At 42.6% G+C, this 288358-nt stretch overlaps 4 protein-coding genes and 1 long non-coding RNA gene across 7 annotated transcripts; 2 read left to right on the top strand and 3 right to left on the bottom strand.

Annotated features, from left to right (window-relative positions):
- Positions 1–49199: 49199 nt before the first annotated feature.
- LOC106577622 (inactive ubiquitin carboxyl-terminal hydrolase 53) lies at positions 49200–110802 on the bottom strand. 3 transcript variants are annotated; one of them, XM_014155839.2, is made up of 17 exons: positions 110428–110802; positions 93586–94292; positions 92397–92489; positions 91876–92010; positions 88203–88313; positions 86927–87009; positions 86695–86779; positions 86271–86417; positions 77431–77580; positions 74211–74379; positions 72116–72280; positions 70899–71045; positions 62340–63138; positions 61045–61100; positions 54175–54244; positions 53168–53949; positions 49200–52923 (listed from the first exon to the last, which is right to left on the bottom strand). In XM_014155839.2, the coding sequence occupies exons 2-17, from the start codon at positions 93727–93729 to the stop codon at positions 52847–52849; spliced, it is 3213 nt and encodes a 1070-aa protein (XP_014011314.2). In that variant the 5' UTR covers positions 93730–94292; positions 110428–110802; the 3' UTR covers positions 49200–52846. The 3 variants fall into 3 exon arrangements, with proteins under 3 accessions (XP_014011314.2, XP_014011315.2, XP_014011316.2); XM_014155840.2 differs by lacking the exon at positions 110428–110802 and adding an exon at positions 97906–98074; XM_014155841.2 differs by lacking the exon at positions 110428–110802 and adding an exon at positions 94926–95133.
- On the top strand, positions 110335–112370 carry LOC123728733 (uncharacterized). Its single transcript, XR_006760478.1, has 2 exons — positions 110335–110473; positions 110795–112370. It is a non-coding gene; the product is annotated as an uncharacterized lncRNA (long non-coding RNA).
- A 23877-nt stretch (positions 112371–136247) lies between these two features.
- LOC106577621 (myozenin-2) lies at positions 136248–149064 on the bottom strand. Its single transcript, XM_014155838.2, has 6 exons — positions 148658–149064; positions 146844–146933; positions 145274–145440; positions 142832–142961; positions 137230–137416; positions 136248–136850 (listed from the first exon to the last, which is right to left on the bottom strand). The coding sequence occupies exons 2-6, from the start codon at positions 146923–146925 to the stop codon at positions 136610–136612; spliced, it is 807 nt and encodes a 268-aa protein (XP_014011313.1). The 5' UTR covers positions 146926–146933; positions 148658–149064; the 3' UTR covers positions 136248–136609.
- Positions 149065–187436: 38372 nt separating this feature from the next.
- LOC106577618 (synaptopodin-2-like) lies at positions 187437–255483 on the bottom strand. The gene is given in 7 exon segments (XM_045700582.1): positions 187437–188213; positions 198864–198897; positions 199300–200303; positions 200305–203201; positions 205172–205953; positions 216323–216474; positions 255285–255483. Coding segments are annotated over 7 exon segments (5754 nt in total). The 5' UTR covers positions 255393–255483.
- Positions 255484–257136: 1653 nt separating this feature from the next.
- On the top strand, positions 257137–286317 carry LOC106577619 (protein transport protein Sec24D-like). Its single transcript, XM_014155836.2, has 23 exons — positions 257137–257268; positions 258804–259003; positions 259376–259475; positions 259912–260030; positions 260339–260641; positions 260957–261087; positions 261602–261713; positions 262467–262594; positions 268724–268862; positions 269251–269366; positions 271744–271868; positions 274914–275105; positions 276178–276271; positions 277137–277253; positions 277410–277580; positions 278033–278129; positions 278363–278508; positions 279310–279448; positions 280550–280668; positions 281100–281279; positions 283647–283838; positions 284006–284095; positions 284982–286317. The coding sequence occupies exons 2-23, from the start codon at positions 258853–258855 to the stop codon at positions 285120–285122; spliced, it is 3102 nt and encodes a 1033-aa protein (XP_014011311.1). The 5' UTR covers positions 257137–257268; positions 258804–258852; the 3' UTR covers positions 285123–286317.
- The last annotated feature ends 2041 nt before the right edge of the window (positions 286318–288358 follow it).

Raw genomic sequence — 288358 nt, 5'->3', positions numbered from 1 at the left:
TACATTTACACAATGACCACTTGTCTCTCATACATCGTTACAGTTGTTGGTTAGCTAGCAAGCCATTTTTTGCCATAGTAGCATAGACATGACATGAGTCAAATCACCTCAAAACATGACATGGTATCAATAACAAGATACAACAAGCTGACGAGCCACCTACAATGAGCCACCTACGAATCCCCACATGGCAGCTTCTTGTCATTTTTGCTAGCCAGTGTTGGGGAGTAGTGAACTACATGTACCGTAAAACTTAACTGGGCAAGGGCACACATTTCAGCAAATAAATGCTTGATACAAATAAACAGTGTGTCTAAATGAATTGTTTTCGAGGTTACCATGAATTACCATGAATTGTTTAAGGTTTAATGTTTGATTTGTTACATTAAATAATTCAGTAATGAATCAAAAAAATGATGGCAATCATCCGTTTTTATTGGCAGTAAGAAACTGCTAGCTATCGGCTGCTAACAGCTTGAGAACTGATAGCTAACTGACATGCACAAAACTGGTCAACAACTTCGGGAGTAGAGACTAAAGGTCTTCACGGATCCACCTGAACCTGAATACACGAGACCCGATCTGGGATCCGAACGTGTCTGGATCCAGAATTCTAAATAATGTCATGGGTCTAGGTCGGTTCTGATATGATTGTCACGGTTTCGGGTATGTCCAATTTTAACTGACTTGTCCGTAAGGGCCTGTAGACATCTGAATGTGACTGCTGCTATAGAGAGATAGAAATGTTATCATTTATGCTGCAGCTCTTGCTTTTCATGAGAGTAGAGAGTGCTTGTTGTTGTTGGCCAATCAAAAGTCATCAAAGCGGCAATAGGCTACAGTCATAGAGCCTTTGTTTGTGGCAAAAGTTATAAGCTATGTAATCAATGGAAGATGGAATCAAAATGGCAGAATTCAAAGTTAAAGGAGAAGGATTGGCTACAACGACCAAGAGCCACCAGGTAGGCTGCTACATAATATTCTGAATAGAGTTGCTGTTATTTGTTACTGTAGGTTAACCTGTTAGGGCTAGGGGGCAGTATTGACACGGCTGGATAAAAAACATACCCGATTTAATCTGGTTACCACTCCTACCCAGTAACTAGAATATGCATATACTTATTACATATGGATAGAAAACACCCTACATTTTCTAAAACTGTTTGAATGGTGTCTGTGAGTATAACAGAACTCAAATGGCAGGTCAAAACCTGAGAGATTCCTTTACAGGAAGTGGGCTGTCTGACCATTTCTTGAACTTCTTTTCCATCTCTATCATTTACTAAGGATCTCTGCTCTAACGTGACACTTCCCACGTCGTCCATAGGCGCTCAGAGCCCGGGAAAAAACAGAATGTCGTCATTCCAGCCCCAGGCTGAAACACATTATCGCCTTTCTCAAGTGGCCGATCAAGGGACACTGGCCTTATGCGCGTGACCCCGACCGCCCCCGCCTTTGGGATTTTTTCCTCTGTTTGCCGAAAAGGAGATTCCCTGTCGGAATATTATCGCTTTTCTACGAGAAAAGTGTCGTAAAAATTGATTTTAAACAGCGGTTGACATGCTTCGAAGTACGGTAATGGAATATTTAGAATTTTATTGTCACGAATTGCGCCATGTGCTCGACACTTCTTTACTATTTCGGATAGTGTCTGGAACGCACGAACAAAACGCCGCTATTCGGATATAACGATGGATTATTTTGGACCAAACCAACATTTGTTATTGAAGTAGCAGTCCTGGGTGTGCATTCTGACGAAGACAACAAAAGGTAATCAAACTTTTATAATAGTAAATATGATTATGGTGAGTGCTAAACTTGCCGGGTGTCTAAATAGCGAGCCCGTGATGCCTGGGCTATGTACTTAGAATATTGCAAAATGTGCTTTCACCAAAAGCTATTTTAAAATCGGACATATCGAGTGCATAGAGGAGGTCTGTATCTATAATTCTTTAAATAATTGTTATGCTTTTTGTGAACGTTTATCGTGAGTAATTTAGTAAAATGTTAGCGAATTCCCCGGAAGTTTGCGGGGGTATGCTAGTTCTGAACGTCACATGCTAATGTAAAAAGCTGGTTTTTGATATAAATATGAACTTGATTGAACAAAACATGCATGTATTGTATAACATAATGTCCTAGGGTTGTCATCTGATGAAGATCATCAAAGGTGAGTGCTGCATTTAGCTGTCTTCTGTGTTTTGGTGACATTATATGCTGGCTTGAAAAATGGGTGTCTGATTATTTCTGGCTTGGTACTCTGCTGACATAATCTAATGTTTTGCTTTCGTTGTAAAGCCTTTTTGAAATCGGACAGTGTGGTTAGATTAACGAGAGTCTTGTCTTTAAATGGCTGTAAAATAGTCATATGTTTGAGAAATTGAAGTAATAGGATTTTTAAGGTTTTGAAAATCGCGCCACAGGCTGGCAGTGGCTGTTACGTAGGTGGGACGCAAGCGTCCCACATAGCCCATAGAGGATAAGATGCCTACGAACTCCAAAAAGCAAGTTCTGCAGCCTATAGTTTTGTCTAAGCTTGATTATTGTCCAGTCGTGTGCTCCAGTGCTGCAAGGAAAGACCTAGTTAAGCTGCAGCTGGCCCAGAACAAAGCGGCACATTTTGCTCTTAATTGTAATCAGAGGGCTGATATAAATACTATGAATGCCAGTCTCTCTTGGCTAAGAGTTGAGGAGAGACTGACTGCATCACTTCTTTTTATAAGAAACAATGATGTGTTGAAAATCCCAAATTGTTTGCATAGTCAACTTACACACAGCTCTGACACACACACATATCCACCAGACATGCCACCAGGGGTCTTTTCACAGTCCCCAAATCCAGAATAAATTCGAGAAAGCTTACACTATTATATAGAGCCCGTATTGCATGGAACTTCATTCCATCTCGTATTGCTCAAATAAACAGCAAACCTGGTTTAAAAAAACAGATAAAGCAACACCTCATGGCACAACGCCTCTCCCCTATTTGACCTAGACAGTTTGTGTGTATGCATAGATATGTAGGCTACATGTGCCTTTTTAAAAATGTATGTAGTTCTTTCCTTGAGCTGTTCTTGTCTATTGATGTTCTGTATTATGTCATTCTGTATTATGTTTCATGTTTTGTGTGGACCGCAGGAAGAGTAGCTGCTGCTTTTGCAACAGATAATGGGGATCCTAATAAAATACCAAAATACCACTGCAGCCTCAATTAGCCTAGCTAGCTAACGTTAGCTAGCTTAACTAGTTTCTCCCAGTTTGATGCAGTCAAGACAGGTACTACGTAATCATATTTATTCCTAGGTACGACAGCTATTAGTCTACTATATTGCGAGTCGCCTTGGTTGATTTCTGTCTCTCATCTCTCCCTCCCTCCTCCCTGCGCCCCTTCCTCCTTCATGTGTCACTCACTCACAGTACGGCCACTTCCCCACTTGCTAGAGTGGCACCTCTCACTCCCTCCTCTAACTCAAACTTTATCAGCTCCGGTTAATATAGTAGCTTAAAATATTACTTTTCTGGATGCCTACACCTCCGATGTTACTACAGTAGGTGGCAGCATAGGCCTCTCCAACCCAGCTCCTCTTTTTAAATGTTCAATTTCAAAAAAAAATTATGTAACTCTTGCAAAAAAAAAACACATCTGCTGACAATCTCTTTAAGTGTTGGAGAACCATCTGCTTTTTCCTCCATCATGGAGACTGTGCACATTCCATGTGATAAGTTGGATTTTGTTGGTCTTTACTTGTATAGAATCAAAGTTTACCTTATTTGTTCCATCTATCATTGAAGAACCAAGTAAAACATTTTAGGAGACAGGACATATGATGGCGGTGGGCATTCCATAGAATAGGAGGATCATAGTATAAATACATAGTTATTGTATACATTACATACACTACCGTTCAAAAGTTTGAGGTCACTGAGAAATGTCCTTGTTTTTGAAAGATAAGCAAAAAATGTTTGTCCATTAAAATAAAAGTGTAGCCATCTTTAATGTTCTAAATGACTGTTGTAGCTGGAACCATCAGATTTTTTATGGAATATCTACATAGGCGCACAGAGGCCCATTATCAGCAACCATCACTATTGTGTTCCAATGGCATGTTGTGTTAGCTTTTTAAAATTATAAACTTGGATTAGCTAATTGATCATTAGAAAACCCTTTTGCAACTATGTTAGCACAGCTGAAAACTGGTGTACTGATTAAAGAAGCAATAAAGCTAGAAGCAATAAAGCTGGCCTTCTTTAGACGAGTTGAGTATCTGGAGCATCAGCATTTGTGGGTTCGATTACAGGCTCAAAATGGCCAGAAACAAAGAACTTTCTTCTGAAACTTGTCAGTCTATTCTTGTTCTGAGAAATGAAGGCTATTCCATGCGAGAAATTGCCAAGAAACTGAAGATTTCATACAACGCTGAAACTTGTCAATCTATTCTTGTTCTGAGAAATGAAGGCTATTTCATGCGAGAAATTGCCAAGAAACTGAAGATCTCATACAACGCTGTGTACTACTCCCTTCACAGAACAGCACAAACTGGCTCTAATCAGAATAGAAAGAGGAGTGGGAGGCCCCGGTGCACAACTGAGCAAGAGGACAAGTACATTAGCGTGTCTAGTTTGAGAAACAGACGCCTCACAAGTCCTCAACTGGCAGCTTCATTAAATAGTACCCGCAAACCACCAGTCTCAACGTCAACAGTGAAGAGGTGACTCCGTGATGCTGGCCTTCTAGGCAGAGTTGAAAAGAAAAGGCCATATCTCAGACTGGCCAATAAAAAGAAAAGATTAAGATGGGCAAAAGAACACAGATACTGGACAGAGGAACTCTGCCTAGAAGGCCAGCATCCCGGAGTCGCCTCTTCACTGTTGACGTTGCAACCCACTCCTCTTTCTATTCTGGTTAGAGCCAGTTTGCGCTGTTCTGTGAAGGGAGTAGTACACAGCATTGTACGAGATCTTCAGTTTCTTGGCAATTTCTCGCATGGAATAGCCTTCCTTTCTCAGAACAAGAATAGACTGACGAGTTTCAGAAGAAAAATATATTCATGCATATCTGGCCCAGGTGTGAAAGCCACAGGTCAATTTCAGAACGGGTCCAACAGATTCCCAGAAATCGGCCGATCACCCTCTAGTGGAGAAAGTAAGAACAGTCAAAGAGGAGAATAATTATTCTGTCAAGGACGTTTTTTTTCTTCTCCAAAATAGACATACTAAGACAAAAGAAGCGTGACACGGTGTGTAAATGATAACACATTCGAGCAGGAAATGAATAAATGTATTTAAATGCTGTAAATGAAGGCTGGAATTAAACAATTAACTATGCAAATGAGTGTGCATGAAGGAAATAGACACATGGCTCAAATAGAAACCTGTTTCTAATAAGCATCTCTTGTATTCAGTGATTTCAGCAAATAAATGCCCAGGCTATTAATTGAAGTTTTACAGTAGTTCAACTACTAATTAATCTAAATTCAGTGTTTTCTGTAGTTAATTACTTTGTTTGCTATGTAGTGGTGTAGCTAACAACTGGAATTACACAATACTCTTTTTTTTCCAAAAAGAAAAGAAAAAATGGGTGAAGTAGGCAATCATTTTCTTTCTTTTTCGGCATAAGACCTGCCTAATTCTCACTTGAAACATTGTTTTTGTGTTTAATAGGCTAAATTACAGATTATATTAACGTGTATGACACCAAAGTGATCTGTTTTTTCAATTTGTTGTCCATGGCATTTCAGATGATCATTTTTCACAAAGTAGTTTGGCTGTAGTGAAGTATTTTTTCAAAGTAACTTTAGTTCAGTAAACTATACTTTTCTTAAGGGTAGCCTTAGTGTAGCTGAACTTCTTTCAGTGTGAAGTAATTGGTAGCTTGGTAAGCTTTATTTTCTGAGTAGATTCCCTAACACTGTTGCTGGCTATCTGACTGTTCAGAATCATAACACCACGCTGTCTTCTGCCTAATCGATGATTGCACATCATTTTCATGATGTCGTCAGCCAACCAGTCTATGGGGACAGCTAAAGAACCCTTTAGGAACACTTTTTTCTTAGAGTGTAGGTGGATAGGTTTTTGGTGATGTCTGTAAGTTGGTGACGCCACATGCACGTATTGTCCTCATAATACCCTAAAGCGAGCACCCGTAGCAAATGTGTTGCCATTATTATTTTGCATAGAACAAAAGTGAGGAAAGAAGGGTTAATGATGCTTGATGATTTTCAGTGTAGCGGACACACTGCAACATGTTCACGTTATTTCTTATAAACAGATTACTTATTGACGTTGTACAATCAGTTAATGCATGTATTAATCACAATAACTTGTTAGAGCAGCAAATGTATGTGCTGGTCAAAACATGTTAGCTGCCATTTCACCTCAAAGAGAGAAAAGAAAGGAAGATAGAAGGATAGGATCGGATGGAGAGTCAGTCTGTGTGAAGGAAGAGATCAAGCGTCGGAGCAGTTATGAGATGGGTGTCTGATGCCTTTTCAGACGTGCTGTTTTGGCCGCTGCGCCAGTCAATCACAATTATAATGGCAATGGGAGACGAGAGCAGCGGCGCAGAAGGAGCAGGAGTGATAATTACAATGCAAGGGACAAGATAATGAGAACGCGCCTTGCTCTCCCAACCATTTCCTGTATTAACTGCTGACTGACATCCGACAACTGGCAATCACAGGTAATATTTGTGAAATCCAAAATGAATGAATTTGACGTTGGTGGTGGTGGTGGTGGTGGTGGTGTGTGTGTGTGTGTGTGTGTGTGATAGAGAGAGAGAGAGAGGGTGTTTGTTCATTTATGTGTGTGTTTGCGTGTATCGGCACACATGTGATTGTGAGTGCATGTGTGAGAACATGTGTCCGCACAAGCTGATGTGAGCATGTGTATTATGTACAGTGCATTCAGAAAGTATACAGACCCCTTGACTTTTCCCACATTTTGTTATGTTACATTCTTATTCTAAAATTGGTTAAATAAAACATTTTCCTCATCAATCTACACAATACCCCATCATGACAAAGCGAAAACAAGTTTTTAGAAATTGTTGTAAATGTATAAAACATTAATTCAAAAACGTATTTACATAAGTATTCAGAGCCTTTGATATGAGACTCGAAATTGAGCTCAGGCGCATCGTGTTTCCATTGATCATCCTTCAGATGTTTCTACAACTTGATTATAGTCCACCTGTGGTAAATTCAATATATTGGACCTGATTTAGAAAGGCACACACCTGTCTATATGAAGTCCCACAGTTGACAGTGCATGTTAGAGCAAAAACTAAGCCATGAGGTTGAAGGAATTGTCCGTAGAGCTCTGAGACAGGATTGTGTCGAAGCACAAATCTGGGGAAGGGTACCAAAAAAAAAATGTGCAGCATTGAAGGTCCTTAATAAGAACACAGTGGCCTCCGTCATTCTTAAGTGGAATAAGTTTGGAACCACCAAGACTCTTCCTAGCGCTCGTCACCCAGAAAAACTGACAAATCAAGGGAGAAGGGGGTTGGTCAGGGAGGTGACCAAGAACCTGATGGTCACTCTGACAGAGCTCCAGCATTTCTCTATGGTGATGGGAGAACCTTCCAGAAGGACAACCATTTCTGCAGCACTCCACCAATCAGGCCTTTATGGTAGAGTGGCCAGACAGAATCCACTCCTCAGTTAATGGTCCAACAGCCCTCTTGGAGTTTGCCAAAGGGAACATAAAGAACTCTTAGATTATGAGAAACAAGATTCTCTGGTCTGATGAAAACAAGATTGAACTCTTTGGCCTGAATGCCAAGCGTCTAATCTTTAGGAAACCTGGCACCATTCCTACGGTGAAGCATAGTGGTGGCAGCATCATGCTGTGGGGATGTTTTTCAGGGACAGGGACTGGGAGACTTGTCAGGATTGAGGGAAAGATGAACGGAGCAAAGTACAAAGATATCCTTGATGAAAACCTGCTCCAGAGCGCTCTGGACCTCAAACTGGGGTGAATGTTCACCTTCCAACAGGACAACGACCCTAAGCACACAGCCAAGACAACACAGGAGTGGCTTCGGGACATTACATTATCTGGCAACAGCTCTGGTGGACATTCCTGCAGTCAGCATGCCTATTGCACACTCCCTCAAAACTTCTGTGACATTGTGTTGTGTGACAAAATGGCACATTTTAGAGTGGCCTTTTATTGTCCCCAGCACAAGGTGCACCTGTGTAATGATCATGCTGTTTAATCAGCTTCTTGATATGACACACCTGTCAGGTGGATGGATTATCTTAGCAAAGGAGAAATGGTCACTAACAGGGATGTAAACAAGTTTGTTCACAAAATTTGAGAGTAATAAGCATTTTGTGCGTATGGAACATTTCTGGGATCTTTTATTTCAGCTCATGAAACGTGGGACCAACACTTTACATGTTGTGTTTATATTTCTGTTCAGTATAGTAGACATTAAACATCTATAACCAAACTGGCTAATACTCTGTTGTTGATCGATGGTAGCTATAGCATGCCAGATGCTAATCTGAGTGCTACTACTAGCAGCAGTAAATCCAAATAATGGATAACACAAACATTGGCCACCATGATATCCTGCAAGTTATATCAGCCAATAAAGATCATGCAGTTTCGCAAAAATAAAGACATACCAAACAATTACATTTATCCTATTGGTTTTTATTTGCCCATTCATTTCTGCAAAACTTGCATTATTCTGTTGGAGTTGTTGTAGCTAGATCTGTATGAGTGGGCCAGTTCGTTTTGCATGGCCCGGTGCACTTATATAGCTGGCTATCTTAATTTTTTATCATCAACGAGCAACATAACATGACCAAACTCCAGGCCCCGTCACTGAAGCCGTCCACCGTGGCACAGTAACACCGGTGGTGTCAGTTGACTTGGAGCCTACAGAACTGGTTTTAGCTTCAGCTTCATGGCAAATCCACTCTTCCACTGTTGGAGAGCCATCGTAATCATTTGGGACAAAGTGAGGCCCGCATATGACTGAAGTGCCAGGGGCTCCCCAGACCCAGTCTGCCTGAAGCCAGTACAACTTTTTTCACATCTTTACCAAACATGCATGATGGTAAACAGTGCATTGCCACCACCACCAAGCCGTTCCTCTCTTGGCGTCAAAGCTGCAATGTATTGTTGGTATAGGAGTTTTTGATGAATGTAATTCCAATTGCGAAAATACAAATGTATATTTATTTGTTTAATAGACTTTTGCATTCAGACTGTTTAGATGTAATATCAGCAATCTACGTTGTTAGATTTGTGGAAATATAAAGTGCAACCTGTCCTTTAATAAAAATAAAAAACATCATCCCCAGCATCCCTCTCAAGTGTAGCAAGCTGCAGGCATTTATCTGTGTAGACTAATGAAAATGTGTCGTTATTGGGCTTAATGAAAATTAAGTTGTTTATGAAGTGCTTGATTACGAGGGTTTAATGTTTAATGTACATACTTGAGATGAGCAATGGGGTACACACATAATCGTACACACCGCAGATGCCCAAACAGCACTCAAGCAATATTATGCATATTGATTTTGATCAGAACAAAACATATACCCCGATGATAAATAGATACAGTATATACACTACCGTTCAAAAGATTGGGGTCACTTAGAAATGTCCTTTTTGTCCATTAAAATAACATCAAATTGATCAGAAATACAGTGTAGACATTGTTAATGTTGTAAATGACTATTGTAGCTGGAAAAGGAATATCTACATAGGCGTACAGAAGCCCATTATCAGCAACCATCACTCCAGTGTTCCAATGGCACGTTGTGTTAGCTAATCCAAGTTTATCATTTCAAAAGGCTAATTAATCATTAGAAAACTGTTTTGCAATTATCTTAGCATGGCTGAAAACTTTTGTCCTGATTAAAGAAGCAATAAAACTGGCCTTCTTTAGACTAGTTGAGTATCTGGAGCGTCAGAATTTGTGGGTTTGATTACAGGCTCAAAATGGCAAGAAACAAATAACTTTCTTCTGAAACTCATCAGTCTATTCTTCTTCTGAGAAATGAAGGCTATTCCATGCCAAAAAATGCCAAGAAACTGAAGATCTCGTACAACATTGTGTACTACTCCCTTCACAGAGCAGCGCAAACTGGCTCTAACCAGAATAGAAAGAGGAGTGGAGGCACCGGTGCACAACTGACACTGGACAGAGGAACTCTGCCTAGAAGGCCAGCATCCCAGAGTCGCCTCTTCACTGTTGACATTGAGACTGGTGGTTTGTAGGTACTATTTAATGAAGCTGCCAGATGAGGACTTGCGAGGCGTCTGTTTCTCAAACTGGATATGCTAATGTTGTGCACCGGGGCCTCCCACTCCTCTTTCTATTCTGGTTAGAGACAGTTTGTGCTGTTCTGTGAAGGGAGACTCTTCTCTGCTGTAATGTTAAGATTTCAATTCACTGGAATTAAGAGCCCCGGACCATGACAAACAGCCCCAGACCATTATTCCTCCTCCACCAAACTTTACAGTTGGCACAGAGTCCAATGGCGGCGAGCTTTAGACCACTCCAGCCGACACTTTGCATTGCGCATGGTGATCTTTGGCTTGTGTGCAGCTGCTTGGCCATGGAACCCCATTTCATGAAGCTTCGGACGAACGGTTCTTGTTCTGACGTTGCTTCCAGAGGCTGTTTGGAACTTGATAGTGAGTGTTGCAACCAAGGACAGACAATTTTTACCCACTACGTGCTTCAGCACTTGGTGGTCCAGTTCTGTGAGCTTGTGTAGCCTACCACTTTGCAGCTGAGCCGTTATTGCTCCTAGACCTTTCCACTTTACAATAACAGCACTTACAGTTGACCAAGGCAAATCAAATCAAATCTTATTTGTCACATGCGCCGAATACAACCGGTGTAGACCTTACAGTGAAATGCTTACTTACAATTCCTTAACCAACAATGCCGTTTTAAGAAAATACCTAAAAAAGAGTCAATGTCAATGTGCGGGGGCACTGGTGTCGAGGTAATTGAAGTAATATGATCATGTAGGTAGAGTTATTAAAGTGACTATGCATAGATAATAACAGAGAGTTGCAGCAGCGTAGAGGGGGGGGGGGCAATGCAAATAGTCTGGGTAGCCATTTGATTAGCTGTTCAGGAGTCTTATGGCTTGGGGCTAGAAGCTGTTTAGAAGCCTATTGGACCTAGACTTGGCGCTCAGGTACCGCTTGCCGTGCGGTAGCAGAGATAACAGTCTATGACTAGGGCGGATGGAGTCTTAGACAATTTTTAGGACCTTCCTCTGACACCGACTGGTATAGCGGTCCTGGATGACAGGAAGCTTGGCCCCGGTGATGTACTGGGCCGTACGCACTACCCTCTGTAGCGCCATGCAGTCGGAAGCCAAGCAGTTGCCATACCAGGCAGTGATGTAACCCATCAGGATGCTCTCGATGGTGCAGCTGTAAAACCTTTTGAGGATCTGAGGACCCATGCCAAATCTTTTCAGTCTCCTGAGGGGGAATAGGTTTTGTCGTGCCCTCTTCCCGACTGCCTTGGTGTGCTTGAACCATATTAGTTTGTTGGTGATGTGGACGCCAAGGACTTGAAGCTCTCAACCTGCTCCACTACAGCCCCGTCGATGAGAATGGGGGCGTGCTCGGTCCTCCATTTCCTGTAGTCCACAATCATCTTGTTTGTCTTGATCACTTTGAGAGAGAGGTTGTTGTCCTTGCACCACACGGTCAGGTCTCTGACCTCCTCCCTATAGGCTGTCTCATCATTGTCGGTGATCAGGCCTACCACTGTTGTGTCATCAGCAAACTTAATGATGGTGTTGGAGTCGTGCCTCACTGTGCAGTCATGACTGAACAGGGAGTACAGGATGGGGCTGAGCACACACCCCTGAGGGACCCCTGTGTTGAGGATGTGTTGTTACCTACCCTTACCACCATCAGGAAGTCCAGGTTCTAGTTGCAGAGGGTGGTGTTCAGTCCCAGGGTCCTTAGTTTAGTGATGAGCTTCAACGGCACTATGGTGTTGAATGCTGAGCTGTAGTCAATGAATAGCATTCCCACATAGGTGTTCCTTTTCTCCAGGTGTGAAAGGACAGTGTGGAGTGCAATAGAGATTGCATCATCTGTGGATCTGTTGGTGTGGTATGCAAATTGGAGTGGGTCTAGGGTTTTGGGGTTAATGATTTTGATGTGAGCCATGATCAGCCTTTCAATGCATTTCATGGCTACAGACTTGAGTGCTACCGGTCGGTAGTCATTTAGGCAGGTTACCTTAGTATTCTTGGGCACAGGGACTATGGTGGTCTGCTTGAAACATGTTGGTATTACAGACTCGGACAGTGAGAGGTTGAAAATGTCAGTTAAGACACTTGCAAGTTGGTCAGCGCATGCTCGGAGTACATGTCCTGGTAATCCGTCTGGCCCTGCTGCCTTGTGAATGTTGACCTGTTTGAAGGTCTTACTTACATCGGCTGCAGAGAGCGTGATCCTACAGTCGTCCAGAACAGCTCTCATGCATGTTTCAGTGTTACTTGCCTCAAAGCAAGCATAGAAGTTATTTAGCTCGTCTGGTAGGCTCGTGTCACTGGGCACCACTTGTCTGTGCTTCTCTTTGTAGTCTGTAATAGTTTGCAAGCCCTGCCACATCTGACAAGCGTCGGTGCCGGTGTAGTATGATTCGATCTTAGTCCTGTATTGACACTTTGCCTGTTTAATGGTTCGTTGGAGGGCATAACAGGATTTCTCATAAGCTTCTGGGTTGGAGTCCCACTCCTTGAAAGAGGCTCTACCCTTTAGCTCAGTGCGAATGTTGCCTGTAATCCATGGCTTCTGGTTGGGGTATGTACGTACAGTCACTGTGAGGATGACATCCTCAATGCACTTATTTATAAAGCCAGTAACTGATGTGGTGTACTCCTCAATGCCCTTGGAAGAATCCTGGAACATATTCCAGTCTGTGCTAGCAAAGCAGTGCTGTAGTTTAGCATCTGCTTCATCTGACTACTTTTTTATAGACCGAGTCACTGGTGCTTCCCGCTTTAATTTTAGCTTATAAGCAGGAATCAGGATGATAGATTTATGGTCAGATTTGCCAAATGGGGGGCAAGAGAGAGCTTTGTACGCATCTCTGTGTGTGGAGTACAGGTGGTCTAGATTTTCCTCTGGTTGCACAGTTTCCCTACATTAAAGTCCCCCACCAAAAGGAGCGCCACATCTGGATGAGTGTTTTCCTTTTTGCTTATGGCGGTATACAGCTCATTGAGTGTGGTTTTAGTACCAGCATCGGTCTGTGGTGGTATGTAGACAGCTACAAAAAATAAAGATGAAAACTCTCTAGGTAGATAGTGTGGTCTACAGCTTATCATGAGATACTCTACCTCAGGCAAGCAAAACCTCACGACTTCCTTAGATATCGTGCATCAGCTGTTGTTCACATACATGCATAGTCCCCTGCCCCGTGTCTTACCAGAGCCTGCCGTTATGTCCTGCCAATGGAGTGTATGTTCTTAATGTCGTTGTTCAGCAACGACTTGGTGGAATATAAGATATTGCAGCTTTTAATGTCCCGTTGGTAGGATATACCTGCTTTCAGCTAGTCTCATTTCTTTTCCAGCCATTGAACATTAGCTAGCAGGACGGAAGGCAAGGGCAGATTAGTCACTCATCGTCTGATCCTTGCAAAAATCCTCGCAGTTCTAGCTGGGCAGAAATTTGACGAACTGACTTGTTGGAAAGGTGTCATTCTATGACGGTACCACTTTGAAATCACTGAGCTCTTCAGTGAAGCCATTCTACTACCAATGTTTGTCTATGGAGATTGTCTATACACCTATCAACAACGTGTGTGGCTGAAATATCCGAATCCACTCATTTGAAGGGGTTGTCAACATACTTTTGAAAATTTAGTGTATACTGTGCCTTGCAAAAGTATTCAGACCCCTTGGACTTCTTCACATTTTATTGCGTTATAAAATGAAATTAAAATGGATTAAATAGATTTTTTGGGCCAATAATGTACACAAAATAACCTGTCAGTGGAAGTAAAATTTGATAAAAAATGTATAACTAAAATAGACGTTGCATAAGTATGCAGCCACTTTGTTTTGGCCAGCCTAAATTAGTTCAGGAGTAAAATGTGGCTTAACAAATCACATAAGTTACATGGACTCACTTTGTGTGAAATAATAGGGGTTAACCCTTCCTTTGTCCCCCATACAGTGAGGAAAAAAAGTATTTGATCCCCTGCTGATTTTGTACGTTTGCCCACTGACAAAGAAATGATCAGTCTATAATTTTAATGGTAGGTTTATTTGAACAGTGAGAGACAGAATAGCAACAAAAAAATCCAGAAAACGCATGTAAAAAATGTTACAAAATGATTTGCATTTTAATGAGGGAAATAAGTATTTGACCCCCTCTCAATCAGAAAGATTTCTGGATCCCAGGTGTCTTTTATACAGGTAAAAAGCTGAGATTAGGAGCACACTCTTAAAGGGAGTGCTCCTAATCTCAGCTTGTTACCTGTATAAAAGACACCTGTCCACAGAAGCAATCAATCAATCAGATTCCAAACTCTCCACCATGGCCAAGACCAAAGAGCTCTCCAAGGATGTCAGGGACAAGATTGTAGACCTACACAAGGCTGGAATGGGCTACAAGACCATCGCCAAGCAGATTGGTGAGAAGGTGACAACAGTTGGTGTGATTATTCGCAAATGGAAGAAACACAAAAGAACTGTCAATCTCCCTCGGCCTGGGGCTCCATGCAAGATCTCACCTCGTGGAGTTGCAATGATCATGAGAACGGTGAGGAATCAGCCCAGAACTACACGGGAGGATCTTGTCAATGATCTCAAGGCAGCTGGGACCATAGTCACCAAGAAAACAATTGGTAACACACTATGCCGTGAAGGACTGAAATCCTGCAGCGCCCGCAAGGTCCCCCCTGCTCAAGAAAGCACATATACATGCCCGCCAATGAACATCTGAATGATTCAGAGGACAACTGGGTGAAAGTGTTGTGGTCAGATGAGACCAAAATGGAGCTCTTTGGCATCAACTCAACTCTCCGTGTTTGGAGGAGGAGGAATGCTGCCTATGACCCCAAGAACACCATCCCCACCGTCAAACATGGAGGTGGAAACATTATGCTTTGGGGGTGTTTTTCTGCTAAGGGTCAGGACAACTTCACCGCATCAAAGGGACGATGGACGGGGCCATGTACCGTCAAATCTTGGGTGAGAACCTCCTTCCCTCAGCCAGGGCATTGAAAATGGGTAGTGGATGGGTATTCCAGCATGACAATGACCCAAAACACACGGCCATGGCAACAAAGGAGTGGCTCAAGAAGAAGCACATTAAGGTCCTGGAGGGGCCTAGCCAGTCTCCAGACCTTAATCCCATAGAAAGTCTGTGGAGGGAGCTGAAGGTTCGACTTGCCAAACGTCAGCCTCGCAACCTTAATGACTTGGAGAAGATCTGCAAAGAGGAGTGGGACAAAAACCCTTCTGAGATGTGTGCAAACCTGGTGGCCAACTACAAGAAACATCTGACCTCTGTGATTGCCAACAAGGGTTTTGCCACCAAGTACTAAGTCATGTTTTGCAGAGGGGTCAAATACTTATTTCCGTCATTAAAATGCAAATCAATTTATAACATTTTTGACATGCGTTTTTCTGGATTTTTTTGTTGTTATTCTGTCTCTCACTGTTCAAATAAACCTACCATTAAAATTATAGACTGATAATTTCTTTGTCAGTGGGCAAATGTATAAAATAAGCAGGGGATCAAATACTTTTTTCCCCTCACTGTACATACACTACTGGTCAAAAGTTTGGGGTCACTTAGAAATGTCCATGTTTTTGAAAGAAAAGCACATTTTTGTCCATTAAAATAACATCAAATTGATCAGAAATACAGTGTGTTTGTATTTGTATTTATTATGGATCCCCATTAGCTGCCAAGGCAGCAGCTACTCCACTTTCAGCCAGGAGAGATTGACATGCATATTATTAATATTAGCTCTCCGTGACGCCCTGTTCTGAGCCAATTGCAATTTTCCTAAGTCCTTTTTTTGTGGCACCTGACCACACAACTGAACAGTAGTCAAGGCGCGACAAAACTAGGGCCTGTAGGACCTGCCTTGTTGATAGTGTTGTTAAGAAGGCAGAGCATCGATTTATTATAGACAGACTTCTCCCCATCTTAGCTACTACTGCATCAATATGTTTTGACCATGACAGTTTACAATCTAGGGTTACTCCAAGTAGTTTAGTCAAGGCGAGACCCAAATGCACACAGGAGGCAGATGGTTGAGCTCCGATATTTATTATTTATTATACCAAAAGTGCTAGGCAAAAGGCAGGTCGGGGACAGGCAAGAGTTCATAAACCAGGTCAGAGTCCAAACAGTACAAGGGGATAGGCAGGCTTGAGGTCAGACCAGGTAGAGTGGTCAGGCAGGCGGATTCGGTGTCAGGACAGGCAAGGGTCAAAACCAGGAGGTCTAGGAAAAAACAAAGACTGGGAAAAATAGGAGCAAGTAGAAACACTAGTTGACTTGGCAAAACAAGATGAACTGGCACAGAGAGACAGGAAACACAGGGATAAATACACCGGGGACTAATGGGGAAAACAGGAGACATCTGGAGGGGGATGGAGATGATCACAAAGAAACAGATCAGGGCGTGACTGTATCCCCCCCCCTCTAGCGATGCCTACATGGGCGCATACCTGGCTGGCCGGGATGTCGGCGGTGAAAGTTGGGTCCAGGATGTCTCTCGCGGGAACCCAGCACCTCTCCTCCGGGCCGTAACTCTCCCAGTCAACCAGATACTGGAAACCCATGCCCCGTGGTCGAACACCCAGGATGCGTTTCACAGTGTATGCCAGATGGCCATCGATTACATGGGGGAGGGGGGGGGGGAAATGGGCCTGGAGACAGAAGACAAAGGGCTGTGAGACACGGGCTTAACCCTAGACACATGGAAAGTCGGGTGAATACGGATGGTACGGGGTAACACAAGACGGACAGCAGTGGAACTAAGGACCCTAGAGATGGAAAAAGGACCAATGAAACGGGGGAACAGTTTGCGGGACTCCACCCAAAAGGGCAGGTCCCGAGTGGAAAGCCATACCCTCTGCCCAATGCGGTAGCGAGGAGCTGGAGTCCAGTGGCGGTCCGCTTTTCGACGATACTTGGAGTTGGTCTTGAGAAGTGCTGCCCGAGCTCTTCTCCAGGTACATCGACAGCGGCGGACAAACATCTGGGCCGAGGGTACGTTGACCTCCTGCTCTAGTTCTGGGAAGAGTGGAGGTTGATACCCCATAGAGCACTCAAAAGGGGAGAGTCCCGTGGCTGAACAGGGAAGGGTGTTCCGGGCATGCTCCACCCAGACCCGTTGTTGGCTCCAGGTGGTGGGGTTGGTTGAGACCATGCATCTTAGGGTAGTTTCTAGGTCCTGGTTAGCTCGCTCCGACTGGCCGTTGGATTGGGGATGGAATCCGGAGGACAGGCTGGCCAATAACCCAATAAGGGTGTAGAACGCCTTCTAGAACTGAGACGAGAACTGAAGACCCCGGTCGGAGACCATGTCCACCGGGAGTCCATGCTGACGTGCTGGACCATAAGCTGGGCCGTCTCCTTGGCAGAGGGTAGTTTGGGGAGAGGGATGAAATAGGCGGCCTTGGAGAACCGGTCCACTACCATCAGAATGACAGTGTTGCCATCAGACGCAGGTAGCCCAGTGACAAAGTCCAGAGAGATATGGGACCAGGGATGATGAGGGACAGGTAGTGGTTGAAGGAGGCCAGAAGGAGCTTGCCATGGAGTCTTGTTCTGAGCACACACTGTGCACGTGGCGACGAAGGCAGAGATGTCAGAAACCATTGTGGGCCACCAGAAACGTTGTCGGAGGAAGGCTGGGGTACGACGGGAACCTGGATGACAGGTCAGCCTGGAGGAATGAGCCTATTCCAGGACGTGGGACCGGACTGAGTTAGGGACAACAACAAAAATCGGTTAGCCGGGTCCTCTTCAGGTTCAGGCTGGAAACGTTGTGCCTTGCGGACCAATGTTTCAATACCCCAATCCACTGAAGCCGCAAGGCATGAGGTAGGGAGAATGGTTTCGGAGACCAAGGGTGTGGCAGAGGAACTGTATAGGCGGGAGAAGGCATCAGGCTTCACATTTTTGGACCCTGGGCGGTAGGAAATGGTGAAGTTGAATCTTGTAAACAATAAAGTCCACAGGGCCTGCCTGGAGTTAAGGCGCTTGGCTGCACGGAGATATTACAAATGTTTATGGTCGGTCCAAACCAAGAATGGCTGTTCTGCTCCTTCCAGCCAGTGCCTCCACTCTTCCAGCGCCATCTTGACCGCCAGGAGTTCTTGGTTGCCTATGTTGTAGTTCCTCTCTGCAGGATTGAGACGATGGGACAGGAAGGCACAGGGATGGAACTTCTGGTCCTGGGCAGATCACTGGGACAGGATGGCCCCCACTCCAACATCAGAAACATCAACCTTACCACAAATTGACAGGATGGATCTGGATGGACGAGGATAGATGCTGTGGTAAACCGATGCTTCAGGTCCACGAAGGCTCTGTCGGGCCGCTGGAGACCATGTGAACAGTACCTTGGGAGAGGTGAGTGCAGAGAGGGGGGCCGACAGGGTGCTGTAGCCCCTTACTTCTGCCATGAATTCTTCCACACAGCTGTTGACCAGGAGAGCACCCTTCCGGACATTAGCGTGATTAAATACTCTATCTTCGATCAGTCCGACGGGAACGAAGAGGGCTGGAGTTCGAAAATGAGAGAGCACTGGGAAAGGAACGCCCGGCAGGTACCAGGATTGCCTGCATAAAGCTTCGGAGGAGGTAAGCGGGGTTCTCGAGGAGCCGGGGAAGGGTGAACAAATCCACTAGTAGTAGAAAGGTTACTGGGTGGTTGGGAGGTTTCAGAGGTGGCGGGCTGCCTATGAGCTAACTCACTAATTTGCTCAATTATAGCTTTGAACCCTTGGTCGTGGTGTTCCGTCCGGGAACGACGCCCTTCCAAAAGGTCCAGCAGTAGCTCCTCATGCCTCCCAATGGTGGCTCCCCGCAGGGAGACAGCGTGACGGAGCTGGTCCTAGTCTGCTCGGTCTGCATTGACCAGTTCGTACTATAAGGCCACAAGGTGAGACCCAAATGCAGACACAGGCTCCTGCATTTCTCCTTGCTCCTATACCAGCAGCGTTTCTCCTTGCTCCTATTTTTCCTAGTCTCTGTTTTTTCCTGGCCCTCCTGGTTTTGACCCTTGCCTGTCCTGACGCCGAATCCGCCTGCCTGACCATTCTGCCTGTTCTGACCTTGAGCTTGCCTATCCCCTTGTACTGTTTGGAGTCGGACCTGTTCACTGAACCCCTGCCTGTCGTGACCTCGAGCCTGCCTATCCCCTGGTACTGTTTGGACTCTGACCTGGTTTATGAACTCTCGACCTGCCTTTTGCCTACCCCTTCTGGTATAATAAATATCGGCGCTCAACCTTCAAGGCAGAGTTCCTCTGTCCAGTGTCTGTGTTCTTTTGATATGGCAACTCTGGCTAGAAGGTCAGCATCCCAGAGTTGCCTCTTCACTGTTGACGTTGAGACTGGTGGTTTGAGGGTACTATTTAATGAAGCTGCCAGTTGAGGATTTGTGAGGGGTCTGTTTCTCAAACTACACACTCTTGCTCAGTTGTGCACCGGGTCCTCCCACTCCTCTTTCTATTCTGGTTAGAGCTAGTTTGCGCTGCTCTGTGAAGGGAATAGTACACAACGTTGTACGAGATCTTCAATTTCTTGGCATTTTCTCGCATGGAATAGCCTTCATTTCTCAGAACAAGAACAGACTCACGAGTTTCAGAAGAAAGGTCTTTGTGTATGGCCGTTTTGAGCATGTAATTGAATCCACAAATGCTGATGCTCCAGATACTCAACTAGTCTAAAGAAGGCCAGTTTAATCAGAACAACGGTTTTCAGCTGTGCTAACATAATTGCAAAAGGGTTTTCTAATGATTAATTCACCTTTTAAAATAATAAACTTGGATTAGCGAACACAACATGCCATTGGAACACAGGAGTGATGGTTGCTGATAATGTGCCTCTGCACGCCTATGTAGATATTCCATTAAAAATCAGCCGTTTCCAGCTACAATAGTCATTTACAACATTAACAATGTCTACACTGTATATCTGATCAATTTGATGTTATTTTAATGGACAAAAAAATGTGACCCCAAACATGTGACCCCAAACCTTTGAACGGTCAAGTATTGAATTTCAAGCACAGATTTAACTTCAAAGACCAGGGAGCTTTTCGAAAGCCTCATAAAGAAGGGCAGTGATTGATTGATGGGTAACAATAACAAATCAGACATTGAATATCTCTTTAAGCATGGTCAAGTTAATAATGATGATGTGGAGTAAATATAAAACCACCCAGACACATCAAAGATTCAGCCGTCCTTCTGAACCATTGGGGATTTTAAAACAGCTAACAGTTCAATGTCTGTGATGGTAGAAAATTGAGGATGGATCAACAACATTGTAGTTACTCCACAATAATGACTTAAATGACAGAGTGAAAAGAAGAATACAAACAAAAAAAACTTGCATCTTGGATGCAACATGACACTAAAGTAATACTGCAAAAAAAATACAGTAAAGGAATATACTTTTTGGCCTAAATGCAAAGCCTTGTGTTTGGGACAAATCCAACACAACACGTCACTGCCTCTCACTGAGTGACTGTCTCTTTATTTTCAAGCATGGTGGTGGCTGCATCATGGTATGGGTATGCTTGACATTGGCAAATTCTGTGGTTTTCAGGATGAAAAGAAACGGGATGGAGCCAAGCACAGTCAAAATTCTAGAGGAGAACCTGCTTCAGTGGGCTTTACACCAGCGACTGTGAGAGGAATTCACCTTTCAGCAGGACAATAACCTACAATACAAAGCCAAATCTACGCTGGAGTTGCTTACCAAGAAGACAGTGAATGTTCCTGAGTGGCCAAGTTAGTTGTGACTTAAATTAGCTTGAAAATCTATGGCAAGAGCTTGAAGAATTTTGAAAAGATAAATGGGCAAATATTGCATAATCCACGTGTGCAAAACTCTTACAGACATACCCAAGAAGACGCACAGCTGTAATCGATGCCAAAGGTGTTTCTAACATGTATTCACTCAGGGAGCTGAGTATACTTATATTTTAGTTATTTAATTTCTATTTATAAAAAATAAAAATACATTTTTGCAAATTGTTCACAAAAGAAATCACAATTAAATCAATTTTAATCCCACTTTGTGGCTAGTATATTAGACATTTTTTAAAGACTATCACAATGTCTGAAAGACACTGTTTGGAAAGATTAGTGTGATGTAAGCCTGATCAATTGACTAAGAAACAAGTCATGGCTACTCGTAATCAAATGTAAAATAATCACAAAAGTTATTCATTCTTGTTGTTACCATTCCAGAGGAGAATACAGTAACCTACATTTTGGAGGGAAACAGTAGAATACTCACAACCGTCCCGTTAAGAAGCCTCCTTGCCTTTCTACTGCTCACAACACATCACTCAACAGTCATCTAGCGAAAAAAATGAAGGAAGCTGCTAAAAGCTGTTTACACGCAAGCAGGCAGTGTGTGGGGGGATTACGCCAGTCCCTAACATACAAGCTCACTGCCATGGTCTTTTTATACAAGTGTCAAAGATAAGGTTACATTCTTTGCACGCGTATCAAACGTCACCGCTGGAAAAAGTTGAGCCCACTCGAGGATGATTGAAGGGTGGATTATTAGAGTGACGATTCTGCATGTTCCAGAAGATAACCTCCTTTTGTTGTGCTGCTGCAAATTATGCAAATTAATCCTGAATGAAGGAGGACGCAGAAGGAGAGCTGTGTGTCATTGCGCTTTTCCCTCATAGTCACTTGCTCATGCTTAAAACAAACACACACACACACACACACACACACACACACGACTCACATGCATGCACATCTCACGTGTGTGCACATGGACACACAGATACACAGACACACACAAACACACTCACAGACCACACACAAAGCAAAGTTACTTGAGGGGGAAGACTGGAAAAGTTCATCCCTGGTTATTAAGTCTTTAAAGCTTGCAGCCTTCAGAGCCATTTGCAAAAACTTGTACTTAATTTTTTCTTTATATGTTACTTTTCCATCATGTACCCCTGTGTTTCACCTAGTGACAGAGTGGCTGCAAGTGGCAGCAGCCGGGGAATGGTTTCCTAGGAGATGGCGAAAGCAGCACTTGTGGATGTACTAGTGGTTCAATGCATTATGCCCCATTTCTACACCGAAGTGTCAGCCACCGACTTCTCAGCTCGGTAGTATGTCGACTGCATGATGACAGTGTAACACACTGTAATGATTTAAATGGCATTCTAGCATGGTAACGTAAAGAGTTTGATGTAAAATTTTGACTTGTGCATTGCAAAGTGGTAATCATCCAGCACTTGTTACCACAAGATCCCCAATTACTGAGTAATGATGACTCTATAGGGAAATTAATGCACACGTAAGATAATCTGAGATATCATCAGACTCCTTTTGTGGTAGACTGCAGTTCAACGGAAAATATCATCAGATCTCATTGAATCCCATCTAACTCACCAGTCAACAATATTGTGTGGTGGAAGTCTGAACGAAGCTATATTTTCCTGAAGAGTTGTTAAATTCTCAAAGTGAATCCTAGTGGTCAGATGATTTTGATATGGATGTGATATTTACTGTAACTGTTAGGTCAGTGTCACGTCTACTCCCGCTCCTCCCCTCCGCCGTTTGACGTCGCCGGTATAATAACCACCGGTCCTGGGATCCATCATTACGCACACCTGGCATCCATCATTACGCACACCTGCAGATCATTAGGATACTCACCTGGACTCCATTACCTTCCTGATTACCTCCGCTTTATCTGTCACTCCCTTAGGTTCCTTCCTCAATTGGTTTTGTTCCTGTGTTCATGCCTTATCGCCACTGTTATGCTGTCTCATTTCATTTTTGTTGTTTTATTAAACGTTTCACCTGCTTCTCGACTCACAGTGTCTCCGTTACAGAATACCAACTCAAACTATTTGAATATCTTTGACGGTCGACGAACAGAGTTACCTTCTACGTCAACACCATGACCAGCTGGCACAACTGGGGATGGCTATGGAGGAGGTTCTTCACAGATTGCAACATCTCGAACACACCCAGGAGGCGTTGCCTTCAACCAGCAGAGAATACTCTACAACCAGTCGAGCCAGCACAACAGCCCATTCAGCAACCCGCTCAGGTCAGCGATACCCGTTTATCCCTCCCGGATAAATATGACGGTACTCCATCCAAATGCCATGGCTTCCTACTTCAGTGGTCCCTCTACTTTACACACCAACAACCTCACCTTGGACGCACTCATTGCGATGGCCATCCTTCCCGATAACCTAGTTTGGGAGCGCCGGTACTCTCATCGCTTTTCTCCTTCCCTCAGTGAACACTCAGAATCAGAGCCTGAAACATAGAGGTAGGGGGTCACGCCTCCCCGTGGCGGAGCGTCACAGAAGGATACAGCTGGGGCTCTGTCTGTACTGTGGACAAAGAGGGCACAAGCTCCAGAGATGTCTGAATCCGGGATCCACAAGAGCCAAGGGACGGTCGTGATCTTTCACTCCCTGGGACAGGAGTGAGTATTCCATCTTCATCACTGTCTGCTAGGCTCTTTTTGGTGTCCATCACACTAGCTGACTGTCTCTCATGCACTGTGTCTACAACATTAGTGGATTCCGGACGGCGGGGATCTTTATTGACCAGACCCTTGCCTCCTCCCTTAACATCATCTCATACCCACTCTCCTCTCCTTTTCCGGTTCAAGCCCTTGATAGTCAGCACTTAGGATCCGGAAGCATCACCCACGTCACTCAACCACTCACCCTCACCGTGTAGTCCATTCATCAGTAGAACATCCCCTTCTTCATTACCAGTCCACAAGCTCATCCTCAGCCTCCCTTGGCTTCAACGCCATAAACCTACCATTTCATGGTCAAGGATGAGAATTACAGATTGGTCACCCAAATGCCAGAGGACCTGCTTCCCTGTCCCCTGTGGTTCCACGTCGGTTGAGAGTCCTGTGGTTGCCCTTCAGCCCAACATCCCGGAGGTATACCAGGATCTCCGGTAGGTATTCTCCAAGACTCGCGCCACCTGTCATCCTCCTCATCGCCCCTGGGACTGTGCCATTGACCTGCTTGCAGGTTCAGCGCCTCTGTGCAGATGCATCTACCCTCTGTCGGTGGCTGAGAAACAGGCCATGTACAGTGGGGGAAAAAAGTATTTGATCCTCTGCTGATTTTGTACGTTTGCCCACTTACAAAGAAAGGATCAGTCTATAATTTTAATAGTCGGTTTATTTAAACAGTGAGAGACAAAATAACAACAAAAAAATCCAGAAAAACGCATGTCAAAAATTTTATAAAATGATTTGCATTTTAACCTGTATAGGATAGGGGGCAGTATTTTCACGGCTGGATAAAAAATGTACCCGATTTAATCTGGTAATTACTCCTGCCCAGAAACTAGAATATGCATATAATTATTTGATTTGGATAGAAAACACCCTAAAGTTTCTAAAACTGTTTGAAGGGTGTCTGAGCATAACAGAACTCATATGGCAGGCCAAAACCTGAGAAGAATTCTACTCAGAATATTGCAAAATGTGCTTTCACCGAAAAGCTATTTTAAAATCGGACACCGCGATTGCATAAAGGAGTTCTGTATCTATAATTCTTAAAATAATTTATGTTTTTTGTGAACGTTTATCGTGAGTAATTTAGTAAATTCACCGGAAGTTTTCGGTGGGTATGCTAGTTCTGAACGTCACATGCTAATGTAAAAAGCTGGTTTTTGATATAAATATGACCTTGATTGAACAAAACATGCATGTATTGTATAACATAATGTCCTAGGAGTGTCATCTGATGAAGATCATCAAAGGTTAGTGCTGCATTTAGCTGTGGTTTTGGTTTTTGTGACATTATATGCTAGCTTGAAAAATGGGTGTGTGATGATTTCTGGCTGGGTACTCTCCTGACATAATCTAATGTTTTGCTTTCGTTGTAAAACCTTTTTGAAATCGGACAATGTGGTTAGATAAAGGAGAGTCTTGTCTTTAAAATGATGTAAAATAGTCATATGTTTGAAAAATTGAAGTTTTTGGATTTCTGAGGTGTTTGTAATTCGCGTCACGCTCTATCATTGGATATTGGCGAGGTGTTCCGCTAGCGGCACATCTAGATGTAAGAGGTTTTAATGAGGGAAATAAGTATTTGACCCCTCTACAAAACATGACTTAGTACTTGGTGGCAAAACCCTTGTTGGCAATCAGAGGTCAGACATTTCTTGTTGTTAGCCACCAGGTTTGCACACATCTCAGGAGGGATTTTTCCCACTCCTCTTTGCAGATCTTCTCCAAGTCATTAAGCTGGTGGGGATAGGGGGCAGTATTTGCACGGCCGGATAAAAAACGTACCCGAATTAATCTGGTTATTACTCCTGCCCAGTAACTAGAATATGCATATATATTTGGATAGAAAACACGCTAAAGTTTCTAAAACTGTTTGAATGGTGTCTGTGAGTATAACAGAACTCATATGGCAGGCCAAAACCTGAGAAGATTCCAAACAGGAAGCGCCCTCTCTGACCATTTCTTGGCCTTCTTTGTCATCTCTATCCAAAACAAAGGATCTCTGCTGTAATGTGACATTTTCTAAGGCTCCCATAGGCTCTCAGAAGGCGCCAGAACGTTGAATGATGACTCTCCAGTCTCTGGCTGAAAAAAAGTAGCGCATTTGGTAAGTGGTCGATCTGAGAACAATGAGACGGGCGCTCGCGTGCACGTGAAGAGTCCATTTTACTTTCTCTGTCTTTGAACGAAAACAACGACTCCCGGTCGGAATATTATCGCTTTTTTACGAGAAAAATCGCATAAAAATTGATTTTAAACAGCTTTTGACATGCTTCGAAGTACGGTAATGGAATATTTTGAAATGTTTTGTCACGAAACGCGCCGGGCGCGTCACCCTTCTTTACCCTTCGGATAGTGTCTTGAACGCACAAACAAAAAGCCGCTATTTGGATATAACAATGGATTATTTGGAACCAAACCAACATTTGTTGTTTAAGGAGAAGTCCTGGGAGTGCATTCTGACGAAGAACAGCAAAGGTAATCCAATTTTTCTTATAGTGAATCTGAGTTTGGTGAGTACCAAACTTGGTGGGTGTCAAAATAGCTAGCCTGTGATGGCCGGGCTATCTACTCAGAATATTGCAAAATGTGCTTTCACCAAAAAGCTATTTTAAAATCGGACACCGCGATTGCATAAAGGAGTTCTGTATCTATAATTCTTAAAATAATTATGTTTTTTGTGAACGTTTATCGTGAGTAATTTAGTAAATTCACCAGAAGTGTTCGGTGGGAATGCTAGTCACATGCTAGTCACATGCTAATGTAAAAAGCAGTTTTTTGATATAAATATGAACTTGATTGAACAAAACATGCATGTATTGTATAACATAATGTCCTAGGAGTGTCATCTGATGAAGATCATCAAAGGTTAGTGCTGCATTTAGCTGTGGTTTTGGTTTTTGTGACATTATATGCTAGCTTGAAAAATGGGTGTCTGATTATTTCTGGCTGGGTACTTTGCTGACATAATCTAATGTTTTGCTTTCGTTGTAAAGCCTTTTTGAAATCGGACAGTGTGGTTAGATTAACGAGAGTCTTGTCTTTAAAATGGTGTAAAATAGTCATATGTTTGAGAAATTGAAGTAATAGCATTTCTAAGGTATTTGAATATCGCGCCACGGGATTCCACTGGCTGTTGACTAGGGTGGGACGCAAACATCCCATCTAGCCCAGAGAGGTTAAGGTTTCGAGGCTGACGTTTGGCAACTGGTACCTTCAGCTCCCTCCACAGATTTTCTATGGGATTAAGGTCTGGAGACTGGCTAGGCCACTCCAGGACCTTAATGTGCTTCTTCTTGAGCCACTCCTTTGTTGCCTTGGCCGTGTGTTTTGGGTCTTTGTCATGCTGGAATACCCATCCACGACCCATTTTCAATGCCCTGGCTGAGGAAGGAGGTTCTCACCCAATATTTGACGGTACATGGCCCCGTCCATCGTCCCTTTGATGCGATGAAGTTGTCCTGTCCCCTTAGCAGAAAAACACCCCCAAAGCATAATGTTTCCACCTCCATGTTTGACGGTGGAGATGGTGTTCTTGGGGTCATAGGCAGCATTCCTCCTCCTCCAAACACAGCGAGTTGAGTTGATGCCAAAGAGCTCCATTTTGGTCTCATCTGACCACAACACTTTCACCAGTTGTCCTCTGAGTCATTCAGATGTTCATTGGCAAACTTCAAACGGGCATGTATATGTATTCTTGAGCAGGATTTCAGTCCTTCACGGCGTAGTGTTTTACCAATTGTTTTCTTGGTGACTATGGTCCCAGCTGCCTTGAGATCATTGACAAGATCCTCCTGTGTAGTTCTGGGCTGATTCCTCACCGTTCTCATGATCATTGCAACTCCACGAGGTGAGATCTTGCGTGGAGCCCCAGGCCGAGGGATATTCTTCCATTTGCGAATAATCGCACCAAATGTTGTCACCTTCTCACCAAGCTGCTTGGCGATGGTCTTGTAGCCCATTCCAGCCTTGTGTAGGTCTACAATCTTGTCCCTGACATCCTTGGAGAGCTCTTTGGTCTTGGCCATGGTGGAGAGTTTGGAATCTGATTGATTGATTGCTTCTGTGGACAGGTGTCTTTTATACAGGTTATTTAGCTGCGGTTAGGAGCACTCCCTTTAACCTCTTACATCTAGACGTTCCGCTAGCGGAACACCTGCTCCAATATCCAATGATAGGCGTGGCGCGAATTACAAATTCCTCAAAAATACAAAAACTTCAATTTTTCAAACATATGACTATTTTACAGCATTTTAAAGACAAGACTCTCCTTTATCTAACCACACTGTCCGATTTCAAAAAGGCTTTACAGCGAAAGCAAAACATTAGATTATGTCAGCAGAGTACCCAGCCAGAAATAATCAGACACCCATTTTTCAAGCTAGCATATAATGTCACAAAAAACAAAACCACAGCTAAATGCAGCACTAACCTTTGATGATCTTCATCAGATGACACACCTAGGACATTATGTTATACAATACATGCATGTTTTGTTCAATCAAGTTCATATTTATATCAAAAACCAGCTTTTTACATTAGCATGTGACGTTCAGAACTAGCATACCCCCCGCAAACTTCCGGCGAATTCACTAAGAATTTACTAGATTACTCACGATAAACGTTCACAAAAAGCATAACAATTATTTTAAGAATTATAGATACAGAACTCCTCTATGCACTCAATATGTCCGATTTTAAAATAGCTTTTTGGTGAAAGCACATTTTGCAATATTCTAAATACATAGCCCAGGCATCACGGGCTAGCTATTTAGGGCACCCGGAAAGTTTAGCACTCACCAATATCAGGTTTACTATTATAAAAGTTTGATTACCTTTTGTTGTCTTCGTCAGAATGCACTCCCAGGACTGCTACTTCAATAACAAATGTTGGTTTGGTCCAAAATAATCCATCGTTATATCCGAATAGCGGCGTTTTGTTCGTGCGTCCCAGACACTATCTGAAATGGTAAATCAGGGTCGCGCGCATGGCGCAATTCGTGACAAAAAAAATCTAAATATTCCATTACCGTACTTCGAAGCATGTCAACCGCTGTTTAAAATCCATTTTTATGCCATTTTTCTCGTAAAAGCGATAATATTCCGACCGGGAATCTCCTTTTAGCTAAACAGAGGAAAGTAAACAAAGCTTTCGGTCGACGCGGGCACGAGCCTGAGTCTCACAGTACTGTAACCAGCCACTACCCAAACGCGCTACTTTTTTTCAGCCAGAGCCTGCAAAGCCACGATTCAGCTTTTTACCGCCTTCTGAGACCCTATGTCAGCCGTAGGAAGTGTCACGGGACAGCTAAGATCCTCACTCTTCAATAAACAGAGACAAGAAGAACGACACCTTGTCAGACAGGCCACTTCCTGCCTTAAACCTTGTCAGGTTTTTGCCTGCCAAATGAGTTCTGTTATACTCACAGACACCATTCAAACAGTTTTAGAAACTTTAGGGTGTTTTCTATCCATATGTAATAAGTATATGCATATTCTAGTTACTGGGTAGGAGTGGTAACCAGATTAAATCGGGTACGTTTTTTTATCCAGCCATGAAAATACTGCCCCCTAGCCATAACAGGTTAAGAGTGTGCTCCTAATCTCAGCTCGTTACCTGTATAAAAGACACCTGGGATCCAGAAATCTTTCTGATTGAGAGGGGGTCAAATACTTATTTCCCTCATTAAAATGCAAATAAATTTATAACATTTCTGACATGCGTTTTTCTGGATATTTTTGTTGTTATTCTGACTCTCACTGTTCAAATAAACCTACCATTAAAATTATAGACTGATCCTTTCTTTGTCAGTGGGCAAACGTACAAAATCAGCAGGGGATCAAATACTTTTTTCCCCCACTGTAGGATTACATCCAAGAGGCACTCCAACAGGGTTTCATCCGCACGTCCACGTCCTCTGTGTCGGCTGGTCTTTTCTTTGTGGCCAAGAAGGATGGAGGGTTATGTCCCTGCATTGACTACAGAGGACTCAACTAAATCACCACAAAATATCGGTACCCACTCCCATTGGTGCCATCGAACAGCTCCGCAAGGCCTGGTTCTTTACCAAACTGGACCTGCGGGGTGCGTACAGTCTCATCCGCATCCGGGAGGAGGATGAGTGGAATACAGCATTTAGCACAATGTCTGGTCACTACGAGTACTTGGTGATGCCAAGTGATGGGGCGGCAGGTAGCCTTGTAGTTAGAGCGTTGGGCCTGTAACCGAAAGGTTGCTAGATCGAATCCCCGAGCTGACAAGGTAAAAATCTGCCGTTCTGCCCCTGAACAAGGCAGTTAACCCACTGTTCCTAGGCCGTCATTGTAAATAAGAATTTGTTCTTAACTGACTTGCCTAGTTAACTTCTAAGGGCTACGTGGGACGCTAGCGTCCCACCTGTGGGACACAGCCAGTGAAATATCAGGGCGGTAAATTCAAAAACAACAAAATGTCCTAATTCAACTTTCTCAAACATAAAACTATTTTACACCATTTTAAAGATACACTTCTCCTTGATGTAACCACATTGTCCAATTTCAAAAAGGCTTTACAGTGAAAGCAAAACATTAGATTATGTCAGAAGAGTACCCAGCCCAAAATAATCACACAGCCATTTTCAAAGCAAGCATATATGTCACAAAAACCAAACCACAGCTAAATGCAGCACTAACCTTTGATGATCTTCATCAGATGACACTCCTAGGACATTATGTTATACAATACATGCATGTTTTGTTCAATCAAGTTCATATTTATATCAAAAACCAGCTTTTACATTAGCATGTGATGTTCATACCCACCGCAAACTTCCGGTGAATTTACTAAATGACTCATGATAAACGTTGACAAAATACATAAATTATTTTAAGAATTATAGATACAGAACTCCTTTATGCAAACGCTATGTCAGATTTTAAAATAGCTTTTCGGCCAAAGCACATTTTGCAATATTCTGAGTACATAGCTTAGCCATCACGGCTAGCTAATTTGACACCCCCCAAGTTTGGGGCAACCTAAACTCAGAATTACTATTAGAAAAACTGGATTACCTTTGCTGTTCTTCGTCAGAATGCACTCCCAGGACTTCTACTTCAACAACAAAAAAATTGTTTTGGTTCCAAATAATCCATAGTTATATCCAAATACCTCCGTTTTGTTCGTGCGTTCAGGTCACTATCCGAAGGGTAACGCGCGAGCGCATTTCGTGACAATAAAATTCAAAATATTCCATTACCGTACTTAGAAGCCTGTCAAACGCTGTTTAAAATACATTTTTATGCTATTTTTCTCGTAAATAGCGCTAATATTCCAACGGGGCAACGTTGTATTCATTCAAAGGCTGAAAGAAAAAAATTGAGTCTCGTGACCTCGCATCTCCAGTCTCACTGTCCCCAGGCTGACCACTCACAAACAGAGCTGCTGTACTTTGCCCAGAGACAGCAGACACCCCATTTCACTTTCTTGGCGGCTTTAGAGAGCCAATAGAAGCCTTAGAAAGTGTCACGTTACAGCACAGATACTGTAATGTTGATAGAGATGCAACAGAAGGACAACAAATTGTCAGACAGGGCACTTCCTGTATGGAATCTTCTCAGGTTTTGGCCTGCCATATGAGTTCTGTTATACTCACAGACACCATTCAAACAGTTTTAGAAACTTTAGAGTGTTTTCTATCCAAATATATATGCATATTATATGCATATTCTAGTTTCTGGACAGGAGTAGTAACCAGATTAAATCGGGTACGTTTTTTTATCTGGCCGTGAAAATACTGCCCCCTATCCCAAAGAAGTTAACAGAGGGTCCAACAAATTTCTCCTATTTGTCTGCCTCTTCAGTCCAGGGTGCATTGCATGGCCGTTTCGCATGTCAGAGTCCACTCTGCGAGGCACATTGATCTGCAGGTTAAACATGCTGAGATTGAAGACTCCTAAATTGATAGTTCAGTTTGTTTAGGTGATTGTAAAGCTAAATAGGTACTTAACATGCTGATATTGAATTTGGTATTATGGTGTGAAGCTATGGGCTTGCTAGCCAGCCAGTCTATAGAGGGAGCATTACCTTGTGGGTTTTGTAGTCGATTTAAACTGCAACCAATTTCCACGACTTTCATGTTGTTACCAACCGTACTATAAAGACAAAATTAAACATTGGTTCACAAAAAATAACTAACACTGTAAATTATAGGAATTTGTGGTTTTGGGTGGAATATTCCTTTAAAAGCAAGATTTGCTTGATTTGTCTTCTCTCTTGCTTCCTTCCTTTCTCTCTCTAATCTGCGTATTTTCCCTAAAGGTCCGCTAGCGTCTGAGCTTTGAACTTCTTTTGCCCTGCAAAATGTCAATTAACCTGCCAATGGAAATCGGGGTGGCCTGACCGGAGGTTTGCCATCACCTTCAGGAAACTTCACTGCAAGGCATTAGTGTTTTACTGCGACTAATCTGAAAGTGGACCTGGCAGCTTGGCTTTATGGGAAAAGCCAACATGTTGCCACCATGATTGTAATTTTCTTCTCTCTCCCTCGGAGAGACTTTTACTTGCCAATGTGTCTGTGTCACATAGTCATTACATTGGTCTCGTTTCATGCAGCAAGTGGAAGAGGTACTTGTGTCTTCTCTGCCAGATAGCCTTAGGATAGAAGGGACATGTGAAATCTCACTGCCCCCTAGTGTTGAACTACACCAAGGACTTTGTCTTGACATGCCCTAACATAATACAGGGAGCTTCCGCTTTATTGAGACTTGAAAGTGATTTCCTATGGTAAAATAAATACTGATCTTATTGAATATCGTAATATGGTACTATATCAGCCAACTCAAATTTCAGAGGGCAAGTAACAAGATAAAGATCTGACCCAAATCAGATACAAACAACAAATAAAACAAACATGTATCAGAATCTACAGCATCTCATCATACAACCTGAGGAAGGTTGCTTGCGAGAGCTTCTTCTTCTTTAGCCTAGCCTCCAGTCTGCTCTCTCTGGGTACTTCATTAAGCCACCCTGTCAAATCTCAACATTTGGCAAATACCCAGAACGAACTACACCCCTACCGCTTTACTTCCCCAGCCAGCTCCTATTTAGGTTTCCACACAACTCTCAGGCTCCCAGTTTTTTAAATCTTCCAAAGCAATCAGATTTCACACTTTCAACTGACCCAAATTAGTGGCTTCTTCCTATCATCTACTAGCCCAAGTTAGAGACTTTTTCTTATAATTCGGTTCCTACAACTTGTCAGGATGAAGGTGAACAGAGGCCTGGGGGCTTGAGTGTGCATGTGTGTCTCCACACAAGTTCATATGAGGGAGTGTGGTCTAACGAGGGGAGAACGACTTCCCCCTCGCATTGAGGATTTCAAGTTGAAAGCTGTCTGCGCTACTGCAGGTATTGTTTCCAGAAAACAGGATCCCCCATTATAGTGAATGGGGAAATGGCCGTCTTCGTGTTCAATATTCTTGGATAACAAAAACATTTCCCCAACACAATCATGGTACCAATAATTGCTTTTATTTCACCAGATGAATGTCATTGAACCGATAATTTAAAATAACACACAGGCAAAGTTATCCCGATAATTTAGTTGCTAATGGCAACTTGAGATACTCCATAAGAGTGGGCAGCACTCTGCTAGCCTGCAACTTCACTTTGTAAAATAGCTCAAACTGCGCATGCAATGTTTCCAAAAACTCCTACATGTACCAAGATGGCAACACGCTGAAATGACACTTCCTGATCATCAAATGCACCACCGAGCATTCTCATAGGAAATAACGGGTTGACGTCATCGATGGCTTCGTCCATCTTTTTTACAGTCTATGGGTCTAACGGATTAAGGAAAAGACAAAAAAACGGAGAGAAATACAGAAAGGGAGGGAATGGAAAGGATATAGACAGAAACGGATATGGTTCAGAAAGAGAGTTCTGGAGGGGAAGAGAAATTGAGACACAGAAAGAGGAGGAATAACACCAGGAGAAACAACAAGGTTGGAAAGGAAAGTTAAAAAAAAATAGAGATGAGAGTTGATCTAGAGGAGGAGGATGTGATGGAAGGATGAGGACAGGAGGGAGAAGGAGGCAGAGTGAGGGAAGGGGTAAATTTAGCAAGGGGAAAGAGATTGAGGGAGGTTGACAGAGTAAAAAATCACATGGAGATGGAGTGTAGCGAGAGAGGGAGAGGGGAAAAGAGAGAGAGAAGTGAGAGAGAGGGGGAAATGAAAAAGCAGAAGCCTGCCTCTGACAGCGTGCTCAGCCTGGCTGATGGCTCCTAATGAAGTAAGTCAGCTGCAAAGGAGGAGCCGCCTGACAGGCAGCGAGTCAGAAGAGGAAACACACACATACACAACTCTCTGAGTCAGCCAAGACTTAAACACCCAAACTCTGTCTTTGACAGACAACCCATGCAATCAGGAGGAGACTTCTACCCAAATGGCAGGAAAGATAGAGATAGAAAACTAAAAGGAAGTAAGGTGTCCATGTTACGTCATCAATAGGGGTTTTGTGATAATCTAGGTGAGTTTACTCACCCTTGGAGTTAAAGAAAATAGTAACCCCTCAATTAATCACAAGCCTGACACCAAATCAATGAATTGTGGCGTCTAGTACACTGGTCTACCTTGATTGCAACCATACCGTTGACAGACTTGATATAATTGATGACAACGAATCACTAGTCTCATAGGAACTTTACAAATGCATGATCACATCTCTATCAGTCTTTCATTATTTCTTTCCCCTCTTCTCCTTCTCAAATGAAAAGTAGTCAGCTGGCAGGTCAGTTTGTTTTCAGTCAAAACACGGTCGACTGCCTCACAACGCCAACCTGAAAATAGGAAGAAATATTGGAGAAGACGTGAGCCGTGCAGTTTCCATTCAGCCTGGTTCTCTCCTAGACGCGAATGGAGACAGTCCTGAGATCAATACACTATTTGTGCATAGAAATTGTGCAGGGAGGGTAGGCCAATTAGCTATGATTAGCAAAATGGGCTGCGGTCGAGACATCGCAATTACTACAACAAATAACAAACTATAAATACATTTCTAGGCTGATTGCATGCAGGGATTATTGAGATTAGGGGTCCTTATCTTGTAGATGAAATGTATTTTTGTGAGAAATATCTTTAACCTGCTTATTATGGATTCTGTTATAATTTTGGAGAGACAGGCAACTGTTTAAGAGATGTGCAAGGGCGTTAGTTGCTGCCCTCTAGGGGACGAGGAGGTGAATAAAAGTAGTTTCTTCTTCTAAATCAAATCAAATTTTATTTGTCACATACACGTGTTTAGCAGATGTTATTGCGGGTGTAGCGAAATGCTTGTGTTTCTAGCTCCAACAGTGTGGTAATACCTAACAAGTAATATCTAACAATACACACAATCTAAAGTAATGGAATGAAATTAAGAATATATAAATATTTGGATGAGCAATGTCAGAGCAGCATAGACTAAGATACAGTAGAATAGGATACAATACAGTATATATGTATGAGATGAGAAATGCAAAATATGTAAACATTATGAAAGTGACTAGTGTTCCATTATTAAAGTGGCCAGTGATTTCAAGTCTATGTACACTACTGTTCAAATGTTTGGGGGCACTTAGAAATGTCCTTGTTTTTGAAAGAAAAGCTAATCTTTTGTCCATTAAAATAACAACAAATTCATCGGAAATACAGTGTAGACATTGTTAATGTTGTAAATGACTATTGTACCTGGAAACGGCTGATTGTTAATGGAATAGCTAAATAGGCTTAGAAAGAACTATTATCAGCAACCATCACTCCTGTGTTCCAAGGACACGTTGTGTCAGCTAATCTAAGTTTATCATTTTAAAAGGCTAATTGATCATTAGAAAATCCTTTTGCAATTATGTTAGCACAGCTGAAAACTTTTGTTCTGATTAAAGAAGAAATAAAACTGGCCTTCTTTAGACTAGTTGCGTATCTAAACTGCCCCAGAATCACATTAAGGCAATCGCGGCTTAGCATGGGTTTATCTAGCTTGGCTAGAAAGCAGTTCAAATGCTTTCACTATTCGTTTCCAGGTGTTCAATATTCCAGGGGCCTTTTTTTTAATTTATTTTATTTCACCTTTATTTAACCAGGTAGGCAAGTTGAGAACAAGTTGTCATTTACAATTGCGACCTGGCCAAGATAAAGCAAGCAGTTTGACACATACAACAACACAGAGTTACACATGGAGTAAAACAAACATACAGTCAATAATATAGTAGAAAAATAAGTCTATATACAAAGTGAGCAAATGAGGTGAGATAAGGGAGGTAAAGGCAAAAAGGCCATGGTGGCGAAGTAAATACAATATAGTAAGTAAAACACTGGAATGGTAGATTTGCAGTGGAAGAAAGTGCAAAGTAGAAATACACTGCTCAAAAAAATAAAGGGAACACTTAAACAACACAATGTAACTCCAAGTCAATCTCACTTCTGTGAAATCAAACTGTCCACTTAGGAAGCAACACTGATTGACAATAAATTTCACATGCTGTTGCGCAAATGGAATAGACAACAGGTGGAAATTATAGGCAATTAGCAAGACACCCCCAATAAAGGAGTGGTTCTGCAGGTGGGGACCACAGACCACTTCTCAGTTCCTATGCTTCCTGGCTGATGTTTTGGTCACTTTTGAATGCTGGCGGTGCTTTCACTCTAGTGGTAGCATGAGACGGAGTCAACAACCCACACAAGTGGCTCAGGTAGTGCAGCTCATCCAGGATGGCACATCAATGTGAGCTGTGGCAAGAAGGTTTGCTGTGTCTGTCAGCGTAGTGTCCAGAGCATGGAGGCGCTACCAGGAGACAGGCCAATACATCAGGAGACGTGGAGGAGGCCGTAGGAGGGCAACAACCCAGCAGCAGGACCGCTACCTCCGCCTTTGTGCAAGGAGGAGCAGGAGGAGCACTGCCAGAGCCCTGCAAAATGACCTCCAGCAGGCCACAAATGTGCATGTGTCTGCTCAAACGGTCAGAAACAGACTCCATGAGGGTGGTATGAGGGCCCGACGTCCACAGGTGGGGGTTGTGCTTACAGCCCAATACCGTGCAAGATGTTTGGCATTTGCCAGAGAACACCAAGATTGGCAAATTCGCCACTGGCGCCCTGTGCTCTTCACAGATGAAAGCAGGTTCACACTGAGCACGTGACAGACGTGACAGAGTCTGGAGATGCCGTGGAGAACGTTCTGCTGCCTGCAACATCCTCCAGCATGTTTGGCGGTGGGTCAGTCATGGTGTGGGGTGGCATTTCTTTGGGGGGCCGCACAGCCCTCCATGTGCTCGCCAGAGGTAGCCTGACTGCCATTAGGTACCGAGATGAGATCCTCAGACCCCTTGTGAGACCATATGCTGGTGCGGTTGGCCCTGGGTTCCTCCTAATGCAAGACAATGCTAGACCTCATGTGGCTGGAGTGTGTCAGCAGTTCCTGCAAGAGGAAGGCATTGATGCTATGGACTGGCCCGCCCGTTCCCCAGGCCTGAATCCAATTGAACACATCTGGGACATCATGTCTCGCTCCATCCACCAACGCCACGTTGCACCACAGACTGTCCAGGAGTTGGTGGATGCTTTAGTCCAGGTCTGGGAGGAGATCCCTCAGGAGACCATCCGCCACCTCATCAAGAGCATGCCCAGGCATTGTAGGGAGGTCATACAGGCACGTGGAGGCCACACACACTACGGAGCCTCATTTTGACTTGTTTTAAGGACATTACATCAAAGTTGGATCAGCCTGTAGTGTGTTTTTCCACTTAAATTTTGAGTGTGACTCCAAATCCAGACCTCCATGGGTTGATAAATTGGATTTCCATTGATTATGTTTGTGTGATTTTGTTGTCAGCACATTCAACTATGTAAAGGAAAAAGTATTTAATAAGATTATTTCTTTCATTCAGATCTAGGATGTGTTATTTTAGTGTTCCCTTTATTTTTTTGAGCAGTATATAAATAATGGGGTGCAAAGGAGCAAAATAAATAAATACAGTTTGGTCTAAATTATAGATGGGCTATGTACAGGTGCAGTAATCTATGAGCTTTTCTGACAGCTGGTGCTTAAAGCTAGTGAGGGAGATAAGTGTTTCCAGTTTCAGAGATTTTTGTAGTTCGTTCCAGTCATTGGCAGCAGAGAACTGGAAGGAGAGGCGGCCGAAGGAGTCTTTGGGGGTAACCAGAGAGATATACCTGCTGGAGCGCGTGCTACAGGTGGGTGCTGCTATGCTGACCAGCGAGCTGAGGTAAGGGGGATCTTTACCTAGCAGGGTCTTGTAGATGACCTGGAGCCAGTGGGTTTGGCGACGAGTATGAAGCGAGGGCCAGCCAACGAGAGCGTACAGGTCGCAGTGGTGGGTAGTATATGGAGCTTTGGTGACAAAACAGATGGCACTGTGATAGACTGCATCCAATTTATTGAGTAGGGTATTGAAGGCTATTTTGTAAATGACATCGCCGAAGTCGAGGATTGGTAGGATGGTCAGTTTTACGAGGGTATGTTTGGCAGCATGAGTGAAGGATGCATTGTTGCGAAATAGGAAGCCAATTCTAGATTTAACTTTGGATTGGAGATGTTTGATGTGAGTCTGGAAGGAGAGTTGACAGTCTAACCAGACACCTAGGTATTTGTAGTTGTCCACATATTCTAAGTCAGAACTGTCCAGAGTAGTGATGCTGGACGGACGGGCAGGTGCAGGCAGCGATCGGTTGAAGAGCATGCATTTAGTTTTACTTGTATTTAAGAGCAGTTGGAGGCCACGGAAGGAGAGTTGTATGACATTGAAGCTTGTCTGGAGGTTAGTTAAAACCTCTATGGGCTAGGTGGGACGCTTGCGTCCCACCCTACTCAACAGCCAGTGTAATCCTGTGGCGCGTTATTCAAATACCTCAAAAATGCAAAAACTTCAATTTTTCAAACATATGACTATTTTACACCATTTTAAAGACAAGACTCTCGTTAATCTAACCACACTGTCCGATTTCAAAAAGGCTTTACAACGAAAGCAAAACATTAGATTATGTCAGCAGAGTACCCAGCCAGAAATAATCAGACACCCATTTTTCAAGCTAGCATATAATGTCACATAAACCCAAACCACAGCTAAATGCAGCATTAACCTTTGATGATCTTCATCAGATGACAACCCTAGGACATTATGTTATACGATACATGCATGTTTTGTTCAATCAAGTTCATATTTATATCAAAAACCAGCTTTTTACATTAGCATGTGACTAGCATGTGACTAGCTTTCCCACCGAACACTGCCGGTGAATTTAATAAATTACTCACGATAAACGTTCACAAAAAACATAACAATTATTTTAAGAATTATAGATACAGAACTCCTCTATGCACTCGATATGTCCGATTTTAAAATAGCTTTTCGGTGAAAGCACATTTTGCAATATTCTCAGTAGATAGCCCGGCATCACAGGGCTAGCTATTTAGACACCCAGCAAGTTTAGCACTCACCAAAGTCAGATTTACTATAAGAAAAATGTTATTACCTTTGCTGTTCTTCGTCAGAATGCACTCCCAGGACTTCTACTTCAATAACAAATGTTGGTTTGGTCCCAAATAATCCATTGTTATATCCAAAGAGCGGCGTTTTGTTCGTGCGTTCAAGACACTATCCGAAAGGGTAAATAAGGGTGATGAGCATGGCGCATTTCGTGACAAAAAAATTCTAAATATTCCATTACCGTACTTCGAAGCATGTCAACCGCTGTTTAAAATCAATTTTTATGCCATTTTTCTCGTAAAAAAGCGATAATATTCCGACCGGGAATCTGCGTTTAGGTAAACAGACGAAAGAAAATAAAGCATGGGGTCGACTCGGGCACGCGCCTAAGCCCATAGTACTCTGATCGGCCACTTGCCAAACGCGATAATGTGTTTCAGCCAGAGGCTGCCTCGATATCGTTCCGCTTTTTCCCGGGCTCTGAGAGCCTATGGGAGCCGTAGGAAGTGTCACGTTATAGCAAAGATCCTCAGTCTTCAATAAAAAGAGCCAAGATGAACAACAACTTGTCAGACAGGCCACTTCCTGCATGGAATCTTCTCAGGTTTTGGCCTGCCATATGAGTTCTGTTATACTCACAGACACCATTCAAACAGTTTTAGAAACTTTAGGGTGTTTTCTATCCAAAGCCAATAATGATATGCATATTCTAGTTACTGGGCAGGAGTAGTAACCAGATTAAATCGGGGACGTTTTTTATCCGGCCGTGTCAATACTGCCCCCTAGCCCTAACAGGTTATTAACACAGTGTCCAAAGAAGGGCCAGAAGTATACAGAATGGTGTTGTCTGTGTAGAGGTGGATCACCAGCAGCAAGAGCGACATCATTAATGTATACAGAGAAAAGAGTCGGCCCAAGAATTGAACCCTGTGGCACCCCCATAGAGACTGCCAGAGGCCCGGACAACAGGCCCTCCGATTTGACACACTGAACTCTATCGGAGAAGTAGTTGGTGAACCAGGCGAGGCAATCTTTTGAGAAACCAAGGCTATTGAGTCTGCTGATGAGGATGAGGTGATTGATAGAGTCGAAAGCCTTGGCCAGGTCAATGAATACGGCAGCACAGTATTGTTTCTTATCGATGGCGGTTACGATATCATTTAGGACCTTGAGCGTGGATGAGGTGCACCCATGACCAGCTCTGAAACCAGATTGCATAGCGGAGAAGGTGCGGTGGGATTCGAAATGGTCGGTAATCTTTTTGTTGACTTGGCTTTCGAAGACTTTAGAAAGGCAGGGTAGGATAGATATAGGTCTCTAGCAGTTTGGGTCAAGAGTGTCCCCCCCTTTGAAGAGGGGGATGACCGCAGCTGCTTTCCAATCTTTGGGAATCTCAGATGACACGAAAGAGAGGTTGAACAGGCTAGTAATAGGGGTTGCAACAATTTCGGCAGATCATTTTAGAAAGAAAGGGTCCAGATTGTCTAGCCCGGCTGATTTGTAGGGGTCCAGATTTTGCAGCTCTTTCAGAACATCAACTGACTGGATTTGGGAGAAGAAGAAATGGGGAAGGCTTGGGCGAGTTGCTGTGGGGGGTGCAGTGCTGTTAACCGGAGTAGGGGTAGCCAGGTGGAAAGCTTGGCCAGCTGTAGAAAAATGCTTATTGAAATTCTCAATTATAGTGGATTTATCGGTGGTGACAGAGTTTCCTATCCTCAGTGCAGTGGGCAGCTGGGAGGAGGTGCTCCTTTTCTCCAAAGACTTTACAGTGTCCCAGAACTTCTTTGAGTTTGTGTTGCAGGAAGCAAATTTCTGCTTGAAAAAGCTAGCCTTGGCTTTTCTAACTGCCTGTGTATATTGGTTTCTAACTTCCCTGAAAAGTTGCATATCACGGGGGCTGTTCGATGGTAATGCTAATGCCTTTGAGGGGAAAAAGTGATGCTTATCTGTGACAGAGCATCAGGAGCTGCGCAGTTCCTGTGACATCTCGGCCTCTGCCGCCTTTTAGTTAGTCAATAAGACAGACTGGGAATATGCCACACAGTGTCGGCTGTCTCTATGCAATGTTGTTGGTCAAAAAGGGTTTTATTTTTAAGGTTATGTGTTGGGAACCTAGGGCAGGATTCAATCCGTAATGCAGAAGTAGCGTGGAAGATCCGGGTTATAGCTCAATTGAAATTGAAAAGCAATGTTCCCATGTTCGCAGAGAATGCATTCACTGTAAATGCTGCATGTCTGCTCAATCGGAAATTACCTTAGACCATAATATACGCTGTACTGTATGTATTTTTTATGTGAGAGCCCAAAAATAAGGGTATTTTTCATCAAGAAACTATAACACAGTGGTGTATAGCACAGGACATTGTGAAGTACAGTATCAGATAGTTTGTTGGTGTCCATTACCAAAATGGACACCAAACACATCTTGAATTTAAAAGATTAATATTCACCAATTTGCGCCAATAATGTCAGTCTTGTCTGATTTTAATCCTATTGATGTCTGTAAGCAGGAAGTTGCCCTGGGAAACTTTGTGTACGATGATGTCATCTTGCTGGGTCTACCTTGATGATAATGATGTCGTCTTACTGGACCTACCTTTAAGCAGGAAACTTAAAAATATCTGAAGTGAGACACTATTCAGTCAACTCTCTTTGGGGATGCCAAACGTCAAGTTAGTGCAAGCCTGGGGGTCAAGGGAGCTGTAATGCCTGCTAAATGAGTGGTGGCCCGCTTGCTCTCCAGTCCACGTCCCGTCTCGGTAGCGCACCGTCTGGGGAGTCCATCTCTTACCATAAATGAACAAAGCCTTGAGTGAGCTCTTCATCAGTGTGGACCTTCCTTTGTCAAGTGTTTAGTCAGTTAATTACTTGAGGGACCAGTCCATCTGGTGACCAATAAGCATATCATTTGCCTGCCTGTTTCCCTGCAGGGGTTTGGGGCCAACACAGTGACTTTTAGATAGGGTAATTGGTGAGCATGACACTAGCACCTGTGTTGGAACATGCAACATCTTCCAAGAGAATCATGAGTACTATGAAAAACCAACCTTTATGTAGGACTCTAGAAATATGGGTATTGATCAAAAGTTCTAGTTGCTTTGTAGTCAACTGTCAAGGTCATGCCAAAAACCACAAAGCTGGTTGAATAGTGTATGCAATTGAGGTATAGACAAAACAACCCTTCATTCCTTTACATGTTTGATGATCCCTCACCCATCTGAAAGAGTTGGATGGAATTAGTAATATGGTACAGGAGTTTAAAATGTTACAGTAGGGTCAGCCAAACAAAGTATCTCAGTACATGGATCTTTAATCCTGACACGATTCCTCCAAGTAGTGCTTAGTTGTGAATCATGAACCTAATAACAATGGCTTGATGGGCAGGTTTCATTGGAAAACGTGCAGCTGCAGTTAAGTTTAGATAAATTCTGACTGCTGAACTCAGAAAACACTGTCAGCCCCAGTAAGACCACAAGATGGTGCAATGTCAGTAGAAGTCGAGAGTGCACACTGGCAAAATTTGCTGTACATGTCACCACGACGGTCTAAACAAAGTTGTGTGTATTAATCCTTTTTCATCTCTCATGGGCCCTGTGATGTATAACACGTGCTAAAACAGTTTTTATCCACAAATAATATCACAAGTATGTAGGAGAGACAGCACAATGGTTGTGTTAACATTTATGTGTGGACAAACTCTATTGTATCACAAAAATAGCAGTTGTATCACAACCATTGTGTCAAATGTGTTGCACATCAGTTGTACAACTTGAGTGTGTGCTTGGCCATGGTGTGGGGCTACATCACTATACATCCAATGGTGTGACAAACAATGTGAGATGCACATTGAAATCCCTATCACTTTAGGGTTCTGTCTGATGAAAAATAGTTGATACAGTGCAATAATTTCTCCACAAATATAATGTAGCTACAATATTTTGCACACTGTACAGTTAATTGAAGAACATGTCATTTAGAACTGTACAGGAATGTATTGTGTTGTTGTGGGCCTTGCTTCAGACAACGGTGACCATATATTTAACTTCAGTTACATTTAAAATCCATGACTTAAATATGTAGAACTATAAGATTTTTTTTTAAAGTTCAGTTGTGAGAGAACTCCATAAATTCTGCGTCAGTTCAGTTGTGAGGGATCTCCAGTTCAGTCGTTTTGTATTTTTAAAGACCTTGGCTATGTCCTAGTTATCTCTCCTTCCTCCCCCAGTGTGCACTAGTTCACTTCCCTTTTCTGAATTGAAAGGAAATGACTAGTATAATACATTTTGGGGAACTCCCACAAGGCCATGCATACACTAATCCAATGCTTTTAGATGTGTGGACTAATGAAGGAGTGCACACTTCAGAGCCTTATACTACGAATGTAGTTTGAGGAGTTAGCGAGGTAACTTTGATAAACTCTGTGTAATTCACAACATTCATACTACCGCAAATTGGAGCCCGGAACAGTCAGAGTCCAAATCAAAGTATGCGAAACGGAGCATGAAGGGCAGGTCTCATGCACGATTCAACTGAAATATTTCAAGGATTGTTGAATCGAAATGCATTCCAGGTGACTACCTCATGAAGCTGGTTGACAGAATGCCAAGAATGTGCAAAGCTGTCATCAAGGCAAAGGGTGTCTACTTTGAAGAATCTCAAATATAAAATATGTTGATTTGTTTAAACACTTTTTGGGTTACTACGTGATTCCATATGTGTTACTTCATAGTGTTGATGTCTTCACTACTATTCTACAATGTAGAAAATAGTAAAAATAAAGAAAAACCTTTGAATGAGTAGGTGTGTCTGTCATGGGTGTCGTAAGGATTAGATCAAAACGCAACGGGAATGTGTATACTCATCTTCTTTTATTCGGCAGAAAGAAGGAAAACCGAAACAAAACCCACGTATACAAAAAAATAAAAATACGACGATAACAGTCTTGTCAGGCACACAGCTAAATAAGAAACAACTACCCACAAAATCCCATAAAAAACACCCCTCTTAAATAGGACCTTCAATTAGAAGCAACTAGGAGCAGCTGCTTCCAACTGAAGGTCAACCCAACAAACACCACATAGAAATAGACATACTAGAACATAACCCAACAAACCCCGAAACACTCTAAACAAACACCCCTCTTAAAACAGAACATAGCCCAACAAACCCCGAAACACTCTAAACAAACACACCCCTGCCACGTCCTGACCAAACTACAATAACAAAAAAACCTTATACTGGTCAGGACATGACAGTGTCCAAACGTTTGACTGGTACTGTATATTAATAGCCTATGGAAGTCCAGAGAGGACATACAGTTGAAGTCGGAAGTTCACATACACTTAGGTTGGAATCATTAAAACTTGTTTTTCAACCACTTCACAAATTTCTTGTTAACAAACTATAGTTTCGGTTAGGACATAACTTTGTGCATGACACAAGTAATTTTTCCAACAATTGTTTGCAGACAGATTATTTCACTTATAATTCACTGTATCACAATTCCAGTGGGTCAGAAGTTAACATGCACTAAGTTGACTGTGCCTTTAAACAGCTTGGAAAATTCCAGAAAATGATGTCATGGCTTTAGAAGCTTTTGATAGGCTTATTGACATAATTTGAGTCAATTGAAGGTGTACCTGTGGATGTATTTCAAGACCTACCTTCAAACTCAGTGCCTCTTTGCTTGACATCATGGGACAATCAAAAGTAATCAGCCAAGACTTCAGAAAAAACCTTGTAGACCTGCAATTTCTGAATGCCTGAAGGTACCACATTCATCTGTACAAACAATAGTACGCATGTATAAACACCATGGGACCATGCAGCCGTCATACCTCTCAGTAAGGAGACGTGTTCTGTCTACTAGAGATGAACATACTTTGGTGCGAAAAGTGCACATCAATCCCAGAGCAACAGCAAAGGACCTTGTGAAGATGCTGGAGGAAACAGGTACAAACGTATCTATAGCCACAGTAAAATTAGTCCTATATCGACATAACCGGAAAGGCCGCTCAGCAAGGAAGAAGCCACTGCTCCAAAACCATTATAAAAAAGCCAGACTACGGTTTGCAACTGCATATGGGGACAAAGATCGTACTTTTTGGAGAAATGTCCTCAGGTCTGATGAAACAAAAATAGAACTGTTTGGCCATAATGACCATCGTTATGTTTGCTTGCAAGCCGAAGAACACCATCCCAACCATGAAGCACAAGGGTGGCAGAATCAGGATAGACTGGTGCACTTCACAAAATAGATGGCATCATGAGGGAGGAAAATTATGTGGATATATTGAAGCAAAATCTCAAGACTGTCACGGTTGTCGTAAGGAGAAGCGGACCAAAGTGCAGAGTGTGTGTCGTTCCACATTTTATTTTCAGCGTGAAACAATGCGATACATAAACAATAAACTGAACCAACAACAAACCGTGACGCAGAGGTGAAACATACACTACTCAAAGACCATCTCCCACAAACCCAGGTGGGGAAAAAAACCTACTTAATTATGATCTCCAATTAGAGACAACGAGGACCAGCTGCCTCTAATTGGAGATCATCCTAAACAAACCCAACATAGAAATACAAAACATAGAAAAACACCCCCTGTCACGCCCTGACCTACTCTACCATAGAAAATAACATCTTACTATGGTCAGGACGTGACAAAGACATCAGTCAGGAAGTTAAAGCTTGGTCGCAATTGGGTCTTCCAAATGGACATTGACCCCAAGCATACTTCCAAAGTTGTGGCAAAATGGCCTAAGGACTGCAAAGCCCTGACCTCAGTCCTATAGAAAATTTGTGGGCAGAACTGAAAAAGAGTGTGTGAGCAAGGAGGCCTACAAATCTGACTCAGTTACACCAGCTCTGTCAAGAGGAATGGGCCAAAATTCACCCAACTTATTGTGGGAAGCTTGTGGAAGGCTACCCGAAACGTTTGACCCAAGTTAAACAATTTAACGGCAAGCCTACCAAATACAAATTGAGTGCATGTAAACTTTTGACCCACTGGGAATGTGATGAAAGAAATAAAAGCTGAAATAAATCACTCTACTATTATTCTGACATTTCACATTCTTAAAATAAAGTGGTGATCCTAACTGACCTAAGACAGGGAATTTCTACTAGGATTAAATGTCAGGAATTGTGAAAAACTGAGTTTAAATGTATTTGGCTAAGGTGTATGTAAAACTTCCGAAATTGAGCTCAGGTGCATCCGGTTTCCATTGATCATCCTTGAGATGTTTCTATAACTTGATTGGAGTCCACCTGTGGTAAATTCAATTGATTGGACATGATTTGGAAAGGCACACACCTGTCTATTTAAGGACCCACAGTTAACAGTGCATGTCAGAGCAAAACCAAGCCATGAGGTCAAAGGAATTGTCTGTAGAGCTCCGAGACAGGATTGTGTCGCGGCACAGATCTGGGGAAGGGTACCAAACATTTCTGTAGCATTGAAGGTCCCCAAGAACACAGTGGCCTCCAACCTTCTTAAATGGAAAAAGTTTGGAACCACCAAGACTCTTCCTAGAGCTGGCTGCCTGGCCAAATTCCACAACCGGGGGAGAAGGGCCTTGGTCAGGGAGGTGACCAAGAACCCGATGGTCACTATGACAGAGCTCCAGAGTTCCTCTGTGGAGATGGGAGAACCTTCCAGAAGGATAACCATCTCTACAGCACCCCAACAAATCAGGCCTTTATGGTAGAGTGGCCAGACGGAAGCCACTCCTCAAGCCCGCTTGGAGTTTGCCAAAAGGCACCTGAAGACCATGAAAACCTAGATTCTCTCGTCTGATGAAACCAAGATTGAACTCTTTGGCCTGCATGCCAAGCTTCACATCTGGAGGAAACATGGCACTATCCCTACGGTGAAGCATAGTGGTGGGAGCATCATGCTGTGGGGATGTTTTTCAGCGGCAGGGACTGGGAGAGTAGTCAGGATCGAGGGAAAGATATTCTGAGCCAAGTACAGAGATCCTTGATGAAAACCTGCTCCAGAGCACTCAGGACCTCAGACTGAACAACGACCCTAAGCACACAGTCAAGACCATGCAGGAGTGACTTCGGGACAAGTCTCAATGTCCTTGAGTGGCCCGGCCAGAACAGGGTCTTGAACTCGATCGAACATCTCTGAAGAGACCTGAAAATAGCTGTGCAGTGACACTCCCCACCCAACCTGACAGAGCTTAAGAGGATCTGCAGAGAATGGGAGAATCTTCCCAAATACAGGTGGACCAAGCTTGTAGCGTCATACCCAAGACTTGAGTCTGTAAATCGCTGCCAAAGGTGCTTCAACAAAGTACTGAGGAAAGGGTCTGAATACTTATGTAAATGTAATATTTCAACAACCAAAAATGTAACATCTGCAAAAATGTATAAAAGACATGTGTACATTGAAGGGGATGGGGAACTATTTAATCAATTTTAGAACAAGGCTGTAACATAACAAAATGTGGAAAAAGTCAAGGGGTCTGAATACTTTTCAAATGTACTATGTTCTCTCTGGACTTCCGTAATAGCCTGCTGAATTTGCAAGGTAACTTTTCTTTCATTTTGATTTCAGCACAAATTAAAATATGGCACTGACTTGCCCATTGATTGATGCTTCATTATCTCAATGAAAAGTTTGGCGTTCAACTAGCCACGTGCGACATGCATGCGCATTTACAAGCCTGCTGGAGTTAGTGGAAGGCAGACGAGCCATATCCACCGTCGTAGAACAGATGAAGCCTGAGCTGGAATGGGAAGCTAACTGAAGCTGGCTAGCTTTAGAAAACCCTGAATAGATCTAACTTTCTTCATAGTATACCCCTCTGGAGAAAGGAGACATTATTGGTACACACCCTTTGTATATATGTTGTCCACATCCGGAGGCATACCATAATCTCCTCCATGCAGTAGAGGGCAGCAGAGCTTCAGGTTTCCAAGCCTCCATGGCTAAACCTTTTGTGCTCCATATATCACAACTCATCTTACATTTACATTTTACATTTAAGTCATTTAGCAGACGCTCTTATCCAGAGCGACTTACAAATTGGTGGATTCACCTTATGATATCCAGTGGAACAACCACTTTACAATAGTGCATCTAAATCTTTTAAGGGGGGGGGGTTAGAAGGATTACTTTATCCTATCCTAGGTATTCCTTAAAGAGGTGGGGTTTCAGGTGTCTCCGGAAGGTGGTGATTGACTCCGCTGTCCTGGCGTCGTGAGGGAGCTTGTTCCACCATTGGGGTGCCAGAGCAGCGAACAGTTTTGACTGGGCTGAGCGGGAACTGTGCTTCCTCAGAGGTAGGGAGGCGAGCAGGCCAGAGGTGGATGAACGCAGTGCCCTTGTTTGGGTGTAGGGCCTGATCAGAGCCTGAAGGTACGGAGGTGCCGTTCCCCTCGCAGCTCCGTAGGCAAGCACCATGGTCTTGTAGCGGATGCGAGCTTCAACAGGAAGCCAGTGGAGAGAGCGGAGGAGCGGGGTGACGTGAGAGAACTTGGGAAGGTTGAACACCAGACGGGCTGCGGCGTTCTGGATGAGTTGTAGGGGTTTAATGGCACAGGCAGGGAGCCCAGCCAACAGCGAGTTGCAGTAATCCAGACGGGAGATGACAAGTGCCTGGATTAGGACCTGCGCCGCTTCCTGTGTGAGGCAGGGTCGTACTCTGCGAATGTTGTAGAGCATGAACCTACAGGATCGGGTCACCTCCTTGATGTTAGTAGAGAACGACAGGGTGTTGTCCAGGGTCACGCCAAGGTTCTTAGCTTCATGTTTGCTCTTACAATACAATGTATAACTTCATATAGGGTGTTCAATTGTATTTACCCTAATCTCTCATGGACAGACATATCCATAAAATACAATAGTTTACGTAAGATTTTGTTTGGCAGAGATTACATTTACCAAGTTTTCTTTTTATTTACATTAATGATGTCATGAGAATAACTTAAAATAGTGAGAATTTCATGGTTTAAAATAAAATGTGTAGACAATGCTATGGTTAAATAAAATGGTTTATTAAACAATTTTTAATCAATAAAAATGAAATCAAATGTTATAAAAGCAGTTTTGTACAAATAATGGCTACTATTTAAACTCCTCTCGACATAGAAAAATAGAAAAGGCACTGTGCAGTGAAGTCTGCCGAGCAATATATAAAACATATTTGACAACAGAAATAATAATAAACATAACTTTTTACAGCATCACTAGCCAATGTGATCATCTCTGGGGGTCAAGCTAGAACAATACCTGTGGAAAAGGAGGCCTTTTCTACCTCATTAAGACACTCTTAAAATCCATTACTCAATCCATTCTTGAGGTTTAGGCTTAAGATTAGTTAAACCAACAGACCTCAGTCAAATTCATATGTCAAATACTTACCAGTTTGAGATGGGCTTGATTTAGCTTGGAGTTTGGACTTTTGGAACAAATTCTATTGGTTCCATTGTATGGGGAAAATGAAATGAAGCACACCTAAAGTATTTGACACATGTATTTGACCCAGGAGTAGAAGACAAATATATAGAAGCATGGTTTGACCTAACATACCTTTAACATACTACCCAGTATGGACAGGAGCAACATTAAAAAGAGCAGACAAAGAAGCTTATATCTGGAAAGGAGTATGAGACACAATGTACTGCGATCCGAACTAGGGATAGAAAACGTATAAAACACAGCAGCGAATGTTTATGAAAATTAGCGATTCTTATTGGACAAGTCTGGTTAGTCCCTCCCCACTTTGGCCGTTTGCTTCCTAGTGAATACACAGTTAAAAAAGGCAGATCACATACTGTGCCAATGCCAATGAATTGAGACACATCTCTCCTAACAATCACTACTCGCATTCAACCTCGGACTAGAACAGATTCACCCAACACCCGGTGCCTCTGTGGCCACATGAGGGGACCCTTGGGATCCATTTTAAAGTAGTGCTCCTACAAACCGTGACTATTGGACTTTATTGGGGTTAAAACATCCCCCCCCCCCAAAAAAAGTTAACATTTACACTTAATTTACACTAGCTCTAATGCAAGAGTAGCAATGTTTTTTGATGACGTCATTAATTAATCAAACAGACCTGAGCCACGCATCAGCCCGGCACGGAATAATGCGACCAACAGTTTCAACAATCTGTGGTAGCCTAACACCATCACTATCAGCAATAGCCTAGCGATAAGTGACACATCAAAAGGTGTCAGTAGGCCCCCAATCATAACCAAAAACACAACCATTAAAATGTACAACTATTACTTCCCATTGCAAACATTTTATCACGTTAAGCACACAAAATAACCAGTGATCTAAAGTTTAAATGCAACAATGTTTCACATGCATATTTTCAAAGTGATAGCGAACAACACGCGAGCTGCAAAAAAAAAAAAGTGACACTTACCAAACTATGAAAATGTGAAACTTAACTTCTTGTTAAAAAGTTCATCTTGAAGGGGGGGGGGAGTTAACAAATCAGAAAAAACATCGTCCTCGATAACACTTGTGGCTGCAGCCACTGCACACGGCAACAAAAGCTAGGTAGACCGTGGGAAAACTAGGCTACTGCTCATACTATCAGGAGTGAAGTGTCTAGGCCTTTGAGAAAGCGGAAGATTAAAACAATACTGTAAAAACGGTCCTACCCAGTCAAAATGTAATTAGTTGATTTCCCTGTCACTGTTGAATGGCAGATGTCTAGTTTCTGAGGGCCTAACCATGGCTGGCTTAACTAGCAAAATATTTATCCTCTGAGACCACCAAAGAAAAATCCAGATTTAGTATTTTTTTTCTCTTCATTGTTAAACACTCCCTTTCCAACACAAACTGAAGAGATTAAATCAGAATATCATTTAAATTATAGAAAATATAATTTATAATAATTTTAAAAATACAAAATAATACATAATTTTATAAATCTTTAGGAATCCTTAGACCTTCTCTTCCCCAACTGGCTCTTACGAAAACAATGGATGAGTGTACACTAGGGCTGTGACGGTCATGGAATTCTCGATGACGGCAATTGGCCAGCCAAATAACCGCAGTCTCTGCAATAACATTAGAACAGAAAACAAAACCATATATTTTTTAGATGCACATTTTCTCTGCTACTGACTGCATGTGCTGCCATATAAATAGAATGAATAGAACAGGTGTCCCCATTCAAGTCAATTATCGCATAATGGGTGGACTGGGAGTGAGTGTACCCATAGCAGAGAAGGAAGATGAAGTGAGAAATCCCACTTTCACATTTGTTTTAAATGGAAGTCAATGAACTAAGTAGACCAGACCCAGATGCTATTGCATTGGTGTCTACGGGAGAACCACCCCCTTAAGTAGACAGGAACTGATCAAAAAAAAAATATGGTAAATGGCCTGAGTGAACCATCTTCATTCATCCACAATCTTTGCCCATAGGAGCAAAGTAGGAAGTAAAAATATATGTATTATATATTATCTTCAACCTAGAGTACCAATCAATATGTGTTGTGATTTGTTGATTCAACTCAACTGACATTACAAAAAATAGATTTCATTGCATGAGTCACATTTGAATGAACAATCTACATAACCATTGAAATTATTGCATCACAATACCAGGCAGCCATTGAGTGTACCCATGAGTTTACAAGTCAAATTTCCAGGATTAGAGGTTCCAAGCCTGGTCTATTCATTCTATTTCTATGTGTGCTGCTGCATTGTGGCCCCCCGTTGCATAGGCACCACCTTGCTTGTTTCAGCAAGGAGCAACCAAGTTTCATCACGTTGTTAAGAGTCCATATTACCACAGAAAGGGACTCAACTGCACGAATGCCCAGCCGTCCCGTCTTCAGTCATCTGTTAGTTTACAAATGTATATATATTTTTTACAGTTATGACAGTTATTTTATTTTCATGACAGTCTTAATCCATAACCGTTGGTCACATGTTAAATGGTAATTGTGCCAGCCCCAGTGTCCACAAACTGAAACCTTATTCCAAGAATGAATCAACACTGAAGACTAAAACTAAAAACCTGCTCAAGGCTTATTTACCTCACCCTGCATTGTTACATAGGCAGAAGTAGCACAGTAACCGTATATAACACTGAAATTAGCATAATTCCAGAAAGAAATACAAGTATTCCATTGATTATCTGCGTAAATTGTAAATGGGTTAGAGACGGGTTATTGTCACGGGTATTTTATTTGATATACTCTTAAAGGGAAAAAGTGGCTTCGTGGGAGACATTCTGTGATTCAACTCAGTGGATGCCCTTGGAAGTAAGTTCGAGGAGGTGGACCAATAACCATCCTAGGTTTAGATCCTCTTTCGGTAGTTTTTGGGGCTTTCTACTGTGCAAATCCACAATTACTGCTGCTGCCATCTAGTGGCCACAATCACAATGGTACAAAGATTTTTCTGCAGAAAGACTGTTCTGCAGGGGTGGTGCAAGACTCCTGTGACTACTGCTGAACTGAAAAGTACTCTTCAGACTAGTTGTTACTGCCTTTGGGAGTTACCAATCTCTTTGGCATTCCAGATTCATGTCTGACTTCTGATATGAGACCTGTACAAATAAGCATCACCGTAAGGTTTCAAAACATGTAGGAGGAGATGATTGTTTTAACTGTGGCTTTCGTACCAGGCCCTTCAACAGGACTTTCTATCATAGAAACCCATGTTCATCAAGTCCTTTGGGTGTTACAGGATTCCATTTTGCAGTATGTTTACTGGTGGAGTAACCTGCAAAAGACCAGAGACATAGATTAGAACACACGAAGAAAACAGTATCCTCCACTGTAATAGACTTTAATGAAAGTTCTGGTCCTTTTGGTAACATTTATTGATGAGAAACAAATCTATAGCAGGAACATACTTTTACTTTGGTCATAATAAACAAATGGTGAAGTGGGTATGACCACAAACAATTTGGGCTCCAAGTGTTTTCACGTCCTGTGGCAAATTATCTACAGACAACTCCATTTACCTGATTCAGGCCGGCTCTTGGGGGGGTCTGCAGGTTGGGCCTCAGGGATGGGGAGCCACCCATCTCCCAGGTCGCTCTCACCAGACGACGCGTGCTGTTCCCCACCTTTAGTGTCCGTGTATAGGGTGGACCTCTGGTGGTACTTGGCCCGGTATGTGTCCGTCATACAGTTGTCCACAGAGAAGTATGTGGTGGGGAGGACCATGGGGAGAACCATCCCCCGTGCGATCGGGGAGTCTAGGTCATCCATGTCGTCCCCTGGCCTTGGGCTGGGGAACCTCTCCTCTCCACTCTCACTGGCCGACAGATCGTTCCGGTCCTGGTCCGACGAGCCTGACTTGGAGCTTGCATCAGACGAGAGCTTGTGCTCGGGGGGTGTCTCGATCCACCGGTGGAGGGTGGTATGGGAGAGGGACGGGATCGGACCATTTTTGCTCTCGTTCCAGGTACTCGTCCGGGAGGGCTCTTGGAGATGGTGAGCGCGGAAGCACGACTGGTCTGTCGATCGGTGGGTGTAAGCCTTTGGGGGGAGAGGCGGGGCTAGGTTATGGTAATAGGGTTGGGGGGAGGGTTCTCTGGGGACCAGTGGCTTGGTCTCTTCCTGTTCGGAGAAGGGCCCGGTGAGGTTGTCGGAGCTGTTCCACTCGGAGCTGCTGGTCTGGGCCAGGTATGGGGGAAAGGGGCTGACCAGGCTGGGGCTGCCATCGACGTTATCCTCCTGCTTGTCATCCATACCGTCCCTCCTCTCCAGAATTCCAGGCGTATATCGGAAGGCTCGTCTTCTGTTGCAGGGAGAAAAAAAAAAAAAAAGAACCATACATCAATGAAACAGTCTATCCAGAATAAGATTGCATACTTTATCACTAGCATCAGTACTGGTACTTCAAAATGGGTGAATAGCAGAGACCAATCTTTGGAATCTTTGCTCTATATCCAGTTTACAGATCAAATAATCAAAGAAACAACCCTTTCACTCAACTGTAAGTAGTAAAATAACCATGCTTTACCTTTGTAATCTTGGACTCAATTTGAGGAGATGTGCATCTTGCAGGTCTGGAGACTTTGTTGGGTGTTCACCTGGAAGATAAGAATAAATTCATTTGATTTTATAGATTGCTACTAATTTGCTACAACTACACAAACAAGACTGCCCTATTCCGAATCAAGTACTCAAAACGACTTTTCAAAATACATTTAACCCTTAACCTCACTGACACACAACCCCAAAAAATTCTGTTACTCTGCTCTGATCCCATGTTTGAATAGACTCACAGTATTTTCCTGCCTGTCTCTAGCACAGACATGTTATCTAACTTGGTTGTGGGCCTAGCCCGGTGCTGGCGGAGGACGCATCAAAGTAGAGAGGCAGTCTGGTAGAGTGCCTTCGGGCCCCATGTACCACTGTCTGATCCAGCATGAGCGAGGCCAAGGCCCCTCAGAGGATGCTAAAGTCCAAAGCCCAGGCCAATCTGCTAGCCTTTAGGCTAATGATGCTAATCCTTGCTAATGCAAAGTGAGGAATTCAACCCAGTGGGGAGAGGGGGACGGGGGAGAGGGTCGTACCCTGAACCGAGGGGGGTGGGGGTGTGACAGGCAGAGGGTGCCCAGCATCTGGACTTTCTGCACCTTGCAGATTTAGGCCACAGTGGCAGAGCCTGACCCAGTGAGCTATGTCAACAAAGCAAGTGACAAGCAGATTAAATAGGGAGCCATCAGTGGTAGTGGGACAGTTGCAGAGAAGGGCATGACCACGATTAAAACAAACTAGGGCAAGAAAGTCGGGCCATGTCATGTTTACCTTTCATGTCATTGCAAAGAGACGTGTGTCAATATAACCTCTTAAGGCCCTTGGGCTCTCACAGGAAGTGTGGCTAAAAGTTTATGGTTGAAAATGTGCATCATTTTATAAGGCTTAGGCTGTCTTGTGATGTGTAAGCATTCTCGGCTTTCACCCTCTCACCTTTTCCTTTTTTTTGTGCTCTCCGCAGGAGCATTGCTGGCTAAAACCCTTCAGCTGGCATGCATTTATTACGCTCGGATCTGACTTTTTTCTCTCTCTCTCAACGCTGCGTGCTTTTATGTCTCTAAGTCCGTGTCGCGATTCTCAATTTGATGCTATTCATTTGCAATTTTGGCAAGCAACCATAACAATATCAATATGAAAACAAAGTGGGTTGGAGTTTACATTGCTTCTTACTGTAGCAAATCCTTTCTCTTCGTGTCGGCTGTTGCCGAGAGAACCAGAGGGACTGGGGAGCATAGCTGTTGTATAACAAAGAGCAAGGCAGCTGCGGCTCTCCGGTTAGAGAAATGCCTCTAACCAGATCCCAAAATGGTTCAGACATCGGCAATCCGATTACCATCAAATCAATGGTTGAATAATCTCTTAAGTGGTTAACGGCAGAGTTGGGGTCACTCTGATAGTTGTAAAACTATAGGCATTAGAGACCAACAACTTAATTGATGTATACCTCTGTAATACGGTGCATTAACAAAGTCATGTGGCATTGTTCCATCTCTTCGCACTTAGGGGCACAACAAGTTCAACAGTATAGTTCAGAAACTGTGTGGCTAACAGTGGCATTAAGTTGCTCATGCTGCCATAAGAAACAACATGGATAAGCTTGTGTCCCTATGAATCAAAACCGCTAATACGGTTTCTGCAGTAAGAAAAATACATATTTCCGCACAACGAGATAGCATATTTTGAATATGCTTCTTTGGTTCAACACTGTAAAAATAAATGTGTTTTACTGGATGAATCCAAAAGAGCACACACTTTGAAACCCAGTTATGCCAGGTGTACACTATTTTCAAAATCCTAACGTCGCTGAGCCGCTCACATTTAACGACCGTCTTTCCTGTAGTTTTTTTTGTCTTGCCAACGTCGTGGTGCCCACACTAAACGATCTGGCACAAATGGGTGTCACACACTCCAAGATTCTTCACTTGGGCGTGAGGATTCTCCATACTATGCTCTCTTGCAAAAACAATGTGATGATGTCATTAGATTGTTAATGTAGCTAGAATGAGCTGTGGCTCAAAAGCAGCCTCATAAATGTTTTCAGTCAGACATTCACGCTTGCCATATAGAGTTTAAATATCTAGCCAACATTTTGAACTGAATAACATTGCTTGTGAACGCATACTAGTACTAGTCGTCGCTCCTGCTCGAGAGTAGGCAACGACATTGTCTCCGATCTTAAAAACCTGTTTGGGACAGCCAAATCGGGGCCAAAACCATGTAGTGTACACCCGGCTTTGCTGTCTTTGATAGAATATGGCCTCTGGTGTTTGTGTACATAATATTTAGTGTTCCAGTGGTGATTTTTATACGAAGATACTGTTTCTGTGGACGAAAATCACTGATGCCACTGATCCCATTTCAGTGAATGGGACTATCCTGAGCAGTCGAAAGGACAGCTGTCAATCAAATCAACATTTTACTAATCACATTCTTTCAAAACGCTATGATCATAGCTCAGCATCTATATAGGAGCTTCAGGTTACTTACCAAATATCTCACGTGGTGTCACAAACTCCAACCTCTCCCAGTTATGAAACATTTTAAAACCAGAATTTAAGAGCTTTTTGAACATCTTAAATAGCTGTGTTGAAGCAACTAAATGAAACAACTTCAGACGTTTCAATTTCAAGATTGCCGAGTCAAGATTTGTAGAGCGCAGGGTTTTCTGCTGATCTGCAGTCCTTCAAATTCATTGACATCAATCATACTTGCATTCACACTACCTATTCAGTTTCGTGCAAATCAATTATGGGAGGAGAAAGAGAGAACCATGGCAAAAAATGTAGAGCTTTTGACAAGTTTAAATTCGATCTGATGGTACATCTGAGTAATCAGAGGACCCAAAAGCTGTCGAGAGTATTTATTGACATCTAAAGATAGTTTCTTTTCCAGCTTGAAACTGGATAAGACACTGATCAGAGGGATGTAACTCAAGCTGGTGTGGATGGCAGGGATCCAAAGATATCAGATCTCACAAGCGAATTACCTTTCACGTTGCTCAAATTCACACTTTTAAATTAATCGATCAGTCTGTACATTAATCGATCAGTTCTCTGGGGTGTTAACTCCACATTTACTTAGACAAACAGTTTGTTAAAATGCTGACAATTTAACCAATTATTCATTTTAAAGTCATTACGAATTTCATAAATACAATAATTGCAATTGTTATTAACCCCAATGCCTGTTCATATTGTTGAATATTGAAAATATTTTTAAAATAAAATCGTCTCATCACTCAACATAATCCACCCACTTGGTATGGCTTATGGGAGTGCTGATAGGACCCCAGTCAAGCCGAAAGGTGCAATATAAATTTGGACTCTATCCCAGGGCATTAACACGAAGTTTAACACATCAGTCACAGGCTTGTTAAGTGGTGTCAATGGGCTTTCTAAGCCTGGGAGCATGGGAGCATTACAACCCAGCTCCCAACTCGCTGAGTCATAGGTTTCGTCCCAAATGCCACCCTATTCCCTAAATATTCCACTACTTTTGAACGGGCCCCATATAGAGCTCTGGTCAAAAGTAGTGCACTGTATAGGGAACAGGGTGTTATTTTGGATGCGGAATAGACCAAAGTACAGTAACACAACACAGGACTGAGAAAGAAATCCTTCTCGGAAACTGCTTTATGTTAATCATTTCCATGAATTTAATCTATTTACTATCTTCATTAAAATGTGAGTATTAAAAATTGAGAGATTTGGTAGCTTACATGACTGGATAATTGTTTGAAATTAATATGCAGAAGAGTCCTATTAAGCTTTTGAGAACATGGAAATGCTTTGGTTGTGCTTGGTTACCCATTGGGAGCCAAAGGCACTCTTTCCATCTAAACAGGCTGAGGCAGCAGAGCCAAGGCGTGCTCTCAAAAGCAGCGGGCGCACACACACAAAGGCATGCCTTAAGTCTAATACACGCCACCACAAATGCTTGAACACAACGACGTTAACTTCATTCAGAGGGGTTGGGTTAAACGCGGAAGACACATTTCAGTTGAAGGCATTCAGTTGTACAACTGACTAGTTATCCCCCTTTAATATTTTAAATTGTTTGTTTGCTAAAAATATTCCGTCTTTCACAGACAAATTAACACCTACATAGCAATAAATAGAGACAGTTTGTGTCTTGGTGACAGAGGTTGGTGCATGTAGGTGTTCATTTGGGGGTAGTTTGACACTGCACAATATGGCTTTCATTGTGAATGAAACAGGTCGATATTCTGAGGAAGGAGAAGGGAGGGCATATTCAGTAAGTGTTAGCAATGTTGTGCTAACACTCTAGCAAAACAAGAAATTAGCACGGCAGAGTGTGTGTCTATGCCTCCAGACAAGCGTCTGGGGAACCACGGGAGCCAATCGGAGTAAATCAAGCGAGGGCATGATTTACTGCTTGGATACAGCCGTTTGAAGTGGCTGGACTTTCCACCCATCTCCCAGCAGCCTTGACCTTTTCGAAGCCCTCACATTTTAGCACCCTGTGGTTTGTCTGGCATCTTTGTAACAAAAACAATGTAACGCTGTCATTTAGGTGGGCAAAGTCTGGACGGCTGTTCCAGAAGAGATCTAGACATAACATCCATATTCTCTACTTTTATGACTGTTGTTTGTAGACATAACAGTATATCCAGACAAAACAAAGGTTTGTCGTTTATAAAATGGTGTTTACTATTTACGTCTGTACTGAATCCTGGCCAGCTTTGATCTTAAAAAGCATTGTAGCCTCTAATGGACCTCTGGAATCTGCAGCGCAGCCCGGGCTCACAGCTGAACTCCTGCCAAATTGAATTCAAAAACATTTGCTGGAGCTTGTCAATACAATTTGCAAATGGCGGGGAGTAGAGGCAACAGCCCTGGCTCAAATAGGGTGACTCAAATATCAAACACTCAGGTTATCAACAAGTCAGCCTTCCTAAAAAGGTAGCATATAAATAGTTGGAAAATTGGAAAGATCTGACATTTTGTTACAGATTATATATCACCGGAAGCAAAGAACATAGCAATCAAAGTGTTGCCAGAACAATTAAATAAATGGATTTTCTTGCAGGCCTACTGTGTGTGCAATAAGCTAATACAATTGTGAAGGAATTAAAATACTATTTAATTGATCCCCACTGTTTTAAATGAAACTGCTAAAAATGACAGATCCAGAAAAAAAAAAAACCTAAGGGGATCAGAAATCGCAGCGGTGATAAATACATCAAGGCTTCAAAAGTGTTTGTTTCCTTGCCAGGGAGTGTTTCCACATGGATTGCTCTGCTCTGCACACACAGATGCTCACAGGCCAGACATAAAACACAACCCTTTTCCGCTTCGATTAGTCAGCTCACCAGACTTACGTAAAACCAACCCACCGTCCCGCTGTTCTAAACACTGATGTTTGAGACCTCGCATTCACCCCATTTGTTGTTATTGAGAAGAAAGGACAAAATAAAAGGAGGGGAGGGGAAAAGTGTGGTGCCACAGAAAATGGCATTTTATTTATGTGTGTGTGAATGCCACCTTCTGACAGGCCGGGTCATGGCATTTTCTGCCCGGCTTGGCACAGCTGGGAGGCCCCCGTGAGCTCGCTCATCATTCCTGCTCTGTAAGGACAAACTCCACGGTCAATTCTGAGAATCGGTGACGGGTGTTTAAAAGGGCTGCCGTAGATTGGAGCATTACAAAACAAATCTATTTTTCTCTCTTGGAATGGATGGTTCAGACAGTGGGAACGTGATGAAAAACAGATACAGTATGTGAGGGGTGGCCGAGCGGTGAGCTCCCCTGCTGCTATTCATATCAACTAATCTCCCTCTATCTTGTCTGGGGGCTAAAATAGCTAGTTGTAAACCTGACTTGTATTTATTTGTTTGTTGTACTAAAAGCTTGTTGCCTTCAATCAGACACAGGAGTTATTGATTAGTTTGTAAGATTTGTTTCACTTCTCTTTGAAACAGGGTGCCTAGGTGGTAAGTGTTAAAAGTGTTCCAAATTAAGGGTTAAGTGTTAAAATACCGGATACATTGATATTCACCCTTCTCCTTGCCACTTTTCAGGCTCATACATGCATTGTTCAGGGCAGAACACACCATATAACTCTCTGTGCACTGCAAAGCACACATTAACTTTGCTCTGGAAAAGGACCGGTCCAGTAAATGACAAACCAATCCCACGTGTACTTCCATAACAAATCGCCACCATTGGGCTCTAACCTTAGCACAACTGATGGGACCATAAATCAAGGAAATTACAGAGTGGTGTTTCTTAATAACTCTAGACTTTATACTGCACAATAAACGTCTCGGGGGCAAAAAAATGTAACTTCCGAAGCACATATCATTCTCTGATAATGACCGCACCAGAGTCTATTTTCTCTCCATATCAGACACATTGGGTTAAGCGACTGAGAGAAAAATATATTTCCTACCTATTTTTTCCCCATCGTCTACACAATAATACATTTAGTCTTGATGAGAGCTCATCCAGGTAGCCAAAATATTGACTCAAAATTAGCACAGCTGCCTCATTTCATATTTTTTGTGTGTTTATGCTTGGGCAAAGGACAATATGACAAGGTGGGGTGTAAATTGAGGATTCTGCCAGATTCTTTGGCTTTTCTGAGAACTTACAAACAAGCAAAACAAATAAGGAGTGAGGCCCGAAAGGTAACTGGCACAAAACATCATGGGATGCAGGACAACTAACAGCTAATTTCCACAAAGGATTAACCCCAATGTTTAACACAATTTCCTTAGTATAACATCAGTGTGTTGCATTTTCTCCACTAATGGTTATGGTTTGGATTGGGGGAGGTGAAGATTATCATAGATCTGTACCTAGGGGAAACTTTACCCTGTAGTACTTACCATAGGAGAAGGAGGAGTGCAAGATGTTGTCACCTCTCCGGTGAGAGAAAGGGTCCCTGAAATACACAAATTGAGTAGGGTCAAACGCTGACGCCACATGACAAAGGCCTTTCTATGCATGTCCCTTTGTACGGTGTCTCTCCGCATTCAGGTTTTTCCCCCAACTGACCTTTTAAAAGAGATTAAGTTGGATCTAAACTGCTAGCGTAAACACGGAAATCCACACTACTTTGTTCTGTATATGATTTATTGTGGAGTAATACGATACTAATCCACCAAAAACAGCTTTTTTCTTTTGGGAAATGTATGGCTCACATCCATTTCTCTTCTCGGTTGGTGCATTGATGAATTCAGGACATTGAGAAAAGTCAATACTTATTGTGCCCCAACAGCAATGGAGCACTGAATCGTAGGATGCCAATACAATAGCTACAGTGTTTAGATACAGTTCCACTATCGCCTCTTAAAATCAACTACCAATGAAGTTCAGAGATCTAAAGAGATGATCTATATTAAAGCCTTTGTGAGATTTCACTTACAGATTTGTACATGGATTTCTATATAGTCATTATCAAATCAAAGTTTATTGGTGGTGTACACAAACTTGCATTTGTTATAGCAAGTGCAGCAGAATGCTTATGTTCCTAGCTCCAACAGTGCAATAGAATGTCTAATTTAATACTAGTCATTAAGACCCATATAGTCTTAATATTGACTTATCAAAAAACAGATAATTATTCACTCCAACATATTGAGCAATGTATTTATATTGTATATTAATGTTTGTTATATACATCGGGATGAATTAACATATTTAACTATGTTGTTATAATGAAAACACCACTGTCAGGAGACATTGGCTTGCACTGGTTAGACCTGTTTCGGCCATCGACTGGCTGTCCCTCTTGGGAGCAGAGCAGTCGTCAGCTAGTTGGGATCATCGCCAAACAAGACACCCTGCCGAGACGACAAACGATGACCCTAGTACAATAACGTTGGCAGATTCTGCTCCATGTGCACTTACGTAAAAAATGTCTTGCTCTATTTTTAGAATGAGTTGTTTGCACCGGTTAATTATTCAGAAATGGCAGGGATTTTGACTCTCAGTCGAATCATAACACGAGTGACAAAGAGATTATAGCTGGAGGAAGGCAGAGACAGCGTTTGACTTGGAACTGTTTGAGTGAGTGAATACAAGGTGTGTCTATCAACAAACTAGTACTGAATGAAGTTGGATATATGATATGATCTTAGAGAAACAACAACATGAGACAGAAAATAACACTCCTGTTTACCTTGTCAGGTGTACTTCAGGTATGGGCCTCAGCTCTTTGGACATAAAGTTCTCCACCACGGGTGAGTCCAGGTTGGCCGAACCGTTGCTAAGCCGGTCGCTGCTCTCGTATCCTGACTCTGTGCGCTGGATCTTCCAGTTGTCGCTGCGCACCTTTAGTGTGTTCGCCATCACAGTGGTGCCCTTTGACCTGTCCTTGCCCTCTGACTCCACCGAACTGCGGCTGCCGCCCGTTTCAGGACGCTGCTCATCCTCATAGATGGTCATCAGGCTCTTGGGCTTGTGCTCTTCACGCCCACCCCATGTGAAGTCCCGGTCCCTGTCTTTTTCGTTGGGGGGTGGCGTCCTCTCCTGGCTGGAAGGTCTCCGGTGGGGGCTGTGCTGCCGGCGCTCGTGACCCCCTCCACCACCACCGCTTATCACACTATCCACGTTTAGCACCTCACGCATGGGCTTCCATGGCCGACTGGGCCTGCTGCTACTACTGCTGCTGCTGGAGCTATCATTACGGCTGCCCTCCCGACTGCTGTCTGTGTCATAGCCGTTGGAGAGCTGCTCCAGTCTCCGGCTGTAATGGCCGCCACCGAAACCCCTACTGCTGGAAGGGGCTGGTTGTACTTGGACCCTGGAGTGGGAGCGAGGAGGCCCCTCGTGTGAGGAGGACCTGCCGCCAAAGTGGGGCGTCCTCTCTGTCTTGGTGGGTCCTTTGCCCTGGCTGGCATACAGGTGCGTATCCAGGTACTGCTTGAAGCCATTCTCCGGTGGGGAGGCGGAGCGTGAGTACCTCTCTGGGATTGGATCTGAATGAAAGGATTTTATGAGAATTTGTTCAAGTGGTTTAGGAGGATATGTGCATTGTGTGGGTACATGTTTTGTAAGGACATTGTCCTAGAGGTACGTCTGCTACTTAAAAGGATGTGGAAAAGCTTTTTCTACAGATTTTGCTGTACATATATGAAGGAAAAAACGATCAAGATAATTTACCCTAGAGCTTATTAAGCTGCTTTCCGTTCTTGTAGGCTAGAATGAGGTAGAAAGCGTCTAGCAAAACCTATTTGGAGCTTCATTGCAAGAAGTTATTATTCTATATGACATGAAATTATCTTATGTTTTTCTTACAAAATGGGAAAAAATAAACACATTGGGCGACATTACACCAAGGCTTGACTGAAAAGATGAGGCAAACAAAACCCTATCAATTAATCTGAGGCCAAAGTAGGGTGGGAGGAGAGAAGTGGGTGGTTTAATGGTCCAAATAACCTTTTCTGGTTGAGGTCGCTAGGAAAGTCACTTTTTTTTGCAGGGCTAATTCTGATTCCAACATTGCACTCAAGCTGGCGTAGTATCCAAACTGCCGCCTGTAATGCCAAATGCCAGTAGATTGTGACACGTTGCCAAGTGCAGCAACTGACTTTCAATGCCATTCCAACCCAAGACACAGGGTTTGCTAAGGAAGACAGCAGGGGCGTAGTGTGGGATGTGAACAATGGGGTCGTGGTGAAGTTCACTGTAGGGACATACAGTACCAGTCAAAAGTTTGGACACACTTACTCATTCAATGGGTTTTCTTTATTTTTACTATTTTCTACATGGTAGAATAATAGTGAACACATCAAAAAAATCAAAAAATTTTTTTTTAAAGTGTTAAACAAATCCAAATCTATTTTATATTTGATATTCTTCAAAGAAGCCACCCTTTGCCTTGATGATAGCTTTGCACGCTCTTGGCATTCTCTCAACCAGCTTCATGAGGTAGTCACCTGGAATGCATTTCAATTAACAGGAGTGCCTTGTAAAAAGTAAATTATTGGAATTTCTTTCCTTAATGCGTTTGAGCCAATCAGTTGTGTTGTGACAAGGTAGGGGTAGAATACAGCCCTATTTGGTAAAAGACCAAGTCCATATTATGGCAATAACAGCTCAAACAAGCAAAGAGAAATGAAAGTCCATCATTACTTTGAGACATGAAGGTCTGTCAATGTGAAAATGTAAAGAACTTTGAAAGTTCTTCAAGTGCAGTTGCAAAAACCATCAAGCGCTATGATGAAACTGGCTCTAATTAGGACCGCCACAGGAAAGGAAGACCCAGAGTTACCTCTGCTGCAGAGGACAAGTTCATTAGAGTTGCCAGTCTCAGATTGCAGCCCAAATAAATGCTTCAGAGTTCAAGTAACAGACAACATCAACTGTTCAGGGGAGACTGCGTGAATCAGGCCTTCATGGTGGAATTGCTGAAAAGAAACCACTACTAAAGAACACCAACAAGAAGAAGAGACTTGCTTGGGCCAAGAAACATGAGCAATGGACATTAGACTGTTGGAAATCTGTCCTTTGGTCTGATGAGTCAAAATTTGAGATTTTTGGTTAAACCGCCGTGTCTTTGTGAGACGTAGAGTAGATGAACGGATGATCTCCGCATGTGTGGTTCCCACCGTGAAGCATGGAGGTGGTGGGATGGTGCTTTGCTGGTGATACTGTCAGCGATTTATTTAGAATTCAAGGCACACTTAACTAGCATGGCTACCACAGCATTCTGCAGCGATACGCCATCCCACCTGGTTTGCGCTTAGTGGGACTATCATCTGTTTTTCAACAGGACAATGACCCAACACACCTGCAAGCTGGGTAAGGGCTATTTGACCAAGAAGGAGAATGATTTTTTAGTAAGATGGCGCCAAAGAGCATGGCTGACATTTTACATGCCCGTAACCAATTGTGCTATTTTGTTCGGTTTTTTTGCATCGTTTGTAACTTTTTGGTTTTAAACTTATTTTGTACACAATGTTGCTGCTACCGTCTCTTATGATTGAAAATAACTTCTGAACTGGGATTACTCACCACGAACTGGAAGAAGCTTTTTCCTTTAACGAGTCCGACGAGAAAGATATACTGCTCTCCCGCGAACAGGTCCAGATTAATTTGCGTGAACAAAAGATGGAAGAAAAGATGACGCAGATCAGGCTGCCTTTTGAGAATCTGTAGGCAAGCGAGTAAACTCCCACTACCATCAATTCTACTTGCTAACATGCAATAAATAAAATTGATGATCTAAAATTATCCTACCAACGGGACATTAAAAACTGTAATATCTTAGGTTTCACCGAGTCGTGGATGAGCAACGACACGGATAACATAGAGCTGGAGGGATTTTCAATGCACCAGCAGAACAGAGAAGCTACGTCTGGCAAGACGAGGGGTGGGGGTGTGTGTCTTTTTGTCAATAACAGCTGGTGCATGATGTCTAAAATTAAAGAAGTCTCGAGGTATTGCTCGCCTGAGGTAGAGTATCTTATGATAAGCTGTAGACCACACTATCTACCAAGAGAGTTCTCATCTATATTAAAACCACACTCAACTAACTCTGTAAGGCCATAAGCAAACAAGAAAATGCTCACCCAAAAGTGGCGCTCCTAGTGGCCGGGGACTTTAATGCAGGCAAACTTAAATCAGTTTTGCTAAATTTTTACCAGCATGTCACGTGCAACCAGAGGGAAAAAAACAAACTCTAGACCACCTTTACTCCACACACAAAGATGCATACAAAGCTCTTCCCCGCCCTCCATTTGGAAAATCTGACAATAATTAGATTCTCCGGATTCCTGCTTACAAGCAAAAACTAAAGCAGGAAGTACCAGTGACTCACTCAATACGAAAGTGGTCAGATGACGCGGATGCTACAGGACTCTTTTGCTAGCACATACTGGAATATGTTCCGGGATTCATCCAATGGCATTGAGCAGTATTCCACCTCAGTCATCGGCTTCATCAATAAGTGCATCAACGAATTCAACCCTACAGTGACCGTACGTACATATCCCAACCAGAAGCCATGGATTACAGGCAACATCTGCATCGAGCTAAAGGCTAACACTTCAAGGAGCAGGACACTCCACGCCTATAAGAAATCCCGCTATGCCCTCCGACGAACCATAAAACAAGTAAAGCGTCAATACAGGATTAAGATTGACCTCTTGACACTTGTCGGATGTGGCAGGGCTTGAAAACTATTACAGACTACAAAGGGAAACACAGACGTGAGCTGCTCAGTGACGCGAGCCTACCAGACGAGCTAAATGCCTTTTATGCTCACTTCGAGGCAAGCAACACTGAAGCATGCACGAGAGCACCAGCTGTTCTGGAGGACTGTGTGAAAACGCTGTCGGTAGCCGAGGTGAGCAAGACCTTAAAACAGGTCAACATTCACAAAGCCGTGGGGCCAGATGGATTACCAGGATGTGTACTCAAAGCATACGCAGACCAACTTGCAAGTATCTTCACTGACATTTTCAACCTCTCCCTGACTGAGTCTGTAATACTTACATGTTTCAAGCAGACCACCATAGTCCCTGTGCCCAAGGAAGCGAAGGTAACCAACCTGCCTAAATGATTACTGCCCCGTAGCACTCACGTCGGTAGCCATGAAGTGCTTTGAAAGGCTGGTCATGGCTCCCATCAACAGCATCCTACCAGATACCCTAAACCCACTCCAATTCGCGTACCGCCCCAACAGATCACGCAATCTCAATCGCCCTCCACACTACCCTTTCCCACCTGGACAAAAGGAATACCTATGTGAGAATGCTGTTCATTGACTACAGCTCAGTGTTCAACACCATAGTGCCCACGAAGCTCATCACTAAGCTAAGGATCCTGGGACTAAACACCTACCTCTGCAACTGGATCCTGTACTTCCAGACGGGCCGCTCCCAGGTGGTAAGGGTAGGCAGCAACACGTCTGCCACGCTGATCCTCAACAAAGGGGCCCCTCAGGGGAGTGTACTTAGTCCCCTCCTGTACTCCCTGTTCACCCACGTCTGCATGGCCAAACACGACTCCAACAAAATCATTATGTTTGCTGACGACACAACAGTGGTAGGCCTGATCACCGGCAACGATGAGACAGCCTATAGGGAGGTCAGAGAACTGGCAGTGTGGTGCAAGGACAACAACCTCTCCCTCAATGTGAGCAACATAAAAGGAGCTGATCGTGGACTACAGGAAAAGGCAGGCCGAACAGGCCCCCATTAACATCAACGAGGCTGTAGTGGAGCGGGTCAAGAGTTTCAAGTTCCTTGGTGTCCACATCAACAACAATCTATCATGGTCCAAACACACCAAGACAGTCATGAAGAGGGCACGACAACACCTTTTCTCCTGAAAAAGAGGGCACGACAACACCTTTTCCCCCTCAGGAGACTGAAAAGATTTGGCAGGGTTCCCCAGATCCTCAACAAGTTATACAGCTACACCATCCAGAGCATCCTGATCAGTTGCATCACCGCCTGGTATGGCAACTGCTCGGCATCTGACCGTAAGGCACTACAGAGGGTAGTGCGTAAGGCCCAGTACATCACTGGGGCCAAGCTTCCTGCAATCCAGGACCTATATAATAGGTGGTGTCAGAGGAAGGCCCATAAAATTATCAGAGACTCACCCAAGTCATAGAATGTTCTCTGCTACCGCACGGCAAGCGGTACCGGAGCGCCAAGTCTAGGACCCCCCTCCATTTGTTTTGTACACTGCAGCTACTCGCTGTTTATTATCTCTGCATAGTCACTTCACCCCTACCTACATGTACAAATTACCTCTAACCTGTACCCCCGCACACTGACTTGGTACCCCCTGTATATAGCCTCGTTATTGTTATGGAGTTACTTTTGGTAATTTTTTACTTTAGTTGGGAAATATTTTCTTAACTCTTCTTGAACTGCACTGTTGGTTAAGGGCTTGTAAGTAAGCATTTCACGGTAAGGTCTACACTTGAAATATGCGGCGCATATGACAAATAAAGTTTGATTTGATGGAGTGCTGCATCAGATGACCTGGCCTACACAATCACCTGACCTCAACCCAATTAAGATGGTTTGGGATGAGTTAGACCGCAGAGTGAACGAAAAGCAGCCAACAAGTGCTCAGCATATTTGGAAACTCCATCAAGACTGTTGGAAAACCACTCCAGGTGAAGCTGGTTGAGAGAATGCCAAGAGTGTGCAAAGCTGTCATCAAGGCAAAGGGTGGCTACTTTGAAGAATCTCAAATATATTTTGATTTGTTTAAAACTTTTTGGGTTACTACATGTGTTATTTTATAGTTTTGACGTCTTTACTATTATTCTACAATGTAGAAAATAGTAAAAATAAAGAAAAGCCCTTGAATGAGTAGGTGTGTACAAACTTTTGACTGGTACTGTACGTCTGTAGACAAGAGGAAGGTGTAAATAATGGACGCCGGGAGGCTGTATGTGTCTCTGTGGTGTAGCAGTAGGGGAAGTGACCTGACGTTGTGACGTCTGTGAAGATATTATTGATGAATGGTGTGTGTGTGTGTGTGTGTGTGTGTGTGTGTGTGTGTGTGTGTGTGTGTGTGTGTGTGTGTGTGTGTGTGTGTGTATTCCCTGCTGGCTGTCCATGACTCCTTGAACTGATGAGTCTGTGGCCTGGAGATGTGCATGATTGAGAGGACAAAGTGTTTGTATGCGTGTGTGGTTGTCTTTCAAGGACACCGAGTCATGCCCGCCACTTTCGAAAGATATGACCGCGGGGCACACGCACACACAAGCTCTCTTATTTCTATACTGGATGACACTTGTACCCTCGCTGTATCCACAACTAATAGAACATGAAGCTACTATACATACAGTACTACCTCTATCAAATTTGATTTCTCTTGGGAATATTTAAAAGAAAATCTGAATAGAAACAATTGACTAGCACTTTTTAATGGAAGAGGATGAAATATTTTTAAGCCCTAAAAGTGTTTGTACCACAAAACAAGGTGTGCAGTATGCAATAGCCCGTGGTATAATTGGTGTAATCGTGGACCAGCTGGGTCCATGTAACACATTTTGGGCTACATATGTCAAATGAGAAAAAGAGACACTGTTAAAGCTTTACTTGTGAAAAATATGCTCTTCTAATGATTCCAATGGCTCTGTTGGATGGAGCATTGTTCTTTCAACATCAGGGTTGTGGGTTTGATTCCCACACCCACACACACACACACACGTCCAGTCCAGTCCAGTCCAGTCCAGTACGTGTGTGTATGTTTTATAACTGAAAATACGTTTGGATAAAAGTGTCTCCTAAATCACCATATTAATATTCATTAATAACGTGACAGGGTGTGTGATCTAGGATTGAGGCCTGCACTGAGTCTCAGGTGTTCAGAGAAAGTTATGTGAAGTTATATTCCACAGTGCCTTAGATGTAACCTCTCCTGAGAGATGGAGTCGCTACAGAGATGGATTCTGCTGACGGGGCGTGCGAGAGTTAAATCACCTCGAACATAACTGTTCACATGGCGTGTGTGTGAGACTCATGTGTGATTTTGTGTGTGTGTGTGCCTGTGAGTGAATTTGTGTAAGAGTTTCTGTTAGCTGTGTGTGTGTGTGTGTGTGTGTGTGTGTGTGTGTGTGTGTGTGTGTGTGTGTGTGTGTGTGTGTGTGGCGACAGAGATGGTTTAACTATGCCTGTGATGAAAACACAGCACGTTTGTCTTTTCGGGTTGGAAGTTAAAAGTCAACAGTTACACTATGCTAGATGAAAACTGGGTAATGTGTTCTGGTAACACTAACTCCTATGTTTCCTACATAGTGCACTACATTTTACCAAAAACCTGTGTTCATAAATAGTGCACTATATCGAGAATAGGGTGCCATTTATGATGAAGCCAATGTCTCCCATTGACATCCACACCTCCTATCTGACTCGAATGCTAACTTTCTTATGCTTCTCTTTTTCCAAGTATGTCCAGTAGCTTTGAGGTCAGCTTTTTAGTGGAGCGCTAGCCTGAGCACGAGCAGCACTAGAGATGGATTTATTCCACCTACATCAACTATAGTGTCACTTCCAGTCTCGCCATTCATCACGGGCATGACGCTAGCCTCTGTTAGCCTGGCGCATTCAATCATAAATGGACGTGAGCCTGGTGCTAACAGGGCCGCTGTGGATTCATGGTGGATTTGGAGGCTAGTTCATTTTCAGTTCCTAGCACCTTGCCCCTAGTTTCTACCCCTTTGGTGTTCAGAGAAATTAAAAGACAGGATAGGTGAGAGAAATATGACAGAGGGTTAGAGATTAAAATTGGGGGGGTGATGAGGGCAGGCTTGAACAGATGTCAGAGTTCTAATCCTTATCCTGACACAATGCTCCCAAACCACCCTGCCTGGTTGATTATGTAAGGGCCAGTACAGTGAAATGCTAGTCGTTTGTGTTGGTCAGGTGATTGATGTTATGCATGTTGATAATGGTGGGTTGCGTGTGCATTGTGTACACCATTGTGTCAAGGGTTATCTTGTCTTTTCATTGGTCTGTCTGTGTGTCTGTGTGTGTGTGTGTGTGTGTGTGTGTGTGTGTGTGTGTGTCTGTCTGTGTGTGTCTGTGTGTGTGTATATGCATGGTATGTGATGTATTGTTTCATATCTTTAATTTAATTTTTTCTCTCTTTATGTGTGTGCGCATGTAAATCTGTGTGTGTGTGTGTGTGTGTGTGTGTGTGTGTGTGTGTGTGTGTTGTGTGAGAGAGTGAGAGAGAGAGAGTGTGCCTGTGCGTAGTTCCACACCTCTGTAGTGGGCATCCTGTCTCCTCCTCTCTATCTTGTCCTGGTCTCTCCTGGAGGGGTGCATCCCCCGGACTTCCCCTGCCTTCTGGGCCACTTCTCTGGAGATGTCCTTCAGACGGCTCTTAGGATCACTGGTGCCCAGTGTCACTGCAAGACGGGAAGAAAGAAACATATTATGTAACACATTCCATTTCAGTAATTTTGAGAAACTGATTGAGTGACTTAAATTCCAATAGACAATACAAGGGGCAGAAACACAGCAAAAAGAATGTGTAGCAAGTCAAACACGCAAGTGGGAACTTTCTTTCTCCTTCTAAAGCCCAATAGAAGAAGAGAGACAAAACTATAGTAACTTAGGCCACCCCAACTCCCTCTCCATCTTCCACACCCTCCATCCCTCCTCTACCCCACTCCCCTCTATCCCGACTAGACCCCTGGACGCATTGAACAGTGCGGAGTGTGTAAAGGAGGGAGAGTGGGGGGAACTTTAGGGCCGACCAATGTGCTAATGTATACGGTGGGCTTGTCTGCTGGGTGAGGGGAAATGCAACGAGGTGGAACCCGTGGAGCTGCAGAAACCATTTCCCTCTCCTTCTGAGTCTTATCTCTCGCCATGTAGGAGAAAGTCAGAGACGACGGATAGAACTAGAACTATGCACTGCGGTCATTTCAAACCCACCCTCTGTAGCACAAAGAATGTGCTAGAACAAGTTCTCTGTGAATATGAGTCATGATCATTCCCAGCTCTCCAAGATATAGGCCTCCAATTTGAAATCAATGATAAGAGAATTTGGTCTTACGGCATGCACATTGCAGTCACTCCATTGCCTGAATTAAGTGTTGTGAGGACAATTCATCTCTTTTCCCACAAGGTACTTGACTGCTATTGTTGTCAGTCATTCAGAGTGGATTTGCTGTTCTCAAAATCCTGAGCTACTGGTAACATTTTCCATTGCTGGGGGATAGAAAACAGTCAAAACACATTGTACAGTTGAGCTGCTGGCTTTAAGCAGGGAGTAACAACAAAGGGGGACCAAAACAAGGGCAGATATTACGCCATGCTCCGCAATAACAAAGGAATGTGCAATAATAACTATGGCTGAATCGCAAATGGCACCCTATTTCCTATATTGTGCTCTACTTTTGACCAGAGCCTGTATGTAAAAATACCCATCCCTCCCTCTCTCTCTCCCACCCCCCAACCCCAAGTGTCGTACCTGGTCCTCGGCCCCCGCTAGTCTGGCCGCTGTCCCTGGTAAAGGGGGAACTATGGGTAGAGGGGTTCTGGCTCTTCTGTTTCAAACCGCCAAGGCCCAGCAGGGCATTCAGGTTCTCCCTGGTCAGGTCCAGCTTCTTGGGGCCTGGAACTGTAGGCTCAGGCGCTGGGTGGTCGGAAAGGAGAAGAGAGTGAGAAAAATCAGGGTTGGGATCAATTTTATCAATCCCAAAAAAGCAATTCATAGGTATTATGTAATTTAATGCCATTAGCTTTTCAGTAAATTCCCCAAATATCCCCAATAATTAAAAATAAATACAAAAAAGTGGAGCGCTACCCAGTTAACAAAATGTGTGATAACTGAAATTGATGACAATTCAAAAATAAAAATGGTTGCTCTTTCTTCTTAAGCTCGTCTGTAACACTGCGCTGCCTCTGAAGGCAACATGGCAATGTGACGACCTGGGGCGAGGCCAGCTCAGCGAGTTAGAGGGAGGATCATTAAGGGGGATAAACCCCACACCAAACATATCCAAAAGGTTTTAAATCCCCACAAAGAAATGTTCAGCTGTTGTCATCAACAACTTCCTGCCATTGCCAACTGCAATGAGTATTATGGTTGAGGTTGACGTCAGAAATAAATAAATCATACGAAAAAAGAAGTGGGCACCCGAGTGGCACAGGGGTCTAAGGCACTGCATCTCAGTGCTAGAGGCGTCACTACAGACACCCTGGTTCGAATCCAGGCTGTATCACAACCGGCCGTGATTGGGAGTCCCATAGGGCGGCTCACAATTGGCCCGGGTTTGGCCGGTATAGGCCGTCATTGTAAATAAGAATTTGCTCTTAACTGGCTTGCCTAGTTAAATAAAGGTTAACAATTTTTTAAATAAATACAAATAAAAAAAGGCCTTCTGCTCATGAACTTTAGTCGTTCGGTTTCAAATCAAGTATTGATCAGTTGGAACACCGTTAGCTAATACCCTTAAACATTAATCCAACTAGAATTGCTCAAATCTGACAGCTATCCCAAAATTCACAGCTTTTCCAGAAATCCCAGTGGAATATTCCTGTAATCAGGAGGCAATAAGCAGGACATTTTCCAACCCTAAATCCAACTGAAGTGATGGCACACAAACTTGTTTTAAAGTGCAGCACGTATTTGTAGAGTTATAGTCACTTCAGTTGATAGGTCTTTTCTGGTCATCCACAGTCTAGACACTTGACATAAATGTCAAATGCATGGTGAGACTTCAAAAGACACCAAAATTGCATCCCGAACAGACCCAATTGACCCCATCACTTTTTTGTCCACACTGCAACGTGTACAGTAGCTCAACTTTTCTTTTTACGATTCTCACTCAAACTGAATGAGGTGGGGCTGACACTTAATAAAAAGCTATTCATGTGCGTCTGGCAGGGGGCTCACGGTTTGACCAAAATATTTAAAGTAAGTTCTGGTCAAAACTTTAAGAACCACTGCTCTGTGGCAGTGGCAGTCATTTGGTTAAGTGTGCATTTCAGCACACGCCGTCAAAATAAAAAAAAGTTAACCACCGTCACACCATTGGCAACACTTGCTGACATTACTTCCAAATGGCTGGTGCTGCAGAACTCTACTTTTAAAAGAACATATTGACTGTGAATTTACTGCACGACTTAAATATAGCACCCCCTTGTTAAGCTTGAATTAAAAGAAACTATGAATTATAAACGTGGTATGTGGTTCCTTGGAATTGGCACAGGTGAAGCTGAGGAATGGTGGTTTAACCACTTTGGAAAGGGGGACAGTTTTAATCTGGTCTCCAAAAGACCTAGACCAAGAACACATTTTGGTGTCAGGTTGTCGCAAGTCAAAGATCATTAGATAGACTGCATCTGCATCGCAAAAGCACATCTTGGTTTGATGACAACATGAAAAATGATTGACTTGGCATTCTGGAAAAAAACTATTTCTGCATGATTTTGATTTGCAAATTGAAAGCAGTTATTCCCCTCAACGTGCTGGAAAGTTCCATGACTCTAGGGTTAGTTGTGTAGTTCTTCCCATAAAAGGAACGAAAAGAGAATGTCCTTTTGTCCGATGTCTTGTATACCTTGGACGTCTCCATTGACGGGAGCCTTGTAGCGGGAGTGATCGCAGTTCTGGCGCGAGGCGTCGTCTACGGAGATGGCGCTGCCGTCTGGGTTGGAGTAGAATAGGAGGAGGGGCTGGAAGTGGCCTTTAATGCATTTGGTGGCCACGTCTTTCCACCGGGTCCCAATCTAGGATAGAGGAGGTGAGATATAGAGGTCAATAGTGTGTGTGTGTGTGTGTACACTTCTGGAAGGCTGTTTGTCTGTGTACCACACATACACACAAACTGGAATTTTCCCAATGTGACAAGAAGTCACCTTCGTCTTACTGGCAGCAACCAGTTTCCTCATCTCATTACCCTGAGAGGTCTTTTCAGAAGATGTGTTCTTTAGTGACAATATACATTACTACTTTTGAAGCTCCTGTATTTGATGAGCACCAGTTGCCAAAATCTACATTTAAAACTGAAGGTACCCAAACCCTAGCTCTGATCTGTGTACACCTTTCAGAAAACACTGCCTCGTTCAAAATGGTTGACACACTTCAAGCGGTTGGGCTCTAAGGAATACTCCGCTGCAAGTAATGTCGAATGCATTGTTAAAAATGAGACACATGCATAGCGCACAAACAAAACAAACAAATAGATTTTGACACAATGCTTTCTGTGACGTTCTTTGTACCGCTACCCCAAAACATGTAGTGACCATAGACCAGAAGAAGCGCAATTGGATCCAAGCTTATCACCAACTGTTCAGAGATTAATTTTACTTTTCTAATTCCACACAAAACTCTGATTGGCCAAGGAGGCATTGTTGTACACTGCGAATGCACATTTTCCCTTTGTCCTGGATCTTAAGTGAAAAATATGCACTGAAGCGAAGTCTCACAATCACATTAGCTGAGCTGGGCTAGGTGTGTGCCTCGCTAGAAAATGCCACAGAGGCAGACTGGAGGCTAACAGATGCTAGTGTGCTCCCTAATTAACCAAATGAACGAAGGGGGAGAGAGGAGCAGAAGGTAAGACACAGTGAAAGAGGAAGAGAGAGAATAAAGAGGGAAGAGAAAGAACAAGAAAGGAAAGCAAAATGAAGGGAAGAAAAAAGGATGGAGAAACAAAGGTTGGAAGAGGTCGCTTTGAGTTGACATTTTGATGGTGAAAACTTATCCTTGCCTGGGACAAAACACACAAAAAAAATATATAGGAGAAACACTGAACCACTACTGCAACAATACATTAAAAAAAGAATGGAATGACAAGAATGATAGTCAACAAAACACAACCTGTAAAATATAAATATAGTGGAAGTTTTAAAAGCTATCCATAAACTGTAGGGCATGTCTGCTCGTCACTTGGTGTGAGGCAGTGAGAGAATGAGGAGCAATACAGCAGGTATATGGAGTGTTATTTAGCTGGCTAAGAGTGCTGTACTGTAGCCCTCCGTCCCAGTAGGGCTGAAGTGCACACACTGCATAAGCTGCTGATGGATTGACTCGGAGCCAGCCAGCCCCTGCACCGCAGTCCAGTCAAATGCACTGGACACTGTGCCGTTCATTAGCACACTCACTTATGCACGCGCTCACACAGTCATGCGCACGAAAAAGACCAATTCCAACCACGAGTCATTTCAATATATCCAAAAAGTCCACTAAACAGTGTATCTCAACTGTGGATGACTGATGATGCAATTAATTGCTTTAATAGTTACCATTGGGAAACCCTAGTACACTACTACTGTACAAGTGCTGCTGCTGTGTGTGCGCGTACACTTGAGTGTGTGTGTGTACTTGTGAACGTGTGTGTACTTGTGAACGCGTGTCTCTCCCCCGCACAAAAATAATTATTAAAACTAACACCTTTGCCTTTCTTGAACTAACACTTATCCTTTCTTACAAGCTCTGACTTTGTTTATAGCTACTTTGAGGAAAAATGTACTAACTACGACTGTGATGTGTGGTTGTCTCACCTAGCCATCTTAAGATGAATGCACTATTTGTAAGTCACTCTGGACAAAAGTGTCTGCTAAACGACTAAAATGAAGGGGGAAAAAAAGTGTCCCACTGGGCACAGACGTCAGTTCAACGTCTAGTTTTGATTTACACTGAACAAAAATATACACGCAACATGTAAAGTGTTGGTCCCATGTTTCATGAACTAAAATGAAAATAAAATAAAAAGAACCCAGAAACGAACAATTGCATTTTATTGATGGCAATTTGAATGCACAAAAATACCGTGACGAGATCCTAAGGCCCATTGTGAGGACCATTTTTTTTAAGGTATCTGTGACCAACAGATGCATATTGGCGTCGGCTAATGGGATCCGAATAAATAAATGTAAAAAAATTAAAAAAAATATGTATTCCCAGTCATGTGAAATCCATAGATTAGGGCCTAATCAATTTATTTCAATTGACTGATTTCCTCAAATGAACTGTAACTGAGTAAAATCTATGAAATTGGTGGATGTTGGGTTTATATTTTTGTTCAGTATACATTTGGTTGAGTTTGGTGAAAAAAAGACGAAATACCCTTACGTTGATTACTTTTTGCAACACCAATTAGTTTTCCATGTTGATTCAACGTCGTCGCCTTGATTTTTGGGGGGGGGGTTGATTCAACCAGTTTTTGCCCAGTGGGTGTGTGTGTGAGCGAGCCTCCTTGCGTTCATGCGCGCATGTGCGCATGCTTGCTTGTGTACGTGTCTGTGTGGGTGGTGGTGGTGGTAGTGATTATAGCAGACTTTTCAACCCCGGGGGTGGTGAAGGGCGGTCGATGGGGCCCTTAGACGATAAAGACTGTGGCGATGGAGATAAGAGATGGAGCGGGGCGCTCCTTGCTCTCTCTTAAAACTGCCTGCTTTTATCGGTTCAGACAAGTACATTTATGCACTGCGCTTTGAGTTGCTGCCTGGGTACAGTTTAGCTCCCTGTGGACTGCAGGTAGCCGATAGTATCTAAATCATTTTATGGAAACCGTTCCATTGATATCAGATTGGGATTATAGTTTTATTTAAATAGTCAAAGAACTATTCAAGCCAGTTACCAACCTAACATTACTTTAGTTAGTCTTGTTATAAAACGTATGTGCGCACTAGTGCAGGTGTGGTCTGAGCTTCATATCTCACCACAGCAAAAGACTCAGAGGCTATGAGGGCATTAGATGTGGTATGTGTGTGTGTTTGCTTACTTGCTTGGTGAGTGTGTATTTTGGTGTTCAAGACGCATCAACGTGCTCTCACCTCTTTGACGGTGGCATCGTCGAAGAAGACCCATTTGGCGGATTTGGTGTGGAAGGCGAAGGCACAGTAGTGGCGGCTGGAGTAACAGATCATCCCAACCAAGAGCAACTCTCCCTTTTTGGCGTGCTCGTCTGTCACCCGATAGAAGAGCTGCGGACACATACGCACATTTCAATTACTTTATTTGGATCAAATTAGATAGAAATTACCAAAATACACAAAAACAATCCCATGCTGCCCACGAGTAACCTTGCCTGATGACTTACGTTAGCTGCCCGATCTAATGCCTAGGCTTTAGCTCAATGGACTAACACAGTCTTGCATTATGCAGCAGAACCGGGTTTGAACATTCTTAGTCACATATACAGCCCTTTGGCCAAAACTATCATTTTTGTCATCCACACGTTAGCATTTGGACAGTATAATTGCCCTTCAACTTGGACTGTTGCGGGTCTTTTTTGCATTGTACATTTCCACAAATCGAGCAGTTTCCATCAAGCTAGTTCAGGCAATTATCATTGTAACCACCGCCTCCCACCAGTTTGAATAGACCGCTGGATGAAGAGTTTGTGAAATAACCTGTTTTTCCCCACCCGTATTTCCTGAATGGCCAGTTCTCTTTGGCTATGGGAGACAATGGATTCCTAGGAAGGGGGAGGTTTTCTCCGACACCCAGCACAGTCACATGAACAGTGCGAGTATGAATCAAGACCTTTGTGGTACTTGGTGGGGCTTCTACTAGACTAATCCAGTTCTGGAATGCATTCAAAACAAGGACAGGGGCAAAGAGGAATCTGTGCCTGTAGTCTAAGGGGGCTGTTGTGTAATACGTTGGGCCTGTTCTGTGAGAGTTTAGCTTAGGTTTGACACAGGTTTCACAGAAGCTCATTCTGTGCCTGTAGTCTTCAAGGGAGATGGAGTTGCGCAATATGTTGGGCCTGGTCTATAAGAGTTTGTTCTAAGTTTGTAGTAGGTTTAACCGAAGCTCATTCCGTTTCTGAAAAAAAAAAACATCTTGAAGGAACAGTGTCAGCCAGAGTAGAGTGTTACAAATTAAACCTCCTGCATGCCCACGCCAAGGACACTCTGTACTCCAACACAGTCCCAACTCACACATGTACAGAAAACACACGCCACATCTTCCACACACACAAAACCTTTCTCTGACTCGCTCTCTCTCACACACACACTGTGCCTTTCCATCGTGGCACGGAGGAAGCGTTGACACGAGCTGGCCTGTGCAGCAGAGGCTTTTTGATCGGCGACGTGGGCCAACTGGGCATCGCACCGCGCACTGCTTACGCAACGCTCCGACAGACAGAGGGATAAAACCCACTTTATTTCCCACATATGCTCCACGGCACCAAAATAAACAGACCCCAACAGAATCAGGGCAAGGAATGGCAGCTGTGGAGGCTCCGACAAACAAACATACACACAAAAACACAAGACAGAAAGCAAATTGAGTAAAACCAGAATGCAGTGATTCCAAACATATTCTAAACAAAGTCACAACAGTATTGTTTTTCCTATTCTAGTGTTCACATAATTTTGGAGCGGAGGCAGACATTTTGTTTTGATGCAATCAGTGCCTTGGCCAATTTAATCAGACTACTTGAGTAATCTGTTTTAGTACGGGCTGACAGTCTTTTGATTATTGTGATTCTTGGAATAAGACATTTTTTAATCGCGTGTGAAGGTTTTTGGCCATCTCAAACTTTCTTCACAGGTATTTGGCTTGTCCCTTCTTGTCCTCCATCAGAGATCCAACTTTGGATCTCCATCTTTTTGTGAGAAATTACACTGGTCACGCAAAACATTTATAAAAGTATTTATAAAGTATATATAGCCCACACTTTAGATGAGACCATATAAAAAGACGTAACTAATGGTTAGTAAATGGTTTATAATGACCTATATTAACACTGGAACCACCAACACGGTCAATCTGACCGTTTTACATTCTGTCATTTTAATAAATTAATTTCAATAAAAACCTTGAAACAACCTGTCCCTGACTTTTCCTAAATGTGTGTTACACACTCTAGCAGTACTTTCAGAAAGATATCATAGAAGACTAAAACGTTTTGAACATTTCATCCTCAAAGCGGTCAAAATAACCATATGCATATTTAACAGTACAATAGCCGGACCTCGAGGAGTACCAATAGCCACCAGTCTAATAAATCACTCAGTCTATGAAGAAAATATCTGAAAATATCAGTAGCCTAAACATCGGTATAAGCGCCAAGCATGTTGGTGAATAGAGAAAATCAGCACAAATAATGGAATTATAATGAATATACAGTTGAAGTCGGAAGTTCACATTCACTTAGGTTGGAGTCATTAAAACTTGTTTTTCAACCACTCCATAAATTTCTTGATAACAAACTATAGTTTTGGCAAGTCGGTTAAGACATCTACTTTGTGCATGACACAAGTAATTTTTCCAACAATTGTTTACAGACAGATTATTTCACTGCATCACAAATCCAGTGGGTCAGAAGTTAACATACACTAAGTTTACTGTGCCTTTAAACAGCTTGGAAAATTCCAGAAAATGATGTCATGGCTTTAGAAGTTTCTGATAGGCTAATTGACATCATTTGAGTCAATTGGAGGTGCATCTGTGGATGTATTTCAAGTCCTACCTTCAAACGCAGTGCCTCTGGGAAAATCAAAAGAAATCAGCCAAGACCTCAGAAATTTTTTTGTAGACCTCCACAAGTCTGGTTCATCCTTGGGAGCAATTTCTAAACGCCTGAAGATACCACGTTCATCTGCACAAAAAAATTGTACGCAAGTATAAACACCATGGGACCACACAGCCATCATACCGCTCAGGAAGGAGACGTGTTCTGTCTCCTGGAGATGAACGTACTTTAGTGCGAAAAGTGCAAATCAATCCCAGAACAACAGCAAAGGACCTTGTGAAGATGCTGAAGGAAACAGGTACAAAAAGTATCTATATGCACAGTAAAATGATTCCGATATCGACATATCCTGAAAGGCTGCTCAGCAAGGAAGAAGCCACTGCTCCAAAACCGCCATAAAAAAGCCAGACTATGGTTTGCAACTGCATATGGGGACAAAGATCGTAGTTTTTGGAGTAATGTCCTCTGGTCTGATGAAACAAAAATAAAACTGTTTGGCCATAATGACCATCGTTATGTTTGGAGGAAAAAGGGGTATGCTTGCAAGCCGAAGAACACCATCCCAATCGTGAAGCACGGGGGTGGCAGCATCATGTTGTGGGGGTGCTTTGCTGCAAGAGGGACTGGTGCACTTCACAAAATAGATGGCATCATGAGGCAGGAAAATGATGTGGATATATTGAAGCAACATCTCAAGACTTCAGTCAGGAAGTTAAAGCCTGGTCGCAAAATGGCTTAACGACAAAAGTCAAGGTATTGCAGTGGTCATCACAAAGCCCTGGCCTCAATCCTATAGAAAATTTGTGGGCAGAACTGAAAAAGAGTGGGCGAGCAAGGAGGCCTACAAACCTGACTCAGTTACACCAGCTCTGTCAGGAGGAATGGGCCAAAATTCACCCAACTTATTGTGAGAAGCTTGTGGAAGGCTACCCAAAACATTTGACCCAAGTTAAACAATTTAAAGGCAATACCAACAAATACTAATTGAGTCCATGTAAACTTCTGATCCACTGGGAATGTGATGAAAGAAATAAAAGCTGAAATAAATCACTCTACTATTATTCTGACATTTCACATTCTTAAAATAAAGTGGTGATCCTAACTGACCTAAGACAGGGCATTTCTACTAGGATTAAATGTCAGGAATTGTGAAAAACTGAGTTTAAATGTATTTGGCTAAGGTGTATGTAAACTTCCGACTTCAACTGTAAGCGTTGATATGACAGGGGTCAAAAATAGTTTGTCAGTTATTGGACAAATTATTTGTGGCCTCACTCGTGCTTACAGTATAGTGTGCGTCTTCACGCAACCATTGGATCTCATTTAGCTGTAATCCCTTGTCCTACAGTACCTTGCAAAAGTATTCATGCCCCTTAGCGTTGTTCCTATTTTGTTGCATTACAACCTGTAATTTAAATAGATTTTTATTTGTATTTCATGTAATGGACATACACAAAATAGTCCAAATTGGTGAAGTGAAATCAAAAAAATAAATTGTTTCAAAAAATTCTAAAAAATAAAAAGTGGACAAGTTGTGCTTTTGTATTCACGCCCTTTGCTATGAAGTCCCTATATAAGATCTGGTGCAAACAATTACCTTCAGAAGTCACATAATTAGTTAAATAAAGTCCGCCTGTGTGCAATCTTGGTGTCACATGATCTCAGTACACACACACACACACACACACACCTGTTCTGAAAGGCACCAGAGTCTGCAACACCACTAAGCAAAAGGCACCACCAAGCAAGCAGCACCATGAAGACCAAGGAGCTCTCCAAACAGGTCAGGGACAAAGTTGTGGAGAAGTACAGTTCAGGGTTGGGTCATAAAAATATATCCGAAACGTTGAACATCCCACGGTGTACCATTAAACCCATTATAAAAATATATAAAGAATATGGCACCACAACAAATCTGCCAAGGGAGGGCCGACCACCAAAACTAACAGACCAGGCAAGGAGGGCATTAATCAGAGAGGCAACAATGAGACCAAAGATAACACCTAAAGGAGCTGCAAAGCTCCACAGCGGAGATTGGAGTATCTGTCTATAGGACCACTTTAAGCCGTACACTCCACAGAGCTGGGCTTTATGGAAGAGTGTCCAGAAGAAAAAAAAACATTGCTTAAAGAAAAAATAAAATAAGCAAACACATTTGGTGTTCGCCAGAAGGCATGTGGGAGACTCCCCAAACATATGGAAGAAGGTACTCGGGTCAGATGGGACAAAAATGGAGCTTTTTGGCCATCAAGGAAAATGCTAATTCTGCCGCAAACCCAACACCTCTCATCACCCCAAGAACACTATCATGCTGTGGGGATGTTTTTCCCCATCGGCAGGGACTGGGAAACTGGTCAGAATTGAAGGAATGATGGATGGCGCTAAATACAGGGAAATTCTTAAGGGAAACCGGTTTCAGGCTTCCAGAGATTTGAGACTGGGATGGAAGTTCACTATCCAGCAGGACAATGACCCCAAGCATACTGCTAAAGCAACACCCGAGTGGTTTAAGGGAAACATTTAAATGTCTTGTAATGGCCTAGTCAAAGCCCAGACCTCAATCCAATTGAGAATCTGTGGTACGACTTAAAGATTGATGTACACCAGCGGAACCCATCCAACTTGAAGGAGCTGGAGCAGTTTTGCCTTGAAGAATGGGCAAAAATCCCAGTGGCTAGATGTGCCAAGTTTATAGAGACCCCAAGAGACTTCCAGCTGCAAAAGGTGGCTCTACAAAGTATTGACTTTGGGTGGGTGAATAGTTATGCACGCTCATGTTCTGTTTTATTTCTTGTTTCACAATAAAAAATATTTTACATCTTCAAAGTGGTAGGCATGTTGTGATACAACAACCCCCCCCCCAAAAAAATCAATTTTAATTCCAGGTTGTAAGGCAACAAAATAGGAAAAATGCCAAGGGGGGTGAATACTTTCACAAGCCATTGTAACAGTCAGGACAAATCTTCATCTCTTTCACTTGATTGCAACACTTCCCACAAATAAGTCGCTTGCAGGAGCTGCAGCTGAAACAGGTGTTGTGGGTTCTGTTCTGAGTGCATCTGCCCACCTTGCAGTTTCTCCTCCCTGGAAGCTGTGCGCAATTTGGCTCGGGCAATGGCTCCCGTTGAATACTTGCTGCTACCTTGGCCCGAAATGTCGCTCATGTAGCCCGTGTGCCAGACTGATGATGAAGTCTTTCCTACTCATGGTGTTCATGCACAGCTTGAACAACACGTGTGATGATAGCAGCTAAGTCAAGCATGTTGTAGAACACCGCAACAGGCCAGCGGCGAGTTCCTCCTTTCACCTAGCCCAGCTGTGCCATCTTACCCAGAACATAATCCGGAACTCGCTCACCTGCTGCCCAAAATAGATCCTTTCTCAGATATGGAAAGCTATTCAGCATGAATCAGAATAATAATCATCAGAATGTCATGAACCATTTCATCACTGCCATCAGAGTCGTTTTCATTCAGATCTTGTAGCAACGCTAACGCAGCATGTGCCTCCATTCATCTTGGTCTTTCCATTGTAAATGAGGCACACTCTCACTGTGTAGCCTACTCCAAGTAGAAGTAGAGTAAACTGAGAAAACTGCTTGGATTCCAGTGGATTGATATAGGGTACACCGTTTTCAGATTATAATTACAATACATCAATACAATAGAATGGCCCGCCTTGTTCTTCATTCCCAATTGGTGATTAGGCCTACACAATTATGCATAGTTGTTTCTTCTCGCTCATCAACTCACCCATTTTCCCCAATAATACTATACTTCATTTATGTAATCTGCTGTTATATGTGTGAAATTAGTTTCGGTATAGGTTAGGTTCAGTTGAGGCAATTATCGGCATGATTATCAACTGAGCACGGCACATTCACCTATCGGAGAAGGAGCGGGAACCGGCCGATGGAAAACCATTCCAAAAATGACATTCCTTCCTAAAACTGGTTATAACTCCAGATAAAACTACACCTTATGGAATAGTAGGGACTGTGAAGACACACACACACACAGGCATGCATACACGCATACACACATAATAACATACGCACTATACACACACACGTACACATGGATTGTGTTGTAGATATGTGGTATTAGAGTAGTGGCCTGAGGGCACACACTTAATGTGTTGTGAAATCTGTTATGAAATGTAGTGTAAATGTTTTTAATTGTATATAACTGCCTTAATTTTGCTGGACCAATGCTGCATTTTTTAATGGGGATCAATAATAAATACAAATAAAGTGTGTTATATAGACTTATTTAGGAAAAGACAAGGACGAGGGGGACATGACTTTAAAAATGGCAGAGTATTTAAACATTTACATTTATATAAACATTAAAATTTGTTTTGTCATTCTGATGCTCTCTGCCTTGCTAGTTTTAATGTTCACTGAGTATATCAAACATTAGGAACACCTTCCTAATATTGAGTTGCAACGCCCCCCTTTTCCCTCAGAACAGCCTCAATTCGTCGGGGCATGGTGTCAAAAGCGTTCCACAGGAATGCTGGCCCATGTTGACTCCAATGCTTTCCACAGTTGTGTCAAGTTGGCTGGATGTCCTTTGGGTGGTGGACCATTCTTGATACTGTTGAGCGTGAAAAACCCAGCTGTGTTGTAGTTCTTGACACAAACTGGTGCGCCTGGCACCTACTACCATGCCCTGTTCAAAGGTACTTTCACCATCGGAATGGCACACATCCACAATCGATGTCTCAATTGTCTCCTCCCCTTCATCTACCCTGATTGAAGTGGATTTAACAAGTGACATCAATAAGGGATCATAGCTTTCACCTGGATTCACCTGGTCAGTCTGTCATGGAAAGAGCAGGTGTTGTTAATGTTTTGTATACTCAGTGTACACAATCACAAAGAAATCCATTCATATTCCGTTTAGGAAGGTCATGAAAAACATGACACAAAGCAATTTATTTAAAAATAACAGAATAGCATGCTTTGAGTTGTATTATCTTTGCTTAGAAGCCAAGGCTATGGCTGCGCCATGCCAATCTGTGGCTGTGCCTTGCCAACAAAATCAACTTATTCATTTAGCAGACATCCCAGGCCCTGCCCTACCATAGTCAACAAACATATTTTTACAGTAAAAACATGGAATATATATAACAATGGAATATAGCAGAAGAAAATAAAGGATTGTTTTCCAAATGGCTATTGCTGATTGTCACCAGTAGCCTACTCACATGAGGAATGCACAGAGCCACGGTTATTCCTGGAAAAAGTTATATTTTGAAACAGAGACCATCCGCGGAATTTGTAGAGTTGTTTGGCATGAATAGGTTCATTAGAAACCTTGGAATCTGCTCTTTCTGATAGGGTATAGCAATCATAATGTCTGGCCTGCATGAACTCTATAGGATGATATGGAAGAAGTGCTATTTGCTACTCTCAAGTGCAGGTCATCAGTCTCTTCATTCTCGATTTGACGATTGATAATATTGTCACCCATCAGACTATTGTCAATTTAATCTTGTCTTTAGGCAAAATGTAGTATTTTGTGTGTGAAATTATTTTAAATGTAGTTAGATGTAGAGTGGAAGGGCCAGCTTGGTAGGCAAGACTATCGCTTCTGGATCAATCAATACATTTTCTGACTGATTACATTTTAACATAATAAATGCATTCATTTGGCAAGTTATTATGGATTATTTATACAATTGAAATATCATCGTCAGAAAGACCATCATGGCCATTCTAGTAGTTATGGAATTCCGGTACTCTGAGTGTTAAATGGAGTAATGAATGGAGTAATGAATAATAAATGATGAATAAACTATTTACTAATCCATTATAAATGCTTTGTTACGTGGAGTTATTATAAAGCACCACCCAACTTTACATACACTGAGAGTCCAAAACATTAAGGACACCTGCTCTTTCCATGACATAGACTGACAAGGTGAATCCAGGTGAAAGCTATGATCATTTACTGATGCCACCTGTTAAATCCACTTCAAATCAGTGTAGATGAAGGGGAGGAGACAGGTTAAAGAAGGATGTTCAAGCCTTGAGACAACTGAAGTGCCTTTGAACGGGGTATGGTAGTAGGTGTACTTTCATTGAACGAAACACAAGAGTAGACCGACTGACAGCGCTACCGTACAGAACTGAGCTTCGTAGTAATGTGCTTTTTGTCCCTGCTGGCTTGCTGTCCTTACCCCGGAAAGGTTGAGGTGTGGCCCCAGCGAGCGAATTACGTCCTCTGTGAGGTCCGACTGGTCCGAGTCCCACACGAAACCGATGGTGACTATCTCTGGAGAGTTCATGAGGACGCGGCGGATCTTGATCCTCTGGCCACAGTTACTCTGATGACAGAGAGTGGGAAGAGACTTAACCAGTCGAGCAGAGCTAACTAACCAGCTTAACTAACTAAACTAAGCAAAGTAACTAGCCAACTAACTCAGTAACAAGAACCATAAATACAATTTCACAGTTGATCTTAGTTCTGTTGTCTTGCTATTGATTTTCCGAATTTCCCCTCCTTAGTAGTTGTTTAGTGTGATGGAGATGGAGGTGCATCTTGACTTGAGTTTTCCATTGACATGCATGACTTTCTTAATGCTTGATGGGGCAGCCACTTACCGGACAGTTACGGGAATCCCCGATGGTACTGGCCGCTTGCAGCAGCTCTCCAAATGACTCATCCCGCCTCTGATACACCTGTTGACTGAGAATGAAAGAGAGTGTGAGACAAGGAAAGAAAGGTAGAGAGAGACAAAGCTAGAAAGTACAAAAGTCACTCAGTAACCCTATGAGGAACATAGAGAAATGTGTTCTGTGTGACATCAGTTTGAAAACAATAAGCATGGCTTACCAGAGGGCAGTGGTGGAGACATAATGCACTAGCTCAGTGAAGGGCAGGGGGTCGGAGGATGCCCCACAGCTACGGCAGACAGACTGCAGAGGAGAGGGGAACAGGAACACAATACAGACACATGGCCGTTAGCTAGGCGCCGCTTAGCCACTGCCAAGCACTAATTATCAAGTCAGCGTGTCATTTCGCGAGGGGTAGTAGTTTGGGGATGGTTATGGGGAAATTACTACTGTGGGCTGTTTGTGAAAATTGTGATGGGAGAGAGTGGAGTGTTTGTCAGAGTTTAGAGGAAAAGTGGCGGGTGGGTTGTGGTTTGTGTTCGGTCTTCAGACTTAATCTATTGCCCCCTTAACTTCAGGCCTTTAGATCCAAAGCATTGCTGGTTTTCAGCTTCAGTGTGAAGTGTCCACTAGTTACAGGTCAATTAATAAACTACCAAGAAAACAAAACCTGCAGTGCACGTGACCTCAAGGGTCAGATATCAGTTCCTCTGATCTATCATGTATTGTAGACCATGTTGTTTTTTACCCATCAAAGCAACCTTCCAGCAAGAGAGCTACTGGGTGTACAGGCTTTTGTTCCAACCCTACTGTAAAACACCTGATTCCACTAATCAAGGTCCTGTTGAGCAGCTGATTAACGGAGTCAGGTGTGTTAGAGCAGGGCTGGAAAAAATGTCTGAAAACCTACTTGCTCTCAGGGAGGGGAGTTGGCCACCACTGTATCACCATCAGAGTGGTCTGAAACATTGATGCCAGGACAGCTCTGGGGTTTAGGGACATGGCATCAGAGATGAACATCATACCGGCAGGGCAGGGAGGGTGTGTGTGTAGGGGGAAATCCTTGGAGATCCTATGTGACATTGTTCGTCTTGTACTGCTACCGCTCACAGAGATCTGAGGAAAACCACCCTCTGCATTCCAGAGGAGTAGCCCCACTCTGGAGATGTGACGGATTGGGTAGCTCCCATCTCAGACAATGATCCATGTGCCTGCTGCTGCACCCCTGATGGATTTTTTTATTTTACCTTTATTTAAACTAGGCAGCCTACCAGGGAACAATGGGTTAACTGCCTTGTTCAGGGGCAGAACGACAGATTTTTACCTTGTCAGCTCGGGGATTCGATCCCGCAACCTTTCGGTTAATCGGTTACTCTAACCGCTAGGCTACCTGCCGCCCACAAATGGATGGAGTGTGTGCGTAATCCACGTGTCTGCAACTGGATATGGACGTGTGTGTGTGGGGGTGCTGCCAGATGCTAGTGGTTTTCTCTAACCTGTTCATAGAGTGTCATGGCAAACTTCTGGTGTGTGATGCAGGACTTGGAGGTGCAGGCATCCGTCTCCTCAGGCACAATATGCAGGTGGATCCTCTCCAGAATATTCTCCTGTGGGAATATAGTATGCCGATAAGAAATGAGAATACACCAAACATTAGGAACACCTACCTAGTATTGAGTTGCACCCCCTCCCCTCCTCCCTTCTGCACTCAGAACAACCTCAATTACTCGGGGCATGGATTCTAAGTCGAAAGCGTTCAACAGAGATGCTGGCCCATGTTGACTCCAATGCTTCCCACAGTTGTGTCAAGTTGGCTGGATATCCTTTTGGTGGTGGACCATCGTTGATACACACAGGAAATTGAGCGCAAAAAAAACAGCAGCATTGTAGTTCGCCTGGTACCTAGAACCATACCTTGTTCAAAGGCACTTAAATGATTTATCTTGCCTAATCATCCTCTGAATGGCACACATACACAATCCATGTTTCAATTGTCTCAAGGCTTAAAAATCCTTCTTCAACCTGTCTCCTGCCCTTCATCTACACTGATTGAAGTGGATATAACAAGTGACATTAATAAGGGATCATAGCTTCAACCTGGTCAGTCTATGTTCTTAATGTTTTGTATACTCCGTGTATAGGGAATAGTAATCTCGGTTAACCCAGAACTAAAATATTGCGTAATTTGGTCAGATGCTTGAGTAGGTTATGGGGTAAGCGTGTTAGAAATTAAGATTTCTGGTTTGCGAAGTCCCCCACCCTCGCAAAAGGAAACTCTTAGCCGAAGCCACCCCTTACGATCATTTCACTTGTGTTTATCATTCGTGTGGGCACACCAGTTTTAGCACCGCCCTCGCCCAATCCTTATACATCTAAATAAAAACAAATGCTGCTTGTCATCTTACGTATCTCATAGGACAGTGGTTCTCAATTCTGGCCCAGTGGGCCCAATGGGGTGCTAATTTTGGCTTTTTGCCTGAGCACTACACACCCGATTCAAATAATCAAAGCTTGAATCAGCTGAGTAGTGCTAAGGCAAAAACAAAAAATGGGAGAACCACTGCCATAGGATGGGACAGTACCAGTTAGGTTTACGTAGATCTTTCCACGAGAGATTGAGACAATAGTTGTCAACAAATCACAATATATTCCATTAGCAAAGTTTGCTCGATCTTATCCATGGGAACATTCTAATTTCCAAATTGAAACTAGTAATCATCCCCCTCGATTACAATATTACGAATCACCAGCTTATTCTTTATCCCCAGCATGTATTACCCTCAACTCACCCTCAGCCATCAGCTTCTCTCCCCAATGTACCAGTACAGACAAGAAATATTTCCCCCCCTGATACATCAGTATGAGCCTGTATTGTTTTGTGACATTTAACAGCTAGGGAGTTATGCTGTGCCTCACTACTGTAGTTAAGGAACCAGTCCGTGTGCAAGCACTTGAAACTCGCTCCTGTTGCTATGGAATCCCCGTAGGTTTATGAAACATTCAGGCTGCTTTTAGACCTCCATAACCACACAGCCATTTATTCTGACACTGGCTAATTCGGCTCATAAATAAGTCGTACTGCTAAAGCATTCATTACAGAGCCTTGACTCGGTCTTTACTTTACGCATGTAAACCCAAGATTCCCATGGGAAAATCTAGATAAAGAGAGAGTCCCCGTATAACTTTGCCAAATCTTAACATACACACAGTAAAACGTTCATGCAACTTCACGCCCATGGAGAAATAAACACAGAATGAAGTCAGTTTTTACAATGTTAGAATGGTTAAGATGACATGCCTGAGAAAGGACTCTCTGAGCAAACTGCACATAAAAATAAAAGGGGGGGGAAAGGTTGTACACAGTATGCAGAAGCTCCTTTAACCATTCTACCTGATATCACGTCACCTCAGGTGTTCAAACATTTTTATTCTAGCTATGTAATTGAAACAGCATTGTTGCCACACTGAAAAAGGGGCATTGTTTACAGAACAAGAATTCAAACATCGAATTTTTTGTTTTGTTTGGCACCTGACCTTTCAACCACCACATTGGATTTCATTGGATCGTGGTTCTTTGAAAATCATTGGTTATTCATAACAGACTCGGGTAGGGAATCTGAGGTAAATTTGACGTAAATGGCTCGTGTGACTGGTTCCCTGTGTTGCCGGGAAGCTCGGAGAGTGGGCATATTGGTTTATCGGTTTGGCTGGCCGCTCGTTTTCTCATCACCTCCTGTTCTTGAGAGAAAGAGACTTAATTTTCTCGGCTGTTTATCCTCCACTGTATAATGAGCTCTCCTGAATGAATGTCCTCCCCACTCAAGACCTGCTGCGCTAAACAGGAAATGATTATATGTCTGTGCTGACTCGGTTTAGAGCAATTACGCTACAGTGACAAACCTGATGCAGGCAGACAGAGAACATAATGTACTGTAGTGTAGCCTCACCTAAGCACTATAGCTGAAGGGCTAAAGAGGAACTAATTCATTAGCTAAGATGAAGTCTAAAACTAGATGTAATGTACAGTAAAATTCCTAAAATCCTGGATGTTTCTTAGTTGGTGTTGAAGCGTCTGAACATCGTGCTCTCAGATGGTAATGATCTTTTCTCTGTTGGGTCTAGAATAAGTGTTAAAAAGAACAGGGTAACAAAGCATTACTATTACATAGTGGTGTAAAGTACTTAAGTTAAAATACTACTTAAGTAGTATTTTGGGTATCTGTACTTTACTATTTATATTTTTGACAACTTTTACTTCACTACAATCCTGAAGAAAATTATGTACTTTTTACTCCATACATTTTCCCTGACACCAAAAAGTAGTTGTTCCATTTTGAATGCTTAGCAGGGCAGGAAAATGTTCCAATTCACACACTTATCTAGAGAACATCCCTGTTCCTCCCTTACTGCCTCTGATCTGATGGACTCACTAAACACACTGGCTTCGTTTGTAAATGAGGTCTGAGTTTTGTTGTATGTCCCGGTTATCCAAATTTTTATTTTTTTAAGAATTATAATGATGCCGTCTGGTTTTCTTAATATAAAGGAATTTGAAAAGATTTATACTTTTGATATTTAAGTATATTTTAGCAATTACATTTACTTTTGATAGTTAAGTATATTTAAAACCAAATACTTTTATACTTTTACTCAAGTAGTATTTTACTGGGTGACTTTTACATTTACTTGAGTCATTTTCTATTAAGGTATCTTTACTTTAACTCAAGTATGGCAATTGGGTACTTTGTCCACCACTGTTATTACAGTAGGATAAATGTTTGGAAGTTAGCAAACTAAACACAAATGTACTGAATATCTATGGTGAAAATGACTCAGTCAGAGAGTTCAAAGACCACTTTAAACCACTCAGAGTGATGTTGCATAACACAGTGAGGAAACAGTTAAGGCCCAAAGATTGTGTTTTGGCTTACGTACCCCACCACCATGATATATTAGAGGCTGTGTCGAGGGGATTGATGGGAGAAGGGATATACCTCTTTCAGACGATGACCTCGCTTAAATGTTTGTTACAGCCCCCCCCTCAAGTGTCCCCAACACACTCACACAAACAAACATACACACACATTCCACTCTTGTCGCCTCTGCTCAAAGGCCCCCTGGATACCAGGGATCTGCCAGAAAGTCTGGTCAGTCACCAAAGGAACTTACGAAGCACTCGGCAGCATCGTCCATGAAGCCCAGCTGAAAGCGGTGCTCATCCTTAAAAGTCTCGGCCAGGGCGTGACGCAGGTTGTCTGAGGGCAGGGCGCGCTCCCGACTGTGCTGGAACTGGGAGAAGATGCCCTGCGGAACAGGAAAGGGGGATACCTAGTCAGTTGTACAACTGAATGCCTTCAACTGAAATGTGTCTTCCGCATTTAACCCAACCCCTCTGAATCAGAGAGGTGCGGGGGGCTGCCTTAATCGAAAGAAGTTAATTCATTAAATTCTGCAAAGGAAAACATTTACAAATAATTATTTATAGCAGTTCTCAAGGGACAACTAACTACTCCCTCAAAGCTCATTATCCCCAGTCTGAATGTGTGTTATCAACAAAATGCCAAATCAAATTATTGGTAATGCTATCAAACTAGCGGTAACGTGTCAGCACCGATAAAGTCCTACAAATATATATTTTTTTTACATTTGGGATTGCTTGCAAGAACTAAGACTTGATGAAGGGCGCATACCTTCAACGCACAGAAGATACATGAGTCTCCGAGACAGAAGTGTCCAGGAAGTTGCCTCAGACTGCGTCTGAAGATGTCCAAATGCCACAGTACCTGAACAGGGGATTGAAGAAAACATATTATTGTGAAAGTATTGTCACGTTCATGAAGATCCTCATATTACACACCGAACTTACATTATAACCCCAACTTTCCCAGCTAATATTTCCTTTGATGAAAGACAGGTTTTAAAAAGATTTATTTTAGAAAACACGTTCAGTTCTAAAGGTGACATTTGAAGGCTGGTTAATAATTTGAACAATAATAACAACTTCACGTTGCGACCTGACCTCAAACATTGTCGACTGTGGATTTAGGGCCAGTGATGTCCTTCCTTGGTAGATGGTGCTTAGAGGGGCTGGGTGGTTGTGTCAGGCCATGAGGACAACATGGCCTGGGGCGGCAGGTAGCCTAGTGGTTAGAGCGTTTGACTAGTAACCGAAAGGTTTCAAAATCGAATCCCCGAGCTGACAAGGTAAAAATCTTTCATTCTGCCCCTGAACAAGGCAGTTAACCCATTGTTCCTAGGCCGTCATTGAAAATAAGAATTTGTTCTTAACTGACTTGCCTAGTTAAATAAAAGGGGATTTTTTTAAAAAAAAGAGGAGAGAGGGAGAGGAAAGAAAGGGGGGGGTTCTGTTCCTTGGAAACAAAGCCCTGGGTGGCGGACGTCTTCATCCAGCTCAGCCATGTCTCGCCCTCTGAGTCACGGCCTGGAACAGTCCGCCAAATGCCTTCCCACGAGGCAAAAACAACCTTTCAGTAACTTGCCGGGAAGTACTGAAGCATTTAGAGAGTGACTAAGGTATTGGCTTTGAGGTTGTAAAGTAATGTTGGTGGTGGTAAATATTTTTGGTCTGGAGGGAGATGCTGTCTATTCCTTTATTATGAATAAGCAAAGCTAACATGAGGAATGTAGCCTCCTGGAAATGAGATCATGTTTTGTATTGGTTTACCACGCATTTCAAATCAAGGGATTGGGCATTGTTGCAATTTGCATTAATACACATGTTCCTTATCAGATATTAACAGTGTCTCTACTTCCATCCTATTGTTCTGGATATATAGTCATTGAAAAACAAAGCATTTATTGCAATTATCTGAAAGCATGCAGTAATCATCTACTATTCATTGTTTAGATATGACTCACCTGCACCGCACTGTTGAGAAAGCAGCTGTTTTGCCCCGGCTCGTTCAGCAGGCCTTTGGTGGGGGCTAGAGACAGCATGCTCCCCGGCTGGTAGGACTTGGCGAGATTGCCCCCCGGCTTCCTGAAGAACTTGACCCATGCCATTCGATAGAGGGTATGCCTTTTGACGTGAGTGGAGTCACTCGGTGAGTCAGACTGGGGCTTGGTGGTTGCGGTGGGATCCCTTGTCCCGTCGAGAGGAGGAACCCCAGACAGTCTGAGGTTACGTTATTCCGCTAGCAGCAGTTACTGTCCTGCTACACATGGGCGACTACTCCCACCTCTCCGCAGCTTGAGAGGAAAGTGATTTTACCTTGTCCACAACTTGGAAAGGTCTTAAATGTCATGGAAACCAGGAGAAATGTTTCAGAAAGTCCCTAGCTAGGAAGTCTGGAATCCAGAGAAAATTATTTCGCCACAGATGGCTAGTCCGATTGTTCTTATGCGTAGCTGTTTAACTCCTGAAGTAGGGGTGTTAGGCATTCTCCAGCCTGGATCATTCTCCAGCCTGGATCATTCTGCACTGGGGATTCAGTGCCTCTGGGGGCTCTCCACATTGCCGGGACGTTATAGGGCAGTCAAATGGAATTGATCGACCTTTCCAAGCTTCATCCATAGCGAAGATCTATCCAGGCAGCGCTTGCCATTGTATGTCAATGGGGTCTGATCTGTAAAAGAAAGAGTGAAAAAGACTTAACACCACAAAATAATAAATTTCACTGAAAACAAATGAACATCCAGGATTAACATTCTACGTATCGTAAATGGAAAAACATTTAGTCAGGACAAGAATTGATGGTTGGATCTTCCCAGTTAGTAAATGATTTTTTCGGGCAATAGTAAATATCAGGCTTCACCTATTTCAAGGTCAGTAGTTGACCTCACCCTCTTTATAACATATATCAACAAAGTTTATCCATTAACTTTTATGACTGTCCTCTGTACCCAATGTTTCTAAATAAAACATTTGAAAGATTAAATGTGTATAATCTATCCCCTCTTTCTAAACACATTTAATGGAGAATGGGAAACAAAGTAATTATTGATCATTTACAGATTGTGAAATATCACGTTGTTTAGGTCTTAGAAAAATCAGGTCACAAATTCGAAAGTCCACCAAACTAAGACATTACAGCCGACTGTGCATATTACGTGATTTAAAGCCTAAACCGTTCGTCATCTTGTCACTTTGAATAGTCGTGCCCCAGCTACTGAGTTGAAGGCTAAACAAGAAAGGGAGCTATGCCAAGTTACACAGTAATATCATCAGCCCAGTGAACAATGTAATGCAAATTATCTACTTGCAGCACGCCTTCCTTCAGGTCCAACGGCTTGCCAATGGCCAGTCTTTCAGTCATGTAGTAGTTCTCATAGCCTTTCAACTTATGAGTGTTAGCCTTGGAGCGGACTTAGCATTAGGCTAACATGGCAGACAAGGCATGACCCGGCCCGGCCTGGCCTGCTGCTTGCAATAGCCTCTCGAAAACATAACCAGGACACCAGTGTGTTGTTAAACATTTGAGATTCCTGGAACCAGTGCAGCCCTAATGCTCCAGGTCATACCGACACATTGAACTTCGAACGCAACAATCGAGCCACGACAGAGAGAACAGAGATTTTTTTCCAGAATGCTGCCAGTGTCATCTGTTCCCTTGGACATGCTAGTGTAGGGTTGTTTTAGTAAATTGAATGTGCATACTTATGGTAAAGAGTTTGTTTATGAGCTTCATAAACCAAGTGTTTCTTTGTTGTTCATGTCGGTCTGTTTGTATCTTATCAAATGTTGGCTGAGGAACAAAGGACTCTATACCTAGTCTTTTGCACATAATAAAATGGGGGAACCCCTCTGTATTACTATTCATATTAGTGCTACCATATTGCAAAGAATGTGGTTAGGGGAAGTTATTAGATAATTTCCTGTGAGCATCCCACTTATCTAGAAGCTATAAATGTTAGAATGAGACACTGAGCAGCAGTTTCCACTGTCACATCCGATTCAGACTTCTGTTTTAAGTTAGGCACCTCTGAGTACATGATGATGCAAATATTTTATTCCATAGCTCAAAAGATCCCATTTAGAACATTGAAGTGCAACCTATAACTTGACAATCAACAAATAGATCCACTGCATGAGTAATTTACTGTGCCTGGTTGAAATATCAAGTCATGCAGTCAGATACTGACTGGCTACAGGGCAGTTCTGGCAAATGCCACATGGGCTGGTCCATTTTTTGCCCGGTGGGCCTATCTAAATTGTATTTTTTTGTTGTTGCAAGAATTGTAATTATTTGGCCAATACTGAGGACCGCAAAGAAAAAAAGTTTGGGCTAGAGTTGGGGCATTGAGGGAAGAAAAAAAAAAATTGGGCCATTGTGATAGCAAAGCCCAGGCCAATTTCTGGTCCCAGTCCATTCCTGCATGATGTATGCATTGCAATACATCTCAGGTATTGAATATATCCTGTTTTTACAATCTCTCTAGAGCACATGTCAAACTCATTCCACGGAGGGCCGAGTGTCTAGATCTCATCTCCCCTCACCTGGTTGTCTAGGTCTTAATTGAAAGGAAAGGAGGTGGCAGTACAGAGTTCTGGAGTGTACAAAACATTAGGAACCCTTGCTTTTTCCAGGACATATAGAAAGCTATGAACCCTTATTGGATGCCACCTGTTAAATCCACTTCAAATCAGTGTAGATGAAGGGGAGAAGACAGGTTACAGAAGGATTTTTAAGCCTTGAGAAAAGTGAGACATGGATTGTGTATGTGTGCCATTCCGAGGGTGAATGGGCAAGACAAAATATTGAATTGCTGGGTTTTTCAAGCTGTTAATAATGTTTTGTACACAGTGTCTATTCACTATCAATAATCAATAGAGTGGAAGGTACACTGAGACTTGGTTCCCTCTGGTGGTGAACCTTTCCACATAGAGTATGATGAATGGGCATCTGCTCCAATAGCATTAGCTATAATAAAAGGGGTAAAGTTGTAAGACTGGAGACCCCTCTATATGAGAAGATGGTGATTGTATGCAGAACTGAAATTGTTATAGCTAGGAAGTTGGGAACCGTGCTGTTTTCTTGACTAGGAGATAGCGAAGGTTTGTAGATTTTGTTTTTCAAAATATTATCTCCTTCAGTTTATAATTTTGTTGTTGTTTTCACAACTTTTTCAGGCAGAGCTTAAACTCTTGAGAATATAGCAGAGCAGACTGTGGGACGGCACAAAGTATCATCCAAAACCAGTCGAGCAATTTTTCTTCTCTGGTATTCAAACTATTTTCAACATGTCCTGAAATGTGACCACACAGCTAAAGTAGAGTATGTTTATGGTGGAACCAGAATTTGACCATTCATTCACAATAGTTTCTGATTGACTAAATTCTTTAAAAAAAAGTCTCTCTACTGAAAACAACAGGCTTAGGCCCTGTGGATCTCATTTGCAACTACCCTCCATAGCAACAGAATTCCAAAGGAATCACTTAAGCCTGGCGTTGCTAAAGAGCTCGTGTCTTTGTGATTAGATGCAATGCTGGAGGGGCAAGTGGAAAACTGTACTCTACTTATCCTTCTAGAGTGACTCCATTCAACCATGCATGTTTGTCATGTCTGTCTATACCGGGACGAAAGCTTCCTGTAGACACCAATATATCACATCATCCATCCATTTAGAGCCTATGTTCTCAATGCACATTTGACCAAATGTGCCCATCCATTTAAGGAAAAACTAAATTATTACTCACCATGTCCAATATGCACGGGGAATGATTGATCAAGTCAGCTATAAGAGGCCACGATAAATTTCCTTCATTTTTAATGCCGCCTTCTCACAAACATTACCCTGATGTATCCATCCCTCCAGGTCAAATCAAGGAGGCGGGCATCACAATTCAATCACACATTCGGCCCTGAAACAATACTCAAGACCAAGATAAATCCTTGATTTCCACCATTAGCGAAAGTGATTCCCTGGAATCTTACGTATAGCATAAACCTCAACATAAATTAACTGAATCTCTTCCATATTGTTGACCCTTCAAGCCCAGCCAGTATGCATCCATAGATAATGACCATGAACTAAATAATCCCTTTAAAGAAAATGGCATGCAGTCAAGTGCTTGTAAAATAAGTCCATGTCATCATGACCACATGTTTAGAGGTCAACTACCAACTCTGACAAAAAAATGAATTAATTAAGGTTTCAGTTCAGTGCATAAGACATACTCCCCTTCCATAAGAAGTGCATCCACGGCAACAACAGTAAAGATGACTAATGTATGCTTACCTTATCACAGCACAAATAATACATTACTGTACTCTATCTGCCAATCCGCCAACCTCTCTTATCTTCTAGTATCTCAAAGTCTGAGGTAAATTGGCACTGGCATGACAGACTGCAACTAGAGCACAATATGGAACCAACGTACGTGTCTCAACAACCTTATAGAATGACAAAGGTCTCTCTCTATGCTACTGTTGCTCAACATCGAAGACAGTCCTGTGCTCAGCGGTGCCTTCAAACAATGCTATCACGTGCAGACATCTCTGGTTTCTAAAACCAAACTACTGATTTATCACCATTAACAATCATCACGTTATTACCAATGTCACCTAATTTTCTTAGTCATATCGAAAAGAAACCAATGAACATATCACATTGACCGTAGGTCACACAGAATACTATATGGCACACGTGATCAGGGCAGGTGACAGTGTTCCTAAAGGACATGACAATGCAACGCATGAGTGACAGACATTGTTGTGACCTGGATTGGCTGAATACCATCACATCAGGGAGACAGGCATGGTCCTTCATTCAAACCTAACCTGCTAGGTGAGAACTGGGATAGAGATGCAAGGGTGGAATAATACAAAGTGACTGTGCAGGGTCAGGGTTACAGGTGGCTAAGGTAAAACTGCAGAACATGTCAATAGCCAATGTGCTTTTAAGGTAAAATATTATATTAATCAGACAAATGGATGTTGGTGCTTTAAATACCCTGTGATTTGAGTGTGAGTAGAGTGCAGTTGTGTTGAAATATCTCGGCTTCCTGCTTTCAGTCCTGTCTGGAGAAAGCCTGCTCTCCAATTTGCCACTCTTCTGCAACCGAGCTGAGTGATGTCATGGCATGGGTCCTTGCGTAACCCGAGAGACACACCCTTCCTTTAGAGTTCTGAGGCATGGGTGACATTTCCTCAAGCTGTGTTTATTATGAATTTGATCGGTTTAGACTAGAGGATGTAATTCCATGTCGCAAAGTCACAGTATACAGACGTGAAATCCACCAACTTATCACAAACATTGGCATCATCTGATCTCAGTTCAAAGGCACATTCACCTGAGTGGGCAGGCATTTCAAGGGGCCTACGAATCACTTTTAATTTCTATTTATTGAGTTCCTTTTCCATATCTTTGTTCAACAACATGTCAGTCATTTGTATCCCAGACACTCAGCAAAAGGAGGCCTTTCTGAAAGCGTGGCCATGCCCTCGACACTTATTACCGTATGGAATTATTCATGAGAAGAACAAAACAAAAATGACAAGCCACCCTTTCCAGGTGTGTTTTGTAAATCTGGTAAGGATAAACTACACTTTTGAGGAGTAGCCAAGCAAAGGCATTTCACTGGTCTAGATTTTGAGAATAGACCAAAGCACAGGAAGGAGTTATGAGACTTTCTTTGTAAAGAGAGAGGCTTGCTTAGATGGTGTCTTGCAAATTGAAAGCACAAAGTCATGATGTTTTCTTGACATAGTGAAAATGCTAAGGCTAGCACCTTTGAGCAATCAGCTAGAGTGTCTGTTGTAAATCAGCATCTTTGACAGGACAAGGCTGTCCGTTAGACTTGAACACAGCAAAACGTGACCTGGGCTACAGTGTGGGATATTGAAGTAATCTGATGGTGTATCTTTTAGAGATATGTTGATGGATGGCCTCATTAAGAGGAGTTTAACATTTATATGGTAATGACAAGATCCTTCGAATAGTCGATCTGTCGTTGTTTGACATGTATCAGGTGAATGATCACAACAAAACACTGCCGTTAAAGAAGCAGCCGCTGGAAGAAAACGTGTTGTCATTTACCTCATTTTACAGATACGCAAAAGGCAAAGCTTGAATGCCTTGGTTGGCCTACTTTCTCTACTGAACGCTTGATGTTGGACAGTGGTGCAGTGTGCCTTTGCTCAATGCAGATCCATACATCATCACATCTAGCTGGCGCATTACACACCTGTGTGACGGCTAAAGTGTGTCCCTCCCCGCAACCCGCCGACTCAACCTTGATGGATGACTTTCCCAAAAGGAGACAACATTCAGTGTGGAATAAGGCTGGGAATTGCCAGGGACCTTGGTGTCGACACGATATGTCTTGCAATTCGATACTGTGATTTTATTGGTTGTCCTTAGCTTATGCCTGCCCATACCATAATCCCACCATGGGGCACAACATTGACATCAGCAAACTGCTCACCCGGTATGGTTGAAACCACAATTCATCCTTGAAAAGCATACTTCTTCAGCATGCCAGCACTTCTCCAGCGTGCCAGCACTTCTCCAGCGTGCCAGTGGCCATCGAAGGTGAGCAATTGGCCACTGAAGTCGGTTACGACGCTGAACTGCACTCAGGTTCGGAGATGGTTTCTGATAGTTTGTGCAGAAATTATTTGGTTGTGCAAATGCACAGTTTCATCTGCTGTCCGGTTGGCTGGTCTCATATGATCCCGCAGGTGAAGAAGCTGGATGTGGAGGTCCTGGGCTGGCGTGGTTAAACGTGGTCTGCGGTTGGGAGACCGATTGGACGTACTGCCAACTTCTTTAAAACGATGTTGAAGGCGGCTTACGACTCCTACACCCGTTTGCTTAATTACACTGAAATTAATTGTGGCTAAACAGTTATGTATGATGTTATATATGTATGTATGTATGTATGTATGCATGTATGCATGCATGATTTAAAATCAAAATGGTTTTAAAGAGTGTTCTTTGGTTGCCATATCACAGATAAGCGTTTATTTATTTGCTATAGTTTGCAATTTTTAAATCCTGTGAAACTCATTCAGTGGTTGTAGAAACATATCTATTGGTCTACCCTGTTTAAATCATACATCAATATTCAATTTAGAAAAGATGACTGCTTGAAAGAGACATTTTAAATGTAATTATCCTTAAAAGTATAAATACAATTCAGATGACAAAAAAACATGATCACCTAGTCATGTATGTTTATGACATACAATGCAACAACTTTATTGCTCTGTTATGCAAATCTATAAAATTATATTAACAGTGCCAGCCTTAATTTAGTCTTTTAGGGATTTTAAGTTAGCTGTTATTGCAGAATGTATGGGCACCTACTGCTAAAGCTCCCACTTCAAACTGTAATCCATAAAGAAAAATGTATGGGTGAGTAACATGGATCTGAATTTGGTAAAATCCATCTCCTCTTTGGCAATTCAGTAAGCAGTGTTACATTTCATCTTTAGCTCTGTCTGTTGACCAGCTTGGGCTGCCACCTGTTGCCTGTCGTCAAATACAAATCGTCACCAGTGACCACAACCACAAAGTCATAAACCCTGCCTATTTCTTCTATTTCTCTTCTTAAAAATGTGATTTCAAACCTAGTCCTAAATGTAACCACACTGCTAACCTTATACCTAACCCAAACCTTAAATTAAGATCAAAAAGCACATTTTGGTTTTCATGCATTTTTACGATATATGGTAACTAGTGGAAAACGTCGATTATGGCTGGTAGCTAGTAGACGTAGTGATGTTTTTCCCACCCCTGCCCCGATGCACTTTTGGATTAATTTATGTGTTAGTAAAGACTCGTGTTTTAGGTTGCTCGACCCAGGTGCAAAATAAGTTCTTCCCTACTGCCATTTCTCCAGACTTTCAACAGTACTCACAGAACATTGTGCTGCTAGTTTTGTCCCTACTTAGCCACTTGAATTCACGAAGCCACCCCTTTTTGTCTGAGGATCGGTAGCAGCAGCAGCATCATCTTCTGGTTGTGGTTGATCATTTTCATCATTTGTTTTTTTTGTTGTCAAAAAATACGTAAATTCCACCGCATTTCATTGTTTTTGTTCTTGCTAGTTAGCTTGCTAGCTAATGCCATTACTTAGCTGACAGTTCTGAGGGAAGGTTTGTGCGAAAAGCGGTTAGTTGTGGGCATGGCGTGTGACTGGTGTAATTAGCTACATTTAAAGACTTGTAGCATTATGATCTGTAAAACAATATATCATCCTGTCTTGTTAGAGCAGTGAAGAGAAGAGTGTTGCAGGAAAATATTGTTACGCATTGTGCTTTATTGGGAAATGTTTTAGTGGTATGGTGTTCCCAAAATAAAAGTACTTATTGCACAGCATAAAAAACATTTTGAATGTGCGAGAGGCCTGCCCACGTATGTTCTGGCTCTGCCTCGGGCCCAACCCATCAGTTTCTGGGACCAATCAGAACAATTAGAATGTGTTTGCGTTATAGAAATCGTCGGGGAGGTACTCAGATCCAGACTCGCTGCAGAGAGGAAACTAATTAGACCAATTGGTTTTCAATTTCGATTTTGTGATCAACACAAGTATTCAAAAACGACACAAAAAATAACCTAAGACAGCTTTTCTTTTTTATTTAAAACATTTCCATAACGGATATTCAGTAATTCCTGCACTGAACAGAAGGTGTGCTGTTTTCAAATCCCACTAATCCGAAGGTTAGCAATGCTAACAAATTCATGTAAAATCTCAGAGAATACTAACTAAATGTTATGCAGTCTGACCTAAACTATACAAGTAACTAAAAAAAATGCTACTCACAGGTTGCACGCAAAACAAATATTAAAACAGCAGAAGGGTATGCTCTGCTGTTACCAAGCAAAGCTTGATTTTGGAAGAAGCTAACCACTTAGCTAGACAGCTAGCTACTAAATTAGCAAACCAAATGCACAACTGCAGAGCATTTAGCACATTTTAGACAGTTAACTTAAATAGTTATAAGATATCTAGCCGGCAAACATTTAGTTGTGAATTCCATACTGTAACTAGATCACCTGGCGCGTGCTGCACCACAGTGAGTGACTCACAAGGCTCTGGTCTCTCATCGTTGTGTGCTTGCAAACAAACACCACGTGACTGGGAACTACTGGTTAGCTTCATAATGGCAAATTATGTGACAGGTGTAAGGCAGAACGTAATCTTCTTTATCTCCTAAAGTACTGCACAAGTTGACTCCAGGTATTTACTTAAAAAGTAGCTACAGGGCTCCTGAGTGACGCAGCGGTCTACGGCACTGCATTGCAGTGCTAGAGGTGTCACTACAGACCCTGGTTCGATCCCGGGCTGTATCACAAATGGCCGTGATCGGGAAACCCATAGGGCAGCGTACAATTGACCCTGCGTCGTCCGGGTTAGGGGAGTGTTTGGCCGGAGGGCTTTCCTTGGCTCATCGCGCTCTAGTGACTCCTTGTGGCGGGCCGGGCGCCTGCAGGCTGACCTTAGTCGTCAGGTGAACAGTGTTTCTTCTGACACATTGGTCAGAGGAAACCTTCTAATTGCAGTCGCTGTACTCATAATATACAGGAGAACAATCGCCTTATGGCGAGGATAGCCGTGCTGCAAGCCCAGCTTCAAGCCCAGCTTCAGACGTAATCGTTAGGCAAGGGTAATTTAAGTGTAGGAAAGGATGAAACAGCGTCTGTGCCAACAATAAGTACAGATAGTAGTACCCCTCGCACAGTCCCAGCCGGACAATTTTCTCATGGCTTCTGGAAGGAAATGCTGTAGGAATGCTCAACCGGTATCGCTCATTCAGCCGACAGAAACTTTCAACCAGTTCTCCCCATTAAGCAACGGGTCGGAGTCAGAGGCCGAGCCTTCTCTGGTCTCTCCTCTTCCCGCTACGGGGTCTGAGACGCCGAAGGCTCCCACCATTAGCTCTGACAAATTGAAAACCCTAGTCATTGGTGACTCCATTACCCCGCAGTATTAGACTTAAAACAAATCATCCAGCGATCCTAAACTGTTAACCAGGGGGCAAGGCTACCGACGTTAAGGCTAATCTGAAGATGGTGCTGGCTAATGCTAAAACTGGCGAGTGTAGAGAGTATAGGGATATTGTTATCCACGTTTGTACCAACGATGTTAGGATGAAACAGTCAGAGGTCACCAAGCACAACATAGCTTCAACGTGTAAATCAGCTACAAAGATGTGTTGGCATCGAGTAATTGCCTCTGGCCCCCTCCCAGTTAGGGGGAGTGATGAGCTCTACAGCAGAGTCTCCCAACTCAATCGCTGGTTGAAAACTGTTTTCTGCCCCTCCCAAAAGATAGAATTTGTAGATAATTGGCCCTCTTTCTGGGACTCACCCACAAACAGGACCAAGCCTGGCCTGCTGAGGAGTGACGGACTCCATCCTAGCTGGAGGGGTGCTCTCATCTTATCTACGAACATAGAAAGGGCTCTTAACTCCCATAGATCCACAATGAGATAGCCAGCCTGCCATCTTAGTGGAGTCTGCCACTGGCACAGTCAGTGTAGTCAGCTCAGCTATCCCCATTGAGACCGTGCATGTGCCTCGATCTAGGTTGGGCAGAACTAAACATGGCGGTGTTCGCCTTTGCAATCTCACTGGAATAAAGACCTCCTCCATTCCTGCCATTATTGAAAGAGATTGTGATATCTCACTTCTGAAAATAGGGCTACTTAATGTTAGATCCCTCACTTCAAAGGCAGTTATAGTCAATTAACTAATCACTGATCATAATCTTGATGTGATTGGCCTGACTGAAACATAGCTTAAGCCTGATGAATTTACGGTGTTAAATGAGGCCTCACCTCCTGGTTACAGTAGTGACCATATCCCCCACGCATCCCGCAAAGGCGGAGATGATGCTAACATTTACGAAAGCAAAATTCAATTTACAAAACAAAACGACTGCGGTTTCATCTTTTGAGCTTCTAGACATGAAATCTATGCAGCCTACTCAATCACTTTTTATAGCTACTGTTTACAGGCCTCCTGGGCAGGATACAGCGTTCCTAACTGAGTTCCTTGAATTCCTATCGGATCTTGTAGTCATGGCAGATAATATTCACATTTTTGGTGACTTTAATATTCACATGGAAAAGTCCACAGACCTACTCCAAAAGGCTTTCGGAGCCACTCCGTGGGTTTTGTCCAACATGTCTCCGGACCTACTCACTGCCACAGTTATACTCTGGACCTAGTTTTGTCCAGTGGAATACATTTTGTGGATTTTAATGTTTTTCCTCATAATCCTGGACTATCGGACCACCATTTTATTACATTTGCAATCACAACAAGTAATCTGCTCAGACCCCAACCAAGGATCATCAAAAGCCGTGCTATAAATTCTCGGACAACCCAAAGATTCTTAGATGGCCTTCCAGACTCCCTCCACCTACCCAAGGACGTCAGAATACAAAAATCAGTTAACCAGCAAACTGAGGAACTCAATTTAACCTTGCGTAATACCCTAGATGCAGTTGCACCCCTAAAACATTTGTCATAAGAAACTAGCTCCCTGGTATACAGAAAATACCCGAGCCCCGAAGCAAGCTTCCAGAAAATTGGAACGGAAATGGCGCTACACCAAACTGGAAGTCTTCCGACTAGCTTGGAAAGACAGTATCGTGCCGTATCGAAGAGCCCTCACTGCTGCTCGATCATCCTACTTTTCCAACTTGAGGAAAATAAGAACAATCCAAAATTTATTTTTGATACTGTCGCAAAGCTAACAAAAAAAAGCAGCATTCCCCAAGAGAGGATGGCTTTCGCTTCAGCAGTGATACATTTATGAACTTCTTTGACAAAAAGATCATGATCATTAGAAAGCAAATTACAGACTCCTCTTTAAATCTGTGTATTTCTCCAAAGCTCAGTTGTCCTGAGTCTGCACAACACTGCCAGGACCTAGGATCAAGGGAGACACTTAAGTTTTTTAATACTATATCTCTTGACACATTAATGAAAATAGTCATGGCCTCTAAACCTTGAAGCTGCATACTGGACCCTATTCCAACTAAACTACTGAAAGAGCTGCTTCCTGTGCTTGGCCCTCCTATATTGAACATAATAAACGGCTCCGCATCCACCAGATGTGTACCAAACTCACAAAATGGGCAGTAATAAAGCATCTCTTGAAAAAGCGTAGCCACCATGCTTCTACACCTGTATTGCTTGCTGTTTGGGGTTTTAGGTTAGATTTCTGTACAGCACTTTCTGACATCATCTGATGTAAGAAGGGCTTTATAAATACATTTGAATGATTGATTGATTGGTGTGGCTGGCTTCCAGATTAAGCAGACGGGTGTAAAGAAGAGCGTTTTGGCGGGTCATGTCTAGGAGGACGCGTGACTCAACCGTCGCCTCCTGAACCCGTTGGAGAGTTGAAGCGATGAGACGAGATTGAAATTGGGGAGAAAAAGGGGGTAAAATACAAAGATATATTTTTTTAAATAGCTACACATATTAAAAGTATAAAAAATAAAAATCTTCAAATAAAATCGTTTTGACGGTATTGAAAAAAATCATTGTGTGGTGTTCTTCAAATACCCCAGTATGCGGTAAACAACCCAAGCCTACAGACAATTGCTTCGGTTTTTCTAAGGTTGACAAGAGAGATTTCTCCCATGTGTGGCTGACAGTTGCACATTGTCATAACGGTTTGTTTGTGTTGTCTTCATCAATGGAAAAATGGATTGATATTCCCAAATGGATTGACATAGTGCTTTCATGCTAAATGTAGGCTTTCCTGCTAAATGTAGACCTTAGTAAGAGACTTGTCTCAGCAACTTGACACCGCTCAGTCAAGCTGACCTTCTCTGTGCTGACCATTTCCAACGTGCACTCAATACTTCACTAAATAATTAATTTAAAGCTGCCACCAGGCGTAACTGTGGTGCTAAAAAGCAGCGAGGTGAGAAAGTGAAGAGAAAACCGACATTTATTGACATTGTCCCTCACACTCAGTCAGCATCTGCCTCATTTTGCTTCATGCACAAATGTTGGCTTCCATTGGTTTCGGTTGAAAACGCTTGTGTATAATCACAATCCCTAGATGTTGCTGATGAAACAAATAAAATCCTCAAATATTTTAGACCATGTAATAATGAAAGCTGACTACTAGGAAACCTTGCTCAGCTATGGGGAAATAAAACAATTTTCTGTTGAAAATCATGAAATAACAGAACGAAACAAAAAATGTGTGAATTCACTGAGGACTGGAGAAACAATGCAAGCGGACGTTTCTCGAGCGGCCTTCCTGCCAAAAGCTTGCTGCGTTCTAGCACACGGTCGCCACTTTGAACCCTGTGAAACTGAACAGGTCACCCACACCTCGCTGAGTCACTCAATGAACGACCCCCTTCTGTCACAGCGACAATGGAAAAGGGAGAGAACAAAAGTACATGTTCCCAAAACCGGACCCTGCATTTTTTTTAAGGCTCTGATTGAAATATAACATCCTCCCTTGGACTGTTCAGACTACTTCCTAAATGTCTCACTGCTTCCCATGACTTGCCAATAAATGTCAGCGCGACAGCGCTGGCCAAAAACTCTCTTTCCCTTTTTAAAACAGATGAATGAGTTTATTCTGTTCCAGCAGCTAAATGAAATGCTGCATGCGGAGGTCAGGTGGTTTAAGTGCACTCTGGCACAGCCCTTGTTTAATGCCACAGTCTAAGATTTCAGTCATTTATAAGCAAAATATGTATAGCTTCAAAACATGTTTTAAAACGTAATGTTGCTCTCATGGAATGGTAATTTTTAGCACTACAGTGAAAAAGTGAATGGATTTTCAGTTTAGTTGGTAGTCCTACATTCTACAGAGTGAGGCTTTAATGAATGGATGATGCAGCTGCTGACATAGGCCAACAAATGGGACACAAGTTATCATCCATGCCAGGTACCCTTCAATCAAACCTCCAATAGTGCTGATTATCTATGGGAACTAGCTAGTGAACTGCACTCCATTGAGAGTTAGCACTTTCTCTTGTCCGATTGGTACTTGCTTTGACTATCCCAGTGAAGCACGTAAAAAATATCACACCCACAAACTTCCATAGACAACAACAGTGACCTGACATAGTCCTCTGAAACAACCCTGGGAAATGCATTATGTAACATGGGCCATGCTGCTACAAACATTAGCTGTTTTTTCAGCATGCCATTATCTTCTAATCTACCTTACTGGTTCCAATGAAAATATCCCACAGTAAAGTTTGGTATGATGAAAATACATTGTGGGCTAAAAACTGCATAGCATTATCTAGCGGTGTACAATAAAGGTAATTATGTCACAGCAGGATAATACAAATGTTGATGTGTTATATTGAGGAGTGTGTATGTGTGATGTAAAATAGAGAATGAGTAATCCATAATTTCTGAATGAAGTCTTCTTTCCAATATATTCATTGTGATGGAAAGACATTTGCTACCTTGTTCTGAAAGAAAGTATCTTTCCTATCAATTAAACTGAAATTGGAGCATCGTAAAATGTGAAAATCCAACCCTGCCACCCTCTAGGCTTTTTTTTGTCCCACAGCAGATAATTAGGCTAATCGTAACACCTTCCAATTGAGTTGTATGCATAACGTGAACACCACCCTTTCTCACATCTAAATAATTCAAACAATCAGACAAACCCACAATGTATATTAAGTACAATTTAATATACTCAATTCTAAACCATTAGTTTCTGATAAGATGATTTTCATTAGGTTTGTAATACCTTACCCACAACTCAAGGTTTGAATGAGCTTTATGCTTGTGAGGAATATAAAGAGACAGCTATCTAATAATGACAAATCACACAATCAAGGGAATATTCTTGAGTTGTCTGATGTTTGATGACAGGATGAGGTGTTCATTTGCTAGCAAGGCTTTCGGGGGAAAAGAAGGTGTCGTAGAACAATGCATATCACTGAAACTCACTGGGGACTCGGGAGTTGAGTACAAATTGTACTCACTGGTCATACAAAAGATACAGTATTTCAAAAGCACGGTGTTATGTGGTAAAATGACTAATTGACTGTCTGCTTATCACTCAGATGTTTGCTGAATGTTCTGTAAAAGTGAATCATGTTATAATCATGTTAAAACAACTTTGTTATTGTCAGTGTTGAGAAACTAGTGCTGGTCATCATGACAAATATAAAAAGGTATGCTAAAGTAACTGTCTTGTGTTTCCAGATTTCTATATGACCTATAATTAATTAATTCTATGAGTGAAATAGTTATCCTTTCAAAACAATTGTCATTAAGAAGGCCTATGTTGTTTCTGGTTGGAATAGTGTGAGCGTTTACCCAACTACAGAATGGTATGGGCGTATACCGGTCATTAAAAATATGAATGTAAGTAGACCACTTATCCTTCTCAGGAGTATGACATCATACTCTATGAGGAAATAGCAACCATTTTTCAAAGTCTGTTTGAGATGCAAGTGTTTTTTTCTCCAATTTATGCTTTGGCCACATACGAGTATAGGACGAGTCAACAACATTATTTACGTATGAGTTATCATAATATGAACTTTAAAAAGTGAGATTTTCACTGGACAGTTACTTTAATTTGGTACAGTCAAATCAGTTTGGAAGTAGGAAAGTCTTCTCCAATTCATTCCGGATTATTACAAGCACATTTCTCTATCAGATAATGGCACAAATCTACAATTAAATGGTTGATACCTAACAGTGTTTCGTAAATCCAGTCCTTGAGTGCCCCCAACAAATGCAATAGTTTCAACAAAAGGAAACTATTGAATTTGACAGGTTACTTAGTCAATGCTGCTGGATTCTGCATTAAAAATAATCATGCAGATCTACGCTCAAGCATTTCCATTCATTTGCACAAGCTGCATCAGGCTATGTCAGTTCAAGTAGGCTTGCAGTGTTACCCCAACTCCAGTCCTCGGGTACCCATCACCAGCACACCTGATTCAACTAATTATCAAGCCCTCAGTTGAATCAGGTGAGTTTATCTAGGCTACAACAAAAAAATGTGTGCTGTTGGTGGGTACTCAGACTGGAGTTGGGAAACACTGCGGGCCTACTTGAACTGACAGTCTGATGCACTCGTGCAAATTAATGGTAATGCTTGAGCGTAGATCTGCATGATTATTTTTAATAACCTGTCACATTTATTAGTTTCATTTTGTTTCAATTACAACAGTATTTTGGCCTATTTGTAGCAGATTTTAAAACGTAACACGATTGACCAGGCTCACAAAATATCGCATAGCCTATGAGGGACTTGAGTTTGAGGCTCAATTTCAATAACCTAAGTAAATTTTGCGGAATTGTTGTCAGTGTCAACCGGCTTGGTGACAAACTAGACTAGTCTTTGTTCATATGTTATGTTGCTACAATGTCCCAAGCGCAATAATGACATATTGTTGTCAAGCCGGGCACTTTCACAATATTTAGGATAGGTTCTTATAGAAATAAAATGTAGTCTTTTATTTCACGCAGTTATAGAAGCACTACTGATACCGCACGAATACATTGTTGACGTTTTTGTTTTTATAACGTCGGAAGTTAATCAGCGATATCATACGTTTCAGATGAGTTTACCTGTAATGCAGGTACATTTCCGCATCATGCGCGTTGTGCCACAGTCAAAACAACTAGGAACTCTGAAATCCGACCTCAAGACCGTTGACGTCATGATTTGACATCGTTTTTTCCGGGTTCCCAGTTGTTTTGAAAACACAATTGATGCAGGAAAATGGCCAGGGAAAAGTTTGAAGAACAACCCAACCTAAACCAAAAAAACACCCCAACACTCACCTTTTTTAAAGAATTACCAATATCTCCTGCAGTAGGTATATCCAAGGTAGGAAATCGGCAGGATCTTCCAAATGTATTTTTTGTTAATTCTTGAACTGGGAACGGCTGGAGTTTCAGTGAAACCAGAGTGGAATTTGACGTAGCCTAGTGTCCCAATTCCAACAGTCGTTGCGCGTTGTTACAATGCTTAGATGTCGCGTTATAAATTAAACCAAATAACTAAAAGAATAGCATGTGTAACAATTTAGCTGTAATCGTCTTTACGGTTACGGACTCTTTCTTCAATCAGAATTCCAGTTTTTGTCACTAGCCCTCCCATTCACTTGCAGTATGCCGGTTTTAAGAGTCGTGTGTGTTTCTGTTGCAGTTTGAGCAATGGTCGGCTTCCGCACCTGAAATATTGGATTAGTGATGTTTTCAGAGCTGCGAGGTCAAACCCTGCCTCTGGAGCACTGTATTTACTGCAACCGGCTGTACTCTACTGAGACACGTTTGCATAGGAAGCAATTCCAACTGCCTGCGAGCGAAGGGAGGAGTTTCACGGTACTTTTCACCGTCAATCAAGCAGGTAATACCCAGTAGGCAAAACTGGTTCAGAATATGTTAGTTTAACGTCTTTTTAATACGTCTTGTTCTGGTCGCAAACTGGTTGAAAATATATAAAAAATGTTATGTGACTTTTTTTCTGACTACCATATGACCAGATGGTCATAATTTTTACCACTATATTATGTGCTATATTATGCCCTGGTCATAGTTAAATTCATAGTTAAGATCATCATGACCTGGTAATGACCACCACCTGACTACAGTTTATTACGTACTGTAAAAAGTATTGCAGAGGACAAAGTTTGATATTGAAAACATTGATAATTACATTTCTATTTGTTACCATAGGCATCAATTCAAGTGTAAATCTGCAACATATTCTTACATTTAGATATAGATAAAGCAATGGCAAAAACAAATCTACATCACCATTTTTTGCACATCTGCATACAGTAATTGTTTCAAAATTCACCCACAGACATTACATGTATAGAGAGACTGGGACAGAATATATATATATAATATAAAATCAAAATGTATCTGTCACATGCGCTGAATACAACATGTGTAGACCTTACCGTGAAATGCTTACTTACAAGCCCTTAACCAACAATGCAGTTTTAAGAAAATATTTACTAAATAAAGTGAAGTAATAACACAATAAAATAACAATAACGGGGCTATATAAAGCCAATTGTTTTGTTGTACTAATTAGAATGGTGTGATTGAGTAGATCCTCATCAAGGACCTCTGAGCACAGAAGGCGATCTGGAGCATAGTGGCCCTCTTGAAGAGTGGTGTCATGGGTCAGATCTGCAGTGAAGCGAATCAGCGCATTACAACTTCATCAATTTCAGATTGTAAAATAACTAGAAAATGATATTCCTGACAAAACTTTGGACTTAGCTGGCTAAAAATATTTCCATGGTACTAGTTAAAGAAGTTTGTGGCAGTTATAGCTTAGAGATGTCTTCAAAAAAAGAGCAACTTGCTCATATACATATTTTGTATTCTCCTCCACCATGGCGGTCAGAGGCCCGCAACACATCAACCAATCAATGACACTTACAGTAAGCAATAAAATAAATAAACAATTGGCATAATGTGGGCATGCAGGACATGACAGAACAGTAACGCACAGTCAAATATTTGTAACAGATTCTACAAAAAATGTCTCACTGTCCATGTCAAAGGTCACAACCCCCCACATTAACTTACCAACTGCAATGGAATGTTTGGACCTCTGTGCCTTTATATTGAAGTGGGACATTAATTAATTGATCATCAATCTGAAACATTTTAAGAAAGAGGATATAAAAATTTGCCTAGTTGGATAATTATAATTTTAATGTTTAAAGAGAAAATCTAGATACAATAAAATATTATATTTTTCACAAGTTGTCTTTCATATCATTGCTGCAACAAACATTGTTAGAAAGGGGTGTAATTGTCAAATCTCTTCCTGTTCTCTGTAACTGTGCACTGTGTGAGTTTTAGTGAGCGACAGGGAGAATGAGTAAGAGAGAAATGGGAGGAAATGTACATGACTCACCAAGGGAGGTGTCTGTTGAATCAGGACAGAAGGGTGAAAAAAATGTTTAAAATAGGATTTTATTTGCTTTACAAACGTATATTAGAATAGGAATAGAATAGGTCACTAATAACTGAGTGGGTGGCCAAGGACTGCTGTAGAGGCCATGCATCAGGTAATTGACATGTTTTAGGAACTGTAAAGACGGAGATTGATCATGATTAGCCATTACCTAAAGTCTTCACTTAGTCTAGCAAGTACATTGACTATGTTGCCCCTCAGCAATCTGGCAGACAGACAGAGAGGGATAGAAAGAGAGCCTATGTTTTGCTGTCGATTTACATGACTCTTTGTTCCATCCTTCCATCCACGATAGAAGATTCCTGCAACAAAAGCGAATCATGAATGGAAAAAGGCAGTTGAGAGGTGTAAAGTTAGAATGAGTGTTGAGGGGGAGCAGGGATAGTATCTTAAAATGTATCGTGTTGTCAAATACAAAACACACAAATATACAAGAGACCCTGATGAATCAAGAAAATCTTCACATCCATATTGGGGTACACACACACACACACACACACACACACACACACACAAAATCAGTGTTTCCTATATGTGTATTTATCAACCATCTCTCTCTCACACACACACACAATGTTGATATAACAATGTTTTCTAAAGTTATTGTGATCATCTCTCTTTCTTCCTACCTCTCCCACACACACGCACGCACATTTACTGTCATTAACTAAACCTATATCAAAAAGCTAGCTAGCTACAACCAATGACTACAACAGGTAAATATATATACAGTTGAAGTCGGAAGTTTACATACACCTTAGCTAAATACATTTAAACTCAGTTTTTCACCATTCCTGACATTTAATCAGGGTACAAATTCCCTGTATTAGGTCAGTTAGGATCACCACTTTATTTTAACAATGTGAAATGTCAGAATAATAGGAGAGAGAATGATTTATTTCAGCTTTTATTTCTTTCATCACATTTCCAGTGGGTCAGAAGTACACTCAATTAGTATTTGTTAGGATTGCGTTTTAAATTGTTTAACTTTGGTCAAACGTTTTGGGTAGCATTCCACAAGCTTCCCACAATAAGTTGGGGGAATTTTGGCCCATTCCTCCTGACAGAGCTGGTGTAACTGAGTCAGGTCTGTAGGCCTCCTTGCTCGCACAAGCTTTTTCAGTTCTGCCCACAAATTTTCTATAGGATTGAGGTCAGGGCTTTGTGATGGCCACTCCAATACCTTGACTTTGTTGTCCTTAAGCCATTTTGCCACAACTTTGGAAGTATGCTTTGGGTCATTGTCCATTTGGAAGACCCATTTGCGACCAAGCTTTAACTTCCTGACTGATATCTTGAGATGTTGCTTCAATATATCCACATAATTTTCCTCCTTCATTATGCCATCTATTTTGTGAAGTGCACCAGTCCCTCCTGCAGCAAAGCACCCCCACAACATGATGCTGCCACCCCCATGCTTCACGGTTGGGATGGTGTTCTTCGGCTTGCAAGCCTCCCCCTTTTTCCTCCAAACATAACAATGGTCATTATGGCCAAACAGTTCTATTTTTGTTTCATCAGACCAGAGGACATTTCTCCAAAAAGTACAATCTTTGTCCCCATGTGCAGTTGCAAACTGTAGTCTGGCTTTTTTATGGCGGTTTTGGAGCAGTGGCTTCTTTCTTTCTGAGCAGCTTTTCAGGTTATGTCGATATATAGGACTCGTTTTACTGTGGATATAGAAACTTTTGTACCTGTTTCCTCCAGCTTCTTCACAAGGTTATTTTCTGCTGTTCTGGGATTGATTTGCACTTTTCGCACAAAAGTACGTTCATCTCTAGGAGACAGAACGCGTCTCCTTCCTGAGCGGTATGACGGCTGTGTGGTCCCATGGTGTTTATACTTGTGTACTATTGTTTGTACAGATGAATGTGGTACCTTCAGGCGTTTGGAAATTGCTACCATAGATGAACCAGACTTGTGGGGGTCTACAATTTTTTTTCTTAGGCTTCGGCTGATTTCTTTTCATTTTCCCATGATGTCAAGCAAAGAGGCACTGAGTTTGAAGGTAATCCTTGAAATACAGTGGGGGAAAAAAAGTATTTGATCCCCTGCTGATTTTGTACGTTTGCCCACTTACAAAGAAATGATCAGTGTATAATTTTAATAGTAGGTTTATTTGAACAGTGAGAGACAGAATAACAACAAAAAAATCCTGAAAAATGCATGTCAAAAATGTTATAAAATGATTTTCATTTTAATGAGGGAAATAAGTATTTGACCCCTCTGCAAAACATGACTTAGTACTTGGTGGCAAAACCCTTGTTGGCAATCACAGAGGTCAGACGTTTCTGTAGTTGGCCTTGGCCGTGTGTTTTGGGTCATTGTCATGCTGGAATACCCATCCACAACCCATTTTCAATGCCCTGGCTGAGGGAAGGAGGTTCTCACCCAAGATTTGACGGTACATGGCCCCGTCCATCGTCCCTTTGATGCGGTGAAGTTGTTCTGTCCCCTTAGCAGAAAAACACCCCCAAAGCATGTTTCCACCTCCATGTTTGACGGTGGAGATTGTGTTCTTGGAGACATAGGCAGCATTCCTCCTGCTCCAAACACGGCGAGTTGAGTTGATGTCAAAGAGCTCCATTTTGGTCTCATCTGACCACAATACTTTCACCAGTTGTCCTCTGAGTCATTCAGATGTTCATTGGCAAACTTCAGACGGGCATGTAAATGTGTTCTTGAGCAGGGGGACCTTGCGGGCGCTGCAGGATTTCAGTCCTTCACGGCGTAGTGTGTTACCAATTGTTTTCTTGGTGACTATGGTCCCAGCTGCCTTGAGATCATTGACAAGATCCTCCCGTGTAGTTCTGGGCTGATTCCTCACCGTTCTCATGATCATTGCAACTCCACAAGGTGAGATCTTGCATGGAGCCCCAGGCCAAGGGATATTGACAGTTCTTATGTGTTTCTTCCATTTGCGAATAATCGCACCAAATGTTGTCACCTTCTCACCAAGCTGCTTGGCGATGGTCTTGTAGCCCATTCCAGCCTTATGTAGGTCTACAATCTTGTCCCTGACATCCTTGGAGAACTCTTTGGTCTTGGCTATGGTGGAGAGTTTGGAATCTGATTGATTGATTGCTTGCTTCTGTGGACAGGTGTCTTTTTTACAGGTAACAAGCTGCGGTTAGGAGCACTCCCTTTAAGAGTGTGCTCCTAATCTCAGCTCGTTACCTGTATAAAAGACACCTGGGAGCCAGAAATCTTTCTGATTGAGAGGGGGTCAAATACTTATTTCCCTCATTAAAATGCAAATCAGTTTATAACTTTTCTGGCATGCATTTTTCAGGATTTTGTTGTTGTTATTCACTCTCTCATTGTTCAAATAAACCTACCATTAAAATTATAGACTGATCCTTTCTTTGTCAGTGGGCAAACGTACAAAATCAGCAAGGGATCAAATACTTTTTTCCCCCACTGTACATCCACAGGTACACTTCCAATTGACTCAAACGATGTCAATTAGCCTATCAGAAGCTTCTAAAGGCATGACATCATTTTCTGGAATTTTCAACTTAGTGTATGTAAACTTCTGACCCACTGGAATTGTGATACAGTGAATTATAAGTGAAATAATCTGTCTGTAAACAATTGTTGGAAAAACTACTTGTGTTATGCACAAAGTAGATGTCCTAACCGACTTGCCAAATTAACAAGAAATTTGTGGAGTGGTTGAAAAACTAGTTTTAATGACTCCAACCTAAGTGTATGTAAACTTCCGACTTCAACTGTATATATATGTTTTTCCTTTCGTGAATTAACTCACACTTTTTCCCCCCTTACTAGCTCTGACTTTGTTGATAGCTACTTTATTGAGGAAAAATGTGACTGTGATATGGTGTTGTCCCACCTAGCTATCGTAAGATGAACTGTAAGTCACTCTGGATAAAAGTGTCTGCTAAATGACTAAAATGTAGTGCCGAGTCTCAAACGGAATAGGCCTGAGCACACCGTGTTCATTGGGTACCGTATGCCTTGAGACCCTTACCCACTTTGGTGCGCTCTGCCAGCTGTTGTTTGCCAACTGTGCTAAACTGAGTCATGCAAACCCTGCTGAAAAAAACCACTCACATTTTAATCATTATAATGGTTCTAGTGTCTTATATCCACTGGGTGCATGGCCCACAAACACTATGCACATGTTTTATGTAGGTTGGTGTTTATTAATTGGTGTCATGAAAAATACATCTTAATCTGGTTGTGATCTGGTTATAAGGTGTCTCGACCAGATTCTAACCAGAAAAATATGTCTTCATCACATTGTATTCCCACTGGGATATGCCTTTAATTATGTGGTTGCAAGTCAGTTACCATACTGGTTTCAGGTGTGGAAAAGAGTCATATGCATTTTGATATTATTTATACAGGTTGATAGCCTACTACTTATAAGCTACACACAGCCTACGGACGCCAGCAATGTGGCGACTATTAGGCCTACAACAATCAACAGCTTGATTTTTATGAAGAACTGAAATCAGTTGTACAACAATGTGATATAGGACTCCTGTTACCCAAACACCATCTGCCCAATCCTGTTATATAAAGAAAGCAATGGAATACAATTTTTAAAAAAATGTTGTTGAGCGCAAATATTATGCATTCTATTATTGTATTATTTTCTTTAGTATGGGCTACTTTGCCACACTTCCGTATTTTACTAGTAGCTTTTAACAGTGCTTGTTCACACTATGCAGATGTGATCTGTCTGTCTGTGTGTCTCTCTCTATTTTGTGTGTGAGAGGGCATGTGTGCACGTCTGTTAAGTTCCTCTGTGTTGATGCCATTCTCATTTCCTTCATGGAAATAGAAAATGTAACTCATTAACCCATAGCGCTTGGAGAAAGAGGGGTTAAACAAGGTCACATCCATCCCAGAGACAAACCGTGAGGTCATTTAAAGCTCTTGTAATTAAAATCAAATACAACTTTTACAGTTCATTCTTTGAATTGTTGACCAAACATGAATACTGCATGATTGTCACTCAGAAACTCAATTTGGATGTGGCTTTTTTATCTTGTGACACAGGAAAATTACATTTAGGCACTCTTTTTATAAACGGCCACAGACTTGCAAAGTTAATCTAACCACAGCTTTCCACCATCTGTTTCTTCTTAATTCCCAGATTCGGAAGCTCTTTGAATGGCTTCCATATACTGCTTAACAGTTTTTTTAGGGTGCAATTAATTTTTGTTGATAATCTTGAAGGTCCTGAAGAAGTGTTATCAGCTACCTGAATTTGGGACAGTTTAAAGAGATGAAATGTAATTTCTGCTGCTTTGGGCTCAGGTTCTATCGATCCACTTTAATGCAGTGAAGATCCCACTCTAGATACAATTGGTTGTACAATCCAATATGGGCTAATTATTTTCAGGCGGGCCAAAGGTCTCACAAGCTCGTGCTTGATAGACATTGTCTTTCAAACAAAGCTGTCCAATGGCAAAGAGTGGTCAAGGAAATTGGACATGGCGATCGATTGATTTGATTTGACTGTGCGATTAAAGGGGGTCACAGCGTATCTGAGTGGCCCAGGCTTTCCCCAGGAAATACTTGTGAGCCATAGATGAGACAATGTCTTTTCCCTCAGCCAACGTTTCCCTGGGGGACACATAGTGCTTCCTCTCAGACCAGGGAACAAGTTTAGCAGTGTGTTAATCATTTTAAGCGATGTGAGCTAAGAGCCCACGGCACTGAGCCCTTATCTACAATCACCAATTCAAAACCATGCAAATGACACTGGGTTTTACAGCGTGGGAGTGGACGTTACTCCCTCACTGGGTGGGGGGAATTCTTCAAAGGGATGATCAGTAACAATGCTTTCATTTTATACAATACACCTGAAGAAGCCCATAGGAAAACAGAGTTAGAAATACAGTTTGTGCATTTCAACAACAAACACGGGAGTGCATTCACACTAGAAGCATGTTTGATTTGACAATAACTTGATACCAGTCCCTCAATAGGCTAGGAATGTTTCTGTGCTTACAGGAAAAGATTAACAAAAAGGTGTTTTTGGTATCAGTGGGGTCCATTGCATACATACTGAGCCTATTTTCTTTTTGATGCTCTCTTCGCAACGTTGGACATTCTCACCTTGGGTGTAGGCTAGTCCTTGATTTGAAGCGATGTCACTGAATACCTATACATAAAGATGGCTCAGACTTTGGCTATTTTCTTTCAAAGTTTAGAATCAACTTCCAAAAGTTGGTTTTTGACGTTGTGGACAGCTTGCATATCAGCAGTTGAATCCACAGATTTGTGACGCGTCAGCATCGCTCTGTAACACTGAGTCTGTCCAAATATTACTGTATAGTTGCAGCTCGTGCATGGACGGGTCATTGTCCGATTTATACCTTTCCTTTCCAGCTCTGGGTCAATACCGATTCCTTTCCAGCTCTGGGTCATTGGCATTGCAGACAGTCAGACATGTGCACAGATAGGAGTCTACCTGTGCAGAGCACCTTTGCTCCTTTGACCTCCCATGAACAGCACCGTTACTCTTATCCAGGTGGGATAGGGCAGTGTGCAGAGCCATGGCGATTGTGTCGTCTGTTGGGGCAGTATGCAAATTGTAGTGGGTCTAGGGTGTCAGATAAGGTCGAGGGGATATGATCCTTAACTAGCTTCTAACAGACTGGGATAGGGAGAGATTGAATATGTCAGTAAACACTCAAGCTAGCTGGTCTGCACATGCTCTGAGGATGTGACTTGGAATGCCGTCTGGTCCGGGCAGCCTTGCGAGAGTTAACATGCTTGAATGTTTTACTCACGTGGGCCACAGAGATCGGGAGCACACAGTCGTCGTTAGCGGCTGGGGTCCACGTGTTGTTTTTCTTGAAGGAGAACAGGTGTTTTAGCTTGTCCGGGAGCGAGGCATCAGTGTTCACGACATGGCTGGCTTTCCCTTTACAATCCATGATTATGTGGAGTCCCTGCCACATGCGTCTCATGTCTGAGCCATTGAATTGCGACTCCACTTTGTCCCTGTACTGATGTTTTGCCTCATTGATTGCCTTACGGAGGTCATAGCTGGTCTGTTTGTACATGTCCATATTCCCAGTCACCTTGCTGTGGTTAAATTCAGTTTTTGCGCAAATGCTGCCATCTATCCACAGTTTTTGGTTAGCATAAGTTCTAATCGTCACGGTAGGAACATCTTCTATGCACTTCCTGATAAACCCAGTCACCGAGTATGTGTATACATCGATACTATTCTCAGAGGTGACCCGGAACATTTCCCAGTCCACCTGATCAAAATAGTCTTGAAGCATAGATTCCGATTGGTCAGACCAACATTGAACAGTCCTTACCACGGTTGCTACATGCATAAGTTTCTGCCTATAGGCGGGGAGGAGCAGATGGAGGCGTGGCCTGATTTGCTGAAGCGAGGGCCTTGTAGCCATCCTGGAAGGGAGAGTAACAATGGTCAAGCGTGGTCTCTATGTGTAGCACAGTAGATGTGTTGATAGAATTTCAGGAGCATTAGATCTAGGCCATATTTCGTAACGATGAGGATAGACATTAAACTGCCGTGAAAGCAGCCAATTTTATTTGCCTTTACATACTGTTCAAGTTTGTTAAGCTCCGACTGAGTGAGTTTTTCTACCCACACACACAAGCCACCCATGCAAAGTATAGCTTTCCGAATTAGAGACCAAACAGTTATTGAATGCAAATCTAACAGCAAACCAAGCCACTGATAGTCAACACTACCCTGCTTTGGCTGGGTTGTGAAGAGCATTTTAATAGAAAATTAATTACTTAGACTTTGCCAGCTCTGCAAGGAGACACTGACTGTACAGTACATAGTAAATGGCCCACTGAGAATTTCTGCCTCTGCTTGCCCTGACTTCTCACCTTGAGAAAATCCCCCAGTGAACAGCTACTGATTTGCTGAACACAGTGCCTTGCCCAGAGGCTCAAATGACAAACCCATCTCCTCTGGCGCCCCACCAACCCAAGCCATTTTCCCACAATTCCCAACACTGTAGATAAAAGCAATTAGCTGTTTTCAATCATTTGGAGTTATCAGGAAAATGACATCTGACACCTCTCAGATCCAAATGCTATGTTTAATTCACTTAGTTTGGACTGTTGATGTTTCTCTCACAGCTAGCCATTTCGGTTAGCATGACCCAATGTGCCTAACAAACATATTGACCAATCCCCTTGGTGGAGAGAAATCAGCTCATGTTTATTTTTGGATTTGTTGGGCTGGTCACCATGCGGCTAAATGCTGTTTCACCCCAAATGCAGCCATTTGATGGACAGCTGGGATATTTTCAGCATCACTGTCTGGCTTTTCAATCCCGTACTTGTTTCTATTATTGGGTATGGGCAGACGTCGTTTGGAAATGGGGACAACCGCTAGCGTTAAAAAACAGTGCCACATTGTCTGGCTTGCTCTTTTCAGAACTGTTAAAACTTACATGAAAAGACGTAAAACAGGATGTTGATGTTGTGGCATATAAACCAGATGTTGTGGCCTACTAAACCTATTGACTGGAGAATGCATTTTGCTTTTCAAATTATATTACTTGACTCTCCTATCTACTGTACATGTGATTATAGGTACAAAGTATACATGTCCATGAGTTACTGTCAGGTTTTAGGAAAATAGCCATCACATTGAGGTGCACTCCTTCTCCAACCTCTGCCTAGTTAGCAAACACAGAAGTGCCCCTTTGTGGGATTGCCGGTACTCACAGAAAATGCAGATGCTGCAAATGAGACATGTACTGTACTAATGTGTTTACAGTACATCTGTGTGTGCAGGTGTGTCTGTATCAACCCGGTTAATCAGCTCTGTCCATTCACCAAGGAACCATCCGGAGACCATTGGCTGTTTGTAATCATGATTGCCACCGACAGGACTCCGAACATATTCTCCAAAACGCCCTTCTTATTCACAATGTACCCACCAATGTCCAAACCAAAGCATCAGAACATGTTTTTCCTCTAAAACACTATGGGTAGTGCTATTATTGAATTACCACTAACTAGCAGCTACATACAATGTGAATACCCCTAGTTACATAAGAGAGAGATTAGAGATGGTTCATTGCCACAATGGAGGCCATGGGAGGTAATGCGGCTATTGACTGGGAAACTGCTAGGCCTATATTTATCCAGGAATTATAATCTTGTAATGATGATGGTTTTGAAACAAAACCACTTGTCAGCTTTCTCATAGAAAAGAAAAATAGATACATTTTTTGGGGGGGGATTGTGCGTTCTCTTGACTGGTTTTGTCCCTGGAACACATTGATCCATCAACTAACATCATTTGAATATATGAATGTATCATATCATGCACAGGACAAGTAGTCCAAGTGTGTTGAGGATCTTGAAGAGGCACTCAAACTTTTGTCTAATTTGAGCCAGTAGTTTTGAAAGGGCGGGCTCACGAGCCGAAACGAGTCCCGTTGTTTGTGTACTATGTTATCCAATTGTGTACTATGTCATCCATTTCGTGTGATATACACATTTGTTGTGCTTAAGATCCCGTAGTGCATCTTTAATAAGCAAGAACAAGGTAGGCATAGATATTGCTTAACATAGTGGAATGTATATTAGTTCAACATGCATCACCATGAATTTGCATGTAGCATGTCAGCAGTATGAAATCAAAGAAATTAGTACAAAGAAACCGCTGGTGCAGGTGAAGTATCTTGATAACAAGTGTTAAGTCGTCAGGGACGACTGCGAACAGTGTAGCCATACAGTAGCTATATTCAATTACTTGAATCATTCATCTCCAACATCTTTATCTGCCTTTTTAGAAAAAGCACAGATTCACATTATTCGCCTGCTCTCTCACCGTTGAGTAGACTTGCACCGCTGCCGTTAGCTGTTAACTGCTGCAGGGAGGGGAGTAAAGGGGATGACGTAAGCAAAAAGAAATGGGCAATTGACCATGTTAATTTTGGCTCGCAGCCAAGGGGTGACTGTGATATATTTTGCTGCTGTGTTTGCTGTATCCGTGGCAGCCCGGGCTCCGGCACTAGTCGTGGAAGTGATGCTGTCTCCTCAGTACTGTCTGTTAAGGAAATAAATGGCCTCCGCCATCATGGATAAGAGACATTTATTTTTCTTTCCACTGAGACGTATTCAGAAATCGGGAGGCGGTTTCTCCTTCCCATTCATGTTGCTTTGTATGGACAAAAGCTCCTGGAATTCCACAGGATTTTTTTTTATCTTCACATTTCTGCTCTTGAACCAGGAAAGGGCATTCGACTGTCCAAGGGGAAAGCTGTTGTCTTAATTCCAAGTCATACGTTTGTTTACCTAGAAAGCATGTCAGTCGCTAGTAAGTCCATCACTATTTCCAGGCCATTAACCAATGAGAGGTTAATATACAGTGGGGGTCTGAAATGATTGACACCCTTGATAAAGATGAGCAAAAATGACTGTATAAAATAAATAATTAAAATATTGAGCTATAATGTATGCTCAAAAAAATGTGTACGTTATATTATGTTATACTAATACAATTGCTCAGAGAAAGACATTTTGTTAACAAGTAATAAAACCAAATCTCAGCCTTTTTCAAAAATATTTGGAGAACACATTGGGAGGGATCTTAGACCATTCCTCCATACAGAAATCTTCTGGAACCTTGATTTCCTTCGTCTGTGCTTATGGACTGCCCTCTTCAATTCAAACCACACATTTTCAATGGAAACTAAGATTTTTTGGGTCAATTAACCATTTCTTTGTGGATTTTGATGTGTGCTTGGGGTTAAGGTCTTGCCAAAGCCATTTTTTTTTTAATCCATATGTTTTGTTTTTCCTTACCGACCAAGCTTCCTCATCTTCCTACTTCTGCTCCTACCAGTTTTGGATTTTTTTCTCTCTTATTCCCCCTCCCTCCCTCATTTCCCCCATCTATCTTTGTGTTTATTTTGTTTGTAGTAAGCTAATCATTAATGATGGGGGACTCAAGCATTGATACGTGTCATCCTGTCGATCACTGTTTGACACCAAGACATCTCTCCCAAAAAAACGACTACTATGATTGGTCGAAAATGTATTGACAGTCAAATATAGGTCCGCCCTTTATGACATTTTGAGTCACACCACCCGTGAAGCCTATTCCCTCTCACCCCACCTCATTAGTAACCCTATACCAACCCATTGACCTCAGGATATTTTCTTCACTTGTATTTTTGAGCGTCACTCTGGGCTTAGCACCCGCTGCGAGGTAGACCACCTGCTGTGTCCATTTACTAGCACCGGGCCAAAGTCTACAGTACAGTAAATTTACAGTACACTATATTATCTACAGTACTGTTAAGAATAATAATAACAATAATAATGTAGACTATATACTGAAGAAAGGACCTGTTTCCCAGACAGATTAGGCCTGTTCCTGGACCAAAAATCACTTAATGAAGATTCTCTTTTTGTTAAAGTACAACTTATGCTTTCTCTGGGTCTGGGAAACCAACCCATAGAGTATGAAAACACATGGTCACCACACAATCCCAATGGTTGGATATCAATTATTTAAGAACAAGTGTGGAGGTCAAATATCACTGACTATTTATCCAATGTGCCAAATGCAACGTTATATGTTAGAGATCATTGTCTGTATAGTTAGGAAAGGGGTATAAAATATTTCCAGTCAAACCCTCCAAATATGTCCCTTGGTCCTCTGATGAAGCAAATTCTCAGACAGAAACAGGTGCCTATGAGAGCAAATGTAAAGTGTTCGCTTTCAAAACACCTCCCTCTAGCTGTGCTTGTGATACCTTGCAGTTTAGCCTATACAATATCCTACTAGCAGCCTGGAATCCACTGATATTGCTGTGTTTCAGGCTAGCTCTGTCCATGAGACATTGAAATGCTAGAGGAAACCCTTTTGGAGATAAGTCTCACCCTTTTTGAGCCTGTCTGTGTGTCAGACTCTGCCTCAATATTGGCTTTTGTTGCTGTGTGTGCAGAAGGATTCTCTGGGGACTGATGCACTTTTCCATGACACAAACTGTCTAGGTGCAGTAGCAACAGCACCAAATGTTAGTAGCTTTGCAAGACATTGAGAGTGCTATATACATTCAGATGGCAGGCTAACATGATATGAAACACGTTTGAAGTACTGCAACACCAAGAAAAACACCATTGTCATGTTTATGTAGTAGTTATAAAAACCAACAAGAATTGTGATTGTTGTGTATGCTTGTCCTGCATTCTACAATCACAGGCAATCACATGATTGAAAGGCATAATTGCTCTCGTCTTATCTGCAATGCCCCAATGAGAACATGTGTAATAGTCCCTAGATGTCTATCGGTCGGGTGTTTGTTAGATTTTACAGTACACCCAGAAACGTGGCGGTTCTGACAATGAAATAGTTATTTTTGAACTTCCATTGCCTTGCCAAGAGTTGCTGAATATCTTCTCAGCTACAGTACTCCTAGAGTACAGTGTGTACAGTGATTGGGAAGGCCGCGTCTTGGACCTTCTGATGCTGCTGGTGCAGCAGACCAATACGTTCCTGGACGTCTTGGTCTGCCAACCAAAGCCCCTCGATTTACTCAGCCCACCTCCCACTGTGCTATCCCGTGCCAAATAATACACCCCTGGGGGAAACTGGTGGAGATTAAAGTCTGAATGACCCCCCGCCCCAACCCCACCACCAGCCAATAATATTTCCTTTCCGAGTTTTGATACTGTGCACAATCGAAGTTCAAAGAGAGTCCAGGCCGTTCTTAATAAACAGGCTGGATATAGCGTAACAGTCTTGGCAATGCTGACGTGCTGGGATGCTGGGTGTACACCGAGCGCGAAGGAGACTGATGGAGAGAGAATCAATAAGACAGCTAAAGGCGGGGTTCATGTGTTCCAGTGCATTCCAAAGAGTGCAAAACAGAGGCTAGGAATGCATGCAGCCACTGGGACCAAGTCGTTATGGAGCAATAGGGAGTGGGTTTGCAGCGTCTGTCTAGTATTGAAATTCATAAAGCTTTATTGTCCATCCGATTTACATGATGGACCTTTTTGTCTTTGGCATGTGGCTCATAAAACACAACACATTCCAAAGTTCTCTCTTTGTGGTAGCTGATGTGCATTGTTCCTTTCATCTTGAGAAATGAAGTAAGGCTGAAATAATTTATCTGTTATTCATCCAGGTGTTCATCCAGTATTTATTTTCTGACTATATTCTCAGCTGTTCAGTAGATTTTATAGCCAAATGTATGGAGAGAACAAGGACCAAAAACAGTCTCCGAAAGCTGGCGCTTGCTGAGGCCCCATTTTTCATATCCACCAGTGACAAGACAGTACATTTACACCACATGGTCTCTGACCTACCATACACTGCTCTTGTGATGATGGGCAGCTAAAACAAAAACTGTCTTTTACATATGGGTGTTATTTTCTTCCAGTACATCGCCATATCATGTGTGCTATACTTTCCTTGGTTTCATGGAGTGCTTGAAGCCGTGCTTGATGGGCAATGGAGAAAAAAGTGAAAAATAAGACTCCACATGGTAATTATTATTCATGAAACTATGAAAGAATCTCACTTTGAAATTGAATGAAGTTGCATGTGAAATTTTGTAGATAAGAAGGATTTTTTTTTAAGTACCTGGAAAAATATGTCACAGTGAATGTGTCATTTTCATCACGGAGTTTGAATCGGTGTTGGCATACATCCAGCGATAGCTATATGTACTAGAAACAACTTAAGCGAAAAAACGCAACTAAGTAATATTTTGTATTTATGTAGTATACTTTCCCAAGTGCTCAACACGCTTTCCAACATAAAAGTGGCGGGAAGACTCACCACACTTGTACGTCACTTCCAGTGTTGGGGAAAGTTACTTTTAAAAGTAACTCTTTGCAATGTTACTTCCATTGAATGCTAGTTGTTACTGTGGAAAGTAACTTGTTACATTACTTTTGCATTACCAAAGCCAGAAATCCCTCTGAAGATGCCTTGCACGTGTTGCTCATTCTTATACCCAATAGAGGGTGCACATTATCCTTTAAATGGCTTGCATAGCCTAATCTATAACTCAAGCTACACTAACTCAAGTAATGACAGATGCAATATCTTGGATTTTTACTTTACCTTCTATAACTGTGTTTTAATGTTTGATTTGTTTCATTAAATCATTCAGTAAGGACTTTAAGTTATGGCAATCATCTGTTTTTATCGGCAGTATAAACTGCTAACAGCTGGGAACTGCTAGATAACTTGCAAGCACGTCAGTAACTTTGGGAGTACAGACCCCCAACAAATCAACTACCCTAGTGGCGAAAGTAAGAACTGCAGTTGAAGCATAGTATGCACAGTTCGTTTTTTTTAATCGCTTACGAACTAAAAGTTGTACTTCAAATCAAATTTTATTAGTCACATGCGCCGAATACAACAGGTGTTGACCTGGGTACCGGTACAGAGTCAATGTGCGGGGACACCGGTTAGTTGAGGTAATGTTTACATGTAGGTAGAGTTATTAAAGTGAATATGCATAGATGATAACAACAGAGAGTAGCAGCGGTGTAAAAGAGGGGGGGCAATGCAAATAGTCTGGGTAGCCATTTGATTAGGTTTTCAGGAGTCTTATGGCTTGGGGTAGAAGCTGTTTAGAAGCCTCTTGGACCTAGACTTATCACCCCATTACCGCTTGCCGTGCCGTAGCAGAAAGAACAGTCTATGACTAGGGTGGCTGGAGTCTTTGACAATTTTTAGGGCCTTCCTCTGACCACGTACAGAGGTCCTGGATGGCTGGAAGCTTGGCCCCAGTGATGTACTGGGCCGTTCGCACAACCCTCTGTTGTGCCTTGCGGTCGGAGGCCGAGCAGTTGTCAAACCACGCAGTTATGCAACCAGTCAGGATTTTATTTTATTTAACTAGGCAAGTCAGTTAAGAACAAATTCTTATTTTAAATGACGGCCTAGGAACAGTGGGTTAACTGCCTCGATGGTGCAGCCATCTGGGGACCTATGCCAAATCTTTTCAGTCTCCTGAGGGGGAATAGGTTTTGTCGTACCCTCTTCCCGACTGTCTTGGTGTGCTTGGACCATGTTAGTTTGTTGGTGATGTGGACACCAAGGAACTTGAAGCTCTCAACCTGCTCCACTGCAGCCCCGTCGATGAGAATGGGGGCGTGCTCGGTCCTCTTTTTCCTGTAGTCCACAATCATCTCCTTTGTCTTGATCACGTTGAGGGAGAGGTTGTTGTCCTGGCACCACACGGCCAGGTCTCTGACCTCCTCTCTATAGGCTGCCTGTCTCGTCGCTGTCAGTGATCAGGCCTACCACTGTTATGTGTTCGGCGAACTTAATGATGGTGTTGGAGTCGTGCCTGGCCGTGCAGTCATGAGTGAACAAGGAGTACAGGAGGGGACTGAGGACGCACCCTTGAGGGGCCCCTGTGTTGAGGATTCGTGTGGCGAATGTGTTGTTACCTACCCTTACCACCTGGGGGTGGCCCGTCAGGAAGTCCAGGATCCAGTTGCAGAGGGAGGTGTTTAGTCCCAGGGTCCTTAGCTTATTGATGATCTTTGAGGGCACTATGGTGTTGAACGCTGATCTGTAGTCAATGAATAGCATTCTCACATAGGTGTTCCTTTTGTCCAGGTGGGAAAGGGCAGTGTGGAGTGCAATAGAGATTGCATCATCTGTGGATCTGTTGGGGCGGTATGCAAATTGGAGTGGGTTTCAGGTTTCTGGGATAATGGTGCTGATGTGAGCCATGACCAGCCTTTTGAAGCACTTCATGGCTACAGACGTCAATGCTACGGGTCAGTAGTCATTTAGGCAGGTTACCTTAGTGTTCTTGGGCACAGGCACTATGGTGGTCTGCTTAAAAATGTTGGTATTACAGTACTTGAGGCACACTCAGTGAAACCATTAACTCATGTGCCTAATCTTCAGACCAAGTCTGCAAAACTGCAAGCACATTATCTGCTTTACACTGAGTTTGCAATTGTAAAACACTTTTTGCTGAACACTAAACACAGTTCTCTACATTCAACACATCATTCAAAACTAACAGCTCATGTGTTTCGTTTGGAAAACACTCCAATTCAAAATGCTACACTCATTTACCGATTACCTACACCCAGTGCTCACGTGTGAAAACACTTAGCTCATTTCTTCACTTAGAAATCAGAGCTTGAGCACTATAAGTTGGCTTTCTTGGTTTGGACAACAATGGAGGCCAAATTTAGAGAGAGAGTTAGAGGAAGAGGAGTGAAAGTAAGAGGGGGACGAGGATGAGGAGGAGGAAGAGGACATGGAGGAGGACAGGGAAGAGGATGAGGAGTGGGACAAGAAAGAGAAGGAAGGAGAACAATCACAGATGAGATCTGGGCCACTTTGGTTGACCATGTGGTCAACCATGGTTTGAGTTTCAGGGAGGCCTAACTTGAGCCGCTACACTGCAGCAAGTGTCATCCGGACATTTTGAAATGAGAACAGGTAAGTAAACCTACCCTCTATACCATGCTACTGTTCTTGCAGCACTTACAGCACTACAGTAACATGTAATTTCATACTGTAAGAAATCTTGCAGCCTAACCATTTACATCATGTTTCTGCAGAATTGCTAGACGACCCTTCAATGGAGGAAGAGCAGAGCAGGAACAACACATAGTGAATATGGTCATTTCAAACAACAGCATACAGTGGGGGGAAAAAGTATTTGATCCCCTGCTGATTTTGTATGTTTCCCCACTTACAAAGAAATGATCAGTCTATAATTTTAATGGTAGGTTAATTTGAACAGTGAGAGACAGAATAACAACAACAAAAAATCCAGAAAAACGAATGTAAAAAATGTTATAAAATTATTTGCATTTTAATGAGGGAAATATGTATTTGATCCCTCTGCAAAACATGACTTAGTACTTGGTGGCAAAACCCTTGTTGGCAGTCACAGAGGTCAGACATTTCTTGTAGTTGGCCGCCAGGTTTGCACACATCTCAGGAGGGATTTTCTCCCACTCCTCTTTGCAGATCTTCTCCAAGTCATTAAGGTTTCAAGGCTGATGTTTGGTAACTCGAACCTTCAGCTCCCTCCACAGATTTTCTATGGGATTAAGGTCTGGAGACTGGCTAGGCCACTCCAGGACCTTAATGTGCTTCTTCTTGAGCCACTCCTTTGTTGCCTTGGCCGTGTGTTTTGGGTCTTTGTCATGCTGGAATACCCATCCACGACCCATTTTCAATGCCCTGGCTGAAGGAAGGAGGTTCTCACCCAAGATTTGACGGTACATGGCCCCGTCCATCGTCCCTTTGATGCGGTGAAGTTGTTCTGTCCCCTTAGCAGAAAAACACCCCCAAAGCATGTTTCCACCTCCATGTTTGACGGTGGAGATGGTGTTCTTGGGGTCATAGGCAGCATTCCTCCTCCTCCAAACACGGCGAGTTGAGTTGATGCCCAAGAGCTCCATTTTGGTCTCATCTGACCACAACACTTTCACCCGGATGTCCCCTGAATCATTCAGATGTTCATTGGCAAACTTCAGACGGGCATGTATATGTGCTTTCTTGAGCAGGGGGACCTTGCGGGCGCTGCAGGATTTCAGTCCTTCACGGCGTAATGTGTTACCAATTGTTTTCTTGGTGACTATGGTCCCAGCTGCCTTGAGATCATTGACAAGATCCTCCCGTGTAGTTCTGGGCTGATTCCTCACCGTTCTCATGATCATTGCAACTCCACGAGGTGAGATCTTGCATGGAGCCCCAGACCGAGGGATATTGACAGTTCTTTTGTGTTTCTTCCATTTGCGAATAATCACACCAAATGTTGTCACCTTCTCACCAAGCTGCTTGGCGATGGTCTTGTAGCCCATTCCAGCCTTGTGTAGGTCTACAATCTTGTCCCTGACATCCTTGTAGAGCTCTTTTGTCTTGGCCATGGTGGAGAGTTTGGAATCTGATTGATTGATTGTTGCTTCTGTGGACAGGTGTCTTTTTTACAGGTAACAAGCTGCGGTAAGGAGCACTCCCTTTAAGAGTGTGCTCCTAATCTCAGCTCGTTACCTGTATAAAAGACACCTGGGAGACAGAAATCTTTCTGATTGAGAGGGGGTCAAATACTTATTTCCCTCATTTAAAGTGCAAATCAATTTATAAAATTTTTGACATGCATTATTCTGGATATTTTTGTTGTTATTCTGTCTCTCACTGTTCAAATAAACCTACCATTAAAATTATAGATGGATCCTTTCTTTGTCAGTGGACAAACGTACAAAATCAGCAGGGGATTAAATACTTTTTTCCCCCAATGTATGTTCACGACAACTGCAACACCTCATCATCACTGACAACACAACATTCAGTAACATAAATAGGGGGAGTTTATCCGCACTTGCCCGTCTCCTGAAACGGCATCAGATTCGTATGAAGCAGCTCTACAGAGTACTATTTGCAGCTTTCCAATCTTTGGGGATCTCAGATGATACGAAAGAGAGGTTGAACAGGCTAATAATAGGGGATGCAACAATTTCGGCCGATAATTTTAGAAGAGGGTCCAGATTGTCTACCTCGGCTGATTGTAGGGTCCCGATTTTGCAGCTCTTTCAGAACATCAGCTATCTGGATTTGGGTGAAGGAGAAATGGGGGAGGCTTGGGCAAGTTGCTGTGGGGGATGCAGGGCTGTTGACCGGGGTAAAGGTAGCCAGGTGGAAAGCATAGCCAGCCGTTGAAAAATGCTTATTGAAATTCTCATTTATCGCGGATTTATCGGTGGTGACAGTGTTTCCTAGCCTCAGTGCAGTGGGCAGCTGGGAGGAGGTGCTCTTATTCTCCATGGACTTTACAGTGTCCCAGAACTTTTTGGAGTTTAACTGCCTGTGTATATTGGTTCCTAACTTCCCAGAAAAGTTGCATATCGTGGGGGCTATTCGATGCTAATGCAGTACGCCACATTATGTTTTTGTGCTGGTCAAGGGCAGTCAGGTCTGGAGTGAACCAAGGGCTATATCTGTTCCTGGTTCAAAAAAATTTTGGGGCACAGACCTGGATAGTAAGACTGAACTCTACAGTCTATCTCTGCAGTAGATTGCAACTCCGCCCACTTTGGCAGTTCTCTCTTGTCGGAAAATGTTATAGTTAGGGATGGAAATGTCAGGGTTTTTGGTTGCCTTCCTAAGCCAGGATTCAGACACGGCTAGGACATCCGGGTTGGCAGAGTGTGCTAAAGCAGTGAATGAAACAAACTTAGTGAGGAGGCTTCTAATGTTAACATGCATGAAACCAAGGCTTTTACTGTTACAGAAGTCAACATACTAGGGTATGGTAGGATGTAAATACAGTGGAGGTAAACCTAGGCAATGAGTGATGATGAGAGAGGTATTGTCTCTAGAGACACCATTTAAACCAGGTGAGGTTAGCGTGTGTAGGAGGTGGAACAAAAGTGTTAGCTAAGGCATATTGAGCAGGGATGGAGGCTCTACAGTGAAATATAACAATAATCACTAACCAAAACACCAATGGACATGGCATATTGACATTAGGGAGAGGCATGTGTAGCCGGGTGATCATAGGGTCCAGTGAGTAGCTAGGCGGGCTGGAGACACGGCGATTCAGACAGCTAGCGGGCCGGGGATAGCAGGCTAGCAAAAGGGCCTTAGAGGGACGTCGCGACGGAAGAAGTCTGTTGTAGCCCCCTCGTGCGGTTACGTCGGCAGACCAGTCGTGACGGATCAGCAGGGCTCAGTGTAGTAATAGGGTCCAGGCCAATTGACAAAATAGGTATAGTAGCCAAAGAAATTGGCTGATGGACCTCTTCAGCTAACAAGTCCGATATGCTCTGGACAGCTAGCGGGCCGCGGCTAGCAGATGGGCATTCAGGACACGTCGTGACGGAGGAGCCTGTTGAAAAAACCCCCCGGGCGGATTATGTTGGTAGTCCAGTCGTGAAGAATCGGCGGAGCTCAAAATCGGCAGTAAAAGGGGTCCAGGCCAATTGGCAAAATAGGTATTGTAGCCCAAGGAGTGGCTGATGGACCTCTTCAGCTAGCATAAGCTAGCTCCAGGCTAATTGGTGCTTGCTTTGGGACAGAGACGTTAGCCAGGAGTAGCCACTCATATAGCAGCTAGCCAACTGCGATGATCCAGGTGAAAAGGTTGGCAGGAGTTGTCCGGGCTAAAGGTTAGCTGATGACCGCTAGCAGTGGCTAGCTGACTAGTAGCTAGTTAGCTGGCTAGCTTCTGTTGGGGGTTCCGGTTCTAAAGTAAAGAAAATAGCAGATCCATACTACATTGGGTGAGACGGGTTGCAGGAGACTATGTTGAAGTTGAGGTTAAGAAAAAATATTTTAAAAATATATGCGAAGAAAAAGAATATAAAAAGATATATACACGGGACACGACAAGACGAAGACAAAAACGCCTTACTGCTACGCCATCTTGGATTTATCACAATATGTGCAGCCATTAGTCAGAACGGTGTCGTTCATCATCATGCCACTTTACGTCCTTACAATACTGTCCACATTATCACCTTCCTTGACACCCTGCATAATATCCTCATTCTCAATGACCACAGGAATGGGCCAGAGCAGTCCAGGTTTGTTGTCATCTGGGACAACGTAAGTTTCAACCAGGCTGCTCTGGTCCGCAATTGGTTCATTGACCATCCACAAGTTTTGATGTTCAACCTGCCAACATATTCTCCATTTCTAAATCCAATAGAAGAGTTATTTTCGGCGTGGCGTTGGAAGGTATATGATTGCCTACCAACGCATACCCCTTCTCCAGGCAATGGAGGAGGCATGTTGACATAGATAAGTGGGCATGCCAGGGCTGGATACGCCACTCCAGACGCTACTTCCCCCGCTGTTTAGCCAGAGAGAACATCGCTTGTGATGTTGATGAGGTGCTGTGACCAGACCCAAATAGGAGACAGGATGAACCCTAATAGTTTTTTTCTTTATAGTAACAAGCCTATTTGTTTATTTCCACTGTATTTGTTCTGTCTGTTACTGTTCATCCTGAAATCTGGATAAAAATACAATGTTTTGAGAAAGAAATACATTTTATTTTCCCCCCCTTGCATTTCTGTTTATAGTGAAAATATACACTGCTCCAAAAAATAAAGGGAACACTTAAACAACACAATGTAACTCCAAATCAATCACACTTCTGTGAAATCAAACTGTCCACTTAGAAAGCAACACTGATTGACAATAAATTTCACATGCTGTTGTGCAAATGGAATAGACAACAGGTGGAAATTATAGGCAATTAGCAAGACACCCCCAATAAAGAAGTGGTTCTGCAGGTGGGGACCACAGACCACTTCTCAGTTCCTATGCTTCCTGGCTAGTGTTTTGGTCACTTTTGAATGCTGGCGGTGCTAGTGGTAGCATGAGATGGAGTCTACAACCCACACAAGTGGCTCAGGTAGTGCAGCTCATCCAGGATGGCACATCAATGCGAGCTGTGGCAAGAAGGTTTGCTGTGTCTGTCAGCGTAGTGTCCAGAGCATGGAGGCGCTACCAGGAGACAGGCCAGTACATCAGGAGACGTGGAGGAGGCCGTAGGAGGGCAACAACCCAGCAGCAGGACCGCTACCTCTGCCTTTGTGTAAGGAGGAGCACTGCCAGAGCCCTGCAAAATGACCTCCAGCAGGCCACAAATGTGCATGTGTCTGCTCAAATGGTCAGAAACAGACTCCATGAGGGTGGTATGAGGGCCCGACGTCCACAGGTGGGGGTTGTGCTTACAGCCCAGCACCGTGCAGGACGTTTGGCATTTGCCAGAGAACACCAAGATTGGCAAATTCGCCACTGGCGCCCTGTGCTCTTCACAGATGAAAGCAGGTTCACACTGAGCACGTGACAGACATGACAGAGTCTGGAGATGCCGTGGAGAACGTTCTGCTGCCTGCAATATCCTCCAGCATGACCGGTTTGGCGGTGGGTCAGTCATGGTGTGGGGTGGCATTTCTTTGGGGGGCCGCACAGCCCTCCATGTGCTCGCCAGAGGTAGCCTGACTGCCATTAGGTAGCGAGATGAGATCATCAGACCCCTTGTGAGACCATATGCTGGTGCGGTTGGCCCTGGGTTCCTCCTAATGCAAGACAATGCTAGACCTCATGTGGCTGGAGTGTGTCAGCAGTTCCTGCAAGAGGAAGGCATTGATGCTATGGACTGGCCCGCCCGTTCCCCAGACCTGAATCCAATTGAACACATCTGGGACATCATGTCTCGCTCCATCCACCAACGCCACGTTGCACCACAGACTGTCCAGGAGTTGGCAGATGCTTTAGTCCAGGTCTGGGAGGAGATCCCTCAGGAGACCATCCGCCACCTCATCAGGAGCATGCCCAGGCGTTGTAGGGAGGTCATACAGGCACGTGGAGGCCACACACACTACTGAGCCTCATTTTGACTTGTTTTAAGGACATTACATCAAAGTTGGATCAGCCTGTAGTGTGGTTTTCCATTTTAATTTTGAGTGTGACTCCAAATCCAGACCTCCATGGGTTGATAAATTGGATTTCCATTGATTATTTTTGTGTGATTTTGTTGTCAGCACATTGAACTATGTAAAGAAAAAAGTATTTAATAAGATTATTTCTTTTATTCAGATCTAGGATGTGTTGTTTAAGTGTTCCCTTTATTTTTTTGAGCAGTATATATTGAATATGCATACATACTGTAAATATTTGTGCACTTACATGTACGTGTGAGTGCTATGACAAACTGCCGTAGACTCCACTGCACACTGAACATGCAAAAGACACAAGATAGTAGTGTTACATTTGTCACATCCGTGTGTAGTTGGCGTGTATAAGAGCTAATCATGTGATGGTTTGTGTGTAGAGTTTTAATGCAAAAACACAATTTTGAAAAGAGTTAAAATAGTTTTTAATTAAGAGTTTGGTTTTGCAAGAGATGTGTGACGTTTTGCATGTTGTGTGTGTGTTTTGGGGTTTTGTGTGTAGAGTCTAGAGAAAAGGAGCCCTAGTTTCAGAAATCACGTGTAAAAACGTCAAAAACTGAAAATAGAATAATACTTGTTCGTGCAGAAACAGGAAGAGCGCGAACTGCGGTGAATGTACAGTGGGGGATTTACATTTTTTATTTGCGCCAAAAAAGAAAAAGGGAATAAATGTTGTAAAATAACGACTTGCTTATTTGAATAAGTAATTAAGTAACTGATAACCTAAATTGAAAAACGAACCCGTTAAGTTTCTCGTTACCACAAAAAAATGTAATCTGAGTACTCCCAACAATGGTCACATCCTGTTCACGAATACCCTATATTATTTTGAGTGGGATAGCTGAAAGATGTAGCTACAGAGAGGAGTGGACTAGCTGATATGATGCGAGTGGCCGCATTGTCGCCAAAAGGTAAGGCGCGTCATCTCACTCGCCTCGGGGAAGCAGATTTGATTTGTCAGCTCGGGCAGTGCAACCTTGAGGTGTGTTATAGAACTGTAACTTAGACTGACATAGGATGTGAGTGGTGATGGAAGACTACATAGAAGAGAACACAGGTGCAATGTCATGCGGCAATGGATCCTTCACTGTAGATCAAGCGCAGACACTCACTGCTGAACAGTTATTCAAGTGTTTCTCTGTGAATATGTTAAAGCAATTTGTGTCACTCAATCACAAGGAAAGGGACAAATTCAGCAGGAAAAGCAGCAATGCAAGCATAAAATCATTAAAGGAAAACTGAAATAACAGCATTATGCTTTATATAATTTTATTTACCTCAAAAAACAACTAATACCAATAATCAAATGTCATCAGGCAAATACAATTTCACTCATACACATCAATGTATGTACAGCTCCTATACTGTATTTAGTAACTCTGGCTAGTGTGGTTGACTATTTTAAGTGCAGTTTGAAGATGGGCAGAATACCTTGGGCATGGGCCAACCAGTTAATCAGAGAAATGTGTGTTTTCGCCACAAAGAAGTAGCTAAGCGGAAAACCAAAATACCTCCTTCCCTCACTCTGACCCTATTCTGACCCTAACCCACCAAAAAGGACTTGTGGGTAGCAAACCAGGAAACATCTCGGAAGACGCAGCATCCGCCAGAGTTTCAAAGGTCATCGGACTCCGGGATAAACATGGGAACCAGCGGCACTGTGGGAAGGATGAGTGGGGCGCTGGTCCCCGCCCAGCCACAGGCCACCCTGTTGAATGTGGGCCTCTGCACTGCCAGCTCCGCCTGGAGCTCGGGGTACAGCTCCGGCATGGTGTTGTGTTCCACCTCGGGGGCCTTGAACAATGGGTCTGGTCTGGTGGACTTGCCTCCGAAGCCTCTGAACGGAGTAGCCACCCTGGAGATAGATAGAGGATTGGAAATGTTAATATTAACCTTGCACCACTAACAATGCAGAGGGAAGTGACAGATTGACTCATCCCATCAAAGGTATGAGGCACTGTCTGGAGGACATGTTCTGTTGAAATGATAATGCATGGTGTGTCTGTTGACTATGTTGTGACCCAGATAAAGGAAAGCATGTCAGTGTACTCCATCTACTACAAATGTGTAAAATCAAGTTGATATTTTAGTACATTTCGACATAGAAGACATTGAGTATGTTACGCTCATTACAAAATCACATGTTGACATATGTTTTCCGAAGTCAGGAGTGTTACACGCTGCGCAAGTACTATTTCAACCAAGGTGTGGTCCGGGTCCATCATCAGCTATACCTGTTGAAGCTCTTGTACCCTGGTCCTTCTGGCTTGGCCTCGGGCTCTTGCAGGCAGGCGACGAGGCTATCAGCCAGGGAGGGGTCGTGGTGGTAGATGGCCTGGTCCCAGGGGGAGTGGTAGGACTTTGGGAGGCATGTTCTGTTGAACTTCTCTGGTTCCATTTCTTTCAGAGGTCCACCATAACCTGGGTGAAAGAGAGGGAGAGAGAATCTGGTGAAAGGGCCCTGGGATTCCACATAACTTTTCTTTGGTACAGCTTGTGGTTCCAAGAAGTAGAGTGACTGAAAAAGAGGTGGGGAGGGAGAGAAAGACAGAGAGAGAGAATTAGTGAGAAACTGCATAACAGCAAAATGATGTAATAGACTATTAGAAATGATTCACAATGACCTTTGAGGCATCCATCAGGCCATATATATTATACTACCAACCTGATTTTTCCTAACACCAAGCTCAACATAAACCCCATGAAGCACCGCATGGGTCCTCCCTGTATGCCTCCAGGGGAAAATATGGTCAAGTTTCACAGTGAACCAACACGAAGGACTTCTTACTGTGTGGTGTAAGGTTGACAGGGAAGGCCTATCCAAAGAACTATCCTTCAAAACGAGTGTTCTTCACCAGGGGCAGCTTGCAAGCAGGTGTTACATAACGTGGGGTGTTGCACTGTCACGTCCAACCCTCTTATAAATAACAATCCCTCTTCCTGAATTGATGGTTGCTCGAGAAGGAAATGGGAAAGACCAAACATTGGCCCCTCGGGAGTTCTGCTGTTTTTCACAAAACGCACACCACAAGAGATTTATACCGGCCACATACAGTGCTCACGTGCATGGTTGCGCATTTAGTTGCTCCAATGTGTTGTGGGAAATGTACTGTGACTGCCGCACTTCAGGAAACACTGGGGGTTGGGGGAGATAAGAGGAGGATTTGTGTATAAGTGACATGGTTGCCCCAAAGCTTGGTTAGTAACAGAATTACGCTTTGACTCAGGTAATTTTTTATTTTTTTGTCATTTAAAATATATGCCAAACAGAAACCATTGATTTAAAAGTTTAACAAACCATACAACTCCATGCACAAGGACTACTTTAAAAATGTCCACTGAAAAATGTACAAAAACGAATGTAGTGGAAGAGCTGTACAGATGCAAACTTTGGTAACGGAATTACGGTAAAATCTCCCTCGTGTTTTTATGCAACCAAAAAAACTCTTAAATATCTGCTCCAAATGAAAATATAAAAAATATCTGCAAAAAGAATGGGGTGTCCGTTATGACATGGCACCTTGACTTTGAACTACAGTAAGTGAACTACAGTTTTGGTTATTGAACTACAGTAAGTGAAGTGGATTTACACCCGGTAACGGAATTACATCATGGGTCCCTGAACTGCACTGCACAGAAATGCATAATTATGGATATGAATATCATTCTCATGTTTCACAAGTTTTCACATCACAGCAGAACACAGTGAAGTACCGTGTAGTACAATACAGCAGAGCATAGTAGAGTTCAGTACAGTACTGTATTGTACTGTATTGTGCTCCACTCACTGTACTGTGCTATCCAAACTCTATGATAGGTTCAAATTTGGCCCGGTCCGTCTTTGGACACCAAATTTCAACTACTTTTCAACATCCTTGGACGTGCAGTGTCGGTCGGTGCTCAGTGGGTGAAGGATGCTGGTTAAAGTAAATGGAAAGAGAGGCGGCATTAGGTGTCAGTAAGAGGTGTCAGTAAGAGCTGGGAGAGTTTACATTAATTGGAAAGAGAGAGGCAGAGAGAGGAAGGGGTGTTATGGACTGGTGATTACACAACCAGATGAGAAAGAAAACAGTTCTGATCTTATATGCTAAGACTTATATCCAGTCAAGAAACTAACCCTAGCCCCTTACTACCTAGACAGGATTTTACTTGTATTAAGTAATATAGTCATAGCTCTACCTTGCCCTCTGATAGGTTAGGTAGGACTTTGTTACTAGGAATGCTTTCTCCTTTATTCACTCATGGTGCTGGATATAACAAACAATGAAATGCTTTGCTAAGGCTTCATAGGGGAAAGCATTTTATCCTTGTGTGGAATCTTCTGGCTCCAGGGCATGAGCCATCTTTCTCCTCCTCCCTCTTTTAATGGAACCCCCCTAACTTTCTGTATCTATCCCTCTTTCTTTCCCCCCTTCCCTCTCTTTTTACTGGCGACCATGGGCATAGTTTGATAACAGTCCAGATTCCCCACAGGAAATGTATAGAGTATTTCCTGTGTCCACTGCTCACTGTCCCCTGATACCATCAGGTAGAGACATTACATTTACATTTTAGTCATTTAGCAGGCGCTCTTATCCAGAGCGACTTACAGTAGTGAATGCATACATTTCATACATTTTTTTCTGTGCTGGCCTCCCATGGGAATCGAACCCACAACCCCGGCATTGCAAACACCATGCGTTGCAAACACCATCCTTTACCAACTGAGCTACAGGGAAGGGCAAGAGACTAGCTCTCAGATCATGCTTGCACTCCCGATTCAGCACCGTCAACATAATATGGACACCAGTTTAGCCGATGAGCACATGGAGACAGTACGTGTTGCTATTTCTGGAACTTACGACTACGCCACCACCTTGAGGGGGAGAAAAGTCAGTGGATACAGCATGGAAAATGTTGGTTGGACCTTGTGTGCAATTGACCAATAACGTTAAAAAAAAGAAAAAATAATTTGCTAAAATGGGAAATCATAACAGTCACAAACCACAGTTGGGTGACCTGCTACTGTCCTCCATTCCACTGGCATATTGTTTCAGTGCCTTCGAAAAATTATTCAGACCCCTTGACTTTTTCCACATTTTGTTACGTTACAGCCTTATTTTAAAATGTATTACTTTTTTTGTGCTAATTTATAAATAAAAAAAACTGAAATATAACATTTACGTAAGTATTCAGACACTTTACTCAGTACTTTGTTGAAGCACCTTTGGCAGTGATTACAGCATTGCGTCTTCTTGGGTATGACATTACAAGCTTGGCACACCTGTATTGGGGAGCTTCACCCATTATTCTCTGCAGATGCTCTCAAGCTCTCTCAGGTTGAATGGGGAGCGTTGCTGCACAGCTATTTTCAGGTCTCTCCAGAGATGTTCGATCAGGTTCAAGTCCGGTCTCTGGCTGGGCCACTCAAGGACATTCAGAGACTTGTCCCGATGCCACTGCTGCGTTGTCTTGATTGTGTGCTTAGGGTTGTTGTCCTGTTGGAAAGTGAACCTTTTCCCCAGTCTGAGGTCCTGAGCGCTCTGGAGCAGGTTTTCATCAAGGATCTCTCTGTACCTTGCTCCGTTCATCTATGCCTCGATCCTGACAAGTCTCCCAGTCCCTGTTGCTGATAAACATCCCCACAGCATGATGTTTCCAAAACCATGCTTTACCATAGGGATGGTGTCAGGTTTCCTCCAGACATGATGCTTGGCATTCAGGCCAAAGAGTTCAATCTTGGTTACGTCAGACCAGAAAATCTTGTTTCTCATGGTCTGAGAGTCTTTAGGTGCCTTTTGGCAAACTGCAAGCGGGCTGTCATGCTTTTTACTGAGGAGTGGCTTCTGTCTTGCCTCTCTACCATAAAAGCCTAATTGGTGGAGTGCTGCAGAGATGGTTGTCCTTCTAGCACAGGGGTGGGCAATTCCAGTCCTCGAGGGCCTGATTGGTGTCACAGTTTTTCCCCAGCCCCAGCTAACACACCTGACTCCAATAATCACCTAATCTTGATCTTCAGTTTAGAATGCAATTTGATTAATCAGCTGTGTTTTCTAGGGTGTGACACCAATCAGGCCCCCGAGGACTGGAGTTGCCCACCCCTGTTCTAGAAGGTTCTCCCATCTCCACAGAAGAACTCTGGAGCTCTGTCAGAGTGACCATCGGGTTCTTGGTCACTTCCCTGACCAAGGCCCTTCTCCTCCGATTGCTTAGTTTGGCTGGGCGGCCAGCTCTAGGAAGAGTCTTGGTGGTTCCAAACTTCTTCCATTTTAAGAATGATGTGGGCCACTGTGTTCTTGGGGACCTTCAATTATGCAGATTTTTTGTGGTACCGTTCCCCAGATCTGTGCCTCGACACAATCCTGTCTCGGAGCTCTACGGACAATTCCTTCGACCTCATGGATTGGTTTTTGCTCTGACATGCGCTGTCAGCTGTGGGACCTCATGTAGACAGGTGTGTGCCTTTCCAAATCATGTTCAATCAATGGAATTTACCACAGGTGTACTCCAATCAAGTTGTAGAAACATCTCAAGGATGATCAATGGAAACAGGAGGCACCTGAGCTAAATTTAGAGTCTCATTGCAAAAGATCTGAATACTTATGTAAATAAGGTATCTGTTTTATTTGTTTATAGATTTTCAACATTTTCAAAAAACAGTTTTTGCTTCATCCTCATGGGGTATTGTGGGTAGATTGCTGAGAAAAAAGTATATTTAATACATTTTAGAATAAGGCAGTAACATAACAAAATGTGGAAAAAGTCAAGGGGTCTGAATAATTTCCGAAGGCACTGAAACAATATGCCAGTGGAACGGAGGACAGTAGCAGGTCACCCAACTCTGGTTTGTGACTGTTATGATTTCCCATTTTAGCAAAAAAAGGTTTTTTTTTTACTTTATTGGTCAATTGCACACAAGGTCCAACCAAAATTTTCCATGCTGTATCCACTGACTTTTCTCCCCCTCAAGGTGGTGGCGTAGTCGTATGTTCCCGAAATAGCAACACGTACTGTCTCCATGTGCTCATCGGCTAAACTGGTGTCCATATTATGTTGACGGTGCTGGATCGGGAGTGCGAGCATGATCTGAGAGCCAGTCTCTCCCTGATGGTATCAGGGGACAGCGAGCAGTGGACACAGGAAATACTCTATACATTTCCTGTGGGGAATCTGGACTGTTATCAAACTATGCCCATGGACGTCAGTAAAAAGAGAGGGAAGGGAAAGAGAGAGGGAGAATGAGGGATAGATACAGAAAGTTAGGGGGGAGCCATTGAAAGAGAAAAAGAGGGAGAGGGAGGACAAGGAGGAGGAGAAGGAGAAAGATGGCTCATGCCCTTGAGCCAGAAGATTCCACACAAGGATAAAATGCTTTTCCCTATGAAGCCTTAGCAAAGCATTTCATTGTTTGTTATATCCAGCAGGACCATACATATACAGCACCATGAGTAAATAAAGGAGAAAGCGCTCCTAGTAACAAAGTCCTACCTAGCCTATCAGAGGGCAAGGTTGAGCTATGACTATACTACTTAATACAAGTAAAATCCTGTCTAGGCAGTAAGGGGCTAGGGTTAGTTTCTTGACTGGATATAAGTCTCAGTCTAAATTAGGCTTGCTATCAGGCCAGGCTGCGCTACTTTTAATTTGGACCAAGGTTTTTTATTCAGTGTGCGATTCAGGTGATACAACACACATTTTCAACTGATCAAGGCTGACTCCAACATCACTGGCTCACCCAGAGATAGCCCATGCTTATAAATCATGCTAATGACTCCACTGACCTCAAGGCTACTGAGTCATAAGGGTCATGTGGTCATGAGTTTAGAGCAGAGGTTATTTCCCAGTTGCAGCACCCACCTGGTGCGATGTTGTCTGGGTTAGGGGCTGTGCTCAGGTCAGGCATGTTCTGGGGCGTTTTAGCTGACTGCTCCACTCTTAAGCTGTTTTCTTTGGTTTCTTGACTCTCTGTTTGAAGAGTTACACCATTCTAATGGGAGAGGGAGGGAAGGAGAGGGAGAAATACAGTTTAGAGCAGGGGTCAAAGAGATAGAGAGAAAGAGTGAGGGAGAGCGAGAGGGACAGAAAGAGGAGAAGGGGAGAGAAATTGAGAGGTCAGTGAGTGTCTTATGCAGAGCCAGTAATATAAAGAGCATTGTTTTCTCATGCTTGAATATCCTGTGCTGTGGTCCACAGTGGGTAACTTTCATCTTCCCAGTGATATTTGGAAGGATTTACGCCAGGACTTCCTCAGGAAATGTCGACAACTTGAAATTGCAGTTCCCCTTTGCCCCAAAGGTAAACAAACTGGGGGGAGATATTCTTTTTAAAAGAATTTCATCATATTCAAATATATGTAAATATATTCCAAACAACCTGTCAAACTCTGACGCCCTCTGGTGGCATTTTCTAAGCGACTTTCATTAGATACACCTAAAAACTATTTAAAAAATCGAAATATCCTACAAACGCATGCTTAGTACTGATAGAAACTTAATAACCGTGGCATTCTATTACAGGTGTAATTTTATGTCTCAGTTTGAAGTAAAATATGTCACCAATTACCATTCAGAAAAACATTGTCATATCTTTAACCTGATGGTGGCGCTCTACACATTTGCAAATTCCCATTGGAACACAGCCATTAAAAAAGATGCGTCTGGTTTGATCTGGTTTGGGTAATACCTCACTGTGCGAAAATGGCTGAACAGATTTTCAAGCCTGACATCCGATCACCCTAGTGATCGGGACTTTTGAGTTATTATTTTTTATTGTTGTAAATAACAGGCAGACAGGCGAGGAAACCCTCAAACTTATTTTCCCATTCATTTTTCTCATTGGAAACGAATGAGATGGATCAATGGATGCATTTGAGGTAATGTCATATTAAATGTGGATTAAAAAATAAATGCATTGCATTACGGTGACTACCAGAGTGTACCCTTTCCACACATACAACATTTTTGCACTTTTGGTGACTTGACCTAAATTGCATACTCTATGAATATGACCATAGCTCATGGGGGCATTCTTATGACATCACCAGAAGTAAGATTAGAGCTCAATTTTCAAAAAGACAAGTGCTTTAGCTTTCAAGTGATATGTCACTTTCTTAAGCTCCGCAGGCCCGATACCGGGCCCAAAACAACACTCAAGAGTTTAACAGGTATGACTGTGTGTACATTCCAAAGGCTCAAGCAACTATCAGTGTATTGCATGACATTACTGTTGTGTATGGTACGTCGTACTGTACGTTATGGTTTACAACAGTGTGCTGCTTTACGTATGAATGGATTGTCAGAATGAGTGGCACATGTCATAAAACATCAGAGTGATGTACAATGTGAAACAGTGCAGATGTGCGTTCTTCTCCAGCTAAGCTAGATATAACAATTACTAAATGCAAAGTAACAGATTATTAGACCCTTGGCATTTGGACTTTCTGTTTTAAAAGCTATATGGGAAATGTCCCTATGTGGCCTAAGTAGTCTAGTAGCTTACTAGGGCCTAAAGTAGACTATAGGGCCTATGTAGCCTATATTGCTGCGAAGACAATGACTTCGTACACTGCCCATCCAAACACAAAGCATGTAAACAGGACTTTGACGTATGCCCGTTGTAAGAATATCACACCTATTATGCAAGTCCAAGGCCTTGTCCAGAAACAACCCCTATGTCCTGCCCCCTATCCTCTATGCCCTCATTATAAATCTTCATGTAGCAATATATGATAGCAAATCCACCTAGCCTATCAAAGGGCAGAGCTACTATAGATCTACTGTACTCTATACAAGTGCCTAGGGGGTGGGGTCAAGGGTTTGTTTCTGGAACAGGTGCAAGTCTTGAGCAGCAGTAGGGCTGCAGTCTGCAAAGCATTTCAAGTGCCTATGCATTATATCAGGAAATTAAGTATTGTGCTCCTCAAGTTCTTTTTTTTAGGACCATAGGCTGCTATAGGATTGGGGAGAATAAATCACTAGATGTACTAGCCGTGCAGAACAGTCTCCTACAGTTCAACAGCTGATAAGTTACTGATAATGTAGAAAATGCTTATTGATAATGGTCTGATTGAACCGTTTAATTAATGGAAACTCTGTGATGAGCCTTATTTGCGTCTCTCATCACAATCACATAAAGTACCAAAACAAATGGTAACTGTCATCACCCTCATCGCTCAGTTTCCCTTAAATGTTCTTGTTGAAACAGCAACTTTGTTCCAGTGTTTTGATTGTCCTTGTAGTACACTATTGTAGTTAGTGTTCACATTCAAGGGTGCACATGCAAGTGGTTTGTGTTGCTTACATTGATCTGTGTGTTGGTTACATTCTGGATGTTCTCGAAGGTGTATTTCTCGGAGCGCCTCTTGCGCTTTTCGAAGAGGAGGGAGCCTCTGTTGGAGGCCAGAGACAGCTCCTCCAGCATCACATCCTTAGGGACACTCATCTTCTTCCCCAGGTCTATCTCTGCATCTGGAAGAGACACAACAGCTCTGAGAAAGTGTGTGTGTGTGTATTGTGTCATACTGTACCTCCCCTGAATATGCCCTTATTATGTGTAGTTGTCGGTTTGGCTGAGCTAGTGTCCCATACTCCCTTACTTTTAAATGACCCTATTATGCATATTCTGTCAAAGTAGTTACTCATTATACTGACAATATGCACATTTTGACAATTACATTCTACTGATTACCTTTCAATGTAAAACGCATTTTACACATTCCAGATACCCATCTCACTGACTTAGTATACACTGAGAATACAAAACATTACATTGAGCAAGCTATGATCCCTTATTGATGACCCTTGTTAAATCCACTTCTATCAGTGTAGATGAAGGGGAGGAGACAGGTTAAAGAAGGATTTTTAAGTATTGAGACAACTGAGACATGGATTGTGTATGTGTGCCATTCAGAGGGTGAATGGGCAAGACAAAAGATTGAAGTGCTTTTGAACGGGATATGGTAGTACAGTAGGTGCCAAGCGCGCCGGTTTGTGTCAAGAACTGCAACGCTGCTAGGTTTTTCACACTCAACAGTTTCCTGTGTGTATCAACTATGGTCCACCACCCAAAGGACATCCAGCCAACTTGACACAACTGTGGGAAGTATTGGAGTCAACATGGGCCAGCATCCCAGTGGAACACTTTCAAACACCTTGTAGAGTCTATACCCCGACAAATTGAGGTGTTCCTAATGTTTGATATACTCAGAGTATACTGTCAATATGAGTAATGATGAATCATTTTCTCGTGTCAGCCAGCCTCTCATGTTGACCAGCCAGCCTCTCATGTTGGCCCCCTTGTTTGCGATTAATACCTAATGCATGCTGATCATGGAGGTGTCATAGGCCTATCAAATCAGCCAAAAGCAGTCTAGCCTGCCAGAATATGCTTCAGCTGTCAGTGACCCTCAGGCCCCCCATCCCTCCCTCCCTACCCCGACAAGCCATGCAGTTGTCCCCGCCCAGAAATAGCTTGTTCAAAGGACAACGACAAAGAGATTAGTTACTTTGAGCAAATAAAATTCTTATTTATATACAGGGCCTTAGATGGTGGCGAACTAGATGATACCCCGCTACAAAGCGAGAGTGTTAAGTGTGTGTGTGAGAGGAGGCTGGTGGTGGGAGCTATGGAATTAATGGAATGGCAACAAACATGTGGTTTCCATATGTTTGATGTGTGATACCGTTCTATTCATTCTATTCCAGCCATTACAATGAGCCTGTCCTCCTATAGTGCCTCCCACCAGCCTCCTTTGGTGTGTGTGTACGTACGCGTTTGTGTTTGTTCACAGGCACTCACGTGAGTGTATTTATGTCTGTGCAGTATGTACACTATGACTGCAGTTACATTTATTCAGAGAGTGAGAGAGTACCTTCAGGACCCTGTATCTCCCTACAGATGGCTGCTGCTTGCAGCTTCCTCTCATTGGTTGTCATGGTAGAGAACTGTGACATTGCTGCCGCTGGGGAAACACAATATCACAAGGGACAGCATGTTACGGCACACCTTGTTCAATGGCAGCTAGTTTAACATCACCTCAAAGGAGGCAACACTGTGCAGCATGCTATTGATCGCTAACATTACACTCCCCCTGCCACGCACAAACACCGGAGCCGGTTGCATTTATTGGAGGCGCTAAAAGGGCAAAGTTAGCACATCCCTTTAAATAACCTTGGCATCACTTTAAATAACCTTGGCATCCCTTTAAATAACCTTGGGCCGTTAAACGCTGTGCACATACTCATCAGACATGGCAGGAGCAAACCACGGTGGAACAAGAATCGATATGCTTGGAATTATCCATGTTGGTCGAAAATGGACAGGGGTACAGGACAGGACACAACAAACAGATGTGACAGTTGAGAAGATGGGGCGAGCAACAGTCCACAGCAAAATACACATTTTGCCCAAGTCCAGCTATAGCCTACTGCAATTTCCCAATTCTGGTCCTCGAGTATCCCAAACAATACATATTTTTGTTGTGGCCCCAGACAAGCAAAGCTGATTCTACTTTTCAGCTAATTATCAACCCCTTGACAAGTTGAATCAGTCATTTTTGGTCCGGGGCTACAACAGAAATTTGTGCTGTTGGGGGTACTCGAGGACCGGAGTTGGGAAACACTGTATGCACCATCTTGTTTTCATTAAAATCTGAATGAATATATATACTTCTATGTATAGTATTTTATGAATAGGTACTCATAAGTAAAGTAAAACAACTCAAAACTGATCTTGTCCACTAATTTCGCCTTAGAGCCATTCATAGCTATCTGACCAGTCGATTAAAGCATGCTCACATGTTCATTCATAACTTTAGTGTCAGCTCCAAGAAGTAAATCCACTTCCAAAGAACTTCTCAATGTTCATTCATACTCTGTTGTAAATGTAAAAATGTTAAGGGAATAGCACCAACAAAACATGTATGGAGAACTAAGAAATCATTTGAAATTGCTGCACATTGTCATGCATAGTTAAATTAATCAACATAGAGTAAGTCATTCCAGCCTGGTCTCATAGACTCAATGTCTAGCAACCCAAAGGTTGAGTGTTCGAATCTCATCCCGGACAACTTTAATTAGCAACTTTACAACTACTTACTACTTTTTAGCTACTTTGCAACTACAGTACTTAGCAGGTTAGCTAACCCTTTAACCTAACTCCTAACCTTAACCCTAAGTTTAACTAGCCACCTAGCTAATGTTAGACTTGACCACCTAACTAACATTAGCCACAACTAATTTGAAACATATCATACGCATTGCAAATTAGTAACATATTGTACAAATTGCAATTGGGAACATATCATACAAATTGTAATTCGTAACATATCATATGAAATGGATGATGGACATCCACAAATTAATACATATGTAACATATACTAAATGGTGGGAGACACATTTACATTTACTATGTTACGTCTACCCCTGAGTCCAGGTTGGTCATTCACATAATGCCAGGCTTTAGTAAATCTTAGGGGGATCAGATAGACTTACATATTAACAAGACATTGGGATGCAAAGAACTTGTTAGATTGACAATTGTGTGGAGGGCAGCTCTGTCGCAAAGGTCTATTGAGTGTCCCCAACAAGCTTGACTTGAAACATCAATGTCACCCTGTACAATCACACAGCAAAACATATAGGCACAACACCTAAGAAGTGGCCCTATGGTTATGACACCTTACCTGTGTGTAGGTCCCTTTAGGGGGGTCTCAAGATATGTCTGTATCCTTACGGAAGCTAGGAAGGCGTGGGGCGAGGAGGTCAGACTGGGTAGTGCGGCCTAGACGGGTCCTTGCGCTCCCCAGCTCTGAAGATGTTGCGGGTGTGGGTGGGAAAGAGGGGGAGGGGATGGGGATCGCTGGCTGGCTGGGATGGGAGAGTGACTGGGTGGGTGTCAGTGTCTGTTGTCATTGGTATGTGGTTTGGCCAGCGTGGGAGGTGGCTAAATATAGAAGGCCTTGGCTACCACTTCACTTCCCGCTCTCTCGTGGACCGTTGTCTGTACAGTAGCTTAGATGGAGGTCACTACCAGACTAGCTCAGTCTTAGCCACTACTTCCCCCTACACCTTTTTGATTCCATACCATCTCCCCCCTCCCCGTCTGACAAGCAAGGACCCGTGAGAATGTTGTAAATCTCCCTCCCCGCAGTTGAACCAAGTTTCCAAACCCTTATATTACTGATCCTTGACATATGTATTTATAGTGTAGATCTCAATGGTCTGCCCAGGGAGCTGAAACGATTGGATATTACTGATCCTTGTCATATGTATTTATAGTGTAGATCTCAATGGTCTGCCCAGGGAGCTGAAACGATTGGATATCTACCTAAGCCGCTGAAAGGAGCTGTTTTGGTATTGGGCCATAGGTGGCAGGAGAGGTCATTGAGAGGAGATTTATATTTCCGGTGCACCAAATGCATCAATGACAAATGGAACTACCAGTATGCAATGAACATAAAAATAAATTCATAAAAATATGCCTTATGAGCTTAGAACGGAAAATATAAGCTTGTTTTGCTCTAATGTTTGTAGACATTGTAAATGTAACCAAATACTGTTTAGCCTCATAACATGCTTAAAACTATTATTAAATATATTGGATGGTCTGTCCATGCATCTATGGCTCCGTCTATGAATTTGAGAGTGGTCATATTTCTCCAGACCCATCGCTCAGCGCTTTACAAATACCGAAGTGAGGTTCCCGCTTTGTTATTGTGTCATATGCAGATTGCACCTTTTAAATAACCAAGTTACAAATGCTTTGATATAATCTTTCAAACGTTTAGGAGACATGACCCGGAAGTAAAACTGAAGGGGCGGGTACTTTCACAGGGTATTACATCTGCCCAAAGATTCAGGATGTTCAGGGTGTATTGAACAACATTCACAGTTCTTCAATACATCTATACTAGTCTATCCAACTTAAAAGAAGCAATTCCCAAACCGTCCATAACAAAGCCATCACCTACAGAGAGATGAACCTGGAGGAGAGTCCCCTAAGCAAGCTGGTCCTGGGGCTCTGTTCACAAACACACCCCACAGAGCCCCAGGGCAGCAACACAATTAGACCCAACCAAAAATAGAATTATTTGACACATTGGAAAGAATTAACAAAAAAACAGAGCGAAATACCTGACCGCTGTGACGGACTCAAACTTAAGGAAAGCCGTAGGTAGACCTGACTCTCAAGAGAAGACAGGCTATGTGCACACTGCCCACAAAATGAGGTGGGAACTGAGCAGCACTTCCTAACCTCCTGCCAAATGTATGACCAAATTAGAGACAAATATTTCCCTCAGATTACACAGATCCACAAAGAATTCGAAAACAAACCCAATTTTGATAAACTCCCATATCTACCATGTGAAATGCCACAGTGTGCCATCACAGCAGAAAGATTTGTGACCTGGTCCCATAAGAAAAGGGCAACCAGTGATAAACAAACACCCTTGTAAATACAACCCATATTTATGTTTCTTTATTTTCCCTTTTGAACTTTAATTATTTGCACATTGTTACAACACTGTATATAGACATAATATGACATTTGAAATGTCTTTATTCTTTTGGAACTTCTGTGAGTGTAAGGTTTACTGTTCATTTTTATTGTTTATTTCCCTTTTGTTTATTATCTACAGTTGAAGTTGGAAGTTTACATACACTTAGGTTGGAGTCATTAAAACCTCTTTGGGATAGGCGTACCGCTAGCATTAAAACTCGTTTTTCAACCACTCCACAAATTTCTTGTTAACAAACTATAGTTTTGGCAAGTCGGTTAGGGCATGTACTTTGTGCATGACACAAGTAATTTTTCCAACAATTGTTTACAGACAGTTTATTTCACTTATAATTCACTATATCACAATTCCAGTGGGTCAGAAGTTTACATACACTAAGTTGACTGTGCCTTTAAACAGCTTGGAAAATTCAAGAAAATTATGTCATGGCTTTAGAAGCTTCTGATAGGCTAATTGACATCATTTGAGTCAATTGGAGGTGTACCTGTGGATGTATTTCTAGGCCTACCTTCAAACTCAGTGCCTCTTTGCCTGACATCATTGGAAAACCAAAAGAAATCAACCAAAACCTCAGAAATAAAATTGTAGAACTCCACAAAGTCTGGTTCATCCTTGGGAGCAATTTCCAAACACCTGAAGGTACCACGTTCATCTGTACAAACAAAAATTCGCAAGTAAAAACACCATGGGACCATGCAGCCGTCATACCGCTCAGGAAGGAGACGCGTTCTGTCTCCTAGAGATGAACGTACATTGGTTCGAAAAGTGCAAATCAATCCCAGAACAACAGCAAAGGACCTTGTGAAGTTCCTGGAGGAAACAGGTAGAAAAGTATCTATATCCACAGTAAAACGAGTCCTATATCGACATAACCTGAAAGGCCGCTCAGAAAGGAAGAAGCCACTGCTCCAAAACCGCCATAAAAAAGCCAGACTATGGTTTGCAACTGTACATGGGGACAAAGATCGTACATTTTGGAGAATTGTTCTCTGGTCTGATGAAACAAAAATAGAACTGTTTGGCTATCGTTATGTTCGGAGGAAAAAGGGGGATGCTTGCAAGCCGAAGAACACCATCCCAACCGTGAAGCATGGGGGTGGCAGCATCATGTTGTGGGGGTGCTTTGCTGCAGGAGGGACTGGTGCACTTCACAAAATAGATGGCATAATGAAGGAGGAAAATTATGTGGATATATTGAAGCAACATCTCAAGACATCAGTCAGGAAGTTAAAGCTTGGTCGCAAATGGGTCTTCCAAATGGACATTGACCCCAAGCATACTTCCAAAGATGTGGCAAAATGTCTTAAGGACAACAAAGTCAAGGTATTGCAGTGGCCATCACAAAGCCCTGACCTCAATCCTTTAGAAGATTTGTGGGCAGAACTGAAAAAGCGTGTGTGAGCAAGGAGGCCTACAAACCTGACTCAGTTACACCAGCTCTGTCAGGAGGAATGGCCCAAAATTCACCCAACTTATTGTGGGAAGCTTGTGGAAGGCTACCCGAAATGTTTGACCCAGTTAAACAATTTAAAGGCAATGGTACCAAATACTAATTGAGTATATGTAAACTTCTGACCCACTGGGAATGTGATGAAAGAAATAAAAGCTTAAATAAATCATTCTCTCTACTATTATTCTGACATTTCACATTCTTAAAATAAAGTGGTGATCCTAACTGACCTAAGACAGGGAATATTTACTCTGATTAAATGTCAGGAATTGTGAAAAACTGAGTTTAAATGTATTTGGCTAAGGTGTATGTAAACTTACGACTTCAACTGTACTTTACTTGCTTTGGCAATGATCCTGATCTCTCTTTTGAAGAACATATCAAGACTGTTTCAAGGACAGCTTTTTACAATCTACGTAACATTGCAAAAATCAGAAACTTTCTGTCCAAAAATGACGCAGAAAAATGTATCCATGCTTTTGTTACTTCTAGGCTGGACTACTGCAATGCTCTACTTTCCGGCTACCCGGATAAAGCACTAAATAAACTTCAGTTAGTGCTAAATACGGCTGCTAGAATCCTGACTAGAACCAAAAATGTTGATCATATTACTCCAGTGCTAGCCTCCCTACACTGGCTTCCTGTTAAGGCAAGGGCTGATTTCAAGGTTTTACTGCTAACCTACAAAGCATTCCTCCTACCTATCTTTCCGATTTGGTCCTGCCGTACATACCTACACGTACGCTACGGTCACAAGACGCAGGCCTCCTAATTGTCCGTAGAATTTCTAAGCAAACAGCTGGAGGTAGGGCTTTCTCCTATAGAGCTCCATTTTTATGGAATGGTCTGCCTACCCATGTGAGATACGCAGACTCAGTCTCAACCTTTAAGTCTTTACTGAAGACTTATCTCTTCAGTAGGTCCTATGATTAAGTATAGTCTGGCCCAGGAGTGTGAAGGTGAACGGAAAGGCTGGAGCAACGAACCGCCCTTGCTGTCTCTGCCTTGCCGGTTCCCCTCTTTCCACTGGGATTCTCTGCCTCTAACCCTATTACAGGGGCTGAGTCATTGGCGTACTGGTGTTCTTCCATGCCGTCCATGGGAGGGGTGCGTCACTTGAGTGGGCTGAGTCACTGACGTGGTCTTCCTGTCTGGGTTGGCGCCCCCCGCTTGGGTTGTGCCGTGGCGGAGATCTTTGTGGGCTATACTCGGCCTTGTCTTAGGACGGTAAGTTGGTGGTTGGAGACATCCCTCTAGTGGTGTGGGGGCTGTGCTTTGGCAAAGTGGGTGGGGTTATATCCTGCCTGTTTGGCCCTGTCCGGGGGTTTCTTCGGATAGGGCCACAGTGTCTCCTGATCCCTCCTGTCTCAGCCTCCAGTATTTATGCTGCAGTAGTTTATGTGTCGGGGGGCTAGGGTCAGTCTGTTACATCTGGAGTATTTCTCTTGTCTTATCCGGTGTCCTGTGTGAATTTAAATATGCTCTCTCTAATTCTCTCTTTCTCTTTCTTTCTTTCTCTCGGAGGACCTGAGCCCTAGGACCATGCCTCAGGACTACCTGGCATGATGACTCCTTGCTGTCCCCAGTCCACCTGGCCGTGCTGCTGCTCCAGTTTCAACTGTTCTGCCTGCGGCTATGGAACACTGACCTGTTCACCGGACTTGCTTGTTGCACCCTCGACAACTACTATGATGATTATTATTTGACCATGCTGGTCATTTATGAACATTTTAACATCTTGACCATGTTCTGTTATAATATCCACCCGGCACAGCCAGAAGAGGACTGGCCACCCCTCATAGCCTGGTTCCTCTCTAGGTTTCTTCCTAGGTTTTTGGCCTTTCTAGGGAGTTTTTCCTAGGGAGTTTTTCCTAGCCACCATGCTTCTTTCACATGCATTGCTTGCTGTTTGGGGTTTTAGGCTGGGTTTCTGTACAGCACTTTGAGATATCAGCTGATGTACGAAGGGCTATATAAATAAATTTGATTTGATTTGATATGTTTTCCATGCCAATAAAACCCTTAAATTGAAATGGTTCCAATCATTTTCCCACCATATATTTTTCCCATACAGGACTTTAGAAACACTTCAAATAAGGGCTGTGTTTCATGTAGGCTTACCTTGCCGTAACATTTTGATAAATGTGTAAATCTCTTCTGGACAAGGTGACTTTTATCTATATATTAACCGAAAAATACATGTTAATTAGCTGCTAATTTGGCTATCATACAGAACTAGAAATGCCTGTCTCATGCTTCCCGTCACTCACCAAGGCCATGATTATCTGGACGAGACTGCCGAATCGAGGCAGTTAAGAATCTCTCGATTAACTATTTAATAGTAGCTAAATGTAGTAAATAATAAATTGGCTAAATGTGTTTAAATTGACAATTATGTGAACTGCCTTGGGAAAGTTTAACATTTACACAATACCTGTAATCTAGCTAGCTCATGGTTAGCTATCTAGTTAGCAACATTAGCCTTGCTAGGTGGCTACATGAGCTGTCTATTTGTCTATCCATTTAAATGCATGAAAAATTCATAAAAACAAGTTTATCTTTCTTTGGCTTTTATAAACCAACTATCTAGCTTGCTAGTTAACTAGCTAGCTAACTTAGATGGTGAAGCTAGGCATTCTTGATAATGTTTGTTTGTGTCTGTGGCTGAGGGGTGAATAGCCTACTTCAAGTAGCCTACTCCAGTACTTGACTTGTAGCTAACCTAGCTAGCTGCATTATTTTGGTCTGGCTTTTTGAGGGGTTTCAGAAATGGCCTGATTTAGTATCTCTTCAGTCAACAGTGTACTTACTTTACTGCAGGAAGACATTGATCTGCTTGCTGTTAGCCTCTGGACAGCAGATCATTAGTATAGCCACTAAGCAAGGTTATGTAACCGTATTTATTCCTACTTGCTATGGTGGGTTTTAAATGAATTGGTATTCACACATTTGTTTTTCCAGGTAGAATTACTGTCATGTTATTGATACCAAATTGCAAACCTTATTTCTACCTTCTCTACTCCAGAAGCAATGGATGTGCCTGAGTCTTATCACCTCTCAACTAGGTATGCTGTTTCAACCTTCAACAATACTCCTGCTTTGGTCTGTTTCAGTCATTGAAGGAAGTCCTGAAGAGCAGGCGTGCGTGAAGGGCTCAGCCTAGCTCTAACACCCAACTTAAATAATCAACATAACGAATCACGGTGATAGGCTATGATTTGTTATCAGGTAGGAGCTGGGCTGGAACAAAAGCGTATACACACTCCTGCCATTCAGATCTGTAGATGTCCACCATTGTAAGTAATTATTCTGTACTATGGGTACAATTGGTGGGGGGGAGGTTAATTTAGATGGTATTGGTATATAACGCATGCTTCACTCTTTAGTTGAAGTTTACTTTGTTGACTGATGCCAAGGCGGCGGATGCTTAGAAGGGAGCAGCTGCAGACCAGAAGACTGCAGCCAAGGCAGTGCCGGTCCACACCTGCCCTGTCTGTCGGGTGAGTAGTATTGGTCTGTACTCTATGTGTAGGCTATTGTACTGGCCTGTGTGATACAGTCTTTCATATGTGTAGTAGGTTGTTGCATCGTATTGCTTAGCTTATCATTTGTGTCAACTTTGAATTCAATATAAGCCACAGATTAACTTCCTCCATTTTGTAATTGATCTTTACAGACGCAAACCCAAAAACATTCAAGCAGCACTTTGAATTCAAGCATCCCAAGTCTCCAATGGTCCCAGTACTGGTTGATGTGCAGGCCTAAGTGACAAAACACACTCAAATGGACCTACAGCTGGGGTAAGACTATTCCATCATTCACACACAGTGTAAACCACCATGTTGTCAACAAAATACTGTTGTCATTGCTTAAATTCTATTGTGTATGACTCAATTTATGGAAATGCTGTGATCGCTCATCGTCTTTAAAGTTGTGATTCACAGACACACGATGACCACGATTTTAATGCTGCAACTGATAGGGAATGACGGCGAGGAACACACGCCGAGACCCCGAGTATGACTGGACATGGAATGGATATTTGAGACAATAACCTAAAAGGGGTGAAGAAGCACACCAGCACCCCATTTTATGTTTAATCCATGGCCAACCATCCCTCTAGCTACTTCTTATTCCACACTATTTTATGCCCCGTGGTCCCTCAACTTTGGACACTTTGGAACCTACACTTATTTTCCCTATGCTGCTTCCTTCACTTTTGATCACTTCTAGACTGAGTAACACATTTAAAAGTGTTGTGGTGTACTGTTTTTGCCACCTTTTTTTCACCTGTGTAATGATGTCCTCCTGCTGCATATTCTGGGGTTCAGACTGAATGCAGTGTTAAATGTGCTGCTCACAATTGACAGCAGCAACATGGAATTTTTTTAATTGACAAGAAGGATGTTGATATACAGTGCCTTCAGAAAGTAATTACACCCCTTGACTTTTTCCACATGTTGTGTTACAGCCTGAATTAAAATGGATTTAATTTAGATTTCTTTTGTCACTGGCCTACACACAATACCCCATAACGTCAAAGCAGAATTATGTTTATCATAATTGTATTAATTAAAAATAAAAAGCTGAAATGTCATGAGTCAATAAGTATTCAACCCCTTTGTTAAGGCAAGCCTAAATCGGTTCAGTTATAGAAATGTACTTAAGTTACATAAGAAGTTGAATGGTCTTGAATGACTATCTCATCTCTGTACCCCACACATACAATTATCTGTAATGTCCCTCGGTCGAGCTTTGAATTTCAACCACAGATTCAAGCACAAAGACCAGGGAGGTTTTCCAATGCCTCACAAAGAAGGGCACCTATTGGTAGATTGGTAAAAAATTAAGAATAAAGCAGAATTTGAATATCCCTTTGAGCATGGTGAAGTTATTAGTTACACTTTGAATGGTGTATCAATACACCTAGTCACTATAAAGATACAAGCGTCCTTCCTAACTCAGTTGCCAGAATTTAGTTTATTAGGATCCCCATTAGCTACTTCACATGCAGAAACTACTCTTCCTTTGGTCCACATAAAGAGTACAAATACATGGCAAAGTACCCAACATTAATAGAAAATAACAACATAAGATATTACATTAAATTAATTAAATAAGTGTTATATATATAAAAGACACCAAGAGACATCAGATATGTTATTTACACACTTCATATACAGTGCATTCGGAAAGTATTCAGAGCCCTTTACTTTTTCCACATTTTGTTATGTTACAGCCTTATTCTAAAATGGATGAAAAAATATATATCCTCATCAATCTACAAACAATACCCCATAATGATGCAAAAAAATGGTTTTTAGAAAGCAAATTGAAAAACTGAAATATCACATTTACATAAGTATTCAGACCCTTTCCTCGAAGCACCAATTACAGCCTTGAGTCTTCTTGGGTATGACACTACAAGCTTGGCACACCTGTATTAGGGGAGCTTCTCCCATCTCTGCAGATCCTCTAAAGCTCTCTCAGGTTGGCTGGGGAGCATAACTGCACAGCTATTTTCAGGTCTCTACAGAGATGTTTAATCGGGTTCAAGTCTGGGCTCTGGCTGGGCCACCCAAGGACATTCAGAGACCTGACTAGTCTCCCAGTCCCTGTCGCTGAAAAACATGCTTCACTGTAAAGATAGTTCCAGGTTTCCTCCAGACTTGACACTTGGCATTCAGGCCAAAGAGTTCAATCTTGGTTTCATCAAGCCAGAGAATCTTGTTTCTCATGGTCTGAGAGTCCTTTAGGTGCCTTTTGGCAAACGCCAAGCAGGCTGTCATGTGCCTTTCACTGAGGAGTGGCTTCCGTCTGGTCACTCTACCATAAAGGCCTGATTGGTGGAGTGCTGCAGAGATGGTCGTCCTTCTGGAAATTTCTCCCATTTCCACAGAGGAACACTGGAGCGCTGTCAGAGTGACTATCGGATTCTTGGTCACCTCCCTGACCAAGGCCCTTCTCCCCCAATTGCGCAGTTTGGCCAGGCGGCCAGCTCTAGGAAGAGTCTTGGTGGTTCCAAACGTCTTCCTTTTAAGAATGATGGAAGCCACTGTGTTCTTGGGGACCTTCAATGCTGCAGAAATGTTTTGGTACCCTTCCCCAGATCTGTGCCACAACACACAGCTCTATGGGCAATTCCTTCAACCTCATGGCTTGGTTTTTGCTCTGACATGCGCTGTCAACTGTGGGACCTTATATAGACAGGTGTGTGCCTTTCCAAATCATGTCCAATCAATTGAATTTATCACAGGTAGACTCCAATCAAGTTGTAGAAACATTTTTAAGGATGGATCAATGGAAACAGGATGCACCTGAGCTCAATTTCGAGTCTCATAGCAAAGGGTCTGAATACTTATGTAAATAAGGCATTTCTGCAAAAATTTAGAATAACCTGTTTTCGCTTTGTCATTATTGGTATTGTGTGTAGATTGAGGGATTAAAAAAAAAATCCATTTTAGAATATGGATGTATAGGGCCTCCCGAGTTGCGCAGTGGTCTAAGGCACTGCATTGCAGTGCTTGAGGCCTCACTACAGACCCAGGTTCGAATCCAGGCTGTGTCACAACCAGCCATGACCGGGAGTCCCATAGAGCGGCGCACAATTGACCCAATGTCGTCCGGGTTAGGGGAGGGTATGGCCGGGGGGGCTTTAGTTGGCTCATCGTGCTCTAGTGACTCCTTGTGGTGGGCCGGGCACCTGCAGGCTGACTTCGGTCGTCAGTTGAGCGGTGTTTCCTCCAACACATTGGTTCGGCTGGCTTCTGGGTTAAGCGGGCGGGTGTTAAGGAGTGCGGTTTCGCGTGACTCGACCTTCGCCTCTCCTGAGCCCGTTGTGGAGTTGCAGCGATGAAACAAGTTGGTAATTGGATATGATGAAATTGGGGAGAAATAGGGGGGTAAAATACAATACAAAAAAATATAAGAATAAGGCTGTAATGTAACAAAATGTGGAAAAGGGAAGGGGTCTGAATACTTTCTGAATGCACTGTATACAACCGCTCAGGGATTTCACCATGAGGCCAATGGTGACATTAAAACAGTTAGAGTTTAATGACTGTGATAGGAGAAGTCTTCCCTGTGGCTCAGTTGGTAGAGCATGGTGTTTGCAACGCCAGCATGGTGTGTGCAACGCCAGGGTTGTGGGTTCGATTCCCACGGGGGTAGTACAATAAAAAATGCATGAAATGAAATGTATGTATTCACTGCTGTAAGTCACTCTGGATAAGAGTGTCTGCTAAATGACTAAAATGTAAATAGGAGAAAATGGAGGATGGATCAACAACATATTAGTTACTCCACAATACTAACCTATACTGAACAATAATTTAAATGCAACATGTAAAGTGCTGATTTCATGAGCTAAAATAAAAGATCCCAGATTGTTTCCATACACACTAAAAGCTTATTTCTCTCAAATATTAGTGAGAATTTCTCCTTTGCCAAGATTATCTAGCCACCTGACATGTGTGGCATATCAAGAAGCTGATTTAACAGCATGATCATTACACAGGTGCATCTTGTGCTGGGGACAATAAAAGGCCACTCTAAAATGTGCAGTTTTGTCACAACACAATGGCACAGATAGGTTTTGAGGCAGCGTGCAATTGGCATACTGACTGCAGGAATGTCCAACAGATTGGTTTCCAGAGAGTTGAATGTTAATTTCTCTACCATAAGCCACCTCCAACCATGTTTTAGAGAAATTGGCAGTACGTCCAACCGACCTTACAATCGCAGACCCCATTTTACCATAGCAGCCCAGTACCTCCACATTCTGCTTCTTCACCTGTGGGATCATCTGAGCAGGTGCTGAGTAGTATTGCTGTCTGTAATAAAGCCGTTTTGTGGGGAAAAACTCATTCTGATTGGCTGGCCCTGGCTCCCCAGTGGGTGAGCCTGGCTCCCAAGTGGTGAGCCTATGCCGCCTCAGGCCCACCTGCATCCTTGCCCAGTCATGTGAAATCGATAGATTAGTGCCTAATGAATTCATTTAAATTGACTGATTTCCTTTAATGAACAATAACTCAGTAAAATCTTTGAAATTGTTGCGTGTTGCGTTTATATTTTTGTTCAGTATAATTGACAGCGTGAAAAGAAGGAAGCATGTACAGAATAAAAATATTCCAAAACATGCATCCTGTTTGCAACAAGGCACTAATGTAAAACTGCAAAAAAAAGTGGCAAAGCAATTCACATTTTGTACTGAATACAAGGTGTTATGTTTGGGGAAAATACAATACAACACATTACTGAGTACCCCTCTCCATATGTTCAAGCATAGTGGTGATTGCATCATGTTATGGGTATGCTTGTAATCGGTAAGGACTGGGGAGTTTTTTCAGGATAAAAAAGAAATGGAATGGAGCTAAGCAAAGGCAAAATTATAAAGGAAAACATGGTTCAGTCTGCTTTCCACCAGACACTTGGAGATGAATTCACCTTTCAGTAGGACAATAACCTAAAATACAAGGCCAAATCTACACTGGAGAAGTTTACCAAGAAGATAGTGAATGTTCCTGAATGGCCGAGTTACAGTTTTGACTTAAATCTGCTTGAAAATACATGGCAAGACCTGAAAATGGTTGTCTAGCAATGATCAACAACCAATTTGACAGAGCTTGAAGAATTTTGAAACAAATAATGGGAAAATGTTGCACAGTCCAGGTGTGGAAAGCTCTTCAAGACTTACCCAGAGAGACTCAGCTGTAATCACTGCCAAACTGCCTTCTACAAAGTACTGACTCAGGGGTGTGAATACGTACAGTATGTAAATGTAGATAATTCTGTATTTCATTTCCAATAAATTTGAGAATTTCTAAAAACGTTTTCACTTTGTCGTTATGGGGTATTGTGTGTAGATGGGTGATTTAAAAAAAATACATTTAATACATTTTGAATTCAGGCTGTAAAACAACAAAATGTGGAATAAGTCAAGGGGAATGAATACTTTGACGGCATGCCTTCATTTAGGCATGCCTTCCTTTTTTTAAGTCTTAAGTGTGTTTCTCATTCTGCTGGAAAAAAACCTCACAATATGCTGTTTTACATTTTGTGTTATTTGTGCTGGTCTAATTCCTAAAATGGAAACGCGGAAGAATCTGTGAGCTCTCGCGTAGTAATAATAGTTAATAGGGTACTCTTCAATTTGATGAATAAAAAATATATGAAGGCATATGTACGCATTGTTTATTATTTTGATTTCTTTGAAACAATGTAGTTGTTGCAGTTCAGGTGTTTGACGGGTGACTAAGTGCATTCTTTTTTTTTTTTTTACTTTTACCCCTTTTTCTCCTCAATTGGTAGTTACAGTTTTGTCCCATCGCTGAAACTCCCCAACGGACTCGGGAGAGGCGAAGGTCGAGAGTCATGCATCCTCTGAAACACAACCCTGCCAAGCCACACTGTTCTCTTAACCCGGAAGCCAGCCGCACCAATGTGTCGGAGGAAACACCGTCCAGCTGGCGACCGTGGTCAGCTTGCAGGCACACGGCCCGCCACAAGGAGTCGCTAGGGCACGATGGGACAAGAAAATCCCGGCCGGCCAAACCCTCCTCTGACCCGGACGATGCTGGTCCAATTGTGCACCACCTCATGGGTCTTCCGGTCACGGCCAGCTGTGACACAGCCTGGGATCGAACCCGGGTCTGAAGTGACACCTCAAGCACTGCGATGCAGTGCCTTAGACCACTACACCACTCAGGAGGCCGACTAGGTGCATTTTTGTCAAATAAATATCCTTATTCATTCATGATTATGGATACATTCTGCAATTAGTTATTCTGGCTTTGAATCTGCAACAGAACATGTCAGCAATTTAGTTCTGAATTGCTTTGATACAGCAGTGCAGTGCATTCGGATATCATGAATTGAAAATAGATTTAATCTCGTTCATGTAGCTGGCAGAAGTGATAAGGGATTAAATATAGACCTCAAGAGGAACTGGTACAATAAGGGTATGTTGCTAATATCATCATCTAGGTAGATAGCTAGCTTCGCAAAAAACTTGCCTAGTATTCATGCCACTTTGTAAATATCTGACTGCTACTAGGATAGTATTTGGTACTATCAAATGCATAAATAAGACAACAAATATTAGTTAAATAAAATATGGAACAGTAAGTGAAAATGTTCAATATATATTTAATTTTGAGTCAAGGTAGCTAGTAGCTAGCTAGCTGACAGCAAAGGTGTCAGCTAGAGATGACATGCAGGAGCTTGCATGGATTTGTAGTTGTGCATGTCTACTTTGATGCTAATTAGCATTTTTGAATCTGAGTAAATTGAGCCAAATTTATTAGTAAATGTCACCTTGTCCGAGAGGTTTACACGGTTATCAAAAAGTCATGGCAGGGAAAGCTTACATGAAACACAGTACTTGTTTGAAGTGATTCTAAAATCCCCTATGGGAAAAATGAAGGGTTTAAAAGTGATTGGAACCATTTCCGTGTTTGGCCTCTAGGTTTTATGGGTATTATGACTTGCCCACAGTGGTGCTTTATGGATATATAGCGTATGACTTGGAGTGACTAAACAAGCACAGAGCTGCACACATACGTTAGGAATACATCCATGTGTTGCTATCTGACAAACAGAAGTCAAAGGGTTCATGTGGGGGACACTCAGTCGGACTCTCTTTACTATAACATTGGGGTCCCACAAGGGTCAATATTAGGTCCCCTTCTGTTTGCAATCTATATAAATGATCTCCCACTTGCTTGCCCACAAGTTAACATGCAGACGATACAGTTCTGTATGTACACAAAAAAAAGAATAGACAACTAGTTGTTAACAAGTAAACTGAAGCTATGGTACATGTTTCTAAATGGATGACTAATTATTGCCTGCATTTAAATATCGACAAGACTGTTTGTAAGTACTTCTCTAAGAAATCCATTGATTCTTCCCAACGAGCTGTTCTTGTTAATGGAGAGAATCTGAAAGTTGTGTCTAACTTCATGTATCTCTGCATTATCTCTGCATTATTTTGGACTCCAACTTGACATTTTAGAAACATGTGAAGAAGGTGGTTAACACGGTCAAGTTTGGATTGTCCAACTTTAGGTTTATAAGACCTTTCCTTCCTCTGGAGGCCGCCAAACTATATATACATGCTATGATTTTCTCACATCTGAGATATTGCCTCACATGCTAGCTTTAAGCAGTATGCACAGTTGAAGTCAGAAGTTTACATACACCTTAGCCAAATACATTTAAACTCAGTTTTTCACAATTCCTGACATTTAATCCTAGTAAAAATTCCCTGTCTTAGGTCAGTTAGGATCACCACTGTATTTTAAGAATGTGAAATGTCAGAATAATAGTAGAGAGAATTATTTATTTCAGCTTTTCTTTCTTTCATCACATTCGCAGCGAATCAGAAGTTTACATACACTCAATTAGTATTCGGTAGCATTGCCTTTAAATTGTTTCGGGTAGCCTTCCACAAGCTTTCCACAATAAATTGGGTGAATTTTGGCCCATTCCTCCTGACAGAGCTGGTATAACTGAGTCAGGGTGCTAGGCATCCTTGCTCGCACACGCTTTTTCAGTTCTGCCTACACATTTTCTATAGGATTGAGGTCAGGGCTTTGTGATGGCCACTCCAATACCTTGACTTTGTTGTCCTTAAGCCATTTTGCCACAACTTTGGAAGTATGCTTGGGGTCATTCTCCATTTGGAAGACCCATTTCCGACCAAGCTTTAACTTCCTGACTGGTCTTGAGATGTTGCTTCAATATATTGTGGCAGACGAGGGGGTTTGGTCAAAACGTTTACGCAGATCAGACACGGACAGAGTAGGATTAGCTCGGTTTCAAGGGTGTTTATTTGAATAACAAACCAAAAGAAAACAATAGGTCTCCCCCATGAGACCCTCTCCAGGATACCGTCTTGCTGTATCCTGTGGGGAACAAAAACTGAGCTTCCTCCTTTTATCTCTGGAAGCGTCCTCAACTATATAGGAGTAACCTTTCTTCCTTCAGTCCCTTCTCTCCCTTCTCTCAGCTGGTGAGCAATCAGCCCTTGATTACTCACAAACAACAATCAGCCCCAATTAGTCCTGGCCGTCGAGACCTGGCACATCCAGCAGAGAGAGCCATCGCCTTGTGATGTAGACTCCATCTGTCAACAGGCCTCGACGAGTCTCCCCCTGGTGGCTGACCTGCTGTACGTCACAATATCCACATAATTTTCCCTCCTCATGTGCCATCTATTTTGTGAAGTGCACCAGTCTCACCTGCAGCAAAGCACCCCCACAACATGATGCTGCAACCCTCGTGCTTCATGGTTGGGATGGTGTTCTTCGGCTTGCAAGCCTCCCACTTTTTCCTCCAAACATAACGATGGTCATTATGTCCAAACAGTTCTATCTTTGTTTCATCAGACCATGGTGTTTATACTTGCGTACTATTGTTTGTACAGATGAACGTGGTACCTTCAGGCATTTGGAAATTTCTGAGGTTTTGGCTGATTTCTTTTGGTTGTCCAATGATGTCAAGCAAAGAGGCACTGGAGTTGGAAGGTAGGCCTTGAAAAACATTAACAGGTACACCTCCAATTGACTCAATTTATGTCATTTAGCCTATCAGAAGCCTCTAAAGCCATGACATAATTTTCTTGAATTTTCCAAGCTGTTTAAAGGCACAGTCAACTTAGTGTATGTACATTTCTGACCCACTGGAATTGTGAATTATAAGTGAAATTATCTGTCTGTTAACAATTGTTGGGGAAATGACTTGTGTCAAGCACAAAGTAGATGTTCTAACCGACTTGCCAAAACTATAGTTTGTGAACAAGAACTTTGTGGAGTGGTTGAAAAATGAGTTTAAATGACTCCAACCTAAGTGTATGTAAACTTCCAACTTCAACTGTAGATGGAAGCCTTGTCTTTAAGATCCTACATGGTCTTGCCCCTCCACCCCTATGCCGGCACATCATGCTCAAGGAAAGCACCTCCAGGATAGCAAGGGCAGTAACTAGAGGGGATTGCGTTGTCCCTTTTCGACACAGTAAAATCGGTTAATCGGCCTTCTCTGTTAGAGGTACAATATACTGGAATGCAATGCCCATGGACTTCAGAAGCTACTCTGATTATTGTATTTTTACATTTAAATTGAAAACATGGCTCAAATGTATTCAAACCTGTACACATGAGCTATCTGTGGTTCCTCATATGTAAGACGACATTTGATGATGTCGTTGTTGTTAGAATTATATATTATTGGATGCAATGTTTTTGTATTTTGTATTGTTTTAGTGAGTATTTGTATAGTGGTTGTGTAAAGGCCGTTCGTTACCTGCCCAGGGACAAAGGGTGCGAATTAGCTTTTGGCAAACCCTGGCACATTGTCATAGATGTTGCATTCTTGTAATATTGATGTTGATTAATGTGCATTGTCCCCTATTAATAAATAAATGGTCTACCAGTAGCACAGAAACAACGATGTAGTGACTACATTAAAATATTTGATGATATCTAGATGACAACTGGAATTAATTGAAATAGAGTAGCTTAGAAACCAATGTTGTCTCAGAACATTTTGTATTATTCTGTCTGTAAATCTGAGACACTCCATTTAGTATGATATGTAACATTTCATATGGGATGTATTAATTTATGGATGTCCATCATCCATTTCATATGATATGTTATGAATTACAAGTTGTATGATATGTTACGAATTACAATTCATACAATATGTTACGAATTACAATTCGTAGAAAATATGTTATGAATTTGCAAAACGTACAATATGTACCGAATTTGCTAAACATATGATATGTTACGAATCCCAATTTGTTTTGGCTGATGTTAGCTAGGTGGCTAGTGCTAATGTTAGCTAGATCTATGGGTTAGGGGAAGGGTTAGCTAACATACAAAGTAGCTAAAAAGTCATTTATTTTTAATACATTTTTCTAAATGTTTTTATTTAACCTTTATTTAACTAGGCAAGTCAGTTAAGAACAAATTCTTATTTACAATGACGGCCTACACCGGCCAAACCCAGACGACGCTGGGCCAATTGTGCGCCGCCCTATGGGACTCCCAATCACAGCCGGTTGTGATACAGCCAATTAGTTGCTAATTAGCTAAAATGCAAACGTTGTCTGTGATGATTCAAACACACAACCTTTGGGATGCTAGATATTATATGCACACTGCGTTATACACCCACCCATCCACCCCAACCAACCAGCCTCCTTTTTTTTGCCTTCTTAAGAAACCTATCTCAGTTGCCACCAACCTTTTCTGAATCAAGATCACTTTAAGACAAAATGCAAGCAGAGATCTGCCTCTCAGTTTTTTTTTAAACATTTAAACACTTAAATAACATAAGCCTATGCAACATTAACCAATTAAAAACAGTTCTGTAGCGATGTGGTTTGTGCAGTAGGCTATAGGCCCAATACATTATCACTGCATATTGTCTATGCTTGAATTGCCCTGCCAATGTTGTTCTTCTCATATCATTTTGAAATTATATTTTTTTTAAGTGTAGGTATATCATCATAGATAATTTGTAGTATTACTTGTGAGGCACAGCTGAGTGAGCATAATAGTTAGTTTAATTTGATGGCCTGCATCTGATGGTCAGTCTGAGGGGAGGGAGGGAGCAGCAGTGAGGCTACCTCTCACCTGACTCATCGTCCTTTCGCTCTCCCTCCTCCCTGTACTGAGAAAAGGGGACACAGTCTTCCAGCTGATGGCAAAACTCTAAACTAAAATAGACAAAATCCGTTAATAATAACGCAAGCTTATCGGAACACTTTGCTATAGTCATTCAGTGCGGCTGCTGTGTTGGTTGTAGCGTGAGTGGAAGGAGGGAGAACACACATTTTATGACTTATAAAAGGGTTGAACAGTGTTGACAGTGCTGAATAAGAACTTAGTCATGAACTTACTCATGAAAACAGCAGCTCTTTGCTATATTCCTTGAGTCTCTTTCTAGTCATGGTTTTCAAAGTTTTGAAATCAAACAGTATTAACTTTGCTGTGCGTTCTACCTTCAGACACATGAACTAGTCCTTCCCGGAGGTAGGACTGCTTAATCAAGCGCACCTACCACCAACAGTGCGAAACGAATACAATAAATAGGAACGCAAGGCTTTATCATTGAGTTTTTGGCGACCGGTTGGTGACCACTGTTCTATCTTATGCAAGCATATCAAAAGTAACATATCATACTAATTTGAGTGTCCCGAATTTGCGTTTAGTATGTTAAGTCTAGTCTATGAGACCAGGCTGCAGAAACATGTCAGTCCCACAACAACACAACGATACAAATACTTAGTCAGTAGGCCAATGCTTTTTATTTTCCAAAATGCCTCATACAGCTCAGAATAGTAGCCTACTGAAATCAAATGAAGAAATCAAAATCAACGAAAAGTACACTTTGAACTTCGGAATTATACAGTTCAAACAGACATTAGCTAATTGTTTGGACATAAAGTGTTTGTGTAAAATAAACAAAAAAGAAAAAACACAAAAACATTACTATCACTCAAACATATCATTGCTGATGCCACAAATACAGTGGGCATCTAAAATCACATGACAGAGCGATATTAGTATTCACTCTGTGAGACAAGAATTTCAAATCTTGCAATAATAAGAGATGATACATAAACAATTTGATCCATCGCATTCACACATAAAATTGGTAGGCCTGCTATGAAAATGAATGAAAGAAATAAGCAACACAGACAAACGCATGTGATGTATCTCACAATTTCAACTTCATACACATCCATGACCAAATAATTAAAATACAATCATTCATTTTCTACTCTATTCTACATTATCTATTTGCTTGAAGCCTATTTCTCACCAGCCACAGACAACAGCAAATATCAAAGTCCAACAATATAATTTTCATCCCTCACTCTATTCTCTCTAATGTACCTGCTGTTAACACTGTTACATACCTGGAGATTATTTTTCCAGGTGCCCACAATGTAATCACTTGGGAAAATATCTTGCAGGAGAAAGAATGTCCTGTTAGATAAATTAGAAGCTTGATGCTCTCCCCTTCATTCCTTTTTATCGTTCACTACTTTTGACCAGAGCCCCGATCTACCCTGGTCAAATGTAGTGCACTATATAGGGAATAGGGTACCATTTGGGACACATCCCTTGTTCTCTGCCACATGTTCATCTAGTACATAAAAGGCAGCCAGCGAAAATAATGAATTAATCTCTCTGTCTAAACCTGTCTTCCCAACTTGCTGAGTTATAAATTTATCCATTTCCCAAGTTTTAAGCCTGGTTTAGACCCATAATGTGTCAGCAGTTTTTCTTCTCACTATGCAGTAAATGTTGAAATCTTGGCCTTAATATATTTATGTAAAGTCTTCTAAAGGACTTACCTAAATATTTATGATTTATATGGATGTTTGAGATGTGATTAATATCCCAGATCAGGATTCAGCCCTGTGTTCGTAGCTCCTTGCTCTGGATGTAAAATGGTTTACTTGGCTTTAATTGACTCCCTAAGCATTTCCCAGCATCATATTGACACATTTTGTTTGATAAGACATGCGAGTACACAAACACCACAAAAATCAGGATGCAAAGTAAATACATCCACAGTTGAACTTCAACATCATAAAACCATCAAGCTTGACCCTTTTTGTATCTAACGCCACCAACCACTATCATAGCACCTGTGTTATGCTGTGTGTTTCTCACAGCTTTAGTGTTCTATCAACTAATGCTATCGTACTAGGTTTTAGCTTGTCGACACACATTATTGTACTGCTCTGCAATTTCACACTGACCTTGGGTTGTGTTCATTGGTGAGAGCGGGTGATCTGTATGATGCACAGCAAACATAGCAGTTATAATTCCCACGGTATTCAAGGTCTTTGACACAAATATATACTGATCAAAAATACAAACGCAACATGCAACAATTTCAAAGATTTTACTGAGTTACTGTTCATATAAGGAATCAGTCAATTTAAATAAATTCATTAGGCCCTAATCTATGGATTTCACATGACTGGGAATACAAATATGCATCTGTTGGCCACTGATACAGTACTTTAAAAAAGGTAGGGGAGTGGATCAGAAAACCAGTTAGTATCTGGTGTGACCACCATTTGTCTTATGCAGGGAGACACATCTCCTTCCCATCAAGTTGATCAGGCAGTTGATTGTGGCCTGTGGAATATTGTACCACTCCACTTCAGTGGCTGTGCGAAATTTCTGGATATTGGCAGGAACTGGAACACGCTGCCGTACACATCAATCCAGAGCATCCAAAACATGCTCAATGGGTGACATGTCTGGTGAGTATGCAGGCCATGGAAGAACTCAAATTTTAAGCATCCAGGAATTGTGTACAAATCCTTGCATTATCATGCTGAAACATGAGGTGATGGCGGCGGATGAATGGCACAGCAATGGGCCTCAGGATCTCGTCACGGTATCTCTGTGCATTTACATTGCCATCGATAAAATGCAATTGTGTTCGTTGTCCGTAGCTTATGCCTGCCCATAACATAACCCCACCTCCACCATGGGGCACTCTGTTCACAACGTTGACATCAACAAACAACTCGCCTACACAACGCCATACACATGGTCTGCGGTTGTGAAGCCGGTTGGACGTACTGACAAATTCTCTAAAACGATGTTGGAGGTGGCTTATGGTAGAAAGATTAACATCAAATTATCTGGCAACAAATCTGATGGACATTCCTGCAGTCAGCATGCCAATTGCATGCTACATCAAAACTTGAGACATCTGTGGCATTGTGTTGTGAGCCAAAACTGCACATTTTCGAGTGGCCTTTTATTATCCCCAGCACAAGGTGCACCTGTGTAATAATCATGCTGTTTAATCAGCTTCTTGATATGCCACACCTGTCAGGTGGATGGATTATCTCAGCAAAGGAGAAATGCTCACTAAAATTTGAGAGAAATAATCTTTTGGTGCATATGGAACATAACTGGGATCTTTTATTTCAGCTCATTAAACATGGAACCAACACTTCACATGTTGCGTTTATATTTTTGTTCAGTATAAATGTCCATTCATTACTCTTATCCGTTCATTTTTATACATGACAATTACACATTCTGCCTTACAACATACTTTATGCCCATTACGTCCTCTAAAAAAATACTATTGATTTCACTTACTTTGAATGCCACTATCGCCTCACAGTGTTGGATGAAATGAAAGCCTCTGAAGCAAAAAGAAGGGTGGAATTGCACCGTCAATCACTCATTGATTTCTGTCCAATGAAAACTTAATAAAGTTAAACTCAATGGTGGCCCATTTGCTAAAATAGAACCATCATTGACAGTGTCCCCAATACCAAAACATTTACTGGCTTAATCTGTCTGGCATTTATGCGTACTCGAATGCAATGCAGCAGTCTGTCTCTCTCAACTAAATTCTGGTGTGGGAATGTCATCATCTGTATACTCCTAGCAGTATTCTCAGTGAAACCGAATAAGCAGATCTAAAACAAACCTCCCTCTTAAACCCTCTCCTGTACACATCACAAACTTAATAACTAGCCCCTCACTCTCCTCAATCAATGTGTTATCCCATTGTCCCAAGTATTATTTAATGGTGATATATATGGCCACAATTACCAGCTTCATCTGAATATCCTGGAGTTACTTTTTGTTCTTGTTCTTGTCTCCAGCTCCAGCTAGTGTTGTACACAGATCTGTAGCTCGGCTGCTGCTGGCCCCCCAGGGGCCTTCCGTACCCATGAATAGCCCCAGAGGGCCCGATGTTGGTCTCCGTCAGGGACCTCTGTGGCTGCCACTGTCTGGGCAGGGACCTGTAGCCAGTCGAACCGGCGGGGGCCGAGGCTATGCTCTTGGTCGGGGACAGGAACGGAGGCATAACTCTGCTGTAACTCCGACTCTGATCCTGGTTCTGACCCTGGTTCTGACCCTGGCTCTGACCCTGGCTCTGATCCTGGCTCTGACCCTTGCTCTGACCCTGGCTCTGATCCTGGCTCTGACCCTGGCTCTGACCCTGGCTCTTACCCCAGCTCTGTCTCTTGTTCCATCTCTGGTTCGGGTTCCATACCTCAGTCTTCCTGGGAGGATCGTAAGACACCCTAGCCTTCCACTCGGCAGGGGGTTCAGGGAGGAGCTTGCGCTGGGCAGCCGAGCGCACGTTGAAGGCGATGGCCTGCTGGAGGTTCTGGAAGGCGAAGGCCTCGTCAACCAGGCCCATGGGGTGGTGGGCTGCGGCCTCCCAGGGGGAAGGAGGCTTGTAACTCCTGTCCAGCCATGACGTCTGCTTTCCGGGGGGCCTGAGCAGACGAGGCCTGTACCAGGGGTTTGTATGAGGGAAAGCGGGATCCAGACGATGACCGGAGGCCCAGCGATGGTGCTTTGGCGGCGGGTGGGGACAGAGTGTAGCTCCGGCCAAACTCCTGGAAAAGGGACATTCAGACATGTTTACTTCAGACAGAGGCAGATTTTGATATTCTTGTCTGACTACTAACAAATAGCAGAGTTTAACTTTGAAAATGACTTCGACAAATTTTGAGAGCTTCCTTTGAGCATTTAAGACCCACATATAATCCAGTATGCCCTTCAGTCTCATGCAGCACAATAATGTGTAACTATAAAACTTATGTTAGGTCATCTTTTAAGTAATATTTTGATGTGGTATACTATTATTATTAAATCGAGAATCTAACTAAAGCAATTAGATGTTTAACTAAAGCCTTAGTTATGTTATAAATCATTTGTTTGTGTTCTGTTGTGTAAATGGAAATAACACAGCATTAGCATCCTACATCATGTGAGGAGTATTTTGGTAATCAGAATCTTTTAGGAGTTAACATTCACGCTGCAATGTTCTAAAGGAAGAAAACTACCACAATCATATGATGCAACTTGATAGAGGACGACTACTCAAGGAGGCTACTTCACCATTTTGTATTGTCACAATTCCAACACCTAGCCGGTCTTTTGATTTCTCAGAACAATTGGCTTATGAATATCTGTTTCCAATGAAAGTCACATTTAGCTTATTTAAATTGGATCTGACTGGCTTTGTGGATTACATGCTTCACTTTTAAGGTATCTCAATGAGTCAGCAAATCTCCCCAAGGGCTGTTATCTTGTCCCTCTCGTTGTATCAAAGACCAGGGTCCTTTTAAGTCCCCATTAGAATGTCTGCACAGGCGGAGCAAATGTGTCGCGTAGGCAATGCTGGCAGCATCTCTTGTATGATCAAAACAGTCTTCCTGTAATTCAAACCGCTCAGAAGGGAGTGGGCTGCCATCTGGTGAATATGTGTAAGAACAGCCAATAAGATCAGCTCCTATAGAAACTTGTGACTCATAGGACAGCAAGAGAGTGAAGTCAATTGCAGGAAAATCTGAGTCATTTTAGGGCGAAATTCAATGAATAACTTGTTTAGTGAGTCAAGATATCCTGTAAACTGTAAGAGGAATCCAAGATCCAGCTGTCTTTGCGATCCAGCTGTCATTATTTGGACTGGGACATGTATGAATGGGCTTAAATAGATTAGTAGACAATGTAAGCTCATATTTATTTCAAGAATTATGTTAAAGAGGATTTGTATGGCCTCCTGAGTGGGACAGTGGTCTAAGGCACTGCATTGCAGTGCTTGATGCGTAACTACAGACCCGGGTTTGATCCCAGCTGTGTCATAGCCGGCTGTGACCGGGAGATCCATAAGGCGGTGCACAATTGTCCCAGTGTCGGGGAGGGTTTGGCCGGCCGGGATTTCCTTGTCCCATCGCACTCTAGTGACTCCTTTTGGAGCTGGACGGTGTTTCCTCCGACACATTGGTGCGGCTGGCTTCCGGGTTAAGCGAGCAGTTTGTCAATAAGCAGTGCGGCTTGGCAGGGTCGTGTTTCAGAGGATGCATGTCTCTCGACCTTTGCCTCTCCTGAGTCCGTAGGGGAGTTTCAGCGATGAGACAAGACTGTAACTACCAATTTGATATCACGAAATTGGGGAGGAAAAAAAGGAAAAAAATAAATAAATAGGGGATTTGTACTTTTGTATTGATATTGCCTTTATTACATTTAGTATATTTGTTTGTTGGGATATACTGTACAGTAGGGTTGTTGCACCTCAAAAAGCACAAGAAAAAGATTGACTGCCACCATCTCAGATTGATCTAATATTGTTTCTGTTGTTAGAAACAGATTTGATTAGCATTCCTGCAACATTCATTTGTTGAAATATATTTTTATCTTTGAGAAATTAGGTTAACTGATTAATATAATATTCAATAAATATAGTACCTAACATTCGATTTGGACCAAACTTTTTTCTAATAATGAGTTAGACATGAGGAATCCAAAGAAATGGTCAAAAGCCCCCACGGACCTTCCACACCCCATGCCAATCCCACCCCAACAACGATTATATAATATCAGTTCTCTATGTTTGACAAGTAGAATGGAGCTGCGGCTCAGAGTGTTGTTTTTTCATCCTATGTAATGTATTCTCAAATAATTTTGTTATGATTTTTCCTCTGTTCAGAGAAATTAGTAATTGAAGTTGTTGGGTTTATGTCTCATACTGATATTACCAGGTACTGAGCGCTAGATTGTGTTGATCCTGAAATTAGGTGATTATTTTTATAGTTCACCCAAATTACATATTGGTGTTCTTGTAAGCAGTCAATGCACCAGGTATGATAGCAACCCATGCTTTGGTTTTGTTTACATGGCCACTGTTTCAAATGCTAACTTTTTAGCATTTGTGTCACAAATCCAATGCAACTCAATTGTACCTATATTTTCACACTTCATGTATCAACAAATGTAGTGTGTAACTCAATGATGTTACTTAAAGATGATTTGAAAATGAAGTGTGAAAATGGTAATATAGGTACTATTAACTTGAGTTGGATTTGTGCCACAAATGCTGCAAGGTTTTCTTTTGAAACAGTGGCCAGGTAAACAAAACCAAAGCATGGGTTGCTGTCATACTTTTTCCATCGACTGGTTAACAGGTAACCAATATGTGTTTTGTGATTTGAGTGAACTAACCCTTTAACAATTGGGGGAGGAAGGGGTTCTTTAAAAATCACCTAATAGCAGGAACAGCACCATCTAGTGGTCAGAAGCTGGTAATATCAGGATGTAGGATAGGACATAAACCCAATAAATTCAATGACTAATTTCTCTGAACAGTGTAAAAGAAATCACCAAATTTACTGAGAATATATTGCTCAGAAGGAAGGAAGGCCCCAAAAATTGTCAAAGACTCCAGTCGCCCAAGTCATAGACAGTTCTCTCTGCTACTGCACGGCAAGCGGTACTGTAGCACCAAGTCTAGGTCCACAAGGCTCCTTAACAGCTTCTAACCCCAAGCCATAAGACTGCTGAACAATTAATCAAATGGCCATCTGGACTATTTACATAGTTTATTTTTACATAGTTTATTTAGCTAATATTTTCTTAACTCTATTTCTTGAACTGCATTGTTGGTTAAGGGCTTGTAAGTAAGCATTTCACGGTTTTTATTTATTTATTCTATTTAACCTTTATTTAACTAGGCAAGTCAGTTAAGAACAAATTCTTATTCACAATGACGGCCTACTTATCACTGCATATTGTCTATGCTTTGAATTGCCCCTGCCAATGTTGTTCTTCTCATATCATTTTGAAATTATATTTTTTTAAGTGTAGGTATATCATCATAGATAATTTGTAGTATTACTTGTGAGGCACAGCTGAGTGAGCATAATAGTTAGTTTAATTTGATGGCCTGCATCTGATGGTCAGTCTGAGGGGAGGGGAGGGAGCAGCAGTGAGGCTACCCTCTCACCTGACTCATCGTCCTTTCGCCCTCCTCCTCCCTGTACTGAGAAAAGGGGGGACACAGTCTTCCAGCTGATGGCAAAACCATAAACTAAAATAGACAAAATCCATAATTAATAATGCTAAAGCTTATCGGAACACTTTGCTATAGTCATTCGAAAAGGCTGCTGTGTTGGTTGTAGCCGTGAGTGGAAGGAGTGGAGAACACACATTTTATGACTTATAAAAGGGTTGAAATAGCAAGTTGACAGTGCTGAATAAGAACTTAGTCATGAACTTACTCATGAAAACAGCATGCTCTTTGCTATATTCCTTGAGTCTTTTTCTAGTCATGGTTTTCAAAGTTTTGAAATCAAACAGTATTAACTTTGCTGTGCGTTCTACCTTCAGACACATGAACTAGTTCTTCCCGGAGGTAGGACTGCTTAATCAAGCGCAATTCTACCACCAACAGTAAACGAATACAATAAATAGGAACGCAAGGCTTTATCATTGAGTTTTTGGCGACCGTTGGTGACTACTGTTCTATCTTATGCAAGCATATCAAAAGTAACATATCATACTAATTTGAGTGTCCCGAATTTGCGTTTAGTATGTTAAGTCTAGTCTATGAGACCAGGCTGCAGAAACATGTCAGTCCCAATAACAACACAACGACAAATACTTAGTCAGTAGGCCAATGCTTTTTTATTTTCCAAAATGCCTCTACAGCTCAGAATAGTAGTTTACTGAAATCAAATGAAGAAATCAAAATCAACGAGGCACACTTTGAACTTCGGAATTATACAGTTCAAACAGACATTAGCTAATTGTTTGGACATAAAGTGTTTGTGTAAAATAAACAAAAAGAAAAAAACACAAAACATTACTATCACTCAAACATATCATTGCTGATGCCACAAATACAGTGGGTATCTAAAAATCACATGACAGAGCGACATATATTCACTCTGTGAGACAAGAATTCCAAATCTTGCAACAATAAGAGATGATATAAACAATTTGATCCATCGCATTCACACATAAAATTGGTAGGCCTGCTATGAAAATGAATGAAAGAAATAAGCAACACAGACAAACGCATGTGATGTATCTCACAATTTCAACTTCATACACATCCATGACCAAATAATTAAAATACAATCATTCATTTTCTACTCTATTCTACATTATCTATTTGCTTGAAGCCTATTTCCTCACCAGCCACAGACAACAGCAAATATCAAAGTCCAACAATATAATTTTCTATCCTCACTTCTAATTTCTAATGTACCTGCTGTTAACACTGTTACATACCTGGAGATTATTTTTCCAGGTGCCTACAATGTAATCACTTGGGGAAAATATCTTGCAGGAGAAAGAAAGAATGTCCTGTTAGATAAATTAGAAGCTTGATGCTCTCCTTCATTCCTTTTATCGCTTCACTACTTTTGACCAGAGCCCCGATCTACTCCTGGTCAAATGTAGTGCACCATAGAAGAACATTTTGGGACACATCCCTGTTCTCTCGCCACATGTTCATCTAGTACATAAAAAGGCAGCCAGCGAAAATAATGTGAATTAATCTCTGTCTAAACCTGTCTTCCCAACTTGAGTTATAAATTTATCCATTTCCCAAGTTTGGGCCTGGTTTAGACCCATAATGTGTCAGCAGTTTTTCTTCCACTATGCAGTAAATGTTGAAATTTTGGCCTTAATATATTTATGTAAAGTCTTCTAAAGGACTTACCTAAATATTTATGATTTACAAGGATGTTTGAGATGTGATTACTATCCCAGATCAGGATTCAGCCCTGTGTTCGTAGCTCCCTTGCTCTGGGATGTAAAATGGCTTCACTTGGCTTTAATTGACTCCCCTAAGCATTTCCCAGCATCATATTGACACATTTTGTTTGATAAGACACATGCGAGTACACAAACACCACAAAAATCAGGATGCAAAGTGTAAATACATCCACAGTTGAACTTCTCAACATCATAAAACCATCAAGCTTGGACCTTTTGTATCTAACGCCACCAACCACTATCATAGCACCTGTGTTATGCTGTGTGTTTCTCACAGCTTTAGTGTTCTATCAACTAATGCTATCGCATTCTAGGTTTTAGCTTGTCTTTTAATATATTATTGTGGACTGCTCTGCAATTTTCGCCACCTGACCTTGGGTTGTGTTCTATTGGTGAGAGCGGGTGATCTGCTGTATGATGCACAGCAAACATAGGTTATAATTCCCACGGTATTCAAGGTCTTTGACACAAATATATACTGATCAAAAATACAAAACGCAATACATGCAACAATTTCAAAGATTTGCATTGAGTTACTGTTCATATAAGGAATCAGTCAATTTTAAATAAATTCATTAGGAAACCTAATCTATGGATTTCACATGACTGGGAATACAAATATGCATCTGTTGGCCACTTGATACAGTACTTTAAAAAAGGTAGGGGAGTGGATCAGAAAACTAGTTTAGTATCTGGGTGTGACCACCATTTGTCTTATGCAGGGAGACACATCTCCTTCCCCACCAAGTTGCTGATCAGGCAGTTGATTGTGGCCTGTGGAATATTGTACCACTCCACTTCAGTGGCTGTGCGAATTTCTGAGGTATTGGCAGGAACTGGAAAACACGCCTGCGCATCACATCAATCCAGAGCATCCAAAACATGCTCAATGAGTGACATGTCTGGTGAGTATGCAGGCCATGGAAGGTCTCAAATTTTAAAGCATCCAGGAATTGTGTACAAATTCTTGCACATTATCATGCTGGAAACATGAGGTGATGGCGGCGGATGAATGGCACAGCAATGCGGGCCTCAGGATCTCGTCACGGTATCTCTGTGCATTTTACATTGCCATCGATAAAATGCACTTTTTGTGTTCAGGTCCGTAGCTTATGCTCGCCCATAACATAACCCCACCTCCACCATGGGGCACTTTGTTCACAACGCTGATATCAACAGACAGAATCCGTCCTGCCACAACGCTCAGTTACGCATGGTATTTCTGCGGTTGTGAAGCCGGTTGGACGACTTGGACAAATTCTCTAAAACGATGTTGGAGGTGGCTTATGGTAGAAAGATTAACATCAAATTATCTGGCAACAAATCTGATGGATATTCCCGCAGTCAGCCAAGCCAATTCTGCATGCTACATCGAAACTTGAGACATCTGTGGCATTGTGTTGTGAGCCAAAACTGCACATTTCGAGCGGTTTTTACTATCCCTGTTCACTATGCGCACCTTGTAATAATATCATGCTGTTTAATCAGCTTGATATGCCACACCTGTCAGGTGGATGGATTATCTCAGCAAAGGGAGAAATGCTCACCAAAATTTGAGGGAGAGAAATAATCTTTGGGTGCATAAGGGAAATATACCGTGGGATCTTTAATTTCAGCTCATTAAACATGGAACCAACACTTCACATGTTGGCGTTTTATATTTTTGTTCAGTATAAAATGTCCATTCATTACTTAGTCCGCTCATTTTTATACATGACAATTACACATTCTGCCTTTACAACATACTTTTCTTTATGCCCATTACGTCCCTTCTAAAAAAATACTATTGATTTCACTTTTACTTTGAATGCCACTATCGCCTCACAGTGTTGGATGAAACGAAAGCCTCTGAAGCAAAAAAGAAGGGTGGAATTGGCAACTCGTCAATTCACTCATTGATTTCTGTCCAATGGAAAACTTAATAAAGTTAAACTCAATGGTGGCCCATTTGCTAAAATAGAACCATCATTGACAGTGTCCCCAATACCAAAACATTTACTGGCTTAATCTGTCTGGCATTTATGCGTACTCGAACGCAATGCAGCAGTCTGTCTCTCTCAACTAAATTCTGGTCTGGGAATGTCATCATCTGTATACTCCTAGCAGTATTCTAGTGAAACCGAATAAGCAGATCTAAAACAAACCTCCTCTTAAACCCTCTCCTGTACACATCACAAAACCATTAATAACCAGCCTCACTTCCTCAATCAATGTAAGTTATCCCATTGTCCCAAGTATTATTAATGGGTGATATATATGGCCACAATTACTACCAGCTTCATCTGAATATCCCTGGAGTTACTTTTTGTTCTTGCTCTCGTCTCCAGCTCCAGCTAGTGTTGTACACAGTATCTGTAGCTCGGCTGCTGCTGCCCCCCCAGGGGCCTTCCGTACTCAGCGAACAGCTCCCAGAGGGGCCCGATGTTGGTCTCCGGGCCAGGGACCTCTGTGGCTGCCACTGTCTGGGCAGGGACCTGTAGCCAGTCGACCGGGCGGGGGCCGAGGCTATGCTCTTGGTCGGGGACAGGAACGGAGGCGGATAACTCCGCTGTAACTCCGACTCTGATCCTGGTTCTGACCCTGGTTCTGAACTCCTGGCTCTGACCTCTGGCTCTGATCCTGGGCCTGACCCCTTGCTCTGACCCCTGGCTCTGATCCCTGGCTCTGAACTCCTGGCTCTGACCTCCGGCTCTTACCCCAGCTCTGTCTCTCTTGTTCCATCTCTGGTTCGGGTCCCATACCTCAGTCTTCCTGGGAGGATCGTAAGACACCCTAGCCCCTTCCACCGGCAGGGGGTTCAGGGAGGAGCTTGCGCTGGGCAGCCGAGCGCACGTTGGAAGGCGATGGCCCGGGCTGGAGGTTCTGGAAGGCGAAGGCCTCGGCCAACCAGGCCCATGGGGTGGTGGGCATGGGCCTCCCAGGGGAAGGAGGCTTGTAACTCCTGTCCAGGGTAAAGCACACGCTGCTTTCCGGGGCCTGAGCAGACGAGGCCTGTACCAGGCGTTTGTATGAGGGAAAGCGTTTATCCAGACGATGACCGGAGGCCCAGCGATGGTGCTTTGGCGGCGGGTGGGGACAGATGTAGCTCCGGCCAAACCCTGAAAAGGGACATTCAGACATGTTTACTCAGGACAGAGGCAGATTTTGATATTCTTGTCCGACTACTAACAAATAGAGAGTTTGGAACTTTTGAAAAATGACTTCGTCAAATTTTTGAGAGCTTCCTTTGAGCATTTAAGACCCACATTGAGATCCAGTATGCCCTTCAGCCTCATGCAGCACAACAATGTGTAACTATAAAAACTTATGTTAGGAATATCATCTTTTAAGTAATATTTTGATGTGGTATACTATTATTATTAAATCGAGAATCTAACTAAAGTAATTAGATGTTTAACTAAAGCCTTAGTTATGTTATAAATCATTTGTTTGTGTTCTGTTGTGTAAATGGAAATAACACAGCATTAGCATCCTACATCATGTGAGGAGTATTTTTGGTAATCAGAATCTTTTAGGAGTTAACATTCACGCTGCAATGTTCTAAAGGAAGAAAACTACCACAATCATATGATGCAACTTGATAGAGAATCAACACTCAAGGAGGCTACTTCCACCATTTTGTATTGTCGCCAACCCAACACATCTATTTGGTCTTTTGATTTCTCAGAACAATTGGCTTATGAATATCTGTTTCAATGAAAGTCACATTTAGCTTATTTAAATTGGATCTGACTGGCTTCTCGTGGATTACGCTTCACTTTTAAGGTATCTCAATGAGTCAGCAAATCTCCTCAAGGGCTGTTATCTTGTCCCTCTCGCTGTATCAAAGACCAGGGTCCTTTTAAGTCCCCATTAGAATGTCTGCACAGGCGGAGCAAAATGTGTTGCGTAGGCAATGCTGGCAGCATCTCTTGTATGATCAAAACAGTCTTCCTGTAATTCAAACCGCTTCAGAAGGGAGTGGGCTGCCATATCTGGTGAATATTTGTGTAAGAACAGCCACGGCAGCTGCACTAGCTCCTATAGAAACTTGTGACCCATAGGACAGCAAGAGAGTGGAAGTCAATTGCAGGAAAATCTGAGTCATTTTAGGGCGTAAATTCAATGACGAACTTTGTTTAGTGAGTCAAGATATCCTGTAAACTGTAAGAGGAATTCAAGATCCTGCTGTCTTTGCGTATCCAGCTGTCATTATTTGGACTGGGACATGTATAGAATTGGCTTAAATAGATTAGTAGACAATGTAAGCTCATATTTATTTCAAGCAATTATGTAAAGATGGATTTGTATGGCCTCCTTGAGTGGGACAGTGGTCCAAGGCACTGCATTGCAGTGCTTGATGCGCAGAACTCACAGACCCGGGCTTGGATCCCTAGCTGTGTCATGCAGCCCGCTGTGACCGGGAGATCCATAGGCGCGGTGCACACCTGTCCCAGTGTCGGGAGGGCTTGGCTGGCCGGGATTTCTTTGTCCCATCGCACTCTAGTGACTTCCTTTTGGAGCTGGACGGCGTTTCCTCCCGACACATTGGTGCTGGCTTCCGGGTTAGCGAGCAGCTCTGTCAATAAGCAGTGCGGCTTGGCAGGGGCCGTGTTTCAGAGGATGCCTGTCTTCGACCTTGCCCTCTCCTGAGTCCGTAGGGGAGTTTCCAGCGATGAGACAAGACTGTAACCACCAATTTGATATCACGAAATTGGGGAGGAAAAAAAGGAAAAAATAAATAAATAGGGATTTGTACTTTTGTATTGATATTGCCCTTTATTACATTTAGTATATTTGTTTGTTGGGATATACTGTACAGTAGGAATCACACTCAAAAAGCACAAGAAAAAGATTGACTGCCACCATCTCAGATTGATCTAATATTGTTTCTGTTGTTAGAAACAGATTTGATTAGCATTCCCGCAAACATTCATTTGTTGAAATATATTTTTATCTTTGAGAAATTAGGTTAACGATTAATATAATATTCAATAAATATAGTACCTAATATTCGATTTGGAATCTCAAACTTTTTCTAATAATGAGCTAGACATGAGGAATCCAAAGAAATGGTCAAAAGCCCCCCCACGGACCTTCCACACCCCATGCCAATCCCACCCCAACAACGATTATATAATATCAGTTCTCTATGTTTGACAAGTAGAATGGAGCTGCGGCTCAGAGTGTTGTTTTTTCATCCTATGTACTGTATTCTCGAATAATTTTGTTATGATTTTTCCTCTGTTCAGAGAAATTAGTAATTGAAGTTGTTGGGTTTATGTCTCATACTGATATTACTCAGGTACTGGAGCGCTAGATTGTGTTGATCCTGAAATTAGGTGATTATTTTTATAGTTCACTTCCAAATTACATATTGGTGTTCTTGTAAGCAGTCAATGCACCAGGTGTGATAGCAACCCATGCTTTTGGTTTTGGTTATATGGCCACTGTTTCAAATGTTATCTTTAAGATTTGTGTCACAAATCCAATGCAACTCATTCAGGTTTCATATTTTCACACTTCGCGTATCAACAAATGTAGTGTGTAACTCAATGATGTTACTTAAAGATGATTTGAAAATGAAGTGTGAAAATGGTAATATAGGTACTATTAACTTGAGTTGGATTTGTGCCACAAAATGCTGCAAGGTTTTCTTTGAAACAGTGGCCAGGTAAAACAAAACCAAAGCATGGGTTGCTGTCGGCTTTTCAACGACTGGTTAACAGGTAACCAATATGTGTTTTGTGATTTGGAGTGAACTTAACCTTTAACAATTGGGGGAGGGAAGGGGGTTCTTTAAAATTCACCTAATAGCAGGAACAGCACCATCTAGTGGTCAGAAGCTGGTAATATCAGGATGTAGGATAGGACATAAAACCCACAAATTCAATGACTAATTTCTCTGAACAGTGTAAAAAAAAAAAAGAAAATCACCAAATTTACTGAGAACATATTGCTCAGAAGGAAGGAAGGCCCCAAAAATTGTCAAAGACTCCAGTCGCCCAAGTCATAGACACTCCTTCTGCTACTGCACGGAAGCGTGCAATATGTACCGAATTTGCTAAACATATGATATGTTACGAATCCCAATTTGTTTTGGCTGATGTTAGCTAGGTGGCTAGTGCTAATGTTAGCTAGATCTATGGGTTAGGGAAGGGTTAGCTAACAAACAAACAAGCTAGCTAAAAGTCATTTATTTTTAATACATTTTCTAAATGTTTTTTATTTAACCTTTATTTAACTAGGCAAGTCAGTTAAGAACAAATTCTTATTTACAATGACGGCCTACACCGGCCAAACCAGACGACGCTGGGCCAATTGTGCGCCGCCCTATGGGACTCCCAATCACAGCCGGTTGTGATACAGCCAATTAGTTGCTAATTAGCTAAAATGCAAACGTTGTCTGTGATGATTCAAACACACAACCTTTGGGATGCTAGATATTATATGCACACTGCGTTATACACCCACCCATCCACCCCAACCAACCAGCCTCCTTTTTTTTGCCTTCTTAAGAAACCTATCTCAGTTGCCACCAACCTTTTCTGAATCAAGATCACTTTAAGACAAAATGCAAGCAGAGATCTGCCTCTCAGTTTTTTTTTAAACATTTAAACACTTAAATAACATAAGCCTATGCAACATTAACCAATTAAAAACAGTTCTGTAGCGATGTGGTTTGTGCAGTAGGCTATAGGCCCAATACATTATCACTGCATATTGTCTATGCTTGAATTGCCCTGCCAATGTTGTTCTTCTCATATCATTTTGAAATTATATTTTTTTTAAGTGTAGGTATATCATCATAGATAATTTGTAGTATTACTTGTGAGGCACAGCTGAGTGAGCATAATAGTTAGTTTAATTTGATGGCCTGCATCTGATGGTCAGTCTGAGGGGAGGGAGGGAGCAGCAGTGAGGCTACCTCTCACCTGACTCATCGTCCTTTCGCTCTCCCTCCTCCCTGTACTGAGAAAAGGGGACACAGTCTTCCAGCTGATGGCAAAACTCTAAACTAAAATAGACAAAATCCGTTAATAATAACGCAAGCTTATCGGAACACTTTGCTATAGTCATTCAGTGCGGCTGCTGTGTTGGTTGTAGCGTGAGTGGAAGGAGGGAGAACACACATTTTATGACTTATAAAAGGGTTGAACAGTGTTGACAGTGCTGAATAAGAACTTAGTCATGAACTTACTCATGAAAACAGCAGCTCTTTGCTATATTCCTTGAGTCTCTTTCTAGTCATGGTTTTCAAAGTTTTGAAATCAAACAGTATTAACTTTGCTGTGCGTTCTACCTTCAGACACATGAACTAGTCCTTCCCGGAGGTAGGACTGCTTAATCAAGCGCACCTACCACCAACAGTGCGAAACGAATACAATAAATAGGAACGCAAGGCTTTATCATTGAGTTTTTGGCGACCGGTTGGTGACCACTGTTCTATCTTATGCAAGCATATCAAAAGTAACATATCATACTAATTTGAGTGTCCCGAATTTGCGTTTAGTATGTTAAGTCTAGTCTATGAGACCAGGCTGCAGAAACATGTCAGTCCCACAACAACACAACGATACAAATACTTAGTCAGTAGGCCAATGCTTTTTTATTTTCCAAAATGCCTCATACAGCTCAGAATAGTAGCCTACTGAAATCAAATGAAGAAATCAAAATCAACGAAAAGTACACTTTGAACTTCGGAATTATACAGTTCAAACAGACATTAGCTAATTGTTTGGACATAAAGTGTTTGTGTAAAATAAACAAAAAAGAAAAAACACAAAAACATTACTATCACTCAAACATATCATTGCTGATGCCACAAATACAGTGGGCATCTAAAATCACATGACAGAGCGATATTAGTATTCACTCTGTGAGACAAGAATTTCAAATCTTGCAATAATAAGAGATGATACATAAACAATTTGATCCATCGCATTCACACATAAAATTGGTAGGCCTGCTATGAAAATGAATGAAAGAAATAAGCAACACAGACAAACGCATGTGATGTATCTCACAATTTCAACTTCATACACATCCATGACCAAATAATTAAAATACAATCATTCATTTTCTACTCTATTCTACATTATCTATTTGCTTGAAGCCTATTTCTCACCAGCCACAGACAACAGCAAATATCAAAGTCCAACAATATAATTTTCATCCCTCACTCTATTCTCTCTAATGTACCTGCTGTTAACACTGTTACATACCTGGAGATTATTTTTCCAGGTGCCCACAATGTAATCACTTGGGAAAATATCTTGCAGGAGAAAGAATGTCCTGTTAGATAAATTAGAAGCTTGATGCTCTCCCCTTCATTCCTTTTATCGTTCACTACTTTTGACCAGAGCCCCCGATCTACCCTGGTCAAATGTAGTGCACTATATAGGGAATAGGGTACCATTTGGGACACATCCCTTGTTCTCTGCCACATGTTCATCTAGTACATAAAAGGCAGCCAGCGAAAATAATGAATTAATCTCTCTGTCTAAACCTGTCTTCCCAACTTGCTGAGTTATAAATTTATCCATTTCCCAAGTTTTAAGCCTGGTTTAGACCCATAATGTGTCAGCAGTTTTTCTTCTCACTATGCAGTAAATGTTGAAATCTTGGCCTTAATATATTTATGTAAAGTCTTCTAAAGGACTTACCTAAATATTTATGATTTATATGGATGTTTGAGATGTGATTAATATCCCAGATCAGGATTCAGCCCTGTGTTCGTAGCTCCTTGCTCTGGATGTAAAATGGTTTACTTGGCTTTAATTGACTCCCTAAGCATTTCCCAGCATCATATTGACACATTTTGTTTGATAAGACATGCGAGTACACAAACACCACAAAAATCAGGATGCAAAGTAAATACATCCACAGTTGAACTTCAACATCATAAAACCATCAAGCTTGACCCTTTTTTGTATCTAACGCCACCAACCACTATCATAGCACCTGTGTTATGCTGTGTGTTTCTCACAGCTTTAGTGTTCTATCAACTAATGCTATCGTACTAGGTTTTAGCTTGTCGACACATATTATTGTACTGCTCTGCAATTTCACACTGACCTTGGGTTGTGTTCATTGGTGAGAGCGGGTGATCTGTATGATGCACAGCAAACATAGCAGTTATAATTCCCACGGTATTCAAGGTCTTTGACACAAATATATACTGATCAAAAATACAAACGCAACATGCAACAATTTCAAAGATTTTACTGAGTTACTGTTCATATAAGGAATCAGTCAATTTAAATAAATTCATTAGGCCCTAATCTATGGATTTCACATGACTGGGAATACAAATATGCATCTGTTGGCCACTGATACAGTACTTTAAAAAGGTAGGGGAGTGGATCAGAAAACCAGTTAGTATCTGGTGTGACCACCATTTGTCTTATGCAGGGAGACACATCTCCTTCCCATCAAGTTGATCAGGCAGTTGATTGTGGCCTGTGGAATATTGTACCACTCCACTTCAGTGGCTGTGCGAAATTTCTGGATATTGGCAGGAACTGGAACACGCTGCCGTACACATCAATCCAGAGCATCCAAAACATGCTCAATGGGTGACATGTCTGGTGAGTATGCAGGCCATGGAAGAACTCAAATTTTAAGCATCCAGGAATTGTGTACAAATCCTTGCATTATCATGCTGAAACATGAGGTGATGGCGGCGGATGAATGGCACAGCAATGGGCCTCAGGATCTCGTCACGGTATCTCTGTGCATTTACATTGCCATCGATAAAATGCAATTGTGTTCGTTGTCCGTAGCTTATGCCTGCCCATAACATAACCCCACCTCCACCATGGGGCACTCTGTTCACAACGTTGACATCAACAAACAACTTCGCCTACACAACGCCATACACATGGTCTGCGGTTGTGAAGCCGGTTGGACGTACTGACAAATTCTCTAAAACGATGTTGGAGGTGGCTTATGGTAGAAAGATTAACATCAAATTATCTGGCAACAAATCTGATGGACATTCCTGCAGTCAGCATGCCAATTGCATGCTACATCAAAACTTGAGACATCTGTGGCATTGTGTTGTGAGCCAAAACTGCACATTTTCGAGTGGCCTTTTATTATCCCCAGCACAAGGTGCACCTGTGTAATAATCATGCTGTTTAATCAGCTTCTTGATATGCCACACCTGTCAGGTGGATGGATTATCTCAGCAAAGGAGAAATGCTCACTAAAATTTGAGAGAAATAATCTTTTGGTGCATATGGAACATAACTGGGATCTTTTATTTCAGCTCATTAAACATGGAACCAACACTTCACATGTTGCGTTTATATTTTTGTTCAGTATAAATGTCCATTCATTACTCTTATCCGTTCATTTTTATACATGACAATTACACATTCTGCCTTACAACATACTTTATGCCCATTACGTCCTCTAAAAAAATACTATTGATTTCACTTACTTTGAATGCCACTATCGCCTCACAGTGTTGGATGAAATGAAAGCCTCTGAAGCAAAAAGAAGGGTGGAATTGCACCGTCAATCACTCATTGATTTCTGTCCAATGAAAACTTAATAAAGTTAAACTCAATGGTGGCCCATTTGCTAAAATAGAACCATCATTGACAGTGTCCCCAATACCAAAACATTTACTGGCTTAATCTGTCTGGCATTTATGCGTACTCGAATGCAATGCAGCAGTCTGTCTCTCTCAACTAAATTCTGGTGTGGGAATGTCATCATCTGTATACTCCTAGCAGTATTCTCAGTGAAACCGAATAAGCAGATCTAAAACAAACCTCCCTCTTAAACCCTCTCCTGTACACATCACAAACTTAATAACTAGCCCCTCACTCTCCTCAATCAATGTGTTATCCCATTGTCCCAAGTATTATTTAATGGTGATATATATGGCCACAATTACCAGCTTCATCTGAATATCCTGGAGTTACTTTTTGTTCTTGTTCTTGTCTCCAGCTCCAGCTAGTGTTGTACACAGATCTGTAGCTCGGCTGCTGCTGGCCCCCCAGGGGCCTTCCGTACCATGAATAGCCCCAGAGGGCCCGATGTTGGTCTCCGTCAGGGACCTCTGTGGCTGCCACTGTCTGGGCAGGGACCTGTAGCCAGTCGAACCGGCGGGGGCCGAGGCTATGCTCTTGGTCGGGGACAGGAACGGAGGCATAACTCTGCTGTAACTCCGACTCTGATCCTGGTTCTGACCCTGGTTCTGACCCTGGCTCTGACCCTGGCTCTGATCCTGGCTCTGACCCTTGCTCTGACCCTGGCTCTGATCCTGGCTCTGACCCTGGCTCTGACCCTGGCTCTTACCCCAGCTCTGTCTCTTGTTCCATCTCTGGTTCGGGTTCCATACCTCAGTCTTCCTGGGAGGATCGTAAGACACCCTAGCCTTCCACTCGGCAGGGGGTTCAGGGAGGAGCTTGCGCTGGGCAGCCGAGCGCACGTTGAAGGCGATGGCCTGCTGGAGGTTCTGGAAGGCGAAGGCCTCGTCAACCAGGCCCATGGGGTGGTGGGCTGCGGCCTCCCAGGGGGAAGGAGGCTTGTAACTCCTGTCCAGCCATGACGTCTGCTTTCCCGGGGGGGCCTGAGCAGACGAGGCCTGTACCAGGGGTTTGTATGAGGGAAAGCGGGATCCAGACGATGACCGGAGGCCCAGCGATGGTGCTTTGGCGGCGGGTGGGGACAGAGTGTAGCTCCGGCCAAACTCCTGGAAAAGGGACATTCAGACATGTTTACTTCAGACAGAGGCAGATTTTGATATTCTTGTCTGACTACTAACAAATAGCAGAGTTTAACTTTGAAAATGACTTCGACAAATTTTGAGAGCTTCCTTTGAGCATTTAAGACCCACATATAATCCAGTATGCCCTTCAGTCTCATGCAGCACAATAATGTGTAACTATAAAACTTATGTTAGGTCATCTTTTAAGTAATATTTTTGATGTGGTATACTATTATTATTAAATCGAGAATCTAACTAAAGCAATTAGATGTTTAACTAAAGCCTTAGTTATGTTATAAATCATTTGTTTGTGTTCTGTTGTGTAAATGGAAATAACACAGCATTAGCATCCTACATCATGTGAGGAGTATTTTGGTAATCAGAATCTTTTAGGAGTTAACATTCACGCTGCAATGTTCTAAAGGAAGAAAACTACCACAATCATATGATGCAACTTGATAGAGGACGACTACTCAAGGAGGCTACTTCACCATTTTGTATTGTCACAATTCCAACACCTAGCCGGTCTTTTGATTTCTCAGAACAATTGGCTTATGAATATCTGTTTCCAATGAAAGTCACATTTAGCTTATTTAAATTGGATCTGACTGGCTTTGTGGATTACATGCTTCACTTTTAAGGTATCTCAATGAGTCAGCAAATCTCCCCAAGGGCTGTTATCTTGTCCCTCTCGTTGTATCAAAGACCAGGGTCCTTTTAAGTCCCCATTAGAATGTCTGCACAGGCGGAGCAAATGTGTCGCGTAGGCAATGCTGGCAGCATCTCTTGTATGATCAAAACAGTCTTCCTGTAATTCAAACCGCTCAGAAGGGAGTGGGCTGCCATCTGGTGAATATGTGTAAGAACAGCCAATAAGATCAGCTCCTATAGAAACTTGTGACTCATAGGACAGCAAGAGAGTGAAGTCAATTGCAGGAAAATCTGAGTCATTTTAGGGCGAAATTCAATGAATAACTTGTTTAGTGAGTCAAGATATCCTGTAAACTGTAAGAGGAATCCAAGATCCAGCTGTCTTTGCGATCCAGCTGTCATTATTTGGACTGGGACATGTATGAATGGGCTTAAATAGATTAGTAGACAATGTAAGCTCATATTTATTTCAAGAATTATGTTAAAGAGGATTTGTATGGCCTCCTGAGTGGGACAGTGGTCTAAGGCACTGCATTGCAGTGCTTGATGCGTAACTACAGACCCGGGTTTGATCCCAGCTGTGTCATAGCCGGCTGTGACCGGGAGATCCATAAGGCGGTGCACAATTGTCCCAGTGTCGGGGAGGGTTTGGCCGGCCGGGATTTCCTTGTCCCATCGCACTCTAGTGACTCCTTTTGGAGCTGGACGGTGTTTCCTCCGACACATTGGTGCGGCTGGCTTCCGGGTTAAGCGAGCAGTTTGTCAATAAGCAGTGCGGCTTGGCAGGGTCGTGTTTCAGAGGATGCATGTCTCTCGACCTTTGCCTCTCCTGAGTCCGTAGGGGAGTTTCAGCGATGAGACAAGACTGTAACTACCAATTTGATATCACGAAATTGGGGAGGAAAAAAGGAAAAAAATAAATAAATAGGGGATTTGTACTTTTGTATTGATATTGCCTTTATTACATTTAGTATATTTGTTTGTTGGGATATACTGTACAGTAGGGTTGTTGCACCTCAAAAAGCACAAGAAAAAGATTGACTGCCACCATCTCAGATTGATCTAATATTGTTTCTGTTGTTAGAAACAGATTTGATTAGCATTCCTGCAACATTCATTTGTTGAAATATATTTTTATCTTTGAGAAATTAGGTTAACTGATTAATATAATATTCAATAAATATAGTACCTAACATTCGATTTGGACCAAACTTTTTTCTAATAATGAGTTAGACATGAGGAATCCAAAGAAATGGTCAAAAGCCCCCCACGGACCTTCCACACCCCATGCCAATCCCACCCCAACAACGATTATATAATATCAGTTCTCTATGTTTGACAAGTAGAATGGAGCTGCGGCTCAGAGTGTTGTTTTTTCATCCTATGTAATGTATTCTCAAATAATTTTGTTATGATTTTTCCTCTGTTCAGAGAAATTAGTAATTGAAGTTGTTGGGTTTATGTCTCATACTGATATTACCAGGTACTGAGCGCTAGATTGTGTTGATCCTGAAATTAGGTGATTATTTTTATAGTTCACCCAAATTACATATTGGTGTTCTTGTAAGCAGTCAATGCACCAGGTATGATAGCAACCCATGCTTTGGTTTTGTTTACATGGCCACTGTTTCAAATGCTAACTTTTTAGCATTTGTGTCACAAATCCAATGCAACTCAATTGTACCTATATTTTCACACTTCATGTATCAACAAATGTAGTGTGTAACTCAATGATGTTACTTAAAGATGATTTGAAAATGAAGTGTGAAAATGGTAATATAGGTACTATTAACTTGAGTTGGATTTGTGCCACAAATGCTGCAAGGTTTTCTTTTGAAACAGTGGCCAGGTAAACAAAACCAAAGCATGGGTTGCTGTCATACTTTTTCCATCGACTGGTTAACAGGTAACCAATATGTGTTTTGTGATTTGAGTGAACTAACCCTTTAACAATTGGGGGAGGAAGGGGGTTCTTTAAAAATCACCTAATAGCAGGAACAGCACCATCTAGTGGTCAGAAGCTGGTAATATCAGGATGTAGGATAGGACATAAACCCAATAAATTCAATGACTAATTTCTCTGAACAGTGTAAAAGAAATCACCAAATTTACTGAGAATATATTGCTCAGAAGGAAGGAAGGCCCCAAAAATTGTCAAAGACTCCAGTCGCCCAAGTCATAGACAGTTCTCTCTGCTACTGCACGGCAAGCGGTACTGTAGCACCAAGTCTAGGTCCACAAGGCTCCTTAACAGCTTCTAACCCCAAGCCATAAGACTGCTGAACAATTAATCAAATGGCCATCTGGACTATTTACATAGTTTATTTTTACATAGTTTATTTAGCTAATATTTTCTTAACTCTATTTCTTGAACTGCATTGTTGGTTAAGGGCTTGTAAGTAAGCATTTCACGGTTTTTATTTATTTATTCTATTTAACCTTTATTTAACTAGGCAAGTCAGTTAAGAACAAATTCTTATTCACAATGACGGCCTACCAAAAGGCAAAAGGCATCCTGTGGGGACGGGGGCCTGGGATTAAAATAAACTAATAAAAACAATATAAATATAGGACAAAACACACATCACAGCAGGAGAGACAAAACAACACTAGATAAAGAGAGACCTAAGACAAAAACAAAGCAAGGCAGCAACACATGACAACACAGCATGGTAGCAACACAACATAACAACAACATGGTAGCAACACAACATGGTAGCAGCACAAAACATGGTGCAAACATTATTGGGCACAGTCAACAGCACAAAGGTCAAGAAGGTAGAGACAACAATACATCACACAAAGCTGCCACAACTGTCAGTAAGAGTGTCCATGATTAAGTCTTTGAATGAAGAGATTGAGATAAAACTGTCCAGTTTGAGTGTTATGTTGCAGCTCGTTCCAGTCGCTAGCTGCAGCGAACTGTAAATATGAGCGACCTAGGGATGTGTGCGCTTTGGGGACCTTTAACAGATTGTGACTGGCAGAACGGTGTTGAATGTGGAGGATGAGGGCTGCAGTAGATATCTCAGATAGGGGGGAGTGAGGCCTAAGAGGGTTTTAAAAATAAGCAAAAATCAGTGGGTCTTGCGATGGGTATACAGAGATGACCAGTTTACAGAGGAGTATAGAGTGCAGTGATGTGTCCATACCCGAGAGAATACAATAGACATCAAGAAAGCCAGTCAGTTGATTATTGACAAGTTTTTCCAACACTTTTGATAAACAGGGCAAAATAGAAATAGGCCTATAACAGTTAGGATCAGCTTGATCTCCCCCTTTAAATAAAGGACAAACTGTGGCTGCCTTCCAAGCAATGGGAACCTCCCCAGAAAGGAGAGACAGGTTAAAAAGGTCAGAGATAGGCTTGGCGATGATAGGGGCAGCAACCTTAAATAAGAAAGGATCTAAACCATCTGACCCACATGGTTTTTTGGGGTCAAGTTTAAGGAGCTCCTTTAGTACCTCAGACTCAGTGACCGCCTGCAGGGAGAAACTTTGTAGCGGGACAGGGGAAAAGGAGGGAGAAGCATCAGGGATAGTCGCATTAGAAGGGGTGGGAGAGAGGAAATGGTGGGCGGGAAAGGAGACATGGCTGAGTCAAATAGAAATTCTGACTTAATGAAGTGGTGACTAAAGAGTTTAGCCATGTACTTCTTGTCAGTAACAACCACATCATCAACATTAAGGGACATGGGCAGATGTGAGGAGGAAGGTTTATTCCCCAGGTCTTTAACCATTTTCCAGAATTTCTTGGGGTTAGACCCACAGAGAGAGAACTGCTCCTTAAAGTAACTAACTTTGGCCTTCCAGATAGCCTGAGTGCACTTATTTCTAATTTGCCTGAACGATAGCCAGTCAGCTTGAGTAGGCTTGTGCCAAGCCTTTCGCCAAATGCAACTCTTGTGGTGGAGTAACTCTGCAAGATCACAGTAAGGTCTACACCTGTTGTATTCGGCGCATGTGACAAATACAATTTGATTTGATTTGATAGAAACAATACTCCAAGCCGCAGCACCATACTACCTTTCAAACATAGAGAACTGATACTATACTGATATTCTAAAATCCGCATAAAGAAAATATGAGCATTTTCCCACCAGTGGTGTTTCCACCAAACGGACTTGTTGTGGATAAAAATCAGTGCCTGATGACATAGTGCACACAATGTACGTTTTTGCTTAATTTTTCATGTACTGAAAAAAATTCTAAAATTCAGTGTGTTTCCAAAGCATTTTCAACTCCACTGATAGTTTTTCCAGAAAAACTGTTGCGTTAAATAGCAAATGTGCCTACTCTGGTCTTGGTGCGCTCTAGCCAACAACTCGCTGATACAATGTGGGTAGCCTAGTCTACAGGATGAGATTATTATGGATTCTTATTTGTCAAACAGCAGTCAATCATCGATCATCATGTCACCAGAATCATACCCTCTATATTTATTGGAAAGAAGCATCAAGATCACTGTGCACTTCACCACCCTGTGAAGTTCATCATGTTATTTCATCTGTAGCCTAGTAAAGTGCATGGTTTCCTGAGTGGTAGTGGGAGGACCACACACCATCTCATCTCATCTCAAGTTAACTTCGATATGATGGTTATTATACTGAACAAAAATGGGTCTCAGAATCTCGACACAGTGTTTTTGTGCCTTCAAATGCCTCCATCGATAAAATGCAATTGTGTTCATTGTCCGTAGCTTATGCCTGCCCATACTGCCAAATTCTCTAAAATGACATTGGTAAAGAAATGAACATTTAATTCTCTGGCAACAGCTCAGCATGCCAATTGCACACTCCCTCAAAGCTTGATACATCTGTAGCATTGTGTTGTGAGACAAAACTGCACATTAGGGGCAGCAGGTAGCCTAGTGGTTAGAGCATTGGGCCAGTAACCGAAACATTGCTGCATCGAATCCCCGAGCTGACAAGGTAAAAATCTGTCATTCTGCCCCTGAACAAGCGTAATGTAGTGCGCTGAGAGTCAGGAAGCAAGTTCAGGGAGGGAGTGTTTTAATAAATAAATAAACACAACATAATACAAAATAAGAAACACGAACAACGCACAGACATAACACAGGTACCGAAACAATAACGCCTGGGGAAGGAACCTGTGTAATGAGTGACAAATACAGGGAATGGAATCAGGGAGGTGATGGAATCCAGGTGAGTTGGATGATGCACAGGTGCGCGTAACGATGGTGACAGGTGTGCGCCATAACTAGCAGCCTGGTGACCGAGAGGACGCACACGTGACAACAAGGCAGTTAACCAACTGTTCACCAGCAGGCCGTCTTTGTAAATAACAATTTGTTCTTAACTGACTTGCCTAATTAAATAAACATTTAAAAAAATAAGAGTGGCCCTTTATTGTCACAGAAAAAGGTGCACCTGTGTAATGATCATAATGTTTAATCAGCATCTTGATATGCCACACCGGTCAGGTGGATGGATTATCTTGGCAAAGGAGAAATGCTCACTAACAGGGCTGTAAATAAATTGTGCACAAAATTTGAGATAAATACATTTTTTGTGCATATGGAACATTTCTGGGATTTTTTTTTCAGCTCATGAAACATGGGACCAACACTTTACATGTTGCGTTTATATTTTGGTTCAGTGTATATCAATATTTGCGCATAAAGGCATTTTCACTGCCATTTCTCGCATAATTAATTATAACGACACAAAAAGATCCCACCATGTCGAACTAACAAATTATCTCCATCACAACTGTTGATTTTTTTATACGGTATGACTTTACTCGCATAAAAACAGTGGATAGAAACGTGGTTATTGTTAGAATTTTTGTTGGGTCCAAATTGGATAGTTATTGAATATTACATGAATCCTATAAATTGAAATTGCTCATTTGGGTGCAATCAGTTAGCTTAATGTCTCAGAGATCAATTATATTTCAACAAAATATGGTTTCCGGAATGCCTATCTTATCTGTTTCCGACTACAGAAACGATTTCAGAACAATCCGAGATGGTGGGTGTCATGGCTTGCTGAAATGACATGGAATGACCCAGTAGGAGATTGAGAGATTTTGAAAATGATTGGAAAAATGGAAAAAGAAATATCCCACTGTTGTGGCGTGTTCTATTTTACTTTTCTATCTGTTTTCCATTGCTAACCTATAGCTTAAGTTTACTTATTCATAATGTATTGAAAATTTAAATGAACAGATTGATTAAAATGATTAAAATGAACAGGTTGTTAAATGTGGGTGGGATATGAATAAATCAAATCAAATTGTATTTGTCACATTTTCCAAATGTGTGTGTGTGTGTGTGGGGGGGGGCATGAACTAATCGCTGATTCCTAGCCACAGCCAGGGACGCTTGGGTGTCTGCCTGGGGTTGGAGGGGGTGATGGTAGGGGATGGAAGGTCAAACTTAGATGGGCACAATTGAGTCTGGCTCTACCACACCATTGAGGAGTCCAGTTAGCATTGCGTGTCACCGTTAGGAATTTGATGATGTCATGGCAGCTGGGGCCATTGGAGAGAGAGTTTCCTGGTCTGTCATGATAGTGCTACAAATGGATTTGATATTTTCTGTGTTTTCCAATTGGCTCCTACGTCGCTGGTTTATAAGCAAGCGCCGTCTGTTACTTCTTGTTGACTAACTCAAATGAAAAATACTGAGATGAATGAGGGCATTTGTTGGCAAAGACATAATGTGTGAACAACATACACATTTTGGGGTCTTGTCTCAATGAATCTACCAGGAAACACGTTGTGCATCAATAAATGCATTTCTGTTCATTCTACAACTCTCCCATTCCTTAGCTATAAGCCAGACAGTTTTAGTCTTGATTGCGACTTTCCCGTAACTCATACAGAGGTCTATACAGTAATTAAAATGGACAAGCAAGTAGAACACATTTTACATTTCAAGTATAGTCATTTAGTAGACAGTCTTATCCAGAGCGATTTACAGGAGCAATTGGGGTTAAGTGCCTTGCTCAAGGGCACAACGACAGATTGTTCACCTAGTCGTCACTGGGATTCGAACCAGCGGCTTTTCAACCAACACTCTTAACCACTAGACTACCTGCCATCCATCAAAATAAGTATTCCTTAGCATGCATAAAATACATAAATCTACATGAGAATAAGAAGCAGGTGTAGCCAACAGGCCAGGACAGGACTCTTCTAGTCAGGTCATTCAAGTAGGGATCAAATTTCCACCCGATATAGCCTGTTCCTGCAGCCTGCTCTGGGCACCGATTGATATTAAGACTCCCTCTAAACAGATGACATCCCCTTGACAACACCTCTAAAATGGATCCCAAAACGACGTGATGATGCAAGACTGACGGGTAAACATTTAGGTCAGAGCTTGCTCATCCTCCAATCTTATCCAATGAGGTCACTCCAAGCTCCAATTCGATGAGGTCGTCAAAGTTCGAAATACCCTTGATGCAGAATCAGTGACCATGCGTTCAGGGATGGGAATGTGCCTTTTGAGCACTTTCCTAGCATTCTAGAGAACTCTAGAGTTTGGGTGAGGAACATATCCAATTTCTAAGCAGGGGCAGCTGGCTGGTTACAAGGCTTTTATAGAAGGCGAGCAGTGAGCTATTATTGGAAAGTGGTTGGCTATCCATTGAATTTACAATAATAAAACACAGTGGTAACAGTGGTAGCTATATCCACTATGACAGGACAAAATCATGTTGGCTATGCCAATAAACATGTCAGTTGTTTAGAAGGTGACATGGATTACCTGCACAAGTTTCTTCTTCTCTGTTCTAGTTGACTCTATGTTCTCAAAGTCCCTTTGGCTGTGATTATTAAAATTATGATTTGTATTTTGCTATGACTGAAAATAGTACAAGATGTGTTGCAGTTTTGTAAATCTACAATCCACCCGTTGTCATATTTGAGTAAAGAAGTAACAAAACAATGAATGCATATTTTAATTGTGTGGGTGTGGTCATTTTTTGTACATAAAATATAGTGAAGTGGTGACAAGGTGGGAACAATGTTGTGCCAAGCATAAAGAAGGTATAGAGGAAAAGTAAAGAGTAACAAACAGAATGGGATCTAAAAAATGCATGCAGAAGAGACCAACCAAGGAAACGCAAACAGAAGGATAAAATACATTTTAATTGCACCGATGTGAATCTTACAGAAAGTGCACTATGAAGAAGTAACACACAAAAGAAAATGAAAAAGAAACAACTTAAAGAACAAAAGGAAGCAACCCTATACGAAATTATACCTTAACATTACAGGGTGGTTCATTCTAACTCACCTTTTTTTCTGTAACTGTGCTTATTTAAATATCCCTTTAATTATGTTTGCTTTTAGCATTATGTAAAATCAAAGCAGGTGGACAGAAACATAGAAAAAGGATGCAAAGCTGAAATCAGAAAAGTGAGAAAAGACAATCATTTGTAGGCCAAAGCTGGAGAGGTAGTGAGTGACTGCCATTCGTGTAGGTGAAATTCAAGCCTACTAACCCTCCCAAACCAACAGCTCTCACTACACACAAACATATCATCTGTGACATTGGACAGTTTAATTGTAGGATCCTAACATGACGCAACAGCTGGTAAAAAGTTGAAAATAAAACCAAACCATTCAAGTAGGGTCTTTGGAAGACGCTGAAGGAAATTGTACACGATCTACATCCTACATTCGTCCAAGTACATTCCACCTCTAAGAGATGGGGGGCCTAAAAAACGTGCACACGCAGACACACACACACACACACACACACACACACACACACACACACACACACACACACACACACACACACACACACACACACACACTTTAAACCCCCTATGCTCCTTTGAGACCCCTCTTTCAAAGTCACTAAGATCTCTTCTAGCCGTGGTAGCCAAAATAATGGGCAACTGGGCATTTTTATACATGACCTTATGCATGATGAGATGAACGTTTCTTAAGTAACTTCGGAACCACACCTGTGTGGAAGCACATGCTTTCAATATTCTTTATATCCCTAATTTACTCGTGTTTCCTTTATTTTGGCAGTTACCTATATACTTCCATAAAATACAATACATTAACTTTTTGCAATGCAATTTATGATTTTTTTTGTTAAAATTAAGTCAGCAGGTTTCCTATTCATTATAGCATATGAGCATTATATCCACCAAATCTAAATAATTTCACTATACATACAAAACATACATATCCTCCTAAGATCCAGGAATTCATTTTCGTCCTCTCTAATGGACATTCGTTTTTGGTCCGTGTCTCTTAGGCCATACATGCCACTGTGGTAGATCCTGTTGTACCTTTGAGAGGACATTCTGGGCTTTTCAATGATAACATGTGTGGGGGTGTCACCTTGATAATTTTTTTTATTTATGGTTCTTCAAAATGCCTAGTAAGTGTGTGTAACTGTATAATTATCATTTTTGTAAGTTTGATATTCAAATGTTTTCAAATAGGTAAATATCTCAGGAATAGTTTGGTGAGTTTTAGAGCAATGTAATCATATGTGACATTAAATAAGAGCTAAACTATGTTCTTTACCTACTGCCCCCACTTACTGTAATTGTTCATATTGTTTCATATTTACTATTAACCCAGTCCTAATGGCCACTACAGTGAACATCCTTTGACATGTTTTTTTCTTCACCCCAAAAACGTAATAAAAAATGTATAAATGATCTAAAACTGGGTCTCAGGAGAATATGTCAAATAAAGCCAGACAGTTCTCAAACCTGTCTCTAAATATATTTCAACTGACCAGTCCTGGTCTCCCTTACCATGTTTTAAACCTCTTTTAGTCTTCTCTTTGTCATCAAGGTCAATTTTGACAAACAATTATTGCACATCTTAACAGCTAACAAATACACTGTTGATATTGCAGAAGAGATTCTCAAAATTAGCACTCGCTCACGCACCGCATTAGTACTCATCACCAACATTTTCTTAAATCACCTTTCAATCTACTCTCATTTCCATCTTTATTTCTCAGCAATAAACACTCACCTGTTCACATTCTGTTAAAGCCTGCTCACAGACTCTGGTGAATCAACACTGATTCACATCATAAGTCCATTGAATGCACTTCATGGCTTTCCTGAAAATCTACATTTTATCATTTTTTTGGGTTCGGGTAAGTAATAAGCTATACCAATATCATATATTTCATTTTCAATGTGTTTTGCATTGCATTAATGCTAAGAAACAAACTTTGAAAAGCTTTGCTTTGCTGGTGGAAAACTACATCCGAACTTTATGATATTTGACATTCTAAAATGTGTCATATTGTGACATCATTTATAAAAATATGCTGGCTGTAAAATATTGAGAAAAGGCATCTTAAAAGCCTTCTATGAATATACTGCATTTGTATGAATGTCTATTTTAACTAGATCTTATGTTGTTTAAAGCAAATATCACTTAGTCATCCTATCAAAATCACTCTTTCTCCACAGCTGCTGGCTTCCATACCTGGGCTGAACTCTTTTTGGCCATGAACCTGGGCTTTGGAGCGGTGCTGCCCCCAGAGATGGACTCAGGCTTTGCCGCTATCGGAAAGCTGGGGACCACATAGGTACTGGGAGGTAGTGGCTGGTAGGGGGCTTGGGGTGCTGCTTGGTAAGGGGGGCTATGGGCTGGCTGATATGGACCTTGGGGGGTCGGTTGGAAGGAAGGGTTTGGAGCTTGGGGCTGGGGATGGTGCTGGGGTAGATAAGGGGCTGGAGGGGCTTGTTGGTAAAGGGGATTATATGGTTGTTGGTAAGGGCCAGCAGGAGCTTGCTGGTAGGGGTTGTTAGGTGTCTGGTAAGCATTAGGTGGGACTTGGTGGTAGGGACTATCGTGCATGTGTGGTTGAGGGGGCATCCCATAGGGCTGCTGAGGGTGCTGAGGCTGCTGTGGATAGGCAGCATTCATTGGTCCAGCCGGCTGGACAGGGGAAAGTTGCTCATATCTGACTGGTTGGTTTTGGTTTGGAGGGACTGGGGCAGGGGCTGGGGCAGGCTTTGGTGCAGCGGCCTTGGCAGCCTCGGCAGCCTCCACTGCTGGGCCATATGTAAAAAGGGAGGCATTGAGCTGATACGGCTGATGTTTCATGACATCTATAACAGCAAGGGGTTTGCAGGCAGGTTTGCCTTTCCCTTTCTTGGCTTTGGCTGCAGGGCTAGATGGAGGGGGTTGCTTAATAGCCCCTGGTGGGTAGGACGGGGACTGTATGGGGTTGTAATTTGATGTAGGGGGAGCTCTGCAATTGGGTGAATATTTCCACGAATGAGGTACGGAGGGAGAGGGCGATGTGGACCTTGCCTTGTTTTCCTGCGCAGTGGCTGCCTGGGCTTGCTGGGCTGCCTGTGCAGTGGCTGCCAGCACAGTGTCTGAATCCACGACATACTTCTCCATACGAGACTGCCTCTTGGCGAACAAATCGGCTCCTTTCCCTGTAACAGCCGGCATCGACAAAGCTGAGCCCATGCCTCGCACTGGTACCAAGACGCTGGCCATTGGATTGATGAGGGGTGACGATGACCTTTCTCCAAGCGTGTAAGAATTCATTCGCTGTGGGCGAGGCGGTGGAATAGAACGGGGAGCATTTTGTGGCGCATTCCCAGGTTTCGGAGAAGGTTGAGCCACTTTGTCCATCGGGGTCTGGGTATTTACTGGGGCTTGCTGTGGTTGTGGGGTCCCAGGTACTTGTGTGTGTCTGAGGCGGTGCCTGAGCCGGGGCCCATGCATTCATAGGTGGCTGTGGGGGTGTCTGCTGTGGAGGTGGCTGTTGCCAGCTTTGCTGGGATGGGGATTGGGTTGGCGTTGTTTGGGCCCAATGTGACTGTGGCTGGACCTGATTCTGATCTGGGGTCCAGGCATTAATGGGTAGCTGTGCTTGAGCCTGAGCAGGTGCTTGGGCCCATGTATTCATATGGGGTTGGGGCTGAGCTGTAGGTTGGGGTTGGGCTGATTGGGCCCAAGGTGGCTGTGGTGGCTGGGCCTGGCTCTGTGGTGGTGTCCATGCATTCATTGGAGACTGAGGTGATGACACCCAAGGTGGCTGAGGCTGGGCCTGGGCCTGGGGCCAAGCCTGTTGTGGAGGCTGAGGTTGTTGCCCCCATGGTGGCTGCGGCTGTTGCTGTACATGTTCTTGAGGCTGAACCCAAGGTGGCTGGGGCTGTTGCTGAACTTGTTCTTGAGGCTGAGCCCATGGTGGCTGGGGCTGTTGCTGAACTTGAGGTTGAACCCATGGTGGCTGGGCCTGTGCTTGTTCTTGAGGCTGAGCCCATGGTGGCTGGGGCTGTTGCTGAACTTGTTCTTGAGGCTGAGCCCAAGGTGGCTGGGGCTGTTGCTGGACTTGTTCTTGAGGTTGAACCCATGTTGGCTGGACCTGTGCTTGTTCTTGAGGCTGAGTCCATGGTGGCTGGGGCTGTTGCTGAACTTGTTCTTGAGGCTGAGCCCAAGGTGACAGGGGCTGTTGCTGTACTTGTTCTTGAGGCTGAACCCATGGTGGCTGGGCCTGTGCTTGCTCTTGAGGTTGAGCCCATTGGGGCTGCGCAGCCCAATAATTAATTGGTGGCTGAGGCTGAGCTTGAGGCTGAGGAGGAGGAGGCTGGGGAGTCACCCAAGGGAGCTGTGGTGGGGACTGACTTGGAGCTGGAGCCTGGGGCTTCATTTCAGCAGGTGTCCAAGTACTCACGGGTGGCTGCAGTTGTGGCTGCTGTTGTGCCTGTGTTTGTGCTGGAGCCTTAGAACTCACTTGAGGCTCGGGTTGGGAATGAGGCTGAGGTGGAGAAGGTCCATTTCTTCCCCAGGCTGGCGCTTGCTGGGGCTGCTGCTCTGCCTGGGACCCTGGAGGACTCCATGTGTGTTTTTCTGGAGAGGGGGTGTTGGCAGGAACTTCCTGGGGTGCAAGAGGAGGGGAGGGTTCTGGAGCCGGGACAGGGGTTGGATCCAGTTCTGGAGCAGGGGCGGACTCCGGCTCGGAGGCTGTAGCAGGTGCAGGGACACTATTTTCAGCATGCAGTGGCAACTCCTGGTTGGCCAGCTCAGGCTGAGGGGACCAAGGCGGAGAGTTGGGGTTAATGATAGGCTTGGGAGCGACTGGTGGAGGCGTCTTATGTTTGACCCTTGGTGACTGGAGAAAGTTGCAAGCCTCAGCCCCCAAGCTAAGGTAGTCCTCCTCCGTAGCGGACTCGAAATCCAACTTCTTGTCACTCCTGTTGAGGAGATTCATAAGCTCCGGGTTGGGTGGCACTTTGGGAGCCTGTTTGAAATTGAACATTGGCTTGCCCTTGAATCGGTTCCTTGTGTCCTGCAAAATCCCAGACTTAATAGCCGGGGTTGAAATGCGCTCGTCGCGCGAGGCAATCTGCTCCCCCTGACTCATCGCTTCTTGGTTGTTCCCACTCACTGGAGGAAGAAATGGAACGGGCACCTGGTTTTGTACCGAGAAGGATTGGGGGGTTCGATTGCTCATGGAACTCTGCATTTCATTGCTTTGGTGGTTGGCGACACCGTTCATGTTAGACGAGTACTGTTGAATTTGCTGCTGCTGGTGGTACTGCTGCTGTTGTTGATATTGTTGCTGCTGGTATTGCTGCTGCTGGTTGTATTGCTGCTGCTCGTACTGTTGTTGCTGCTGGTATTGCTGCTGCTGCTGGTATTGCTGCTGCTGCTGTTGCTGCTCGTAATACTGCTGCTCTTGGAACTGCTGATACTGTTGCTGCTGCTTCTGGTGCACGTTCACGTCCATGTAGGCCTGGCTCTCTGTGGTGGCCTGCATGTACGAGCGCTCCTCCATCTGCTGGTAGGCTGCATGCTTCTCCACCTCCTGCACTCCCTCCACAGGAATCCCCTGGCGCCTCATCTCCTCATGTTCGGCAGCGATCTCGTCCATGCGCTGGCGGCGCTGGGAAAACATTGTGGCCCCCTTGCCCATGGTGTTGGGCAGTTGCTCCATCTCTTCCCCGGAATTGAGCTTGCGCTCGATCTTGAGTAGTCCCGTGTCCCAGTCGCAGGTTATCACTCTGCCTCCACCATGGGCATTAGTAATGAAGTCCTCGTCAAGCTCTGACTCGCTGGTGGTGGCTACGAGGGTAAATTTGATCGCTCGGGGGTCTTTTTCCTCGTAGTCTTCCTCCTCCTCGCTGTCGTCGTCCTCGTACTCTGGTTCGCTCTCACCAGTGCCGTAGCTGACGAGTGTGTACTTCTTGGCCCTCTGTCGATGCCTCTTGAACATCAACACCCCCTTGTTGTTGGGGTTGGGAGCGTCAGCGTTCAGAAGAATAGCAATGCGCTTACATTTAGACTTGGCCTCCTTCACCTGCTTGTCTGACAGGCTCTCACTGCGCCTGAGCCCTGCAAAATAGAGAGAGGCAGAGAGATAGGGAGGGAGGGAAGGAAGGAAGGAAGGAAGGAAGGAAGGAAGGAAGGAAGGAAGGAAGGAAGGAAGGAAGGAAGGAAGGAAGGAAGGAAGGAAGGAAGGGAGGGAGGGAGGGAGGGAGGGAGGGAGGGAGGGAGGGAGGGAGGAGGGAGGGAGGGAGGGAGGGAGGGAGGGAGGGAGGGAGGGAGGGAGGGAGGGATATTTCAAATGTTTGCTTCTTGTGGCCTATTTAATTGAACTGCATATAATGGTTATTAATAGCTTGGGTCTAATTGAGACGACCACAAATCATTCCATATGGATGAACATGCATCGGAAAGTGTTTGCCACACCAAGTTACACTGTTTTCAGATACCAGCAGGCCTGCAATGCAACCACATGTTCAAAAGTCTTATGATAATCTTGAATACATCTTAACACTGCATGTCCACCCTAATGACATTGTGAAAACATATCTTAATACATTAAAGCAACCACTCACTAATTACTTTCACTGATATTTCACTCATATAAACAATCACTCTTTAAATGGCAGACATGAAAAACAGCAGAAATTCGGCCAAACCTCAAACTTAAATCACACCATGCTATTAGATAGTATATTAAAAGCAGCGTTAAATATCATAGCAGACAATTGTATTCAACCCATTATATTGAAAACCGGAATCTTTTTTTCAAGCAAAAACACATTTGTAGAAATCCCTCAAATGACATAAATGCAAGCAATAACCTACACATTTCCATAAACATACATAAGAGCTAAATCTAATCCATTCATTCACTCATTCATTCACTATTTTCCTGGTCCTGATCTTATACTTGGTTATCTATAGCCCAACAAAAAGTCCTTTAAAGCCCTTTACCTCAGTGCCGATACTTATCACAGATTTGATCATTCAATCTACAAAATCTCTATTAAATCAACACAAAAAGCAATTACCTAATTCTCTGACCAACTGTCTAATATCCTCCTAGTTTGTTCCTCGATAATACACGATATTAACAAAGCTGTGAAAGCCTATTCAAATGGGTGGTCCCCATAGTTTGAGCCAATGGCAGAGCATAGAAGAGATAAAATGAATTAAAAATAGTCTGTGGGACGGGAGTGCATTCACCAGCACCCAAGCACCTTTCCCACTCCTTATCTGTAAGTCCACTCTCGGATCTGTCACCTAAACCCGAGGCGACGACAGTCATGTCCACACACTCTTTAACAGCACCAACCCTACACACACATACACAAACATAAAAAGCGGTGATTTAAAAAAGTACCCATCCTTACATTTTTATTTCCCTCAGTACGACTAACCTCAAGGTGGAGGAAGACTGGGAGTGGTGAGCGAAGCTCGCTTTACGGCGCGGGCTAAGACATACGGTTTTAAAGGATCGGGTAACGGGCTAGTGCAGCACATGCTGGTGTCCGTCAAAGAGCACTTCTGCAGGCATCATCAACGCGCTGGCGTTCAATTAAATGTCATATTTATCGCCCTGAAAGACACATCCTCATCAAGCCCCTATTCTAAGCTAGAGGAAAACATTTATATATTTTTTTTAAACACGATCATTCTCTATCTCTACCAATTATATTGCCACAGTCCTGCCCTCAGTGATCTTGGATACTACAAACTGGATACTATTCAGGCTTGAACTGGACCTCTCTGCTTCAATCCAAACAAAACCCCTCCCAAGTAAGAAAGAGCATCTACTATTTTCGGGGCCACATTTTTGTGTGCAACAGGGCACCGGGCTAAGGAATGCACACATGCCTCCCAGAGTTGAGTTGACAAATGCAGTTCACAGCAGTGCTACACTATGTCAGTCTGCTATTAGGTCTGAGTCGGTGCACCCTATAAGTAATTTGACCCTCATAAATAACAGTAATTTGACCCTCATAAATACACACACAAAGCAGTAGTAACAGTGGAAACAGGCATAGAGTACTCACTGGCGTGCCTGGCCCGGTGCTTGTTGGGTTTCCCAAGGTCCTCCTCCGAATCCGAGTCTGGCTCCTCTGCCGGCTCGGCACCCTCTTTGGGAATTCCGAAGGAGACAGTGAAGGAGGCAGGAGCTCCCTGTCTTTGCCCTGCTCCTTCCTCCCTGGGGGCTCCACCAACATTTCCACTGGCCCCAATGGCACCCTCTACCAGACGTGGAGAACCCCTTCCGGCTGCAGGATGCTGCAGGGTGATCTCCACCACTCCATGCTGACTCAGGGGCTCCCTAGCTGGGCCACAGACGTAGAGCGAGTGGGTGGTGGTATGGAGGAGGGCCTTGTTCTGGAGGGCCTCTCTCGCCTGGATCTCCCCCTCTATTCCAAGAGCACTCCCCAGGGAGGTGCAGACAGGATCCTCCAGGGTGTGTTCAGAGAGGGACAACTGGAGCTCCACCATTGCCCCTGGGGAGAAACCCCCTCCCTGGGGTCCCGCTTGACCTCCGTCCCCTCCCCCTCCGAGTAACTGGGACTCTGGGCCGCTGCACTCCCCAGGTGCGGGCACGCAGAGCTGGGTATGGACCAGATGGGTCCCTCTGGCGGCCTCAGTGTCACTCTCTGTCTCCCGGTAGTAGGCCTCATCCTGGGACTCAACGATGTAGAGCTCTCTGGGTGGTTGGGACCTGCCAAGGGACAGGATGCGGAGGTTGGTGCTTTCCAAAGCCTCACCAGAGGACTCCCTTGTGCCAAAGTAGGTCTCCTCTGAATTAAATGCCTTGGGGGTTAGTGCGCAGCATCTGTATGAGCAGAGGGGGGACGGGGGGGGGACGGAGAGTAAGGAGCATAACACATCATACAATAAATAGTTCAATGAAAATCACTTTAAATTTACAAGTGTTTAGACTGTGCATAATAAGAGTATGGTTTGGTATGGGATAGATAGATAGATAGATAGATAGATAGATAGATAGATAGATAGATAGATAGATAGATAGATAGATAGATAGATAGATAGATAGATAGATAGATAGATAGATAGATAGATAGATAGATAGATAGATAGATAGATAGATAGATAGATATAAGATGGTTAATAGATAGTAGGGATAGATAGATAGATAGATAGATAGATAGATAGATAGATAGATAGATAGATAGATAGATAGATAGATAGATAGATAGATAGATAGATAGATAGATAGATAGATAGATAGATAGATAGATAGATAGATAGATAGATAGATAGATAGATAGATAGATAGATAGATAGATAGATAGATAGATAGATAGATAGATAGATAGATAGATAGATAGATAGATAGATAGATAATATGTATGTTTCCTTTTCCCTTGAAGACACAGCCAAAAGGTTATCTGGGGACTGGCATAAAACATCTCATTTAAAACAAAACATGTTTTTTTGATCTCATGATTTGATTACCTAGATTTCCAATATGTAATATCGTTGAATATTGTGCTGCGCACCAGAGCACTTGACGTTTGTGTTAACTAAAGCCATCTCATCCACCACTGGCCCCTCAAGTGGTCACCATAATCAAGCAAACTCAATCTCCGTCCCTCATGTTAAATGACTGGAGTGAAGCACTGAAGTGGAAGGTAATCACATTTCAATTGGGCCCCACTTCATTTCCCCTTTCAGCGTCATAGAGGAATGCAGTATTTCGTTGTGTCTACAATTATTGCATTGGAGTCAATTAGAACCTAGCAACCAAAAGGGAAGGTGGTGAGAGATGTGACCAAACATATTTAATTAAGTGATAATGCACTTGAAGCCGGTGTTTGGAGGATATATTGGCACGTATTAATACCAAAATAACACACAAAACAGGCTCTGCCCCACCTGCCCTGAATAGAATTGAATTTATTTTTATTTAACCTTTATTTAACCAGGTAGGCTAGTTGAGAACAAGTTCTCATTTACAACTGAGACAAGGCCAAGATAAAGCAAAGCAGTGCGACACAAACAACAACAACACAGAGTTACACATGGAATAAACAAACATACAGTCAATAATACAATAGAAAGAGTCTATATACAGTGTGTGCAAATGAGGTAGAATAAGGGAAATAAGGCAATAAATAGGCCATAGTGGCAAAATAATTACAATATAGCAATTAAACACTGGAGTGATAGATGTGCAGAAGATGAGTGTGCACGTAGAGATACTGGGGTGCAAAGGAGCAAAATAAATAAAATATATAACAGTATGGGGATGAGGTAGTTGGATGGGCTATGTACAGGTGCAGTGATCTGTGAGCTGCTCTGACAGCTGGTGCTTAAAGCTAGTGAGGGAGATACGAGTCTCCAGCTTCAGTGATTTTTGCAGTTCGGTCCAGTCATTGGCAGCAGAGAACTAGAAGAAAAGGTGCCAAAGGAGGAATTAGCTTTGGGGGTGACCAGTGAAATATACCTGCTGGAGCGCGTGCTACGGGTAGGTGCTGCTATGGTGACCAGTGAGCTGGTCACCATAGCAGATTTATAGATTACCTGGAGCCAGTGGGTTTGGCGACGAATATGAAGCGAGGGCCAGCCAACGAGAGCATACAGGTCGCAGTGGTGGGTAGTATATGGGGCTTTGGTGACAAAACAGATGGCACTGTGATAGACTGTATCCAATTTGCTGAGTAGAGTGTTGGAGGCTATTTTGTAAATGACATCGCCGAAGTCAAGGATCGGTAGGATAGTCAGTTTTACGAGGGTATGTTTGGCAGCATGAGTGAAGGATGCTTTGTTGCGAAATAGGAAGCCGATTCTAGATTTCATTTTGGATTGGAGATGCTTAATGTGAGTCTGGAAGGAGAGTTTACAGTCTAACCAGACACCTAGGTATTTGTAGTTGTCCACATATTCTAAGTCAGAACTGTCCAGAGTAGTGATGCTGGACGGGCGGGAAGGTGTGAGCAGCGATCGGTTGAAGAGCATGCATTTAGTTTTACTTGCATTTAAGAGCAGTTGGAGGCCACGGAAGGAGAGTTGTATGGCATTGAAGCCTGTCTGGAGGTTAGTTAACACAGTGTCCAAAGAAGGGCCAGAAGTATACAGAATGGTGTTGTCTGCGTAGAGGTGGATCAGAGAATCACCAGCAGCAAGAGCGACATCATTGATGTATACAGAGAAAATAGTCAGCCCGAGAATTGAACCCTGTGGCACCCCCACAGAGACTGCCAGAGGTCCAGACAACAGGCCCTCCGATTTGACTCACTGAACTCTGTCTGAGAAGTAGTTGGTGAACCAGGCAAGGCAGTCATTTGAGAAACCAAGGCTGTTGAGTCTGCCAATAAGAATGTGGTGTTTGACAGATTCGAAAGCCTTGGCCAGGTCGATGAATACAGCTGCACATTATTGTCTCTTATCGATGGCGGTTATGATATCGTTTATGACCTTGAGCGTGGCTGACCAGCTCGGAAACCAGATTACATAGCAGAGAAGGTACGGTGGGATTCGAAATGGTCGGTGATCTGTTTGTTAACTTGGCTTCGAAGACCTTAGAAAGGCAGGGTAGGAGAGATATAGGTCTGTGGCAGTTTGGGTCTAGAGTGTCTCCCCCTTTGAAGGGGGGGATGACCGCGGAAGCTTTACAATCTTTGGGGATCTCAAACGATACGAAAAAGAGGTTGAACAGGCAATAATAGGGGTTGCAACAATTTCGGCGGATAATTTTAGAAAGAGAGGGTCCAGATTGTCTAGCCCGGCTGATTTGTAGGGGTCCAGATTTTGCAGCTCTTTCAGAACATCAGCTATCTGGATTTGGGTGAAGGAGAAATGGGGGAAGCTTGGGCAAGTTGCGATGGGGGGTGCAGGGCTGTTGACCGGGGTAGGGGTAGCCAGCTGGAAAGCATGGCCAGCCGTAGAAAAATGCTTATTGAAATTCTCAATTATTGTGGATTTATCGGTGGTGACAGTGTTTCCTAGCCTCAGTGCAGTGGGCAGTTGGGAGGAGGTGCTCTTATTCTCTATGGACTTTACAGTGTCCCAGAACTTTTTGGAGTGACGAGTCGCCACTGGCTAGCAAGCAAGGGATAAGAACTTTGCCAGCCAGTATGGCAAAGGATATAGGATATGTGCCAATATATCCTCCAAACAGGGCATTATCACTTTTATGCAACGGGTTACCAACATACTCAAATAATGATTGACATATTTTAATTCGTTATTTTGATGAATTTATTCATACTGTTTCATCCTTCCACAAGATATAGTCCCGACACAAATTTACAGTTGCTACCCAAGCCGGCTGGTCGTTCGTTCTATCGGTTCGGTTGCCAGAGACGCTACCCAGTCGCTTAGTCTTTTTGTTCTGTATCATTCGATCTAAATAGTCCATTGCCATACTGGCTGGCAAAGTTCTTATTCCTTGCTTGCTAGCCAATGGCGACCCGTCATTCAGAGCAGGTGGGGCAGAGCCTATTTTGCATGTTGTTTTGGCATTAATACGTGTCACAAATCAGTTTGCAAACAATGTAAAAAAATATATTTAATAAATAAATCTGCATACAAACATTTTTGTTTTCTTGAGTAAGGCAGCTCCAAAATGCAGGTATTTCAGCCTAGCTCAGTGCTTTCTGTGGTGGTGGGGCAAGCCAGCAGAAAATACGGAGTGTTGCGCCGTGATTGGCTCAGTGTTCTGTCACTCATGGGGACACTACGTCACCGCCATGTCTAAGGGTAGAGCTAGAAAATTCTAGCCCCTTGGGTGCTGCCATACATTTACATTAGAAGTGCCCATCCAAGAAGGCTCAAGGTCATTGGCCACAGATAAAATGATGTCAAATCACGTTATATGTACAGTAGCTTTGATTGGACTGATCATGTCAACATCCTACTTTCAAAATCTTAGCTAGCAGTCATCATCATGAATCTAGTCGACAATCTACTGGCAAATCCTTTTTAATCATTGTCATACGAAGAGAAATAATGAAGAGAAATTATAGATAAAACATATCAGTGCTCATCGGCCATTGGACTTAACATTACACAACAAGTTGGAAATCGCATATTCAACAATGAGTGGTTTGGAAGGAATCAGTGACAGTGGCTAACTGCAAGCATCTCAAAGCAATCACTAGCCTGCTATTCAGTAGAGTGGCTGTGTGGTCCCAAATCTGGGATTAAGGGGCTCTTTTCCAAGTTTAAAATGATAAACATTCATCATTGGCTATGCTGTCAATGAAGCCTGATTTGTGCCACGCTCAAAACTGTTAACTCGGAACTGCGAAAACTTGACTTCAGTGAGTTCAAGACAACTGGGAAGTCGGGAATAAACAAGCTCCGACTGGGAAAATAAGTTTTGATCAGTCATCCAACTCGGAATTGTAAATCCGGCCTCTTTCTAGAGCTACGACCTGAAGATCAATAACGTCATCATGATTCGACATTGTTTTTTTCAGAGTTCCCAGTTGTTTTGAAAGCACCATAAATCCAGAGAATGCCAGACTTGATGTAATATGCATGGGAGATATGTATACTGTAGCTAAGAAATTAACACTAAGTGTATGTTGTGTAGTAAGTAGCCCATATGCCTCACCCTAATAATTTGGTATTTTTACCCTACGGTTCTGACTTGGTGTACAGGGAGAACACTGTAAGAATGGCCCATGCTCTGAATTCAGTCGCTGTACATTTCAAAAGTGCTAAACAAATAGTTATATTGACTACGTCCGTCCTAGCTCACTCATTAATGTCTTAATCGAAATTACGGATTGCCTCTTATCTGCTTGTCGTCCCCTTATGCCATAGTTTGTACATCTCAATTGTCATTAGAAACCACATTTGTTTAAGCAAGTCAGCCATATCAGCTATGTTTTTTAAAAGGCAGTAAATGAGGCTGAATGAACTGTTTTGCTGCCAGACAAGGCTCCGCTGATAGCCAGGTGTAGCAGTGGTAAGATGTTGGGACAGCTTAATGTAGGCCAGTTTGTGGGCACCATTTGTCACCATTATAGTGCAATTAATGTATTGTTTAGTGTTGTGTTGTGGCTTTGCTGGCATGCATCCCACTTTCTTTACATGCTAAAATTGCCACCGTTGCTAGCTAGCCAACTATGGCTAACTGACAGTCACGTCAAACAGTGCAGCCAGAATAAGAAAAGTAGCTGCATTTGCATTTGTTTATGCTGTTTTCTAGTGACATTTATTTGGATACATACATAACAATGAGCTAATGAGGCACGATTTCACCTGGCATAGAAAATGTACTCTCTCTCGTCAGACACTGTCGTTCAGAGGAGCTAGCCAACAAGACAGCTAACACAATCACTTCAAACTGAAGCTGGAAAGACTGCAAACAAGCTGAACTTCGTTTCATTTTGTTTTCTATTGATAGTTCTTTGTATGAATCCATAAAAATTATGGTGATTCATGATTTCGACTGGCTGAGAAACACTGCCTGCCTGTCTGTCTCGTCCAAACTCCCAACATGTTCATTACTATGGGACAGCCGTTGCAAATGTCGGAGAGACAGACAGCAAGATTTATACAAATGTCTGCTGTTGAAAACTAAATGTTGGTCTAAAAGAAATGTGAGATAATGTCTAGATGCTTTTTATAGTGGAGATCAAGTTTATAAATTGCTTAGCTGGGCTGATGAGACAGTGGATTGTGCACTCAGATGGAACAGAGTAAATAGGCATTTTAACGTCATAGATTTATTTAGCTTTTGGCAACTTGTGAAATAGACACTGGTTGGAATGTGGTTAGAAAAAAATCTGCATTCCGGATTAGTACCACCCGTAAAGTGGCATAATCTTGGCACCCAGAACCAAATCTTGAATGTGTGCTGGTCTGTGTTTCATCTGTCACAAGAGACAATTGCCACCATATTTATTTTCACCCATCTAGTCTGTTGACGTCAAAGAGTGCTTTGCAGATATGGGGATAAGAAATAAGACAGCAGGCTACGATAGTGTAACATAATCCACTTTCAAAGGGACTGTGTGCTCGCCAGCTGATTTACAGTGAGCTTCAAAAGTATTGCGACAGTGACATATTTTTGTTGTTGTTGTTTCAGCTCTGTACTCCTTGAAATAATACTTTGACTATGAAAAGTGCAGACTATCCGCTTTAACTTGAAGGTATTTCCATCCATATCGAGTGAACCGTTTAGAAACTACAGCACTTTTTGTACATAGTCCCCCCATTTTAGGGGACCAAAGGAATTGGGACAAATTCACTTACAGTTGAAGTCGGAAGTTTACATATACCTTAGCCAAATACACTTAACTTGGTTTTTCACAATTCCTGACATTTAATCCTAGTAACAATTTCCTATCTTAGGTCAGTTAGGATCACCACTTTATTTTAACAATGTGAAATGTCAGAATAATAGTAGAGACAATGATTTATTTCAGCTTTTATTTCTTTCATCACATTCCCAGTGGGTCAGAAATGTACATACACTCAATTAGTATTTGGTAGCATTGCCTTTAAACTGTTTATCGTCGGTCAAACATTTCGGGTAGCCTTCCACAAGCTTCCCACAATAAGTTGGGTGAATTTTGGCCCATTCCTCCTGACAGAGCTGGTGTAACGGAGTCAGGTTTGTAGGCTTCCTTGCTCGCACACAATTTTTCAGTTCTGCCAACAAATTTTCTATAGGATTGAGGTCAGGGCTTTGTGATGGCCGCTCCAATACCTTAACTTTGTTGTCCTTAAGACATTTTGCCACAACTTTGGAAGTATGCTTGGGGTCAATGTCCTTTTGGAAGACCCATTTGCGACCAAGCTTTAACTTCCTGACTGATGTCTTGAGATGTTGCTTCAATACATCCACATAATTTTCCCTCCTTATGATACCATCTATTTTGTGATGTGCACCAGTCTCTCCTGCAGGAAAGCACCCCCACAACATGATTCTGCCACCCCCGTGCTTCATGGTTGGGATGGTGTTCTTTGGCTTGCAAGCCTCCCACTTTTTCCTCCAAACATAATGATGGTCATTATGGCCAAACAGCTCTATTTTTGTTTCATCAGACCAGAGGACATTTCTCCAAAAAGTACGATCTTTGTACCCATGTGCAGTTGCAAACCGTAGTCTTGCTTTTTTATGGCAGTTTTGGACCAGTGGCTTCTTCCTTGCTGAGCGGCCTTTCAGGTTATGTCGATATAGGACTCGTTTTACTGTGGATATAGATACTTTTGTACCTGTTTCCTCCAGCATCTTCACAAGGTCCTTTGCTGTTGTTCTGGCATTGATTTGCACCAAAGTACATTCATCTCTAGGAGAAGGAACACGTCTCCTTCCTGAGCGGTACAACGGCTGCGTGGTCCCATGGTGTTTATGCTTGCGTACTATTGTTTGTACAGATGAACGTTGTACCTTCAGGCATTTGAAAATTGCTACAGGTCTACACATTTTTTTCTGAGGTTTTGGCTGATTTCTTTTGACTTTCCCATGATGTCAAGCAAAGAGGCACTGAGTTTGAAGGTAGGCCTTGAAATACATCCACATGTACACCTCCAATTGACTCAAATGATGTCAATTAGCCTATCAGAAGCTTCTAAAGCCATGACATAATTTTCTTGAATTTTCTAAGCTGTTTAAAGGCACAGTCAACTTAGTGTATGTAAACTTCTGACCCACTGGAATTGTGATAGTGAATTATAAGTGAAATAATCTGTCTGTAAACAATTGTTGGAAAAATTACTTGTGTCATGCACAAAATAGATGTCCTAACCAACTTGCCAAAACTATAGTTTGTTAACAAGAAATTTGTGGAGTGGTTGAAAAATGAGTTTTAATTACTCCAACCTCCAACTTCAACTGTATGTGTATTAAAGTAGTAAAAGTTAAGTATTTGGTCACATATTACTAGCACGCAACGACTACATTTAAGCTTGTGACTGTACAAACTTGTAGGATGCATTTGCTGTTTGCTTTGGTTGTGTTTCAGATTATATTGTGTCCAATATAAATGAATTAAGCAATAAGGCCTGAGGAGGTTTGGTATATGACCAATATACCACGGCTAAGGGCTGTTCTTAAGCACGACGCAACGAGGAGTACCTCGACACAGCCCTTAGCCATGGTATATTGGCCATATATCACAAACCCCTGAGGTGCCTTATTGCTATTATAAATGGGTTCCCAACATAATAATGGCAGTAAAAAATGTGATGTTTTGTCACACCAGTGGTATATGGTCTGATATACCACAGCTGTCAGCCAATCAGAATTCAGGGCTCGAACCACCCAGTTTATAATGGTAAAACATGTATTGTGTCATTTTGGAGTCACTTGTATTGAAAATAAGAATAGACTATGTTTCTAAACACTTCTACATTAATGTGGATGCTAACATGATTACGGATATTCCTGAATGAATCGTGAAAAATTATGAGTGAGAAAGTTAGGGCAAAAAACAAAAAGTGCACCCTGTGGGGTCCCGAGGACCGAGAAGTGGATTTAAAAAGGGATTATATCTTTCACTTGGATTCACCTGGTCCGTCTATTCTATGGAAAGAGCAGGTGTTCATAATGTTTTGGACACTTGTGTAAGTGAGTATGTCCCAATACTTTTGGTCCCCTAAAGTGAGGGGACTATGTACAAAAAGTGCTGTCATTTCTAAACGGTTCACCTGATATGAAAATACCCTCAAAGGAAAGCTGACAGTTTGCACTTTGACTGCATTGTATCATTTCAAATCCAAAGTGCTGGAGTACAGAGCCAAAACAACAACAAATGTGTCACTGTCCCAATACTTTTGGAGCTCACTGTATGTGTTCCCTTAAATATAGGCATCGGCACAAATATCCGATGGCACACCAGACGCGCACGGTGTGTGAGCCCGACTGAGTAACTGTTTAAAAGCTGCTTGTTGAGCGTGCACACAAATCTGCAACAGCTGGTTCGTCAGAAGCCAAGACACTCAAAGGTCAACGCACTTACCAATGAACCACTATCTGTCCGTCCGGCCACCATGTTCGAGGCCACTCAACCGTGTACATGAATTTTACAATGGTTGGGTCTAATCCTGAATGCTGATTGGTTAAAACTGCATTCCAGCCGGTGTCTATTCCACAAGTTGTCGTTAAAATGCAATCCACTGTCTCATCATCCCAGCCAGGCAACTTATAAACTTGATCCCCACTATTAAAAGCATCTAGACATTATCTCACATTTCTTCAAGAGTAACATTTAATTTTCAAGAGCAGAGATTTGTATAAATGTTACTGTCTTTCTCTCTGACATTTGCAGCATTGTTTCAATATTCAAATTCGACCTCCTGCTGTCCCATGGCAATGAATGTGTCGGGACGAGAGACAGGCAGGCAACGTTTCTCAGCCATTCAAAATCATGAATCAGCTGGCATCATTTTTATGGATATATACAAAAGAAAAATTAAAGGTAAAATGAAACACAGCTAATTTGCAGTCTTTCCAGCTTCAGTTTGGGGTGATTGTGTTACTGTAGCTGCGTTATTGGCTAGCTCCTCTGAACAACAGTGTCCTGACGAGTGAGCACATTTTCTATGCCAGGCGAAGTCATTGGCTCATTGTTATGGATGTATCCAAATAAATGTCACTAGAAAACAGCTTAAACAAATGCAAATGCAGCTACTTTGCTGTTATTCTGGCTGCACGTTTTGACGTTACTTTAAATTAGCCGTAGTTCTCTAGCTAACAAGCAAGGTATGAGAACCTTGCCAGGCAATATGGCAATGGAACATTTAGAACGATCGACTGGATACAGAACAAAAAGACTGAACGACAAATCTAGCAACCCTAGATTTGTGTCTCGAAGCCGGTGTTTGGAGGATATATTGGCACTGTTTGCCGGCCCTCAATTTACTGTAGTCTCGGGCCTAACAACACCTGTGTCAATATATCCTCCAAACACCGGCTTCTCTGCCATTATCACTTAAATAATACACTAGTGCTTGTTGTGCTGTGTTGAAACATGCCTTGTAGTATATGGCCCAGTTTATCACACCAATGCAGCATTAAGTTATGAGAGCATTGACATAAACCTGGATAAACCTGTAGCACCCCAAGGTTGTGGTGTTAACTTGGCAGTCATTTTTTCCAAAAAAGATAACTAATCAAAAGGCTAAGTACATTTTGGGGTATATCATTCTGGATATTATGTGCAGACCCTGGTTTGAGAAACCATGGTGTAGTTAATGAAAAATCCAGCCTTTGGGGTTACCTTTTGACCAGTAATTGCAGGCGGTCGACGCAGGCGTCAATCAGAGCAATAGCTTCTGGGAGGGAAAGGTCACCGCAGGGTTCTCCATTCAGCGACACCACCTCATCCCCCTCACAAACCCCGGCCAGGGACGCACGACCCCCCTCTTCCACCTATGGAATGACAAGCAGTGGTGAGTTCCCAGGACATGCCTCACAAAAAATCACCTACACTTATTACTCAGGTTAGTGTAATTACTGTATGTAACTGAGGTAGTTTTGGCCAACCACAGTTGCGTGATGAGTAACGTTGCCTGAGATCTGAAGGCTTGTGTTAGCTCACCGAGTTAATGCCTAGGACTTTATCTCTGTCACGTCCTGACCAGTAAAAGGGGTTATTTGTTATTGTAGTTTGGTCAGGGCGTGACAGGGGGTGTTTGTTTTGTGTGGTTCGGGTTTTTTGGTTTATGTTCTACATTTTCTATTTCTATGTGTTTATCTAGTTTTTCTATTTCTATGTTGGGGTTTTGGTAGGACCTCCAATTAGAGTCAGCTGGTTGTCGGTGCCTCTAATTGGAGGCCATATTTAGTTGGGGTTTGTTTCACTTGTGTTTTGTGGGTGGTTGTTTCCGGTATAGTCTGTGCACCTTACTGGACTGTTTTCGTCGTTTGTTTTGCTTAAGTGTTTTTTCTTTAATCAAATAAGAAGATGATCAATATACCCGCTGCATTTTGGTCCACTCCTTACGACGACCATGACAATCTCAGCAGGCTAACACAGCCGTTTGCCACGCAAGATACCCAGGTTCAAACTCTACATGACTGTAGGTAACATTTTCAATATGACATTTACATGGATAAAAGACAGAACATTGCCTATTGGACTATGAGGACAGTCATTCAAACAGTTTGAGTATGTTTAACCAAGTGGATATCGGGTCATTGGCAAGACTTACGATGATGTTAGTGACGCGTTAAGCCTAGGCATTAAGCCAACTATTTTTGTGTCACCAGTCTACACACTACCCCATAATGTCAAATAGGAATTATGTTTTTGGAAATGTTTACAAATTAATTTTAAATGAAAAGCTGAAATGTCTTAAGTCAATAGGTATTCAACCCCTTTGTTAAGGCATGCCTAAATAAGTTCAGGAGTTTTTGAATGACTGCCTCATCTCTGTACCACACACATACAATTATCTTGAAGGTCTGTCAGTTGAGCAGTGAATTTTAAACCCAACCACAAAGGGCACATTTTTTGTTGTTGTTGAAAAAGCAGACATTGACTATCTCTTTGAGCATAGTGAATTATTAATTACACTTTGGATGGTTTATCAATGCAACCAGTCACTACAAAGATACATGCGTCCTTCCTAACTCAGTTGTCGGAGAGGAAGGAAACCACTCAGGCATTTCACCATGAGACCAATGTTGACTTTAAAACAGTTACCGAGTTTAATGGCTGTGATAGGAAAAAACTGAGGGCAGATCAATAACATTGTAGTTACTCCACAATACTAACCTAATTGACAGAGTCAAAAGAAGGATGCATGTACAGAACATGCATCCTTTTTGCAACAAGGCACTGAAGTAATACTGAAAAAAATGTGGCAAAGCAATTCACTTTTTTTCCTGAATATAAAGTGTTATGTTTTGGGCAAATACAATACAACACATTACTGAGTACAACTCTCCATATTTTCAAGCATGGCTGCATCATGTTATGGGTATGCTTGTAATTATTAAGGACTGGTTCAGTCTGCTTTCCACCAGACACTGGGAGATTAATTCACCTTTCAGCAGGACAACCTAAAACACAAGGCCAAATCTACACTGGAGTTTCTTACCAAGAAGACAGCCGAGTTAGGGTTTTGACTTAAATCTGCTCGAAAATCTATGGCAAGACTTCAAAATGGTTGCTAAGCAATGATCAACAACCAATTTCACAGAGCTTGAATAATGTTTAAAAGAATAAATGGGCAAATGTTGCAAAATCCAGGTGTGGAAGTCTCTTAGAGACTTGCTGTATGACGCAGCCCTTCCGAGAGGACATGTCTATCCCCTCTCCTATGTGGAGACTGAGGCCATGGAGATCTACATACAGGAGAGCCTCCAGCAGGGTTTTATCTGGCCCTCTACATCACCAGCCTCCTCAAGCTTATTTTTTGTTAAAAAGAAAGATGGGGGACTGCGCCCCTGCTTTGATTATCGAACACTGAACAAAGCCACCATTAATTCAGCTATCCTTTACTCCTTATCCCAACCATCATCGAACAAATGCACGGGGCGCGGTACTTCACCAAAATGGACTTGAGGAGCGCTTACAATCTAGTATCTCGTAATGCCCTTTGGCCTGTCTAATGCTCCTTCAGTCTTCCAGAACTTTATTAACAAAGTGTTTCGGGACATGCTGGGATGGGGCGTAGTTGTTTATATAGATGACATTCTGGTCTATTCACCTGACCGCGCCCAGCATGTCTCGTTAGTCAGGTCTGTGCTGGGAAGACTGTTGGAGCATGATCTATGTTATACAAGATACATTTTTATTTTTCCAGCGGTCCTTGTCCTTTTTGGGCTACCTCAAATCCACGGAGGGGGTGGAGATGGAGGAGCAACGTGTCAGCGCAGTCAGGTCATGGCCCATCCACAACTCAGTGAAAGCAGTCCAACAATTCCTGGGGTTCGCCACCTATTTCCAAAGGTTCATCCGGGGCTTCAGCATGGTTGTCGTGCCTCTTACCACCCTGCTGAGAGGAGGTCCCCAGCGGCTTCGTTGGTCGGAGGTGGAGAGGGCATTCGAGACACTGAAGGCACACTTCACCACTGCTCCCGTACTGGCACATCCCGACCCCTCAATTCCCTTCATCGTCGAGGTGGATGCCGCCGAAGTAGGAGTCGGGACAGCGCATAGGAAACCCCTCCCAAGCTGCGGCCCTGCGCCTTCTACTCCAAGCAGCTGAGCCCCGCCCAGAGGAACTACGACGTAGGGGACCTGGGAACTCTTGGTGGTCAAGAAGGCTCTGGAGGCACTGGTTGGAGGGGTCCAAACACCCTTTCCTGGTGTGGATGGAACACCGCAACCTGGAGTACATCAGGGCAACAAAGAGGCTAAACCCGAGACAGGCCAGGTGGGCTCTATTCTTCGCCAGATTCCAATTCACGCTTTCCTATAGGCCAGGCTCGAAGAACATGAAGGCGGACACCCTGTCTCGCCTCTATGACACAGAGGAGAGGCAGGGAGAGGAGACCCCCATCATCCCTACGTCCCGTACCATCACGCCAGTGGTGTGGGACGTAGATGCCGACATACGGCAGAACCTGCGCACGGAACCCGCACCTGCACAGTGCCCGGAGAACCACGCCTACGTGCCCACGGATGTGCGAGACCGCCTCCTTATCTGGGCACACACGGCGCCTGTGTCGGGTCATCTGTGATAAGCCGTACCATCGCCTGCCTGACAGAGAAGTACTGGTTGCCCACCTTGGCTAGGGATGCCCAAGTTTACGTATCTTCCTGATCCATCTGTGGCCAGTCAGACACCTCCCTTATGGAGAGCGCCTTCCCTTGCCGGTTACACAATGACCCTCATCTCACCTCTCGGTGGACTTTGTCACTGACCTTCCCCCCTCCCAGGGGAACACCACCGTTCTCATCGTTGTGGACCAGTTTTCCAAAGCTTGTTGCCTCCTTCCTGAGCTCACGACGGCCATGCAAATCACGGAGGCTCTTTTTACGCATGTCTTCCGGCACTATGGGATCCCGGAGGACATTGTGTCAGACCGTGGCCCTCAGTTCACCTCACGTATATGGAAAGCTTTCATGGAACGCCTGGGGGTCACGGTCAGTCTCACCTCCGGGTACTGTCCTCAAGCTAATGGGCAGGTGAAGAGGGTCAAATCAGGAACTGGTCAGGTTCCTGTGTTACTGTCAGGACCGGCCGAGGGAGTGGGCTGAGTACGCGCAGAATTCCCTCGAACACTCCTCCACTAACCTTGGGGTATCAGCAGGCCTTGGCACCTTGGCATCCGAGTCAGACCGAGGCCCTTGTGGTGGACGAGTGGTTTCGGCGCACTGAGGAGACCTGGAACACTGCACACACTCGTCTCCAGCAGGCCATGCATCAGCACAAGGAACAGGCCGACCACCACCACAGTGAGCCGCCTGTCTTCTCTGCAGGCAACCACGTCTGGCTCTCCACCCATAACCTGCCCCTCCGCCTGCCATGCCAGAAGCTGACCCCGCGGTTTGTGGGGGTTATTGAGGGTTATTGAGGTAACGTACCGTTTGCAACTCCCTGCTGATTACTGCATTAACAGGACTTTTCATGTGTCTCTCCTCGGGCCAGTGGTGCCTGGTCTCCTCGCTGAGGCTGGACCAAGTGATGCCCGGCTCCTCCTCTGGACATCGAGGGTGATCCGGCGTACTCGGTCCGTGAAGTCCTGGATTCGAGGCGTCGGGCGGGGCGTCTCCAGTACCTCAGTGATTGGGAGGGGTACGGCACCGAGGAGCGGTGCTGGTTTCCTGCGGTGGACATCCTGGACGCTTTGCTGACCACTGAATTTTCCACAGTCCGCGCCCTGACCGACCCGCACCGTGTCCCTGTGGTCATCCCCAAGGCCGGTGTCATCCCGCTACTAGTGCAGCATGTCAGGGGGGTACTGTCACGGATCCCCCCGGTACTGCTGCTCATTCCGTTCACCAGCTCCGGAGGTCTACGTAACCGGCCTTCTAGGCATCACTGAACTGGATTCATTACCACCAACCCCGGACTGTCTTGTCTCATTATGTACGCCTGGTTCCTATTCCCCCTGATTAGTATGTGTATATAGGTGCCCTCTGTTCCCCATTGTCCTTGTCAAATCAAACTTTATTTGTCACATGCTCCGAATACAACAAGTGTAGATCTTACCGTGAAATGCTTACTTACAAGCCCTTAGCTAACAGTACAGTTCAAGAAGAGTTAAGAATATTTGTCAAATAAACTATTATAAAAAGAACACAATAACGAGGCTATATACAGGAGGTACCGAGTCAGTGTGTGGGGGTACAGGTTAGAGTTAATTTGTACATGTAGGTAGGGGTGAAGTGACTATGCATAGATAATAAACAGTTTTTACAAACATCCTCAAAAATTGAGGATCTGGGGAACCATGCCAAATCTTTTCAGTCTCCTGAGGGGGAAAACGTTTTGTCGTGCCCTCTTCACGACTGTCTTGGTGTGTTTGGACCATGATAGATTGTTGGTGATGTGGACACCAAGGAACTTGAAACTCTTGGCCCGCTCCACTACAGCCCTGTTGATGTTAATGGGGGCCTGTTCACTCTGCCTTTTCCTGTAGTCCACGATCAACTCCTTTGTCTTGCTCACATTGAGGGAGAGGTTGTTGTACTGGCACCACACTGCCAGTTCTCTGACCTCCTCCCTATAGGCTGTCTCATCGTTGTTGGTGATCAGGCCTACCACTGTTGTGTCATCAGCAAACTTAATGATTTTGTTGGAATCGTGTTTTGCCATGAGGTCACGGGTGAACAGGAATTACAGGAGGGGACTAAGTACACACCCCTGAGGGGCCCCAGTGTTGAGGATCAGTGTGGCAGATGTGCTGTTGCCTACCCTTACCACCTGGGGGCAGCCCGTCAGGAAGTCCAGGATCCAGTTGCAGAGGGAGGTGTTTAGTCCCAGGGTCCTTAGCTTAGTGATGAGCTTCGTGGGCACTATGGTGTTGAACACTGAGCTGTAGTCAATGAACAGCATTCTCACATAGGTGTTCCTATTGTCCAGGTGGGAAAGGGCAGTGTGGAGTGCGATTGTCATTTTGGATCCGTTGGGGCGGTATGCGAATTGGAGTGGGTCTAGGGTATCCGGGAGGATGCTGTTCATGTGAGCCATGACCAGCTTTTCAAAGCACTTCACAGCTACCGGCGGTAATCATTTAGGCAGGTTACCTTCGCTTCCTTGGGCACAGGGACTATGGTGGTCTGCTTGAAACATGTAGGTATTACAGACTCAGTCAGGGAGAGGTTGAAAATGTCAGTGAAGACACCAGTTGGTCCACGCATGCTTTGAGTACACGTCCTAGTAATCCATCTGGCCCCGCAGCTTTGTAAATGTTGATCTGTTTAAAGGTCTTGCTCACATCGGCTACCGAGAGTGTTATCACACAGTCATCCAGAACAGCTGGTGCTCTCGTGCATGCTTCAGTGTTGCTTGCCTCAAAGCGAGCATAAAAGGTATTTAGCTTGTCTGGTAGGCTCACGTCATTGGGCAGCTCGTGTCTGGGTTTCCCTTTGTAGTCCATAATAGTTTTCAAGCCCTGCCACATCGATGAGCGTCAGAGCCAGTGTAGTAGGATTCAATCTTAATCCTGTATTGACGCTTTGCTTGTTTTGATTGTTCGTCTGAGGGCCTAGCGAGATTTCTTATAGGCGTTCAGATTAGTGTCGCACTCCTTGAAAGCAGCAGCTCTGCCTTTCGCTCGATGCGGATGTTGCTTGCAATCCATGGCTTCTGGTTGGGATATGTACGTACGGTCACTGTGGGGACTTTGCCGTTGATGCATTTATTGCACTTATTGATGAAGCCGATGATTGAGGATGTATACACCTCAATGCCATTGGATGAATCCAGGAACATATTCCAGTCTGTGCTATCAAAACAGTCCTGTAGCATAGCATCCGCGTCATCTGGGGCCACAGTGTCTCCTGACCCCTCCTGACCCATCCTGTCTCAGCCCCAGTATTTATGCTGCAGTAGTTTATGTGTCGGGGGGCTAGGGTCAGTCTGTCACATCTGGAGTATTTCTCTTGTCTTTTCCGGTGTCCTGTGTGAATTTAAATATGCTCTCTCTAATTCTCTCTTTTTCTTTCTTTCTCTCTCTCGGAGGACCTGAGCCCTAGGACCATGCCTCAGGACTACCTGGCTTGATGACTCCTTGCTGTCCCCAGTTCACCTGGCCGTGCTGCTGCTCCAGTTCCAACTGTTCTGCCTGCAGCTATGGAACCCTGACCTGTTCACCGGACGTGCTACCTGTCCCAGACCTGTTGTCCCAGACCTGCTGGAACCCTGACCTATTCACCGGACGTGCTACCTGTCCCAGACCTGCTGTTTTCAACTCTCTAGAGACAGCAGGAGCGGTAGAGATACTCTCAAAGATCGGCTATGAAAAAGCCAACTGACACTTACTCTTGTGTTACTGACTTGTTGCACCCTCGACAACTACTATGATTATTATTATTTGACCATGCTGGTCATTTATGAACATTTGAACATCTAGCCCATGTGCTGTTATAATCTCCACCCGGCACAGCCAGAAGAGGACTGGCCACCCCTCATAGCCTGGTTCCTCTCTAGGTTTCTTCCTAGGTTTTGGCCTTTCTAGGGAGTTTTTCCTAGCCACCGTGCTTCTACACCTGCATTGCTTGCTGTTTGGGGTTTTAGGCTGGGTTTCTGTACAGCACTTTGTGATATCAGCTGATGTAAGAAGGGCTATATAAATACATTTGATTTGATGATCTGATCACTTCCGTATTGAGCGATTCACTGGTACTTCCTACTTTAATTTATGCTTGAAAGCAGGAATCTGGAGGATAGAATTATGGTCAGATTTGCCAAATGGAGGGCAGGGGAGAGCTTTGTATGCATCTCTGTGTGTGGAGTTAAAGATGGTCTAGAGTTTTATTTTAATTAAAAAAAAATATAATAATTCCTCTGGTTGCACATGTGACATGCTGGTAAAAATTTGGTAAAACTGATTTAAGTTTGCCTGCATTAAAGTCCCCGGCCACTAGGAGCACCGCTTCTGGGTGAGCATTTTCTTGTTTGCTTTATGGCCTGATAGAGTTGGTTGAGTGCGGTCTTAGTGCCAGCATCCGCCTGTGGTGGTAAATAGACGGCTACGAATAATATAGATGAGAACTCTCTTGGTAGATAGAGTCCCTTATGATAAACTGTAGGCCACACTACCTCAGGCGAGCAATAGCTCGAGACTTCTTTAATATTAGACATCACTCACCAGCTGTTACTGACAAAAAGACACATACCCCCACCCCTTGTCTTACCAGACATAGCTTCTCTGTTCGCCGGTGCATTGAAAATCCCTCCAGCTCTATATTATCAGTGTCGTCGTTCAGCCACGACTCGGTGAAACAGAAGATATTACAGTTTTTAATGTCCCGTTGGTAGGATAATCGTAGATCATCCATTTTTATTTTCCAATGATTGCAAGTAGAATTGATGGCAGTGGGAGTTTACTCGCTCACCTACGAATTCTCAAAAGGTAGCCTGATCTGCGTCCTCTTTTCCTCTGTCTTTTCTTCACGCAAATGACGGGGATCTGGGCCTGTTCCTGGGAGAGCAGTCCATCTTTCTCATCGGACTCGTTAAAGAAAAAAGCTTCAAGTTCACGGTGAGTAATCCCAGTTCTGATGTCCAAAAGTTATTCTCTGTCATAAGAGATGATAGCAGCAACATTATGTACGAAATAAGTAACAAACAATGCAAAAAACAAACAGAATAGAACAATTGGTTACGAGCATGTAAAATGTCATCCATCCTCTGACGCCATCTTGTCCCATGTCCATTGGTTCTGTGAGTACCTGTGCTATGTTGTATCGGCCTCCATGCTACGTGTTATTGTGCACTAGTTTTACGGGTCTCGTCCTGTGTATTATTTAGAGGGTTACACCTCGCTCTTTTGTTTGGGTGGAGAAATAAAAAACCCTATTACGTATTCCTGCGCTTGTATCCTATCATTATACAGTGTGACACTTACCCAGAAAGACTTTTATTTGCTGCCAAAGGTGTTTCTACAAAGTTTTGACTCGGGGGAGTGAATACTTAAGTAAATTATGTATTTCATTTTGATTACATTTGTAAGGGAGTGCGTAACTGGTGGCAGGGAAGTCAGGCGCAGGAGAGCAAAACTTGGTAATCAACGGAGCAGTTTAATTCATAAAACCACCGGTAACCAGAACCACAAACAAATGGGTACAAAACCCGTCGCGCACCAGAGAAACCGTGCACATGCACTTACAATAAACAATTCCGCACAAAGACATGGGGGGAACAGAGTGTTAAATACACAACATGTAATGAGGGAAATTGAGACCAGGTGTGTGAGAAGACAAGACAAAAGTAATGGAAAATGAAAAGTGGATCGATGATGGCTAGAAGACCGGCGACCGCCGAGCGCCGCCCGAACAAGGGGAGGAACCGACTGAGGTGGAAGTCGTGACATTTGCAGAAAAATGTGTCATTATTGTGTGTAGATAGTTGAGAAAATATATATCATACATTTTTAACCACAAAATGTGGAATACGTCAAGGGGTGTGAATATTTTATGAAGGCACTGTATTGTTATATATGTTTGTGTAACAACTGTCTTCAGGAATGGACCAAGGCGCAGCGGGAATGTGGATACTCATAGTTTAATTCAAAAAAGAGTAAAGCATCCACGGTGAAAAAACAATAAGCAAGACAGCAACAGTTTTACAGGCTATACAAACGCAGTGCAAAAACAACTACCCACAATCCCAAAGAAAAACACACCCTTCTATATAGGACTCCCAATCAAAGGCAACTCAACACACCTGCCTTCAATTGGGAGTCCCATCCCCAACACAAACCCTTAACATACAAAAAACCTGCCACATCCTGACCACAACTGATACAATACCTCCCTCTGCTGGTCAGGACGTGACAGTTTGTCATATTTCTGTGGTGGGAAGAGAATAGGATGTTATGCAGAAAAATATGTTGGAAGGACATGGCTATGTATGTTTGAGCACATGGAAGTCAGTAATTTATGTTTACTATAGGTTCATGAGGTTTTACGAATGTGATGTGACTAAATGAAAGGCCATTTAGTTGACTAAAATGGTCCACTGTTTGTCATTTTGACAATAACTACACTAAATCATTATTCAAATGACAAAAATGTGACCAAGACTAAATTATATTTTAGTCAAACTGACTAAGACTATACTAAATCTAAAAAAAATTAACATTGGTCTTAAGTCAAATGTCTTTATTGATATGAGTCCAAATGGAACCTCTATTAAGATATCATTGACTTAGATGGCAGCACAACAATACATTAGAATACTACTCCACACCACGCATTTTCAGTGTAACTGCTGAAAGAAAAGTTGGCATAAGAAATCACCACTGTATTCACGTTAACCCAATGCATATCCCAATGCTAGTGTGACCAGCCAGTGTACAGTCGTGGCCAAAAGTTTTGAGAATGACACAAATATTAATTTCCACAAAGTTTTCTGCTTCAGTGTCTTTAGATATTTTTGTCAGATGTTACTATGGAATACTGAAGTATAATTGCAAGCTTTTCATAAGTGTCAAAGGCTTTTATTGACAATTACATTGTCACGCTCTGACCTAGGAGAGCTGTGTTTTCTCTGTTTAGCTAGGCCAGGGTGTGATAGGTGGGTGGGCATTCTATGTTTTGTTTTCTATGTTTTGGCCGGGTATGGTTTCCAATCAGAGGCAGCTGTCTATCGTTGTCTCTGATTGGAAGCCATACTTAGGCAGCCTGTTTTTTCCTGTGTTTTCGTGGGATCTTGTTTTTGTGCAGCTGTGTGTGAGCAGCCCCAGAACGTCACGTTTGTTTCAGTTTCACCTGTTTATTGTTTTGTTCAAATTCACAAATAAAATATGTGGCACTACCGGCACGCTGCGCCTTGGGTAATTTATGACAGGGAATACGAAGATGGCACCCGTGACATACATGAAGTTGATGCAAAGAGTCAATATTTGCAGTGTTGACCCTTCTTTTTCAAGACCTCTGCAATCCGCCCTGGCATGCTGTCAACTTCTGGGCCACATCCTGACCGATGGAAGCCCATTCTTGCATAATCAATGCTTGGAGTATGTCAGAATTTGTGGGGTTTTGTTTGTCCACCCACCTCTTGAGGATTGACCACAAGTTCTCAATGGGATTAAGGTCTGGGGAGTTTCCTGGCCATGGACACAAAATATCGATGTTTTGTTCCCTGAGCCACTTAGATATCACTTTTGCCTTATGGCAAGGTGCTCCATCATGCTGGAAAAGGCATTGTTTGTCACCAAACTGTTCCTGGATGGTTGGGAGAAGTTGCTCTCGGAGGATGTGTTGGTACCGTACTTTATTCATGGCTGTATTCTTAGGCAAAATTGTGAGTGAGCCCACTCCCTTGGCTGAGAAGCAACCCCCCACATGAATGGTCTCAGGATGCTTTACTGTTGGCATGACACAGGACTGATGGTAGCGCTCACCTTGTCTTCTCCGGACAAGCTTTTTTCCGGATGCCCCAAACAATCGGAAAGGGGATTCATGAGAGAAAATGACTTTACCCAAGTCTTCAGCAGTCCAATCCCTGTACCGTTTGCAGAATATCAGTCTGTCCCTGATGTTTTTCCTGGAGAGAAGTGGCTTCTTTGCTGCCCTTCTTGACACCAGGCCATCCTCCAAAAGTCTTCGCATCACTGTGCGTGCAGATGCACTCACACCTGCCTGCTACCATTCCTGAGCAAGCTCTGTACTGGTGGTGCCCCGATCCCGCAGCTGAATCAACTTTAGGATACAGTCCTGGCGCTTGCTGGACTTTCTTGGGCGCCCTGAAGCCTTCTCACAAAAAAGTAACCGCTCTCCTTGAAGTTCTTGATGATCCGATAAATGGTTGATTTAAGTGCAATCTTACTGGCAGCAATATCCTTGCCTGTGAAGCCCTTTTTGTGCAAAGCAATGATGACGGCACGTGTTTCCTTGCAGATAACCATGGTTGACAGAGGAAGAACAATGATTCCAAGCACCACCCTCCTTTTGAAGCTTCCAGTCTGTTATTCAAACTCAATCAGCATGACAGAGTGATCTCCAGCCTTCTCCTCGTCAACACTCACACCTGTGTTGACGAGAGAATCACTGACATGATGTCAGCTGGTCCTTTTGTGGCAGGGCTGAAATGCAGTGGAAATGTTTTTGGGGGATTCAGTTCATTTGCATGGCAAACAGGAACTTTGCAGTTAATTGCAATTCATCTGATCACTCTTCATAACATTCTGGAGTATATGCAAATTGCCATCATACAAACTGAGGCAGCAGACTTTGTGAAAATGTATATTTGTGTCATTCTCAAAACCTTTGGCCACGACTGTAAACAAACCCGACAGGTCATTTCTCCCCTGTCAGAGTTCCGTGACATCAGAGTGTACAGTGTCCACCAGTAAACATACCACAACAGGTGCTCGTCATGTGACACAACAATGCAAATTGCTGCTTCGTTCAGACCCGTAACCCAGGCATTAAGAATAGCCAAGGAGCTGGAGGGTGTTCAGGTGCAGGAGTTACCACTGACCTTCTCTGGCACTTTAGATATGGCAGTGATACTGTATCTACAGCAAGAACACAAGTCAGCTCCGTAATGCTGTCAGCTCCAAACCACGTCAACTCCATAACTCAATCATCAGGTGAGGTATAATATTAGATGCATGGACATACCTAAAGTAATAGGGACAACATAAGGTCTCAGCTGACACTGATACTTATTTTATTTAATATAACTGTGTCACTTGTGTATTGTTGGCACAGTAGTATTAGGTCACTGTACTAATTGAAACTACATTCACCTCTAAAAATATTTAAGAAATACAATGTGTTGGATACAATTACATCATGCACTGTAGATGAATATAACATACTACTGCAATAACTCTTCACATTATAAAGCTGTAGTAAATCAACTATAAATAGACTGCAGCTAGTAATGTAGTGATACAATTACCACTGTGCTGTGATAAAACAATATAGGGTAAAAGACACACAAACACTGTATGTATGTGGTTACTAGTGAAATTAGTAGGATTTGGAAAAGGTTATTCGTTAAAGGTGCAATCTGTGATTGCTACATCCATTTTTTTTTAACTTTTAAATCAATGATATACACATATCCATGAATTCTTGAAGAATATACCTTATAAATGCATCATGAGCTTAGTTCAACTGTCATACCCCATTAGAACCCACATTATAAGACTGTTTTACTCCATTGTTTGTAAAGAATGTAATTATAAACAAACACTGTAAATATTTAAAACATGGTTCATTTTGCATACATAGCTGTGTCTATGAGAGTGGTTACATTTCGCCCCTTTAAACAATATCCAGCAGTGGCAGTCAAGTGCTTATGGTCAGTGTAGCACCTACTGGAAAGGCCAGTGTTGTTTAAATGGCGGTTCTCAAGGGGAGTGGAGGCCAAAAGGTGTGCATAGGTATTCATACAAACCATTTATATGCCAGCAAATCATGCAAATGCAAGCATCACTTTTCATCCGTTTGGTTGTGAATCTGCTTTGTTCTTTATTAAACTCTCCATTAAATCTGATACCACTGTGTCAGTAATTGTATTTGCACAAATTACCAAAAAAGTGTTTTGAAGCAAAATGATTGAAAGATACTTTAAAATATATCAATTCAAATGGACGATAAAGATCTGTAGTCAACTTTCAACAAAAGAGTAATTGAAACATTGCTTATCACTGAAGCAAGTAACAACCTTTTCATGGCATCTGTATCCAACTAATTAAAGAACTAAAGCCTCGATTGAAAGCATTCCCCTGGTCACACTTTATTTGGATATTCCAGCTGTAGATGCTCTACAGATGGTCATACTATCAACAAACTATCTGTTGATAAGCAACTGCTTGCTAAGGTTACGGTAAGGTTTAGAATAAGGGTTAAGGTTAGGGTAAAGGCTAAGTTTATGCTTAGGATAAGGGCTAAGGTTAGGGTTAGTAGATAGTCTGTAGAGCATCTACTGTACAGATGCACTATCCAAATAAAGTGTTACCATGTGTGGCTACATATGCCGGTGCTCCATTTGAACAAATGTAAAGGGAACCCCTACAGAACAACTAATTGGTTGAGGTTTTTCTCTCATATAATTGGCTCCTAGACCCCATAAAATGGTTCATTAATATGAGGGATGTAATAAGCAGAAGTGTGTCATAAATTGTTCACAAAAGGCCATTTACACAGGGATAATTCTATATGTTTCAATGGGGGAGAGAGACGAAACTGGAACAATTACTTAGTACAGATAATGGCATGCATTGGTGTGAAAATGAAATCAACAGATTTTTACTTTGTTATTTTTCAAATCTCCTGGAAAATAATATATACTGCTGAAAAAAATAAAAGGAACACTTAAACAACACAATGTAACTCCAAGTCAATCACACTTCTGTGAAATCAAACTGTCCACTTAGGAAGCAACGCTGATTGACAATAAATTTCACATGCTGTTGTGCAAATGGAATAGACAACAGGTGGAAATTATAAGCAATAAGCAAGACACCCCCAATAAAGGAGTGGTTCTGTAGGTGGTGACCACAGACCACTTCTCAGTTCCTATGCTTCCTGGCTGATGTGTTGGTCACTTTTGAATGCTGGCAGTGCTTTCACTCTAGTGGTAGCATGAGACGGAGTCTACAACCCACACAAGTGGCTGAGGTAGTGCAGCTCATCCAGGATGGCACATCAATGCGAGCTGTGGCAAGAAGGTTTGCTGTGTCTGTCAGCGTAGTGTCCAGAGCATGGAGGCGCTACCAGAGGACAGGCCAGTACATCAGGAGACGTGGAGGAGGCCGTAGGAGGGCAACAACCCAGCAGCAGGACCGCTACCTCCGCCTTTGTGCAAGGAGGAGCAGGAGGAGCACTGCCAGAGCCCTGCAAAATGACCTCCAGCAGGCCACAAATGTGCATGTGTCTGCTCAAACGGCCAGAAACAGACTCCATGAGGGTGGTATGAGGGCCCGACATCCACAGGTGGGGGTTGTGCTTACAGCCCAACACCGTGCAGGACGTTTGGCATTTGCCAGAGAACACCAAAATTGGCAAATTCGCCACTGGCGCCCTGTGCTCTTCACAGATGAAAGCAGGTTCACACTGAGCACGTGACAGATGTGACAGAGTCTGGAGACGCCGTGGAGAACGTTCTGCTGCCTGCAACATCCTCCAGCATGACCGGTTTGGCGGTGGGTCAGTCATGGTGTGGGGTGGCATTTCTTTGGGGGGCCGCACAGCCCTCCATGTGCTCGCCAGAGGTAGCCTGACTGCCATTAGGTACCGAGATGAGATCCTCAGACCCCTTGTGAGACCATATGCTGGTGCGGTTGGCCCTGGGTTCCTCCTAATGCAAGACAATGCTAGACCTCATGTGGCTGGAGTGTGTCAGCAGTTCCTGCAAGAGGAAGGCATTGATGCTATGGACTGGCCCGCCCGTTCCCCAGACCTGAATCCAATTGAGCACATCTGGGACATCATGTCTCGCTCCATCCACCAACGCCACATTGCACCACAGACTGTCCAGGAGTTGGCGGATGCTTTAGTCCAGGTCTGGGAGGAGATCCCTCAGGAGACCATCCACCACCTCATCAGGTGCATGCCCAGGCATTGTAGGGAGGTCATACAGGCACGTGGAGGCCACACACACTACTGAGCCTCATTTTGACTTGTTTTAAGGACATTACATTAAAGTTGGATCAGCCTGTAGTGTGGTTTTCCACTTTAATTTTGAGTGTGACTCCAAATCCAGACCTCCATGGGTTGATAAATTGGATTTCCATTGATTATTTTTGTGTGATTTTGTTGTCAGCACATTCAACTATGTAAAGAAAAAAGTATTTAACAAGATTATTTCTTTCATTCAGATCTAGGATGTGTTGTTTAAGTGTTCCCTTTATTTTTTTGAGCAGTGTATAAGCATATAAGTCTTTACTGCAAATGAACTCTAAACTGCAGTGGTAAACCGTATTCTAAACAAAGAAGGCATTCCAAACGGGACATGCCCAACAAATAACGTGTAGGTCTATATAACATTTACCAATTACATTATTCCCAGTTTTAGAAACAAATTATACTGAACAAAAATATAAACACAACAGAGTTTTTTTTAAATATATTTGTATTTATTTCATTTGACTAGGCAAGTCAGTTAAGAGCAAATTCTTATTTACAATGACGGCTAGGAACAATGGGTTAACTGCCTTGTTCAGGGGCAGAACGACAGATTTTTACCTTGTCAGCTCGGGGATTCAATCTAGCAACCTTTCGGTTACTGGCCCAACGCTCTAACCACTAGGCTACCTGCCGCCCCAGTTACAGTTCATATGAGGAAATCAGTCAATTTAAATAAATAAATTAGGCCCTACTCTATGGATTTTACATGACTGTGATACAGATCTGTAGGTCACAGATACCTTAAAATAAATGGGCCTTACAATGGGCCTCAGGATCTCGTCAAGGTATTTTTGTGCATTAAAATTGACATCAATAAAATGCAATTGTGTTCGTTGTCCGTAGGTTATGCCTGCCCATACCATAACACCACCGCCACCATGGGACACTCTGTTCACAACGTTGACATCTGCAAACCGCTCGCCCACACGACGCCACAAACATGGTCTGCGGTTGTGAGGCCGGTTGGACGTTTTGCCAAATTCTCTAAAACGAAATGAATAAAAAATGATCTGGCAACAGCTCTGGTGGACATTCCTACAGTCAGCATGCCAATTGCACGGTCCCTCGAAACTTGGGACATCTGTGGCATTGTGTTGTGTGACAAAACTTCACATTTTAGAGTCCCCAGCATAAGGTGCACCTGTGTAATGATCATGCTGTTTAATCAGCTTCTTGATATGCCACACCTGTCAGGTGGGTGGATTATATTGTTAAAGCAGAAATGCTCACCAACAGGGATGTAAACAAATTTGTACACAACATTTGAGATAAATGTTTTTTGTGCATATGGAAAATTTCTGGGATCTTTAATTTCAGCTCATGAAACATCCATGTACAGTATTCAGACCCCTTGACTTTTTCCACATTTTGTTAAGTTACAGCCTTATTCTAAAATTGATAAAATATTTATTTAGTCAGTAATCTACATACAATACCCGATGATGACAAAGCGAAAACAGTTTTTTATAATTTTTTGCAAATGTATATATATATATATATATATATATATCAGTCACATAAGTAGTTAAATAAAGTCCACCTGTGTGCAATCTAAGTGTCACATGATCTGTCACATGATCTCAGTATATATACAGAACACCTGTTCTGAAATGCCCCAGAGTCTGCAACACCACTAAGCAAGGGGCACCACCAAGCAAGCGGCACCATGAAGACCAAGGAGCTCTCCAAACAGGTCAGGGACAAAGTTGTGGAGAAGTACAGATCAGGGTTGGGTTATAAAAAAAATATCAGAAACTTTGAACATCCCACGGAGCACCATTAAATCCATTATTAAAAAGTTGAAAGAATATGGCACCACAACAAACCGGCCAAGAGAGGGCCGCCCACCAAAACCATCATAGGGGGGGCCGCCCACCAAAACCATCATTGCACTGAGACTGCACTTGTGAAGGTGGTAAATGACCTTTTAATGACGTCAGACCGAGGCTCTGCATCTGTCCTCGTGCTCCTAGATCTTAGTGCCGCTTTTGATACCATCGATCACCACATTCTTTTGGAGAGATTGGAAACCCAAATTGGTCTACATGGACAAGTTCTGGCCTGGTTTAGATCTTATCTGTCGGAAAGATATCAGTTTGTCTCTGTGAATGGTTTGTCCTCTGACAAATCAATTGTAAATTTCGGTGTTCCTCAAGGTTCCGTTTTAGGACCACTATTGTTTTCACTATATATTTTACCTCTTGGGGATGTCATTCGAAAACATAATGTTAAATTTCACTGCTATGCGGACGACACACAGCTGTACATTTCAATGAAACATGGTGAAGCCCCAAAATTGCCCTCGCTAGAAGCCTGTGTTTCAGACATAAAGAAGTGGATGGCTGCAAACTTTCTACTTTTAAACTCGGACAAAACAGAGATGCTTGATCTAGGTCCCAAGAAACAAAGAGATCTTCTGTTGAATCTGACAATTAATCTGGATGGTTGTACAGTCGTCTCAAATAAAACTGTGAAGGACCTCGGCGTTACTCTGGACCCTGATCTCTCTTTTGAAGAACATATCAAGACTGTTTCAAGGACAGCTTTTTTCCATCTACGTAACATTGCAAAAATCAGAAATCTTCTGTCCAAAAATGACGCAGAAAAATTTATCCATGCTTTTGTTACTTCTAGGCTGGACTACTGCAATGCTCTACTTTCCGGCTACCCGGATAAAGCACTAAATAAACTTCAGTTAGTGCTAAATACGGCTGCTAGAATCCTGACTAGAACCAAAAAATTTGATCATATTACTCCAGTGCTAGCCTCCCTACACTGGCTTCCTGTTAAGGCAAGGGCTGATTTCAAGGTTTTACTGCTAACCTACAAAGCATTACATGGGCTTGCTCCTACCTATCTTTCCGATTTGGTCCTGCCGTACATACCTACACGTACGCTACGGTCACAAGACGCAGGCCTCCAAATTGTCTAAGCAAACGGCTGGAGGTAGGGCTTTCTCCTATAGAGCTCCATTTTTATGGAATGGTCTGCCTACCAATGTGAGAGACGCAGACTCAGTCTCAACCTTTAAGTCTTTACTGAAGACTTATCTCTTCAGTAGGTCCTATGATTAAGTATAGTCTGGCCCAGGAGTGTGAAGGTGAACGGAAAAGCTGGAGCAACGAACCGCCCTTGCTGTCTCTGCCTTGCCGGTTCCCCTCTTTCCACTGGGATTCTCTGCCTCTAACCCTTTTACAGGGGCTGAGTCACTGGCCTACTGGTGTTCTTCCATGCCGTCCATGGGATGGGTGCGTCACTTGAGTGGGTTGAGTCACTGACGTGGTCTTCCTGTCTGGGTTGGCGCCCCCCCCTTGGGTTGTGCCATGGCGGAGATCGTTGTGGGCTATACTCGGCCTTGTCTTAGGACGGTAAGTTGGTGGTTGGAGACATCCCTCTAGTGGTGTGGGGGCTGTGCTTTGGCAAAGTGGGTGGGGTTATATCCTGCCTGTTTGGCCCTGTCCGGGGGTATCATCGGATGGGGCCACAGTGTCTTCTGATCCCTCCTGTCTCAGCCTCCAGTATTTATGCTGCAGTAGTTTATGTGTCGGGGGGCTCCCACATGCCAAAAGGCATGTGGGAGACCCCAAACATATGGAAGAAGGTACTCTGGTCAGATGAGACTAAAATTGAGCTTTTTGGCCATCAAGGAAAACGCTATATCTGGCGCCAACCCAACACCTCTCATCACCCCGGGAACACCATTGTGAAACATGGTGGTGGCAGCATCATACTGTGGGGATGTTTTTCATCGGCAGGGACTGAGAAACTGGTCAGAATTGAAGGAATGATGGATGGCGCTAAATACAAAGAAATTCTTGAGGGAAACCTGTTTCAGTCTTCCAGAGATTTGAGACTGGGACAGAGGTTCACTTTCCAGCAGGACAATGACCCTAAGCATACTGCTAAAGCAACACTCAAGTGGTTTAAGGGGAATCAGAGACTTGCAGCTGTAATTGCTGCAAATGGTGGGTCTACAAAGTATTGACTTGGGGGGGTGAATAGTTATGCACGCTCAAGTTTTCATTTTTTTTCTTGTTTGTTTCACAATAAAAAATATTTTGCATCCCCAAAAATCTATTTTAATTCCAGGTTGTAAGGCAACAAAATAGGAAAAATGCCAAGGGCTGTGAATACTTTCGCAAGCCACTGTAAGGTCCCACAGTTGACAGTGCATGTCAGAGCAAAAACCAAGCCATGAGGTCGAAGGAATTGTCCGTTGAGCTCCGAGACAGGATTGTGTTGAGGCACAGCTCTGGGGAAGGGTACCAAAACATTTCTGCAGAACTGAAGGTCCCCAAGAACACAGTGGTCTCCATCATTTTCAAATGGAAGAAGTTTGGAACCACCAAGGCTCTTCCTACAGCTGGCCAAACTGAGCAATTGGGGGAGAAGAGCCTCGGTCAGGGAGGTGACCAAGAACCCAATGGCCACGCCCCCAGAGCTCTAGAGTTCCTCTTTGGAGAAGGGAGAACCTTCCAAAAGGACAACCATCTCTGCAGCACTCCACCTATTAGGCCTTTATGGTAGAGTGGCCAGATGGAAGACACTGCTCAGTAAAAGGCATATGACAGCCTGCTTGGAGTTTGCCAAAAGGCACCTGAAGACTCTCAGACCATGAGAAACAAGATTCTCTAGTCTGATGATACCAAGATTGAACTCTTTGGCGTGAATGCCAAGCGTCACGTCTGGAGTAAACATGACACCATCCCTACGGTAAAGCATGGTGATGGCAGCATTATGCTGTGGGGATATTTTTCAGCAGCAGGGACTGGGAGACTAGTCAGGATCGAGGCAAAGATGAACGGAGAAAAGTACAGAGCAATCCTTGGTGAAAACCTGCTCCAAAGCGCTAAGGACCTCAGATTGGGGCAAAGGTTCAGCTTCCAGCAGGACAACAATCCTAAGTACACAGCCAAGACAACGCAGGAGTGGCTTCGGGACAAGTCTCTGCATGTCCTTGAGTGGCCCAGACAGATCCCGGACTTGAACCCAATCGAACATCTCTGGAGAGACCTGAAAATAGCTGTGCAGCAACGCTCCCCATCCAACCTGACAGAGCTTGAAAGGATCTGCAGAGAAGTACGGAAGAAACTCCCCAAATATACACACACTACCGTTCAAAAGTTTGGGGTCACTTAGACATGTCATTTTTCCAATGAAAACATACATGAAATGACTTTCAAAATGAATAGGAAATATAGTCAAGACGTTGACAAGATTATAAATAATGATTTTTAATTGAAATAATAATTGCGTCATTCAAACTTTGCTTTTGTCAAAGAATCCTCCATTTGTAGCAATTACAGCCTTGCAGACCTTTGGCATTCTAGTTGTCAATTTGTTTAGGTAATCTGAAGAGATTTCACCCCATGCTTCCTGAAGCATCTCCCACAAGTTGGATTGGCTTAAAGGGCACTTCTTACGTAGCATACGGTCAAACAGCTCAAGAGGTTTGAGATCCGGTGACTGCTTCTTCTCTAAATAGTTCTTGCATATTTTCTTCAAGATCCCTTTTACTTTGTACAAATCTCCCACTTTACCACCACCAAAGCACCCCCAGACCATCACATTGCCTCCACCATGCTTGACAGATGGCGTCAAGCACTCCTCCAGGATCTTTTCATTTTTTCTGCGTCTCACGAGTGTAATTCTTTGTGATCCGAACACCTCAAACTTCGACTGTCCATAACACCTTTTTCCAATCTTCCTCTGTCCAGTGTCTGTTATTTTGCCCATCTTAATCTTTTCTTTTTATTGGCCAGTCTGAGATATGGCTTTTTCTTTGCAACTCTGCCTAGAAAGCCAGCATTCCGGAGTCTCCTCTTCACTGTTGACGTTGAGACAGGTGTTTTGCGGGTACTATTTAATGAAGCTGCCAGTTGAGGACTTGTGAGACGTCTGTTTCTCAAACTAGACACTCTAATGTACTTGTCCTCTTACTCAGTTGTGCACTGTGTCCTCCCACTCCTCTTTTTATTCTGGTTAGAGACAGTTTGCGCTGTTCTGTGAAGGGAGTAGTACACAGCGTTACGAGATCTTCAGTTTCTTGGCAATTTCTCACATGGAATAGCCTTCATTTCTCAGAACAAGAATAGACTGACAAGTTTCAGTAGAAAGATATTTGTTTCTGGCCATTTTTGAGCCTGTAATCGAACCCACAAATGCGATTGCTCCAGATACTAAACCAGTCTAAAGAAGGCCAGTTTTATTGCTTCTTTAATCAGGACAACAGTTTTCAGCTATGCTAACATAATTGCGAAAGGGTTTTCTAATGATCAATTAGCCTTTTAAAATGATAGACTTGGATTAGCTAACACAACGTGCCATTGGAACACAGGAGCGATGGTTGCTGATAATGGGCCTCTGTACGCCGATGTAGATATTCCATTAAAAAATCTGCCGTTTCCAGCTACAATAGTTATTTACAACATTAACAATGTCTACACTGTATTTCTGATCAATTTGATATTATTTTAATGGACAAAAAATGTGTTTTTCTTTCAAAAACAAGGCCATTTCTAAGTGACACCAAACTTTTGAATGGTAGTGTAGGTGTGCCAAGCTTGTAGCGTCATACCCAAGAAGAGTCGATGCTGTAATCGGTGCCAAAGGTGCTTCAACAAAGTATTGACTAAAGGGTCTGAATACTTATGTAAATTTAATATTTCCGTTTTTTATTTATTTTTTAATTAGCGAAAATGTCTAAAAATCTGTTTTTGCTTTGTCATTATGGGGTGTTGTGTATAGATTGATGAGAAAAAATAACAGTTTAATCAACTTTAGAATAAGGCTGTAACGGAACAAAATGTGGAAAAAGTCAAAGGGTCTGAATACTTTCAGAAGGCACTTAATGGCATCACTGACAGTTGTCTTGTGAACATCTAAGTTCTGACAGTTCTCAGTTCTCTCTGACTACCATAGGTCATATCTTTAATCCCCCCCTAGCTGCCATGATAGTAATCCATTCTGAGAGGTCCATTTGTAACATAACACCATTTTCCAAAATAAGCTCTTCCATTTGCTATATTTATAGCCTCGTTACCCAGAGTGACCTCTGGCGACTGCTTTCCACAAAAATCATGTTCAGCTCTCCTTCCAAGCATAACATTTAGGCATTTATATACAGGCAATTACCAGGGACGATCCCCAAGGACTCTCTGACTATTTAAACAACACAGCTGTTTGAGGCTAACTGTAAATAACACTTTCCCATGCCTCGTAGGATTTTCCCAACAGTCAGTCCAATGAATAATAAAAGGTGAAATTAATGTGTGACATTGGATTCATTGAATTGAGTGTGATGTTAAATGCTTAGGGGACAAAACTCCTAAAGGTTCAACCTTTGTCAATTTTGCTTTGTTGCTCTGTCCCCAGCTGCTCGAAAAGGACACTTTCTTCACTTGTTATTGCTCTCAGATCAAATGTTTTCCTGTGTACAATCATTGTGTAAATATTGTTTAAGGACACACTGCAGTATTATTACTATATTGTTACTTGTTATTTGCCATGGGATGTTAACCACTGACTAATCTCGTGGACAGCGTTGCAAGAGTTTTACTTCTGGGTAACCAAGATTCACCACTGACAACACACACACCAGTCAATCCTGTTTTAGTTAATTGTTCACCTTTGGGTGGGTCACAACATCTCATCATTTATTAAGAGGTGAATAACAAAGTTCATGACAATCGAATTAAAAAAAATAGTTTTTTCAAGGGACACTATTTTGGACAAAAACATGTATTTCCCATATAGGAGTACTGCACATAGCCTTGTCTAGTCAGTCATAACCTCTTCCCCAGGCTATTGCACATTTGGGCGGAAAGTGTCTGGGAATGAGATTAAGTCACTCACAACACTGATGTTTGTTCCTCTACTCTGGCACTAGAGGGCAGTGTACACCCAATGTATGGGGAGCACAGGTCATAAACTGCATGAATATAGATTTTTCTCCCAACAGTGACTAAAGCTGGGAAAAACCTAATGTACTAAAGTCCACAGTTCTGGGCCTGTACTCATAAAGTGTCTCAGAGTAAGAACACTGATCTAGAATCAGTTTTGCCTTTTAGATAATAATGAATAAGATTACGTGGAGTGGAGAGGAGAGGACGTGATACTGGACCAGTACTCCTACTTTGAGAGACTTTATGAATAAGGGCCCAGTTTTATTTCATGAAATTGTCTTTCTCTTACTGTGAAAATGCACAGATGCTTTCACAAATAAAGTATGAACTAAATGAAAATAGATGATTTTACATTGGCCCATTTGCTTCTTTCACACCATGTTGTCTCTACTCCCTTCATAAAAAAATCAATAATAGGCTATTGATTAAAGGTCCAATGCAGCTGTTTTTATTTCAATATCAAATAATTTATGGGTAACAATTAAGTACCTTACTGTGACTGTTTAATTAAAACACAATAAATTGTTTAAAAAAAAAGCTTATTAGAAAATAGCTATTTCCCAAGCAAGAATTTTCCTCAGGCTGTCTAGGAGTGGTCTGAGTGGGGAGGGGGAAACTATCTGTTATTGGCAGAAAGGTTTGGAACTTTCTTGTTGGACTATTAACTAATTTGCTACCTGGTGAGGCAGGCCAAAACTTCATCCCACCAAAATAGGATGAAATTGCAGGGTGTCTTTTCAAACAGCTCAGGGCATTATCATCATGTTCATAATTTCACAGAATTATTCCAACCTAATAGTGCGCTATATATAACGTTTTTGACTGCACTGGGTCTTTAAACGCCCACACAAGTAGAAATCCACTTTTTGGATGGTCAGAGTTTACCCATGATGTTGCACAACGATGTAAGTCAATAAATCAAGTTTTAGTCGAAGTATGATATATTTTTGGCTTGAAGTGACAAATCCGAATGTGTGACTTTGGATGTTTCTGTGAGTCTTACGTGTCTTTTCCTATGATATGACATGCAAATTATTTTCAGCCTACGTTTCGTTTTAGAGCTGGGTTTTATTTAAACGTTACCACCCACCAGCATGGCAATATTTATTAATCAGAAACACCTACAGCAAAGTTCTTCCTATTCGTGAGTCAGAGAGCCCAACAGCTTTTCTCTTTAGCCTACAGTTGGGTTACCACTAGATAAAAAAGCCAACAAGTCCAAAATGTGCTATATCATACAAACGAATTAAAACTAAAATTACATTTTTTGTCTTAATTTAAGGTTAGTAGTGTGGTTAGGGCTAAGGTGGGAGTTAGGTTTAAAATCTGATTTTAAGAAGAACAATTTTAGAAATAGACCGGGTATATGACGTTTCGTCTGTGTTAAATAGTGACGACCCTACCCTTAAACGCCTTGCCATGGAGCAAATTCAAATAGCGGGTGCAAACTAATGTTTTTGCACCTCCCCTTTTTACCATCTAATTATCTTCATCCATTTGATAATTGAACAAGTTTCACAATTTTTTTTAAATAGTCTGTATAAAAACTTTAAAAAAATATGACCATTTATTAAAGCTCCTCCCGTCGCCGCAAGATGAATGGTTTTGACCACTGACGTTGTAGGCAAATTCGTTTAGCATGGCCTGGTGCCGCGGGTGTGCAGGGTTTGCTAATTTTCGAACAATCCATTGATCCTAAAAAAACTCCATCCACCCAGGGCACCGGTCTATACAAAATGAACTCGCTCATTGATTACATACAGGTTCCAAACCGTTCAATAGTTAGGGCATCCATATTACCGGAGTTTATATTATTCATATTTCTTATTTCAATTTATACTGAACAAAAATATAAACGCAACAGGTAACAATTTCAACGACTTTACTGAGTTACAGTTCATATAAGGATATCAATCAATTGAAATAAATTCATTAGTCCCAAATATGGATTCTGCATGACTGGGCAGGGGTGCAGCTGTGGGTGGGCCTGGGAGGTCATACGCCCACCCACTTGGGAGCCAGGCCCAGCCAATCAGAATACGTTTTTCCCCCAAAAATGGCTTTATTACAGACAGAAATACTCCTCAGTTTCATCAGCTGTCCGGGTAGCTGGTCTCAAATGATCCCGCAGGTGAAGAAGCCGGATGTGGTGGTCTTGGGCTGGCATGGTTACACGTGGTCTGCGGTTGTGAGGCCGGATGTGAGGCCAAATTCTCTAAAATGACGTTGGGGGCAGCTTATGGTAGAGAAATTAACAAAACATTATCTGGCAACAGCTCTGGTGGACATTCCTGTAGTCAGTACGCCAATTTCACACTCCCCCCTCAAAACTTGACTTAACAGTCAGTATCTGGTGTGGCCACCAGCTGCATTACGTACTGCAGTGCATCTCCTCCTCATGGACTGCACCAGATTTGCCAGTTCTTGCTGTGAGATGTTACCCCACTCTTCCACCAAGGCACCTGCAAGTTCCCGAACATTTCTGGGGGGAATGGCCCTAGCCCTCACCCTCCGATCCAACAGGTCCCAGACGTGCTCAATGGGATTGAGATCCGGGCTCTTCGCTGGCCATGGCAGAAGAGGCAGTTGTTGTTGCCATCCTGTACCTGTCCCGCAGGTGTGATGTTCGGATGTACCGATCCTGTGCAGGTGTTGTTACACGGGGTCTGCCACTGCAAGGACGATCAGCTGTCCATCCTGTCTCCCTGTAGTGCTATCTTAGGTGTCTCACAGTACAGACATTGCAATTTATTTCCCTGGCCACATCTGCAGTCCTCATGCCTCCTTGCAGCATGCCTAAGGCACGTTCACGCATATGAGCAGGGACCCTGGGCATCTTTCTTTTGGTGTTTTTCAGAGTCAGTAGAAAGGCCTCTTTAGTGTGCTAAGTTTTCATAACTGCGACCTTAATTGCCTACCGTCTGTAAGCTGGTAGTCTTAACGACCGTTCCACAGGTGCATGTTCATTAATTATTTACAGTTCATTGAACAAGCTTGGGAAACAGTGTTTAAACCCTTTACAATGAAGATCTGTGAAGTCATTTGGATTTTTACGAATTATCTTTGAAAGACAGGGTCCTGAAAAAGGGACATTACTTTTTTGGCTGATTTTAGTTACATTTTGGTAATTTTGGGACGTTCTCCAACTGGTTTGACATTGGGAATGTTCTCCAATGGGCAGTAGGTAGCCTAGTGGTTAGAGCGTTGGACTAGTAACCGGAAGGTTGTAAGATTGAATCCCCCAAGCTGACAAGGTAAAAATCTGTTGTTCTGCCCCTGAACATTGCAGTTAACCCACTGTTCCTAGGCTGTCATTGAAAATAAGAATTTGTTCTTAACTGACTTGCCTAGTTAAATAAAGGTAAAAAAATAAAATACTTCAGAGAATGTTAAGAAACAACATTGTTCTGTAGGAATTTCAGTACATCAGGATAACGTTTCCTCAAATTGTATTAGTCACATGCACCGAATACAACAGGCATTGTTGTGAAATGAAATGCTTACTTACGAGCCCTTAACCAACAATGCAGTTTGAAAAAATACGGATAAGAAATAAAAGTAACAAGTAATTAAAGAGCAGCAATAAAATAACAATAGCGAGACTATATACAGGTATCATGGTTCTATTTAAAGTAATGTTCTTATTGTTCCAAGAACGTTAAGAAACAATGTTCTTCTGGGGGAATTTCAAGTACTTCAGCATTACATTTCCTATGGTTTCCTCATGATTCTATTTAAAGTCATGTTCTTAAATTGTTCCAAGAACATTAAGAAACAATGCTCTTCTCTGGGAATTTCAGGACTTCAGCATATTGTTTCCTACAGGTTTCCTCGTGGTTTTATTTAAAGTCATGTTCTCAAATTGTTCAGAGAATGTTAAAAAAAACTTTCCATAACAAAACATAAGAAACTTGTGTAACGTTCAGAGAATATAGAAACATATACATTCCATTCTCAGCATCAAAAAACTCTCTATCCTCTATCTTGTTAAGTGTGTTCAGGTGTGTTTGCCGTGCCCACTAATTGTTTCCTTTAAACTGGGGTCTGTTTGAATAGAATAAAATGAACAGCTTTATATGTGTAAAAAAACATGGCATGCTAGCTCCATTCTGGTGACGGAGGCAGGTGGCTAGTGCACAAATTCCGCGGATAGAGAACAGAAGATTATAGGTTTTAATTTCACTGATGCCGTGTCACAATAAAAAAACAAATGTATGCAACATGTGTCTTATCTGTGCTTGGAGTTCAAAAAGGTTAACCCAAAATATGCTAGCTGTGTTATTAAGTCTTATTGAAACATTTAGTGAATGTTTTAAGGAAGTTATTCAAAAACCTCAAAATAACCTATAATTTCCATTCTCAGAGAGTTAATAAAACCTCTCAGGTAAACTTCAAAAGAACCAGAGTAAAACATTCTCAGAACCTCCCTGCAACCTAAAAATAAATGTTCCCAGAATAGGCTAAATGTTCACTTCTGTTCTCAGAATGTTTAAAAAAACATCAGGAAACATATGGTTTTGTTCCCACAACCAATGTGAAACCAAAAACATACATTCCCACAACTTCCAAGGAACCAAATTTGTTAGCTGGGCTGTTTCTCCTAGCTGTCACTCATTCTGCTTACAACTGTAGCCCAGAATTTAATTTACTGCCTTGCCTACATTATTTTGATCTCCATCCTAGCCACCTGCCTCTGTCAGAGTCAAACCAGAGTTCCCACTCTGTCCAACATATTATCAACATGACACACATACGTATACCGTACCATAATAGTAATATACTTCTACTCCTACAAAAGTACAATTTACAGTCATCACACTATCAAACATTTCAGATCATAAAGCTAAAAGGTGAAGAGGCCACTATAAAAAGGCCACTACCTGACAACCTGTGATAAAAACAAGACCTTGCTATATATATATATACAGATATGTTTTATGGCTTTCTTTTATGAGCTGGTAACCATCTGATAAAACAGTGCGACTCCAGCCTGGGTTTTAGGAGCAGTCTGTGTGCAAACAGGGCCGTATATGGAGGCCTCCTGTGAGCCTGTGTTTGGACTCTCTGTGGGAGGAAAGTCTGTCTGGACCACCACAGCACCACTTCTCCCTCCCTCCTCCCAAAAGGAGGGGAAACCTTTCATTTCTTTACCCTCCTGAGCCATAGTGATAGACACAGATGTCAGACAATGTTCTGGACAGGACTGCTTTGCCACTGTTAAATATCAGCCATATATTGCTTATAAAATGTTCTTCAGGGTACTCTATATGTTTCGCTTAAATTGTTATTTCTTTTTTGCTCTTGGTATAGAAAGATCAACAAAGGAAACACTCGCTTATTAGTGTTCATAAGAGTGTTCATAAGAGGTTTGAATCTGTCATTCAGATTACAAATCAAATCAAAGTTTATTTGTCACGTGCACCGAATACAACAGGTGTAGACCTTACAGTGAAATGCTTACTTATAGGCTCTAACCAATAGTGCAAAAAGGGTATTAGGTGAACAATAGGTAAGTAAAGAAATAAAAACAACAGTAGAAAGACATTGAAAAACAGTAGCGAGGCTATATACAGTAGAGAGGCTACATACAGACACCAGTTACTCAGGCTGATTGAGGTAGTATGTACATGTAGATATGGTTAACGTGACTATGCATATATGATGGACAGAGAGTAGCAGTAGCGTAAAGAGGGGTTGGCAGGTGGTGGGTGGCGGGACACAATGCAGATAGCCTGGTTAGCCAATGTGCGGGAGCACTGGTTGGTCGGGCAAATTGATGTAGTATGTACATATGTACATGAATGTATAGTTAAAGTGACTATGCATATATGATAAACAGAGAGTAGCAGCAGCGTAAAAGAGGGCAGCTTTCAACACAATCTTGTGTAGTTACAATGTGGCATTTACCATACATAAGGTTTTAACAGTAAGACATTTTATATTGCCAGCTGTAGGGCTAAAATGAGACGATTTATGCTCACGGCATGCTTGACTGCTCCTCTCCCAATTTTCCAATATAATTTTTAGTGTCTTAAACACAACACAAAACCACAGGAAATACAATACTGTGCATTAACACATAGCTTCAGGCAGCTCCTACTCCATGCAGCTTTAAGTAATTATGTTTTTAAATCTCAGGCAAACATTTTCCATGTGTCTTACAGGTAACTATGGAAGTGGGTTTTGCTGTATAGATTCATTTAATCAATAAGGCAATGAGTACAGTATAAAAAAACTCAATTTGATATCAAGCACTGATTGACCACCACAGTGAACTCCCGCAGTCAACACAAATTAATGGACAGAGCCGTTTGTCTCTCTCTATAACAACTCTACGACTGCAGGGAATGCTTGAGAGAAGCGTATTTGGGCAGTCTGGGCAGTCTGGGCAGTCTGGCAACTCGGGACAGTCTGGGCAGTCTGGCAACTCGGGACCGTCTGGGCAGTCTGGCCACTCGGGACCGTCTGGGCAGTCTGGCCACTCGGGACCGTCTGGGCAGTCTGGCCACTCGGGACCGTCTGGGCAGTCTGGCCACTCGGGACCGTCTGGGCAGTCTGGCCACTCGGGACCGTCTGGGCAGTCTGGCCACTCGGGACCGTCAGGGCAGTCTGGCCACTCCGGCAGTTCAGGGCAGTCTGGCCACTCCGGCAGTTCAGGGCAGTCTGGCCACTCCGGCAGTTCAGGGCAGTCTGGCCACTCCGGCAGTTCAGGGCAGTCTGGCCACTCCGGCAGTTCAGGGCAGTCTGGCCACTCCGGCAGTTCAGGGCAGTCTGGCCACTCCGGCAGTTCAGGGCAGTCTGGCCACTCCGGCAGTTCAGGGCAGTCTGGCCACTCCGGCAGTTCAGGGCAGTCTGGCCACTCCGGCAGTTCAGGGCAGTCTGGCCACTCCGGCAGTTCAGCGCAGTCTGGCCACTCCGGCAGTTCAGCGCAGTCTGGCCACTCCGGCAGTTCAGCGCAGTCTGACCTCTCTGGCGATGACTGTTGACTGGCGGGCAGCTCTGGCGATGACTGTTGACTGGCGGGCAGCTCTGGCGATGACTGTTGACTGGCGGGCAGCTCTGGCGATGACTGTTGACTGGCGGGCAGCTCTGGCGATGACTGTTGACTGGCGGGCAGCTCTGGCGATGACTGTTGACTGGCGGGCAGCTCTGGCGATGACTGTTGACTGGCGGGCAGCTCTGGCGATGACTGTTGACTGGCGGGCAGCTCTGGCGATGACTGTTGACTGGCGGGCAGCTCTGGCGATGACTGTTGACTGGCGGGCAGCTCTGGCGATGACTGTTGACTGGCGGGCAGCTCTGACGATGACTGTTGACTGGCGGGCAGCTCTGACGATGACTGTTGACTGGCGGGCAGCTCTGACGATGACTGTTGACTGGCGGGCAGCTCTGACGATGACTGTTGACTGGCGGGCAGCTCTGACGAAGACTGTTGACTGGCGGGCAGCTCTGATGAAGACTGTTGACTGGCGGGCTGACGCACTATAATCCTGGTGCGTGGTGCTGGTACCGGATATACCAGCTTATGAACACGCACCTCCAGGCTAGTGCGGGGAGCGGGAACAGGACGAGTCGGACTGGGTGGACGCACTTCCGGGTCCGCACGAGAGACAGGAGCTGGAAACCCAGGGCTATGGAGGCGCACAGCCGGTCTAGATCTTACCTCCTGCACAACCCGCCTTGGCTGGATGGAACTAGTAGCCCTGTACGAGCGGGGTGCTCGTACAGGGCAGACTGGGCTGTGCAGGGGCCTGATGGTAGCCGTGCGTAGAGCGGGAGTTGGGTAGCCTGGTCCTCGGAGGCGTACCGGCGACCAGATGCGCTGCGCAGGCATCCTCCTACCAGGCTGGATGCCCGCTCTAGCACGGCACCTGCGAGGGGCTGGAATAACGCGCACCGGACTGTGCGTGCGTATGGGTGAGATGTTTCGCTGAGGAGCGCACTATAGCGCTCTCCACCCTATACGCTCCTCCATATAACCACGGGTAGCTGGCTTCCGGCTCTTCCTTCGCCTAGCCAAACTACCCGTGTGCCCCCCCCAAATTTTTTCTTTTCGGTGGCCTCGTACCACCGCCTCTCTGCCTTGGCTGCCTCAATTTCCCACTGCGGGCGGCGATAATCCCCAGCCTGATGCCAGGGTCCGGCCCCGTCCAGAACTTCCTCCCAGGTCCATTTCTCCCGCCAGTCCAACTCGAATTCCCTCTGCTCCTTCTTCTGCTGCTTGGTCCTTGAGTGGTGGGTGATTCTGTCACGGTTGCCGTCGGTGAAGGAGGACCAATACGCAGCAGGTACGTGTATGCTCATCTTGAGAATTTATTTACTTCAAAAAATGAACGTACAAAAATCAAAAAACAAAAGAACGAACAACTACAAACAGTCTGGCTAGCATAGGCTCAACACAGAACAATCACCCACAAATCACAAACACAAACACACCCTAATATATGGGACTCTCAATCAAAGGCAGATAGACAACACCTGCCTTCAACTGAGAGTCCCAACCCCAATTAACCAAACATAGACATACACTCACTAGACTCCACATAGAACTACCTAGACATAAACCAAAACCCGGAAATACTAAACCAAACACCCTTTTAACAAACACACCACCCGGAACCACATAAAACAAATACCCTCTGCCACGCCCTGACCAAACTACAAAACAATTAACTTTATATACTGGCCAGGACGTGACAATAGCATTCATTTATACGTCCAAATATGGATGTAGAAACTGCAGACTGCCCCTTTAACATTTACATTTACATAAAGGGAGTCAGAAGGTCTTTATATTAAGAAAACATTTACTCTGGTCTTTGGACGACAGGATTGACTTGATACACAGTGACATACTGTATCTCAGTAATTGGAAGGCCCAAATAACCCTATTCATTCACTTACTGCCATCTGTGTAGACTACGGTAACTTGAGGGTGACTGTCAGGATTTCTGGATTCAGTATGGACACAGAATCAGGTTAACTTACAGTTCTTATCTCATAGGATTTAATCATGTTGGAATAGCGTCACTGGTGCTTTCAAAAGAGCTGTAGCGCAAACTGAATCCCAACTATATTATTTATATTGTCATAGCAATCCATACTAGCCAAGGCCAGAAAGTAGCCTTCATGGATGAATTCCCAGGGAGTTTTTCATCTCATGCATTTTCCCATGTCTGTCTGTCTGTCTGTCTGGAAACTGATACCATTTCAAGGGGCTGTAGAAATCAAAGGACTCCGTTTGCCACAACCCCCTGCACTGTGGCAGGAAATGCCACCTGACAGTAATTGATTAATCAACCATGTGTTTCAAGCACAGTGAATGTTACTCTTTAGGACTATGATCATGAGAGATAGGGAAAGGGAAACATCCATGTGGACTGAAAGTGAGTTTGGTATGGTGCAAGTGTTGTAATGTTTCATTGTATGATTAATTCAGTAGCTACACCGAACCTGAAAGTATTACTTTGCTTTCTTTAGGCTTTTATCAGAGGTATGCCTTTCCTTTGGAGTTACAGTCCCCTCCATATGTATTTGGACGGTGAAGCAAAATGTTAAATGTATCTCTATACTCCAGCATTTTGGATTTGATATCAAATGTTTCATGAGGCGACAAGACAGAATGTCACCTTTCATTTGAGGCTATTTTCATACATAGCTCAAGTGATGAACAAACAAACTGTGATAGCCACGCACAGACCTCTGTTTTAAGTCAGTAGGCCTAATATATATTATTTTCCTGTAGGTGTTTGTCTCTTTTTTCCAACGGCATAAGGACGAACACAGCAGTCAAATGGTAGAGTAAGTTCAAATAACATTTATTCAACATGCTGACTTGTAAAGGGACTGTTCCGTCTTCATGAATCTATATGTTAGCGACGAGGGGAAAACTCCACACTAGGAAGCCTAGAGGCTAGCACTACGACATCAAAATTTGTCAGTCAGCATCGACGTAACATGTTTCACAAATTCGGTGTGGCAGGATGTGGAGACACCGACGTGTTCAAGTATAATACAATTTCCAGATGCAAAATACTTCTAATTTAAAATTAATTAATGTGGGATTGTCTTTACAGTGAATCAGTTAAGGAAATTACATGAAAATAGACCATGAATAAAACCAACAAAGAAATATCCCCTACTTACTGAAATGTGGCTGCATTTCAGTCAGGCCAAAGAGTTTCTGCACCTTTAAAAAATGAAGTGGGTTGTGACTTCACCAAGTTTGTTCTCCCAAAAAGTCAGATTAAAAAACAACTTCCCATATATGGACAACATCTTCTTGAGTGTAGAGACCCCCTCGCACTGTGGGCCTACTGCATGTCAGTACATTCAACAGTCACTTTCTCTTTAGAGAGGGAGCCCTGCTCACACAATCCAACAGAAATTTTGAATAACTCCAATTTATCAGATATGAAAGTGCCCTAACTCTGCCAGTGGAGTATTTCTCACAATCTTGGTATGTTAGCTTTTAAAACTTTTACTGGCAGCTCTTCTCCCCACTCTCTCTGCTCCAACCCTCCTCAAAAAGTCTCAAGACAAGCTTAAAGTTATGTCTTCCAGATGACTTGCTGTTATCACGAGGTCACTCTTCAGATATCCTCGACTGAGGCATAGACTCGCAAGAAACGTCATCTATTGCCATTTCACACCGGTACAGGCAAATATTTGACAGTTAAGCCAAAGAAGACATTAACACAGGGCTTATATAACAATGTGCTCAAACTTTGGAAAGACCCTCTTTTGGAATTTAGCACCCTTGACCCTAAAATACTGCAGTTTAATCAAACTTTATTTGTTTGAAAAATCCAAAAACGAGTTCAATGAGGATGTCATGTGCAAAACCCTTTTCTTGAGGAGTGGTGGGTGTTTTCATTCCACTTCCCTACAAATTTAATTCAACTTTAATTTAATTCAATTTGCCCCTATTCCTTATGCTACATTAGAAAGGCCTCATTCACAGCTGCCTTGCCTAAAAAGGCCCATTGTTGCTGTCTGACGTGAATTAAATAAGCCAAGTTTCTCTACATCAGTCTTTTTTGGAATGTCAACACACTCCCCAATTCTGCGAAGAACAACGTTTAAAACGAGACTATTTGTCTAAAAATGGAAATCCAGTCGTTTGACTTATTTATAGATGAACATTACTGGAGTGGCTGTGGCCGAGTGAGGCTTCTCGTGGATGATATGATACAGCAGCACTGTAGTACTGTCAATCAAAAGTCAGAACTTGCTCTGCCCTAAATAAATTAACTAAATCAATTGAATGTCAACATCAAGTAATAGAATCAAGGATGACTTTAGTTGAATTTGAATTACACAAACAGCTAACGTTCTCTAAATAGCCACATGTCAGTGCAACGTTGCATGTCCAGAAATCTATGTATGTACTGCATTTATGTTCAGTTTTCATTTCAAATAGAACAGGACCAAACTACAAAAACTCACTCTGAAACACATATACCCAGAGGCTAGCATAGGTTTATAAAAGCAATGAAGTTACGGTAGCATAGTAACTGAGTGTTTGTCCAGAAAAACAAAGATATTCCCTTTGATCGTGCTCCATGACACTGAACAAGTGCCAGGCACTTAAAGCTCGGTGATAGGCGATTTCTCCCACTCTCTTTGAATACCAACCTGACTTCTATCAGATTCTTCTGATCTTTGTGTTAAACACTGCCATGCTGTTTTGTTGAAAGGCCACTGAGCATATGGGTAAATCAATAATTTAATAGTTTAGGATTGACCTCAATCAGAACAAATTCAGACAAAGTCAGAAGGCTGAATTCAACTATTATAATATAAAGAGGTAACTGCCAAAATAAAGGAAACACTTCAGTAAATGAGGGTTCTGGTGGCTCTGTTATGGTGTGGGGTGCATTTTCCTGAGGGGTATTGTACAAAGCAGGTTTGAGGAGTTAGTGAGGTAACTTTGGTGACTCACCTTCTAGCCAGGTAAATTTCTATGGCAACAAATCCTTCAGAACTAAGCTGCTCCAGGCCAGGCTAACTCACGGCTAACTACACTCACCCAGAATGAAATTACTGAGGACCAATGAAATCCGATTCCCTCCCCCTTGCAAAGATTGCGTCATCCACAGGTGGCTGGTGTCACCATAATTGGGAAGGATGGGCTCATAGTAATGGCTGGAACTGAAAAATTGGAATGGTATCCAACACATCAAACACATGGTTTCCATTAGCTCCATTCCAGCTATTATTAACTAGCCGTCCTACCCTCAGCAGCCTCCTGTGGCATCATCATCACCTTCATTTGATGAAGACTACTGATTAAAGGTTTTATTAATCAAACAAGTTTTTTTTTCTTAAGAAATAACTCAAATGTAACACTTTTGTATGATAGGAGTGTTAAAATGTGCTTGTGGATTGATTAAGCACACCAAAGACAGCATTAAAGATGAGTAATAAAATAAAGATGGCACTTCTAAAAGCCTATTTCACACCATAGCCTGATGAATTTGCAAAATAACATTTAATTTTTATTTCGGCACAAATTAAAATGTGGCACTGACTCGCCCATGGATTCATGTTTCAGCATTGTCTTAATGAAGAGTCTAGCGTTCGACTAGCCACGTGCGACATGCACAAGCAGTTATAAGCCTGCTAGAGTTAGCGGCAGGAGGACAAGCAATATCCATCCTCGTAGTATGAATGAAGCCTGAGTTAGGAATGTGAAGCTAACTGAAGCTGTTTAGCTTTACAAAACCCTGAGTAGATCTAGGTTGCAGTGTAGGACACCCCTGTGGTATGGTTTAGGTCCACTCAAGGTAAACACAAATAAATACACAGCCATTCTGAGTGAATCATTTCTATCCTGATAGGAAAATGCCGCCATCCACAGGGATCGCGGTGGCCCAACGCCTTAAGACACTTTGTTGGTGTTTCCTTTATTTTGGCAGTTACATGTATATTATATGTTATAAAATATAAATGTTAGAGTTTGTAAAATATTTGATTTTCATCTATTGGGATTTTTTGGCACACGTTTTTGATGTCACAGGAATGTATTTGTGTAAGAGGAATGGATTTACGCTCTCTCTCTGGTTGACAAGTTGATGACAGATTTCCTTAAACAAGACCTGGGGAGTGCAACATTCCAACACCTGGAAGAGCACATTTTGAATTATTATATGAGCATTCTAGCTTCAAAGTCTAACAAAGTAATGGCAGTAGCCTTGTGGTTAGAGAGGCAGGTCAGTTACTGCCCACTGGGCACAGATGTCAATTCAACACATATTCCACGTTGGTTCAACGTAATTTAATTGAAATGACTTGAAAAAAACATTGATTCAAACATTGTGTGCCCAGTGATCGGAGGGTTTTCAGTTTAAGTGAAGCAGTTTTGGCTATTTCGGTCAGGCTTGATGTAAATGCTTTTCACATGGTATCATTTGATTTACAAACAGTCTTTGTAAAAAACTGTTTTTGATAAGTAAATTACTAAATGTTTCACTTGAGGTTAAATAAATCATATTGGTGCTCAAAGGGAGCATTATGGATCTATGGAGTGGACAGCTCTTTTAAACTATATTTACAACATTCTTTTTAAGGAATTATGCCATCTATGAAATGCTGTACAGTGTACACTTCTGTAGATAAATGGAGGGGCTTCAGTAAACTATGCTCTCATGAGTACATTTGCCTGAGACCTGAACACTTGTGTTAGCCCACTGAACTATTCAGGGAGCTAACAGTCTTGTGGCACACTTTGGGCCGATTTCCAGGACACAGACTAAGCCTAGTCCTTGATTAAAAAGTAAGTTCAACAAAGATTCTCCATTGAGCATGCTTTTTAGTCCAGGACTAGGTGAAATATGTGACTGGGAAACCACCCCTTAGTCCTTAGTACTTGGTGACATCATCAATCCTGTCAAAAAAAGGACCTTTAAAATAGTTGAATTCTTCAAAAATGTAGTCCATATGTTTGGTCCATATGTTACCAACGTCATTCCCTGGAGTTCCACAAAGCAAAACCAGGCTCTCCCTAAAACAAAGGATGTAATGACTAAAAGAGTCCTATAACCCAGTAAATGGCTACAAGTGAGGTTTGGGTCAGTGTTGTGGGTCCACTTAAAATTTCAATTAGGAGAGAGTACCCCCACAAAGCTTAGGAACCCTAAGTTATTTGGCCATTTGAGAGTTAGTATTTCATGAGGTATTAAAATATTTATTGGTTCAGCCTTTTTTACTGGGCTGCCTATTAGAACTTTTAGTGCAGGGGAAAGCATTGCTTGCGAGTTGTTCTCCTGGCCAGAACAAATCAATACCTCAGAGTCCTAGACCCCCTCTAAGCTACACCTTGACCCCTTGCTGGGGGGCTGGACGTGGTTGATGGGGTACCAATCTACACCATCATTCACAAGCATAATCATTTTCACTTCCTTTACAATGCACTTGACATAACCTAGTCACACTGATCCATCAATTGTCTTTGGATGGCATTCCTACATAAAGCATCCCTGTGCTTTAAGGATCAGTTTATCCTTATGTGATGCTTCTTAGGTAGCTCCATGTGTGGCCAATGAAGGAGCGGATTACCTTTTGGTAACAGTATCTCTGTCAAAATGGGCTTACTGTCCATTCTCAAATACAATAGTGTACATACATAGTCATGTGTGGCCACTGTTCCTAAACATAAGGAGAATACAACTTGTTGGCCACAAATGCTCACCAAGAAAGTTATGCCATTGGAAAAGGCACCATTATTCCAGCTGGATACAATTACTAACATGTAGCAAGTAATAGGCTACAAATTAGGCCTGCGTGGGATAGGCCTACTGTATGAATCAACATGTAGTTGGCCGCACAACTAGGCCTATAGGCTTCAATTAAACAAGATTTAACAAATCTACCATTTTCCATTGAGACTTATCTAAATAAAAGTTCCCATCCAACAGCTTTCCATCTTTTCCTCTTTGTTTAGGTTTTTATCACTCCGTGACCCCTGAAGGCACGGTCTCCACAGCTCGAGCATGTTTAGATTCTTGATGAAATCTTCCCTTGTGATAACTGATAGATCGCTCTGCACGCCACAGTCCTCGAGCGCTGACCATATAAGGGTCCCCAGGAATCATACCATAAAAAACTCCATCTCCGACACACCAGAAAAAAGGGGAATTCTGCCTGTCTCAAACACACGCTCTCTAAACTCAAAACATTTGCCCAAATAAAGTATTTTCAAAATAATCAATTCACCATGTAGGCTACAACATAAACTCTAAAAAACAACATCATTAGGATACCGGTCTCATCTTCGCATCAAATAACCTACATGTCCAGCGTAGCTAATGGATTAATTTCCAAGTGGCCACTGTTCCTGAACATCAGTAGAAAAAACGTGTTGGCCTAAAACCGCATTGTATGACATGTAAATGCACGTTTTACATGGTTCAATAGAAACATTCCACAAATAAACGCGAGGCAAAACAAACTTGCAATGCGACAAATCATGATCTTGATGAAGACTCGGTTGACCTATGTTATACACTGCAATGCCAAAAGCATAAACAATCAACAACAAAAATACTTCAAACTAATTATGTTTCTACCTGATAAACCTGCAAAGGTCGGTGGGCATCCCCCTCTCCTTCGCAGAGACTGAAGCCCCAGGGCGCGCCTCCGCGCACCGTTACACAAATATAATCCCCAGTGCCCATGCCACACGCAACAGGCTCCCACCAAAACCGCTATCATCAAATTGTCCGGAGTTGGACCAACAGGGCTCTAGGAAACCAAGAGCAGCACAGTGCAGCGTAATTCCCATCATCTGCAAGTTATCCCGATTCCAGCCTTCTCGTCCAGCCCGCTCTGAAACGTCATCGCACATTGCCCCGCCTGCTCATCTAGTTGTGCTCTCTTGGGAATGTCTTGTAGCTGCATTTGTATGGGGCCGCCATCGGGGTTGAACTTCTCATACAGTGTAGCTACAATAATAATGAGCTTTGATATCTCAGTTGAGTTTATGTATCGATTATGCTGGCTGTTTTCTAGTCAAACGTATGTGTTGACCTAAAGCATATTGGCTGAAAGTGATTTAGGCCTAATTTTTTATTGTGTATCCCTATAAATTAGTTGATTACTTGCATTGTAAATATAAAAAGAATATCTGATGACTAGACAAATAATGGACTATTGGAACCTAACTTTGCTCCTTATAGTCCAAGGACCTTAAATGCTCTTTTAACCGGTGTGAAATGGCTAGCTAGTTAGCGGGGTGCGCGCTAATAGCGTTTCCTTCGGTGACGTCACTCGCTATGAGACCTTGAAGTAGTTGTTTCCCTTGCTCTGCAAGAGCCGGGTTTTTTTTGTAGAGCGATGGGCAAGGATGCTTCGTGGGAGGCAGTTGTCGATGTGTGCCGAGGGTCCCTGGTTCGAGGCGAGAAGAGGGACAGAAGCAATACTGTTACACTCTTGTTTAGAGGCGAATTGGCTCTGGCAGCCAAAACAGCCAAATACTCCATCCACACACAGGTGTTTGGAGACGCAGATATAGCTAGTTAGCACAGGTGCTACCTCTGTCTTCAGTCTGTTTTCCGTAAACAAGCTATGTAACATGGGAATGTTGCTTATAAATATGTGTAGTGTGTAGTAATTTAACCTTTTTTTTGTTTTTATTATTTATCGCTGAGCGTTGGGGCTCTTAACAAAACTCCCCCAGGCAGAAGATAGGCCATTGTCAATAGGCGCTAAAGGTTGTTCACGTCTATGAATGGGTTGTCTGACGTTCTCAGTAAGTGGTGGCCCGCGGAAAATTTTCTCGTGTATGTGCATGTGAGATACCCAGGATATTGAGTGTACTGTTTTGCGTTTGGCAATAGGCCTGCCAATACAATATAATAAAATACAATATAATAGCCTATAATAGAGAGACTAACTCTTGGTAATAGAACAGAGTAGAGACATTGCATTGATAAGGAACTTATCTTGTGCATATGCAGGTCTACACAAACACAAGCAAGTGAATAAACACAATGCAGTCACACGTAGTCTATAAATATGCAGAGATTCAAACCATTGAATTCAAGTGCTGATTGTATATTGAGACGCTTCATGTTTTCACATCAGATACACCTAACCTGGAGTTGGTAGGACTACCATGTTGGGACTTTAATTGTTATGATCTAATTGGATTGGTCTCAATTACATAGACATTGTTGATAAACCGTTTTAGATAACCTGATAGTGGATCAATTCGAATTACTACTGCCTATTGAATGGAGCACGAAATCAAGTTTAGAAAGGCCTACTGCCTAGTTTCATACTGCCTAGTTTACATTATGAGCAGTTGATTGCCTGCTTGACAGATCAGAAATGCACCCTTTTCTAGAGTTTTATGCTACGCAATCGGCGCAATAATATTTGTCTATGCTGACGTGTTGGGTTTCCCACAGGTTGGTGCATGCGCACTTACCACTGAGAATTACAGCGGGTTACGTACGGACCGGTGCTGTGTTGGAGTTTGACGTGGCACTCCACTTTGACTATCAGGAATTCGTAGAGAAGAGGACTCGGCAGGTACTCCCCAGAATACAGGTAAATAATTACATTTGACAGAGAAGCCGAATGCGTTTTTTTTACAAGAGGGTATTTCACTGTCTGTTGTAGGCCTATTAAAATACATTTTATACCAGAATGCTTTCATAGCTAGCTAACGCGTTAGCAATTTCCGTGTATGAACGACACATCTTCTTTATATGTAACGTTAAATACACCGCGCGCACACTAAACACAATTGTGCTGGATAGATGGATATTGTTTCGGCTGGTGTAAACAACCGATATATTTAAATGCAGTTGATAAATATTGATATCTGTCTGGTTGTAACTGAATGGTAGCTAGGCTGCCTAGCCTAGGTCCTAGGTTGGTGAAGCTCCGCTTTTAAACCATCATAACGGTCTTTGACGTGGCAATCCTGGGTTGTGGCTGAGCTACTCGTCGTACATTAGCCTACGTTTTTAGCCATGACAGTTTCTTTTGATATTTCTGTCTTCATTTATGGATTTCCCCCTCCCCCTTTTCATTTGAAGTACTTTTGCATTTGATATGAGTCGCAATGCGAGACAGCTGTTTGTGGCCTTAATTTAGCAATATTTGACAGCTGTTGTATAGACTTGTGGAAGACCATCAGGTCAAGCTCAGGTTGTTCTAAAACTGAAACCTTACCGAGAGATTTAAGGACAAAGAATAGCTTACAAGGGAGACCAATAATTCGTTTTTTCCATTATTGTTAATTGCCTATTTGGAGAAGGTGACTAACTTATTTAGGCCTACTGTATGTATTTATTTATAACAATTGGACTTACTGAGAGGCCTATTGCTCAATAATGATTTCACCAACACTGCACATGAGCTTGTGAAGCTAGGCCTGAATCAGTCATTGAATCATTTGAACCCCAATTAAGAGATACTATATCTACCTACAACTTCTGCTCCAATATGTCATTAAGCAACCATTACACAGGCTTTCATCAACCAACAGTTGTAAGAAATTATATATATATATATATATATAAAATAGTGTAATAGTGTAATTACATTGTTATCGCATATATTCATCTTGAGAATATTATTATTATTTTAGGACCATTGTTGCAGGAAACTGACTGGCAACAACAGTATAAATCAGTCACTTGTAGATTAGTCTATGTTATCAAAGATGGAACTCTCTTATCTCCCAATAGTCCAATGTTCTTGGGTCTTGTTACACGTGAGCGTTGACGTTGTTTTGAGGTCAAATATTGCTTGTTGACCTTGCCTTGTGGAGAATACCACTTATTTACTTTGTACTGGAGGAAAATACTGATGTTAGGTATGAGGAAAATAGTGAAGACAATGAAGGATATTAAGTGTGCAGTCTATTAAAAATCTTCCCATGGGCAAGGTGACAGTTGCAGGTTGGTATGTGAAATTCTGTGAATTAGAGCTTTTGTGATCTCATTATTAAACTCAAACTACTGTTTTGGCCCTTCAAGTCAAGACTACGAGAATGCTAAAACAATAGACATTTCCTTAAGTGATCTGCCTCATCAGATAGCAAAATTCCTTACTCTGTGCTTCTATCTTTGTAGATTGTTGGATCTCTGCCATTTTGTAATGAGAAGGCCTTAACAGCACAGGATGAGTCAGCAGGGTTATGTTGCCACACCCCCCTATTCCCAGGCCCAGCCTGGGATGGGGGGCTACCCAGCCGGGTTTGGGAGCGCGCCTGCCCAGCCCCTCTATAGACACTATGGGGGACCACCTCAATCATTCCCCGCCCCACCAACAGGTAAAGCCACGTGCCTTTGGTCTCCCATTCCTCTTGTGAAGTCTTCTGTTTAGCTTTTCATTTAACAGGTCTGATCTTGTCAGTTGGAAAGTGTCCAGTAGCAGTTGTTCATGAACAAGTCAAGCGATGCAGCTTCAATTAAAATTACAACATTTAAGACTACGGATATGCTTTTTTTCTGCATGGCCATGCTATTTCCAAATTATTATTTTTTGCTTATGTGTATATTGTACTCTGTATGTAATGTGTGAACGTAATGTGTGATGCTTTGTGGACGGCCATGCTATTGCCATAGCATTTTGATGAGATGTTTTGCTCAGGTGCATGATTTGTATATAATGTGTTACCATAACAGAATGCTTTACCTTCCAGGTATGATGAAGCATGTGTCGTCCCCTTCCGGCATGCCTCCACCACAGGTCCCCAGCCATTACGGCTCAAACGGCCAGCAGAACGGAGCTCACCCTCAAAGGTAACAGAGCTTCCTCCACCGAGCAGAGTCCATTTACTACAATAACATTGTTATGGCCAATTCTACCCTTCTCCCTGAAGTATGCACTTGATCTGTCCACCCTCATTGAATTTGATTTAATTTAAAATGAATGGGCTGGTGCAATACATATGCTAGAAACGGCTTCTAGCGAATGTTAACACCAATTCATTGCTTTCAAACCCATGAGTGAGAGGGAGATAGTGCACACTTCAGGTAAAGAATTGGAAGGCAACCATCTGCATTCCAATACTCTTAGTACATTCCTTCTTCCGTTTTCTTCATGACAAATAGGTGAAAGGACTGAGTTGGTTTTCCTCTGTACTTTCAAATCAGTAATGAAGGAAAATAAACAAGGAAGCTAATTGATACTATTGGAACAGACAAAATATTTAGCTCTTTGTTTACTTTCCTCCAGCTACCCTGCCCCTCCGTATGGACAGCCACTTCAGTCCCCCTACCACAGCATGGCCCACCAGGGCCCGCCCCCAGCACAGCAGCTCACCAATCAGATGGGTGCCATGAACCTCGGATATGGTAATTAACCACTGTTTGTAGAACTCAAGACTGTTGTTTTAAGGATGGTTAGGGCATCCACTTTAGCTGGTAAACAAGATGCAAACCAACTCCCAAACAAGTTAAAAAGTAAACTGCCTTGTTGCCCAAACAGTAAAATGGAAGCCTTTAGGGAGATCTACTATTCTAACTAGTGTTAGTCTATATATTCAACAGAGGCACCTGTACACTAGCATGCATCTGTACACTAGCATGCAGTATGTTATTGTTAAGGCTTCATTCATGCAGTGTGTTGAAAGTGGATCACCCTCCCCTTGCTTTTCCTGCAGGTCCAGGGCCAATGCAGAGCCCTCAGGCACCTCCCACCTCTCCCCTAACCCAGCAACAATTCCAGACTGCCCCTCCCCCAGCCATGGGACACCCACCCCTGGGCCCCCACTCGTCTCAGATGGCTCCCCCACAATCACCCCTAGCTGGTCCAACTATGGCAGGGCCCCAATCTATGGGTGGCCCCCCACCCATGGGAGGCATGGGTAGGCCCTTCCCTGGCCCACCCCCTCCAGGTGCTGGGGGCTTCCAGCAGCCTGGGCCTGGAGCTACCGGACCACCAGGACATCCTCAGCAACTACAAGGTACAGATAGCACAGTAACCTGGAGCTCAACAGTGGCCATTTCAAAGCTGTATGGATGTGTTGGGCCATTTTCCTGGAGCCAGATTAAGCCTATTCCTGGAATAAAAGTATGTTTTCAGTCCAGGGATATGATTAATCTGGGTCCTTGGATATGGAAACTCACTGTGGAACTCAAGCTTATTGTATTGAATGTGGCGAGGAGTGTGCACAAATAGCTTTTGGAGGACTGTACCGCTAAGTGTGTTCTTGCCAATAGGATTGCACCAGGTACAGGTCACCAGAGCCTTACACTGTGGAATTGTTTGTGTGTCACAGGTCAATTTGGGGGGCAGATGGCGGGACCCGGGATGGCGGGACCCGGGATGGCGGGACCCTTCCAAGGTGGGGCAGCCCAAATGGCCGGCCCACCTCAGAAAAAGCTGGATCCTGACTCCATCCCTAGCACAGTGAGTTCATATTTAATTATCCTGTGACTTCACGTCTTTGCATACCAGAATGCCATTTCACATGTTTCCTAGCTACCTCCAGGCCAGTATTTCCTTTACTGGCATTATAGCGTGGACCCACACTGTACTCTTTAGAAGATTTGTCTACTTCACATACAGTATGGGCCCAGGATAGACATGTTAGCCTATCTCCCCCAATTACCCTGTTGATCATGTTGTTTTTGTCTTATTTGGGGGAAATATATGAATTACAAATGACGACGTCAACCCTGTGTCCCGTAGTTAAAAACAAAATGTTTGACTGATTGTGGTTGGATTGTTGTCAGGCAAACGGCAACAAAGCAACAGCAGCATGTGAATTTGTACTATATCCATCTGTGTCCTTTACCACACACAGACAGCAAAAACAGAGCGGAACTGATTGAAATCTTTCACCCAGCTTGACTGTTTGTCAAGGAAATGGCTCACCACAGTAGAAGCTCTTTTACCTACAATGCAACCTCTTTTGGTTCAGACACAAGTCATCGAGGACGACCAAGCCAAACGAGGGGGACAGGTGTACACTACGAACCTCAGGGGCCAGGTGCCCCCGCTGGTCACCACTGACTATACAGTACAGGACCAAGGTAAGGCACAGGAATACCAGCGTACAGTACTACAAACCTGTCGGTGTCATTGAACAGAACTAAAGGACACAGCTTTACTTCAACACACTTTTGAAATCCGTTATTGTTTTATTTCCAGTCAATCACTAACACACCTGACTCAACTAATCAAGGGCTTTGTGATTACTTGACTAGTTGAATCTGGTTTGTTTGTGCTGGGATGGAACAATAATGTGCTGTTGTGGGGTTCCCCAAGGAATGGATAAGTAAAACGTGACCGATGGCTTTGGACAACACCGTAATAGCCTTAGTTCAATCATACACTTTTGAAAGATTTTTTAATGGCAACATGGGGAACATGATAGGGGTGTATTCATTAGTACACACCGTAGCAAACTAGCAAAACATTTAAGCAACGAAAATGAGTTTCTTATTGGACAAGTTCAGGTAGGTTCCTCCCCGTTTCGGACTGTTTGCTTCCGTTTAGGTCCAAGTGAATACGCCCCTGCTCTACATCAAACAAATAACTCCAGAAGCTATTACTATTAACAGCTCTCCTTCAGACAGAAACAGTTATTTACAACCTGATGAATCTTTAAAGTTATGAGGGAAGAACTGAATGATATTGTGAAAATGCAAACCTGTTTTAAATTGTATTTATCTTTTTTCTTGAAACAAACCAATATGAGTACATTCTTTACTCTCTAACCAAGTTAATTCAAATATGTTTTATTTTTTAAACTTGATCTGTTTCCATTTCTTCTTCCCTTTTAGGAAACGCCAGCCCAAGGTTCATGCGTTGCACCACCTACTCTTTCCCCTGCACGGCTGACCTGGCCAAGCAGTGCCAAGTTCCCCTGGCCACCATCATCAAACCCTTCGCCACAGTGCCAAAGAATGAGGTAGGCACTTGCCCTCTGTATGTTTGCAGAGATTATCCACATTGTTTTATGAAGACAGACAACTAAGCCGCTTATGAATTCTGAAACCAATATGTTTAAACCCAAACACTACATAAACCTCAGGTGCATAATTGTAGAAATGTTTGGGGCGGGAGACACAAGCACTTTTTGTTTTCCTCAGAAGCTCAATGACTCAGACCTTTTCATTCCTTATAAAATTATACTTTGTCCAAGTGCTGTAAAAGTTTGTGTCCCATGGACAACCTCGATTTGGATCCTGTGTGGTCCCAGGAAACCTGCCTTAGATATTCTTCCCCTCGCCTTGTCATCGGCGCCAAAGGCCCTTTTTAGGCAATGTTAATGTAGCTTTTTCTCTGCCTCATAGAGAGTGCTAATCAACTAATGTCAAGATCTGCAGGGACCACAGAAGATGAAAGCGGTTTAACAAAGCACTCATGTCAAGCGCATTGCCATCTCAGGTTAGCGCTCAGTGTCCAGACAGGGCTAGCACGATTCCCATAGTAGGAAGTTAAAGTATGCTAAAACCCTGCATGGATTCCAAATCAAACAGACTAGCATTTTATCAGCGTGTAGCATTATTGTTTGGTTGTTTGGAATTAATGACCTCACTGCACAAGCACCCGAGTGTTAACATTAAACTCTTGTATGGTACTTGTACTTATTATAAACAAATGTATAATAACTTCACGTCCTCTTTGGATGAACTGTTCTAATAATATAACTACTTGGCTGCATTGACGTCTGTCTGCAGTTTTATGGCCTTGGAGCCCATATGAAACACATACTGTTGTATGTAAATCCTCCCTTCAAGAAAGAGGAGAAACCAAGATTTTTGGTTCTGTTCCCTGAACCGGTTCCTTCCTCTGGTTAAAACTCTAATTGGAGTTTCTCGGGATAGATTTGGATTACATTTACGCCTAGTAGTGACCATCTTTTAGACAATGTTTTGGTTGTTAGGCTACAATGTTTTGGATAGTATATCACTTCTGTGGTGCTAATAAATTGTCTGAACTCATTGAATGAGGCTTGGCTCTAAGATTTTATGCCCTCAAATAAATCTTCTAAGGCTATATTTGAACTGTGTGTGTATAACGTGCACAAAGTTGTTTGTTTTCGTTAGTAAATGTTTGTGAGTCTACAGACTGCATTTTTAGAGGCAATCTTTACCATATGTTCCCCTGGGTTTGTTTGTGTGTGTTAGTGCTGAGCGATTAGTGCTTTTTGAGGTCGGTTTTCGATTATTGAAAAATAATCAGATTTCGATTATGTTTTAGACATTAAATGCACTATACATTACGTGGGTTGAATGCTGTAACAGAATAAAACAATAAACGTCCCATGATGGTACTGACTACCCATTGCTGCTTATCACTTATTAAATATAATTTATTCACATTACTTTAATAAATTATTTCAGTTTTAAATTACATTTGTTTAATTAGATGACTTTATTATTTATTTCCAAGTCATCTCAATAGAGCTGCTGCCTATGCTGTCAGAATATATATATTTTTTGTTGTAGTTTTTCAAAGTATGTAAGACATACTTTTATGACTGCTAAATACCAATGATCTATCACTTAGTTCATGTATTTTCAGGTAGAGATACCTCGCGAAGCAACTGTTCTCTATCCCTCTCGATTGTGTATTGTTCTGTCTCTTCTCTCTGTCTGCTCCACACTAACCTACCGTAGCAGGTGTAAAAGAAGCACACAGACTGGACAAGTAGCCGCGCAATGGACTATTGTCATTGTAGTTAATTACCACATTTTCCGCGCTAAAGTATGTGGGATATTGGCCTGTTGGAAACTATAACTGCCTACTACATCGCACAGATCGGGCTTGATCTGATTTATCTCCAGAGAAACTGCACATTAAACTCACAGAAAAAAACAGAACAAAATGGAATTCAAATAATTGAACCAACGTTGGTCAATTAGTTGTTTAAAAACCCCAGAATAACCAACATTTCAGTTAATCGCTCAGCACTACTGTGTGTGTGCAGGATAAGCTATAGGAGCACCTTTACCATCTTTATTCCTACACATCCCCACTCGGCAGGAGACATATTTCATCTTTACATTACACAAAGCCTTTTCTGGCAAGAATCATTCTGCAATAGACAAATGTAATGCGTTCAGTAGATGTACCATGCAGATATTTACATGGCCCATGAGATTGAGACGTTTTCAAGGAGAGAATCTGCTTTTTGTAGCATGTCGGCATGTGTTGAGTTGCATGAGAATAACTGTTTTGAAGGTATAGATGTAATCACCGACAATTTTAAGACTAAATGCTTTATGGCTGAGTGTGTGGGTCTACACGGGCAAAGATCTTGATAGAACTCACGCTTGTTTAACACGGCAACAACTTCACACTTGTAGACTGTTGCACTGTGTTAGGTCTTGTTTTTTTTTTCCCCCACAAAGGCTCTTTGTTTTTGTTTTTAAGGTTTGAATGCAAAATTGAACAGTTAGAATGATTATCTAGTGTGGCAGAACCTAGGGATGAGGCATGAACTGAGGCCTGGGAAATTGGTCTGCCTTTTGTCCAAGGCAGTTACTACAGCCCAACTACTCAGGAGGACTGGCACACCTTTAAACATTCCTCCAATCGGGATCTTTTGTGACACGCTGGCACAGTGGTAAATCCATTTGAATTCGATCACTTTTTGACAGCACCCCCTTTTGATTTGAACGAAACCTTCTGTACATACAGTATTTACCCATTTGTAGAAGTGCTCAGAAAGTGACTTTTTGGACCTGAATGCCAAAACATTCAAGAGATAAAGGTGTTTGCATACCCCACCATACCATGAGACATCCATGTCATCATCACTCGAAAATATAAATGGTTGAGGTTGATATCATTTAAAAGTTTGACATCCCTGCTTGTAAGCTATCTTATTTCTGTAAAAATGTTAAAAAAAAATAAAAAAAAGTATTTTTATTTTAACTTTTTTCCTTTTAACGTAAATGATCTAAAAACAAGTAAAATCGTATAATTGTTATATTCACATGTTGTAGCTTATGCCCTATTTTACGTCATTTAAAATGTATTATGTGTTGTGCCCACCATTGGTTGAGACAACATTACATTTACATTTAAGTCATTTAGCAGACGCTCTTATCCAGAGCGACTTACAAATTGGTGCATTCACCTTATAATATCCAGTGGAACAACCACTTTACAATAGTGCATCTAAATCTTTTAAGGGGGGGTTAGAAGGATTACTTTATCCTATCCATTTACATTACATTACATTTAAGTCATTTAGCAGACGCTCTTATCCAGAGCGACTTACAAAATGGTGCATTCACCTTATGATATCCAGTGGAACAACCACTTTACAATAGTGCATCTAAATCTTTTAAGGGGGGGGTTAGAAGGATTACTTTATCCTATCCCAGGTATTCCTTAAAGAGGTGGGGTTTCAGGTGTCTCCGGAATGTGGTGATTGACTCCGCTGTCCTGGCGTCGTGAGGGAGCTTGTTCCACCATTGGGGTGCCAGAGCAGCGAACAGTTTTGACTGGGCTGAGCAGGAACTGTGCTTCCTCAGAGGTAGGGAGGCGAGCAGGCCAGAGGTGGATGAACGCAGTGCCCTTGTTTGGGTGTAGGGCCTGATCAGAGCCTGAAGGTACGGAGGTGCCGTTCCCCTCACAGCTCCGTAGGCAAGCACCATGGTCTTGTAGCGGATGCGAGCTTCGACTGGAAGCCAGTGGAGAGAGCGGAGGAGCGGAGTGACGTGAGAGAACTTGGGAAGGTTGAACACCAGACGGGCTGCGGCGTTCTGGATGAGTTGTAGGGGTTTAATGGCACAGGCAGGGAGCCCAGCCAACAACGAGTTGCAGTAATCCAGACGGGAGATGACAAGTGCCTGGATTAGGACCTGCGCCGCTTCCTGTGTGAGGCAGGGTCGTACTCTGCGAATGTTGTAGAGCATGAACCTACAGGATCGGGTCACCGCCTTGATGTTAGTGGAGAACGACAGGGTGTTGTCCAGGGTCACGCCGAGGCTCTTAGCACTCTGGGAGGAGGACACAAGGGAGTTGTCAACCGTGATGGCGAGATCATGGAACGGGCAGTCCTTCCCCGGGAGGAAGAGCAGCTCCGTCTTGCCGAGGTTCAGCTTGAGGTGGTGATCCGTCGTCCACACTGATATGTCTGCCAGACATGCAGGGATGCGATTCGCCACCTGGTTGTCAGAAGGGGGAAAGGAGAAGATTAATTGTGTGTCATCTGCATAGCAATGATATGAGAGACCATGTGAGGATATGACAGAGCCAGGTGACTTGGTGTATAGCGAGAATAGGAGAGGGCCTAGAACAGAGCCCTGGGGGACACTAGTGGTGAGAGCACGTGGTGCGGAGACAGATTCTCGCCACGCCACCTGGTAGGAGCGACCTGTCAGGTAGGACGCAATCCAAGCGTGGGCCGCGCCGGAGATGCCCAGCTCGGAGAGGGTGGAGAGGAGGATCTGATGGTTCACAGTATCAAAGGCAGCAGATAGGTCTAGAAGGATGAGAGCAGAGGAGAGAGAGTTAGCTTTAGCAGTGCGGAGAGCCTCCGTGACACAGAGAAGAGCAGTCTCAGTTGAATGCCCAGTCTTGAAACCTGACTGATTAGGATCAAGAAGGTCATTCTGAGAGAGATAGCAAGAGAGCTGGCCAAGGACGGCACGTTCAAGAGTTTTGGAGAGAAAGGAAAGAAGGGATACTGGTCTGTAGTTGTTGACATCGGAGGGATCGAGTGTAGGTTTTTTTCAGAAGGGGTGCAACTCTCGCTCTCTTGAAGACGGAAGGGACGTAGCCAGCGGTCAAGGATGAGTTGATGAGCGAGGTGAGGTAGGGGAGAAGGTCTCCGGAAATGGTCTGGAGAAGAGAGGAGGGGATAGGGTCAAGTGGGCAGGTTGTTGGGCGGCCGGCCGTCACAAGACGCTCTTGAATACAGGGTAGGTGTCATGTTTTGGCTGATAAAAGTACTAAAGTGAGAAAGTTGACATTTCAACTTTCAAATGGTACCACAGAGATGATTGGAGGTCCACGCATCAAAGAATGTTGACTTGAATAGGAATGTTTTTTAAATTATACTATCAATCCTCCATAGGAAACCTATTGAAAACGCAGAAATATAGAAAATAAATGACAATTTTAAGTTGACATTTGATGCTGGGTGGACCTGCGGTCATCTTTGTGATAGTAATTAGAAGTTAACATTTTTAATTTTGATGGTGTACCAGCTAAATTGCAGTGGTCTGAATGGATAGGTCCATTCTATTAATTATACGTCTATGATTGAAATGACTGTTTTAAGAGCATGTTGTGTCTCAACCGATGGCGGACAAAACACAAACGTCAGATAATGTGAAATAGGGTCGACGCTACAAAGTGAAGAACAAATATCAGAGTTAACACGTTTTTAAATAATTTAAATTAAAGGTTTTAGAAATGACAATTTGTATTAAAGAAGTTTGACAACACTGTTTTGTAAGCTTTTAAATGCTATCAAACTCAACCGTTTATCTTTTCCAGTGATGAAGACATGGATGTCTCATGATATGGTGGGGTTTGCAAAATGGGTCAACTTTGAGCACCTTTTTATCTCTTGAATGTTTTGGCATTCAGGTCCAAAAAGTGACTTTCTGAGCACTTCTACAGTGGGCAAATATGTTTGGAAGGTTTCATCCAAAAAGGGGTGCTGTCAAAGTGATTGGATTCAAATGGATTTACCCAGAGAGCACATGGGCACAGCGTTTTAAATCTCTCTGTTTGACAAGGGTTAAGGGTTTGATAAAAGTTACATTTTTGACTGTAACCTTGCATCCTGGTCCTGTTTACTGATATATATTAATTTGGATGCTTCTGTTGGTGTATAGCCAGCTGGTGCTGCTCTATAAACTGGTGAAGATAAGGACAATGAAATGCATGCTAATCATCATGGTTAACCTGAAGCCTGTCTATTTCACACAAACTACCAAATAAGGAATCATCTATCTGTACAGTTGACTATAGCCTACAGTTGACTCTAAAACAAACATGTGTGCGACTGCTGTCGTGTGTGTGACCGCTGTCTTATAAGACTGCCTATCTCCTCTGTTGTCTGGCCTAGACTCCTATGTACGTCGTGAACCATGGTGAGACTGGCCCAATCCGCTGTAACCGCTGCAAGGCCTACATGTGTCCCTACATGCAGTTTATGGACGGTGGCCGCCGCTACCAGTGCGGCTTCTGCAACTGCATCAACGAAGGTACGTCCACCCATAACAAGGATGCCATGCAGGGCCTTACTGGGTCATAATGGTCTGTGGATAAAAATAAGCTAAGGATCTGACCAATCTTTTTTTTGAAGCTCAAAGCTAGAACAGGTTTCTTTTAATTTGGGTAACCAATATCTGAATGATTGTTTTTTTTTTTTTGGGGGGGGGTGTATTCTTAATATTTTGGACATAAGTTCCAACTAGTGCTGTTCTATAGGTTAATTATTAACCCCTTTTTCCATAGAAACAAGTGCACTCGGTTAGGGGAGACTACCTGAGAAAGACAGTAAAGGGGGGTGGTTGCTAAGCGGAGGCAATATTATGTGTGGGTTTGTTTTTGTCGCCACTGCTAAAACATGTTCTTTTGTTCTTTTCATAGTGCCAGCCTTTTATTTCCAACACCTGGACCACATGGGCAGAAGGGTGGACTTCTACGAGAGGCCAGAGCTGTCGCTGGGGTCCTACGAGTTCGCCGCCACCCTGGATTATTGCAAGGTACGCGATGCCCTACTATTGCGGTTTTTCTGCCTTTATAGTGAACCGTATATTGCTTTGTTTCATTTTATACAAATAGATAGGAATTGGTAGAATAACTAGTTTGAATGACTTTTGTATGGATGAAAAGTAACCAATAGACCCAGTAGCCTACAATATGAATTGACATGGGGGAAAGCTGTGACGATGCACAGATAAAACGTTCAATGCTTGGCAAGAGTCTATCTCCTAAAAACGTATATGGACAGAAAGTGAAAGTTATTAGGATCTCCATTCCCAGTGGTCTTTCTGGGGGGGGGGTCTATAAAGTGTTTGTGTGTAGGGAGGAGGTGCTCACCTGCCAGTCATTCTTCATTCAGGACCAAATGATTAGAAGGAAGCACAGGCAAATGCATGTTCTGTTACATTGAGACCACTGCATTAAAGCCAAAAGAGATCAATATGTTCTCGATTCTGTTGCGCTCTGCGGGGTTGTATTATCTTGTACATTATGGGTAGAGGTAGGTGGGGGCTAGCAACTTCACGTTTCGCCACTTAAGCCAACGTGTTACTTCAGTCTGTTTATTAATATTTAGAAATGTAGTCCTGGACAGCTTTTATCAAAAGCCTCGAAGGTAAGCTATGTCACAGACTGTTACCACGGAAACAAAACAATGGCGTGCTCATCCACATTCCTAACACGGAGGGCAGTTGGATGTTACAAAGTCTCTCCTAACGGCTCCAAGATCCAAGCAAGCTGTAAGTTTAAACACAAAGAAAGTACTGAGTGTGGTGGAGGTATACACCGGGCAAAACATGAGCAGAAGAGGGAGTATTTGCCAAAAATTCGAGTCCATTGACCAATGTAGTTTTGATAAGAGTAGCCTACAATTTCAAAGGTTAGGGGATAAGTGGCTTCAGTGTAAACACTTCTTATTGGAGAGGGAGACAGGGAAAAAACATGAACGGAAAAGGAAAGGGTTTGACCTAAAATTGGGGTACATTAACGAATGAAAGGAGTATGATTTCAAAGGCTCGAGGGAAAGTGGCCTCCGATTCAACGTCTCTGGTGTGTTCCTTGTTATGTGTTTGACATTTACATTTTATGTTTAAGCAATAAGGCCCAAGGGGGTGTGGTATATGGCCAATATACCACAGTTCTTATGTGCAACGCGGAGTGCCTAGATACAGCCCTTGGTGGTTTATTCTCAATATACCACAAACCCCTGAGGTGCCTTATTGCTATTATAAACTGGTTACCAACATAATTACCCATACCCTCTGACATACCACGGCTTTCAGCCAATCAGCAATCAGGGCTCGAACCACCCGGTTTATAATGACATTTTAGTCATTAAGCGACGCTCTTATCCAGAGCCACTTACAGTTAGCTAGATGAGACAACACATCACAATTGTATCAAGTACATTTTCACTCAAAGTATTTATCATCAGTCAATGCTAGTGGGAGAAGAAGTGCTGTTTTGGGGGGGTGTCGGGGGCACCGTGACTTATTTAAGATACTCTTCAAAGAAGTAGGATTTCAGATGTTTTCAAAAGATCCGCAGGGACTCCGCTGTCCTGACTTTAGGGGGTGTCGGGACAGAGAAGAGATTTGAATGGGCTGAGTGGGAGCTGCCCTCCTGTAGGGGTGGGAGGGCCAAGAGACCAAAGGTGGCAGAATGGCGTGCTCAGGTTGGGGTGTAGGTTTTTAGGATAGCCTGTAAGGAGGGCCAGTTCCCCTTGCTGCTCTGTTGGGAAGTACCAGGATCTTGAAGATGATGCAAGTTTCGACTGGAAGCCAGTAGAGTGTGCGGGTGACATGGGAGAACTTAAGAAGGTTAAACACCAGGTGGGCTGTGTCATTCTGGATAAGAGCCCAGGCAACAGAGAGTTGTAGCCTAGACAGGAACTGACAAGTGCCTGGATTAGGACCTGCGCCACTTCCTGTGTGAGGAAAGGTCATACTCTACGGATGTTGTAGAGCATGAACCTGCAGGAGCGAGTCACTGCTTTGACGTTTGCAGAGAATGACAGGGTGTTGTCCAGGGTCACGTTAAGGTTCTTTGCACTCTGGGAGGGGGACACTGTGGAGTTGTCAACCGTGATGGAGAGGTCTTGGAGCGGGCAGGCCTTCCCCAGGAGGAAGAGCCGACATCCGAGCTCTGATGTCTGCAAGGCACCTTTGGCCATTGGAGGCAAGGTCAATTGTGTTTATTTCATGGTATAATTGAACAATAGTTGTGTTTGTGTTTCAGGGTTTTAAACTGCATTTAGTCAGTCAAATACATTTGACATTTTAAATACCGCGAAATATGAGCAAATAAAATGAATAAGGTGAAGTAACACTAGTTGAATTGAAGTTGTAATTCAAAATGTCCTCGCTCTTTCTCTATCAGAACAACAAGCCAGCCAGTCCTCCAGCGTACATCTTCATGATCGACGTGTCCTATGCCAACATCAAGAGCGGACTGGTCAGACTGGTGTGTCATGAGCTGAAGACCCTGCTAGACAACCTGCCCAGGTACACACACACATACACATAAGCATACGCACACGCGCACACACACACACACACACTATAAAACACTGACCTCTCATAGTCAAGGAATGGAACCTTGAACTGCCTGCATTTAAGCACTTTCTAGAAACTGTCCCAGCATCTCTGTGCCTACAGCCTATCTCCAAGGTCTTTTATATAAGATCTGCCAACTTGGAGTGATAGAGGTCTTTGAGACCCACTACATAGCCTTGGAGGTCACAGTAGGGTTACGTAAGCAGTGGCCAAAATCAGAATCCTTCATACAATGCCATGCCCTCCAAGGTCTAATGAGTAATTGGATACCATGCTAACTGGTGTCTCGAGGCAGAGAGAAATTACATTAGATTTATGGTAGTTTTGGTTTTCCATACCCCCATCACCCATAATGTGTAGCTGGGTGGTTTGTTATTTGGGTGGTGGGCTGTGATACACTGCCAAATAAGGAGGTCCCACATGTCCAAGGCAAAGAAAAGAGCATTAAGCCAAGTATTCAAGTATCTCATCGGTTGAAAATTGTTGCCTGAAGGTTGCTGGGTGTGGGTTGGTGGGAGGGAGGGAGGGGGGAGATTCTAGGGAAAGGAGGAGGGCGGGCTAAAACGGAAAATGTTACTGTGCAGATTCCAACCTTGAATCCCGTCCAAAACACAAGAAGTCAGCTGCACAGATGGGTCTGATTTTGGCTGTTTTATGTGGGTCGCCGGTGAGGAAAAAAGGTTTTGATTTACCACTGAGAAAACAATGATATACTTCACCTGGACTTTCCTAAAATAACTTATTTGGAAACTGTCTCTCGTCCCTAGCCTGCAGCCTTATGGACATATTTGTACAGAACCCTTACATCACCACTGAAACAGTTAGGTAGTGCTCTCTAAATAAGCCCTCTGTTTTTAAATCAGACTTTTCTTCCCTGTTCTGTTTTGAAGCTTTTCTCTTTGCTGCATTTAAACTGATGGAAAACATGTTGGACATGCAACACTTATACGGATCAGCGATGCTGCCGAAATAGCCACATTTTTGCCTTTAAAACAGCCACATTTTTGCCTCTAGCTTGCTAGTGCGGAAACGGGGCTTGGTGAAAGCAAAAACAGGTGTAGACTAAATCCTGTGGTATTTCTCTGTCATCTTAATATTTCATCACTGGTACTGAAAACAAGCAATAACAAGCCTGCATTGCCGGACTACTTCTCCTATCAGTTCTTATGAATGATGTAGTTAGAAGTCCGCTCTATGGGACTTTACATTGAGTTGAGGTACATGTTCTGTATTGCTCTTGCAGTGCTCAGAAAGAAAGGGAGACAAACCCCAATTGCCCCTTGTCAGATGGGAATGATTTTAGATACAGGCCACAGTTCAGCAGACCTACTAGTCCCACAGGCCAATTCCAAGTGATCTGGTCTATGTCACACTTGGTCAGGTTCTCTTTCTGTGCTACTGCAGCTACTTTCCCTCTAGCCTCGTCAAAACAGAGGTGTATAAAGTAGATTTTTTTTCTAAATATTTTTTTTTATCTCGACTGCGTTGAATTCTCTCCAGTCCATGAAAATTAAAGCGAGATCTGTAAAGGGAGGAAACCAGTCATATATTTCCTTGACAGTTTCTTATTAATGTAATTGAACTTCTGTTGAGGTTGGAGAGGTGTGTGTGTGAGAAAGAGAAGGAAATTGTTGGTGTAGTTTAATGTGCGAGAAAGTGTGTGCTTAATTGAAAGCATACGAGGCCCCTTGTTTCCTTCACCAATCAGCACTTTGCCCTGAAGAAAAACATCCCTACGCCTCTCTCTCCTTAGCCCCTCCAGCCTCTCTAAGCCTCAATACCCCACTACCCCTCTTAGAGAAAAAGCATAGTCAGGACCTTCTGAAGTGTAACTCTCCAACACACTTGTTCTCTTCTTCCCACTCTCCTCTGCTAATAAACAATCCCATATTCTGTTATTCCACTTTTCTGTGGATGTTTGTAAGTTTGTTAAGCGTGCCTGGGTAATGGCCCTTTTAATTTGCTGAGTGGTGGCTGCTGCAAGAGGTGCCCATCCCCGGGAATAAGACATTTTGTTTTGTTTTTGTTTGCCCTAAAAAAGCAATTCTGCCCCCAGGAATGTTTTTAGCGCATCAGTTGCCTACCCTAAAAATTCACTGTAATGTATCGGGCGGGAAGTTGTTTTGGTAGAGCAAATAAATATACAAAGGTCCTCAAACCAAGCATGAAATAGGGCCTCAGCTTTGATGTAGGGATCTCTGAGTGGTCCATGGAGAGTTGTGGGAAAGCCATTAGCTCTCTAATTTAACATGACCTCTTGAAGCATCCATAATCAAAACATGGACCAAAAGGACAGGAGCAATTTCATAGGTCAACTTTGACTTGGCTGTTTTCTATGTTGTAGTACTGTATGCATATTTAGCTGACGCTAACATATCTGGGTTAAAATACTATTTGAAATTTTTCAAATGCGTTGAGCGTTTGCTTTAGCCTGCCTGGAGTGCCAGATGTGCGGAGTTTACACTTTTTGGGACTATTCTATTGTTTCCATTACGCCATGAACGTTCAATCAGCTGTAGTATTTTAAAGTGATCTCAAATAGTGTTTGAACCCATGTCTGGTAGCTACCGCTGCGTGCATACAGTGTGTATCCACATTGATTTGTGATCCGTTCATATCAGGAACACTGTCTTTTGAAAAATCATGTTAAAGTAACATTTCAGAATAGGGGACTTATTTGCTGTTTATTGGCCATTATGTCGAAGTGGATAAACGACTACCACAACTAAGTTGTTCATATGCGCTGTAACATAGTGCCCTCAAAGGACCAGCATGTTTAGTACATTTTTTTTTCTCCCTATTCTGACATACTCTCTCCTCGTCACCTGGTCCCAAATCTGTTTTAGACAAATATGATCAATGACATGACTATAATTCATGACTCACGTCAGGTTACTCTCTTTTTTTTCTCCCATCCCTCTCTCTCTTTCTCTCTCTCCATTGAGACACACACACACACTCATCCCCCACTTTTCCTCTCTTCCTCCCCCACAGAGAGGATGGTGCTGAGAGCTCGATGGTGAAGGTGGGCTTCGTCACCTACAACAAGATCCTACATTTCTACAATGTGAAGAGTGCCCTGGCCCAGCCCCAGATGATGGTAGTATCCGACACGGCAGAGATGTTCGTCCCGCTGCTCGACGGCTTCCTTGTCAACTTCCAGGAGTCGCGCGCAGTCATCAACAAGTAAGAGAAAGGGCACATATCTTACATGAGAGTTGATTTGAGTAGTGATCCTTGATGGTATATTTTCTAATATTTAGATATGTTAGTGTGTATGAATGGCCATAGGTAATGTGAGGAAACTGAACCTCTTGAAGAAGGCATTGCCACTCTTTAGCTTATGTAGCCCAATGGAAGCTCTTTGTTAAAGAAAATAACAAGATGATCTCTGCACACTGCAATCTATGCTCCAAAGTCAGACAACCTGATAAACACAAGGGTGAAAATCTTGTCTGGATGAATCTCACTTTTGGAGCGCAGTGTGTTAGTAGTGGTCGTTTTCTTTTTGCTAAACGTATACTTTGTCTTTATCTCTCCGGCTCCTTCTCTTAAGTAAAACATTGATAACCAAAAAATGATTTGTTTTTTAATTTAAACAGTTGCGTCCAGAGAATTCTTAGGAGGTTAAGTGGTCCCTGGAAGGATTTTATATTAAAAAGACCCATGTGGATTTATATGGAAAAATAGTCTTATCTCTGCAGTTGTGTATGGCACAGCACCAAAATGATTTATTACCACTTGATATGTTGGTATGTCTATGCAGGCGTACAGAGTACATGGCGATAGTCCATCTCAAACAGGGACTTTGGCAAAATCTCTTACTCCCGATATAATTTAACAAATGTGAGTTGAGGCCTTGGTTTAGATCCAAATATGACTTTGGAAGAATTGAGTTGCTGCCTTGCTGCTAGAAAGGGTTTTTGTCTACTGTATGACCTGTGAAATGGACTTCTGAACTGTATATGTGCATCATAGTCCCCCAATGATCTGTGGAATTGTAAGGACATTGCCTTTGGATCCAACCACTGGCTGTCCCAGTAATCTAAAATGACTTCCTTTCCTTATCCCTTGGAAACCACAGACGGGTGAAAGTGCTACGGTCAATGTCCATCCAGTTAACTATCCGTTCAGATTAGCTGTCATAAAGGAGGCAATGAAACAAAGTTATTTAACACGATTATCTACCAAATATTGAAAACATTGTACCAGAGGTGAATGATTGTGACATTGTCCTTTTCTCTTAACCCCTGTCCAGTCTCCTGGACCAGATCCCTGACATGTTTGCCGACACCAATGAGAGCGAGACGGTCTTTGCCCCCGTCATCCAGGCTGGGGTAGAGGCACTGAAGGTGAGAGGCTGGATGTCAACTCCCACTCACACATGAGGGAAGGGGAGATGGCAAGTCAACTGTTACTTTGTCCAGGCGGTGATGGACTCTAAAGTGCTGATTTCATTTGAATTTTTTATTTACATTAGGACAGATACAAAAACACTGGCACATTGAAATGAAAAGTCAACAGATTAAAAGACAACAGAAGCACATAATAAGTTGATACAGTGCGTTGTGTAATCCTACTAAATGCTTATCGACCAAGCTTAAAACTAAAGGAAGTAGAATAGTCCAAACAAATCACAGCTGTAGAGGCCAACTGAACTTTTTGCAGTTACAGCCTCCTTACCGCCAACTCTCCCTCCCCCCAAAAAAGGGATTGTTTTCTTTTGTCGACAGACTGTTATACTGCGCTTCCGCAATTGGCATTGTGCAGTTAAGTTTCTCCAACCCAATGACTCTGCAACTTTCCTTTTCGCTTCCTAATAGAACTGTTTATTTAATCAGCTCCAACTGAATATTTCCCAACGACTTGCCTTCAGTTTGATTGAATGTGTGGTAGAAGTGAAATAGATTTGACATGCGAACAGACAGACTTGCAGAAAATGCTAGTACTTGAGCATAATGGTGAGTCAGCAACTAATTTGGGTCGGTAAGACCGTTGACTCTATTGCCTTAGCAATCTGTTGACCTAAACTCCAACCATAGAATCCCTCACTGAAAATGAACACACAGAGACCCGTCCAGGTCAAATCAATGTTGTCTCCTTCATTGAAACAGTCCCACAACGAAATGCATGCATGTGCACACCTTCTTATATTAGCACATTTCTGTTATCTCTCTCGTCTCTCTCTAGTGTGATAATTATTTTTGTCCTCTCCAGGCAGCAGAATGCAGCGGCAAGCTGTTCATCTTCCACTCCTCCATCCCCACCGCCGAGGCCCCTGGGAAACTGAAGAACAGGGACGACAAGAAGTTGATAAACACAGAGAAAGAAAAGGTGACGCAAAATTGGCAGTCTTTTTAAATTTGTATTGAAAACGCAGACTAAGTGCACCATATCATCGGCTATCACATTTTTTTTTAGTGTGTGAGATATCCATAGCCTGCTTTCTAACGTGTGTGTGTCTTGTTTGGGTCCCCTGCGGTGTCCTAGACTCTGTTCCAGCCCCAGAAGGCTGTCTATGAGCAGCTGTCCAAGGACTGTGTGTCTCAGGGCTGCAGCGTGGACCTCTTCCTCTTCCCCAGCCAGTACGTGGACATCGCCACCATGGGAGACGTTGCCACACAGACAGGAGGCTCCGTCTTCAAGTACAGCAACTTCCAGGTACGTACACATTACACAACAAAACATATAAATATTTTGTTACTGGGTGTACATTGGCAGCTAAGAGCTGAGTTGCAGTGCACAGTCCATAAAGTAAAATAAACCAGTAAAGAAATCATATGATAATGTCATTGTAAGGAGGGAGGGAGCAACATAGTCACAGCCTCTGGAGCCTAGGTCCGAGTCAGGCACCACCACCAAACATGGCATGGTAAAACGGGATAGTTTCCACAGAGTGCTCCTAGTCTGCCACAGAAAATTGGATTTTGTCCAAACTGCCATTTGAGTGCATCAGTTCTGTTATTGAAGACACGTGATGTATCAAATTACCTTCAATGCATTAGAGCCTAAATCGCATTCAGATCTTGGCCCTGGTACAATAGTCCATGGAGGGTAAATTGGGGAAACTCTGTCACCTTGTGGTTGACTGTAGCACTACCTGTGTATTTCAGGTGGAGAGGGATGGACAGCATTTCCTGAGTGACCTGAGGAAGGATGTGGAGAAGGCCATCGGGTTTGATGCCATCATGAGAGTCCGCACCAGCACAGGTAATTCAGCCATCTAATGTATTAAGTGTATGAGCTCATTTCATTGCCCTTGTATGTACTCAGAAACCCCAAAATTGTAGGATTTTTTTGTTTTTTTCCAACAGTTTTACAATGCCACCAGATAATATATTATTAATTGATTCAAATTTGAGGTAAAATTGGTTTTAATACTGCTGGACTGTAGTGCCACGCCAAGAGACTTACTAATATGTTTCCCTTGTCTCTCCTTCCAGGCTTCAGGGCTACAGACTTCTTTGGTGCCATCCACATGAACAACACCACAGACGTGGAGATGGCTGCCGTGGACTGTGACAAGGCTGTGACGGTGGAGTTCAAACACGACGACACACTTAGCGAGGAGACGGGCGCTCTCATGCAGGTGTGTGTCTCGCACACCACTCAAAAACTCAAAACGAACACTGAATCTGATTTTAGAGGGGTTACCACTAATATATATTTAGGCTCACTGCAAAGTGGGTATTTGACTGCAACTAAAATAAAAAATATGCATCCTATTTAATAACCAGTGGTGTAAAGTTGTTGAAGTACCACTTAAGTCGTTTTGAGGTTATCTGTACGTTACTATTTAATTTGACAACTTTAACTCCACTACATTCCGAAAGAAAATATGTACTTTTTACTCCCATACATTTTCCTACACCAAAAAGGACATGTTACATTTCGAATGCTCAGGCAGCACAGCAATATGGTCCAATTCATGCACCTATCCATATAATATCTGGCGGACTCACTAAACACAAATACTGCATTCATAAATTGTGTTGGCGTGTGCCCCTGGCTATCCGTAAATACAATTAATAATAATCAGGCTGTCTGGTATGCTTAGTAAAAGGAATTTGATGTTTAACTTTTACTTTTACTCAAGTATGACAATTAGGTACAGTGGTGGAAAAAGTACTCAAGTACATTTTAAAACCAAATACTTTTAGACACATTAAGTATTTTACTGGGTGACTTTTACTTGAGTCATTTTATATTAAGGCATCTTAACTTTTACACACGTATGTACTTGTACAAGAGTACTTTTTCCAACACTGCCAATATATCCTTTTCACAATGTGTTCCACAAAGCCTTAAACATCCCACTCTGATATGTTCGATTAAAACCCTGACAGTCTTTAGACCCACTAATGGCTTCTGTGTGTGTTCTGTTTCCCAGTGTGCATTGCTGTACACGACCATCAGCGGCCAGCGGCGTCTGCGGATCCACAACCTCAGTCTGAACTGCAGCGCCCAGCTGTCTGAGCTCTACAAGAGCTGTGAGACGGACGCCCTCATCAACTTCTTCGCCAAGTCAGGTGACTACACACAGCAGGGTATTACTGTCTTTAGGCCTGTGTCAGTATGGTCCAAATGAGGGAAATATCCTATGTGTATCATAAGACATTATAAATCCACTTTAAAGGCATTATGTATGTTTGCCTCATAGAAGTTACCAAAAGGTTTGATTGCAGAAGAGATGTCTCCTGAGCTTGTCCACTTGGAATGTCCATTTATGTTTCCTGTTTGAATATATATGCTCCCTCCCATCTTGGCATATTGAATGAGATTCACTGATAAATAATATCAGTTAAATACCATTTAGTAGTAGAACATAGCCGGCCGATGTGTAAACCTGCATTATATACAGCATACTCATACCCTATATGTACAGTGAGCTCAAAGTATTTGGACAGTGCCAATTTTTGTTGTAGTTTTGGCTCTGTACTCCAGCACTTTGGATTTGAAATTACAGCACTTTTTGTACATGGGTCCCCCATTTAAGGGGACCAAAAGTATTTGGACAAGTCACTAATGTGTATTAAAGTAGCCAAAAGTTTAGAATTTGGTCCAATATTCCTAGTACGCAATGATGACATCAAGCGTGTGACTGCAAATGCATCCAACTAGTTTGTAGTTTGTTTGGGTTGTGTTTCAGATGATTTAGTGCCCAATAGAAATGAATAGTAAATGTATTGTCATTTTATTGTAAACAATAATAGAATAGGGTTCTTAACACTTCTACATTAATCATGGTAGCATTCACATTGTAAATAAACATGAATGAATCGTGAATAATGATGAGAAAGTAACGGGCATAAATATCATACCCCCCCAAAAAAATGCTAACCTCTCTTATTATTGGTCATGGTGAGAGGTTAGCATGTCTTGTGGGTATGATCTTTGTGCATAACTTTTCACTCATCATTATTCATGATTATCTGTAATTTTCAAAACACTTCATGCTTCACTTTAGCTACCTTGTATATGTAAATCACCTTAAGAAAACTAAGAGGTGAAGTAACCCATATACCTCCCATAAAGTATTAGTGACAAGCAAACCCCTTGTATGAGAGCACTTCAGACAGCTTTGGTGTGGGAACACAGTTACTGACCTTCAAATGCCCTCTCCCTCCCAGCATACCGTGCCATGCTGAACCAGCCCCTGAAGACGGTGAGGGAGATCCTGGTCAACCAGGCGGCCCACATGCTGGCCTGCTACAGGAAAAACTGTGCCAGTCCCTCCGCTGCCAGCCAGGTCAGTGGCATACAAGACAGTTAACTTGAATAGAAAACTTTATTCTCAATTTGTGACAAATTGTCTTTGTGTATGTAGGGTAATATGTGAAAGCTTTCTACTAATCCAGCACTGTGAGTGAGGTGTGTAAGATTGTGGTGTGATTCACTCATAGGTCAGTGTGTGAATGCTAGAAACTGAACATGGAACAGCATGGTCTCTAGGGACATTAAGGATCTAGTTTCAAAGAAGTGTACTAACAACCAGAAACGTACAGGTGCAGAGTACAAAAGTAAACTGATAAGACTGATTCTGGCACGCTTGATTCCAACTGCAGTTTTATGCTTGCTTTGGTCTTTTCAAGAATAGCAAACAAACGATATCACTGTGGCGTCAGGGAGTCCTGTGTGTATTAGGGGTGTTCTCACTAGCTCGTTTCTCCCCCTGTGTAGCTGATCCTGCCTGATGCCATGAAGGTGTTCCCGGTCTACTTAAACAGCCTGTTGAAGACTGGTCCCCTGGTGGGCAGCGCTGAGCTCTCTACAGATGACAGGGCTCACCAGAGACTCAGCACCACAGCCATGGGGGTGGAGGATACCCAGCTGCTGCTCTATCCACGCCTCGTCCCACTGGTGAGACAACACACTAGGCACTCTCTCCTGCCTTATCCCACTGGTGAGACAACACACTAGGCACTCTCTCCTGCCTCATCCCACTGGTGAGACAACACACTAGGCACTCTCGTCCTTTTTACCAACTGCGATTTCCTTTCTCGTTGAGGCTAATGGACCTTACTCTTAGTAGTTTTACATCACTCTTTCCCAATCCCACTTCATATCAGTGCTGAGTTCTGACTACAAGTGATACAATAAAGATATTCTGTGTGGATCCCAGGCTAGCCAAAGGATTCTGAGGTAAAGAACCGTTTTACAGATGAACAGCAGAGGGCAGCCTTTCAGTGTGCGTCTCCTATAAGCATCTACAATTGAGTTGATGCATTTACTAGTTATTTGCTATTGACATCCTCTTATTTGATATGCCAACTAATTCCATAAATATGATGGCAGTGTAGGAGGCTATGTATTGCATGCCAGCACACAAACAATTACCCAGCACTTTATTAACCTCTTGGGGCTAGGTGGGACGCTAGCGTGCCACCTGTGGTGCACTCCATCAACAGCAGGTGCATTTCAAGAGCGGCAAATTTGAATCCAAATAAATGTCAAAATTCAAATTTTTCAAAAATACAACTATGTTACACCATTTGAAAGATAAACATCTCCTTAATCTAACCACGTTTTACGATTTCAAAAAGGTTTTACGGCGAAAGCATAAATTTAGAGTATGTTAGGACAGTACATTTACAAGAGTTGTGTGTAATGTTTTGTCAAGTCAAAGACAGGGTCACCAAAACCATAAAACCAGCTAAAATGATACACTAACCTTTTACAATCTCCATCAGATGACACTCCTAGGACATTATGTTAGACAATGCATGCATTTTTAGTTCTATCAAGTTCATATTTATATACAAAAACAGCGTTTTACTATGGCATTGATGTTGAGGAAATCGTTTCCCTCCAATAACCGGCAGTCAAGTCAGCGTCACAAATTAAATAATTAAAATTAGAAAACATTGGTAAAATATTATATTGTCATTTAAAGAATTATAGATTTACATCTTTTGAACGCAATCAACTTGCCAGATTTAAAAATAACCTTACTGGGAAATCACACTTTGCAATAATCTGAGCGCTGTGCCCAGAAAAATACGCGTTGCGATACAGACTAGACGTCATGTTGGGGAGATCTAAAATCGAAAATACTATGTAAATAATCCATTACCTTTGATTCTCTTCATCAGATGTCACTTCCAGGTATCACAGGTCCATAACGAATGTAGTTTTGTTCAAAAAAGCTCATCATTTATGTCCAAAAATCTCCGTCTCGTTAGCACATGATGTAAGCCAGCCGGACTTCTCGTCATGAACGAGGGGAAAAAATATATTTCCGTTCGTTCAAACATGTCAAAGCGTTGTATAGCATAAATCATTAGGGCCTTTTTTAACCAGAACATGAATAATATTCAAGGTGGACGAATGCATAGCCTTTTATAACGTATTGGAACGAGGGTACCCAACATGAAGTAGCGCGCCAGGTGTCTAATGGGACATCACCGTTCCATGGCTCTTGTTCGGTCAGATCTCCCTCCAGAAGACTCAAAACACTTTGTAAAGGCTGGTGACATCTAGTGGAAGCAATAGGAAGTGCCAAAATATTCCTAAACCCCTGTGTTTTTCAATGGGATAGCTTTAAAGTCAATACAACACATCAGGTATCCACTTCCTGTCAGAAAATGTCTCAGGGTTTTGCCTGCCAAATGAGTTCTGTTATACTCACAGACACCATTCAAACAGTTTTGGAAACTTTAGAGTGTTTTCTATCCATATATAATAAGTATATGCATATTCTAGTTACTGGGTAGGATTAGTAACCAGATTAAATCGGGTACATTTTTTTTATCCAGACGTGCAAATGCTGCCCCCTAGACCCAACAGGTTAAAACCTGCCATTTTGTGGTAAGAAAAGCTCAGTAAATGGTGTCCATGAAAGACTTCTGAGAAGTGTGTTTGAGGTTAAATGTATAAGTTGCCCTCAGAATAATTACATGCTTCATAATTGTGATCAAATGTCTCAGACAAAGGTAGTTGTTCTCCTTCACTTCAATTGCAGTGTTTGCTGGGAAGTGGTTCATTGTGATTAATTTTGTTTTAATTTGTGTGTCACGGTCACCAAACATTGCAATTGTTTTTAAAGCAACACTGTAATATTGCATAATTAGGGGTGGAATGGTCCTCCTAATAATATGCTGAAAACTGGATTACCGCTCACTCGGACCTAAATGAAAGATGGATTTAACTTGTCAGGCGATCTTTATCGGTAAAGCCTCCTCATTCCTTCAATAAAGTACATGTATTAATCGATTCCTTTTCTTCCAGCACAACATGGACGTTGCCAGTGATGTGGTGCCAACTCCGGTGCGCTGCTCTGAAGAGCGCCTGACAGATGCCGGCATGTTCCTGCTGGAGAATGGGTGCTCCCTCTTCCTGTGGCTGGGCCAGGCCTGCCCCCCAGAGCTGATCCAGAGCGTCTTCAACGTGCCCTCCCTCGCCCATGTGCCCATTGACCTGGTGAGGACAGTAACTTCCTTAACCCGAAGCTCTACAGAAGATGGTGTTTGGAAACACCGAAGTTAGTTAGATACCATTAGTTCAGATGGTTGAGATATTTGAAAAGATAATTCTAGACTGTGTAGAAAGCAAAGCATATCACTAATATTCATGTGTGTGCTTTCCAGAGGTCCCTACCAGAGCTGGATAACCCCCAGTCTAAGAAGCTGCGCTCCATCGTTGACTCCTTGCTTGACCAGAGGCCCAGCTCCATGAAGGTACAGTATTCAATGTTGGTTACTGTTACTATGCATACTTTCCCCTGGATGTCTAAGCTACTTTGATATAATGAAAGAATGGTATTTACATTTATTTAACTAGGCAAGTCGGTTAAGAACAAATTCTTATTTCCAATGACGGCCTACCAAAAGACCTGCGGGGATGGAGGCTGGGATTAAAAATAAAGGACAAAACAAACATCACAACAAGAGACAACACAAAGAGAGACTTAAGATGACAATATGGCAGCAGCACAAAACAGGGTACAAACATTGTTGGGCACAGACAATAGAAACAACAATACATCACGCAAAGCAGCCACAACTGTCAGTAAGAGTGTCCACGATTGAGTCTTTGAATGAAGAGATTGAGATCAAACTGAAAAGATGAGCGACCCAGGGATGTGTGTGCTTTGGGGACCTTTAACAGAATGTGACTGGCAGAACAGGTGTTGTATGTAGAGGATGAGGGCTGCAGTAGATATCTCAGATAGGGGGGGAATGAGGCCTAAGAGGGTTTTATAAATAAGCAAAAACCAGTACGTCTTGCGACCGGTATACAGAGATGACCAGTTTACAGAATATCTATTTGTTGAATTAGGAAACAAACATGTAACCAAATTGACCACAACTGTCTTAAGCCCTGGGCACAATAACAGGTCAAATTCAACAGGCTGCTCAAGCTTACCTGGTTTTGCCTGTAAGCAATTGTCAACAAATGTAAGGAGTAGTGAAATCTTTTTGCTGTCTATTCTCACAATTTATCAATTAAGTGCCAGGGAAAAACAAGCAGCAGGACTGTAGTACTCCAGTGCACAGTTTTGTTCCTCAAGTTTGAGTGAAAGTCAGAAGCTGACTATGTCCCCATTTTTATCCCTCCCTATAGCTCATGATTGTGAAGCAGAAGGACCGGTCTGAGATTATGTTCCGCCAGCACCTGGTAGAGGACAAGGGGCTCCACGGTGGCGCCTCCTACATGGACTTCCTGTGCTATGTCCACCGCGAGATCAGACAAGTCCTCACTTAACACCACCCACTGTGGATATCACCTAGCTGGGCTGGGCTAGGACCAAAACAACCAGAGGACCACACCACCTCTGACTCCAGAGCTGCCTTTCCAACACCCCTTTACCTCCCCTCCCCTTTAATCCACACAAACCTACGGGACTACCGCTCGTTCTTTGTCAGTGTACCAGGATCTGTGCTCCAGTCTGCATTGTACGAGTCAGTCTGACTGCTTTGTCTGTTGAATTGATGTACATTAACAATTTAACTGATTTCTATGTAAATGGGCCAATGATGGTAAAATGAATTTTGTGCGGTTCAGAACATCAGGACCACAAGGTTGGCTACATTTTGAAACAGACCATGTTCACTCTACGTTTCACTATTGACCAAACCAAATGTAAATTATTTTGTGTTTTTCTGGTGCGATTTAAGCACATGCATTCTTTCCAAAATTTTAGGTTTGTCACAATTTATCATTATTAAGGAATAGTCTTGACAATGGCACAGCACCAAATGGTAATTTAGCTACATGGACTGGAATAAACATCTGGTTGTAATAACTGAACACTGGTGCCGTGGCTATTAAATGAATGATTCACTCCACCATTTGTGATTGGATGCATTATTTTTGCCATTCCCCTCAGGAATGGAGAGGATGTGCTAGCAAGATAATTCATACAAGGCTGATTCCAGTGACAACTCACTGCTGAAAAAAAGGGAGAAATAACCCAAATCTATTTATCCATAAAGATGCAATTAAACATTCCACACTTAATTCATTCCAGTTATAGAACTATATGCCACTTTGTTTTTATCAAGTTATTGCCGTTATTCATTGTCATGTTTTGTCAAGTATTGTGCTCTGCAAACCAATGGTTGTGTTAGTATGCGACGTGGAGGTTTTGGGGGAAACTGTTCCTGTGCCAGTTAACCGTCTGCCTTAATTAAATAGTTTTTATGGTAGTAAATACTAGAGGCCATTATTCTATTCCAGTGTGATATAGATTGCATACAAACCAAATAGATTGAAAACATCTCAGGTAATTTGTGTACCTAACAATTGTGGTGCAGCGCTGGAAAACAGGGGCGTTACTGTTTTAACTGGAAAGACGGAAGTGTGGATGTGTTTTGAGGGAAGAGCCTTGGAGTGGTGTGCCATGTACATTTTGATCTAAAAAAATCTCTTTTTGATTAAATTCCTGACTATATCAAGATTGAGAAGTTCTGTTTTGTTTTTTAAACTTAACTCCACTGATTCTCACTAACAATCTTGAGTTGGTTTAGTCTGATGTAGAAGTTTAGTAACAAAATAATGTAATTCAACAGTAAGTAGTATGGTATAGAATACTTCATCATAAACTGTATTTTGTCATTTCGTCAACCGAAGAACATTTCAGCACAACATAACCACACACACATATTAAATATCTGAACACAGGCGCCCGTGAACATTCGGAGCCTTTAATTGAATCACTGTGTAATTTGGTGAGCGCATTCAATGCCTAGTGAGCTCACTACTTGAAGTCTTTTAAATCTCACTGCCAGGCCCCCTACACAAATGAAACCTACACTATCGATGGTAACCGTTTCCAAGATGTAGCTAATGGCAGGTTGTTGGGGTGTGAAAGAGGAACATAAATAGTTGATCTCTCTCTACACAGTACCAGTCAAAAGTTGACACCTACTCATTCAAGGGTTTTTCTTTATTTTTACTATTTTCTATGTTGTATAATAATAGTGAAGACCTCTAAACTATGAAATAACACAGAATCATGTAACCAAAAAAGTGTTAAACTCAAAATATATTTTGGGTGATTGGGGAGGCCAGGTCATCTGTTGCAGGAATCCATCACTCTTCTTAGTCAAATAGCCCTTACACAGCCTGGAGATGTGTTTTGGGTCATTGTCCTGTTGAAAAACAAATTATAGTCCCAAGCGCAAACCAGATGGGATGGCGTATCGTTGCAGAATGTTGTGGTAGCTATCCTGGTTGTGTGCCTTGAATTCTAAATAAATCAGTGTCACCAGCAAACCTCCATGCATCACGGTGGGAACCACACATGTGGAGATCTGTTCACGTACTCTGCGTCTCACAAAGACACATCGGTTGGAACCAAAAATCTATCATTTGGACTAATCAGACCAAAGGACACATTTCCACCGATCTAATGTCCATTGCTTGTGTTTCTTAGCCCAAACAAGTCTCTTCTCATTGGTGTCCTTTAGTAGTGGTTTCTTTGCAGCAATTTCTCCATGAAGGCCTGTTTCACAGTCTCCTCTGAACAGTTGTTGAGATGTCTGTTACTTGAACTCTGTGAAGCATTTATTTGGGCTGCAATCTGAGGTGCAGTTAACTCTAATGAACTTATCCTCTGCAGCAGTCTTCCTTTCCTGTGGCGGTCCTCATGAGAGCCAGTTTCATCAAAGTTTCCAGATTGACTGACCTTCATGTCTTAAAGTAATGATGGACTGGCGTTTCTCTTTGCTTATTTGAGCTGTTCTTGCCATAATATGGACTTGGTCTTTTACCAAATAGGGCTATCTTCTGTATACCACCCTTACCTTGTCACAACACAAGTGATTGGCTCAAAGAAATTCTACAAACGAAAGCACACCTGTTAATTAAAATGCATTCCAGGTGACTACCTCATGAAGCTGGTTGAGAGAATTCCAAGAGTGTGCAAAGCTGTCAAGGCAAAGGGTGGCTACGTTGAAGAATCTCAAATATAAAATATATTTTGATTTGTTTATATGAATAGTGATAGGCTCAGAGTACCAGAAGGTGGCACCATTATATTATTTTGTCACCACAGGCGTCTCAAATAAGAGAGTGAACGTTATTTATAATAAGGGTTACATGGAGAAAATCAGGCCTCTGAAATGAAAGTGATGGCCTTCCCTTCACCAAACTATATTTAGCTAAATCCTCCCTTAACCCTTGAAAAAAAGTGACCCTCCCCTATACCAAAAATAATAATTAAAACAAAGTGGATAAAGAACATGTCTACCGTTTACCCTCACTTTTTGGACAGACCAGAGGCTTAGATTTGCAGTTTTAGAAACTGTTCTTCATCCTGTAAGCGTTACATGGCAATGCAGGAATTCTGACAGCACACAGGGCTGCGGGCCAGGTTGTGGGTTCGCAGACCACCATCGACAAGAGTAGGGGTCGAAAGATCTCCTTTATTGTAAAAGCATTGCCTGAATCTATCATTGTATTTGCAGGTCCAAGAAAAATTGTCTTTTATAAACATT

The sequence above is a fragment of the Salmo salar genome, chromosome ssa18 (genome assembly GCF_905237065.1).
Source record: "Salmo salar chromosome ssa18, Ssal_v3.1, whole genome shotgun sequence".
NCBI classification, from domain to species: domain Eukaryota; kingdom Metazoa; phylum Chordata; class Actinopteri; order Salmoniformes; family Salmonidae; genus Salmo; species Salmo salar.
Note: the sequence above shows the minus strand (reverse complement) of the source record. Positions and strands in the feature narration are given on the sequence as shown.

Coding starts and splice junctions, on each gene's coding strand:
- LOC106577622 (XM_014155839.2), bottom strand. CDS start 93,729: ATGGCATGGGTCAAGTTCTTCAGGAAGCCGGGGGGCAATCTCGCCAAG. Junction 74,380..77,430: donor ACGATGCCACCGTCAAAGAG/GTGAGAGCACGT, acceptor CCTCTATCCTAG/ATTGGGACCCGGTGGAAAGA. Junction 63,139..70,898: donor ACAGGATGCCCACTACAGAG/GTGTGGAACTAC, acceptor CCTTTCATTCAG/ATCCAATCCCAGAGAGGTAC.
- LOC106577621 (XM_014155838.2), bottom strand. CDS start 146,925: ATGTCACAGTTCTCTACCATGACAACCAATGAGAGGAAGCTGCAAGCA. Junction 145,441..146,843: donor GGAGATACAGGGTCCTGAAG/GTACTCTCTCAC, acceptor TGTCTCTTCCAG/ATGCAGAGATAGACCTGGGG. Junction 136,851..137,229: donor GGGTACAAGAGCTTCAACAG/GTATAGCTGATG, acceptor ATCTATCTCCAG/GGTGGCTACTCCGTTCAGAG.
- LOC106577619 (XM_014155836.2), top strand. CDS start 258,853: ATGAGTCAGCAGGGTTATGTTGCCACACCCCCCTATTCCCAGGCCCAG. Junction 259,004..259,375: donor ATTCCCCGCCCCACCAACAG/GTAAAGCCACGT, acceptor TTTACCTTCCAG/GTATGATGAAGCATGTGTCG. Junction 278,130..278,362: donor GAGAGTCCGCACCAGCACAG/GTAATTCAGCCA, acceptor CTCTCCTTCCAG/GCTTCAGGGCTACAGACTTC.